We start from the raw sequence: 288,358 nt of genomic DNA on the forward strand, positions 1-288,358 counted from the left end.
TGTACTTTTAACAACTTCTCATGAACTTCAGTCACAGAGCCATAGCTCATAACGATATTCTCGGCCAGACTCCTTTTCTCCCAGTAAACTTACACTGTCTGAACCAAAGTAAACTTTCCCCTTGCTGTCTTCAGATCAGCAGTCAGTAATCACACCTCTTACCCAAGGTGATACCCATGAGATATTCACACACTTGTAGTGACATCAAAGTTCAAGACAACAAGTGTTTTAACCTGTCTGCTATCCACACTTGTCAGAGCCTGGTTTCTGTGTACACTGAACGGAGAGAAATAAAGGTCATATCCAGATAATCTATTCAGATGACGTGCTTATTTGTCTCCTTTGATAACTGGAAGCATCCTGATTACAATGGTTAGATTCAACCCATGTATCATTCACCAGTCGTAATCGACCTTTACCCATGAAGCACTCACCCCAGCCTCCCCTGGAGTCAGTGGAAAGGAATCTAAACCTCTAGGATGCAGCTCCCTGGGCCTATTTTGGATGCGCATTTTAAGATGGGATGAACTGTGCTCTAGGCACGATCCACAGCACTAGGGAGCCCCAGGGGAGCCCCAGAGAAACAGCTGAGCTATACTACCTCTATCACAGACATCAATGTCTTCGTAGTCGAATCATACCCCAGACATTTCAATCATTCACCCCGCTCTTAATTTCACACGCTCCATCAGTAGCTTTTATTTCACACAGCGTGTTAGGAGGGCTGAATATGACCAACTTTGACTCACACACATTGGCGCCTGTTGTTACTGAAAGTTGTAAAATCACACCCGGATTTCAGCAAAGCCTGATGTAAAACATGCTGCCTCACAGGAACAATCAACCATCTAAGAATCCAGGCCAGCCACTTCCTTTAAATAAGTCCGTGAGTGGGTTTCATCTGTACCCTGTTTCTGGAGATCTCAAAAGTAAGCACTTACCCCATTTCTTCAGATGAACATGCAGCCTGTTAAACGGCTGTTTTGAGAAACAATTCCTCAGCACAGCGGCCTCATCTCCATTTCATCGTTCGCCAAATGTCATTAGCTAGTCGTCTCCTGCCTTGTCCCTTGTCACCATTCTGGTAGCAGCTGGATTAAGCAAACACGGGGCCAACAGGTTCAGCTTGATTTGCAACCTCAAAATAGAAACATCCAGTGGAAAGCTGCTGATCTCTGACACCACATTAAAGGTTATTTCCCACCCTGGGATCTGCCTGGTGCATTAAAGCCTTCCCTGGCAAGAGATGTGGACTAGAGTAGCAACAGTTTTAATTGCCCAGGAAAGAGGGAAGTGAGAACCAGACACAGACAGAGCAAAATATAGTGAGCTTTATTTTTCCTTTAGAAGCATTAGGGCTGTGCTGAATACAAACAAGGTCTCATGTTCTGGTCCTTGTAGCTACAGGAATGAACTCTAACAAGGATTAATAGAAAGTGTTATTGCCCTCTCATTTAACCATTTTGCTAAGGGATCCATTGCCTGCAACCTTATCCTTAACCACTCTTTTAATGCTTTACGCTTATTGCTGCTTGAAAGCAATTCAGTGGAGCGGCCTTTGACGGGGACATAGAGTCATAACAAAAGGTGATCATTCCCAGAGATGCCCTTGTTGCAGGTGGGCAAGAGACATGGCACCTGGTTGGGGAGTCATCCTGCCCACCCTGTCTCTGTCCTACACACTTGAAACCCACACAAAGCTCCTCAACATCTCACAGTTGCCAAAGGATTTGTGCTTCTGCAGGCAGGAAGTACCATTATCTTATTTTTTCTGATTTTACAGATTAACATGAACACCCCTGTGAAAGCCTGGGGCAAGTGTGCTTGTAGCTAGTTACAAATACAGAGCAAAGCGTTAGGCTAAGGGAAAGGAGAGGCTTTTTGCCCCAAAGCAAGGAAAGGGTGAGGCACCTGAAGAAGCAGCAGATTAACTTACATGTGAAATTGTGAAATATGAGGTTTTGCCACAACATAGCTCAGCAATTTTTGAAAAATCAATCTTCTGTCTGCTCCTCCCTTCTTGTCTTCAAGGCCTATGGAGTCACGACAAGGACACGATGAAAACTTAAGACATGGGTTTGATTGTTCCTAGGGCTGTTTCAAAACACAGGGCACCTTTATGTCAGATGCTGTGCACAGTCAAATCTGCAAAACATTTTGGGCAATTAATCTTTAAGTGAGTTTTTCAATGACATATAGCTAGTGTGTTGCATAAACAAGAGCTAAATGTTGAGTCCCAATCCCATGCCCTGAATCTGCTGCCAGCACCTGGCTGAACTCTCCATGGACTATGGCCAAATAAATTCAGCCCCTTACCCAGTTAGTTTTTTAACTGTAAGGAAAGGTGCAGCCATACTCAGAAGTATGACAATGTATAAGAAGGGAAATCCTTTTTTTCCAGTGATTTCACGTTTCAGAGGAGGATTTGGAAATATCCTGAGATCAAGAATACAAGATTTTTGAGAAAAAAATTCTCTCATCTTCTGAACGTTTTTCCCCACTTTAGTCTTTCCCAAACACCTTAATCTCTCTTTTTATATGTATCACTCAAAGGGAGAGCACAAAAATGCCTGGTTATTGTAGATCTGTAATCTTTTTGTTTGCTTTGAGTTTTTTTCTGAAACAGTTTTAAATACAGATGTAGATAAAAGCCACTGTGGTTATCTTTTACTGGAGCATATTGTGATAGAGCAGTGCCATTGTTTCATGGGAAGAAACTGTGTGGCAGTGCTAAAAAGTGTGATAGCTTGTGTAATACTCTGCCCTGTGTCACCTAGAAGGCATTTTTATGCAACGCAGATGTGGAAAAACCATGTCCCAGCTTCTTTCACTGCTCCCTTCCCCTTAATGTTGTCTGACCTGCCTTTCAGACCAAGAGATTCTGCACAAGTCATCAATGAAGGGAGCAAAAAATGGGAAAGATCAAAAACCAAAAGATATAAAGGAACAGAAGGGAACGTTATGTCAGAGATGTGTGGCAAATGCCATTTTTCCTGCTCAGCAGGGTTTTGAAACACAGCATTAACCTTGAAATTTTACTTTGCTGGTGAGGAATGAAAGAGGCATAGTTTTTTTGATATTTTTTCCCCTTTCTTTCTGAAAACATCTCCCAGAAACAAGATTATAAAAACACAGGATAGGGTCAGGCTTTCTGAGATTTGAGGTCACGTCACTCAAGAACTTCTACTAAAATTATTCTTTTTAAGTATTGGCAGTTCATCAGGTTAAAGTCTCTATCACAACGCCACTTCCAACTGGTATGTGGTAGAAGGTGTAAGATAGAGAGTAAATGGATAATGGCCAGTGAGGTGATACCAGCTGCACAGAAGCAACAGCTAACCCCTCTTGCTATGAAAGAACGCAGAACACAACCTGGGTTGAACTTCTTTAGATACTTGCATATGTCAGAGGACATAAATACAGAAAAGCCAAGCCAATCCTGGTAACCTGGTCTTTTGGGTTTGCTGCAGAATGAGCCCTCAGAAAGGCGTCTTGAATCAAAAATGTAGCACTGTACTACGACAAACAAAAACCCCAAACCAAAACAAGTAAAAAAAGGCTTGTAATCCATTCATTTTACTTAGTATACCTTGCTATTATACTGCATGTTCTGATTACTCCTCTGTATATCAATTCACACTATAATTTGAGTTTTAGGGGAAAACGTATTACCATCCTATCCATAAATCTCAGTGATGATGAGGCACAACCTTCAGTGTTATTCCATTGTGTTGCATTGATTGATGTGATTTTTTAGCCTTAATTGATTATTTTTTTCACCTCAGTGTATCCAATTTAATACTTGCCAAAGTAAATATTGTTTGCTGAGACTTTTTCAGAACACTGGCCTTTACAGGTCACCTGCATAAAGGATAAGGACAAAAATCATCCTGCTCTGAATGTCTAGAAATTCACAGGACAAACAGATGTTGGTCATATGTTGGTATTTCCTAAAACTATTTCTAGAGACACTTTGATTCTCACAACGTAAAGAAATTTTGGAAGCTTGCTCAATTGCTGCCCAGTATGTTAGCTGATTTTTGCATTTAAGTTCCTCAGCATTCCCAGTATCATCTTGCTACCCTCTTTTATCCCAAGGGAGACCTGAACCTTTGACTTGAGTTGTTGGCACTGTCAAATACAAACAATAATCTAGCATAAAGATGGGGGGGATTTCAGTTACTGCCTCCCTTCCAACTCCTGGAGACCTTTAGATGAGGTTTCTTTGCTATGAAATGGTGACGGAAGTCAGTGAGCCAGTGAAAAGAAGGCAGCAAGTGCACTATAAATGGAATGGCAGAGTTAATGGAAGACAGTGAACCTGCTACAGAAACCGGTGTACATCCCTTGACATCTTTTGGGTGCTCAGACCAGCATTGTTTTGGCTGGTCTGGAACTACTGGGTGAATGTCAGACTCACTTTGTGTGAGACAAATACCAAGGAACTCTGGAATATGAGTGTTGTCTGTGCCTCTGCAGTACACCACCAGATTTAGCACATCTTTCCCTAGAACTATGTGTCAATTCCCCAGCTTGTAATTTAGGGGTAAGAAAGTCCACCCACAGCTTCAAAATGCTGTTGGATTTAGAAAAATGGTAGATGTGTAAATCTAATTTAAACCAAGCAGATTTTTGATGAAATGACTAGTGCTCACCTGCACACACATGCTAATTACTGCCTTCTAATGTAAGACTAATTAAAGAAGTTCTTAAAATTCAGTAATACCAGCCTGACATCTGAATTGTCTTGATTTTCAACAAGAGACAGGTGCTTTAGTTTTTCCTGTCTCTTCTTCACTTCCCCTTCCCCAACTGTTTTAGGAGTAATAAGCAAATGACAAAGTGCTATTGAGTTCTCCTAAGTTGCAAGATGTCTTTCCTGTATTTCAGTTTAAGGTGAAGATATGTTTAATATAGATGTTTTCATGTGAGTTGGGTGTTAACAACTGTATGTTCAGCAAAGATCTAGGCAGTGCAGCGTAGAGACCTATTGTTGACAAAATGCAGGGATGGGATTCAATTACCAAACACAGATTTAGAGCACCATCTAAAATCTCTGGTATACCAAAGACAACTGCACAAGATTGGCAGAGGTGACCCAAGATTTAAGGGACACACACACACACACCCCCTTTTCTGGAGCAGCCGGAGGCAAAGCAAAATAGCCTCAAGCTCCCTAAGTAACATCAAATGTTTATCTTCAGGCATCTCAGTCAAGCCCTAGGAATCTACTCAGGATGAGTTAAGTTACACTCTGGGCTCCACTAACTGACTAGCTTTCAGTAGACTATAATGGGAGATGACACATTTGCTCATCTGGAGACATCTATTGGCTAGTGAATTATAATAGGGGTTAGGCATCTGTCTCAACATGCCAACACCAAAATTTCAGCATCTTAATCTACGAGCTGAATCATATACTAAGACAGGGTCTTCTCATCTCCCCAGGCATTAGTGGCCATGTCCATCCAACCCTCATCTTTTATTGACTTACAGCATTTGACACAAAGTGAAGAGCTTGCACATAGCCAATTATTTTATGACAATTACTTGGCAATACTGTGTAAAATAATAGCTCGTATCTGTGTCGCTGAGATCAATATCACATGCTAAAGCTATCAGGACCTGCCGTTCTAAAGGAGTAGATGGGTTATGGGGAGCGGCGGGGGGGAGGTGAAGAAATTGAAAGGATCTCAACCTGGAAAATTCTTTAGTCTAACTCAGACCTGATGTGTAAATTTTGCTAAGGATTGTAAGAAACACCATGGCTTTCTCTAATCTCTTTCTGTCGCACTAACTGCTTCTTTAAATCCTCCTCTTTCAACTCCTGTTTGTATTGAGCAGTGCTGAGAGACAGAATTATTTCAGTAAACAGCAGCAAAAGGATGTCTGTCAGACACAGGATGCTCTCAATTGACAACTACCAGTCTGACGGTCATAAACAACTTGTGTGTTGCTATCCTTCTCATAAGGACCACTGCTGTAACAGGCTGATTTATTTCTACTGTGGCACCTTCAGTTCTTGAATATTGCCATGAAAAAGCTAATAAAAATGGAGATGATAGATACTAAGTAGGTTGACTAATATTATATACTTAATTAATTATTTCCAGCATTTTCTGCCACTGTCCAAAAAGACTGATGATTAAATTGCCTGGATTCTTAAAATGAGCTTCATTATTAAAGCATGCTAGACTTGCTTCCAGGAGGTGCTGGTAGCATAGGTCAACGCTGCTACTGTTGGCTTGGACTGAATTTTTGATGCTAGGAGTAAAAGGGTTTTTCTTTAGTCACAAAAGTTTTCCAGTTAAAAAAAATCTAACGGTATCACTACTTATCTTTTCAGTGAACAGTCAGGCAAACGGAATACTGACTCACTATCCATAAACCAGCTTCCAACAAATCCAGAGGTGTTTCTACAGACTGAGAACCCAGAGGGGACACGAAATTACTTAAGCTTTTGGGAAATTAGGACATTTTGCTTGCAAATACGGGATTTAAAGGCGCAAAGAAAATATTCTGTCTCCCTCCAGACCCCTTTGGGAGGCTGCTGGGAATTATAGATCTGTCCACAATTTGCCCCACTACATCTCTTGGCATAAACACCCAAATGCTAATGCCTGTGTCTGACTTGCCACAGTGCCAAGGAAATCATGTTGACGGATTTCTCTTTTTCTCAAAGGCTCAGGAAGGAAGGGTCTTGAGCTTTCTGTACATGTGAGGTCCAATATAAGAAAAAACTAGTTATGGTATTAAGGGCACCAGGCCCACCTACAGTAATTATGTAAAAATACATTATAACATTGAAAGGTCAGAGCTGGGTTCAATCTGTTATCTTCTGTAAGCGACTTCGGTGCTGTATCTTCAAGATACTCCTTTCTTCAAAATTTTCAAAACTTTAGTCTTCAGTTTTAAAGCCTTCAGAAGGATAATGAGGTTGGATGTTTGATTCAACATGCACATCAATGGCATGTACTTTTTATTCTTCTCCCACATCTCAATTTTTTGTGACAATTTGTTAATATGAAGAAAGGTGTGCCCTAACCTTAATGACATGTTATAAATGTCCCTTCATATAGAGATGATACTAATTTTTCAACAGGTTTGAAACAGCCTTACACTTTTTCTGTAACAGTAGCTGGGGAGAAATTAAATTCAATACTTTGCTAATATCCTGCGCATCAACCTTTTAAATCCTTATCAATAGCTGGATCAATTCTTATTAGTAAACTTTGCAGGGCAGGCCTCCCTGGCAATTGAGTCCAGGCACAAGATTAGTGTCTCATATTCAAGAAGAGCTCTCTGCTTACTCAGTAAATTGAACTATTCATCATGTTGCTGAACTCAGGCCCAATGGGCATTAGAAAGACACCATTGCAATTCGCACAAAGTTCAGTGGGACATATCTACATTCTCACTAAATAAATGGAAGTTCAGCACGTAAAGAAATATTTCAGATGCTTTTCTGTGATTACGCTCTTCTTTGTTATTCATTTCTCCCTGATGTTTTTAAGCCCTTTATCCTATACTGTGGCTGGGCTCAACAAAGGTCTTTGCATCACTTCCAGTGTCACCCAGGATCTCTGTGTTTCCTGTTCTACAGAAAATGACTAAATTTAATTACCTTGAAATGAGGTAATTAAATGTTGTTTAGTTCAAAGGACACGTAGAAGTCTATGTGGGAAGTTGAACATTCCATAGTTCCCAGTGTTTTTCATTTATGTTTATCTCCAATGAAAAAATGTAAGATGAAGACGGGCACTTTAAATGTTTTTCTCCTTTCCCTTCCCATCTTGCAATGGTCTTTCACTGTCTGACTGCTTAACCAAAGGCTCAAGTACTGCATTGCTTCTCTGATTGCAGAACTGCCTGTCTCTTTATTTCGCGAAGTGCTTTACAAGGTAAGATCAGAAGAATGGCATCCTCTTTAGAAGCATCTCAATGGACAAACATTACTCAAACTCAAATAAGTGGAAGAAGTTTAATAAAGTGAGTTTTTGCTGTATGGGAGATAAGATTATTAGCAGGTATTTTGAGACCATTTGAGATTGCTGGCTGGGATAGGTTCATGGATAAACCAACACTTGCTAGGCAGCTATCTCTGGTAGGAAATGGCTGCCAACCACCAGCACAGCTTATAAACAAAAAATGTAATCAAGACTGGAGCAGAAGGAGGCTCAGCAGTATAACAGGCTTAATGAGGGAGAAGTGCATGATCTCATCTGGGTTTTCAAAAGTAGCCACACTTTCTAGATGAAAAAGCAACACCAAATGTCAAAAAGCTCCTCCTCAACAAAGTGATTCATCTGCTCTTTTTCCTGCGTCCTACACATCCGCCATGTGTTTATGGCTAGTTGTGAACTGCCACTTGGGTACCTGTCTCTGCCATAGCTTTCAACGCATGTTTCTGAAGTGTTCAGTCAAAGAGAATCATAGGAAGAACTTAATCACAAATCTATTAACAAGCACAGGACAAAGTCCCAGACTTGTCCTCCCAGCGCAGCCACTAAGGTGAGACAGCTTCCCCATCCATCCGGCCATCAGGACTGACTGCCCAGGAAGTTCTCTGTCTTGCATGGGTCCAGGATCTGAAACGATTCGGCTCTTTTCAAGTTGTGCTGGTTTTGGCTGGGATAGAGTTTATTTTCTTCATAGTAGCTTGTATGGGACTATGTTTTGGATTTGTGCTGGAAACAGTGTTGATAATACAGAGATGTTTTAGCTGTTGTTGAGCAGTTCTTACACAGAGTCAAGGCCTTTTCTGCTCCTCATCCCACCTCACCAGCGAGGAGGCTGGGGGTGCACAAGAAGTTTGGAGGGGACGTTGCTGGAACAGCTGACCCCAACTGACCAAAGGGATATTCCTGACCATACAGCATCATGCTCAGCTTAGAAAGCTGTGGGAAGAAGAAGGAATTGGGGGATGTTTGAACTGATGGCGTTTGTCTTCCCAAGTCACTGTTACACGTGATGGAGCCCTGCTTTCCCGGGAGTGGCTGAACACCTGCCTGCCAAGGGGAAGTGGTGAATTGCTTTGCTTTGCTTGTGTATGCGGCTTTTGCTTTACCTATTAAAATGGTTTTATCTCAACCCAACAGTTTTCTCACTTTTACTCTGCTGATTCTCTTCACCATCCCACCAGGGGGAGTGAGTGAGTGGCTGAGTGGGGCTGTGTATCTGTCTGGGGCTAAACCTTGACACACTGCTGTCAAAAAGTTCTGAAAACAGAAGAGAAAGCAAGAGGGTGAGTGGTAGTTTTCCTTCCCTTTCTCACCTCCTAGATGATCCGTTGGTAACCTCTTTAAAAAGCTACATGTAGAACAGATCCTTTGGGAGCTCCAGCTTTCTGCTTGGGCCTCAGGATGGTCACAGTGCTCCCTCCAACTGGGCTTGGGTTCCTTGTTTTTAAAACCCTTCCTGCAGCCTCAGAGATCCACACCAGTGCTGCTTCTAACTCTTTTCAGCATAGTGCAGTGTTCAGGTACCTTGTGATAGTCAATGACAATGGACTGATTTGGGTGTAAAGTGGAGGAGAATTCCGTGGTTGAAAGGTAGACATGCAGTGCTATTTTAACGTGACTGAGTACTGGGCAACTGCAGAGCATATGTGAATGCAAAATGGCCTAAGGGAAGCCCATGCACTTCTGGAGGCCAAGTGGGACGTATTCTTTGGGAACTTATACCGCCTCTCCACTCACTTCACCTCACTGCATTGCCACAGCTGATGCATCTCACAATTTCATCACAGCATCCTTTTCCTGCCAGCTCAAAACAATGTGTTCCAAGTCTTTGTGTCCCTCTTTCGCTCTAATTGCACTTTCCTCGAGGGAATTTTTCCAAAGCTTACTGTAATGAAAAGTGTCACTGCTGAAGTACATATGAGCCTTTTGTACTAAATATGACATGAACAGAGAACAAAAGATAAGCAGTTCTTTTGGGAACTTAACCCTTCAGGGGATACAAGAGAGAGACAGAAAAGAAACAGAAAGGCCCACGTTAGACAAAATGATCGACAGAGGTCTTAGTACCTCCTTCACATCGCTAACCTTTTGGAGACATCTAAGAGAAGGATATTTGCTGAGCAGGATTCAAATCCATTAGGAGGGTCAGAAGAACAGAGTGCTTTTACAGAGATCTTTTCACTATGTTCTGGAATGAAAAATTTAGCTTTATGTTCCTCTTCATACAGTAAATATGAACACCAATTCCAATGCTAGTGATTTTCTAGGACTTTTTAACCACAAAAATGTATAAATAAAAAAAAATAAAAAGAAAGTTTCTACCTAGAGAATCCTCAAAGATCTTCTTTTGTTCACTTGCAGTGGAACTAATATGTCTTGTTGAAAGCTTTGATGTAATAGATTGACCTGAGTTTCATAGATTTGCATGAATCCAAAAAGGTCAAAGCTTTCAGGCCTTAAAATTATTTCTCAATAATACATTAAGAACTGATCATTGATTGATCTGTGGACTTGAATGCTTAGGTTACATTGATGTATTTATGGCTTCCAAAGGCTACTGAACTTCATAAATGAAACAGGAATAAAACACAGAAATACTAATGGGCAATATGTATTTTACAGTATAAAGAGAAAAGGCGACAGCAAATGCCTAGAAGTGTAATCTCTTTTTATTGTCATTGACAGTGCACAAACAGGTCACTTAGGTCTCATTCATTAAGGTAATTTAAATAACTTATACACCTAAAACAGGTTTTTAAGACTTTTAAGTTCTCCACAGAAAAAATAATGTTATAAATTTGAATTATATTGACCTGAGGTGTGTCTGAAGAAATTAATACCAGGCCTTTAACTAGTGACTAATTGACCTGGTATGTCAAACTTTGACTTTGATTAGCATTGGTCACTCAGTCCATCTAGGGCTTTAGTATTTGCACTGCTGTGGTCATCAAAAACCTGTTGTAGGCCTTGCTGGGAAATAAAGGAAATAACTACTGACCAGAGATGGCCCAGCATCCTGTGACAGAGATGGGATATGAATGTCTGGGTGAGGGTGAAAGCATGAGTTGTTCTGGCAGCTGTACAAAAAAAAAGTGAGAAACTGTGTGTGCTTTGATTTAACTTAGAGAAGCCTTGACTGTGTTGCATCGTAGTGCGTTGTTTTACCTTGTGAGTAAAACCATCACCTGTTCACCCTGAGTCACTTTCAAATAAAATAATAATGTAGCAGAACAGAGGCAGAGGATTCAAGGCTAACTCCTTGGGTAGTATAAATCAGAGCAGCTCTGCCAACAGTGGCATTATAATGAATGTTTTCCCTTTGAGTGATTGAAAATGCAAGCATGGAAAACACAGCTTCTTGGTGGAGGCCGCCGAAATCTCATGGCATCACATGCACTGGTGAACATTATGTGCCATCCTTGTCGATGCAATTAAAATCTCTAGCTGTTGTGGTTAGGTCAGCTAACTATGGGTTAAAGTACAGCCCAAAAGTCACATTAATCTAGACTCACTAGTTGTTTTATAGATAATTGTTTCCTGCTGCTGAGAGTCAAATATATTCTTGTTCCAAGACATATATGTCTTGTAAGCTGTGCAGACCTCAATGTTCCTGTTCACTGGTCATGACTGATATGTACTAGGTGATGTTCCAATGAAACAAAGATAATGTGTAAGTAAAATTAAGTTGCTTAGTCTGTCCCATGCCAACTCCAACAATTTTTTTGGCCTCAGCAATTTGTCATGGACACATTTTTAATTGAAATTAGCTTAACAATCGTCTAAGATGATTCTAATAGTGCAGAGTTTTGAATAAATGTTGATTAGATACTCCATTCAGGTCCCACACACCATCTGACTGGTGGTAAAACTAAGAAAATGAAACATTGAAGAGTCCGGTCTGAGCTCCAGAAATGCAAGAAAACTGTCTTGCAGCACCCTAAGTAATATAAACACATGGATTCCTGTATGCACTGAGGAAGCTTTACTTTAGTCTCCCCTGGATTGTCCCAATTATATTTGGATCCTTGACAGCAAAGGGAAGAAGAGAGGAATGTTACTGACAGAGCAAGCAATTTTTATCTCTAGCAGTGCTCCTCTCTCCCTGACTGTGAAACTATTTCTTTCTTTGCTGTCCATATTATGTGCCCAAATTTGTTTTGTGGGGCTTACCAAGGTGAAGATTGGGGTTTTCCATAATATATACAGCATTTTAAATAAAAACAGCTATCAATACTATCATTGAAATAATATCACACTTGTAACAAACCTAAACTTGCTTAATTTCATTTGTTTATGATTTTTCCTAAGTCTTTGGTTTGAGTTACTTTTGCAGAGGTCATAATAAATATTCGTATGACATATTTTTCAGTGTGAGCTCTCTCAGATCAAAGCAGAATGATTCTGTGGATGATCAGTTTTGTAATGATTTTGATGGGGGATTTATTATTTATTTAGTATTTTGAAACATTGTGAGCAAGGTTCCTAGAGTGCTTTGGAAACAAAAGGCCAATGTTTCCCTGGAGTGAAGTCACGGTGAATTGCAGTTGATGACTACATAGAGCCAAGAGAAGGAGATCTAAAATAGCCCCATGAAATAATTTGGAGGTAGTTCAAAGAAAGCAAAGGGATAATTTTTATTTTATTTTTTTTGCCAGTACAAAAGGAATCTGCCCCTAAGCAGCAACCCAGGAACAGATTCCCTTTATTGCAAGCCAACTGTTTTACCCATCTGAACAAGCCAACTGTTTTATCCATCTAAACAAGCAGCAGTCTGGACACAAAATATGGACACTGAATTATTTTGTGCATCTTAGTCTTCGGAGATGTAATTTTCACCCACCTCTGTCCCTTGATTCAGGGCTGTCAGGCTGCCATTTGTCTGGAAAGGGCTGGCAGTTGTACCTCAGAAGGTGAAATTTGCTATCCTCACGCTCCCGAGTCTCTGAATGTGCTCTGACTGCTGCCCTCAAAATGTCTTCTGACATTAGACATGACACAGTTTAAACAACGTGAAGTGTCTCTGCCTACTCACCGTGTAAGCAGGATACAAATACGAAATCAAAAGACGCTGAGAAAGCAAAAAAACCCCAACTGTATGCACTTGTGGTGACTTCCAACCAAATCCAGAGGCTCTTTTGAGTGCAACAGTTCAGCAGTACACCACATATGTTTTAGTCTTGCACAATATTAAAAAAAAGGGATGTGGATATAGTTAAAGTCTTAGAAGATCAGCACCCTCTGGAAGAGATGCAGGAACTGACCATGAGAGCACTCAAGGACCATTCCAATGGGAAGTAAGGCAGACCAGCCGAAGCTTTGATACACTCAAACATGGGCAGATTTGGGCCTGACCAAAACCAAGTGCTGTTTGTCCCCATAGAGGACTGTGTCGGATCCTGCTCTTCTCACTTGGGGTCGTCTGTGTTTTGTTGTTTGGTTCCTTGTTTTTTGGAGGGAAGTTGTTCCTGAAATGAATAAATTTGTTTCTTAACCTAATTCATTCCGTGAGTATCATTAACCATGACGTGCGGCCTAAATACTTGCAGCGTACTCATTCCTTAGAGACAGGGATCCACTTAGTGCCATGACATGTGGAGCGTTGACTAAAGCCTGATCTTGACCATTGTGCTCCACAAATTTATGAAGAACTGGTGTCAGACCTGAATACTGAAGAAATAAACCAAAGTTGGAAATTTTTGTGTAAATGAGATATTTAAATCTATCCGAGCTGGTTTACGCTTGCATTATACATATTGGAGCAGTCAATATAGGCAGCAGAGTCCAGAGAGCAATTCAGCTCATGCTAAGGAAGACACACATACTGCAGCTTGACCTGACTTGGGGTATTCAAGACAAGCAGGTGGGACATTAGGGAGACCTAAATCCACTTGACTGTAGGATGAAGGCCAAAAGAGATGTTCCAGGCCGTCTCAAATAATCTGTTATGTTCAGCCTGTCATATCTGGAGGCTCCTCTGACTTCCCTGGCTAGATTTCCACTAGTTGTAATGAGATCTGAGACTCCCAGCTTGCCAACAGAGCCTCACAAGTAGACGTCTAAATTTGAGTCACATCTGTGACTTAAAACACATCTTGTATAGTTACACTGTGCATGAATCTTACGTTTTTCTACCCAATAAGTGAATTTCATGGCATTAGTATTCCATGGCACCACAGACAAGCTGTGCTCTTACAAAGAGTGCCCAAAATTGATCCAGGGACAATATTTCACATTGTTTATATACAGAGCCTCACACAGCGTGGTGCTTATGCATGACAGCTTTGCGTGTTGTGAAAAGACCAATAAAGGCTTTTCTTTTGAAAATACTGGGTTGCTTGTGAAAGGGAAAGTGACACTTTTCAGCTTCAAGTTCTTCTTCATCTACCTGGAAGATAGAATCTTACGTATATATATTGGTCTGATTTTACCTCTGAAGCACTTACCAGAAGTATTTAACTAAGAAATACATTTTTCTGTCCCTACACATTTTACTGCTTGTAAGTGCTGTCCATGCTGTGCATGCTTACGGGGAATCTCAGAGCACAGACCTAAGGAGAAGAGCACACACCTATTTCCGACTGAAAGAAGCATTTGATTGTCCTTTTAATTGAAGAGGAACGATTTGGGGAGCAGACTGCTAGCTTAGCCATTTCGGTTATGCCACCAGTTTTACCTAGCATGGTCCTGGATTCATTTTCCCAGAAGAAAAACTAGGTTATTCTCAACCAAAATATTTGCATTTGTAGAATTACAAAAGCAAAAACTTGATAGTTCCAATAGGCAGCCTTATTTGAATTTCTCCTATAAAACACAAAATAAATCTTAGAGTAGAAAGTTATTTCCAAGAAAAATCCAAATGTTAGCTTATGGAAGTGGCAGTCACCAGAGTAACCTGAACTCTGCTCTTTATTTCTGCACTGTGCAAAAACGCAGTTACAGCTGTAGACATTGTGATGTAGGGGAGGAAACACTCATTTTAGGAATTTCTGTAGAAAAGGCTCAGCATATTTAGGTGCTTCAACTATGTCTTTCCCTAGCAGACATATTTTCCATTTACAGCTGCAGAAAAAGAAGCTCAGAGGGAGCATTATCACACACAGCAAAAAATTCCTGCAATGTATGCTATCAGTTGTATGCCAGTACTTATTTCTGAGTTTAAAGGATAGTTTTTCCAGTATATCTGCGTGATATAAAGGAACAAGAGTACCTCAGTTATTTTAACAGATTTACTCCTCTTCTACAATACGAGTTTTGCATCAGCACTTCTGGCCCTTTGCAATCCTCAAACTGTTTTCAAGCTTTCCTTAAGAAAGCCCAACATTTTATAAAAGATACAGAGTAAGCCTTTGCTCCTCTGCCTCAGTTTCCCCTGGAACACTGCCTTGCTTCGATGTGCTTGTGTGGCACAGACAGTCTTTCAATACCATGCACTTTACTATGCAGTTTCACTTGGAGAATCTGCTATAAGCACCCTTGACAGCTCCTCACATCAACATTCACAATGAGGACGACTTGTTCCTGGATTACCAAGATAAAGACACGGAATTAATAATGTTACCATGCTACCTTGCAAAAATTACCTTACAAGAGTGGATTTGTCACACAGCAAAACTACACTGGAGCTGCTCTTTGGGACTTTTTTTGTAGAGGATTACAGGTTGTACATGGAGTCATTCACTCCTGTTACCCAGGTAGAATGTACCCACCCCATGCCACCCACCTTTAGAATTTATCTGAAATTTATCTGAAATAGCTGAAATCACTAAGAACAGTGCAGATTTATTCTAGCTGAAGTTCTCTAACAAGGATTGCTGCATACATGAACAATTACTGTGATTACATATCTAACGCTGCCTCTCTTTAGGACATGGACTGTTTTAATCCAATTTTCATTCCTTTTTTATTCCTGGAGCTGTTTTTTAAACACAATGAGGGTGAAGTGTTATGAGACTGCTCCCATGCTTTTGCTTTAATATAGCAGAATTTAATCTTACCGAACTACTTGTGCAGTGTGGGAGAAGAATCCTTTCTTAAAACTGGAGAGAAATGAACAGAAGACACTGAAAATAAATAAGTCACCAAATGGTGTTTTGTCACCTTTCCACAATTGCTCCAAAGCCCACTGAAGGACATTAGAAAACTTCCAACAGATTGAGATTAATCTTTAAGAATGTATCTTGAACAAGACAGAAAGAAAAACAAAACAAAACAGCTGATCTGTTTTGTATAGGGCTATAACTCTGAAAATATCAGAGCTTTTCCCTAGAGACCTACATTTTACCCAATTTATTGCTTAATAAACTCATACTCTATTCAAGGCAGATAGGCCTTTATCAAAATGTGAAGAAAAATTTTCATTACAACTGTCAATTTTTCCTCCTGATTCAGACTCAATCTAAACTTGGTTTTACTTTTTATTGCTTTCTTATTCCTTTGTGTTCGTTTGTTTCGTGTAATCTTGAACAAAATTAATCCTTTTCCTTCCTTTTGTCTGCTTTTGTATGCTCTTTTGTAGAGAACACAAAACAAACCCAAATCACATTCATTGTGTTTTTTGGAGACCCAGATGCTAACAGAGGTGGATGCTGAAAGCTAAAAGCCCGGCGGAGGAATAACCCTGGTGAAACAGATCCTTTGTTCCAAAGGAAACTGATTCTGATTTGATTAAACTAGGTGATTTTGACATTTTCATGCTGTTCGCAATCAGTTTTTGTGGGGAGGTGTTTGCAGAACAGCCTAAGCCGTAATTCAGGGCTGTAAAGAGGTTGCTTGTAAGTGCTGTTCAGGAGCCCACAGCCATGCCTTCCCCTGTAATCTCAGAGCACAGCCCGAAGGAAAAGAGTTTGTGCACAAAAGTAAATCCATTACATACCAAAACCACACTGGGAGCCGTTACCCTGGGCTTGCTCTAAAGGGTTACAGGTTGTAGGTGAAGTAATATTTGCATCTCACTGTTTCCTACAGCCTAAATTCACTGATCACTTTGTCTCCCCTTGCAAACTGGGCGTGTGTCCCACCCTTTTTGTCATGTAGAGCAATGCCCCATGGCAGTCCCACGGCCAGTAGTTAGTCCTGGAGAAAGCAGCAGAAAGCGGGACCGCATCTGTGTGATCTGAAGGGTGCAGAGGAGTCTTGTTCTTTTGGGAAGAGGACCTTTGCGTGGGAGAAAAAGGAAGTTTAGCAATCACCAGTTGCCTCTGCGCCAAGCGTGAATGACTGTGTTCCCACCAAGGTTTTGCTGTGGGCGTCCTTGATCTTTGAAAAGCCGAGGCAAGCTGCATTCAGCTCATTTCAGAGCTCGAGAAAGGAGAAGTTCAAACACAACATGTGATAAAACAGCTGCATTAATATTGGACCATGCTTTAGTTGCTGTCAGCTGTGGTTCTATGGAGATCAAGCTCCCCACCTCTCCTACCTGCTCGAGGTTTTCCAAGCTTCGTGATTTAAGAAGCTTTAATGATAGAAATATTTTTACTTGAATTTTAAGGACGGGGAGAACTGTATTTTCTGAGCACTGACCTTGTGAGTTTTTCAGCATGTGGGCTGCAGGATTTAGCATCCTTCCCATCCATCTCAGCTCCTTCTAATCCTAGCAGAGTGCACTCTCCTCATTTGTACCCGGCTGTGAGCAGGAGGCACATCGGCAGAATAGCAAATATACCACTGAGATGAGTCTGCTCCTGACCACAAAATTTACTTTCTGAGAAAATTGATTTGGACCATTTGAATATTATGTAAGGAGGGTAAACCTTGAATACTAGTGCTCGCTCTTGGCTATAACGATTGCCTGAGGTTTGTGATTCCTGACCGCCAAACGGGCGGGACCAGATCAGATCACTGCTCAGGGAAACCTGGCAATGGGCATCCAGCTGTGACCACACCAGTGCAGGAGCTAAACTCTTTTAAATTTCCCAGTCATTTTCTGTAAAGATGCTGAGAAATATTCATGGGTTGAAAAACATCCTCCAGTTCATCCTCAAATGCCATCGAAGTGCGGTAGGTTCCTAGGTGTGTCGAAGTGCTCTGACCCTCGAGGCAAGAGCAGGAGCTGTGTTGTGTTTAAAGGCAGAAGTCCAGCTGCTTTCCAGCCATTGAAATGAGGCAGTAACACTTGTCTGATCAAAGTCTACTTTGTGTTTGACTAAATCATAACTTCTAGGAGCATTTCTTACCTTGCTTTTATAAACACCACAGGGTGGCAAATGCAGCTTATGCCCTGGCAGTTTGTTCTGATAAACCTCAGGTACAATCACTTAGGGGAGTGGTAGGTCTTTGGGTCTGGGGGTTTTTTTCACTCACAGCCATTTTTTCCTGCTATGCGTCTCCCCACTTCCATAAAAAGGATTTTGGCACCCAGTATCTTCTAGCTGTGAAGGCAGACACCCGCCATTCACGATCACAAACACGTGTGTCAGTTGGAGGGGCAAAGCGATCCATTTGTAAAAACTTTCTTTATCTTCTTCCTATGAAATTACTCTTTTCATCTTATTTCTGAAGTGTTACTCTGCAGGAGAAATGGTGTTTCAGCAATTGCAAGATCAAAGAATAAGTTTGAAGTTCTTCTGGGTAACTGCTTCCTTCTGTTCTGGCCCATATAATTTCTATGCTACTGTAAATGAAATTCACATAAATCAGTGTGTGACTGTTTCCAAAGTCCTTGGCTAGACTTTACACGGCACTTTAGTACTCCTTCCAGTTTCAGGATGGAGACAAGAAAGGTAGTAGCACTTCAGTTCCCAGTCCCAGTTCACAACATATTCAGGAAAATTTTACCCAAAGCTACTACTAATCTAAACAAGGTAATGAATGGTTGAAACAAGCAAGGGAGTGAAGCGAAAACAATTGTGACAGGACAAAATGTAATTCAAAATCGAAGGCACATCACATTAAATCCTGATGTATACAGCAAGTTTAATAATTTATAATAAAAAAACCCTTACAGCTATCACTGAAACTGCTGATATACTGAAAACAATGGATTTTTTTATGTTGTGAAGAACTGAAAATGAGATTGAAGGTCACCCTTCAGAAGCACTTCACAGTGCTTTCAGATCCAGACATCCGAGACATCTGAAGTTAGGTTAAGATATGTCTTGGAGATGCCTAAAGTCTTCTCATTGCCAGTGGAGATCTGGGACAGGGTTGCTTAAATATAGACACAAGGTTTTATTCTGGAAATAATATTGAAAGTTACCTGATTTCCAGCGTCCTCCCCAGAAGGGTGCAGATCTCCTGTACGTCCTGTATGATACTTGCCATCCTCACATACCCATCTTGAATACCCAAGGAGAAATAGTACTAGTCGTATACATATGAGCAACTTACCTCAAGGCATCTAGCAGCACTTTAGAAGACAGACTAAAGAGTAACTCCTTTCTATGGAAGAATCCAAAGCCTATCATTAGGTGACAATTACACCACATGGGACATTAGACTCTTCAGACTCAGGATTAAAAATGCTTACATATTGAGTGGAGACGGTCCCAGGGCCAATTGAAATTGTGATGCCAAGGTCTACATCTCTCTGAAGTCTTCCTTCTCTGCATTTTGGCACACCCAAAGTCAAGTCTGTGTAGTGACTTAGGCATATGAGTGAGTTTCACTAACATGCTAATGGTCTACACTGGTCTTGAATCACCACCAAGTCATCATGAAACACTGCTTTTCCTGTTCTGGAAGTGACGTAAATCCCTTTTGTGGTCCACTCCTACATCCTTTACAGTGTGGCTTTACAATACAACCATGAACAGGGATTCAAAACAGAAATGTTCAGGATGTCCCGGCCCAAGCACTTGTGACATGGGAACTGCAACCAAAGCTTACTGCTCCTAGATCAGGAGATAGCTGAAAATCTGGAGATTAGTTTTAAAGCTGCTGACAAAGGCAGACTGGAGCTAAGCTGCAGGAGTTTGGACTGATTTGAATTCAGAGTGTTCATGTTTTTGCTTTGCTGACTCTGTTTCAGGAGTCTACATATGGGAACCATAACTTCCCAAGATGCTCTAAATTAGATCCTGTACAGTTCATCATGGCCTCACATCCCTCTTGTATCCCAATGGGGAACAACCTGTATCAGGCCCATCATAGTCACTACATGTTTTAATCCTGTGAGAATACTATCAAGATCTGTTAGGACCCACTGTGTTAAGGAATATACAAAATAAAGAAATTACCCCTGCATTTTCTTAACTATAGGATTATTACCTATAGAAATCTGCAGCTACACACCTCACTATTTTCTTGAAGACCTGTTTGAAGATCTACTTGTCCATAAAGCCTGCAAATCACTAAGAGATGATTTATCTATTTCTGTGCCAAAACTAGAGTTGTGTGATTAAATAACTTTTTTCCAGTCCATTTGGAATAAAAAATGTATTTACACTTCCAAACCAACTGAAAACTTGCAAAAGCTCTTGAAGCTGAATAAAATGTTTTGTTTGAACTGGAAAAAAATATTTTGTTTTTTCAAGTCTTCTGTGGTTTTATAAAAAAAATTACAATACCAAAAAGAAAAGCTGCTTTGCACTGAGAATTGAATATGGCTTTGTTTTGAACAAACACGTCAAGTTCTGTAGGTTTCAATGTGCTTTTTTCTTTTTTTCCCTGATGAATTCAGTAAATTCAGTAAAATTCTTGGACCTCCTGACTGTATTTTTAGAGGAAACAGGTGGTAAAGTCTGAATCACGGCTACCAAGAGTTTCACCAACTTCTGCCTGCAACTACTCCACTCTTACGATCATCATAATGCCTGACAGAGCAGATTACATAGGGAGAGGAAGAAAGCTAATGTTGCCGAAACATCTCTGCTACCAGCACATGGTTAATGAAGCACAGCAAACATGGGAAAGCCTGGCCAACTAGACAGCTAGATGTTGCACATGCTTGGAGCAATATTAGACCCTGATGGGCTGTAGACATTTATGAAAATTGCTGATAGCTTCTGGAAGAATGGATTTGGACCATCTCAAGTAATAACTTTCCTTTTTTCTCACAATAACAAGAATTTTTCCATTTCCTTTCTATTGGCCATCTGATACTCCTGCTATATCCTTAACAGTGAACTAATTCTCCAGTGACATCTAGATGTAGGGCAGTTCATTTTATCTTTGGGAAAACAATCTGGAAAAGAGGAAACTACGTTCACTAGCAACAGTAAAACCCACTTACTGCGTTATTCCTGTTTGTTCTGCAAAATCCTACTACCTCAAATTATTTTGTTTGGGACTCCATTGGGACTACTACTGCAATGATCTGAAGCAGTACTTGTTTGCTCTGCAAACTGCATCCCCATACGCCTTACATCGTTGCAAAGTACAAAGCACTTAAATGTATGGGATTAAAATGATGGGAATAGGTGTGGTCCATTCAGTGCAAAACTTGAAGTAGTTTGGAAAACAGACTAGAAATGACGAGTGAGAGTTCTTTTTGAAGGAAAAGAGAGATCTGGGTTGTCAAATATTGAGGTGGTTTTCTGGCTTAACCGCCCATCAGTGAAAACCAAAACCAAACTAACTGTTCACTTCTCACTACATAACCAGATGCCTCAAGATAGAGCATTTTTCGTTTTCTTCTGCTTCTGAGAGATGACTCTGTCTCCAGCCTTTTTCAGTGTCACACAAAGGTTTTAGAAGATGTTGTAAATATGCATGAGAGGATCTTTAAGGTTTACATCAAGCAACTTCCTTTTGTGTTGATGAGGACAAGCTGAAAGAAGAGGATATGTGACCAAGAGCAAAAGAAATCTATGTAAAAGCCAATCCACATGAAAGGAAGCAGAAGTTGATAGAAAAGCCTCTTGTTATTTATATTTGCTAAGCCTTTGCATTTAGAAGTTAATGCTATACAATTGTGATTCATAATACGGGTAGGTAAGTATATCCTACGGGTACATAAGTATATCCTGGACTTCAGTGAGTTGGGTATATGGGAGGGGCTGTAGGCACAGACAGATCCCCTTCCTCCACCACAGTTATGCTCCTTTGAAAATCTTTAACAATTTAAAGGTTTCTTTGCCAAATGACAAATAGCAAATTCAAGTTGTCAGAAGACATAAAAATATGAGGGTTTTAAGCCTTAACAGGAGCTAGCTGCAGCTACAAGCCTGTACCTAGTCTCTTACCATCTGACCAAGAATAACTAGTTAAGCAATAGTAAAGCAAGTGTCAGTCTGAATCATTGCATCAAAATCTGCTCTTGGAAACCAAAGAAGAGGTTGCTGTTAAATGACAAGGACTCCTAGTCTGGCAATAGACTGAAATTTGGAGATTTATGATAAACTTTAAGAATTTATTTTCATGATGCAAGAACTATTCAGCTCAGTCCATAGTCAGCCCCTGTGGTAGGGATTAAGTGACGTTGCTTTTGTGATGAAAGTGAGTTCAAACTGTAAAGGCTGTTTATATACTTTATAAACTCTCATTCTTTACATAAGTGTGTGTAGTTCTCACCTCTGAATAACTGTGTATTGTTTATTCTTCAGCAACTGTTGTATGCTGAGAAAAATCTGTGGTGGGTCCCTATCTTACTTCATGTTCTTTTTATCCCTCTAACTTCTCCTACCCATTCTGCATGGTAGGTGAGTAACAGGATATTGGTCACAGGATCACAGAGTGCTTTATGTTGGAAGGGACCTCTGGAGATCTTCTGTTTCATCTATTCCCCCCACGCTCAAGCAGGGTCACCCAGAGCCAATTGCCCAGGACCACGTCCAGACAGCTTTTGAATACCTCAGGGAGTGAGACTTCACAACCTCCCTGGGCAACCTGTTCCAGTGCTCAGTCACCCTCACAGTGAAAAAGTGTTTTCTGATGTTCAGACTGAACCTCCTGAATTTCAGTTTGTGCCCATTGCTTCTGGTCCTGTCACTGGGCACCACTGAAAAAAGCCTGGCTCTGTCTTCTTTGCACCCTCCCTTCAGGTATTTATATACACTAACAAGATCCTCCTGAGCCTTCTCTTCTCCAGGCTAAACAGTCCCAGCTCTCTCAGCCTTTCCTCATAGGAGAGATGCTCCAGTCCCTCAATCACCTTCATGGCCCTGCGCCGGACTCTTTCCAGTATGTCCACATTTCTCATGTACCGAGGAGCTCAGAACTGGACACAGTAATCCAGTTCTCACTCTAGCTCTCATTCCATTGCTCATCCTTGCTCTCACACACCTTCAGGTGAGAATGAAGACTTACACATGAAGTCAAGCTCAGTCTTTCAAAAAAAGCCCCACCCCTAAGGTGGCCTTCAGGTTAGTGACCTCAGGCCGGAGCACTAGCTGCTCAACGTGAAGAGCCATCCTCTATCCTTCCAACTGAGGCTGTGTTTTTTGGGGGAGAAAGATCCCAAGAGTGGTTGGAGCACCAAGGGTGATTTAGGCAGCAAGATGATGCTTTCTTTTTGTGGTTAGAGGTCATCTTCCCAGGAATAATTTCTTTCTCCAACATGCATCTTGCACACTGTGTGAGCAGGGCTGGAAACTTGAGACCATTTCAACAGAAAAGGTGAAGACTGTCCAGATTCATTCTTTTTTTTCTCTCACCCTTCTCCTAGGAGTAAGTGACATTTCTCCCACATATCCTTCATGAGCAATTTAGCCTCTACGTAAGTGCATATAAAACAGGTGATTGGTACCACTGAGGCCACACTACCTGTTAATCAGAGGAAAGAAAGCACTTCTTTCCACTGCAATTTTCTAACTTCTTTTGAACACATGCTTTCAGGAGAACATTAATTTCTCCTTTAATGATCTGGATGCATTGAGTAGGTCTCTGTTGACTGGAAAGAAAACCAAGACGACGAGCCTGGAAGTAGAGCTCCTCAGTTCTTCAGATGAATTCCACTCCAAAAGCTTAGGTGAGGTGGTGAGTGTGTGTTTTCTTTGAAAGGTAAACTGTACAAATGGCATTTTTTTCTCCATCAGGACTCGCAGGACTACACATGTCTGGAAACTCCACAAATATCAGCCAGTGGTTGCACATGCCAAGTAGCTGCAAAAGCAGCCTTTACTCAAAAATTGCTATGTCTTGTAAAAGAGTGGGTAAGTGGGCTAATGTCAGCCTCTTTGTGGAACTGCTGTGTTCTTGGCCATCTGCTTTTAATTTCTTCATTTACTGAGAAACCATCATGTTCCAAACGCATTATAGAAAATGCTGAAACCAATTCAGAGCCTTTTTGGCATTACACTCTTTCTGTGTAAATTCTGTTAAAGTTCATTTCATAAAAGATGCTTTTTTTCAGTTCTTATAATGATTTTGAAATATTTAAACAACAGCTTGTAAAAATGTGAGATATTTTCCCAATTTAATCCTGTGGTGATTACAAGAGTGTGTAGCACCTCTTAGAGCACAAGGCAATGTTACTATCACCCACACAATGAAAACAATCATTAACTGGGGTGTCTGTGGCCAGTACCACATCTTCAGACATGAATACTGTTCACAGTCCCAGCAATACACAGTAACAGAAAAATAAAAAGTGATGATCCTTTGGGATCAAGGTGAAGGTAAAGACCTTGAGCTGGGTAGAAAATTAAAAAATGAAGCACCCTATTGAAATGAAAGATCTTGGGGTCATAGCACAAAATGTCATGTTCAAAGACTGTCGTTCATCTTGGAGATTAAAAGTCTGACAGTGAAGGAAACAGAAAAGAAAAATATATATTAAAAAATAAAAATTATGTGCAAAATCTCTTGAAAGTGCATGCATTGGGAAGTGGTTTGGGGACTGCTCAAAACCATTCAGTGATCCTTTTTGTTGCTGTTAGGGTTTTTTTTCCAACAACTTTCATTTGTGGATGCTTTGATCCTAATACGTAGGCCTTTCATAGTTGTGAGTGAAATCCCGCCAAGTAACAAGAATATTTAATCAAATTTTATTATAAATGAATACGATACACTGCTACTAATAACATAATATGAGGTCCCTACAGAAGTAAGAGACGCATTAGTGTAGAAGCAGGTAGTAAGAGACAATCTTCTCTTTGAAAACTTGTAGTCTAACCAACCAGAATGGGAAGGAAAATAAGGAGGAAAAGAAGGTTAGTGTCACTCATAGTCACCCCTGAAAATATAGCAAAGAAGAGAATAGATGTTCCTCCAGCTTTTCAGAGTTCAGTTCATGCAAACTGCCCGTTTTGCCAGCCTGCCTGCCAGATGTGGTATCCTTGAAACATATCTCCTTTTGTATGGCCGTGCTTGGATTTGAAAAGGAAGGGACAGTTCCTCACCAGGGATTTTCAGTGCCTTAGAAGGAGGAGTAGAGGGTGACAAAAGATGGGCTGCTACACTATGTTTCCCAGAAACAGATGTGATTCATTGCATGAGTTTAAGAACAGAGCCCTTTGGGGAAACCAGTCCATGGGTTCAGATTTCCATGTTTTTCTTGGCTCTTGAACATCTTAATTTATATGCCATATACTGGCAGCATCTCCTGCCCGCTCCAAAAATCGTTCATTCCCTGCTAGTCACAGAATTTTCTTTTTAATATTTTTTAATATAAGAAGTTCCAACTTTTAAAGCAGTTTGAACTTTATAGCTGTGAGTAAAAAATAATTTCAAATCAAATAAAGACTTGGGTTTTTGTTTTCCTGTCAGAAAATATCAGGCATTGCAATTGAAGAATTTCAGAAATACAAAACTTTTTTAAAGATGGAGCTTTGCCACCTTGACACTTTGTTTAGAACAATTTCCCTTTTGGCAAATCCACATTGCCTTTAAACCAAACTGATGTGTTGGATAACTTTCACACGGTGATAATTAAAACTGTTCCAAACTACCCAGCACTGTTGTCTTGTATTGATGCCAAGGAGACAACAGTGGTTGGAGCACACACCATGTGGATCATCCCAGCCTTTCATGGACAAAGCATGGTCTGTTGCCTAAACACATGGCAACTTCTACTGATTAACAAGGTCTCCTTCTGAAAATAAGCACATGTCACATTTGAATTACACAACCAATACTGAGCCCTGGACAGCACATAGGCTTTCACAGGAGAATTCACGTGTTTTTAATGCCCTCAAAGATCTGGTGTCGAAGGCGCTGCTTCAGACTCCCTGTGGCATTTGGGACAAGGCATCTAGATTCTCTGACTGAGGACAGGTATCCCAAAAATTATGAGTGTCTCCAAAACTTTAATATATTCAATGGCTGCATAAGTACCTTTGTTAGAAATAAATCTAGTATTATCAAATATAAACCTACTTTAGATAACAGGTAGGTTTTACTACTATATATTTTTTTTAATTTAATAGCACATACATCAGCTGGAAGTGGCTTAATTCACCGGGGTTTTCTTACAGTCAAAGCCTAGAACGAGGCTAACCGGTCCATTCCTCAGGCTGCTGCTGTCCAAAAGTGGTGAACTATAGAACTAGAGAACCCCGTGGGATGAGTTTGTCAGTAGCTTGGGAGAAGAGGCACAACATAGTTCCTGATGGTAGCAAGTTACCCATATGCCTGCTTACACAGACACAATCTTCCATATTCCTTATGCTCATTTAGACTACTACCAAATTTTCCCCCTAATGGTTTGAAAAAGGAATTGAAAAAAAAAAAAAAAGTTAAGATTTATGGACTGAGAGTAGCAATCGTAATTTTGGTTCTGTGAGGAACACCACGTTCTAGTTGTTCTTTTATTTTCTGTTTCACAGCACGGCAGTCTGCCAAATTGGGGGCCATTAGCCCAAATAGCTGCTCTGCTCCCACCTACTTGTCTGTTAGATGTGATAGGGAAGAATTACAAGGGATCTCTAAGGAGGTTCATCTACGTCATAGACTTCTAAGCTACACGATCTGAGATGTTTACAACACGGTACAAAGATTAGTCAAACAAATATTGAACAAATAGTTGTTGGTAACATTTTCAGGAGGAAACAGTCTCCCTGGTCTTATGTTTGTACTGGTGTGGCCTGACGGGCAACCTTGCCTTGGCACTAGAAATTAAAGCAACTAGTAGGGTGCATTGAGTTCACGAGTGGCCATGTAGCATCAGTGTGAATGTCACTGCGTAGTCTTTTATACAGCCTTTTTTTTTTCTAGACACTTGTATAAGTTTCACAAAGGGGCCCAAACATCCTTTAAATTCCAATTAAGAATTTAAATTGATCGTAAAATTTATGCATATAATCATAGACTGATAGAATAACATAGTTTGGAATGGACCTCTGGAGACGACCTGGTCCAACACTGCTCAAAGCAGGGTCAACTTAGTTCAGACTGCTCAGGGCCATGTCCAGTTTTTCTTCAAATATCTCCAAGGATGGAGATTTCACAGCTTCTCTGTTTCCCAGTCCTCTGAACTAGCTGTATAGTGAAAACTTTTTTCCAAATATATTGATGTTTTTCCTTCATCACAACTTGCACATGCTGCCTTTTGTCTTGTCACTGTGGGCCCCTGAGAAGATTTTGTCTCTATATTCTTCATGCCCCTCGTAACTTCCTGGAGTCACCAGAATAAGAAACAGAAGCAGAAAGAGAGCATGCGTCCTTAAAAGCACAAGGCTTGCCACTGAAAGTGTTCATTATTCTGAATTTCCTTATCTGAATAGTTTCTTTGCTCAGCTAAAAAATACAGCACAAGCAGCTTTAATCCTATGAATAAACATCCATTCAGTTTTGCCAATTAAGGAAAAAAAAAAAAAAAAAAAAAAGGAAAACCCCTTGGCACTGACTTAAGTATCCAGCAATAAAAAGGAGGGGGGGAAAGGAATCATTTATTCTGCCACAGGAGAGCCAGCCTGGAGCACAGGCATGGGCTCTATGACATCTCAGTGCTCAGCATCAGACCCACCTTGCAGTGTCATTATTCTCATATACCTTCCTTCTCTAAAGCAACACAACTGGTTTTATATCTGTGAGGGTCCCAGACAAGTCTTTGTAGGAAACCAGTGTTTTGATGACTAGAAATTTTCTTCTAAGTTCCAGCTAATGTTCATGTGTTTCTCTGCTATTGCTCCCTCTGGCCAGAGCATCCTCCTTCCTGGTATTTACCTTGCAACGTTCAGCACTGCCAGCCTGTCTCCCACTTGCCTTCCTTTCCTACAATAAACAAGCCGTATCTTTTACCATAATTTTTTCTTTTAAATTGTTCCCTGACTACATTTTCCACCTTTTTAATGTAGCCAGGAGAGCTAAAAATGGCTTGACTGCTCTTTTCCTTTTCTTTAGTACGCTCTTTCGCTTTTGCTGCTGTAAACTGGGAACCATGAAACTCAAGATCTGCTGAGGTTTATTCATTTGCAGCAGCTAAGACATTTTTTTAAAACCATCACCAAATATTAAGAGAATGCAATATCAGCAAAAATATGGCACGATTGTTAGGGACTTGCTGTGACTCTAAAGAGCTACGGGAGGCAAAAACCAAACTTTTTTTCTTTCTTCTTATATTAATAAAATATGGAGTTTTATATTACTTGCATGACTTCATTCAGGTTCATTCTGCTAGCATACGCTGTCTATTCGATTTCCAGGCCTTGCTAGCAGTATAGACAGATAATCACACATCTTAGTCCAAAGCCAACTGAAGCCTTTGAGAGAAAAAAAATATAGGCAATTCTGCAAGCTTTTTAATTTAATTGGTCTTCTTCCCATGAAACCTGGGTCCTCATTTCTAATATAGGTCACATTTTTCCAAGAAAAACGTTCACTTCATAGTAATACACAGGCATCTACAGCAAAGCCATTTTTACTGGTATAGCAAAGCAATTATGTGCTGACCATATTTGTTTTTAATGAGAGGCAGCCTGTACCGATTACACCAGCAATGAATTATTAATCCCAGTGCAACAAAAATATAATTATCAAAATCTTGACTGTGTTTCAAAATCTAAACATGCTTCTCACATGCCTTCAGAAGCCTGTAGATGTGCTGTTAAAGGAGACAAATCAGTTTGCTGAGGAAATAGGTGGATATTGAATCAAAGTGAAATTAATAGGACTAAGGGGAGGGGACTATATCTCCAGGAAACTGTATATAAAATGACTGATTGACTTCATGGTAGGTTGCCAATCCTTGTTTTAAACTTTTGGGAAGTTTTCAACAAGCTTTACAATGGTCTTGAAAAGTTCCTCCAATGCTTCTGTGGCAGCATGGGGAACAAAAGCTTTGACTACCCCACGACATAGTACAAGATTTTCTAAACCTCATATTTTGCAAATCCTTTAAACTGTACCGTAGTAAGCACTTCCACATCATTTGAAATAGTGATTTTGGTGAACCTGTAGAAAAAGAGCAGTTGCTGGCACATACATGTCAGTGATCATCTGTAGGTATATGCTGCTTAACATCCTGTAAAGCATTTTGCAAGTATGCAGGAGATAACTCATAATTTTCATTTCTTAGGCCAACCAGATTCCTCTTAGCTAGCCTTCCCTCTGCCCAAACCCACAATCTGAAATTGTTTGCTACGTCTTTGCCGGTGTTGCTGACACCTGATCTTTTACTGCATTTCCACCTAAAGCGTTAAAGTGACGAGAAATAAAAATGAAAAACAAAAGAGAAAACCACGGTTGAATTTTCCCTCCTTAATTTTTGTCTTTATTTCTCCTTGCTCTGCATCTAAATGCTCACTTTATATTTTCTGTGTTGTTATTTACTCCCTAGAGGACATGTTCTCTCAATAAAAAGGCTGAATTTGAATTGCACATTCCCCTTTTAGGAAGGATAGCCTTACCTAATTACTTATGCTTCCATACTTTAAACAGCGGCAAAGGAAGTTTTTCTTTTCCTCCTTGCTCTGTTTCATCCTATGTGCTGCTTTCTTTGCGTTTGTTTCTTTGCTTTGCTGGATTTGAGAGTCATTCTCATGGAATATCATCTCATTTCTTTCCAAAAAAGCATGCTAGGACATTGTGCGTGATGAGATTTTGCCAGGACTAGCTGTTTTGAAGTTTAACATAGGCCAAACTTAAAAGTGGTTGGGTTTCTGTTTTTTTTTTTAACCTGAGGAGACAAGAGGAGAGCTAAATAATAATGGCTGAAGACACCTATTTCTCCCCAATGACCACAGAGAAAGTCAAAGAAAGACTAGACCATGAGGGGTAGATTAAATTAATTTCCTTTTAAGAAAGTTTAAAAGGAAAGTTTTAAACTGATATCATGTCTTCAAGCAAAGTCAAAAGTTGAAAAAAAATCTGAGATTAAATGTTAGAAAGATAAAATTTGGGGAAAAAGATTCAGGAATAGAGAATATTTCTACAGTAGGTACCATGAAGGCTCTTGGAAATCTATATTATACTAATTTTAAATGCCTTTCTTTACACACGCTATCAACTTTGGCTTTCATGTTTTGGTCATGTCGTTGTGTTCAGTTTCCTTCTTGATATTGTTATAGTTTTGGTTTTGCGTTAATTACTTTTTGCTCCCACGTTTCCCAAGAATGAACTGTTGCAACTGTGGTAAATATTGAAAATCCTGTGCCTAAAGGCACAAAAAGCTGTTGACGTGTTCAGATTAGCTGACATCAAACAATAGCAAGTGCTTCCTTGCAATCTTTGTGGCAAAGACAATAAAGTAAGGAAATCACATGGCGTAAATAAGACTGTAAATAAAATTACAACTTCATCTAGCCTTCTGAAAGAGTGATAAAGAAAAGGGAAATTAAGAACCAAGGAAATTCAGTGGGGGAAAAGGAATGAAATGATGTGAAATCACATTATGAAGCCCTAAGTGCAACTGTCTTTTGAGAGAGCTTTGAAAAGTGTATGTGGGAAAAAGCAATAGAAGAAAGAGAGAAACAGCAGAAGGTGTTCAAGGGCACGCTGAGAAGAGGATGCTGCCTCCTTTTCTAGCGTGTTCCAGATCTTATTCATGGGAGTTTTACAGCTATCTTCTTTCAATCCTTCTATTGGCTCCCCAGTGAAACCTGCCAGGGTCTTTCTGTATAACTATTACAGCAAAAGAAAAGGATTGTGAGAACAAGGACACAGCAGCATGAACCACAAATGCCTCCTGTTTATAAATGAAAAGCCTAAAGGGACACAAACACCTCCAAAACTAGGCCTCCAGGAAACCCCTGCAAGCAATATCAGAAATCAAGAAATGGAAGATCTGTTTTTTTAAGGCCTTATTTATATTTATATTATAAGGCCTTATAAGCAGTAGTGGATACAATTTTATGGAGTTGTTGCAATAAACAACTAGAATTCAATGCAAATAATACTTTTGGGCACCCAGGACGTTTCTTGTTGCAGTATACTTACGTTTTACTCAACCGGCAGTTAATATATACATGGATTGATAGGATTTAAAACCAAAAATTATATATCCTTTTTTAAAAAAAAAAAAACAGACCCTGAAGTAGTCAGGTAGTTGGACTAGGTGATCATTGTAGATCCTTTCCAACTGAAATATTCTATTCTATATGCTATTTTAGCAGTGAGACCAGCTGTCCTTACTAATGTAGTAACATCACTTTTGAAATAAGAAGATAAACTTTTAGCTTTAATAAATTCTCCCTTTTTCCAGCTCATTAAATCAGTCTTTCATCACATCTTTCTTTTTCCATTACATTCCACCAGCAGCATTTATTCCTCGCTCATCTCTTTGTGGTGTAGGCATGCTAGAGCTCCACAAACACAGTATAAACAGTCTAGCAGGACCAGGGATAATTCTTGCTTCTACTGAGGTCAAAGGCAAAAATCCTGCTGAGATTACATGACAGCCAAACTGCATCTTTTGCCACACTTCTGATCTTTTCAACTTCTTTTACCTCCTTATTAACTGCTACAACCACTGTCGGCCTCCCGGGGGAGTTTAGTAGACTGTGACAGGAAAGCTTGGACTTGCAGTAGAGACACAGCAGACAGGTCGTTGTGCTTGGGCTCAAGGAGACTCCAGGTTGATTCTCAGTGGTAGCCTGCAATATAGACACATTGACTTCTGTGTTTCATACACAGTTCAGCAAACCTCTCTTTCTCTTCTCTCTCTTTCTTCTTCTAATTACCTGTGGTGCAAGCTTGCTTACTCAGGAGCTATCTCTCACTGTGACCTGAGAGGTTCTGGGAATTTCTGTGTGTGGTTTTTGTTTTTTTTTCCCTTCGAATACACAAACATCCTCATTGTGCAATTAGGTGCTCAGCTGTTTGAGAAAAATAAGCATCAATCCCAGAGAAAGGTTCTCTGTAGCTAAGTCTGAAGGTTTGTAGCACAGAGTAACAACCAATACCTAAGGGTAGCTGCTCTTTCCATCTCTGTTAAACCTTCTTGCCTACCTCCACAATGCATATAAATTGGTCTCAGCTGTATATGATGTATGCAAGTTCAGATCTGACATACCACATGTGGTTTGAGCCAGTCACACTGATATCTGCTCATGTTTCATTGGACCTTAAAATTAGAAATGCGTGTTCATTACATTAATGTGAAAACCCCGAGAACATGAAATACTTTTACACAGGAGGGCTTTTTTCCGAGCTATTCCTTTACAGAAGTATTTCTGTACAGTATTCATCACAAATATATATTCTGCTTTAATTTTCACACTTCATGGCAATCCCAGTTACCATCTCTGCCCACAAGAGTCTCACGCCCTTCATTATTTCAAACTTCAGACGTCCTCATGCGTGAGGTTTGTGTATGTTTTATATTTGTATAGGATTCATCTGCCCCAGTCGCCACACATTTTTTTCTTCCACGTAAAACCCACGACCAAGTGCCAGCTGTGTAATGAGTCACCATCTGTCAGCTGAAGTATATCAACTAACACCATGAGCGCTCCTTGGGTGTTGACCTGCATGGCTTCAGCCAACGATTGGAACGTTTCCAGGTGTTGCTCCACTTCTGCCAGAGGCCATCACCGCTGCAGAGCAGTTGGGGAAAAGGAAGAACGTAAACTGATCAGAGTGAACAAAAATGCTGTGTCAGACCTTGCGCTGAGGTGTTCTGGCCCGGTGCCACTGTGTGGGATCAGTGCTCCTCACCAACTGCACCGAGAAAGCAGCTGAAAGCGGTAACATTTCAAACCGAACGCATTCAGCTATACTCACTCAGCTGATAGGTGTAATTGAGCGGCTCATGAGTCCTTCCCCTGTAACCACAACAGAGGGTTTTACCTGACTTTACCGAGGCATATTTTACATGCTTTGGTTACTCTGCTGTAAGTTGACATTGAGATAGCACCGCAACCGAGGCCGTGGGAGACAAACTAGATAAGAGCAGAGCAGAGAAAAACATTCATTCTCTCTGCTGTGCCAAGTGATTGCCAGGATTTTTTTTATAAAGATTTCCTAACTAAGATTTCAGAAGGTTCACATTTGGGAATAACAACTGCTCTCTAGAAAAGTGACTCCCCTCACCCCAGAGCATGTGCTTAGAAAGTGCAGCATAGTTGTTTTTGAGACTTGTAATGTTATATACCCTGATGTGTGGGAGGATAATGTTGTCCTTAGGGTCTAGGTAGAGAAGATTGTTTTTACTAACTGGTAGCATTTCATCATCTTGGAGGGAAAAGAGAATCAGAGTCGGCTCATTTTTCATAATGACCTAATTTTAGAAGATTGACATTTTTCGGTTTAATAAATACAACTTTGGGGTATGCTCACATTTTATAGCAAATTTAATCCACCTTCTAAAAGCACTTTCTTGCATCTTTGATTACTTGCTGTAACTTGAACGTCTCTTCTGGTTCTATCTTTCTGGTTTCACAATGGCAAAGAAGGAAAAAAAATTATTTCCTGATATAAATGTTACAAGATTAGGGTGTTTCCAAGGCAGCAATAACAGAAATAATTTGCAGAAGTTGTTGGGAGGTTTAATTATTTTTTTTTTAATGACTTAACAAAACTGACTAACACTGAAAAACCTGGTTGAGAAGAGTTCAGTCAAACAACGGATTGATTTCACATTTAAGCCTTTTAAAATGACCCTCCCTCCCAGTCATACAGTCTGTTCATATTTCATACCACAGATGAATAAATGTTATTGCTATAAATTCACTACCTGGTTCTTCTGTTCATTTTTTTTTTTTCTGTTCATCAGCTGCTAAATAATTTGACTTCAACTTAAATGTAGTTTATGATAGTTCTGACATCTGTTAAATGATGCCTTTGGGGCAAAACTACAGATGTTCTAATGTCAGATAAGTACCTGCTGTTAATTATATAGCATCTCTAGACACAGTGTAAAAATGCATAAAAAATAAAAACTAGAAAGAATATAGATTATATGTGAGCAAACCAGTTTGGGCACAGGATGTGGTGTTATCAGATTAGTGCTACCTGATCCATATGAGCCCTCCCAGAGCAGACATTTGAATGGTCATTCTCAGTTGGCTTACATGTCCAAAAGAATTATTCAAATAGACATTTTGGAATCTTTAAGATATCTTAAGCAACTCATGCCAAAGATGCCAGGAGTGACACGTAAGAATTAGCACGCAAAGTTTCATACCCTTCAGTTTTGTAACGGAGAAGCTGAGAGATAACGACTGTGGTACAGAACATTTGTAGAGTCCGTACTTTGTGTGCCTTCTCCAAGCAGGAATGAATTTGTAGCACAATAAGCAGCTAGTTTCAGCTTTACTCATGGAGGTGTAACCTATTTCTCCACAGTTAAGTCACAACAACTATGAGTTTTCTAGAATTAGTCTGTTACTAAGTGGTTCTTTTTCCTACTGCCTGACAACCGTAATACCCAATTTTCTGAAATGTCTCAAAAAACAAGTTCATAGGATGGACAAAGCGAGGTGCACCTTTTGGGGATGTAGAGTTGTACACACTTTGTGTTCTTGATACCAGCTGTACAGGGCTGCACTAATCGGGGGAAATATTTCCTTCTTCTTCTCTTCCAGGGGGTTCATGACTTCAGATACTAACAGCCCAGAAGAGCTGTGGCTACTGTCCTTTCTGTCTGTGGCCAGCAGGTATATGGGTGAAGCAAAACTGTACTAAGAAAAATCACTGACTGTCTTTCTCTGGCATTTGCTCTATTACTTCTTTGGAAATACAACGAAAGCCATACGTGAATAAATAATTCATGCTTTTTAGTCTTTTTTATCTGTATGTCAGAAATATTTTGATGCTTTTCCAGGTCTGTTCTCAGTCAGAACTTTAGGGGTATTTTTGTAATTCCCAGCTCAGGCCTTATACACAGCAGCCATCAGAGGGCAAAGCCCCTTTATAAGGTGAGTCTGGCAAGACAAATCCTGCATGGGGACCCACTGCAATGTGGATTTAATCAAGTAGCTGCCACGGCTCAGGTTATTCCATTATCTAGGAACAGAGAGGAAGAAAGGAGAAAGACTTCTTGGTGGAGATTCATCTCAAGATTCAGCTATCTAAATTTAGGCAATAGCTGCAGATATCTACACACAAGTTAGGCATTTAGATCCCCATGACAGTCATTAAAATCCCAGTCAATATAATCAGTGAAGCTTACAGTGCCATTCAAATCACAAACAAGTTGATACTTTCAGATGAGCTGAATAACTTTCCAGATTCTATTGATGCTAATGACCTTTTCTATTGACCATTTGCTATACAGTCCACTGGTATTAACAAGATTTTAACTCATATCAAGATAACCAGAGTTAAAAAGAATAAACGAAGCAATTCAATGTAGATGTCTATAATAGTTTCATAGGGACATCTGAAATGCCGTAGGGCATCCAGAAGAGCTGTCAGTCATAACACAGGACCTGCAACATTTTAGACTGACAGCTGGAGCCGGATGGAAAGCTCAGGGGTATCCATAATGGCATCGGGTGCCTACATACAGCAACTCAATCAGGTCATAGATGTTTCAGAATCGTGCTCTCGCTGTTCCTCCTCTCCTCTCCATTCCTCAGGCTTATAATAGGGCAGAGTTGCAAACTAATGTTTGCTGCCAGGAACAGAGGACTTTGGTGCAAGGATTCAGCTGGGAGTGTTAGCTCCTGCCTCCCAGTTCCTCTGGATTTGGCTGTCCAGTTCACCTGCTGATTCAAAGCCTAAAGGCTCAAACCCACCTCCATATCTTGTGGGAAGATGTCTGTAGAGTGCAGGAGTGACCCATTCAGCTCAGCCTTGACTAATGCACATCCTTGAGCATTTGCACTGTACTAGAAAACACCATCTTCGTGGGTAATGGAAGTAAGCAAACTATTAAAATCACGGGCTTTTCATAACGAAAATTAACTTATTATTTTCCAGTTAAGATATATTTGTTTCTTTAAAAAAAAAAAAAAAAAATTTTAAAAAAAAAAGTACATTACCACAATGCAGAAACACTTTCTTTGGTATCATTTTACTCCTGCAAGCTTCATAGAAAAAGACATCAAAATTGAAAAAAAAAAAAAATAAAAAAACCCCAAAACCAAAAAAGGCAGGAAAAAAAGGTGGGGGCAAAAGCTGCAGTTTCCAGGCAAGAAGCATACTTACCATTCAGTGGATGCTTCATGCCCAGAATCTCTTTTCTCGGGAAGTTTACAAATGCACCCTGCTTTACTGAAGTGACCTTTACATGCCATAGGAAAAGAGTTACTGCAAAGAATACATGACACCAAATACATCTCCCAAAAGCAAATGCCACCTCGTCATGTAAATGTCAGCAGGCAAATCTTTAGGAAGGAATGCTGATAGGCAAAGTCAAGTCCTGTTGCACCACAACACAAGACATCCTTTGAGAGTTCAAGCCATGTACATTTGTTTTTTAAAGACTCCAACTATTTCTTTTGTCTTGGTTTGGATTCTTCCAGGAGTCTAAATGATTGACAATCCCTAATTAGTGTCTGACGGAAACTTTGAAAATAACAAGCTCCAAAGGAAAGTCAAAGTTTAACAGGTTATATTTAAGGATAAATTAAATAAGCTAAAATGACTGGAGAACCTTTTTCCTGTCTCATATACATCGCAATTTTTTTTCCCAGTCGTCAGCTTAGACTAGGTCTCTGTAAATTATGGAGTATGCCAAGCATGGAGTATATCTCACTTCAGAATAAATGCAATGCTTGTGAAAATCAGGTCTTAAAGTTTTTAATTTCTACAGTGGCTTTTTCTCCCCTACACCCTAGTATTTATAAGGAATTAGGATGTTTCAGCATAATCTCAGCATATTGTCCTGAAAATGGAAAAGAATGGAGAAGGAGTTTTTCTATGACTCCTTGATACTAATATCAAATGCTACCATTCTTTGCACACATATTTTATTCTTTTCTGATGGACACTAATTATTGTACATTCTGTAACAAGTTGAAAGGCACATTTTGTCCCCAGAGTCCTTCTGACCCACATTATCATATCTCTTTATTCAGGAGAGCTACAACAATTTAAATCAGCTGAAAATCTAGTCCCATAAATTGTTCACAGCAGCAAGATGTAAGATACACCACCATTCTTCATCTTTAATTAACTTTCTCTGTCATCACATTAATGTGGAAACATCAGAATAAGGAAACGAAAAGGCACTTGCTTCTTTAAATCCTTCCAACAGATTTCTGTAAGTGCTGTTAAGGTAACCACTATGAATCTCTGAAATTCACAGAAGAAACTATTCCATGTATGGAATGACAAACATTCAAATATGAGCTAACAGAATAAAACACAACCATAGTCTCTGAAAAGCTTCCCCTAGAGAAAGGAAAACGCGACCCAAAGATATAATTTCAAAGGAGCAGGGAAGATTAGCTCTGCCTTTCATGATCTTATTATTGACTTCAGCATAATAAAAGAAAATCTCAAGGCAAAAAATCGACTTTCCTAGCACATACACGCTCCATTCAGTTATTTCTTTGTGCTTTTCTGCTGTCCCTTTTCTCAGCTTGAGAATGATTGACTGTGTTAGTAATTTTTCCTAATTATTGGGAAAAGACAAGAATGACATTCCTGGTATAAGAACAAATGGATTTAAACTGGTCTCCAATAAATTTAGGTTACATTCTGTTAGTTATTTTTAACCACAGAACAGATTCCAGACCAACCTTTTAGTATGTTGGAGAGGGCAACCAGTCTAGTTAATTCTAAGACAGAGTTAGATTGATAAATATAACTGTTTCAGTAGCAGAAGACTGGATGTAGAATGAGATTCCCTCAATAATCAGTAGAAAGAGACACATCAGATCCTACATGGGATGGTGTGAACTGCTCTCCATAGGTGCCCATTTCTCTTACATTATTTCATGTGAAGCAGAGAAGGCTGCCTTCAGCTGGATGTTAAACTTGTGGATAGCTATGATAGCTGAAAATTCAGCTGGAGTAAAGGCAGAGAGGATTGGAGGTGAGTTATTTTGTATAGTTGGTCTGGACTTAAATATCCTTTGGTGAAATTAATGCCATCTTTGGGGCATTGCAAGGGAACTGGGCTGTATCTGCAGATTTCTATTGTATATCTGAGAAAGCATGGAGGGAAAACACTTCATCTTTCTCTGTAAAGTAAGAAGGACACAAGTGAAGAGTGGTAATTTCGTTTATTTCTACACTGCAGTCCAAAGGCCTGATAACAGCTCCTGTAAACATATCCAGTGTAATACTAAAGTAGTTCTCTCCAACACCAGTCTCTCTCATGACTCGAGGTCAATAGTTTTCATTAAAATTTGGAAACCCCTACCAAAAGTGCTAAATAACACAGATCTCAGCTCCTGCACTGATACCCCTGCCAGCTATTTTAATGCTGCCTTCGAAATACATACACTGTCTTCAAGATCACCTCTGAATTGCGCTGCCAACATAGTGTTAGTCTTGTTTTCCAAAACAGTCAGGCATTTCCTATCCATGCCAGGAAACCCAACGGTGCAGCAGGACCTTTGTGGCTCCACACAGTAGCTAGCCCAAGACTGAAATGTTTGATGGAGACCAATGCTTAAAATTGCCCCCACTCCCATATACTTCCCACATCTTGCCACTCCTGCGTACAGAATTCATCCACAAGGCACTTTGATCGTAGGGTACAAGTCTCATTGAAAGTCAAAAGGATTTTCATTCTTAAGTGACTAAGTAGCTTTTGAAAATATAGTGTGTGATCCTTAGGGGCTTGGATCCCTTTGGAATAAAACTTGACAATTAAACTGCTCTCATCATAACTGCAAAAAGATGAGTAACAGACGAATGTGGATTTGTCAAGCAGAAATCATGTTAGCAAAGTCTCATTTTTCTTGTGCACTTTGTTAATAGGAAATGAAAAAAACTCGATGAGATATACTATGGCATCGGTAGGACTTCTAACACTATTTCTCATGACAGTTTCATGAGAAATTAAGGAAAGTCATGGTGAAATTATTGCAGACTGGGCATAATACCACTCTACAGCATTCTCAAGGAGTAGTTATCATGAGTGTAATGTCAAAATGCAGCTATACCTCAAATAGATTCTATAGGGTTCTAGTCTGCATTTGATGCTTTTTCCATGACCTGAGTGATCAAGAAGAGAGCATGTTCATTACATCAGCAAACATAAAGTAGGGAGGGACTGCAAGAACACTGGAGTACAGGACTTATATTCATAAATACCACAAAACAGAAAAAAAAATCATCTGAAAGGAAGGAAAAATGCAATAAGAACAAGTGTAATACAGTTCCCTTTTATCAGTAATAACTGACTTTACATGGACAGGATGGGAAATTGCAGGTGAGAAAGTAACTTTTCAGGAACCAGGGTTGAAATTGATGAGCAAGAGTCAGTGATGGCTTGTGTTTGCTAAAAAGGTGGTTATGATAAGGAGATGTATGGTCCTAAGATAGGAGACGCTGTTGGTTGGGTTATGTGTATGTGCACTACGAGGGTGTTGAGACACTGGCACAGGTTGCCCAGACAAGCTGGGGATGCCACCTCCCTGGAAGTGTTCAAGGCCAGGTTGGATGGGGCTCTGAGCAGCCTAATCTAGTGGAAGATGTCCCCGCCCACAGCCAGGGGGTTGGAACTAAGTGATCTTTAAAGGTGTCTTCCAATCCAATCCATTCTATGATTCTATGTGTAATCCCAATCCAAGGATATGATGTTAATGTAAATATACTCATGTAAACATAATTATATGCTTAAACACCATTAAACTGAATAATGAGCTGCCTTCAATGGCATCTACCATGACTGAGAGATGCTCATTAAGGAGGAGCTTGTGGTGGTACTCCAGAGATGGGGCCTGCCAAACGGTACTCAGGACCAGACCTGGATGTAGGAAAATAGCCTGAATTATCTTGTAAAACTATTCACCAACACTAAGAACTTGGCAAGAGTGTGATGTCCAGGAAAAAGGAAAAGTCACACAGTGGAGTCCAAAAGACATGAATTTAAACAGTCAGCGCTCAGAAAAATTCAGTGAAAAGAGATGGCAGGAATTGTGGTTATTTAGCCTAAAGAAGAAGAAAATGGGAAGGCATATATTAGAGAGCCTGAAAATCTCTTGCAAGGAGAAAGTGAGTAGTCTTCTCTATACCCCTGATGGGTAGGACAAGAAGAGATGGGCTTAAATCACAGCTTGGAAGATTCAGAATTTAGGATTTTTCCTACGATGAGAATATTGAGACACAGTCTAGGGGAGGTGTGGGATATCTGTCAATATAGTGTTTTGAAGACAGGTTAGATAAAAGTTTTGTAGGAATCATTTACAGCTCATCAGATAGGAATTATCCTGCTCTAAGACAGGCAAGGTTTGGATGTGTTTTGCAGTTTGCTTTTCTATTACTCTACAGCATGTACTACCATAGTTTTATATTTTCAGATATGGAAGATACAGTATAAGAGCTGCTGTCCTCATTAATTTGCTTAGTCTCTGTTGAATTGTTCATCTTAAAAATATAGAAAAAAATAAAATATGTAATAGTTGAGTTCCACTTGTTTTTAAGCAAATCTTTCTGAATTCATGTTTTGAAATGCATTAATCATGGCAGACAAGCAATTCAGACTGCTTTTTTGTGCTTCCGTGGTACGAACAGAAGCATGAAAGCATCCAGGTTACTGCTATTGTAGACAAATGCAACTTGGATAGATGCATACAGGGAATATCCTGTAAAAGAATTTGTTCATCATGCACTGGCTTCCAAAGCAGAAGTTCCATTTCAGTGCAAATGCCCCTGGAAGAAAAACTTCTGATGCACTTCCATATCAATTACCCATGTACATATATCTGTGTATGTGTGTGTGTTTCACTTTGATAAGATAAATTAAGCTAAGAGAAAACTCTCCTAAGGGCAGAAATGTGCAAGAAGGAAGATACAGGTTTCCACTGGGAATTTAAATATATTGAGTAGCTTAAAAACCTGATAATGCCAAAACACTGTACCTCCTTGAGAGGTAGCGTGCTATGCTGGTAGCGACAGGCCTTCATGTGGGTTTGGGTCTTGGGGGTGACATACTGCAGTACCCAGCAGAAGTCACGCTTATCCCCATCAAATTTCTACCCTCAAAGATGCGTTTGTTTGTTCTTGGCCATTAGACTCTGACAGAAAGACCCCACCTCATCACATCGGTCATGTTAACCCCCAGAGCAGGACCATAGCAGATTCTTCCTGAGTTTGGGAGGGGATGGACAGCATTGCCCGTCACTGAAAAGGCATGTTCAAGTAAATTCACCCCAGGGAGTCACTGAGGCAGCACACAAGGTTTTTCTGCCCACAGAAAAGAAAGAAGACCAGAAAGCCGACCCATTTTCTTGATCAGCCTTGCAAAGAAAGCCTATTTATGAGGCAGGTCTGTGGCAACATCGTGGTGTCAAAGCTCAAGCTGCAAGCCAGGTGGTACCAGCTCTAAATAGGCTTCATTGGCAGATAAACGGAGGAAGGTATCAACCTTTCTTCTCTGATTTTTGGTGTGTGTGATGGGATCTGAAGCTAGGAAGGACACACTGACTTTAGAACTTTTCTCCTTAAAAGGAGACAACTACAGAGGTGACGCAGCCACTATGCACAGCCATCTCTCTCCTCCCCATCCTCCCTCCCACACTTACTACAGGAACCAGGCTGGAGTCAACCGACTCTTAGGGCTTCTGAGAACACATCGACTGCAGATTTGAATTCCCATGGTGAGGACTGTGGATGGTGTCGAGGTCTTCAGACACCGTGGTTCTTCCTGTTCAGATTGTATTTGCCCATCCCGCCGAATGCCTTCCTTCTCCACATGTAACTTCTGTATTATCACTGCTTAATCTTTCCTGTCAAGCATTTTTGGATGGGAGGTTATGCCAAGGAAAGTGCATACATGATTTTCCACAGGTTTCAAACTTATTTGGCATGTGTAAGTCCATTAAAGCTGATGTTTCTTGTTTCTTATCAGAGGTACTTGTAGCAGAATTAGTTTCAGTCAGGGAATATGGGAGAAAAATAAAACTTGGACCACTTTGCTGTGTCAGAAATGTCTTATCTATACAGTTTAAATCACAGCTGAAAATAACTGAGATCAAGCAGACTGCAGTGGACAGACATTTTGACAGGCTTGCATCAGCCTGGGTGGCTTTAACCATCCATAAAATGCCAGAACATATATGCTAACAGTAGACAGAAGCAGCTGACAAGAGCAGCCCTGGAGAACCCAGTGACAGTAGGCTGATCACTGGTGGAGGATGAAGAACGCAATAAGCAAAAAGGGACTTAGTTTCTGAAATTAGGGTTCACTTGAGTTCTAAGCTCAGAAATGAATAACTATGACAAGAAAGCCTTGAGAATCCTTAGCTTAACAAATTCTTTTCCTATTTCCATGTGCACATTCAACTAGTTAAAATAGAATTGGGTTTTAATGGTAGTGATATAACTGCTGCTTTCTTTGATAAATTTGGTACTTGCAGCTTTTCCATAGTTTACCAATTCTCTGGCCTCCTTTTCCGCTAAATACATTTGGAATGTAACATCATCACTTCAACATGATTTATGCAACCTGACTTCAAAATCCAATTTTTAATGTCTAAAACTGAGCTGGGCAGTACGGATTCCCTTTAACTAACGGACAGAAACCAGCACATCCAGAGGGCAATTCATTTCCATCTAAACCAGCCACATAATGGACACCAAATGAATCAGTTTCCAAAGGCAACTTTTTCTATTTTCTCCCTATTTTCTGCAAAAAGCACCTTCCTAAGCTTAGACCAACTTAGAGTTATACACCTAACATTTAAACATCCAAAATCGTGGGATATGAATGGCTACTTGTTTTGCCTGAACCCCGCTCTTCTGAACCATCAAGTAGGAAGTCAGTGTGTAACAAAGGAGACAAGAAACACTCTTCAGAGACGGTCCATTTGAATGATGATCTTAATGTTCTGTCTTTACAAGTCACCAACTTCTCCAAGGTACAATTTATGGTGGTTTCCACACCTGTTTAGTTCTCCTGATGTGTTCTGCTTTATTTATAGAGCTGTTTAGCAGAGCCCATATTTCTGAGTTTCATCTTTTATTTTTTCTCATAAATATTATTTCCACCCTAGAGAGCCATGAACCTTTTTCGCTTACTCTAATACATTAGGTAATGTGTTAGTTACCCTGCTAACATCAGGAACATAACTCATCTTTTGGATGTCAGCCTGATTCTGCAGTAAATTTTCAATATTTTAGGGAGAATGGAAGAAGGTTTTAAGGAAAAGCCTAAGGACTTTACGGCTCAAAGTAAATGGAACCTAGATCAAATGGACCTTAGTTAAAATATCACCAAAATCTGCCCTCAGTGTCCTTGAGCTTTGAATAGGGAAAGTTTTGCATTCAGTCCTAAAGTCCTTATTTTCAAGAAAATAAATGGGAACTGAGGACTACAAGCTGGAGCAGTAACCTGTCTTAGCTATGTACAAGCAAACTCCAACCTTTGCATGGTATTTCAAAGATTTTGAAGATTTGCCAGAGATTTTCAAAAATCTCAAATTAGAGTAGGTCAGATTTATCTCCCTTTCTAATAGGTCCTGATTTGACCACATTTCCCACTAATCCAAGGAAGGTTTTTGCATTGCTTTGTTTTATGTTCTCTAGAATAACTATTAGGAAAAGTGTTCAGAATTTAACCAAGTACAAAGCGCAATATTGGATCTGTCTTCCAGTTAAACTGTATGACTGAGCCTTGAAACTTATTTCTAATACAGCACATTAGATAGTGTCCAAATTCTTTGATTTAATTAAACTGGGATTTGCAAGTGTTCAGTTTTACCTTGTGTTCTACGTTGCCATGAATCCCACATTTTGCGGGATCCAGCATAACAGGAAACAATGGGTTGGTTAAACCTGACTCAAATTCAACAAAGCCAAATAAGGTAAGCAAAGAAGCACTACCAAGATTTTTGCAATATGTATATATAAAAGCAGGGTAGGAAATTTGCCGTTATTTAGAGGAGCTAGCAGTGCATGTTGTGCAGAGTGAATTAACCTCTTCCCCAAGAATCTCACAACGTGACTAACTCTGTTGTAGTCAGCTAAAGTCCAGTGAAATTATTCTCACTTGGTAGAACTGATTTTTCTATCCCATTCTCTGCTTGAGAAAACAATGAGCAATCCTTTTATTCTCCAGACTAACCCAAAGTATAAATGTGAGTTGCCTGCTAATTATGGAATTATAGGAGCTCAACAAGTAACGGTATCTTGTAAGCCCACTGACTGAGAAATGTCCACGTGGTAGCAAGAGAATTTAGCCAGTGAATACATGTGGATTTAAAGCAGGTCTTTCACACATCAGACTATTGAAGCAAACGTTAGAAACAACCATCTGGTGAACTCCCACAGTTCTCACCGAAAGCGCCTTAAGATACAGTCTAGAAAGCCCTAAGCCACATCTGCACTGCTGGATGCGTTCACTGCAGAGAGATTTCCCTGCTCCCAGCCCAAATGGTAAAATGGAGCTCATGTCCACCCTGTTTAAGACTAGCCATCTCTAAAGCACAGTGCCGTATCCACCTGACACAACATTTCACCCACGTCTTCTCTGGGCTCTGTAGAGTGCTCTTGTGGCCCTAGGAACGATTTTTTAAAAGCATTTGGATATTTTTCCAATTAAAAGTGTCTTATATAATGTGAAGGTCATGTCACAGCCCTCAAGGAAAATGTTGTTATAGCATGAAACTAAGGAAATGCATTGCATGTCCAGAAGTGAGACAGGGGATATGTGGTCATTGTAATGACCACAGTGATGTCTGCTGTTTCGCAGAAAGAGACCTGATCTATTAGCTTTTCACTGTGACTTTGTGCCAATGAAGTCACTAAGGTGAAATAACCACAGCAAGAAGGTCTCCCACAGTGGGAACAGCTGAAGTCTGCTCCTTTGGGTTTTCATAGCAAACAGGATACAGCAACGTGTCTTTTCAGTGCAAGTGAAAAGACAGTAACCTCATTTAGAAAGCTATTCATTCTAATTTAAAACACACACAAAAAAAGTGTCTCTTGTACACAAACAGAAGTCAGACTTTGGGATCTGGGCAGTGGAACAGTTTTGCAAAAAAAAAGGTGTTTTCTACCAGTTGCTTAAACACCCCTTCTCTTTGGCCAAGACACAGAACGTTAAAAAATAAAAGGTAGAAACACCATTGCTTGTCAGTGTTTCACACAGCATGTTTTATTTTTGGCTTGCTGCTAGGCTACAAAGTGTTGCCTGACTTACATGGTTCAATGGCTTCAAATAAACAACCAGCAGTTCATCCCTAACAGGGACTGGATGTTGAGTAATGTTTGCAAATAGTGAACGCTAAAGGGCACAAACATGGTTGAACTTTAGAATTCAGCTTGATGTTTGTCATTTATTTTGTATTTGTTTTGGAGGAGGGATTCAACCAAATACTAATGATGATTGATGATATATTAAAGTTTAAGAATGACAACCTTAACTCACGGATGTATGTACCAGAGACCATATATGAAACATCATTGTATGCAAACATCTGAAATTCCCCCTTTCAAGGCAATTCTTTGTGTTTTCTGTAGGTCTTTACTGATGTCATAGGTACGGCTTAAAACTGACTCCCTGGAGGTTAGGGAATGGAAATCTTTGGAAAGTGCATGACAGCTGATTGAATAGCTGGATGTGTTTTCATTCAGTGGTCGTATGGTTATCATTGGCTGAAACCAGCAGCCAAAAATTTTCCCTTTTGAAAGAGTCATAATAACAGCAACTTCCACACCCACTTTTACTCAGAGAATAGATAGAGGCTAAACAACGGAGCTAAAGATGGGGCTGATACCAACACTTCACTTACTCAAGAGGCACTACAGCTCTAAATCAGACGTATTGGACATTCATCAAACCGCTTGTGCCCACAGGCATGTGTATCGTGCCTTTTTAAATACTAATTGGTAATGAAAAGGCTCGTAACTTGGCCATGATCCAGCGATGGTGCTGGTCAGAAGACTTTTGAGGGTTTCATAACTGAGCAAACCCTCCACACGGCTCGTCTTATGGGCAGCGACAGCTCTCCAGTGCCTGCCTTTCCATGCCACTCTGGTCTTGGACCATGTCCGGTCCCACCACCCGGTCCCACCACGGTGTGGGATGCCGAGGGTCGCGTTAGCCAGTAGGTGTCACTGGTGGAGCACTGGGCTATGACACGCACAGCGGATTGTCCAAAAGACGAGCTGCCGGCAAATAAATGGCTAATTACCTTCTGATTGCCCAAGGAGCAACTGCAAACACGCAGCCAAAAAGACCCTGAGCTTCAGGATTTTTCTTTCTTTCATTATTACTTTTATTTATCGCTTTGTCAGCAACACGTTGCACCTGGGAGAGAGAATTTCCAGACTAGGATCTGTCTGGAAAACGATGCAGCAATTTTATTCTCTAACACACTTTTGTTGGCTATTTGGGGGACGAAAGAAATTGTAGGAGAGCAGCCTTCTCTGTTCATTTTGCATTCTGCTCTTCTTAACTGTGAAAGCACAGAGTTTACACCGTGCAAAAGGCGGGGGTTTAATGAAATGTGTTACAGGAAAGCGATGCCCAGTGCAGGTTCCCCTCTTCACTCCCACGTGAATGCCAAGAGACCAGTCTCCTCAACAGAAACCTGTTGAAAGATTTATCCACATGGCAGTCCAAGGTATGAGAAGACATCAGGAATGGCACAACTCAGCAACGGGGAGCTCAGCACGGGAGTCCTTGTGACCTTTAGTTAAAGCTTTCACTGAGGTGTTATCGAAATAAAGTAGGATGAGACTTTACCCTCGATCGATCAGTCTGAATCCAAAGAGGCACAACTGCTTCCAGACCAGGGACTCCAGACTCAGAGGTTCACTATAACTATAATATTATAATATTAATATTATACTATAATTATAATATATTGTAATTTTGGTCCTGAAGTGCTGTGCAAGCCCAGAACCCAAAGGTTTGTTTCTAGTTCACAACTTATTAAAAAAAAATAAATATAACAATTAATAACAAATAAAAGAGTACCAAAAAAACCCAACAACAACAGCATGAGATTGATCTGCCTAAAAATAAATGTGGATTGTCTCCCAGGCTGCCTTTCAGGTAGAGGAAATCTAATCAGGATATTCAGAGGAGTGCAGGACATTACAGGTCCTAAAATAAGTGTCTAAAGGAGACTGGGTTAATTGTGCCATAGAGGGCTGGGTTTTTATTGACTGTATTTTTTGAGCCTGCCAGCTCAGGCACAGAAGGTGTCTAAACCCAGAGGTCTCCCACCAAGAGAAGCACAAACAAAAGGCTGGCCCTGAAAATGAAGTGTGTGGGGGAAAAAAAGTAATTTCCATCATAAATGAGCCCCAAAGTGCCTACACGCAGATTGGGATACAAGCTGTTGATGCCTGTGGATAAAGTGAGCATGATCTGTTCCCAAGCACAGTGCTAATTCTAGCATTTTAATCCAAAATCGAGATCCTGACAAACCCTTCCAGGAAACAATTTAATTTCATTGATAACTTTTTAATATTCAGATTAGGCATTTCTTTTCACTGTGGCATCAGAGATCTACATCAGTAGCTTAACTTCAGTTTTAATTTGCATTAACTTTGGTTTAACTTCAGAGGGTGGAGGGGGGTAGGTTTGGAGAGGAAAATAAAAATTTCCTGTTTGGGCCTGAGCACCTCATGCCACGCACTGTCTCCCAGAGGTTTTGAGAAGCTGTTTCACACACGAAGCACCCTCACTTTAAGGACTGCCGTCTGTCTTATTTCTACTTGTTCTGGATTCACCTTCTGAGCTGGCAATCATGCTGTTTCTGATTCTTTTCCTCTAATAAGACATTAACATCTAAGTCATTTGTTTCCATCAAGACTTTGCAAATTTTGGCTATATAACTAATAGAAGCCCTCTGATTCATCAATGCTGTTCCATAGATCAGAATAATTGCTTGGAGGTGGAAAGAAGTAGAAATACACTGACTCACCAAGAGAGAGGTTTTACTGAAGTCTGAGCCAGGATTTTTCCCTCATTTATACAAATAAAGTACCTTTTAAAGTGCCTTGCACGCAGCAGGACATAGGAACAATTTTGAAATGGATCTGATGTCCACATCCTTAGGAACACTCCTAAAAAGAACACTGCTTCGGAAATAACAACCCAGGCTCACTTTTTCAATCTCTGGCAGGATAATCTGTTCCAAAAAACTCCTCCATAATATATTCCCACGATGCAGGCTACAAGTGTAACAGCCGTGTGCCTTACAAGCCTGTAACATGAGCGAGAAAGCCTGGCCCTTTGGCTTCAAAAATGCTGAAAGTAAAACAATGGCAAGACCTGCTCCATGTCATTAATCACAATAAATGGAGAAATTTAATTACATTTTACTAGCTGGTCTGAAAACCTCCCAGGAGAGATAAGTTGTTCCTGCACTTGTGTTAAAGACTGTAACGTGATGCAGGGCAAGCACCTGGTTATCAAATCACAGGGTTTTTAAGCTGGGGGTGCTTTGCCACTACTCCTGCTTTAGATCATGTACAACAAGGCTGGTTCACAAACCACCCACTGGAGACAGCAAAATTAAGCTCTCACTTAAAGAGACAAGCGAACAGCATAAAGATAGTTTGCTCCTGACGGATCCTAACTGCTTTGGGGTTGGTAAGGTGTTAGGGTGGATAAAGGTGTTCTGCGTGGTTTTGAGCAACCCCAAACTTTGAATGCAGTGAGAGGAGAAGAAGGAAGTTTAGATTCTGCAGCTGAGTCTGCACGCAAGCTCTGCAGCTTGCAAATCCGCCGCATAATGCTTCAAATTAGGGCTTTGGATGCCACGACTCCATAATTTTTAGCATTTGAATCAGGCTCTGCAGTTTCCTATTCAGACAAATCACATAAATAAAATATACAGTGGAATCATTTGCTTTCTTATTATAGCTACAAACAGACTAATAGGCAAATAAATGAATGCAATCAAACTGAATGTTCTCTCCGTTGTTTCATGGGAGGTAAAAATCATCTGCAAATAAAATCAGATATGTTTTGTGAGTTTGAGATACACAAGTATTTTGAAAGGATAAACAAGGTAACGAAGTCTGGCTACTACGAAACATTTTAATTCAGAAGAGGAAAAAAGAACACTCTATGTGAGAGCTCAGTAAAATAGACAGTCGCGCAGGGAGAAGTGTGTTGAGAATTTCAGTGAGTTGAGTGATGCAAGATCATGGTCATTTGGGGAATGATTTCTTCTGTATGCCTCAGTTTGCCGTCTCAAAAGTGGGCAACAGTCTACAAATGGCACAGATCTTCCAGGCAAAGAGGCTTCAGAGATTCTTGCCACACATTGCCAGCTTTTCCAGCAAGCCGCACGGAGTGCTGTAATATTCTGCTCAGTGTGCGAGCGTGGCTGTGTGCTATGCAGTAACACAATGCAGTCAGTGAGGTTTTATAAACAAAGAACAATCCAAACAACAGAAAGGCAGAAATAAAAGTGGTGGTAAGAAAAACACCTCAAAACTGTACAGATTGCTTAGACAGAATGAAGAACTGCTTCATAAGAAACAGTTAGGCATCACACCTCCTCACCTTTCAAACATTGCGCTGGGTATTCACCACCAGCAGTCTGAGCCCACGTTTTCCTACACAGGGTCTGGACAGAATTAGGTTCTTGCAAAGGAATTCTAAAAGAGGAAATAAATCTATTTAACCGTTCACCTCAAATGGATTCACTGGTAGAGGAGAGCCCTACAGGCTGGGATCTCTTCTGCTCTTTCTGTTGCTCACTGCAGACCTTTGGTCTTTCATTATAGGGCTTGGGGCTGTAACGGTGTTAGGAGCTTCTTGTAACCTTGAGGGGATAGAGAAGGGAGGGAGGTGTGTGGAGTGGATCGAACAAGACCTGATTCATTTCATGCAGTTGCACTGTGGGTCCAATAACACCAAATGAACCATCAGGACATGGTTCAGGTCATTCTGTTGTTCTGGAGGTAAAGGACATGCCTGGAGGTACCTCTGTGCAAGGAGAGTCTCAAGACTCTTTTCCACCCAAACAACTGCCTTCTTTGCTTGTCTGTGCCCCTTGGGCAGGGAAGCCAGTCTTGCAGGAGATGAGAAGGACCAAAGCTTTAGTGTTTGCATTCATAAATAGCCTCTCTTTGTCATCTTTCACATGGAAACAATATAGAGCCTTACAACTATTAGTCTTTAACTTAGCAGGTAAGCTAATACCTACACAAGGGAACAGGTCGGGGAGCATAAAAGAGAAGACGAGCAGCAGATCTTTCATCTCTGCCTTTCATTTAGCAATTGCCCAGCTAATAAATAAAACTGCCTGAGTCAGGATGCTTCAGTGATACCACATTTCAGTCTGAGCCTTAAAAGGCCAGATATCTGCAACAGGCACGAGCAGAAAGACCGAAGGATGTCTAGCTTTGGGATATTTAGGCACTAACAGTGTTAGCTGCCAGCTCAGCAGAAGTCTCAGGAATGCCAATAATCCCTGAAAAGTGAGCTTGGAACCTGAGGAAACACAGTTAAGGGGCTAACACCTTTTCCTATTAAGGATATGATGTGCAGTAAAGAAAGCTGGAAACTCATGGGCACTGGTTATTTTGGAGCAGTCCCTGCAAGCATACATTTAGTTCCTAGTAAAAGACAGTGCAAAGCAACTTGCTTCACTTTGAGAAGAAATAAATTACGCACTGCATAGCCAAATGAATTGAAGCTTCCTCTGAGCGAAAATTAAGTTAAACACATCAGTCAGTCTGGACCTAAGAGAATTCATAGATGAAGAAAGTGTATCTATCTTGCTGAGCTCAAAACCTCACACACACACGAGCTCTAAGCCCCTGTGTATGAGACTAACTCTGAGTCTCCCTGCTAATATGATTCCTTGAAGTTAAAGACACCAATAAATGTCTTAGAGACCAACTCAACCAGCTCAGCTCAGAGACCTGGAGGCAAACTCCGTTCTCAGAGTTGTGAGTCGCAGCGGGGATGGGAGAGCACAGCAAAGTGGTCACTACCTCCAGGGACCTGCATGGACCCTCATTCACAGGCATCTACATCCCTTGAAAATCATCAGTTGAAGCATGGAAGTCTATAGTGCTGTGTTAAAAGAAAACTAAATTTGGTGACTGTTTTCTTTAGAAAGGCTTTTATGCACTAAGTGTGGAATAGAAAACCAAGAAGTGCTTTCTAATCTGCTGTCTCAAGTGGAGCAAAGTCCTCGCATGCATCCGAGGTCTCCACTGCACAGCTGCTAATCTGAAGTGAACGGAGAGAGGCCAACAGAGTTATTCCAGGTTCTGGGGCGTAAAGGAGAAGAATGCGGCCCAGAAACTCATTGCAGAATTCGAGCTGCAGGGCTGCCTACGTCATGCTCGGTGGCAGGCTGTTTGCATTATGTTGCACTGCCTACAACAGTGAAGCTGCCAATGTGAGCGCTTAGTGACTGCACTGAATGTGGTCGTGATTAATTAAACCCAATAGATTTATATGGCTCGGAGCTGGAACAGGGCATTTGCATGGCATAAGGGCAAGAAGATTTAATGGCAAGGGCACCAGCGGTGTCCTTTCACCCCGCGCACGTATCATATGCGTAATCACATCAAGGGGAACAAGCTCAGTCAAAGCAAATGCTGTCAAAGTTAGCCAACATTAAGCAAAATCATCTACAAATAGAACCATCACAGGCCTTCAGGTCTGAACCATGCATCTGCGTGGCTGGAATAAAAAAAGGCCTCAAATCTTGTTAGCATTAAGCTGATTTTCATCCAAAGCATAATGGATGGCTCTTCCAGGGAGACATATCATGAGTGAATGTTCCCATCTCCTCCTCCTTCAGTGAAAACCTATGCGAATGTAAAGGAAAATCAAATCAGTTGTGCTAAAAGGGTTTGGTTGGTTTTATCTTCTTTTTTATTCATTCTTAACCAGATTCTTCTTTCTCAACTCAGCATTTCAATTCTTCATGGAGGAGTACAAGGTCATACCACTTGACAGACAGTATCAAATATCTACTTCACTGAGAAATCAACCTTAGCCAGATGCTAAGCAAAGATGTTAAGAAATGTCACTCGGTGGCTGCAATTTATTCCAACGCGAGACTTCCTCCTCACGTCTGAGCACTGTGAACTCTTGTAAACTCTAAAGCAGGAGACTTGCGTCATTAACAAAATTTTTCTTTCATTCTTGACGCCATATAACTGTTCAATCTTTTCAGGTAACTTGTTAAATACTTCACCCTGAAAACTCCCTGCCGCCATGACTACACCTATATGAGGATGCTGAATGCGCTCGAGAATGTTCCAAGGTTCTGAGTCCAGCTGCTGCAGAATCCCTCATGTGTAATACTGAACTCTCTCAGCCACCAAAATAAAGGGACTGCCTATGAAATGCCTATTGAAATAGTCCCTGACCAGTCCTCAGCTATGCTAGAGAGAGCTAGCTGGACTAAAGTTATACAGTACAGAAGACTGTATTCCACTGCCACCAACCAAAGGTTTTAAGGTGCTATTTAACCTACCAATGGGATGTAGCTAACGAGGTCAATAGTCTGATAATGTGCTGAATGAAACAAAGAATGCCCTTTCTTTAATTTTGTTCTATTCCCTTCTGTACCTGGCTTTATGAGAAAGAAAACACTATTAGTTGCATTCTCTACCCTGTGCTTTGTTTTTAGTGCTTAACCATTATTCTCTTTGTGAAGCTACAAAGAAGCAGCTCCAATTTCCAACTAACTAAATCACAGCACGCTGAGTTCACGATCTGCTGGGAACTTGATGCTCCCAGGCATTTGTGATCTAGGTGCCCATGTGTGGATCTAGATGCCTAATGGCAATTCTAAGCTTTGTGGCACGGTGACATTCCTGATGCCAGCTGGAAAGAAAGTTGCAGAGGTGGGAACAAGCATTCAGATCATTCAACTCCAAAGCTATTAGCTCTATATTTCTGCAAACTGGAGTTAGATATTGCATTCTTGATTTCAGCTGAAGAGGCACTGCGTATATATGTGCAACCATGACCTCAGATTTGATTCCTATAACTCCAAAATAATTTTTCTTCTTTCATTTTTCTCGTGGCATCCTGACCAAAATCACCAGGGAAATAAAAGTCAACGGCAAATCTCAGCTCTGCTAAATAGCTTCAGCTCTATGAGCTGAAGCCTCAGCCATAAATGAAATCCAACAGGAAGCAAATTCTTCACAAATGCTCAGGGAAGACTCCAACCAGCCTTTTATAACTTCATTTTGTATTCACTGGACTTTATCCAGAGAAAGAGAAAAGGAAATTCTGAAAATACAGCACAGACCACAGCACCTAGAAAGTGGAAAAGAAGATGAAAATATGATATACTGAGGACAACTGGAAATGTTTTCGTCTATATCCACATATATTCAACTAGAAAATCAGGTCACATTCAGACTGGCAGGGCCCTGTGAGCATTGCATTCCTCAAAATTACAAGGGGGAAACAGTTGGGATTTTTTTATCACACAGAAAGCAGGCTAAGGCTTAAGGGACACATTCTGCAGGGCATTGATTACTGGCTCGAAGGATGCTAGGATGCTTAGCGCTGCCTTTGGGTCAATGGGACTAGTTCCAGTATCGCTGCCTGACCTTGCAAATAGACACAAACAAGCGCAGTGATGTTGGTCCTGTGTGTCCTCCTTGCACACTACATACTTTCTGATGTCAGGATGCCTTCCACAGATCAGGCAGAGGAAGCCTCCTTTCCTTAGCTTTAGAAAGAACACTTTCATAAAGACTGATCTATAACCCATCAAACTTAGTTCCTTTGCATATCTTTGAGTTTTAGCTGGATGGTTTCATACTGCAAGTGCGTGTTACATTCCTTTTTCGATTCATTGTCTCACTTGTATGCTTAGGGCTAGACAAAGATAGCTTTAGCCTTCAGTTCCAATATGCCGTGTGTACCACAGTATGAAAGGCATGAACATGATTTATGATGTACCCACAATGTTCATATTACAACGCAAATGCTGAGGTGATATTGTGAAACACTTCATTTGAAAAGTTCACAATCCTACGAAACAAAATTAAGCACCATGACCTATAGGATACGTCAGCAAGTCAAAATAAGGAAATCCTGTGGTTTGAATGGGGTTCTATATTACAGCACACTTGAATTAATGTACTCTGCATGGAAAAGTCTAAGCTAAAATATGCAGTCTGTTCCATCGTGTCCCTCTTCCTTAGAAAAATGAGCACAATAGAAGCAGAAAGATGTGACAGATAAGTGGTGTGTCCTTACAAAAGGAGAGAAACAACTCCCACACATTTAAATGCTTGGGATATAAGACGGGTTCCAATGCACCCCTCTCAATCTCTTCGAGTAAAGGACAGCCACTACTCCAAACTGTGGTACAACACATATTTAGATTGCTCCTTCAGATCCTCTGTTCTTCCAACAACAATGAACTTTATCCGTTTTTCTACTTTTTGTCTGTTATTCAGTCAGGGTCAAATTGATCTTTAGCATCTGAATAAAGTTCGGGGACAGCACATTGATAAAAGTAGTGAAGATTCAGAGGAAAGTGTAAACTACTTTCAGGATGGAGCTTGATCAGCTTATGAAAGGGCTGGGGTTGTGTGTGATAACAGGAGAATGGAATAATTATTTAAACAGGTCTCCACCATTTCCTTCTCTTCTCTCTAATCTCACTCTGCTCAGAAACGTATTTGTTCTTCCTGCAGAATGATTAGCGAGTGTATGGGTGGTTGGATGGACCCCAGTGGCACTCAGTCAAGGCTAGACCACCACTAGCCTTGTTCGCATCAATTTGACCAGCTCCTTCTACATTTCCACTTCTCTCCTGTAACATACCTGGGGACGTTGTACATTTGCTGGAATATTTCATTCTCGGAAAGCTTGACCTTCCCTGTATTTCAGTGTATAGAAGTCTGAGCCCATTACTCATACACAGAAGACTTGACGTTATGCCAGGACTTTCTATGGACTCAAATTTTACCCCACATACCACCTCTTCCACTACACACTACACACACGCACACACACACACACACTAGGTCAGCAAACATCTGCCTTTATTTTATAGGTTACATCGCTAGAAGTCAAGGCTAACCAGGCAGAAATAAGATGAATAGGATAGGATAGGATAGGATAGAATAGAATAGAATAGAATAGAATAGAATAGAATAGAATAGAATAGAATAGAATAGAATAGAATAGAATAGAATAGAATATTGCAGTTGGAAGAGACCTACAACACCATCTAGTCCAAGTGCCTGACCAGTTCAGGGCTGACCAAAAGTTAAAGCATGTTATTAAAGGCATTGTCCAAATGCCTTTTAAACAGTTACCTTTATGTTATTTGAAAGATGAAAATAAAATTGTCTTCTTTTTTCCTTCTGTTTTTGCTTGTATAATATTTTAATTAATTTTAAACTTAGGATCTTTGTCCTTATGAAGTGAAAATGAAACATCTTTCTGAATCTGACCCAAGGCTGAGTTTGGGGATAGATGAGTTGAAACTGTAGAAATATCGTGAGTTAATCACAACAGATACTTCAGGCTGCTGCTTCCCTATGTCGCTTTAAAAGACAACTTTGCAAGGCTTTCAATAAGTGATGAAATTAACAGAAACAGGCATCTACATGATATTTGGAGATGGTTTCAGAATGCATACTATGCCTGAACACAGCTTCTCCCACCCCACACTAATTACCCTTCAACCCATCAAATACAGAAACAGAATTTTAACTAGCTTGAAAGTCAGCTTTCAACTGGAATAAGGGGGTTTGTGTTGAATGTTAGTGAGCTGGATCTTATGTTTTCATTTGAAGATGTTATTGTAATTCATTGAATCTCAACCATATATTGAAAAGACTTCGCAGGACAACATTTTCTAAAGTGTTTAGCAAAATTAATGGTGAAAAGAACACTTTTTCTGCAGAAACTAATGAGCTGCTTCTTATACCCTATTTAAATTGTTGTCATTGATGTAGCCAGTCGCATATATTCAGTAAAGCTTCCGGAAAAAAAAAGAGTGGAAAAGAATTGCCTGTTAGTGGTAATGCAAAGGAACAGACGTGCTGGTATACTTTAACCTAGCTAGTCTGTCAGGGAGACAAGGAAGTTGTGAGCTTGTGAGCAGCCATGTGCAATGGTTAGCAGCAGAATGGACTCGTGAGCAAGGGGCAAGGCACTGGGGTCCAGGCATGCAAAGGTGAGGAGATAGATCTTAATCAAGGAAAGTAAGATGAAATGGTGGGAAGAGGCCGAGCTGAAATTCAGGAATTACCATATAGACAAGTTTAGGATGGGGCATATGGAATAATGGTTAGTAGGAACCAAGAGCTAGGACTCAACAGGAAGGAGCTAGGAGTCAGATACACTGCTGTTGCCAACTGGTAACAACTGCTCAAACAGCATCCTATACTTGGCACGTGTGATATCTTCAGACACGTTCACTGGCTATTCCTTCCTCGGTTCATCAGGCACTTCAGGCTCAATGTCCCTCAACAGAAAAACTGCTCCCAGATTACTGTCTGCAGAATATGGTTATCCAGATGAAGCTTAATGGAGGTCAACAGAAAAGGAATCTTGGGTGCAAAATCCAGCTACATTGCCTGATTTCCAGGAATCATCTTAGCTGGAGATAAAACCTGCCTGGAAGCCTTCTCTTGTCAAGGCATGAGTCTCTGTTTTGAATGCAAATTGGCTTGCCTTGGAGGGTAGTTTGAAACATAGAATAATCTGGGCTGGAAGGGACCTCTGGCTGTAATTTGGTGCAACCCCCTTGAGTAATGGGTCAAGCACTTTGTGAAAGGAATAGAGTGGCAGTTCCGACCTCCCAGTCCTCTGAGCATGTACTGGTTTTATGGCACAATTACTCTCATTCAAGTTAAATCAGAAGTTGTCAGTATGATTATAACAAATTTAGGTTAATGCCTCTGAACACAAGGGCCTATCTCCACAGTATATTTGCACCTCAGTATTTTCCTTTTTTCTAATTTCTACATTTTCCACTGCTCCTTTTCTGTTCTTTTCTGTCACTGACATGTCATACGATGTTGTGCTCACCAATAAAAGCTTGGGGAAAGGAGCAGGAAAAGGGACATCGGTAGTTATGGCACTTGCCATCTCAAGTAACCATAGCACATGCAGAGGCCCCGATCTCCAGGAAGAGGCTGGAATCTGCGTGTCGATGGGAAATTGTGACAATTTTCCTCTTTTTGCTCCGCTTGTGTTTGCAGCTTTGCTTTCCCTGTTAAACTGTCATTATCTTGATCCACAAGCCTTCTCATCTTCCTTCTGGTTTTCTTCTGATCCCACAGGAGTTCTGCATAGATACCTAAATTTATGTGTCTTAACTGACAAGCTCAAATCCACCCCGAGAAAGGACAGGATTCAGTTGCCTAAACACAGATGTCTAGTGCTTTCTGTGGACACAGCATACCTGAGACTCCTCACCCAGGCTCACAGATATGATGTGAAAGTCACAGAAGACCAGTGCTCATCTGGTTTGGCAGCTGGTGTCTGGCGGTTATCCAATAGCATCCCACATGGCACTAGATGACTGTTTAGGCAACCAAATCCCATCCTAGCCTTTTACAATTGCAATTTTAAAATGGAGTTCAGACCATCTTTGTAGACGTATCAGACACGCTGACAATCTTTACATGGGAAAACAAGATATATAACAGCTGGCCAGTAACAGCACTACAAAATAAAAGCAGAGAGGCTTGTATGACAGGATGGAGGTAACAGGATTTGACATGAAATCTACCCTGCAGTAAGAATAAACAAGACTGTATTTAGTCCTTACCTTTTCTTCCTTCATTTCAAGTTGGGAGCTCTTGAAATAGAGGAAAAAGTAAGAGAAATAAGGCAGTCAGCATTGCTAAACACTTTGGTGAGCATATGGATTTGGTCTTTCTTCAAGAATCAGCAGGTAAAATTTCCTGGACTTTATTATACAGAAGCCTGCAAAAAAATCTCTTGGTCATAAAAATACATATATCTACCAGGCAACAGTGAAGCACCTAACACATATTTAGGACTTTAGCCACGTTACGTGTAACTGTTTATTGTCAGCAATTTTTTGTTTGTTTTGTTTGCTCTAACTGAATTTCCACGCCAGGCTATTAAAAAGGAACACCATTTTATCGCAACTTTTAAGGACTCTAGAAATGTTTGGGGATTATGCATTAAGAGCAGTGACTGGTCTCAGAATGATTGTTTGCTTCCTGCTATGAAAAAAGTCTATACGAGTATCTACTTTTCCAGCTCTTACCATTTTCTGAAACTGTAGGTAAGAAGTATTTAAAAATCATCTTTGTATTCTTCCTCGTGAGTATTGTCTGCATTCCAGATCCAAAAGCTCCTCCAACCCCATTACCATAGTTTTTGTCTGCACCTGATAGTAAAAGCAGGTGTAAACTTGAGAGAGGGGTTTCTCATCTCTGTAAGGGCTGCAGCATTCAAAGCTTCCTGACTCATGTGGCTTCGGCTTTTTGTGAAACACAGCACTGATGCAATTTAGAAGGACTGCAGTTGGAGAGTGAGAGAGTTTTTCAAAAAACCATGACGCACTGTGTGTCGCCAAAGAAACGGTTTCTCCTTTGACAGCCTTCGCCTTGCTACCTATAAAATAGCAATAAGAGCGCTCCTCTTAGCAGCAATAAACCAGCTGAGGCTCTGAGGCTTTTTAAGATGAACTTGTGAAGCAGGAAGTGAAGGAAAACCAACATATTGAACGGAACCTACAACAGAGGTAAAATGGTAAAATGGTCCTGTTTAATCTGGGCACTAACATATACTGCAGGCTATACAGCAGAAAATGACACCATTAAGAAATTAAAACTCATTCCAGCAACATATAAGCAGTCTTTCAGCAGCTTAAAGAGTTAGTATTGAATAAGACAGTAAGACTTCATGTTCAGTAGGTCTTTATTAATGCTGCTGCTACACCAACTTGTTTGCATAAGAACCTGTAAAAATTGTAAAAAAAATATTTATGGGCTTGTGCTTGTAACGATTGTGTTGGTACATACAAAAAGAAGCCATGTTCTAGCCAACCCTGTAGCACAAATAATAAACTTTGGCCATCAGAGGTTCGAGTCAAAGCCCACTACGTTCCTTCCATCCTCTTCAGAAGAAAGTGGACCAAGCTATGGGTCATCTGTTCTGCTGTTCAGCATTGGATTTGGGGCTGACTTTTAGAGACAGTGATCTGAGTGAGTGAGGCAGTATCTTTGCAGAGCCAAAGGGTTTTTCATAGGGACAACAAAGCATTAAATATATATATATATATATGTAAAATAATACTTGCATACGTCCATATATACATGTATATACAGATATAGTTATATTTACACACACATATATGTATTCCAAAGGTAGTGCGGTAAAGTACAGCATCTGTTTAGCTGTCTGTAAATGCTCTCTTCCTTTCCCATCATCTCCCAGATACTCCCACGCTGGTGGGAAAAAATGGGATGAAAGATGCAGGGAGAGCACCAGGCAGTTCTGTATGTTTGCACCTGGAGAGGTGAGAGGCCATTTTACGGACAGATTTTTGAAAATGTGATGATTTGAGGAAATATATTCCAGCAAACGAGTTCACTTTCTCACAGACTCACTCATGTGCAGAGATCCTCACCCAACCGTGGTATATGTCTCTTTAAGATGCAACAAAGCCCATTTTGAGCACATCCACAGCGAAAAACGACTGACTGTGCAAGGAATTTGGAGTTCTTGACTCTTGGACAAATGGGGGGGGGGGGGGGGGGGGGGTGTTGGCAACCTCTGAGAGTTTTTTGGTTGGAGGACTTCGGGTTTTATGTGGGGTTTTTTTAATTTTATTTTTTAATCTTTCTGCTTATGTGTCTTCCCACCTGCAAACTCTAATTTAAAGTATGTCTTGTTCTGTTCCTATAATACTGGGCTGGATTTTGTTGCTTTTTGTTATGCAGGGGAAAAAGGGTCCAGCTAAAAAGGTGAACAGTTGAATGTAACGTTAACTGAGTCAATAATGAGAAGACTTTGAGTTTTATCAAAATAAGGGGTCAATTACTTTAGGTTTGCAGTTTGGTTCTCAGCCTCACCTGTGACCTCAGTGATAATTAACGTCACAGTTGCGCTATGCAAGGAGACAAATGTGCTGTTATTAGCAATTAATATCACAGCTGACCTGAGCTCTAAAGGTTTACATGTGGCCTGAAGGGACATTTAAATGCTGTGTGTTAGCAGCTGGAAGTTTTATATATGTCATTGTGTAAAGTCAGAACATTGTAAAGACCCTTAAGGCACTCAGAAACAGGACAATAATATTTGAATCCGTGCCTCAGCATCTCATGTAAAATATGAAGTAAAGTCTCCACATCTTGGAAGGAAGATAATAGACAGGCATTGCAATGACCAGCTGCTCACTGTTCTATTAAAAAACAAAAACAAAAACAAACCCAAAAACAACAAAACATGTAAAAGAAGTAAAATTGTACCACATACTTCCCTCATGGCCTTCCTTCTTTCATAGCTTCTATTGGCATAAAGAGATACCGAGCCTTTCTACACAAACCAATTGCACTTAAAATGGGAATCTAAACAGGTGCCAATTCTGACATCCAACATAACTCTCTCAGGAGTACATCTAAACCCAAAGACACTCAAACTCTCACAGTACCATCCCTCTTCCCTTGAAAACTTTCTAGACACCTGCAGTGCATCCCATGCCTTCAAATGGGCTGGTTGAATTAATTAAGAGACAAACACGCACGTTTGTACATCACTGGAATCCTAGCACTGGCTGGAGCAGCAGGTTGAGTCCAGTCTGCTAGGCTAGTTCAGAGCCAAACTACCCTATGTAGACCCCTCACTGGTACCTGGTAACAAGCAGAGGTACTTACTTTCCTTTTGACCACAGTAGGGGTGTTAGACCTGGTTTTGATGTAAAACCCTGCGGTTCAGAACACAGTCTAAGACAGTGTAAGCCTGTAGCAGCCACCTGACAAGAGACTGCTCCAAAAACCAAAGCACAGATGAGGAAAGAGAGGGAGAAAACATGTGGCTGAAGATGCTCTCTTTCCATAACAGTGGTGCCACATTCATGAGGCTAGAGGAGAGAAGTCCAGACATCAACAGGCCAATAGCAGTCCAGCAGTCCCTAAACCTGCATCACAAAATATCAGGATCTAAATATAAAGGCATTAACCTGCAGACCCCGTACCTTTCTATTAGACACATCTTTTAATTTCTCTGTGCAAAACCTGTACAGTTATATTATCTCTGCCATTATGGAGATAAACAAATTCACTGCTAGCCCTCCAAGAGCACCATGGAAGGTGGGTGGCCTCATACTCCAGGTCCCCTGCTCTCTCCAGTTGTGGCCTGTTATCTTCTTGTCCATCTTCTTACATCTCACTTTCCCACCACAAGACCTGCTGGACACTGGGCTGCTAAACAGCTCTTCCATCACCTTGTCTGCGGTCTACTGGTGTCTCCTGGAGCACCACCTGCCAGACAAGAGACTGCAGATGTGTGGCAAGGCTTCTCTCAGGAGGCAGGTGGTCCTGCTGGTGGTAATTAAGCTGCAGTAATGCCCCATGTGCTGACTCCGGCCTGAGGAGCAACACGTAACCCAAGAGTTCAGTATGAAAAAGGCCTCCAGGCCTCTATTGGTTTAATAAACCAACACTTGTTTAAGTGGTGGTGCTTGTATCACAGATATTCCTCCTGGAAGTACATCCATAACCTCAGGATTCAGAAAATGAGAGAGCAACCTGAACAGTTATAATCTCCACCGCCCCCCCCAAAAAAAGATGCATCCTTCACAGCTTGAGGATGGTGGAGAGGTGCGATGGAGGCTGAGCCATCTGGGCATATCCATAGAGCACACGTGCCAGGAAGGTGGGCATGTCTGTTTTCACCAACTACCCGTCTGTCAGGGATGTTAGATCCAGTACTGGGTGAAAGTAGCACTGATTGCCCAGTTACTCTGGGGAAATGGCTCCCTTCTGGCCTTGCAGATGTTGTGGGGATTTACAGGCCCAATATTTTACTTCATATTTGCCACAGGCTAAAAGGCAATCTACGGTAACTGAAGTCTTGGAAATGAAATTACCTGTGAAAGCTCTCAGAGTAACCTCTAAAATTCACCCTTTTTCTCTTAAAATTTCAGGAGAAAATGCAAAGGCAATAAACTTTGCAGTGAAAAGGAAACTTCATCATCTAGCAGGCCTATGAAACCTACAGTGTCTTAAATAGCCTAAAGTTATTTAGACTAGTCACCACATAATGAATGTCATTAGCATTGAGAGCAGTGGATTTGTGCGTGCAGATCTGTCCTGGTTTCAGCTGGGGTTGAGTTAATTTTCTCCCTAGTAGCCGGTACAGTGCTGTGTTTTGGATTCAGCGTGAGAATAATGTTGATAACACACTGATGTTTCAGTTGTTACTACGCAGTGCTTATCCTAAGTCAAAGGTTTTTCAGTTTCTCATGCCAGTGAGGAGGTGAACAAGAAGCTGGGAGGGAGCATGGTCAGGATGGCTGACCAGAAGTAGCCAAAGGGATAATCCATACCACTGGACATCATGCTCTGCATATAAACTGGGGGAGTTGGCTGGGAGAGGTGGATCACCGCTTGGGCACCAGTCAGCAGGTGGGGAGTAATTGCATTGTGCATCACTTGTCTTTTCTTGGGTTTTATTTATCTCTCTTTTTGTTACATTCTGTTTCATTACAACTACTATTATTATTATTATTATTGTTGTTGTTGTTGTTGTTATTATTATTATTATTATTTAAATTGTTCTTAACTCAACGTTTTACTCTTTTTTTCCCCCATTTTCCTCCCCATCCCACTGGGAGGGGGAAGTAGTGAGCAAGCGGCTGCACAGTGCTTAGCTGCTGGCTAGAGTTAAACCACCATTGTAAAGAATTTGGATACATTATGAGATATAGAAACAACAAAAAAAACCACTGGGCTAGAGATAAGGGTCTTTTCCTGGTAGTGCTCAGAGGTGTAGAGATACAGAAATTTCCTCTATTCAAAAAATAGAGGGCGGACATCTCCATTTGCTTGTCATTGTTTCTTAGCAAAATGTGGTTGCTCTTATGTAGAAACTGAAGTTGAGCAAATTGATGATTAACAGAATGAGGAAAAAAACTCATAATAATCTAGCAGTCAAGATGGGGGACAGGCAGTTCTGAAAATAAGAAAGTGACAATGGCATTTTCTCATTTTCTCTGTAAATACTATATGACTCCTGAGGCATTTGTTAACCAGAACAATGAAATAATTCAGTTGGCAGTTTACAAGTCACCTGAGTTTGCTCACCTGATTAGCTTTGGTCTCCCTTGTAACTTAATGGAATCATGATGTGAACAGCAGCCTAAGAACTGCTCCAAAATTCTATTTCCTAACATTGCTGACATCATAAGAGCAACAAGATAAGGCAAAAATAGTATAACTTAGAGCATAAAATATATGAAGGAACACATTTCTGATTTGCATATATGATACTGATTAAGTATGCCCTATTATAATTTGCTTTTCAAAAAAGGCAGTCTTTGTACATCTTTTTCATAGAACCACAGAATCACAGAATGGTTTGGGTTGGAAGGGACCTTAATGATCACTCAGTTCCACCCCCCCTGCCATGGGCAGGGACACCTTCCACTAGATCAGATTGCTCCAAGCCCCATCCAACCTGGCCTTGAGCACTGCCAGGGAGGGGGCAGCCACAGCTTCTCTGGGCAACCTGTGCCAGTGTCTCATCACCCTCACAGGGAAGGATTCCTTCCTTACATCTAATCTAAATCTCCCCTCTTTCAGCTTAAAGCCATTACCGTTTTTCTTCTTCTGCAAAACAGGGATTATCTTGTCATTCCCGGGAAGAAAATCTATATGCCACAACCAATATTTCTAATTGCCATTCAGATCTTTCGATGAAAAAATGTGGAATAAAGACAAAGGACCCCTGGAATCAAAAGTCAGGCAGCATTTGCATATTAACGGGCGCTGGGAGCTGGCAGGGACGGGCAGGAGCGAGCAGCTGCCTCTGTCCATGGTGCTGGTTCGTGCACAAAGAGCTGCGCGACGCCCCTCGGGACCTCCGGCTCCTGCTCTGCCAACGTTCTGACAAAAAGGTTGTCAGCAGATTTCTGATGGGTTTTATTTACATCACTGCCAACACAAGTGATTATTAATTGCCTTTTCTTTGGCAAGCACTCATCTTTAAAGGGCTTTTATACATCAACATCCCGGCCATCCTCTATGGCTGTGAGTGTGAGAGCCACCGTAATCACCCCAGGAAGCAATTTTTCTCATCTGACCTGGATGTATAGACTGCTGGCTTCATAGTCAATAGACCTCTAGCCGGTAGAGTCCACAACAGAATCAATTCAGTGCTAAACAAGATGTCTGAATAGGTCAGATAAATAGTGACTTCAAAATAACTGTTTCTTTCGTACATAAAACAAGCTGTCATGCACCAGTGCAGCTGTTCACACTGAAGTTATCTAAAGTTACACCAAGATAATTTCACTCCGTTCAAAATCGGCCCACATTAAAACAATCCAAATTACAACAAAGTCTGTCACTCAAGATGGGATTCCTGTTCTCCGGTACCAGAACTGTGAATCACACACCTGTTCAGACCTGCTTTATTTCAGGCTCCTTCTGAAGTCAATTAAGAGAGATGGGTATATTCAGAGGGAGATCCTAAAACAGTTGCCTAATATAGGCGAGATGAATCACCCATGCCCTTACAAAAACGATGAAGTCAATTAGCTAAGCAATAAGGGAGAACGCTGCTGCTTTTGTTAGCATTGCTAACAGTGTCTTCTGTGGATGACCCTGGATGACTTTGCCATCGACCCATGTACCAACATAATCCACTCATGTGCGAGGTTTGGTCTGGCTTGTTTTCTTTTAAACTTCCACAGAATCACGGAATACCAGGTTGGATGGGACCTCAAAGATGATCTGGTCCAAACTTCCCTGGAAAAAGCATGGTCTAGATAAGATGGCCCAGCACCCTGTCCAGCCGAATCTTAAAAGTGTCCAATGTTGAGGAATCCACCACTTCCCCAGGGAGATTATTCCAACAGCTGATTGTTCCCATTGTGAAAAATGTTCCTCTTGTGTCCAGTTGGAATCTCCCCAGGATTAACTTGTACCCATAAGCCCTTGTCTTTTCCTTACAAAAAGGGAGTCTCCGCCTTCTTTGTAGCCACCCTTTAAATACTGGAACATGGTGATGAGGTCTCCCCTAAGCCTTCATTTCTCAAGGCAGATATTGTGTTGTCAAAATCAAATCCCAAAATCATATTACAACCGGGGCTATGTTTTTTCCCTCCTCTGACTCTCAACAAAGCAGACATTTGCCACTCTTGCCATTTTATTGTCTCAGTAACACGTACCCGACCGTGATGAATTCTAGCAAATTCCCCTTAAAAGTATACAGATTAATTAAAGGTCTCCTGCATATTCCTCCCCTAAGCCTTTAGGCTGTTAATAAACAGAAGAAAATCTTATTTCAATAACCTCTCTTCTAATTAACATTCTTCTCTGCTTTTCCCTGGGTATCTTGAACATCTAGTGCCACACTGGGACTCAGCTGGATAGTGTCTTCCTGCAGACAGTGCAGAGACCCCTCCATGATATGAGAAGTCAGATAACTAGTAATGTTCAATTTATGTTAAAAATTAAACATGTATGAAAAGACAATGTCTAAAATCACTCACTCCCTTCCTTTCCTTTCCCTTTGGCTTTAGCTGTATTTATGGTCTGTTTGTTTCATCTGATTATCTTGGGTACCTCAGTTTAGCTGCCTGATAATCTCCTGCCTGAGTGCATGCATTGGTTCTACCAGAGGAGATCATTAGGACCAAATGAGCACACAATAAAGCAGAAAAGCCTAACAATCTTCTCTGCTATTTAAGAAAGGCAATACTGGACATATTCAAAACGTGTATCAAATATGACTCGAAGAAGTCTGTGCATAAGCCATCTATTTCACAAATCTCACATGCTGTAATTTAAGATGGTTTCTGAAACTTCCGTAGAAAACAAATTCCTGCATTGTTGCTTTAGCTTATGACTATCTATATGCACCAAATGGAAGTTCTGCGAAAGAGAGTCATCTCAGTCCTTCGTGGGATCTCATGCAGTCATTCCAGTGGATGACCGTTCATCTTTTCCTAGGTAATTAATTCTTATGTATGCATATATCCTGACAAGTTTAGCAGATGTAAGTTAGCTGCCAAATTACTAAAGTCATGTATATAAAGGGTAAGGTGGGCATATGACAGACTGCATAAAGATCGACATGTACAACAGAAATAGAAAATTTCTTGATTACAATTTAGTAATATTGGGGGGGGTGGGGTGCTGGGTTTTTGTTTGCTTTTGTGTAAGGTGTTCTGGTTTGTACCTAAAAAGTGCTGTGCTAGTTGAGTGATGGAATTAGTACAGTTAGAGACAGCCACAGCTGTATTTTTGTATTTTATAACCAATCCCACTGCTCACACCCGAAAGGAACAGAGCAAGAGAAGAACATTGAAATAAAAAGAATAGCGAGGGGAGAAACCCTCTTTCTTCCATACGGTTCTTGGACACCCTAAATGGTTTTGTTCAAACCAAAATAAACCACTTTGTTTCATTTAGCATTTATTCAATGCATTTGTATTAATTTAATTTTATTTTTAACAATGAAAACTGAAACAACCACATCAGCTACTAGTTCACTAACAGTTATATAAGCATAACCATTTTCAAACATTTCTCCCCGTTTAACTCCATGCTTTTTTTCTGCTGTTTCACACACAACAGTATAACATCATCAAAAAGTTCAAGCTGGAACACTGCTTGTGAGTGACAAGGGGTTGCTTCAGATTACGAGATACATCTGGATTTGTTTAAAGTTGACTGATTCTGAAGATTTTTCCCCTTTGATTTGATCTCTTTGAAAAGGGAACTCATTTTCATTGCAAAGTCATTGACGGCTCCTCAGTAACAAATTTACAAGGCTTATGTGTCACAGCACATTACTGTTCAACCCTTGAGAAAATAACCACAATTATCAGGTTATTTTAGGATCTTCCATTAAATTTGAGGGTACAAATGAAAATACATTAGTCAAATGAATTCAACGGGCTTTGGAGAGATAATACTTTCAATAGGTGTTCTGATAAAAATATTTGGCAGTGTTCCCTCGCGTATTTGCAAACATTTGTGTCATAGTCTTTTGTGATGTCTTACATTTCACCCCTCAAGAACCTGTCTTTGACTGGAATTATGCTTCATCCTTTTTCCAGACTATTTTTATGCAACTATTTATGCACTAGATTTATTTATCGAACTAGCAGTTTAAACTGGGTCCCAGAGATTGTCTCACATCTCAAAACGCTGTTTCAGTCCTTGTCAATCCTGATCTTTTGCTGGACCTGGTGACGCTCTTACAATTCCTTTTTTCTTCCCTCATAATTTCTGTTCACTTTACATTGACTGTGTGAGTCTTCCAAATGCAAATTACTCTGATAATTTTAGAATGGGAATGTAATGTTTTCTATCCTGTGAGGTTCAATTAGTTGCATTTGCTTGGTTGTAGATTCACCATAATTCCTGAAAATGATTCCAAGTTATTGATGGTTTTCACAACTTGAGATGAACACAGGCTCATCCTCATGGGTAGCTTTCCTTATACTTCTTTATATTCAGAAGATTTTCAGAATCAGTAATCGACATCAACAATCATTCAGAATCTGGGGAATTAATATAGGCACGTGCTGAGTGCATGGTCTTTGTGAAAGCAAACCTTGCAGCTTCTGGAGGTCATAAATGCTTCACTGTTCTTCTCCACCTTAGCAGCTAATGGATTCTGCTTAGACATGTCATATTTTCTGTCAGTGGTGAAAGCACTGGCTTCTTCTTTTTTTCAAAAACAAGAAGGTGTATTTGAATTGAATTTCAATTCTTTCAAATTTTTTTAATTTTTTTTTTTTTACTTTTCTAGCCTGGATCTGCATGTCAATAATACAGGTTACCTTAAGTTTTCCAGTGAATTTGGACTCAAATGTTGTCTATCGATCTGTTGTAAACTGCCACTGTTCTACCATATGAAAACATGTTACAGAAAATAACTTCAAACAAAACTAGAACAATGATTGTTTGAGGCTTCTGCTCTTTTCCATGCAAAGAAAAAACCTACCAGATTCAGTTTCACAGCCAGGAAAAACTTGCAGATCCCTCTGTCTTCCTTAATACACTATTTAGAAAGATTTATGGCTTTCAGAATAATGTAGCTTTGTCACTATGGAAATTTAGTAACTCTCAAAATAGGGTTGATATTTTAATCTTGGCCTGACAGGTCATATGAGATCTTCTGTGAATGCAAGATCTAGATAATCCCTCTTAAATTCTTTTCCACTTTAATATTCCAGATTGATAATGCTGATTTTTTTTTTTTCTCTTTTTTTCACTATTTATCAGTATGTCTTGTAATAGCAAAAGGTAGATGTTGGTGCAAGTGAAGGCTGGTGTCACCTCACTCCATTCACTGTCTGCCTTCAGCCATGTAATGGCCAGGATGCAACACTTTTCCAATGGTAGATTTTCAGGTTTTACCTGTAAGGACCACTGATTAAGTCTGGAAACAGTCTGAGACAAATTGATCCTGGCTGCACCAAGATTTTTTTTTCCAGGATTTTTTATGTTCACACTTTCTAGGAACATATTTCCAGGTGATTTAGAGGCTTCTGACACAGTTGGTCTTGGGGGTGAAGAGACATGTCTAAGTGGCAGTTTTGAGGATGTCAGAAGAACCTACACACCTCTGATGAAGTGGTTTGACACAACTTCCCCGAAACAGTACTGGAAGTTTGTAGTGAAATGAGGAACTGAAGGCAGGTCCCTCCCACTTCTTTCTAATCCCAGATCTGCAAGGTTATCCCTTTTCACTTGCCAGTTCCATTGATTTTCTCCAAAGTACAGAAAATAACGTTGTTGTTCTTCCAGTTAAGCTGATGTCTGTTCAGAGGAGAACATATTGAGGTGGGACTCAGATCACAGAGGGACATCGACGTAGTGGGGTATACCCGTACATAAATCGAAATCTCATTAATAATCCCCTACACTCATTTTCCGCTGACGAGGAATCAAGAAGGGAAGAAACATGCAGTGCTCAGCTGTGGATGATATCAGTGTAATACAATCAGCCATCGTAACAGGAATTCAGTTACTACATCTTCTTACTCCAGCTAATCCATCTGACATAAACGCCAGTGGGTAATGTTTTCGACTTCCTTAAAGCATCAATGGTGGTTTTTTACATCTCTGATCTCTGAAGATGGTGGTGGTTTTTTGCTTCTTTCATCTCTGAAGCTGGCAGATAGGTATTGCTGCTCAAAACCCTTGTTTCTCAAGCCTCATTTATTCTACCTCAGACTCAAAACTACAGCCACTAACAGTGGAGGGATAAAGAGGAGGTATGAATATGCTGTTAATGTCTTCATGCTAAACTATCAGATTTAAAAACTGCATTGTAATATCAAATTTGGCAGCATTTCTGAGGAAAGGAAAGGCTGTTACTAATGTGTTTGATATTGGATGAAATTGATCCTGGCATCATTAAAATGGATATTTTACCTCTTCTTCATGTGCCCTACTGACTGAGCCATTGAAGCCTTAGTCCTGCAATGTGTCTGTTCCACTCTTGTAGCCTTGATTCCCGAATGAGACAGTGAATTCACTTGGATTGTGATCTTCAATATTTCTTTTACTTTATTGTCATGTGCCTAGCAGCTCTGCCAATGCTCATCTGTCCTAAGCTAAGTCTTTGTCCTCTCCTGGGTGTGTGCTGAAGTCCTTAGATCTGTCGTCATTTGACCAGATTAATGAATAAGGGAGCCAAAATCACCACTTCTGGGTAGGATTCAAAGCCCACTCCACAGTGAGAGTCTCCATTACCACGGGCTGGGCTTCAGGTCATATTCGTTATGATGTAGTGGACGCTTTGAAGCCCGCCTTCTGAGGATAAACCCCTAATACCTGCAGATCACTAGACTATCCATCTGTTTAACAAAAACAAATGAACCTGTAATGAAAAGTACTGAGGCCAGACCCGTGACTGGAAGTAATTAGCTCTCCTCCATTGACTTTGGTGATGATTTAAGGATATTAACTGACCGTCAACTCAGCAGAGCATTAAATCAGTGTTACACAGGAGAAAAATAATTCCCCCCACAACATTACTCTTGAATAGGTCCATACAGCACAGTGTGTACGATGTTCAGTTTGGTAATGCAGCCTCAGTGATATTTCACAATAGGATTGGTTTTTCCCAGCACGGAGTCATTCAGTAGCCTGTTCAACAAAGGCACCGCCTGCATTCCAGCCTCTTGCCAACAAGCCCATGATTTGTGTTTGGCTTTGTGTTTATTGTTAGGCTATTGTTTATGTGATTTAGCGATATAAACAATGCTGATTGCATGGACAGAAATTTAATAACTGCATTGCACAATTCTGGGAGTTGCGTGTATTTTTAGCATATGCCAGGATTTTTTCTTTTTGGTTTAGTTTGGTTTTGCAATTAGGATATAAGTGTTTAGTTTATGAAATGCGAAGCACTGACTTTCCAGAATTTGGGATTAAACTTGGAACTCCTGGATTTTTAAATTCTGAGCATTTACTGCTGGACTTCAGTTTTATCCCTTCTGTCTGTCCTAGTGCTCCAGCTGTTTTTGCAAATGTATCTGAACTAATCAGAAACTGGGGCTTTCCTGAGCCCTCATACATCCCAGGGACTTGGTAAAAACTCTGGCACGATGCCCATAAGGACTGTCTGTCCTCCGCAACAGCACCACTGTCAATATCACTACACAGCTGTCCCTGCTGAGATCGTACCTCATGCTAAATCTGAAGCATCAGCAGGCAACAGGGAGGTCTCATGAAATTTGTGACGTGAATTGACTAAAGAAAGGAGGTTTCCACTTAATTCTGCCTTTACTTCTTTTCATTAGTCAGTGCAAGTTTTGAAATCCCAGGAAATCGGAGGTTTTCCTCTTGGCTTCATGTTCCCCCAGTGTACATAAGATGAATGAAGCTTACTTGTAAAAAATAAAAATCTGAGGACAATATAAAGGATTTTATCAAAATATGTCTTCTTTTTAATGAGAATGTATTTTGAAACCCTTATGTTCTTCAACCAACAGTGGATTACACATAAGAAAATTTAACTGTTATTGACTCCACTGAATAATAGAGTTATATTTTTTTAAAGTGCGTGGGTGAGATGTATATTTTTTATACTGAAGGTTTGCTTACTTTGCTGTTAGTTTAAATGATGATTTTTCCTTTCAAAACCCAAGGCAGCCTTCCTCCACTGTCACCTTACCCAGTACTGTGACAAATGTATAGAAAAGTCATAAGGGAGAAACATTACCATGCTGCAACAGTATTTACCATTGCAGCAACTTTGGTCTCCTAAACAAGCACCCTCCACCTCCAACAAAATATTCTCATCCACCCTGTGCACTTAGTGGGGTTGTACCACGCGTGCCCCACACACCCACTCACCCCACTTCATATCAGACACGGAGAGTGGCAGAAACTGTGACTTATGTTGTAAAAGCCCTTAGTGAGAGCTGGTCTTTTCGCTCTGTGTCTGCACGGCACGTAGCATAGCAGGTCCTGATGTAAGTTTGGGGGCTCCTGGGACTTACACTGACACAAATGCATTCATAGAGTTAATCATAACTGGAGTTTACAAGGACAGCTTTGAACTTCCACACTATCTGAACGGTACCGGTGGATGCAAACACTATCAGCAACTCAGAAAATGAGTTGAACGTCTCTCTGTCACATATGAAGGGTTGTTTTTCTCCCAGCCTCCTAAGCACCCCGTTAAACAGGCATGATGGAAGTTGCAGTGATTTTCACTTATTCGGAACCCTCAGCAGGAAGGGTCAGACTGGTTTAAAGACTGAGAGGTCTTTCTTGCATGATGGCAGGCTCTGATACAGCTGTTCTCACTGAAAAAATGAGGTCTTGGCGTAGTATTCTCTTATGGGAATGTCACTTCAGCAGCAAGTAGCCATCAAAAAAGCAAATGAAATTTTAGGAATTCTGAGGAAAGAAAGAAAGGAAAAAATGGAAGGCATTGCTCTGGCACTATGAGTAATGAGCTTGCAACTTGAACATTGTGTGTGGTTCTGGTCACCTTATAGTAACTCTGGAATAGCTGCTGGGAAGATCCATCACTAAAGCGATGATCCATCACTGACAGACGGCATCTGCATGAGGAGCAACTGAATAGGTTGGTAGCTGGCCTGGCAGTGAGATGACTGAAGAGGGTGATGTACACCTATAGGATCAAGAGTGATGTGAGCAGCGGCAGAGAAGATGAAAAGGCAGCAAATGCCCCCTGCTCTTCTTGTGTAGTAATCATGCCGCATCAAACCAAACTAGCAAGTGACCACTTCTAGACAAATAAAAGGAGATGCCAGAAAAAGGGATGTTGAACCGTGAAACTCTCTGAAGCAGGCTGCAGGTAAAAGTTGCATGAGTTCAGAAAACAATCGGAGATATTCAGAAAACGAAAACCCATAAAACACACAAACACACCTCCTCATCTCAGGAAGTTCTCCAAGCCTCCACTTCGTTTCCAAGTCTCATACTGTGGGAGGCTGAGAGAATATACTGAGAAAACTTGTCATATTCCTATAACCGTCCCTGGGCAACTGCTTTGGACATGTTGAAAACAGGATACTGAGAGAGATGGATTTGGGGACTGATCCCATGAGGATGTTTTTACAAGTTTTACCTTCTCAGTGCACCTATTTTCAGTGTTTATTTGCTGCACAGAGCAGCACTAGAGTGGGAAGTGAGTACACAAACATATTTCGTAGGTTAAATATATAAGATTGAGGTGTGGGAGAAAACAGATTATTAATATTCCTTGAATGAGGGTGTGCTACCTGACCATATATGGTTTGTGAGAACCCCTAAGAGCTGTGTCATTCCAAATAAATCATGACAGGGGAAAAAACTACCAGAGGTGGTTTGCAATTCTACTCTCCCTCAGACTGGAATGAAAAATCTGAAGAAGCTTCATATTTACAGGAAACAGCATAATGCGCGCGGTGAGCTGCAAAGTTTTTGCAGGAATGGTTATATTACCTACAGAAAAAAACAATCTACTGACGGAAAGATGACTGTCTTTCAAGCCACAGATTTACTAGGGTGTGCAAGAAGTCTCGTGGAGGCAGGGCGAGTTAGTGGGTGGACCACAGGGCTGGAAGCCAGCGGGATCCTGTCTTCTCTCCGTAGCTACTGACATTTTTCTTGTCAGTTCCCTTGTTGACTCAATCTCTGTTGTTTGCAGCTGATTAACTGAATTTTCAGGTTTTTGCAGTGCCAAAAAAAAAAAAAAAAAAAAAAAAGAAAGATGGAAAAGAAATATTTTGGGTCAGCCTCAAAAACTTTAATTTCTTAATGAAAAAAAAAGGGGGAAATTAATTTTATGGCAACCAAAATATTATTCCCAAATGACCCTTTTATTTTAGCTTTTATGGAAAAACTTTTTTTAATGACATCATGTTCAAAATTAGAAATGAAAATTTTAAGAAAAGCCTATTCAAAGATACCAGCTTTTTTTTTTTAATTGTTAACTGGACAGGAACACCATCAATGTTTTAATTAACAGATTTTTAAAAAAAATTTTCTTTGCGAAACAGGATTTGTGCAAAAAGAAATTTTTCAGCTCTATTGCAAACAATGTTATCTCCCATAATGAATTTGTACAACACCTAGCAAAATTGTGTGCCTGTTACCACTGCTAATTCTAGAATAATACTAACCAAAATTTTATGGATATATCTGAATTTTACCTAAACCTTCTAATTACATTGAGATTATCCCCAGAACTGAGATACTAAGTGAGATTCTGATTCAACAGCTGCGGAGATAAAAATAATTTCAACCTACTGATCTTTTAATATTTTTCTGCTTGCCCCAACAGCTGATGCCACACTCAGAAAGTACAGAAAATGCAGAAAAACGAAGGTGGGTTGGACTAAATGCCAGCAGAGTATTTTGACCTCCTCTGTGGGCTGGGTCCTAACAAGGGGTAAGACACTTGAAATAGTGCAGCTGAAAGAAGCTAGCTTGCATAGGCTGAGATTTCACAGCTCACTTTCCCAAATCATTTATTTATATCAGATTTGAACCCAATACAGAAACCTAGAGCTTGCACTCCAGACATTAAGAAGCAGGGTAAAACATTCAGCCTTTTAACCTCACCCTGCTGATCTTTACACAGAGGATAACCATTAACCAAAGTTCCCTCTCTGTTTTCCAAGTTTTCTGCCCTCAGAGTACTAAACTGTTTTTTCCTAGTACCCTGGATTTGTGTTTACATGTTTCCTCCAGTCCCTGTATGTTTTGGGATTGCAAACTTTCTTAAGCAAGTATAGTTTGATGGGAAATGCAGCTGTACCGTCGCAAAGATTTCTTGCAGCTTATGTTTCACTTTTTTCCCTCTACTGTTCACTAGGGCTGATGTCCTCCTCAGATTTCTTTGCAACAAATGCAGACTTTTCATAGCTGGGCATGATAATCCAAAAATACTGCTCTCATAATTAAGAAGCATATGTGTGCTGCACGCTAACAACCATAGTTAAGCTTCCTGGACTAAGTATGCCACTTTCATGTGAGCTGGAGAAACTACATATCATCATCCATGGTGTCCACACGCCCTTTCAGAGTTTCCATAGCTTCTTAGTACATTATTTCTTTCACCCAGCTGGTTTCAGGAGGCAAATGAAAACGTCCCTCTGCCTCTAAATTTGGTGTCAACCTTCTACTGAATGGCATTAAAGTCTATTGTGGGTTATGCCCAGTGTTAGACAAAACCGTATGTAAACTGGCTTGTGTCCAAAGGCAGTACATTTCAGCATGTGCAAAGCCAAAGGTATTAAAAAAATGTAGAGCTTGAAACAGCGTTCCATCCAAAAAGATACAGCTCTCAGAATAAGAGAGGACTAAAAGTATAAACAAGAGACTTGGTTTCATGTAGTCAACATCCTGTAGCGTTCCCAGTAGACTCTGAGTGGGACTTCTCTGACTTCCTAAAACCCAAGAATGGCATCCCAGTAGGTAAGCACATTAAGGGGACTTAAGTGACTAATTTCAATGGGAACTGTGTTTTTTATAGCCCTAGCCTAAACACTCATCTTTAGATTTTATGGGTCAACCTAGTTGACTTCTAAAGGAGGCCCGTTACAATCCCAAGGCAGATCTGTCCCCTCTAAAGACACAGGATTCTTTTTTGGGGGGGATTCATCTCACCTAAGGTTATATATCCCCAATAAAGGCACTTTCTGCTGGAGTTATCCTGCTCTCCATTACAGTGCATGGAGACAAATAAGCATTTTGAGGTGCTGATCATCTGCCCAGATTTAGACAGCTACTTTAGAGAGAAACAGATTGTCCACTGCACTCCACAGACTGTACCAGAAAGGGAGCTGAGGTTGTCAGCTCAGTGGCAGACATCAGATGAATGCCCCTCTCTGTGGCCTAAGTAGTTACTCTTCCCACTGCATATCTCAAAGACTCTCACCCTTCTGCCATCCAACCCTTCCTGATTCCGGTTTGTTTGTCCGGATGCATGATCTACCAGGGCTAGACTCAGGGTTCTTAGCTTTTTCAGCAACTACAGCAATGGTTCTCTCCTGTCATCCAAAATCTCTAACCCAGCAGCTCCCAAGCTTTTCTTACCTCTTTTCTCTTCCATAATCATAATATTACTGCTATTTACACTTTCAGGCTGGCCACTGTACTTGGGCCCCTGGTTATAGCAAATATAATATATAGCAAAATAAAATACACGCTATTTTGGATAAGGATTACAATAATCCTGCCCATCTGCTAAATATCTTCAGCTGAGCCCTGAGCTTCCTCCTCCAGGGCAGTCTTTTTCATGACTCGTTCCCTTACTAAAGCACATTGATGTTGTGTCCCTGCAATTACATTGCGTAGGTTTTTCAGAGGGGGTTACATTTCCATTTGAGATGAGAACACACTGGAGCTAATAAAAAGCTCTCTGCCAAAGCTTACTGGTATCCTAGTTCTGTTTGTTGCTATATATATTTCTCCAAATGGTTATTAAGCAGATTTCTTTCCCTTCCAACAGGTTGAGAATGTGAAATTCTTCTGCCGGTAATGCCTCCTTCTAGCCTGTGGACTTCTTTTTTTGGAGACATTTCTGTCTAAAGATGACACTCACTGACATGTATTGTTCTCCTTCTTCTTCCTAGAGGGGAGCTGGCACAGATTTCAAACAGTATCTCTAACTGCATTTTGCAACAAACCAGCCCTCACCACTGATATTAATATATGTCTGCAAAACATCTCGCTCAGGTCATCGTCACCATTAGCTCCTACCTTGTGCACTCCTCTGGAGAGCACAAAATGCTTTGCAAAAGGAAGAGGACTATCAGCACTGCTCTGCAGATGGGAAAAACCTGAGTTCCCAGCTCAGCCAAGCTGTAGCCTGAAGTTCAGGCAGTTACCAGCCAGACTGCCTGCTCTATCACTCTGATGGGGGTTATCTTCACAGCAGAGCTGGTGGAAATAAGTGTATGAACTCTCATAAATCACTTCAGGGTGAAGTTCAGGAGCTGAGATCTCATAAATCACTTCAGGGTGAAGTTCAGGAGCTGAGATTAAGCCCTTTCCAGTACCTGAGCACCTCGGCTGTTCTGCTGTGCAGTCTGTAAGTGCCACCAAGGAAGCAGGGACAGACCCAGCCATGGATGTGGTGGAAGCTATCAAGAGAGGTTGAAGGGCTGCTGCTTGCCCTTTTTATGCCATCCTGGAAAGCCACATGGACCCAACAAGGCAACATCCTGTACCTAGTTGTATCTGTACCTCAACTACTGCATCAATCCTGTCCTGTATCTACGCTGCAGAGGACCTTGCTATGTAAATACAGCACTGCACTGTCTGCCCTCCAAAACGCACAATGTGGTGGGCACGGCTGAGAACTTCTCAGGTCATTCAAAAGGAAACAACTCAGGCTTTTTTCTGTGGCCCTAACTCCCAAATTGTTTAGACTACATCTCCCATTCACATCCGAAACCAACGTCAGGAGAAATCCTTCACGCCAGATAAGGTGTGACGCTACCAGAGTGTGACTCATCTGGCATCTTTCAGGATTAATTGAACAATATCCCAAGGGGTCCCTAGGGAAAGCAACTCAGACATTGGTGTCTGGAGCTCTGTGAAATGAATCTCATCTTCATCTGTTTCCACATTTTATCTTCTCTGCGGCAACACTGTTGTTTCACCAACCCTCCATTCTCGCTCCGAGGAGCATAAAAACGCCTGTTTACATCTTGATAGAGTGTGCATCTATGCTCCCACTATGCAGAGGAGCCAACATCCACGTGCACCTGATGGCTTGGAAACATAACCCCCATATGGCTTTGTGCTCACAATGCCTTTAAACACATTTGAACTTTTTTTCCCCAAAACAATGAAAACCTCAGTCCCGGGGAGAGTGTAGTTCAAGCACATTTGAGGGAGATCACAGGCAGACCACAAGGCACAGAACAGGGAAGAGACAAAGGGATTCATCTCTGGAGAGCAGCTGTGGACATGGAAATGACTGACTGACTTCTTAGAACCACTGTCCAGGAAAAAAGCAGAAAGAGGCATTTCAATAAAGATACCAATTCTCTCTATAAACCTTTTAGCAACTCCCTTTGGTTAAATTTGGTCTGAAGTTTCTCATTGGAACCATTGATGTTGGCTGCAAATTAAAAGCATCCATTTATTGCATGTATTGAACACATTTAATTTACCTTTTTGTCATGTTGAAGTGCTAAAAGAGATCTAAGTCAGACAACATCAGAGAGGATTAGTCATGTATCCAGAAGCAGATACCTTCCTCAAAAAGGAATAAAAAATCTCTTTGTGACTACCTTTTCAAAAATTCATGGGTGGTTATTCAAGGGAGCATAAGAGACCAGGACACTATCATGAATAATCAGAATATGGGGGTTTATTATCTGAGTCAGAGCATATGAGGAATGACCCAAAGCTAGCAGCTCTACTTTTAAGAAAGGGACTGAAGGAATCCTGTATCTTTGAACCTTCTTCCTCGGTGTTTCACCCATCAATGCTTCTACTTTAGAGCTTCACTACAGGCATTGAATAACCTGTGTCAAACTGGCATCCCAGAACAATGAAGCAAATGTTGAATTCCAAAGGAATCAGACATCAGTGGCGAGGATCGATTTTGTGCACTCATCGTTTCTTCTCTTGCCACTCAACTGGTGAATCCATGAATGCAAACAAGACCCTAATGAGGTTGTAGAGCGTCATTTTGAAAACATATTGAGTCCACAGGCAGAAACGGTCACTCTTAATGAATCTTCATGTTTCAATTGTATTTACTTTAGCTTAATAAATCAATAGTGCATGCTGTGACAGCTGGAGGATTGCTGCCTGTACAGTCAAGCTAAATCAAAAATGTCAAGACAAGTGCTCAGGATGCAGAATCACACAAACAAGCCTAGAAGGGACCTCAAGAAGTGATTTAATCTATTCCCTCTCCATGCTCGCCAAGCTCAGGCCTGAGAAAAGTTTCTGTAACCCGTGCAGAGATCATCATTCCACACTCTAAGGGTACTAAATATGACTCATGTAACTCAATATAACCATACGAACAACGCAAACTGACTGGGAATATAACCACAATCTCCTTCCTTTTTTTTTCCCCCACCCTCCATAAAGGGCGTGTCAACATAAGGAAGTACAAACCTCTGCGGGGGGGTGTGGGAAAATCCCATGGATCAGTACAGGTTGGGAACTGCCTGGCTGGTAGCTGCCTTGCTGAATGGGGCCTGGGTGTTACGCTGTCTCCCTCAGCACGTTTGCACAAGACATATGCTCTGGGCCCCTGCCAATTTTGGTAGCCCTTTTAGTTTCTTCACATCCTTCTTGAGCTAGAAGGGGTGAGGGAGAGCAGAACTGTCTATGAGGTATCAGGAGTGACCTCACCAGTGCTCACCAGGGGAAGGACAACAGCTTGACTTGATCTGCAGGCCACGCTGACCTTCCTGAATGCTGACTAAGGCTTTGCCTTAATCTCAGTTGGAGCACACCGTGTCTGCTGTAACATCCAGGCCCTGTTAACAGGGCAGGTGCCTAGATATAGACAGGGACGTATCTACATCAGAGTTAACTGAAGCATACACATAGGAATCATCAGGTTGGACTGGTTATTATGTCTTATTCCATATCCAAAAAGGCAACTTGGACCAGTGATTAGGGCTAAGAATAAGGATTTAAATGCATCGTCATTTACAAACTACTTGGATTGTTTCAGATAAATTCTTAAATGCTCTAATCAGGAGACCATCTGTTACACGTACTCAAGAGCCTAATTACAAAACCCATGGCCTTTTTGTTCAAGAGAGTAAACCAGGTGACTCAAAGTTTATAGTTCCTATTTCCATTTGCCTATATAGTCAATGAAAATAGTTAGATGTGGTATCTGAATCAATCTATATCTATATCTGGACATGTGAGTGTATTCTTTACCTTTTCCATGGCTTCTGTCTGTCCATGTAGTTATTTCCTACTCCAAAAAGGTGCCATAAAACCCTTCCTTCACTCACACTGTAATATGCTCAGGTAACGTGACAGAGAAGAATATCCATTTCACAGGTAGATCTGTCTCAAGCACTGACATATTTCAAAAGAAGCTGCCAGTAAAAGTACAAATCCTACTACCTTTCTGTTCGTTTGTAGCTTGTCATTGCTATTAGTTTGTACTCTGAAGCATGAGTTATTTATTCAGTTTAGCACTGCTGCAGATACATCCTATTACCCACTGACTTTCCGTGGAACATGGTCATCCATAAAAGCCACCCAGAGATTTGTGCTCTCCCTCTTAACCTTGTATTTGCTTTAAATTTTTCTGATGGCAATTAACTCCTTGGGTTATTTATTGTCTCTGTAATTAAACAAGCTTCCTTTTACTAACTTTAAATTAGCCACCATTCATTTTTATCAGTGTTCCTGTTTTAGTAGCAGAGTGTGCCTCATTTTTCTCAACGCACATTTTCTCAATACTCATTTTGTATTCTTCTATCAGATCTCTTCACATTCATCTCCTCGCTCCCTGCTTTCCCTCTGCCTCTTGTGGAAATCATTCCCTGTCAACAGCCATTGCTATCACCTACCTCTGAAGATCTCTCACTGTCTACTCAATCTTTTGGGAAATGAGGCTGCCAGAAACAGGGAATAGGGATGGATTCATCACACTAGAAGTTGTGTATCTCCCTTTGAGCTACTTACATGAGGTTCCCTTTATAGCCAATGTCAATCCAGTCAATGATACCTTCAGATTTTGGTTTCTAATAACAAGGGTGAAGAATCAGTAGCACAAGAAAGGAGAGCGTGGATTCACCATCTCTTGACACTTTCTGGCACAAATTGTTCACCTTCTTAGGAGTTGTGCCTCAGCCAAAGACTAGTGAACTCACTGTAAGAAGTCCACAGTCTCAGTAATTTATACATTCTAGACTGAAAATGTATCATAGAGAAGAATGAACTAGCCTGTGCAGGGAATAGTCCTTTTCCATTGACTGTAAAAGGAGCAGAAGGAAATGAGCTCATTTTAGAGCAGGTAGTCTATCTCTAACTTCACTGTTTAAATAACAGTGAGGTGAATCCCATCCCACATAAAATGTAAGAGACCGGGGTGGACGAGCTAATGACCCCATCTGGCCTTTAAATCCATGAAAATCACAGAAACATGAGCTGATTCAAGGGACTACTTTCCCACACAGTCAGACAATGGAACCAATTTCCGCAAGAAACTGAAGCCAGCCAAGATTTTTAAAAACATATGCAGAATTAAATACTAAGATTTAAAAATACTGGAGAGTTTTGGCGAAAAGATTTACATTCTCCACTTCAGAGATAAAACAACCAAGAAACGGGGATTAGGAAGAAACTACTCATATGGCGAAATTATCCCAGACCTGACCGCTTCATGACCCCTTCTACCTGCAACCAAACCAGATCTGAGCCATTTTATGCTGTAATCATAACACACACTTTTAAAACGCCCTCTGTTTGACCCGCTCGTCTTTCCCAGGATGTCACGGGTTTGCACTGCAGTAACGCTGCTTTGCTCCCACTGGAGGATCCCATGCATCAGGTACTGAAACCAGCAGATTGGCCAACTGTTCCTTGCATTTGAGGTCTCAACGGATTAAGGACACCATGGTGATTTGCTAAATGGCAAGGAATGAATGTGACATGAAAAAGCTCATTCCCCAGTACTGGTCTACTGTTATGGGTTTAATCCTTTCCGTGTGACCTGAAGCCACATCCATTGAGTGACTCCACACAGAAAGTGTATATTCATGATGTGAACAGCTGAACATCTCCATGACATAGCCCAGTGTATATCTTGCATCTGGTTTTGAGTAACTTGAAAGGTCTGCCACATGCTTGTCACCATCAAAGACAGCCTGTGGGACCAGATAGACCATAATTTGATTCAGCATAGCAACATCTTATTTAAATTTTACTTAGACAGCTATAATTGAAATGGAGCCTTCTTCACAAGGCAAATTTCCTTGTTGGATATTTTTTAAGGTCCAGCATCAAAAGAGAATGTTCAATACTACTAAATTAGCCTGAAAAATGAATCTAGGGACACAGTCTTACATTTCTCCTCCCAAATGAGCATGTAATTAAACATTCTTTTTGCATTTGAGTAATTTCTGTGAGTTTCAAGCCTTTGGGCTATATACTGAAGTGGAAGATTGATTTTATAGGGGTTTTGATGAAAAAACGGCTATATTTTTGAAATTGATTCCATTTCTGTACCACTTCTCAGTGAGATTCATCCCCCTTATGATTCCAATGACTTCACTGGAGATTGATGTGAATTAAATATGACTGGTGGTGCCTCATAAATTTCCAGATACCCATATGGTAAATGGCTCTGCACAATTACTGGACCTGTGGCTTTGGATGTATCTACAACTAAAGATATTGCAGCATGCCAGATCGCTATTAGAGGGTAGTGTCATTGACATACTATTAGAATGCTGATTTTGCAGATGGCCTCCTCTGCTCACAACTACGAGACAGCTATTGTAGCTGTTGAAATGGCAACAAAACACACCTCAAACCTGAAGATATTTGAGATATTCAAAACATTGGCAGACCAGCCAGGTCTGGTATAAGAAGTAAACTGATCGCATCGTTGTGGTGACGTGTTCAAGCTAATCAGCCAATGCTTATTAATTAATTAATTATCAGGAGCATCATGCTTTCCTCATGTTTTCATTTCCTTGTAAAGGCCTGATCTACTTATGACCTCCCAAAGTAGCTTTGGAGAATGTACACAATACTGCACTTCCTAGGAGAGATCCACCTTATGGGTGTTTCATCAGCCAAAGGAGATCATGGTCTACTGTGCTCAGATCAAAACAGGATCATCCTCCGGGAGCTGATTCAGCTCATTGTGGAGAAATACATCCACTTCTGAGGATGCAATCTGTGTTCCCTAAAGTTTGGCCACATTTGGAGGTTGGTTTCTGCTTTGGATTAATTTCTCATTATGTTGGTGTGAGCTTTCCCTGGTACCTCTACTGTAATCAATCTTTTTGTCTGTTGATCTAGCTTATCAATCTGGCATACTCATTAATAATCGCCTGAGGATATAAATAGTGTGCTGATTAGACCCAGCATTTGCATGCTGGCTATGTCTGCATGACAGCCTTGTTACCTCTTGAACTCCAGATAGTGCTTTCCTTAAACCACCTTCTGTGCAAACATGAAGGACTTAAAATTTTTCTGCAACGCTGGAGCCCAGCCCGATCGGATTGCCTGGCCAGCGTGGGAGAGCAGAGTCCTGGCACTCCCTGACGTGCCACATGAATCAGCCCAGTAGCCAGAAATCAAGCCCTGAGCAAACACGCACCTTGTGACGATGTTGAGCAGCAGATCTGTAAGTCACATGGGCACAGTCAAAGTATTTTGTCACACAGAGCGCACTGCAGTGCCTGCAAAGTTCACATGCCTGAAAATAAAAGCTGTCTCAAGTTCCCCACAGCATATCTATGCAAATATTATCACTGTTATGAGATAGATGTGAAAGAGTATCATAAGTACATAGTATGTCAAGGTTTTATGGCTTAGTGTCTATACTCTTCAGATTGCTTCCACAACATGGTTATTAATCCACACCTGGCTAGGTAAGAAATGGAGTTTTTTGTAATCCTTCTAATGAAAATCATGGATTTTTTATCTCTCTGCCTCTATTTTTCCCTCTCTTTAAACAACAGAGGAACGGAGAAATCTTGATAGGCTCTGGAAATAAATGGAATATAAAGGGTTAAACTAATAGATCTGTGGCTTTTAGGATAATTTATCATTTTTAATTATGTCCCAAAACCAAAGCACACGTTTGTAGCAGGGGATCTCAAACTTATGACCACCCTTTGAAGGAGCCTACAAGTCACTGTTTCCCTGTTTCCCAACTCAAAGCAGAAGTCAGTCCAAGAAATAATTTCAGCTCAGACTGTTATTGTTTGTATAACCATTGCACTTATTTGCTTTATGGACAGAACAAACAAGCCTAAAATCTAACCAAATTGAAGGGATAAAAATAAGCATCAGCTTGCTGAAATAGCTGGAGTGAAGAACTGCACCAGATTTGAATTGAGGGTCCTGGTTCACAGGCTGTGCTGTCTCTCTGAATTAAACCCTCAACAGCACAGTGTCTGGGAGCATTTCAGCATCAAGATTTCCATTCAGTCCACAATTCTGATGCCTGAAGTGACCTACTACTTAGCCAAAACCAGAGCACAGGGCCCATCCGGAGGAGATATCACTATCCATGATCGAGAACCACTAGACGAGGGCATTGCCAAGGAGGAAGGTCTAGATTGTGGTCAAGATGAGTGGGTCCCACATGTGTTAACCTAATCACAGCTGGAGACAACAAAACTCTTAATCCCAGTGAAATCTATGTCACCCAGCTCTAGACGTTTATGGCCTAAGTTTCTACACCTGAACTTGTCAACCCCAAGCTGCATTACTGTTGAAACACAGAGATAAGGTTCTTTTGACGGGAATTTGTATGACTTGTTTCAGATATCTACTTCAGGAAGAGCTACATCCTTCTTTGGACTGAAGTGATAAAACTGCCAATGATTGTTAAAAGCCTGGAGAGACGTATGAACCCCTGTAACATGATGCTCCATAGCTCAAGACCTGCAACCACAGTTTGAAAGAGCAACACTTCTTCTGACACGGTACCCACGTCTTGCCCAGCCTCAGCTGCCTATCCAGAAAAGCACAGATGTACTGCAAATCTTGTGGATCCTGTATCATGTTGGCCACGCTCACTGTGGCATCTCAAATGACACTGTCATTTTGTTTAATGTTTAAGCAAACAAATTCCACCCAGAAAACCCAACAAAGAGGTTGTATAAGGGAGTAATGCTCTTTTTTATGTACAAAAGACACTGTGGCTCCAGTAAAGCCAGATTACCTAAAGATGCAAAATGTGATGCACTGTGATAACACTTTGCTATTTACAGGCTGACTCTTGACAGGGAGTGTGCTTGCCTTTGTGGCCACAATTAAAGAAACACATATAAATACCGACTTTTATTACAGGGCCCTTTTGCTGTCCAGGAACAGACCAAGCCTTGCACAGCAGGGTGGTGTGGAGCATGCACAATGCTGAGTTTTGCCATCCTGACAACCCTCGAGGATCTCCAGTGTGGAGAGACTCCCTGGAAATGAAAGTCTTGAGTGGCACTGAGAGCTCCTTGCAGCAAAACTCATCCTGCTGGGAACTGCCTTGATAAGGACCAATCCTGCAGGGAGGAAAGGAGGTTGTCAGAAGCGGTATAAATGCCTCCTCGAGGTAAAACAGATTTCACCTTGCTTGCACTGAAGAGTTAAAAGCAGCCACCTCCCTTGCAGAGTGTGTTTTGCAGCCTGTGGTTTGCGAGTGTGGCATCACTGGCGGCTGGGAGACAGCTACTATTGATATCTAACTTTTTATATGATGTTTGGCTCTTGTCTGGGCCTGACTGGTTGCTCTGATATACAGTCCTATTTATCTGATCTGGGACACTTTTGACCCAGCTCAGGAAAGTCCCAAGTAAGTCCCCAAACAGGAAACAGTTTGAATAGATGTTTAGCTTTAAGCACTTACTATAACCCCACCAGCTTCAATTGGATTTGAGTAACTGAAATTTAGAACAAATCTATGTTTTTTTTTTCTCTAAGCATGGATAATTTCTTAAAATGTAGGCTTAACTGATTATAACCCTCAATTAAGAGATTCCTTGTTAACTTTATACTGTTTAAAATCATTATTTTCTCACTTGCAAGCAAATTGAAAGACTGGATTTTGTTGTGGAGTTGATTGTGGTCTCACATTTTATAGTCATCTTTGGTATCCAGGGTAGCAGAGAACCTTGGTTTGACCTGTCTGTGAATACATGGGTAAATCAGAACCTCTTTCGACCTGCAAGTTGTGCCTGCATAGCTGATGCTGTGTCCTGTGGTCTCCACCCATAACTGCTGAAAAACTTTGATGGAAAGTGTGGAGATTTGGTGCCGTAAGTTTCCAGAGCCGCATGCATCATCGATCAGACATGCCTGGAACACACACATAAACAAACGAAAATTGGTAAGCTGCAGTTAAACAAGACAGGGATGACTCACTTCAGACTGAGTACAACCGACTCACCTCCCCAAACAGTATGAGATATGGCACAGCTGCCTTTGAATTCACCCTCAGAGAACTAGTGGCATTAAAGAGGGAAAAGACATTGTAGGTTTTCTAGCCCAGCTGCTCTTGTCAATGGGTTGTTTTATGTGCAAAACACATCCATCACCCCCAGTTTCTCCTGGGAATCTTGCCTGCTGTGAATGCCTGAAGACAGCAGGATCTCAGCGGGGTCAGCAGAGGTATGTGTTTAAAAAGGTCTGTCCTCTCTCTTACCTGTGACCAAAAACTTGTGTACCTGAGGACAAAATTTCCCATAAGCATATCCACGAATGCTTGTTGCTGTCCTCAATGTTTGCATTAGAATATTTGCTCCTTTGCCAACCACATACAGCCCAGTTTTCAGGCCATCTCCAGCGTGGGATGAACCAGTACACAGATGCCACTCCCACCCTGCATAAAATCGTGGAGCATGAGGGATAGCTCTTCGCTATTCCTAGCTGAAGTATTTGTTCGCTGACAAAAAAGTGCATGGCGCAGCATGTAATACAAATATGAAAAACTGCTCTGCTCTGAAGGGTCTACAATCCAAGAGGTGGACACAAAAGACACCGTAAAACCACAGAGGACTAGGTATAAATAGAGAGATAAGGCAGCGTTTAGGGAGAAGATCGACGTTATAAATGCCAAGGGTCATATTTTTGTTGAATAAAACTTCGTTGAACCCTAGTGAACATCACTGGGGCTGTGCCAAGTCTTTAATATATGAGAAGTGAGTCCAAGGCATGGCAATGTAGCACCTTGGAGGCAAAATCCAGTACCAAACTCTTTGGGCCTTCAGAAAGGCCAGTCACCTCTCTGCAAAACCCCTTTCAGAGTCACCAGGTAACACAGGAGACCTCAGCACAGAGCCTACACATCAGGAAAGCTTAATAAATTCAATGCCATTATCTTAACTCAAAAGCACTAGAGCCTGATGTTTCACTTCCCTCGATTATGTTATTATTATGTCATCTTCTTGGATAATGTTTAGCTCTCCACGGGAAACGTGTCTTTATATGCCCGTTATTTTGTAGATGGCTACAGCAGCATCCAGAGTTTAAAAATCTTTTTCCCTGAAAAAGCCAATGCCGAACCTCCTGGAAGATGGTTACGATTCACTGTCATTCGTCTCTTGACACAGAAAATGGGAACAGGCCCCTCTGGGGAAATGCCTGCTTCTGGAATATCATCATGTTATTGGCATTTACAGTCAAAAAGTGACAGGAACTGTGGAAAATCTGTTGTCAATCCGGTTAAATCTAACGCGATTTAGTTTGCAAACACCCCTGGATTAGAAGAGGGTTTCCCTGTTTTGTATAGTCAGTCTGGCAGGTTTGGGGTATGCAATTATTTTCTGCTTACAAGGAAAGAAGAGTTCTCTGGGAAAAAACCCACATAAAAACGGTCTGGAAAATTACATTTATGTGAGACAAATTCTTCCCAGACAGCATTCATTCAGGAGAATGAACTGCTGTTTCTTATTCCCTGCAGAAACTGAGTTTTATTTCTCATATGCGTTGAAGAGACTTAGAACATAAAAATTCTCTCCATTAGTAGATGTAATGTTTTGCTAACGTATAGTAATGATGCTTAATTTGCTTGCACAAATATATCCTGGAGGCAGCAGATATATAAGAAACACATCAGACGAGGGAGTCAAGCAAGCAGTATAAACCCTTAACTCTGATATTCAGCAACTCAATCAAGAGACCTGAACTGCAGCAGACAGTAAGTCTTTCTTTAAGATCTGATTCATAGTAAGAAGGGATGAAGGATGAGCTCCCGACCATAATACCCGGTTGGATTCTTCCTCTCTAAGAGATTATAACTCTGAGCAAAAAGGGACAAGCAGAGCTGTTCTCATTTCTTTGCTGCAAGCATTTTGAATAGCAGGTTTGGGTCGGAAACAAGGGAAAATCCAGCTAAAGGAACAGAAGAAAAATCAATAGTCTTACAAAGGGCGCTCATCGGTTGCCAAAAACAAAATCAGGGGGCTGCAGAAATTCATTCTTCACTGATATGACAGTGGCATTGGTTTGTTTGGGCCATGGGACAGTGAGCTCACAGGAGAGTCCTCTAAACAGGCAGATACCTTCACGCTAACCAGTCAGAGAATCTCCGATTTAAATTTTTGCTTTGGAAACCATTGGATTTCTGAGATGTATGACAGACATCGAGCAAGTTTCAGACTCAGGCGGTTTCCTACCGAGCTGCAAAAAAAAAACCCCTCAGTTTGGGGGGGAAGAGGGGGCTGTACTCCCCTCTCCCTATTCTCCACCGCCGTGCCCAAGGTCCAGGCTCCAGCGAGACCCTGTGATCCCTGCGCCGCTTGCCCGACTGATGTCGCAGGCAGCCCAGCGGAGCTGGGGGCAAGCCTGCGTGGCCCAGGCCTACCGCCCGGCTGGCCAGCCGCCAACCGAGCGGACGCTCTTGTGCAAGCAATTGACTTGAACACAGCTGAACAGACCAAGGCTGGTGTCTGCCGAGATGAAAGAGCTCCCTCTTTGCATGCAAAAGAGGGGACTGAAGGCAGGCGGAGTTTGCTGCTTGTTTTGGAAAAGGAGTGGAAAATAAAATTAAAAAAAAAAAATAAGTTGCAGGAGCTCTTGTGACAGATAAATCCCAGTGAGCGTCCTGGTGTATGTTCAGTGCTTTGGATATCAGCTGGATCTTTCCTTACACCGGGATTGGCCTTAGAAAAGAGAAAAAGGTAAGTCAGCCCAGCAGGTGGAAAAAAACGGAATAGTACTCTGCAGTGTGACCAAAACTGATCTGCTGGGCACTGACGCCCGCACTCCGCCTCCTTCCCAGGGTCTGGTGAGTCACAGATCAGTCCACTGCCTCCCAGGCCTCTACCAGACCCCTCAGGGCTCCAGTACACAAACCAGCTGAATGGCCCACACAGATCTTCATGAATAGCATGAAGGCAATGAACACAATGCTGATGTCTGAAATATTATCGTTATCCACTTCAGTTCTTGCTGAGACAACATGGCAGTTCAGACTTCTCAAAACTGGTTTCAGGCTTCCCAAAACTGGTTTCAGGCTTCCAGTAAACTCAGGCACATTCGGTCTCAGAGGGTTTGGGGAATTTGTCCACAGCTGGTAAAGCCAGAGGCAGATGAAAGCTAGGTTCCTGGAGAACCAGTACAAACAGACAGCCTGGGAAGAGCCCTGAATCTATTATTTACTATGTATTGCACTTGTCAGTTTACACCATGACTTACAACATTTATTTACAACATAAATCAACATTTACCACAGAAATCAGTTACAGTGTAGAAATACCTGTTTTCAGACATTAAGGTCTTAAACACAGTTCATGATATTAGCCACAAAGGCTCTCATCACCCAGTCAGAAGCTGTTTGGGGCTTGATCTGCTTGATCTATGGATACCAGCCGCAAATACTCTTTGTACCGAGCAGCTCTGTGAGGCAATTCACCAGGCTGTATAAAATGTTCCATTTCCTGCCTCTTCCACAAAAATGTCATCTGTGTCACATCCTCTAATGATAAGGTGGAGCCTTTATCTCAGTCTCTAGTGTCATGTTCTAGCCCAAGCTTTTAGCTTGTTTAATCTCTGCTGTCAATCAATAAGTTGGTTGCCCTCCTTCACGTGGCTTCTCCTGCCAGATTCTTGTTTGTGAGAGCAAAATGCTTCTTCATGGTGGCCACAACCTGGGAAGAAACCTACCTCCCCTGGACACAGTTTGGGTTAAGTAATAAGGTTGCAGTGATGCGAGGTATTCTGCTTGTCAGATTTCCACGCACATAACACTGCCATCACTGCCTCCTCTCTCTTTGCTCTGCAAAGCTCTAAGGGGGAAGTAGGGAGGGAGAGGGAGGCACCCTGTTTCCTCCGTGCCTGGAGGGGTTTTACCATGTTCCCAGTGTAAAGAGTGCTGCTTTAATAATGCATAATTCTACTCACCTCAATTCATTCTAGTTCCAGCAGACTGCCATCTTGAGTTCAGAGAAAGACCTTGCTTGTTTATTTGCTTGTTTGCATAGGTTTGTGGTTTTTTGGTTTGTTCTTTCTGAGCCCGAAGAGTTTCTCTTTTCCTGCCCAAATATAAATAAGGTTTTTTTAAAAATTATTTTCAAGAAAACTGTTTTATCCAAGTACTTCATAAGTGAGTGGTCCCCTGTGGATATGTAATAGTAATTGCACAGCTTATTTTTCTGCTCCCAGTGGCACTGATTGTGTGGAAATAAATGTTGAGTACCATGTAGCAATTAATCCTTAACTCTCCTGGGAGTTTGGTAGGTAATTATTACTATCTTTAGCTTACAGAGTGAGGTGAGCAACAGGAGCAGGATAATTTGCCCTTGCCCCAGAGACCAAGGACAAGATTGTAGTCTGCTTGTAGCAAGTAGATCCTTTTAACTGAAATATTCCACTCACGATCTTCAGATGTTTCACGTTCTGTTCTGATGTATCCACCTCCGCTGTTGTCATAGCTTTATGAGGATATGTCATTGGACTGGTGGAGATTTCTAGGAGAACTTCTCCGATGGGTAACTGTTGGGAACAGTTGGGGACAGAAATGGAAGAAGGTCTGAGCTTTTAGCCCTACTGGATGGTGGTGAGCTTGCTTTAGATTTCTTCCAGGGCCACACTAGCACCTGCACACAAGACCACACGACACTGAACTGTGCTGCTGTGCCAACTGGGTAGCTAGCTCGGAAGTCTCTGTGCTTCACTGAACAGCAGAGACATAGCTAGGAGATGAACAGGGACCATCGAGAGCTGCTTCTCTGAACCTCAGGATAACCAAAGTCACAAAACTCCTTGGGTGGGATTCAATTCCCAGATCCAGGCACCTGAATCTCAGTGCTGACACACTGCTGCCTGAAGTCCCATAGCAGTCAGTGGAGAGCTGGAGAGCAATCCATCCCATCTTGCACAGGCATTTGGTTTGCTGGATATCTCTTGAGGTTCCATTGACTTGAGGCTCCATTCATGTCCTAGTTATAAAACCAAGCAGATAGAGCTTACCATTCATCACAAGAGGGAAGGAGTCTTCCACTGCTCCCTTGCCCTCACGACTCTCATCTGAACCATTCGCAATGTCATTGCAGCCCTCGAGATGGTTGGCCTCACAGCCAGGAAAGCATTTCTGCTCCAAGGTCTTCATGGCTGAAGATTCACCTTCAAGGAATCTTTACAGATGACGTCTACTTATGAAGCAAGGTGTTGATACTTGGAGAGAATTAAAGCAGATGGTAAGTGGAGGAAAGATGCTTTACAGAGGAGGTATTTAGAATAAGGTTCACAATTAAGGTAGGAGAATACACATTCTCAAACCCCAGCTTTTTCTGGTGGGTGAACTCACATGGCAAATGAGGTTTGCTGGATTTGTGCATAAGCTAAATGTAGTGTGATGATTAGATTCCTCTGTCTGAATCAAAGCTCGTCATTTTTCTCTGTGTCCCTTTCCTTGATGGTCTCATTTTCTGAGATCCTAAGGGCTATCTCTTTCGTTCTACTCACAAAAAAAACAGTGACTAAATCACAGGGACATGTTGAAGACCTCAATAAATGTTTATAAAACAGTCTAGAATACTTAGCTGTACCTATGCTTATGCCCACAGTACTTCTAGCCACTGTGGTTAATACCATTCAAAGCTCGTAACTTTTAAAAGGACAATACCCTGTTTGTATATTCTTCAGCCAGAAAAAAAACGAGAACGTGCCAGGAAACAGTGTTGTAACCTACGGCCTATCACGCTGATGGTACTGACTCACTGAGACAGAGTCCACCTTCTGTCCCTCGTATTTTACTAATACCACAAGCTTGACAGAGTAAAACATGGTTTTTTCAATGTTAGTACAGCACAGCATTATTCCTGACCCACAACTGGAAGCTGCAGGTACTAAAATACCCAGATATAAAAATTAATAATTGTTAATAACCTCATAGTGCAATACTGCTTAAGTAAAAAGTATGATCTATATTCAGAGAATTAGACATTCACACGGTAAAACCCCCAAGAAAATCCCATGGATATGATATGATATGATACGATATGATATGATATATGACTGGTTTACACCAGCTGAAAATCTGGACCATCCCAGTATCTTCGGCTTGTGCAATTCCTCTTGTGGAACCACCAAATCAAATTTCTATGATCAGTCTCATCATTCATTCACTGAAATAACTGGTGAGTGTTTCAGTTGGTTTAACTTCTCTGATTTTGATAAGCTATAAAAGGTATTCACAATATATATTTTATGGACTGTTCATAAAGGTGACAACAGCATACAAATACATTAGACAGCTCGTTTCACTTTTAGCACCTTGTTTATCTTCACTCTTGAAAGCTTTTTCACCGTAACATAATATCTCCCTGTACACACATGAAATATTTTTTATTGAAGTATCATGGCCTTGATTCTTGACTCTTTTTACTGGGCTTGGTACAGAGTCATCTGAGTTGTGAATGGTGAGGACAGATAATTCAGGTTCAGTTGGATGTTTGAAGCCCTAGCTACACTGAATGACACCTCATCAGCTGTTTACATCTCCTGAGAAAATCATTCAGCAAAGAGATTTTAGGGATACAGGCTGACTTCAGTGGTGACTGCAGATGTCTACCTACCTAGTCAGTAGAGATTTAGTCAATGCAGTCAACAGAGTTTAGGGCACAAGTCTCTTCATCCCAAAGGATGCAAGATAGATTCAATAAAATGTGCTTAGGTGGCAATATTTAAATTCTAAACATACACAATTAAATAAACTGCATCCATTCGCTAAGCTTAGACGCTCATGCCCCTTTCAGGTCACCATATTTCCGTCAGCTGCCCTATCCTGAGCCCATCTTCCTTGAAAGGCATCCAGTCATTATGCAAAAACACAGAGAGATGGAGAACACTAAACTGAGCGGAATTTGCCAGGATTATTAATCACCTCCATTAATTTGAGGGCGTTACAGGTCTCATTCCTCTTTCAAATTTTCCTGTGTTCAACTAACAGCCATTACCTTATGATATCCTCCTTTTTTTTCTACTGAAGCATCATTTAGTGCCCAACATCTTCTCGTGAAACTGCTTAATTTAAAGAAGTCACTTGCCAAATTTCTTTAATAAATTGGAGTGAAATATTTCACATTCTCCATTACTGCTGTTTCTCTGTGAACTGGATTTTGCTGTAAGAAAGGTATTAAGATCTTGCTTGCTGCAATTAAAGACTTGGAAAGTAACTTTGGCTAAGTGTCCCAGCAGGTTTACAGACAAAATCTCCTACTGGATCGGATCAGGCACTCGTATCTGTGGACATCTGTACTTCTTGGCAGAGGTGGGTGCACAGATCAACAGAACTTAATTTTGAAAATTAAGGCTGCTAAATTCATATATTCATTACAATATTGGAGTAGGAGACTGCACTGCATAAACATTTGGAGTAAATTGAGAGATCTCTCTGTATAGCAGTGGAATGAAGCTGGTTAAACCAGCTCAAGGCCTTGTCCAATGCATTCATAATAAATCAGGGGAAACCTACAAAAAGAAGTGCAGGGGAAGAGCTGGAATAAAAAAAAACACCTTAGAGCCACCAAACCTGAAAGTCTTCCTCTAGTGGTTGATAAATAAGGAGACTTACAACACAGGAAACCACCAATTGTTTATGCTCTATTTTGCAAACAATGAAGTCCTGTAGGTGGATGTAATTGTTGTGTTTGCAAAACAACACAGTGAATGTTTTCTTGCCCCTAATCCCAATGCAAATAACACATAGGAATATATTTCACAGTTTGTTTATGGAATGTGATGCTATTGCTCTATTTAAATAAAGTCACAAAGTGGAAAGCAGAACAGATGCACTGTGTTGGGTTTGGAGAGAAAGCTAAACGGGGAACATAACCCCAAGGGCACAGAACAGCAAATCCAATCCAGCCTTCAGGAAACCGCCGCATGAATCAGCTCTCAAATATTGTCCTTCTAGACACTGCTGTTAATAGTCTTTGTATTTCTGATTGCTGGGGCAGTGAGGAAAAAAACACAGACAGGAAACAACACAGTTGCTTTTATTTACCTCTACTATTACTCTGCACCAAAATTTCTTAAGTTTGTATATTTTCCCAATCAATATCCAGAAAGACAAGCCATTTTATCATGGATGCCTCAGCTCAGATGTTAATTACCTTTAAGGAAGGTGGTTAAATAATGGTAGTGAGGTAAGGCAGCCGCAGAGAAGATGCACTAGCCCAAGACAGCGATCACTGAAGTAACTGTGCTGCTGCTGATTCTGACAAGGAATTAGATCAAGACTTTCTTGTATTGTTCATGACTGAGATGAGAAAAAAATGCCTTCTAGTCTGCTACATTAATCTATTAGCCTGTTCAACGCCAAGCAGCTACTACCCTCCCAACCTCACATCACAGTCCTGAAGCCTAGTAAAACCTTTTGTAGAGATATGTTGAATAGAAACAGCGGGGCAAGTACCCACCTCCTGGCAGCACAGCAAAATGGAAGATGGACTTTAGCGTAGTTTAATGGAAAGTGAAGGAAATGAGCAAAATCTCCTACAATACACCTAACTGATTTACACAGAGAGCGCCTCAAAACAGAACCATCCTCTGGGGGAAATACATCCTGGTATTACAATACATCAGCTAAACACCTAGGAATGCTCCTGTCCCCACCCACCCAAGGCAAGGTTTAGAACCTGACCGTCACTATGTGTTGTGGTTTGAGCATCCCCAGCGGGCTCCAAAAGCACCACGCAGCCTCTCGCTCACCCCTACCCCATGCCCTGAGGGACGGGGAGGAGAAAATGCAACTAAAGGGCTTGAGGATGGAGACAAAGGACAGGGAGGGCTCACTCACCGGTTGTGGTCACGGGCAAAAGACAGGCTCCACTTGGGGACAACAACACACATTTAATACAAAACAACCACCACCATCAAGAATAACCAAAGATACAACCAGGGCCTAAATACAACACACCTCCTCCCACCCCTCCGGCCTTCCCGCGCTCAGCTCTGCTCCCTCTTCCCCCCCCAGCAGCGCAGGGGCAGGGAATGGGGGTCACAGCCCGGCCGGCACAAGGGGTCTCCCTGCTCCTTCCCCCTCAGGGAGAGGGGCCCTCGCAGCCCTCCCCTGCCCCACCGCGGGGTCCCTCTCCCGGCAGACATTCCTCCTCCATGAACTGCCCCAACGCGAGTCCCTCCCGCGGGGCCGCAGCTCCCCAACCCGCCCCAGCGCGGGGCCCTCCCGGCGCTGCCGCCCTCCCACCGACCGGCGGCTCCAGCGCGGCCGGAGTCGCGGCTGCTCCGGGCCCGGTCCCTGCCCCTCCGGCCCGGGGCCCTCCGCGGGCTGCAGGGCGACCTCTGGGCCACCGCTGGGCTCCGGGGGCTGCAGGGGCTCAGCCGCCACCCCCCCCCCCCCCCCCCGCGGGCCGCAGGGGAACCCCTGCTCCGGCACAGCTCCCCCTCTCCTTCCCCACTGACCGGGGTGTCCGCAGGGCTGTCTCTCTGCCATCCCCCTTCGCTCACCAACACACACAAAACAAACACAGAAACCGAAATCGACCGCTTTTTCTTTCCCTCTTCAGTAGTTATTCGCAGAGGTGCCATTGGCCTGGCCTTGCCCAGAGGTGGGTCCGAAACTGGAGCCGGGGGAGCTTCTCGAAGCCCCTTACAGCAGCCGCCTCTGTAGCCCCTTCCCCCGCTACCAAAACCGCTCCAAAACCCCACCAGACACCAACCCACCACGCTATGCCACTCCATAAACCCACAGCGCACCAACGCTTTGAGTTTTCTTCTGACTCCTTTACTTGTCTCAGAGAGGATGCACAGGGACAAGAACGGGTACAGAAGACAGCAAGAAGGATGCCAAAGGTGTGGCCCAGGCACCAGGCCAGAGAACATGGGGGTTTTTCAGCCTGCAGAAGAGGCACTGGTACAAAATCTTAAGCCACATGGAGAAGTGGATGTGTGTTCGCTGTCACTGGCAGCGTAAGATTTGGGGGCATGGGATGAAGCGAGCAGGAGGTGGGTTTAAATCAAACACAAAGGCTGCTCCCGGTACTGTGGAGTTCACTTGATGCCCTACAGCGCATCAGACTAGCTGGACCTCCATCCAGTGCAGTCCACGGGGCAAAATGTACCATTCAAAAGTGGTTGAGACTTCTCCTATAAAATCACTGTCACGAAACCCTCAGATCCACTTTCTGCAAAAAGACTAAAGAGCAACATCTGCCAATACCTTTCCCTCTCCCCGCCCCCGAGGGAAATCTGTCTTTAACAGGCTACTTGAAAGCGTTCAGGCTGCATGAATAAATGAAATAAGCAAACACAAAGTGGCTATTATTAGCGGCGAGATGCAGTGACCAGCTAATCGGCCATTCCCCTGTCATTTGACGATCTGAACTGAGCTTTATATAGCTTTGTTGCCTGTTCAAATCGTTGTACAACTAATTGATGTAATTAACATCTTGTCCCTCTTTTTACACTGGCAATTATAAGCCACCATCAGGCCTACGATGAGAAACAGGAGATAGGACTAGGATTTTTCATATCAAATGCAAAATAAAAGGGAGAAAATGTCTTTCAGATATCAACAAAAGCACAGGTCTTTCCATAAAGGGTAAAGGGGGAAAAAAAGATACTAAACTGTTTTTCCCACCCTTCACATGTTATTTTTAGAAAGTGAATGGTTTAGTGATTTGTTAACAAGAGCTACAGACTGGATATAACATTTGGATTTTAACCATTAAGCCCATTCCCTAAAAATGAGCGGGCCATGTCTGTAAATTGATCAGCCTGGAATTAGGGAGCTGTCTTGAGGGCCTTCCAAATACAAGGATTTTGTTTTCTCTTCTTGGCAGGTGGTTTAAAAGACAACAAATCTGTCCATCTAGCGGGACTGGGGAGAAAAGAATAGCAAGGAGGATATTATTTTTCTTATTATTACCTTTATTTATGGGTCTTGACTGGGTTTTCACGCTAAAGCCTATACCTGCAGTTTCTCTTGTGTTGAAAAGAGCATTGCCCTTAGTATTAAATGAAATGCTTCACATCCTGCTGAAGAGGGGAGGGATTTCCACACTTGCATTCAAAAATTCAGGGAGTGTAGTGACAGGACGAGGGGTAACAGTTTCAAACTGAAAGATTTAGATGAGACGTTAGGAAGAAATCCTTCCCTGTGAGGGTGGTGAGGCACTGGAGCAGGTCACCCAGAGCAGCTGTGGCTGCCCCCTCCCTGGCAGTGCTCAAGGCCAGGTTGGATGGGGCTGGGAGCAACCTGGTCTGGTGGAAGGTGTCCCTGCCCATGGCAGGGGGGTTGGAACTAGATGGTCTTTAAGATCCCTTCCAACCCAAACCATTCTATGATTCCATGAAAAATGAAGGTCCCTCTGGTCTTGAGCTGTTCTTCCTAAATAAATCCAGAAATGTCATGTCACTGGCCTGCACCTTTGAACTTTTCTCTTTTTTTTTCTGGGGAGAAAGACCAAGAGAGGACATACAGATTCACTGAATCAGGCTGGGATTTGCAAACTTTGGTCCACCTAACCCCTTCTAACCAAGCAGCTACTTCAAAGGAAGCCAAATGCCCCAACCAACCAACCAACCATTTCTCTCCTTTCCCACCAGTGCTGGGCTGCTTTCCCAGCACAACTCAACCCACTCGTAGAGCTCACGGCAATACTGGGTCATCTCTTGTGCCTCTAACTACTGCCCCTACTAACACCACCATTTCCCATCCCTCTCCTCAGTGTCTCGCAGAGCTGAACCCAGCGGGGAGTCCCAGGCTCAGCAAAGAGGCGAGAGGTGCTGTGGGCTGGAGCTTCCTCCAGCTCCAGAGCGAGAAGGAATCCATCAGTGACTGCATCAGCTGGAGGGTGAAAATGGAAAGTCAAGCTTTGCTGATTTCCACAGTCTTGGTTTCTCTCCATCCCTTTGCAATGCTTTAAAAAATGACCAAAAGGAAAAAAAAAAAAACCACAACAAAACCAAAAACAACCAACAAACGAAAAGGAGGGAACGGAAGGGAAGGGAGAGAGAAAGGGAAAGGATAAAAAAGGGGGAAAGGGGAAGCAGAAAACGGAGAGGAAGGGTGAAGAGGCTTAAAAATTAGGAGGGGGGGAAAAGGGGTAAATGAAAATAAAAATTAAAAAAGGGGGTAGAAGGGGAGAAAGAAAAAGAAAGTGAAACTGGTAAACAAAAAAAAAAAAAGGAGGAAAGGGGGAAATAGTGAAAAGGGAACATGGGAAACAAGAGAGAAAGGTGTAAGAAAGGAGGGAGAGAGGAAAAAGAGGGAAAGCGAAATAAAGCAAAACGGGAAAGAGTGAAAAAAAGATAAAAGAAAAAATGAAAAGGGGAAAAAAGAGGGGAAGGTAAAGGGGAAGAAGGGGAAAAAAAAGGAGAAAGGAAGAGGAAAGAAGGAAAAACAGGAGAAAAAGAGAGGAGAATAAAGGAGGAAACGGCAAAAGAAGAGAAAATGAGTAAAGGGGGAAATAAGCAGGGGCAAAAGCGGGGGGAGAAAGCAGGTGAAAGAGGCGAAGAAAGGCGGGAAGGAGAAGGCCCGAAGGGGCGCCCCGGGCAGCGCAGCCTCCGCGCGGCACCTGGGGCGGGGGGGGCGGGCGGGGGGCGGGGCCGTCCCGCCCCGCCCCGCGCAGGGAGGCGGCCGGGGGCGGGGGCGCGGGCGGCTCCGGCGGGGAAGCGGGCGCGGAGCGGGCGCGGGGGCCGGCGGTGTCGGCTCCGCCGTGCCTGGATGCGCTCGGGCCGGCGGCGGGGAGCGGTGGAGCGGATCCCGCAGCCGCTGCTGCCGCCGCCGCCGCCGCGGCGGGAGGTTGCGGTGCGGGGTTGTCCTCTGTGTGCGGCGAGGGCAGGATGGAGTCCGCGGTGCTGGGCGTCGTGGTGCCGCTGCTCGGCTGCCTCCTCTCCGCGGTGAGTGCTGCGGGGCTGAGCCCTCCCCCGGTGCCCGCTCCTTAGGCTCGGGCTTTGTCGGTTTAGCCTCGGGGCAAAGTTTGGGCAACTTTGGTTTAAGGCAGGTGTGGCTTTGTTGTGCTTCCTACCCCCCCCCCCCCCCCCCCGATAATCTGGAAAATAGCAGTCGCTTAATTTTCTTTTTCTTCAAGGTGTGCTTGCTCTTCAGGAGTGAGAGGATGGCTTGAGCTGGAGGGATTCACTTGGGGGGTTTAGGCGTTCGTTTCAGGAGCGGCTCTTGGTTTCGTGGGCATTCAGGTTGGCAGCCCGGCTTTCGGTTTGCTTTGCCTTCTGTGCAGGCGTTGTGAGCGTTTCCTGCAAAGCTCCCACCAAAGCTGGGGATAACGGGATGACATTTCCCCGAGGTGATTCAGCGGCAGGGCAGGGGGCTCTCGGATGGGACCTTCCTGCGGCTGAAGAACAACTGCCCACGAGAAGTTCAGCGAAGTGCCGCGCTCCGAAACCTCGTGTGGATGCGCTGTTTGAGGAAACAGCAGGAGCTGGGAGCAGAGGATGTGTTTTCTGGCTGCTGTGTCCCCTTCTGCTTAGAATTTCCATGCTTGCCGGTCCCTGATTGGGGCAGGGCTGTTTCTTCCACCGCCGCAGATGGTTCGTAGCGCGGTGTAGAATAATTAGCGAACGGGATTGTTTCTCCTGGCGATGTGTCTGTGCGCGCACACACGCACGCACGTGTGTGCAAAAGCTCCTTCTCTGTGCAGGCAGTGCAGACGCGGGGTTCTGCACATCTCGCTGAAGCTTTGTTCTTGCAGCTTGTTTCCTTGCAGCCTGTGATTCCCAGAAAGACCATTTTTATTCAGCAGGCTGCAGTGGGGGGGGGGGGGGGGGGGGGAGATTGGGTGCTGGCTGTGGCTGAGTTTCTCTCTTAATTCTAACCTTCTCCCACACTTATTTTGTCTCTTTGGAAGGTGAGGTTGCCTCACCAGCATCCTGTTGAGTTGGGTGAGGTTGCCCACAGGAACTAGGTTGCACCACCGGTACTTGGTTGCAAGTCGCTCGTGTTTGCTCTGCTCGGCTGGTTGACAGTGGTTTGCTCGAAGCTGCTTTGGTCCGTAGCAAGCACAGTCAGACCCACCAAGCTGAGCCTCAGAGAGCGGAAGGTAACCCAGATTTGTTACTGCATCACTCACCTCCCCTTTCTTCTCCCCTTATCCCTTAAGAAATGAGACAAATGGACTGATTTCCATTTTTTTTGGCTGTCACCGTGAGCCACCTTGCCATCTGCAACACCAGAGACTGACTTTGAGGAAGAACAGGCTGGGAAAGTAGATTAAAACATTAAAAAAATGACCAAGCAATTAGTTCCTGGAATTCTACAGACTTTGCTTTAGGGAAGATCCAAAATAGCTCCTGTCTGGGCCTGGAGCTGGGGAAATGAGAAGGGGGCAGCTCTCCCATCAGCTACTGGAGCTGCTCCAACTCTTGCTTCCACTGAAATCCATGGCATAAATCCCATTTCTTTAAACACTGTTGGCATGAAGAGGTCCTCTGGGGCCAGGTCCTGCAGAGAGTTAAGTCACGTAGTCTGCTGAAGTTCAGCATGCAAGTGGTGGCAGGATTGGGCCCTTACGCTGGTGCTCTTGGGTTGATCATTGCCATCAATAAGGGCAAACCCCTAAAGCTTTGGGACAACGGCAAGGCACAGCCTAGGTGCAATCCTCCACTGGTTCCTTTTCAGCCCTTTTATTACTTGTTGTTTCATACTTTATCTCACTCCCTTGCCCTTGGTTTGGTGCTTTCTCATTCCTTTGTTGTGCTAATGTTCCTGAGACCTGGTTCATTCTAGTTGGTTGAAGAGATTCACATGCTCCTTATCAGCGCTGATCTGCAAGGTGACTGATCTTGAAGTGCCTCAATGCTCGAGAAAAGCCCTGTTGGTTTTGTTTGTGAGTTTAAATCTGGGATTTGTCGCTCATTTTTAAAGCAAAAATAACTCTCAGTTGTAACAGCCTGGCTCTGGGACCTACGATGGCTCAGCAAAATTTTTTTTCTTATAATTTATGGTGATAATTTTTATTAGTATGTCCTTGGAACAACTCTGAACAAGAACGATTGGCTGATTGAGAAGTTCAGTGCTATAAAACTGTTGCAGCCATGTGGTTTCTAATTGCTGTTATAAACTTTCACCTCGGCCTCTCATGATCTACAAATGTGGAAAAAAGGAAATTGGGCAAATCTCATTTGCTGTAGTTCATCAGACCACGCTCGCCAGAAACCTGTCTCCTGCCACAGTCACCTTTAAACGTTTTGAAGGGAGGTGCTAAAGCTGTTGCGGAGCAGGGCATGGTGTAAATCAGGAAAAATCCCTGTTGAATTCTAGTGAGTCTAGTTTACCTCTTCAGGGGTGTAGGTAAGATAATCTGGCCCAGAGAGCTGCAAGTTGGAGTATTTTTTTTTTTTTTTTTCCAGTGTGTGTCTAGTAAATGAGATGTGGATAATTCAAAGCAGTTGGTGGATTCCACATGCCTCCAGACTGAGAGCGTGTTGAATTAGCCAAGTCTGTCCAGCTGGTGTAACTTGTGCTTTTCTTCAGAGTTTTATTCTGCTCCAGTCATGAAGTAGACGCATGATGGAAAGGAATAAAAAACTGGGATCTGATCCTTTAGCGGTCCAAGCGTAAATGCTGGAAACAGGATCACTGTTTAAAAAAAAAAAAAATCAGTAAAATTTAAGCTCATGGGACAACCACTCCAGGCATATCTACATCTTTATCATCCTGTCATTGAGTGAGAAGTTGGATAAATTCATTCGAACCAAAATAATCAATGTTTTTGGCAAAGAGGCAAGGTACTCACTAGAATCCTGTTGCCTAATTCCTGCATCCAACACAAAGATCCTTTAGCAATGACAACTTGTGTTTAACAAAGGCCTTGCCACAAAACCTCAATGTGTTACTGGGTGTACGATTTATTAAATGTATACATGTATAAATGCATGACTGACTTTATTTAAAGCCATCTAGGAGAACCAGTTGCCCAACCCTGTGTCTGAGTAGCTTGGAGTGTCTCATTGCTGCTCTATAATGTTGAAAGTTTTCAGAGTACATATTTTCAGCAGTACATGTGGTTTAGAAGCTCTTATTTAGGGCATAACAAGGCAAAAGAGCAAAATGAGCAAAATAAGAAAAAAAACCCAACAAACCCAGTATCTGAGGGAAATATCCTGTGTGGAATATTTAAGGCTGTTTCCAGCAGCGTGTTGCTCCAGCCCACCAGCATGTCAGCAGGGGGATTCACACCATAATTATCACCCCCTCACCACAGCTGAGAGGTTGGTCTCCAGCAGGAAAACTCTGGAGAACCAGACAGGAGGGGGATCGTGATGTGTCATAAAAGGAGTTGAGTCCACCAGGGTGTTTTTTCGGAAGAGGGATAGTTGCCAAATATTCAGCGTCAGGAGGCAGATGGGACCATGGACAGAGAAAGCTGTCTGGGTTGTTGAATTTGTGTGTGGAATGTGTCTGTTGTTTCCTTTCCCCCCCTTTTTTACGGCACTTTAAAAATACTCTGGTTCAAACTGCTTCCCGTTGTAGTATCAGCAGCGCTGTGACAGCCAGAGGGCTGCACCAGATAAAAATGCAAAGTAGGATGCGCTGTGTTTTGTGCTGAGTCCGTCCAGCGCCCGACTTGTGAGGCTGCCGTTACATTTTGTTCTTGTTTTCATTGTTTCATAGCGGCGTGACTTTGCTGAGCGGTATTTGTGTCTTCTCGCTTGGCTGTCTAAGGAGGGGGTCATGGTAGTTGGTGGATGCAAAGCAGGGAGGTGCAAATGGGCAGCTGGGGCACGAGTAAGTGATAGGACCCATGTCATGAAAGAGGTGTTTGAGCTCTACTGAGGCACCAACTGGGAGGCTGCCTTGGAAATGGCAAACATACAGAATTTCTATTATTTTTCAGGGGGAATAAAAAAAAATAAAGGGTTGCTTTTTCCCTTCACCAGATGGTCTTCAGCAGAAACAACTGGAAAGACTGGTATCTTGTCAAAATCAATCTTCCACTTGCCACATCGTATGCTGACTTAGTCTGGTAGGACTGGGAAGCTACCTGGTGTTTGGGCTGGCTTGTAGACACAAATCTTTGTTGGGGATGGAGAAGGGAGGGAAGAGGGACAGGAGGGATATCTCCCTGTTCAGCATCGTGTCCCTTTTGTTGTCAGTCTGAGGAAGGGCGTTGGAGACTGTGTAGATCAACGAGACCCAAGACAAGATGATTTCTTTTTTTTAAGTCAGACCTGAGCACACTTGGAGGACATTTGTCACACTGCATGGCACCTGTGGATCAAGTTTAGGAAAGGAGTCAAATTATCTGTGTGAAATAAAAACTGTTACTCGAGTTTTGTGGAGGAGCAGGATTTTGCTTGGTTTTGTGAACATGGTAGGTCATGTCCTGCCCTCAGACCAAGTCAGCACGAGTGAGGCAGTGTCATTTCACTGCTGAGAGCAGGATCACTGCTGCATCACGCTGGCTCGGTGGAAATGGATATGTGATTTTTCCAATGCCTGGGGAAGGTTGTGTGATTAAATGTAGCTCCATTCTCTGGTCTCATCAACTTTGTCTCTTCTGTATTGGAAAAAAGAGGAAAATGTTTTGCAAGACCCAAAATCTAGGAAATGCCACCAAGAAAAATCCTCAGTCATGGGCCAAAAACATAGACAAACTGCGTCAGAGATGCTTGGAGACCCCAGAGCGGGAGGGGGTTGGAGTTCTGGCCAAGCAGGTGGGATGGAGAGCACGGACAGACAGACAGGCAGGCAGGTCAGAAGCTCCCACTCTGTCATCAGACTTGCCAAGCCTGCCTGTGCTGTGGCACTGATTTGTCCTCCTGCTCAATGCAACTGGGCAGGGTTTCCCTCCATGAGTGCTGAACAGTGCTTGAGTTTGACTGCTTCCACGCTCCTAGATGTTTTGCAGAAGTCACAAGCTCTTACAGCTTCATTGGGGTGGGAACCAAGCCAAGAGAGGAGAGGTCTGTGCTCTGAAAATGAGATCCTGGAGGACCGCAGTGGAAGAAAAATCAGACCCTTTGAATCAAGGTATGAGAGGGGCAGGGAAGTGATGCCAGCCATCAGCCTGGCCTCCATCCAGAGCTAACACCATGTCAGGGAGGTCCTGTGCATGGCTGGGGAAGGCTGTTCACCAGCGGAGCAGTCTTCTTGTCACCGTTCCCTTTGGGAGCAACCTGCAACTTGCTTGGCTTCGTGCCTGACCACCAGGGATTTCTCTGAGATGACTCATTTCTCCGGGCACAAGCTTCACCTTTCACACTGCAAGACCCATAACGCAGGGAGAGTTCATTCATTAGTGCTCAGAAAGTGCTTTGGGGGAGGTTTGAGAAGATGGGCTCCCCAAAGCCACTGTTCACTGTATGCTTCTTGTGTCATTATCCAGCCCTTTGATTTGTGGAGTGGGGCAATACCGGGCTTCTTCAGCGCTGGGCTTTTAGAAAACCTAAAGGCATCTGGAGATGGGGATTAAAGTGCAAAGTTTCCTTCTGATAAGGATGTTGTTAATAAAGTACCAAGATTTTCTGTCCTGAAACTTCAGCATCTACTGGCTATTAGCTTTGCTACAGATCACTTTTAAACTGCTTAGCTTCACGCATAAACCCTAATGAGGAAAGAGCTATAATAGCAAGAGCACTTATGTTTAATAATTGCCAGTCTGCACAAATATAAATAGCCCATGTGAACACGGCTTGACCTGCTGGAAGCGAGCAGGTAAGGTTAAGAGATGGAAGCAGGTGCGATATTTCTTTGCTGTTACAGTCCTTGCCCCTGATATTCTTTCCCCGACTCATCGGTCAGTGGTGCGGATGCAGGGCAGGTGCGGTGCCCTGGAGTCAGTGCAGCCCTGGTATGAAGGTAGCGTAGGTGACACCAGAACTCAGTTCAGTAATTTTTAGATGGTTGGTTTATAAAATTAATTTAGGGACACTTTTGTGCACAGGGATATGCGTTGTGAGTTGCTTAAGGCTGGAAAACACGCATTAGTGCTGCTTTACTGGCAGTTTATTGTGCCAGATTTTATCTACAGCACTAACTTTTATATATATAGTATTTCTAGGACTTAAAGACCTATTTTAGCTTCTGAGCCTTATGTGAATTTTAGAGACCCTGATGTACTTCACATTAAGAGAGTCACTTTTCCAGTCAACTGAAACAGGGGATGTTAACAGCCTTAAACTCCTCAATTAGTCACATTAGATAGATTTCTCACCCCCAGGGCAGTCACTAACCATCCATTTCACTGTTTGCACTGCTGGGAGGTGGAGACTTTTACTTCTGTCGTTTGCATTTGAATTCAAGTGTCAGAGCTGAATTTGGATCATTTTCTGATTCAGAACCAAATCGGGATTGTTTTTGTGTTTCACTAGTGGGCCAGACCACAGACTTGGTTCTGATAAACTCTTCTGGGTGTCACGCCTTGGCTTCACTGATTTGCTTTGATTTTAAAGTCTAGAAGAGACCAAAGGAACTGAATATGGAGCCCCCAACTCTGCTGATCAGCCATCCCCATGATCCCCTTCTTGCTTTTGCAGCAGGCTCAGGGATGTTCCTACTCTTCCTACTCCTGGCAGTTGGGGAGCTGAGTATGAGCTCCACATTTTTTTAATCATCATCCCTGTGAAATTGCATCTCATTAAGAGGGAAGGGAAAAAAAAAAAATCTATTTAAATACAATTCTTGTCTGGAGGGGAAAATATCAATACTTTGTGTCTGCTGTGTAAAGCTGAAATCTATTGGGTGTCTTTTAAAAAGACATTTCTTCAAGGCTCCAACCTTGATTCTGTGTTTAACAGAGGTTTCAATTAATACCTGGTGATTTGTAACACCACAACCAACATCTGAGCAGCAAGTGCCTCCAGGGCCCTTATAAATGTCATTGTCTGTCACAGCTAATCGGTCTGTGAGCTTCCTTGCAGGTGACCTCGGGGTGGGATTCACCTTGCGGATTAGGACACCTACGTTTTGGCATTTTTGTGTAGGTGTCTACGCGTGACCCAGATGGGCTGAGCTCCCGTTGTGGTCAGCGGTGTTGTCAGGTTCAGCTTAGGCACCTCAGGCCGTTTGAGATGCAGGAAAATATCCCGTTGTCCCACATCTTCCCTTTCTGGAGAGCGAAGCCCCTGCAGATGCTGTGTTATCGGCCAGCCCCACGTGGCTGCTCTGAACACAGAAAATAAAGTTATCTCAAATGGCACCGTGTCCCTCCGTTACGCACCTATTTGAACCTTCATTGACTACAGTGCAGCTCAGTCCTCAGGTAGGCACATACATTTAGAGATCTTAAGCTGCAAGCTGAATCCCTCTCCAGGTTTCTCTTGTGTTGTTAAGAGTGAAAAAAAAGGAGAAAACCTGCTCACGCTCAGCTTTTCCCTGCAGCCTGCTTTATTCATTACTGAAAAGCAGCTTTTATTTTATCTTTCCTAAGTGGCCAGACTGCTGCAGTTCAAACTTTAAGGAACACATTCCTTTGCAAGGCAAAAAGGAAACAAAATTAAAGATACTGAATGCAATGCCCCCCCCCCAAAAAAAAAAAAAAATCCATAACAACTCTGTACTTCTGCAACAAAATGAAAAGCTGCTTCAGTGCTGACACTCAGCATTTTTATTCACTCAGCTTGGAAACGGCCAGAATCCAAATCCTGCTGGAGATTATACCTCTTCCACCTTTATTTTGCTGTAGCCAAATTCAACTCTTATTTTAACTGACTGCAGTGATTATTTTTTTTTATAGCTTCTTTCCCCTTACAGACCCCTAGCCATTCATCAGGGGAGATGTGGACCCCTTTAGAAAGTTCACCTCGTTCATGGCTATGTGGGACATACGTACTTGGTTTTGGTTCGTTTTTTGGGGGTTTTTTAAGTCACCTTTTACAGCCCTCAGGAGTTTGCTGAGCAGAAATTAAACCCCCCTGCCCTGGCAATGTGCTTTCTTGCAGAGGGAGGGAGTGAATGAGATATTCCCCAGGATTGTTCAGCCCTCGCTGGCAGGAGAACTGCTCAGCTGTGGAGCTGCAGCAGCGCTAGCTGATGTGGTTGCATGTATCCTGCTGCTAAAGCCACTTCATCCTCTTTGCCATCAGTGATTGGTCTCGGTCCTGAGCTGTGACTGGTATTTCTTGACTCCTTTTTTTTCCTCCCTGTAATTTGGGGCTAGTAATTTGGGGCAATTCAGCAAGAAGAGGCTGCTTCCTTCCCATTGCTGAGTCCTGCCCTGTGCTGGGAGCTGTACAGAGGGGTGATGGAGCCTCTCTGCCAGCTTTGTGCTGGCTGGGGACCCCTTTGGGATCAGTCACAGGGATTTCCTATTGCCTCGGGATCATTTCAAAGCAAGGTACAAGCGCAAAAGAGCCAGCGCTGAAACAAACCACTTGTTTCCTGCAATGTCTGCATCCATCTGTTTGGTTATTTTTCATTTTCATCCTGGCTCTTAAGCATAATTAGGCTTTTCCAGCTTTTTTTCACAACAGAACCAGGTTTTCTTTTTGCTTGACATACTCAAAGGCAGAGAAAAATGCTGCTGCTGAGAAGGTTCCTAGCTTCACAGGGCACCGAAAGGAGGCCAAACACTATGCGAAGAATTACTGACATGCTCAAGTGTCGACTGCTAGGCTGCTTGCGTTTTTTTGGGGGATGACATTAAACACAGCTGCAGAGCTGTGTGGGTCTCGGCTCTGCCATGCACTTAATTCCAGTGCTGCAGTGACTCCTCTCAAAGAATTTTCCCACCCTTTCCGTTCTTCTCTACTCGCTGACTCCTGTTGTACGGTTTCCTTTTCGCACAGTCTCTCTGTACAAAGCTTTTTTCACCTGCTGGAGCTGGTGCTTTGCAGTTGAGGCACGGGCCGTGGTTTCGGGCGCAGCAATTCTTGTCCTTTCCTCCTCTGCGCGCAATTTCTTTTGCAGCACCATTTTCAGGAAAATTAAACTTTGTTCCACCTCGCCACGGTCTCTCCTCCCTCCCTTAGGAAGTCATACACGTTTCAGCAAACAGTACGTCAAAGGCTTATCTTCAGGCTGTTTGTGTACAATGCAGATGAGGCAAGGTTTGTCAAGAGAAGTAACAGCTTATATTGGAACAACTGAAACATAATTTTATATATATATTTATTTATATAGTTATAAATACAAAATAAAAATATGTACTTTCGGGTATAGAAGTTATTCCTGAGGTCTGTGAGAGAAACAAAGCTGAAGAGCAATTGTTCTGGGTTTAGCCTGGAGATGTTTATCAGCGGGACAACGTGTAAGAAGAATGTGCTGGCTGGGGAGAGTGGCTTACTGCAAAACTATCGCTACCATCTTTCTGTGTTATTGACCTACAACTTATCTCCAAAAGCTGAGCCCACAGATTAACATTCATGGCTCTGCTGGGCATTAAAAACCTCAAAGTCGGTGGAGACGTTGATTTTTATGACATGCCACGGTTTTCTTCACGTCTCGCCACCTGCTCGTTTCTTGCTGTCGCAGAGGTGATAACTCTCGCCCACTCCTGCAATCCCACAAGGTCTGATGTTCCCACCAGCTCCTCCCTGGCTAAGTGATTTGTCTGCTCTGCAGGTGCTAATTACTCTTTTTCTCTGTAATTAACAAACTTGGCTGGACTCAGAACAGTTATTTCAGACCTATGCATAGCCTGTAGCCTGACATTTCCTGAGTGTGTTTCAGAGTTAAAGAGCTTCAAAAGCTTTTTTCCTAGCTCTAGCTGTACTAGTCACTCTAATAAAAAAATATTATGTCCCTTATATCAGTAGCTGATCTTGGCTATAATAGCACTGTGGTGCGAGATGTTAGAGATCCGTTCATCTCGGTCCCTAGTTCTTTTGGAGATGCTGGGTGGGATGTCTGTCAGTGGCTGAAGTTGCACTGGAAGCGTGTGATCTGCTCTATAATTGAATTGACACGCCATGAGGAAGAGACTCCTAACGTTGGCATGTCTATTTGTGCCTTCCACCGTGATGGTTTCATTTAGATCTTACAAGCTTGGGGGTATAAGGCAGGAACAACCTTTCTGTCTCCTTGAGGTTTCTGCCAACATAGGGCTGCTGTTGCATTCATGCGATTATCTACCTTCCGCTTCTTAAAGTTCTTTTTTTTTTTTTTTTTTTTGCTGTTCTCCTTTGACTAGGAAGCTGTTCCCAGAGCCAGACAGCTCTGGTGGTTAAACTCTGTTACCCAAGCCCTCACGGTTTTGTAGATGGAAAGGAAATTAAAAGTTAGAGCTTGCTGCCTTGGGTCTGCTTGACCTGAGCCTCAGAAATGCCTTAAGGGACCAATAAGCATCTGGAAATAGTTTTAAACCTAGCTATGAAGCTGAAGCTTTGGTTGTCTGTTCAAATTTTTTTGCTACGTATTGTTGTTACAGGGAGATAAAACAAAACCAGGATTTATTGAAGGGACATCGTCCAGAAACACTAAATTCAGTTGGGGAAGAATAGCTGAGTAAAGGTTGTGGCTTTCTAAAGGAAAGACGCCTAATGTGCTCAACAGGACTATATTTGATTTTTGGAAAAAGAGATGCAGAAGGGAAAAAGAGTCCAAGTGGCTGCTGCAAGCTGTGATGGAGAACTTGGGGACTGTCCAGGACCTATGATCCCAGCATGGTGTTTGCCTGGGACATGGTGAGGACTGGGATGAGGGAGAGGAGAAGGTTATGGTACCGTATGGAAGGGCAGCTGGGAGCAACGGGCAAGAGAAGCATGAGGGCAGCAGTTGTGAACTCCAGCTGCAAAGGGCTTAGGAACTGCGGCCTTTAGGTAGATCCCTTGTGGAACAGTCCCACATTCGAGCTGAATCTCTTGTGCAGGTTGATCACTCGGTCTGCTGAGCCCACTTGGATCACCACTGTCTAGAAGCATCCCAGAGCTGTAACGCTCCTGAGGGGCAGCCCGTGCTGCGAAAGCTGAGCAGCCCAGGTGCAGTTGTCTCTCCTGTGCTGCCTTTTTCCAGCACTTTTTTTTATTTTTTCCTCTGAGTATTGCTCTAATACTGTATTTCTCCTCCTGTTCCTCTCAGCTGCAGATCTGACAGGATTTGTTATTGCACTACTGAAATCATCATCATAATAAAACAGCAACTGTGTCTTTGATTTGGGCTTACTTTCTTCCCCACTACAGGACTGCTGAAAAGTCAAGGCTCTGTTTCTAGAAGGGGTATTAAAATGCTTGGCAGGTTGATGCCCTTCTACTTCCTAATTATTTCTTCTCTGCCAGTTCACCACTCAGGGTTCCTCAGCTGTCAGCTCTGGAAACAAATATTAAATATGTATTGCAGCCCTGAGAGGAGAGCCCAACCAGTCAGAGTACAATGCACCTAAAAATAAATGCTTATTTCTCTTGCAGAGTAGCCTGGGGTGAAGTACAGGCAAGGAACAGCATCCACTGAGGCAGCCATGAGTAGAAGGAGAGGAACCGATCAATTCAGCTACAGCTGGAGAGGGGCAACGGTTCAGGCACAGGTTGAAGCTGAGAAGGTCTTAGTTCAGTTCCAGGCTCTGTTAATGAACTTTCTGCTAGGGGTGGTCTTGCAGCTGAATGCTTAAAACCCAGTCTGGGAATGAGAAAAATACTCTTCCTTTACTTGCCCTTTGCTTACTTCTTTTCACTTTTGTGTGCCTACACCGTAAAGGCTCCATACTCAGTGTTTGGCTAGATTAGCCTTGTAAATCGATGTCATGGGGGTGATGCAGTTACCCCCTACACGTGCAACCGTGATAACGTTGAGGAGTGGAAGCATCTTCTAAAGTAAAGGGCTGGTGCTGGTGCAGGAGTGTTTGTACCCTCGATGGGATTGAGTTTGTCTGGGTGTGGGAAGGTTTATAGCAGTGAGGGAAGCGAGATGTGAGAACAGCCTGCCAAAAGCAGCACCGAGAGCCAGAAAGCCAGCTTCTCTTGAGATGGAGGTTGGCCAGTTCCTGAAAGGGATGTGTTGTCTGTCACAGGGACTGCTTCAGAACAAGCCTTCCTGTGTGATGTGTGTGTTATTCAACTGCTAGGCAGGGAGAGCAGTTGATGGGATACTGTTCACAAGGCAGCACTGGTCCTCCTGCTTAAGGAAAAAATTAGCAAGGCAAAGCCACCTTTAGCAGGAGAAAGGCACTATGGCAGCATGGATCTACCTGTCAGTGCAGGGACAGGAGGTTGGTCAGTCTTGGAGACCCATCCATGTTTGGCTTTGAGACTGGTGAGAGTAGGAGACGGAAACAGATCATCTTGGAAAGCTACTGGTTTATCGATGGACAGGATCTCTTTAGGGTTTCATATAGTCCCCCCAGTATTGCAGCTTTGCCGGTTCTCCAGTGGGAAGGTCCCACTGATGGTGCCTCTTTTGGCAATCCAAACCAATCCCCTTGGTTTCTTTTCTTTGAAGGTACACGTGAGTGCGTTTGGACACGCTGTAGGACAGCGTGTTCCTCTCGCAGGAAACTCAAAGCCAACTGGAGGGCTTTGCTCTCTGTGTGACGGGTCACTGCTCTCTCCCACCATTACCCCTTGTTTGGAGGGATCCATCCACAGTGGACTCGAGCATTCCTGTGCCAGCCCACAGTGTCATCGTTCAGGCTGTCACGGAGGTCATGGCCGTGGAGGGAAAGAAGTGTTTTGATAGGGAGCAGAGACAGGGAAATGTTTTCATCGTGATGACCCTGGCCATATGCTCAGTGTTCAGCCAGGGGCTGGGTTGACAGTCCCGGCACGGTGTTTCACAGAGCAGATGAGGTCTGTTTCTTGTAAATCTTTAGTTTCAGATGGGAGGGAGAGGAGGATTAATGGTTTTGATTGCTCATTTTTAAACTCGCGAGTTTAAAAACGGTGCGTGTCTCCAGAAAAGATGCGGTCAAGCATCTCCAGCTGCGCATACACATGTACATGAGCTGCTTACAAGGGGTGAGCAACTGGGTGAGAGGGAGAGAAATTTAAAATCGATATTGTACGGGGACAGTGCAGTCTGCAGCGGGGAAACCATTCTACTTCTGCGCAGCTCACCCAATTAGTGGCTGCAGCTGACCTCGGACTGTGGGGTGCATGGCTTCTGTGAAATGAGATTTAATGAATCTTAAGGCTAAGATATAAAGAACCTTGACTGAGCTCTTCCAATTAGACCTTGCTGACTGTGTGTCTTCCAAATGTGTATTTTCCGTAACAAAAAAATCCTAAGCTTTTACTTGAGGAATATTTTCAGGAAGGTGGGGTTTTCCGCTGTTAAATTCCGGAGGGTGAGGGAGGTATTTACATGTGGGGATTTTACTTCTTGATTAATTGGGGAGAAAAAAGAGTAGCTTTTCCTTTTTTTTCTTCCCATCAAGAAACAGGAAAAGTTCACAAGTTCTGAATTTTTTTCTTGACAGAAGAGTAAATGAAGGAAAAAACCTTGCTTTTTATGGATTGTTTTTAAACTTTCTTGCTCAGGCCAGAAAATAGCCAGAGTGTGCCACACCTTTAAATGATGCCACAGCCATTCCTGGGAAGGAGGGAAATACCACATCCCTGATTCGCAGGTTGGAAGACTGATACACTTAGAGAAGGGATAATGACCTGTCTGTTAGATCATAGGTCAGGTAGTGGAAGAGTTTCGGTTTTGAAAGCTGTTTGATCACAACTACTAGTTTGAAACCTGTTCAGTCTTGAATATGTTTGGGGCATCTCTAGCTCAGTTCAACAGCAGCAGATTTAATTGGGGAAGAAAATTTCCAGGCCTGGAAATATAATATTGGGCTAAGTCTAGAGTTTAAAGGTATTTAAGAATCTTAACAAAGTCCTGACCAATGAGATCAGGGTTTTGATGTCTCCTGTGGTGTATATTAGTGGGTTTACCCCCAGTTATGTTTTTCTGCGAAAGGGTGGCATTTCAATGGTGTGACTGAAAGCAGCTCATCTGGGTGTCAGGAGGGAGAGGGCAGGAGGAGCTGCAAGGGTAAAACTGCATTTTCTTCGTTATGTGGGAGACCCTTAAAGATCAACCTGTCTGTTCTTGGGTTTGTCCGGGAGATGGTTATTTCAGCCTCTGTAATCCAGAACTTTACAGCTGTGATAGTCTTACTGGAGCTAAAACCAGAGTGACTTGCCTGATTGAAGTAGCATCTGATCCTCTTTCTGTGTGTAAGGAAAATGCCGCTGAGTTCCTGTGACAGTGCTGTTCTGATGAAGAGTCCCACAGGATTATTGCAAACAGCATGGGTTCAAGACCTCAGTTCTAGCATCTGCCTCAACATCCCTTTCCCTCGCAGGAGCTGGCACTGAAAACAGAAAGATAAAAGCATGCAGGCACTCAGTCACATACTTATTTGGCCGTAGGAATTTAACTAACAGTTGTGCTTGGGAAAATCCTACCCTGCAGTTACCATCCTCAGCCAGAATAAATCAGCTTAGCTTCGCTGACGTTAACATTGCTGTGCCATGCTGTCTGAGGATCTGGCTGTGAGATTAATGCTCATGAAAATTGTTACGGGAGCAAACCTGGAAGGCTGAAACCCAAATGTAGCACAGGCAACAGCAGTCCTCCCCATGGCCTGCGGGCTGTGGCTGCATGAGATCTTCTTCAGGGAACACCTCGAGGTGGGTGGGTGGCTGGCACAGCTTGGGTGACCCACCCTTGCCCGTATCATGACCTGTGAATTTTGTTGTCACTCTATGGAGAGGCCTCTGGCAAAATAAAAGGACTGTGGCAACAAGCCTGGATGATAGCGCTGGGGAAAGAAAAAGGGTCCTTAACCGTTGGACGGTGGGATATATCTGCTAGGCATGGGTCAGGTGTACAGTTTCAGCCTTTGTCCCGAGGGCACTTTGGAGACAGTGGGAAGCATTTCAGTTGTCTATGAAGACAAATAATAGCACAGCCAAGGAGCTGAAATTAAATGTATAGAGATTCTTTGCTTCCATAGGGAATTTCCAGGAGTCAGCACATTAAAACAAGAGTGAACTCTCACAGGTTCAGCCAGAATGAGACAGTGTATTTGTATATACTTTTTTATAGAGACTCTACATGTCCTAGTTGGCTTTTTCTGGTCCCTAAATGGGGTGAGGAGAACTCACGTGGGGCAGTCTCCAAAGGGTTACACATGGCTTAGCAGAGTGAGTTTGCTGCACAGCCTGGCTGGAGAATGGGAAACAGGGTGCCAGAGGTTTCCACGTTTCTTTTGTAATCAGTTAAGTGTTCTCACTCTGATAAGCAAAGTATGATTTTAATTAAAAAGCCATTCCAGCTGGATTTCAATTTTATGCCATTGGAGAGGCAAATTACTGTGAATATAAAAGGGGAAGAAAAAATAACGATGGTCGTCTTGTTCCAAGGAGTTTTAATCCACAGTGGCTTGAATCCCAGGTCAAGGCTGATTTCCTTACTCCTTAGAAGTGTTGGGATTTTTTTTCTCGCGTCTCCTCGGCAGAAGGACCAGTAAGATATCTCTGCTTTGACTCCACATATTTTTAAGTTAAGGAGTTAATTGTGCCGTCCGGCGGGGCTGCTGTGCTCAGAGAGCCAACCTTGACGTTTGTTGCCTTTTAAACAATGGCTTTTCAGAGAAGAGATGTATGTTTTGATGTACTCTGCTGACGAAAGCACTTGCCTCTATTTTCTATCCCTTTCATACACTGCATTTAATTTTGTGGAGCAAAGCCTGGAGCTGGTGCTGGGCTAAATCTGTTGGACGTTTAGCCGCGCTTCTAGAAAAAGGGTGAACACTTAGAAGAAAATAAAGATGTTTTTCTGTTCACTTGTTTGGCGTATCTGATCATGCTGGTTAGGTGTGGTGTAAGATGTTACTCTAGTGACAGCTGTCTGATAGCAACTTGTATCACCAAGGATATGAATGACAGCCCAAAGGCTGATGTACAAAAACAGCGCTGGACCAGAAATGCAGCGAGGTAATAAACACCATCCAGAACTTTCAAGTATCTTGCAGATTTATTTTTTAAGTGGGTTTTTTAATTATCATTTATTTATTTAATTTATTCACCCACAAGAGTATTTCCAGTCCATATAATGACAATTATAGTCTGGAGTGTCACAGTAAATAAATGGGGCAGGATCGTTGAGTTTCGTTTTCCTAAAGCGCTTCGCAAGGCTCGGTTTTGGGTGTGTAGCTGGACTGGTTGTGCTGGGAGCGTGTAGCTGTGGATGGCTCCTTGCCCAGGTTGGGAAAGCTGTGGAGGAAGAGTGCTCCCTCCTCGCCTCCAGTCTTGTGAGTGTGTAAAGCACATCAGTTACAAGTGACAGTAAATGCAGCTATGATTACTGAAATAATAGGCTTTATATTAATATACATGCCTCGTAATAAGGCACTAATATTTGATTTTAGGCTTTGTTGCTTCTTCTCTTTCCTCACCCTGTGCCACTGCTGTCTCTTCTGGGTGATTCCCTTGATCCCAAGCCTGGGAATTTAGGAATGAAACAACGAGGTAAAGCTGCATTTCCACACTTAGCGAAGCCACTTTCTCTCAGAAGTACTCATCGCTTGATAAACTTACGAGGGATGCACAAGGCACAGCTGTATCCTGGTGCCAGTTCCACTGTGATTTAAAAGCATTCCAGCTTTGTGCTATGTCAAAGTGCCATAAATTCTCATCTACAAATAGCAGTCCTCAGTAATGTGTGCAGGGCTGGGAATGGGATGTTCTGGGCAGGAAACAACCCCTTGAGGCAGGAAACCCAGTTAAGGGAAGTTAATGGCAAGAACCAGATGATGGTGAACACATTTTTTTCACTGCATTGGGCAGGCATGGGCTGCTGGACAGAATATCCTCATTTTTTACTTGTCTAGCTGGTAGACTGTGGAGCTGAGAAGAGCTTCTTAAGGACTCCTGCTCTCAAACATGATGCCTGTTGGCAGTAGCCCTAGCTGGAGCGACCTCTGCCACGCCAGTATGAGCTTGTGCCACTGAGATGCATTTTCAGCTCTGACCGTAGATGAGGCTCAGGGAAAAGGTTAAACTCTTCACAGGAAGAGTAAAGCAGTTGGGTTGTGAAATCCCAGCCCTGCAGATGTGTTCTGGGCCCATGTTCCCAGATCAACACCCAGATGGGTCTGATAAGCCACGTGCAGCACAACCCTCCTTTATACGGATGGGGCACCTAAGGTAGCAAGTGGGTTGAAACGCTGTCCCACGGCACGTCTGCGGTCCCAGGAATTGCACAATCCGTTTGTTTTCATTAGGTGAAGTACATCCAAAGAGTTCGTAATTGACAGGTGCAGCCAGAGTTTGCGGTGTCCCCGCCTGACTATTCCAAGCCTGGGCTTGTAGGATCTAGCAAGCCCAGAACAGATGACGTGGATGTCCCTGCTTTGAAGACCAGAAGACAGCAAATAAAAGTAAGAATGTTGTCTCTTCCCTGGAACAGTGAGACAGCCCCTTCGTTCAAGGTAGATTTTTCTCCCATACACTGTAACCGAGGAAGATGTTACACAGAGGACAGCTAGACTCCCAGCATCCTTCATCCGTTAGTAAGAACTGGATGCAGACCCTCCTCTTGTCCTGTAAAAATGTCCCCAAGGTGGGACTGGTTTGCAGATTAAGGCGTCTAACTCTAGTCATTTCATTACGGTCGCTGGAGCTTCGAGGTTTGATTTAGCTGCCTATGGGTAGGGCCTTGCGCCATTTCAGATCGCTGAGGGCTCCCAGCTGCCTGTGCAGAGGGCACAGGGCTCCCAGATGCCCTTGGTCGTACCAGCCAGCCCACGTGCTGTCCCAGCTCTGCTAGAGTAGTCCATGTGGGACTGGGCAGCAGACTTCAGACAAATGAATTCTGCCTTGAGTTGCAATATGTTTGTGCGTGTTTGTGTGTGTACAGGGACCAGCTTGGCATCAGCAGTCTGCACTGGTGGAATACCAATAGCTGCTAGTCACTTTTGGCAACGCTAAAAGCTGAAGAAGCAAAACCAGCAGCAAAAATCCTGAAATGATTCTGGAAAAGTTGAATTTCTCGTTTATTTGTCTCCTGGATTACAGATGTTTGGTATATTTTCTGTGCGACCAAGATGACTAGGAGGTTGCTGCTGCTGCTCCTCCACTGTCTGTGTGGCACTAACCATGCCAGGACACAGGGAAAATAACTGCAAGTTTCCTGATGAAACCTTGGGGACTGGCAGCACCCAGTGGCTCCAGCAGTATCAATATGACTTTGCTTTGTCTCTTCTTGCTTCATGACGTGGATGTTTAGACCTTGATCAGGCCTTTTCTAGCAAAGAGGCGTTGATCAAATAGGAGTTCCCCTAAAGTGGAGATTGTAAGGACTTCTGTGCAGCATTCCCTCCTCTTGAAACTTCATTATTTGAATGTGTTTTTTTCCAAACATACAGCAGCAAGAACACGTGGGCTTCCATGATTAAAGGCCAGCAGCGATTTGAGAAAATTCAAGTGGAATGTAACGTCTTGGTGCCTGGGCCAAGATCTGACATCAGAAACCACATCAGAAACCCAGGAAGTCTGTTATATTAAGATTAGCTATATTAAGATTAGAGTAATCCCTGATGGGAAGGGTAGATTATTTTATTTGGCTGGTTATTGAAAGCAACTAATTTTTACCAGTTACCTCCAGTAAGCTGGATCCAACAACCTGGTTCTGATAAACCATAACTCGCACTTTCCTGAACTCTTATTTTCAGGAGCTGCTGTGGACAACTCAGCACATCGATTTCCCCTTGCCCTAGCTGTTCATCTAGGAACCCTGGAGGGAGTTAGGAGTTTCCATAGGTTTCCGCTTTGCATCCCATTGTGCCTTTCCCTGCTAGATTGAATTGCCTTGTAGTAGAGTACCTCTGAAGACATTCAACACCTATTTGAGTTGCTAAAACATAGGTGCTCAGTGTCTACTGAGATAGCCTTATAGTGAGGGCATCCAGGTCTTGCTCCAGAAGGATGTGGAACTTCTCTAATTGCTTTTATGCTTCCTTCCCACACCCTCCCTTGGTCTTTATTGCCCTTTTAAAATGCCTGATGTTACTGTCACAGCACAGGCCTTCCCAATACCATGTAGGAAAAAGAGTCTTATCTTCTTATTCTGCCTTGCTGTTCAGTTTATACAGCAAACAGTTGTGTTAACCTTTTCTCAGCAGCACGTACTGGGAGTTCACAATGAATTATTTACCTCTTTTGATTCCCCAAATCTTCTGCCAAATTACTACTTTTCTAGAATTCAGGCTGCTATCATACTGGGGGTCTGTGCTGAATCTGCTCATTCTTGAGTGCAGCTTTTGCATTTGGCTGCATTGAAAAAGACTTTCTCAGCCAGCTATTGTAAGTGCTCTTAGGTGCAAGTTACCCGGGCCTGCTGATTTTAAATGTTTATCTCTCGTAGATGTTGTTTAACATCTGCCTTTGTAACTAATGGACTGGAAAAAGCTTCTTCATCATCATCAGAGACATGCACGTTGTTCTGCTGCTTTCCAAATACAGATCAGAATCACACGTTGAACTTTCCTCTGCTGGGCTGTACCATCTGTAAGATTTTGTTTGTTGTAATGCTTTTATTTAAAAGAGAAAAAAAAAAACCAAACCACAACAAAACACCCAAAAAACCCCAAGGTCAAAACCCAAAACCAACCAATCAACCAAAAAAACCCCCTGAAAATGACAACTTCTCATTACTCTCTTATACTTGCTAGCTGCAGTTTTTTCTTGATGTCTTGAGGTTCCCATATAATGCTTCTAATCTTCATGTTACATAATTTTTATTTCTTCATCTATATTTCACTTCCATTTAGTAAATATTGCTGGGTTTGGGTTGTTGGTTTACTTATTTGTTTTCACTTCCGATTCCCCCTTTTAATTTGTAGTTGAACTGAGGTTAAGTTTTACTCAAAGTTAATCATTTGGATTGGGAAATCGTGCTTGGCTTGGATCATTATCTCCTTGGCCACTTGGCCTGTCCTTCCAGAAGAACCGTGACTTGTCTCACAGCACTGTGTGCAAACAGGGCAACCAGGGGCAGGTGGTGAAAGAGGTACCGCAGCGTTGAGCTGGTACCCGGCCATCAGGAGAAGGTTATGTGGCAGGTAGAATGCATGAATCACAAGTGGTTTGAAGACAGGTTTTATTACAGAAGTGTAATTTGGGAGACGATGGGGCTGTTTTAACAGGGTACCACAACATGCTGGAGTTGTTTTCTGGAAGATACAGGTCAGAAGTTGGGGATGGGGAAAAAGATAACATCATTTTAATGATGTTATTCTGAAAGTGTAGGTATGTGTTCCCTGAAAAGGTGCAGAGGATCAACAGAGAAGAGCACGGAAGTGCAGCAATCAATTTGCTACAACAATTGTTTACTCAAAAATCAACTTTTCATAAGCATTATAATCAATGCAGTGAATTTTCCCACAGTTCACAGAGAGGACCTGAGAGGGGAACTTCATTCATTTCATAGGGAGATAGTTTTAACATTGTTATGAACAATTTAAGTGCTACTTCATTAAGAGTTTTATGGTTAGTACAATTAATAATACCAGAGAAGAAAAAGAAACATGCCTTATATTAAACTCAGCTTTCAGTAAGTAGAATACATGCAGATGAGGATCTACTTTTGTCTATCATTGTTTCTAGAGATATACCCGTGTTTATAGAATATATTCCTATTCATGTGACTGGGGTGGCAAGCTTAGAAACTTGGCTGGGTTTTGTCAGTTAATGTTTTTAGAAAATTCTTGGAATACGTTTGTTGTGTGTCCATGCTTGAATTGTTACTGTGGTGAATGCCAGAAACCTGTGACTTCCAGGAGTTTGTAATGTGGCCCAGAAACCTCTGCTCAAGATAAAACTTTGGAGGGAAGAGGGAATGGATTTTTTTAATTGTTTTTATTTTTTAATGATGCACCTTAGTTGCGTTAGGATGGCTTGGGTTTTGTGGTTATTTTCCCCAAGGCATTTTGTGCTAGAGACTTGATGGCAGCTTGAGCTCTTGTAGAGGGACTTGTAACAGGTTTTAAATCTGCTTGCACAGTTTCGTCTCTATGTACATCCAGAGCTCCTTGAAGCTGTGAGATTTATTCTCCTTGGATGGATACACTTGGCTGGACTCATTGTTAGTCATCCATTGTGCATATGGATGGCTTAGCAGGTGACATCGTATTTCCAGTTGCATCCTGAATTAATGCCCTAACAAGACAGCTGGGGATTGCAGGTGAAGGTCTTACACCGGTTGCAGTTAAAGTTCCAGGCAAGACGTGGCTAACAGGTGAAGTTGCTGTAGGCAAAAGGTGACGGAATATCATGGGTCACAAATGAACTACGAGGGCCCAGGCAGCTGGGCAGGAGGGGCGCCTCGTGAGGAGCTGCAGCCATCTCAGAGGGAGGCAGATGTTTGGAGAAGCTCTCAGCAATCTGGGGAGAAAAGCGAGCGTGGCAGCTGTGCGAGAGGTGGCCAGAGCTAACGCCTGCTTGGCGAGCACCCGCACTTGAACAAGGGGTGCAATGTCTTGGGGTGGTAGGTGCCCCACGGCGGCTCCAAGGAGATCTCACACAGCTTTGCCCACAGCTCCTTAGAGATCTGCGCAGTTTACATTGATGCTTAATGACGTTGAAATCTCAGAGACAGGTCAGGGTGGAAAACAGCACTTTCGAGAGCAGTAATGTGCTGTGTTCACAGTGTCCCCTCAGACATGCTGCACGCAGGGACAGAAAGGTTCAGGTGTTGAGGGTGACTGTATTTAGGGGATGGCATCAAGGTCTGTAGGCTGACTGGTCCTGGTCAGCTGTACAAACCCTGGGAAAGAAGTAAAACCGGAGGAGATGGAGATGCCTCCTCTGCAGAATCATTTCCCTGATTACCTCTGTTCCTTCAGTGTTCAAGCTTCCTGACCTTTGAAGGCAAACCAATCCTTATTTATAATAAGGGGAGTCACAGGTACGTTGTGAAGCCTGCCTGTCTGGGGAGCTCTCAGCGAGATTCACGTGCGTGCATGTGAGCTGCTGGGCTGTATAAATGGAGAGGAACTAAAATGAGGAAATGCTGATTTTTTTTAAGAAGCCTTCTTTTATCAATTGCTGTTGATTTTACAGGGCAAAGCTGTATTTTTACCCTTCTATTTCAACATAAGCATATATAGCCAAGAGAGATTGGATCCTGTTGTGGCGCTTGGGGAGCTGGAGGGTGTGAAGAGGGATGCCCTTTTCTGATAGCTTTTCTGCTTCCTCTCTGGCATGATGTTACAGTTTGCAGTTTATTTTTCCTGTTCAGCTGTAACTCTGCAACACAAAGTTCTTTGAAGTGTGGCATTTACCTGCTGCACTGCTGTTACTGGAATTTGCTGAAAGGTGATTTTGTTACTAAGACTTAGATAAGGGATCTGGAAGAGTTACTCTTGGTTCCTGCTCCTGATGAAATGTTTTGTTCTCCTCAACTTTGTGAGCTTCTCTTCTCCACTTGCAAAATCAGAATTTCTGTCTTTTTTTGCCTGTTTTAGTCTATTTCCCTTGTCAAGGGTTCAGAGGAGGGGCTGAACACATGGACAACCCCTCTTAAGTTTGGCTGCTGATTATGTTAGGCTGCAGGTAACAAACTGGGACTAAACTTTTGTTTTGGTTAAAGGAAAAGAGGCAAGTGCACCTGCTCCCTTTTCTCGTGGCCAACTTGGTATCATCTTCACGCAGAACTGTAGGCTGGTTGAGGTTGGAAGAGACCTCTGGAGCTCATCTGTTTGGCTGCGTGAAATCTAGTTTGATCATCTCAATAGCCCCAACCATTAGTTTCTGCTTTGGAGCTTGTGTTATGGACAGACCCAAACGATTTGAAGAGACAGTCCTGAAAGGCTCTTCTGGTAAGTCATGTCAGTCAGTGTTAAACAGTTCCTAAGCAATGCTTTACTTCTAACCCTCATTTGTCTCATTAGAGAATTCAGTCACAGGAATTTAAGCCTTATTTTTTTCGCATTAAATAGATATCCTTGGTAGGAAAACTTGTTATGGTTTAGGCACTTGCTGGTTGCAATCAGTTAGACTATTTTTTTTTCTCTATAAGTTTAGCTTTCGGACTAGCAGGTTTTCCAGACCTTTAAACATTTTTATAATGCCATTCTCAATGTTTGCCGAGTCGGTTAGCCAGGGTGTGTATTGTGCCAGCTACCTGCAAACTAGTTGAAATCCTGGCTGTTTCCAAGTCAGTAGAAATCTCTTTGACTGAAGTTTGTGTCTTACAGTTTGCCCTGCAAAAAGGCTACCTCCTCTCAATGCAAATTTCTTGGTTATTATTTTTAAAAGTGAAAAAGAGGACACCTAACTATATAGATGACATTTTGCTGTGTAAGAGGTGGTGGTATGGCTCTTCTTTGAGCTCAAGTTATGTTATCCCCAGAGCTGTGTTAAAAAGGTATTTGAAGAGCACTTTTACAAATAAGACAGATTTCTACGCTACAAGGGGTTGTGCAGCAACAAAACAGTCACCCAGAAAGGTTGTGCAATCTCTGTGCGTGAAGGTTTGTGAGACTTGGCTAGAGAAATTTGTGGCTGAGCAAAAGTAGGGTCGGTGCTAGTCCAGCTTGAAGCTGAAGGCTGGACCAGCACAATCCAGCGTGAATCCCTTCCAACCCATATTCCTGTATTTCCTATTCTCTCTATCTCCATTCTAATTCAATGATTAGATAGCACTAGGTGCTACCTGCTCTCCTGTAGTCACCAGGATGCCTCTGCTGAGTCCTTGCATTGAGCAATATGGGGATACTCCTCTGGCCAAATTTACTACTGAACAGGTCGTTAAAGCAATAATTAGAAGAGAGGTATGTTACTTTGTTATTACGTTGGATGAACTTCCACCAGCTTACAAGTGGAGAGAATTAGTTAATCAGGCCATGATTATATTATTAGCTGGAGGCATAATACCAGTGTCACTAATACAGGATTGAGCTTTTTCTGTGGCTCAGGCTCTTGCATTCAGCTTGGCGGAGCATCTGACTGTCTCAGATTTGTTTTGTCAAAACCAGAAATCGTTGCTCAGGACCACTAAGAGAATGTCTGTAGGTTCCTAGGCTGTATTAGCAAAAATGACCACTCTTCTTGTTGGTTTTGTGCGGAGCCGTGTCTCTTTATGCATGCAAAGAGGAGCTGAGTGTCAGTCTAAAATCATCCCACTTCCTAAGGTCATTGGAGAACTGAAATCCCAGTGAAATCAAAGGGACACCTGAAAGGATCGTTGTCTTTTGTTCCATATTATATTCGGTGTTTGAAAGACACACAAAGGATGAATAAGCCATAGGTAGGGCTGATTTCTGCATAGCAGTTTTCCTTTTCTCCCTTCTTTCACCCTTCTGTAGGTGAATGCTGTGGAAGTAGATGTTCCCTGTGCTCACTAATACTCTTGCTGCTCAGTGTACTGCTGCCTGTCCCTCAACTAATTCAGTTTACATGCTTGAAGGAGTTTTGGGGAGTCAGAAAAATGTTTTTTGCCTTGGTTTCATACTTCCTTCACCAGAACCAAAGTTGAGTTTAGTTGCTATCTTTTCTCTCTCTCTCTTTTTTTTTTCTTTCTTTTTTTTTTTTTTTTCCCCCCTTCTGTCTTTTCAGCATTATTATAGCTAACCTGTGGGACTGCAGTTTCTGGGGCAGCCGTCTGCTATCATTCCTGTCCCTTGATTTGATGTGACCAAGCATACAGCATCAAGGCATGCTGGAGAGGAGCCAGGGATGATCAGGCTCTGGATGAGAAGTTGCTGGCCAGGTAGGGGCTGCTAAGGCATGGAGGAGGTGGCTGGAAAGGGCTGATTAATCATGAGTAATCCAGAGGCATCATCATCCTTTGAATTACCCCTCTCTGTCTCTTTTTTAAGGGTCCTTGCCTCCATTTGTAGTTGCAGGCAGATCTGCATTGGTCATTTGCACCCATGTGTGCCCATGATTGACAGATTTTACACCACCCTGTTCACTGAGACAACCAAGGAGCTTTGCCTCCTATGGGGATGTTCAGAAAATGCCCCAAGAGGTGTTTGCTGGAGACAGAGGCCATGCAGAGAAGAGTATGTTGCCTATAATATTTTAGTCAGGCAGCTTTGGTTGATGTGGACCAGCATCCCTCAAGTTCAGTCAGCTACTGATTGCTCTGCCGTTTCCATCACACGTTTCAGAGTGTCATGGACCTTTTTGTTGGTCGTGCTCTCTTTCTTACTCTCTTTTTTATTACTGTGTTTCATTCCATCTTTAATGGATCCTTAACTAATACCACTGCAGACCTCCCTGTGTCTCTGTATTTCTGCTTTCATCCCAACCTGCAGTCTTCACACTAGCCACTTAGTTTCCTTCCAGTTGTTGTATTAATCCCAGTGTCTATTGTTAAGGTAGTCATTCCTTTTAGGATGCTGTCAGACTATTTACTGAAGTTAGCAAAGATTAGATCCACTGATTTTCCTCTCCAAAAAAAACCCACCCCAGGAACCTTATCAAAAAAAATCTATCATTACATTGCCACGACTTTCATTGGATAAACCAGATTTTGTATTCTATCCAAATCCCCGTTTGCTGCCATGCTTTCAATTACTCTTCCCTTCAAGTGGTGTTCAAAAGTCTTGTGTACTTTTGTGCTCAGATTAACTTGCTGATAGCTGTCTGGATCTTTTTTTTTCCCCTCCTTCCTACATATAAAAAAGCATTACATTTGTTGACTTTCAGCCAGATGGTATCACTCCCACCATCCAATCTGAGCATGTTGTTCTCTTTTGAGTAGCTTTCACCTCATATACAACAGTTTCCATACCCTTGTTTGCCTTCACAGTCAGCCCTGTTGTTGTTCTCAATTATTCAGGCTAAATCGTTTTCGCCGTGTGTAACTATTCCACTTTGTATTAGTAAAATTATATTTTAGCCTCCAATTCTTTGGAGAAGCCAGTGAACAGAAGTGGGGGGTGGGGCTGCATGTGACTTCTCCTTTTATTGAGGCTATGTTTAGTTTTGTCTTGAATTTCAGCATTTTGCATAGCAATCTCACTTTTTTGTTTTCCCTGTTGTTGTTCTCTTTTTATTCATATTGCTGAAAGACTTTTTCTGCTCAGCTGAGTTGGTCTTGACAGCAAAGGCGAGACTTCTAGCAGCGCTCAGAGGTTTGCTGCTCCTTGTACTGCTGCAAACATCGTTCTTTCCAGAGCCATCAGCTGCTCTGCCCAGGTATTCTGATCACTCCTAATGTCCATCTCAGGTTTTATCTTCCTATTTATCTAATCTATTATTTTCCTCGTATCCAATATTCCTAACGTGAGATTTGAAGTTTTTCTCTTGTTCCTGTGGAACAAGGGCCGGCTCCTTTCCCACTCATTTTTTCCATCCAAATTCTCTTTTTCTCTGTTGGCTCTTTGCTGGCTGACCAGGGTATCTTGAGGAGAAAATGTAAATATTTCATAGAAACCAGGATACATCTCTGACAGAGATGGACATCGACATACACTGGCATATGGAAAAGTCTTTTAGAGACATCCAAATGCTGGTAACAGTGTGTGAAGTATGTAGGGTTTTTTGTTACTTCTTTTGTCTATCTTTGGTATAAGGAGGGAGTTTTGGAAGGCAGCCAGACCAACCTGACATTTTTGGTGTGAAGTTTTTTTTGTGCATTGATTTTTCGGTTGTTTTATTTTTTAATTTTTTTTTTTTTTGGCTACTAACTTGCTGGATGATCTTGGGCTTTCTGCCTTAGTTTCTCCGTCTGTCAAAAGAAGCTAGAGATACTACCTATGTAAAACATTCGAGATCTGCAGCCAGTGGTATCACCTGAGAGGTCTGGTGACACTGTATCGCTAAGATTCGGTTTTGCTGTCTAAGCGTTCATTTTCTGCATCATTTGTGCCCTTGCATATTTTCCCTTTTAAATAGACAAAGCAGAAGCATCTTCCCTCCAAGCTTTTCCCCCCACCTGTGTCGTTAGCAGGTAAGGAATGACAAAAGAAACCCCCCAGCACAACAAAGTAGAATTAATTATCTGCCTGAATAGCCAGTTCATCACAGTCTAGTTGCACAGTAAAGGCAGCTGCAAGTTGACTTTCCTTCAGGGACCTATGGGAAGCAAAGTACTAGCTAGCAGCCAAGCTGGGATGGCGAGGCCCTGCAGGAAGAGAGAGGGAACAAGATCCTTGCTTCCTTAAAGCCACTGGTGAGCTCTTTGCTGGCCAAGCCTTGCCGTGTTCAAAACATGGAAGTTGCTAGCGGGTTGCTTTGATTTGTGATGCAGGTATTTCTAGCATCTGCCGCTTCGCTTTGATCGCCTGTTTCCCTTGACGCTCAGCTGTGTACTCAGCAGAAGTGATGGTAGTTGAGATGCAGCCCTGTCACAGCATCCTTGCATTCTGGGATCTTGAGCCTTTTCGGAGTGTTGTTAAGAGGAAAGTGGTTGGGGCTGTCAGAGAAATGAGATGTGGCCCTCAAGCTCCTGGGAAGACATCAATGCTCTCTTCAGGTGGAAGTGTTGCATGCACGCCTGGTTTAGACAGCGCGTGTGTGTGTGTGTGTCATGTCGTATTTGTTAAATTTTCGTGTGTGTCTGAGGCTCTTAGGCTCATGTTACAACCTGTTTACCCTGTAGCTTTAAGTCCCTTTCAGCCAGGAGGAGTAGAACCACATTTTGAATTATTCCCATGTTTTCGTACTCACCCTTCACACAGACCACTCAAAACTGTGCAGGGTGAATGCTGGTAGTTTCAGCTCTTGTTTACTATCTCCTCCAGGAATGTAAGTCCCTCTTAAAATCTCCGTCTTTAGTCAATCCACTAAGTCCTGATGAGAATATGTTCCTCTTTATCAGTTGCTCAGGTATAGTGTTCTCTAGGGAGTCTAGAGGTTGGGCACAGTGAGGGTTGTCCAAACCAACACCTGAATCCGAAGCTCCCAAACTTAGATGTAATTAGCAGCTTTCCTCTAGGAGAGCCCTAGACAGCTAGACAGTGATCTCCTGCATGTTCTGTTCTTCTAAATCAGACTGTGTCCGTGTGTCTATCCTGTGCTGTCTTAGGTCAGGATCTCTTCAGTCACTCTCTGCATGGTTTTCCCCACTCTTGTGAATCTTTGTTCTTCATGGCAGCAATGCTCCCTGTGGTTGTCCCAGCCTTGCTCTCCCTCATGCCTTTTAGCAAGTGACTTGCCCTTTTGCTTCCTTCTATCCTCAGCCAAAGAAGGGAAGGATGGCCCTGTCCTGATTTGTCAAAGCTGGCAGCTCTTGTGCTTGAAGTGGCTCCAAATCACTGGGGTACTGTTGATTCTCTTATTAAGAACAAGGACTTGATCCTTTGTTCTGAAAGACAGCCTCGGTAGGGAGCTCGTCTCAGTAGGCTCTTCTTCCTGGAAGACACACCCGGATGCTTCAGACTGTCCGTGAAGAATCTTTCCATAGAGAGCTCTGATGCTTTGTAAAGGATACTTTATAAATCCATAAGTAACATCCTTACCCAGAGCCTTGTTGACTGAATCGTTTCTGCTTCATCTGAAAGAGGGAAGATTCATTTCTTCCTGATCTCTGAATGAACCAAACTCATCTTTTGCCAACGCCTTTGTGTTTTTTGTACTCTCCCTTGTAGGTAATCAGTCTTTTGAAGTCAGCTTTTTGAAATGAGATGCATTTACAGATTGTTCCAGGCAAGTACCTGGATTTCAATAGAAAGCTTTGAATAGTGGCACAAACAAGCCCTGTTAAGGGCACTTTCTCAGCATGGGAAGTGATGTATGAATAGTAAAATCATCCTAGAATTTGCCCTAATGTTGGTTTAATAAAAGATGTTGTAGGTAGTGATAGCCAAGAAAGTTAAAATCATATCACCAACTGGATTATAGAAAGGTGCAGTGGTGACTGCTGGAAGACATACACCAGAGGAAGGATTATTATATGCTTGTCTTTTTTTTTCTTATGTTTTCTATGTTTCTTGTTCCTTTAGCTCCTCCTGATTGCTCTTGGGGAAGTGGTACTGACCTTGACAAACTTGTGCTCTGACCCAATTTGCTTTTTCTTATGGTTGCTGGATCACAGGATTGGGAGATCCATGTCCTAAAGTCATTTGCTCTTTGGTGAGCTCAGTAAAGTTTCAAGCACCGAGTACTCCACGTGCTGAATGTGTCCAGTTTTGACTGTTCAGCTGGAACTGAACTAAGGCTGCTATGCTGAGAAAGGAGAGGGCACCCAGGAAATGCCGAACACCGTCTTTCCTCCACATTGCCAGCTGCCACGGAGCTTCAGAGTGCCTGCTCTGCCTAGGAAAAGCCGTGCTGGGGACGCTGGCTGCTAGCGTGCTCTATAACATTGCCACTTTGCTGTTCACAGTCCTTCCCTGAGTGCATGGGGGAAAATACAAAACAAACCCCCTGAGTTTGCAAGGAGAAGCTGTGCATGGGAAATGTGTCCTCTCCAGACAGCCCCAGAGCTCCAGGTGAAGTTGCTGCTTATCGCAGCTGTGAGGGTATCCAGCATGAATGGTGGGCAAGCCTGGTGTCAGTCACTCCAACCCTTGCTTTACAGATGGTGCAGTAACAGTGGATTAACACTGGATTTCTAGACACTCTCAGAGCTTTCAGTTCCCCTAAAAGTTGAAAGAAGTTGCCCATGTTGCTAACCAAAACGATTGTTCCTCAAACCAGACCTCTGCAGTATTTCTGAGAACTAGAGAACATCCAGCTTGCTTTATCTAGCTCCCTGGTTATAAATAATATCCAATAGCCAGCCTCGCAGGAGGCTTGTGGCGTCCTGTTTGCCAAAGGTTTTGTGTACATGATGTGTGTAAACCGCTGCCAGGCAGTGGGAGAGGTTTAGGGGATGACTGAGAACGTGAAGGGCAGGGAAGAAACCACAGGGACTACAGTCTGATTTCAATCAAGCTCTTATTTTGTCACAGCCTCTCCCTTGAACTGCCCACTTACATGCCCGTGGACTCTCCAGGGTGTTGCTAAGACTGCCAGTCTCCGTTGCTCCGGATTTGGGAACTCCTTCTGCTCTACACCCCACAACTTTTTGGGGCCGCCTGAGAAGATCTGAGTTCAGTCCAAATCTGCCACGTTGTGTGACAGATGGACCTGGTGGGTGGTAACATCTGGGTTCGTTTCAGGAGGAAAACGAGACTCTGGTGCCACAGTTGGAGTGAACTGGAGATGCAGTGGGGAGCAGGCAGGACTGGGTGGGGGCCCTCTGTGGATGCCCAGGGCAAGAATCAGAGCTGGCTGGCTGGAGGCTTAGTCATGAGTTAGGATCTGGCCTGAGACAGGAATGAGCACAAGCAGCTCCCAGGTTTTGCTGAGACACTCACTAAGGGCTTTCTAGTCCCTTCTGAGCCTACAATTGAATTAGGGAACATTGCTTCTGTGCACAGCAGTCAAGAGGTGGCTACTCAGGAGATGACTCAGTGCTGGATGAGCTGCAATTTAGGACAATATTAACAGGTTACCTGCACATGAAAGTGCCTTTTATGAACAGCAGCATCTCAAAGCTGATATATCTTGAAAACAACATAACCTGTAAACAAGTTAGAGCACTTACGAGTCTCTCACTCAGCTTCTCTTTAGGGATCCTGCTAGGTACCACCTCACATCTGCTCTTGGAGTGTGCTGGGGAAGGATGGGGCTGTCTGGAGGGGAATCATTTAGTTTAGAGATGAGCCCAGGTCTGTGGGTTTTCTCTCATTTAACTTTAGATATTTGCAGTATAGCCTTCCACCCCTCAGCCAGTGGCCTGAAGCTCCCTGGATGAGGCAGTACAGGGTAAGTTTCCTCTAACCTATTTCAGACAATTCCTTTATTTTGAAGTGACTCATGCCCTAAAAGCACCTGTTTCTCTCCAGGTGAGGAAGGATGATCAATATGAAGTAGACAGATGTAGACATTGACATTACAGACACAGGCTTTTTTCCCATGGATCCCCAAATCACATTTCTGAGTCGTGGGGGTCAAGCAGTTCTGGATCTGCATTTCCTTTGTATTTCTGCTGTTCCTGAGCAGAAGCTTTGGAGGTGAATTTCTTCCAGAAGGTTTGATCAGTTTAGTGGTTAAGTTTCTGAATGATCTTTAAGAAAAGGAACAGAATTTTCCTCAACCAGGCTGTGTTCCTTAGACCCGACAGTAAAAGGAAATTAAAAGCAGTCAACGACCAGTTGTTCAGGGAAAACTGCCAGTTACTTTGCTGCCCTCCGATTTCTAGAGAAGTCAGGTAGTGGAGTCCACATCTTTCCTTCCTTTGCTGCCCCTGTGTATTCAACCGTAAGAGAGTTATTATAACACTTTGCTCTTTACTCTGAATTGTAGACCTAAACACCACTGATCTCAGTGTTGCAGCGCCCCCCTATTTCTGCAATAGCCTGAATTCAAATCCTTCATCTGAGCTTCCTGGAAAGGAAATTCATACTTACCTACTCCAGGTGATAGTTTAAAGTAAGGAGCACAATGTGCTTACCCAGCCATCAGAGCTGTCTCCTACTCAGTTGTAAGAATTTACTCAACTGCTGCCTCTCTTTTAATTGCTGTGTGTTATTACTCCAGTGCCGAGGTGTCACTTCTTCCTTAAGACCCTAATTCAGCTCTGTTTTCCAAGGGAGGCATGTACAGGCTTGTCACTAAGGAGTTAAGCAACACAGCTGCTCAGCTTCCCTTTCCTTCTGGTTCTCCAGGCTCTTTGCAAAACACTCTGCACATGTTTCCTTGATCTTCCAACCCCTCACACAGAAGGGGGACAATCAGACTAAATGAAGTCTCCGTGTCTCCAAGCTGATGGATTGATTTGGCCAAGTTGCCTTTGTTTAGCAGGGCCTGCTTAGATGAGCTGGAAAAAACCATCTGCTTTCCTCGTCAAATGATAGATCTGTTATTGGCATGATTGTATCTGGCAGAAGCATAAAATGGAGTGGTTTGAACAGCAGAGTTGGAGTCAGGATACTTGGGTATTTGCCTGGACCTCTTTTATTTGGAAAAGTCTCTTAGGGACACATGCTGCTACCCGTGCTCTGAGAGTCCCTCGCTGATGGCTGGTTGCAGAGTAGTCTATTTACAACATGAGTAGAGGTCATAGCAGATTATAGCTTGCCTCTGCTTAAAAAACATTGGGTTTGCAAGTCCTTCTTTATTGATCCTACAAAGGCCACACAGAGTGTTTGGTATGTTTTGAACTTGGTCTTATCTCTCAGTTTACGTCTATATTAACTGGTATCTAACATTTACTTCCCCATGCTGTCATTGCGTATTTGTAACATGGTTTTGGATTCTTAGACAAAGGTCCTTTAGAAGAGCAAATAACTGTAATACTCCATAAATACTTATTTTTTTTTCCCCAAGACCACCAGAGCTTTTGCAGCTTTTAAATTTGACAGTGGTGTTGTCGGTAATTGTGTTACCCATCAGTGTAGATAAAAATCCTGTGTCAGTGTCTTCCTTTGGTCCACTCTCTTTTCTCATTCTTGCATTTGTATGCAGTATATTTTTGGCTCACTCAGAGGGTTTGTAGGAATGAAACTGCTTTCCCGAGGGTGTTTCAAAAGGAAGAAACTATAAAGAAGCTGAAAATCTAGTTTTAAGACAGAGCTGAATGAAGTTATGGAAGAAATCAAAGCCAAGATTGTTGTGTAAGAAGTTCCTTCAGTCCTGTGTTCCTACAAATAATGAGCATAAGCGAAAGCCCCTGGACTGAAATTAATGGTGAGCTCTTCTGGCAACTAGCCAGAAGTAGCTCCTTCAGGTTCTGCTACTGAGGCTTGAAATAAGACCTGCCTGCTAAAATCTTTCATTTCCTTTGCTGTTCACATGAAAAAGGGTTAAAAACTCTGTCTCCACCTAGGACAATGACTGAAGTCAAGTTACAGAAACCACAGGAACGCAACTGGTGATCTTGTCTTATGCCATTGCTATCTTCACAGAAGCTATGGGAAGGTAGTAAAGAGTATGAGCAATTTTCATTCAGATAATTAGAAGTGTACCCATGTGTCACTACTTTGTAGGCTCTGGGAGATGAACAGAAATCGGTGAGGGATGTGATTTCATCATCTGTAGGCTTTCCAGTTCTGCTCTTTGCTTGTTTGACTCCAAATCCTGTTACCACTGTGGTCACCCTAGTCCCTGTCTCTGGTGGAGGCTCCATACGGCGAGCTCCAGGTGAGCCCAGGAACACTCTGGAATCAGAAGAAAGGGAGGTACGGAGGCTCACGTCACTTCTTGTGGGCCCATACTCCTGCATCTCTGGCTTTGCTGTGAATCCCACCTGCCTTTGAGGAGTTGCCATGCGAGCAAAGGAGTTGGCCCATGGTTAGCCTAGCCCTGCTACTGACAGACAGCGTAGATGAGACTAAACATTTCTGTGGCTCCTCCAGTCTGTGATAGTCCTTCGAATTGTATTTAATTAAAGAATGTACACAATGGCTTTCTTTGCAGTAGCAGACTGTGCGGTAATCCTCTAACAATTGTTGGGATCCGGCGGGAAGGAAAACTCTCATTAATAAAGACTTTGGGGATAATTCCGCATAAGAGTTGCTGCAGAATTCAGAGCTGCAGGAAATCACATCCAGAAAAACATTCCCTTCGTCTTTCTGCTGAGGGCTTCAGAATGCGCGCAGGCGAAATTACCCCTGGCAAACCCACCTCGATTTTTACATGGTGTCTTGGGCTGAGCAAAGGAGGGTTTGCTGAGTTTGAGCTTCACCCACAATAGCTGTCCCCAGGAAACTGGATTACTGTTCACTAGCTGGTGTTAATGTGAGCTGACCAAAGCCGGTCATGCTTTTCCTTTATCTACACTTTTTGGATGGGAAATGTGAATTAGTGTAGTCCTCAGTCCCATGGCTGCGTGGCCGGTTGCCGGCTGCAATAAAAGATGCCAAAACCCAAAATCTCTGCCCTTTCCACAGGAAAAAACAAACAAGACAAAACAACACAACAAAAAACAGAGCTGGGAAAGAATTAAAGTGAGTTTGTACCAAGCTATCTATAAAGTCTACTTCAAGCTTTTCTAGGAGGAATACACGAAGGAGTGAGAGTTATTTAGCCTCTCATCCCCAGGAAGATCCCCCTTGGCAGGCAAGACTCACAGCTCTTGAGGGACTTCTAAGCCATGAGCATTTTGTCAAATTGGAGGTGAATTAAGGCAGCTGGACTTGTTGCCCTGCTCACCATCATGCCAGCTGAACTGCTGACCTACCAACAAAAAAAGACACGCTTTTCTGTTTCCTAATGATGCCCAAAACTGTGATTTATTTTTTATTTTTTATTTTTTCATTCCAGCTGCCTTGTTAGCCTATAGCAATGGCGGCTGTGATATGTAAGGGTTGTTAGTGTTATCACTAGGGATGCAGAAGGAAGGTTGCTGTGCTTGTTTGGGTTATTTATTTACTTGTTTAGTTAATGTGGAAAATGAGCCATAAACTAGAAGGCCTTCAGTGTGAGTCTGTTCGTTGACCTTGATGATTCAGTTAAAGGTTTTCAGACATTAAATTCACACATCACTGACCTTCTTCAGCTAAATAGTAGGTATTTTAGTTTGAACTGGTCCAACTACAGTCAGTGAAGTGGGATGAAAGCCTGGAGGGCTGATGCTCACTAGCTCTATGTAGACTAGTAGCAATGATAAAAGTCAGTTCAGACTAAACATATAGCTTTTACCCATCTAAAGTGAAGAAAGATGCGTCCCACTGAGAGAAGGCGAGATATTTCCTACTATTTGTTTGTTTGTTTGTAGAATCATTTAGGTTGGAAAGGGTCTTTAAGATCATCAAGGTCAACTGTTAGCCTAACACTGACAAATCCACCACTAAACCATGTCCCTAAGAACCACATCTACACATCTTTTAAATACCTCCAGCGATGGTGACTCCAGCACTTCCCTGGGCAGCCTGTTCCAGGGCTTGACAGCCCTTTCCGTGATGAACTTTTTCCTGATATCCAATCTATCTGGTTGCTCCCCTGGCGGAATTTGAGGCCATCTCCTTTTGTCCTGGTGCTTGTTACTTGGGAGAAGAAACTGACCCCCACCTCACTACAACCACCTCTCAGGTAGCTGTAGAGAGCGATAAGGTCTCCCCTCAGCCTCCTCTTCTCCAGGCTGAACAACCCCAGGTGCCTCAGCTGCTCCTCACAGACCTGTTCTCCAGACCCTTCCCCACCTTCGCTGCCCTTCTCTGGACACGCTCCAGCACTTCAATGTCCTTCTTGCAGTGCGGGGCCCAAAACTGCACCCAGCATTAGAGGGGCGGCCTCACCAGTGCCCAGTACAGGGGCACGATCACCTCCCTGCTCCTGCTGGCCACACCATGGCTGATACAGGCCAGGAGGCTGTTGGCCTTCTTGGCCACCTGGGCACACTGCTGGCTCATGTCCAGCCGGCTGTTGACCAGCACCCCCAGGTCCTTTCCCACCGGGCAGCTTTCCAGCCACTCCTCCCCAGCCTGCAGCGCTGCGTGGGGTTGGTGTGACCCAAGGGCAGGACCTGGCACTTGGCTTTGTTGAACCTCATGGCATCGGCCTCAGCCCATCGATCCAGCCTGTGCAGGTCCCTCTGCAGAGCTTTCCTGCCCTCAGGCAGATCAACACTCCCACCCAACTCGGTGTCATTTGCAAACATATTGTTTGTTTGCTTTTAAGTATCCAGTACTGGTTTAGAGATCTTGATATATATGGGGTAGTTATTTTGGGGTTGGCGATCCAGCATATGATTTAGACAGGCCCTTGCCCCCTGGAATGAAAACTTTGGCCAAGAGGGATACCCCAGGACATGTCAATTGAGGCTAGATACCTCTATTTGGGAGACTAAATCCCACCTCAATGTCTGGCTCTGCTTCAAATCAGTGGGGATCCCATGCTTAAATATTCCTTCAGGCAATGGAGCTACCTACCTTGCTTAAAAGTTCACAATAGGTCAGCACCGGCAGTACAAAGCCAAGATAACCTGTGTTTTGGTGCTTTAGCTATTGGACACACTTTTTCCACTGGTTTGCCTAACATAGATGTCTTTTCTCTTGGACTGGATGAAAAAAAGTTGAGATTTTTAAAATTACATCTACAAGCAAGTTTGCCTGAACCTATCACGAGCCCACTTTTCTGGATGCTAGTGATGAATCAGCCTCAATTTTTTTTGAAAGTTGATAAAACATTTACTCAAAATTAAATATTGGGCTGTTGGGGTAAATATGCAACCAACCAATTTAGGCATGCATTTTTAGTGAAGATGTGGCAGTGAAGTACTTGCTAATGGACAATGTTATGCAGAAGACTTACTGCATAAAAAAAAATTAAAATATGTTGTAGAAGTACACAGCGCTTTGCCAACCCTGATCAAAGTTAGAACTGTATGAATTAATTTATAAAGTAAAAACTTGAGTTATTTATAGATATGAAATGAATTTGGCAATAGCTTAAGTCCAGAGTTAAAACTTTCCTTTGAAAAAGTCAGAATGTTTTGAAAACATTTCAGTCTTTATTTTTACAGCAAGTGTTCTGCAAATCTCTCACGCTTCCCCTCACACATTTTTAAGGTTAAAAAAAAAGGCAAGAAGCACTGTAAATCAAAACAAAATGAATCTATGGTATTTCAGATGAGCCAAGATAAAATTTCTTAAGATCTGTTTCCCTTTGGGAAAAAGAAACATTTCAGTACCAAGACAATTCCACATAATTCTCATGTTTGTTTGGGGTTTTTTTTAATTAATTAATTGTTTATGCACTGTTAATCAAGGCCCGTTCCCAGTCTAAAGGGAATTACAGTCTGTACAAGGTACGGGGTGAAACAGGGAAGAGAGCAAGTTTGATTAATAACAAATGGTGAGAATAAATTTAATGTGCTAAATTATTCTACAATTTTAATCCAAAGAGCAATTTAGCTCAAACAATTGTTCCTTCAAAGGATTTCTGGGCCTTCTGTCTTACAAGCTTGTCTGGCAAATATGCGGATAGAAAAGTAGCTCACACATTTTGAAATGAGAGAAAAGATTTATTTTTTTTTTCCTTTCTCTGCCTTTTTCTGATGAAAAGACATACTTTTTCCAAAATCCAGCGAGAGCGAATGCTGAATCAGTGACGACTTACAGGCAAAACCTCATCCCCTAGTCTCAAAATCTGTCCCTGAAGCTCATCCAACTCATGATTCTTCCTGTGTTGCGTTTAACAGTGATGCTGTAAACTCAAGACGAGACTTCTGCTCTCTTCACATCATTCCCCTGTCACCGTCTCTTTGCAGCTGAGTTCCTGAATAGGTTTCTTTCTCCTGGGTGCCATTTCCAGTCTCTTTGAAAGAGATGGGGTTTTGTGCAGCGTGTAATGGGACCTCAATTTCTGCTTGCCGTTGCCGTAGCCATGAAGCAAGGTGTTCCCTCCCGAGTTGAGAGTTTGTTGGTGACAAGGGGACACTGTGCTATGTGACCTCCTGGCTCCTTTTTTGGAGGGCAAATTGTCATTTGCACATTTTATGACTGAGGCAGTTCATTAACTACATGATGTAAGGAGTCCACGATTAATTACCTTAACATTTATAGCCACTGTTGTATTACAAACACAATATAATTAGGTCTGACTGAGGAGAAACCACTTGAGGGAAAAAGTCTTGTCATTGGGAATTTCCTGCTTTTTAGCTCCTTGATCTCCTAATCTGCATCAGAGATTTCGTTCTTATTTGATTTGGTTTTTGTTTTGCTTTGAATTAGCATGAGCCAGGAGGCAGGCCATGTGAGAACGGAGGGAATAAACCGTGTAAGCACAGATCCCACTGCTCTTGGCATGAATATTAAAACTGCCATCTTCCTGCCCTAGATAGCAGTTGGTGTTAGGTTAGGCAGGCGGGGTTCCTGGAGCATAAAGAGCATACATTGCTCCTGATCATCAGAAAAAAAATAGGTGTTTTTTTTTTATTTTAAAGCAATCATGGAGGGAAATGTGGGGTTTTTTCCAGCAGGCTCTGGGTTGCTCTTCTTTCTCTCAAGCAAATATAAAATAAGGCTGGATGTATGTCCCCGTTGTGCAGCGGTCCAGGATTGCTCAAATGGCCACAAATCCCCAGGGGTGCATCTCTGAGGATAGACGGGGTTTGCTCACTCTCCTCTTCTCTGCCCTTTCTGCAGGCATCCAGCACACGTCCGGAGTGCAGCATCATGCAGGAGATCGAAGAGGAGCGCAGCCAGTGCTTGGCAGAGCTTTTTGGGGATAACCAGACTTCAGGTATGGGGACGGTCTCTTCTCTCCCTGGCCCGCAAGCCAACATCACTCAGCCCACATTTGCCTTCTCACTCCTGCTGCTGCTGGAGCAAGGCAGTCACTGCAGTGGATGTTGAGCTCTTAGATTAGGAGGGAGAGAAATAGGTACTTCCAAAGTACGATTCAATCAACCAGGAGTTTGAATAGCTCACTGGGGATCACTCCTTGCCTCCCAGATGGGTAAGCCTAGCTTAGGTATCTCAGTGGGTTTAATCACAGGCAGTCATCCATCCTTCCGAACTGGACGTGCCTTAACGAATTTCTTCCTGGGATTCTGAAAGCCTGAAGTTCTCGTAGGCCTTGGTTTGCTTCAAGGGAAGTCATGGCGACCTTCTCTTTCCATTGAACTGCCCTCCCATCCCCATGCCAAAATTGCTCCTGTCCTGGTGGCGAAGCAGAGGAAGGAAGGGTGTGCTCCAAGCCTGGAGGTGTCTGTGAAGTTGGGCCAGGCAGCTGAGATCCTCTCCTTGTGCATGTGACATAGAGCACACACCACGCTGGACAGTCCTCCTGGAAGGCTCTCTGGTCCCCTTAACCCACTCCCTGCCTCAGTGATCGCAAGAGGAGGGCTGCATTGGTGATGCCACCTTTGCTCTGCACCCTCCCAAGGTTTCTCCATCCTGGCCTCAGGCAGCAGCCGTGGAGCTGTGCCTCCCTTGGGGAGCAGGCAAGGCACACCACGCGTTGGGCGCGTAAGGTTTCAGAGCAGGAGAGAGGCCGTGGGATGTTGCTGTGAGCAGAGGAACTTCAGACCAACCTGCGAGACAGGACACCGGCGGGTGATGCTGAAAGGGTCTATGCTAACACAGTTCCCCAGTGGGCGGTCTGCAGAGAGCTTGGGAGATTTGGACACAGCCACCCATGCCCAGTCTTCAGTTGTAGAGATCGGTGTGGCAGAGAAGGAAAGCGTTTGGTGTTGGTGCTGTCCTGTCCTGTCCCATCCCGCAGTGCTGTCAGAACCCCAAGTTGAGGCATCGATTTGGACCTCTCCCCCTCCAAGTGCCTTTCTGCAGTTACAAATCCTCGTTTTGTGAGTAAAGGAGATAGAGGGACCAGCGATAGGCTGTCGGGCTCCAAAAACAAGGGGTCACATTGCTGGGGGAAGGGGTGGGAAGATGCATATCCTGCTTGATAGTTGGATCCCACCTCCTGAAAGAGGTAAACGTGAAAGAGGGTGTCTTCTCATCCTGTCCTCTTGGCAGTGCTTGCAGTTAGGCTGCAGACTGAAGGACTGTTCTGCACAATGCTAATGATAGAGTAGCATCCTGGGGACAAGCTGATCCCTGGAGGAGCTTTACTGAGTGCAAAGATGGCTTTTGGCTCCTGCTTTTATCTACTAAGATAGTTTTCTTTGATTCGGAAACTATTTCCAGTGTCCCTGTACAGTTAAATGAAGACGTCTGAAGAAATGTTCTTTTGGAATCCAGTAAATGGAAAAGTCAGGGTAGTTAAAAACGTTAATCTGAAAGCAAACTAAATGCTTCATTTCATTTTCATGGATATTTAAAGAAATTCAATTAACTACAGTACATTCAAAATAGAAGAATACTTGAAGTGTTGTTTTTTGTTTTTTTTTTTTTTGCTTTTCAAAATGTTTTTTCTTATTGGAAAATTTAATCCAAAACAAGGTTTGTTTCCTCTCTCCACTGAAATAAACCACTGAAAACGTTTTTCCTGATACTGATGTGAAAACACACTCAGCCATGTTGCAAGCCCTCGGTACCCAAGCACTAACAAGTATATAAAAATCCTTTGGAGTTTGTTTTTCATAATGGAATGCTGAAATGTTGGGCTGGGATAATTCTGCATTTCCACCAGTCACTACCCGTAGCCATTAGATAGGACTGATTCAGAAATTGCAGTTGTGAGCACTATAAAATGGTTTTTGTCCATGGAGACAGTACTTGCTACTCCTGAGTTGATGTCAGACGTCATTTGTGTATGTCTGCATGTCCTGGGTAGCAATGGTTAATGGTGACGTCAGTGTGGAACAAGTTTGTGTAGGGGACAGCGTGTGTCCAAGCAGATTTTACTATGGAAACTGTTTGGAAAGCAGTTGGCATCCATTTGCCCCAAAACAGCAGCAGGTATTTGAGAGCTCAATACCTGACTCCTGTCTAGACACTCAGGGCTGCCCTTGCAAGCAACAGAAAGAATCCAGCGTCCTCCCGGTGTTGGCTCCCGAACGGGTGACTATGGGTGAATCATCTTGTGGAGAAGGCTCCTTTGGAAGTGGTGTGGACAGGTGACTTGGAAGTGCCTAAATGGGCTGTGTTTCCCCCTTGGGGTGTTCAAGGCACAGCGTGTGAGCACAAGTAGGTCAAAAAAAGATGTTCTTCTGGGGTGGGGCTCCATAACTTGATAAATGAGATAAATTTAAAAAAAAAAAACAAAACAAACAACAAAATAAACTTTGAACTTTGATGGTTGGTGGTGAGGGGGAAGTTTGTTGGGGAGAAACCTTAGGAAGGTGATGATAGGAGATCATATGAAGGTGATGACTGTTTAATCTGAGTGTTGCTGGAAAGAAAAAATCCTAGTAAAACTCCCAAGAAAAATGTAATTTTAACACAGTTCAGTCCCCCAAAGAAGGAGGATGGAAAGCCACAGAGTTTCCCTGCCACCCATAACGTAATACCTTGATTTGTGGCCAGGAGGGTGTGTTGCCTTCTGCACATTCCGCATCCTTTCAGCAAGAAGAAAATCACTTGAAGTTTAACAACCAATTTGTTATCCTTTCTAATTGAATGAGTGGAAATAAGGAAACATACCATTTCAGTACAGTCTGGAAATAAAGCTTTGTTTAGAAGCCATTATCAATTGTATTGATCAGAGGGGCTTAATCACAGCTGTAATTTGGTGTGTCAGATAGATTGGTCACTGATTAAGAACAACTGATGGTCCTGCGGAGATTGATCACCGGCTCAGGATGAGCAGGTAGATTTCCACTGAGGAACAATAACGTGTCTTAATGCTATTGTGTCTTCAAACACCCATTTCTTATAGGAGGTGTATAGGCATGGGTGAAATCAATGCTTTCTTTGCAAATTAAACCTCTGTGTTTTCAGTGCATGGGGTAGACACCGATTGCTGTTCCTGCTGTCAGCAGCCGTGGACCACGGGACTGCTGTTTACTGTTGGCAGAATGGGAGTGTCTCTGTTCCCTGGTAGGAGTGTGATTCGGTGTCCGTGAAGTTACCCCCATTTGAGGAGACTTTAGCAGGGACCCAGGAGAGACACAGGGGTCACAAAAGCGTGACCACCTCTGATGAGAAGAGGTCAGCTCTTCGGCACAGGGAGGACTGCAGAAGATGCAGATAGGCAGAAAACAGCAGGGAAGACCAGTTTAAGCTGGCAGTGTGTACACAGAAGAATAAAACGGCTGTGAGATCAAAGTCTGGGCTTTAAAGGAAGTCTGTAACCATCAGAGCATACTCGGAACAGCCTTTCTGGAGGTCTGCAGGAAGGAGTGTTTTATTGGCTTCGTGGCAGAGCTTGCCCAGTTTATGAAGGGGTGTGTAGGATGCAGCTGCATGTTGCAGCACGGGGTTGGATTTCACGAGCAGGATTGCCCTTGCAGTCCTCTGCCTGGTTATCCTTTCACCTCCATGCTGAAATAACTCATAAAGTGACAAGAGTAATTCAATACAGAAGTGGATTCCTTTCCGTTAAAATCAAGACCAAGTAGACTGAGACAGGCTTGTTTCGCACGGGCAAATAGCCGTTGCATGGGAATGACTTTTGGTGAGGGATTTCTTTCACTTTATTTTGGGTAGCTCTAGTGTGTTCTGGCCCACTGTAGGAATCTCTTTTAGGATGTGATGAATCATGTTCAGATTGTCTTGCCTGTTGACAAGATCTTCATTTACCGTGAAGGGATTCTTAGTGAGCTGCTCAGCTGCACTGCAAATAACCGCACTTCACGGAGGGTTCCTGTCCTGGTGTTCGCTTGCTTGGGAGGGATTTGGCCAAATAAGGTGAAGTCACAATTCTGTCATTAGGAGTGGTGAATCTGTTCGTTCACATACAGGATTGCATTTCAGGAAGATAAACTTTCGCTTGGGTGTTTTTTAGGTGTTTTTTCCAGCCATTCGGCCCCCGAAGAGTGCTCACAATATAATCTGAGAGTTTGAGGCGTTATTAAAAAAATCTTTTTGAAAAACCTGTTGCTGTGCCAGTGGCAGGATTCTTCCCTGCTCAATGCAGGAGACGATGTACAAAATGCCTTGTCTCAATCTCAGTGCTGACTGTGTTCCTAAAGGACCTGAAACGCGAATCAGGTGAGATGGCTTGCACCGTTCCTATGAAGTGATATAGAAGTTTTGCTGGGGTTTGATGTGTTGGAAAAGGAGTTTTGATTATTCCTCTCCTTATCGCACAGCCAAGGAGAAAGTGCTGCTGGATTGCATCACACACAGATGTACCTGGGTGTCAGACTAGTGAAATTTGTAGTTCTGTTATGTGTGAGGCATCTGACTTTCCTTGCCAGAAACGGGCCATTCTCATGGCAGGCATGGCTGGGGTGCGCTAGATAAAACAACATGAATGACACAGACCAAATCTGCTCATAATGAGGTCATGCAAATGTGGCCCGTTAGCTGTGGATGCCTTAATCTCCCACCCTGAGCATGTTTTAATCCCACTCTATGCTGTTCTCACAGTTGGTCTCCCTGCAAACTTTGCCTTACTTGGTATCCATAGATTGTTGCAACTACAGCAGCACTGTTGCTGCAGCTAAGGTGACTCCTGGCTCTCTTGGTCTTAGTTTTCCTCCTTTAAAATAGAAATATTAATATTTTTCCTATCTGCCAGGGGTAAGGTAAGGACAAACAAATTGAAAAGCGTCCAGCTATTTCACAGTTGGGACTTATAAAAATGCTGTGGGTAGACAGAGGGATAGGAAATGCAGTATTTTGGCAGCACCCATGGTGTAAATTCACAGGAAGCTACTATATTATCTGGGGAGAAATAACACCCCAAAAGAGAAAATTCATGTCATCCAGGTTAGGTAGCCCCTTTTTCTGCCTCTCTTCTCCCGAATAGATCTGTATATACTAATGTACATCAACCTGCGATGGCTGTGGGTGCAGATTTTTGTGGGTGGTGTTTTCCCAGCAGCTGCTTAAGAGTTCCTTGGGAATGCTCGAGTTATCTCTAACATATACAAAGCCACATTGCCCTGTATGCCTGTGCCAAGCAATGCAGCGCTGTAATGGGTATACAGAGGCAGGAGCTAAAGTCCTGACAGGGCTTCAGTGTCCAGAACATTGTCCAGAACAAATGTCCAGCTGGGACATTTAGTTCAGCAGCATCTTGGGACAGTTACACCACCAGTGACCCTTCAGCGCTGCTTTCTGCAAGATCAGTGTACTGTAAGCAACTGGGAGCAGGTCAGGTTTGGGGATTCAGCTGCATCGTCCAAAGGGTTCAGCAGCCAGTGCCTGTGGGAGTCCTCCTGCCTGGGCAATGGCAGTATCAGTTCAGCCAAGTCAGTCCCAGGATCTGAATGCGCTCAGCGAGAGATCTTTCTGCCATGTGTGATGAGAAGTTTTTGAGAACTGTTTTGCAGAAAGCAGTCTTCGTGCTGCTGGCACCTGTGATAGCAAGCTGCGAGCTGCCCTGTGGCTGCTCGGGCTGTCTTCTTTCCCTTTCTCTTTGCTCTCTGGCTGTACAGGGCTGCCTCTCTGGTGGCATCTCCCACCACTGCAATGTAAAACAAATAAACAAGGCAATTCCATAGCCTGGGGTTCTCCAAGGCACTTGGTTTTAGGAGTTATATTAATAAATAGAGTTCCTCTGTCCTCTGCGTTATTTTGAAAGTGCTTGCGAACATATTTCAGAAGTGAAGAATGCAATCCCAGTGCCACTGAAAAACAGGCTTTTATTCCAGATACTTTTTCAGCCAGGACATCTGTATGCAATACAGTGTGCCTGCATAACTGATAATACAGTTAGCAGCAGTAGGGAAGCTCCCCCAAGGGTCAGGAGAAGAGGGTGGCTGAAGGGAGTTTTGCTTTCCAGACTCACAGATGGTGGCAGATCTCTATGTGAAGTGTGGCTGAGCTCCTAAAGGTTTGCTGCAAGGCATGGTCTCACCACTTGCTTTTTTTCTGTAACGATCCTGGAACACAGAGGGGGTTTTTTGTTTTCTTTTTAAGAAAGCTTCACCACTTCATAGCTGTAGTTTACAAACAGTTCAGCTTAACCTGAAGGACCCAGATAAAATAAAAGTAGCCCTCTCTTTTTTTGTTAAAAAGCCAAGAAAAGCAATCAGGTCTAGGTTGGTTGGCTCAGCTCATTATCCATTTATCCCATTATTGCTAATCAATTTGCTCTGCAATCAGATAGTCTTCCAAAAGCAGGAGAGTCATTTAGGGATGGCAGCTGAACAAGGTACTGTGGCTCGTTTTCGGGTGGGATGAGCAGCTCTGGAGACCACGCCGCTGTGCAGGAAGCATGGCAGCATACGGTAAACAGCCTTCATGGAGAGTGGTGGGAATGTCAGGCAGCACCTGGGCACAGGAATCCTGGTCCAGTTTTGGAGTTTACTTGAGCAGCACGGAAGTTTGAGTAGGAGGGAAAATATTCAAGAATAGAGAGGGGAGACCTTTAAACCACCAAAGACTCCTGACACCAGAGCCTGATGACCTGAGCAGGTGGGATGCGGTTTTCTGCGTGAACAGAGTTTCTTGGCTTAGTATCACAGAATCGCTGGGGTTGGCAGTGACCTCTTGATGTCATCTAGTCCAAACCCCTGATTAAAGCAAAGTCAACCAAATCAGGTTGCTCAGGGCTATGTCCAGTTGGGTTTTGAACACCTCCGGGGACAGAGACTCCACAACCACTCTGACAACCTGTTCCAGTGTTTAACAGGGGGGAAAAATCTTCTGTTTACACAGAATTTCCTGGTTTTCAGTCTGTGCCCGTTGCCTCTCTGTTTTCTTTGCTTTCCCCTGAACACCATCGGATAGTTATACACATTGATAAGATCTCCCTGAGCCTTCTCTTCTCTAGGCCAAACAGTCCCAGCTCTCTCGGCCTTTCCTCGTATGTGAGATGCTACAGTCCCTTAATCTTCTTTGCAGCCACTTGCTGGGCTCTCACCAGCATGTCCATGTCTCTCATGTACTGGGGAGCCCAGACCTGGAACCAGCACCCCAGATAAGTCTCACCAGCGCTGAGTAGAGGGGAAGGATCACCTCCCTTGACCTGCTGGCAACACTTCTCCTAATTCAGTCCAGGGTAACGTTCACCTTCTTTGTGGCAAGGGCACATTGCTGGCTCTTGTTCAGTTTGGTGTCCACCACGACTCCCAGGTCCTTCTCTGCAAGGCAGCTCTCCAGCCCATACGGGTGCATGGCATTATTGCTTCCCAAATGCAGGACTTTACATTTCCCTTTGTTGAACTTTTGTCACTTTATGGTTTCTCAGGAGTTTTTGGTTGTTTTTTTTTACTTTTCTCCAAGAGGGAAGACCTTCAGCTTGATTTGGACCCTACCTTCTGGAAGTTAAGTGCAAGTGGAACAAGCTCAGAACTTCACAGTTGGAGGCTGTCAGTATCTCACAGAGTCAGACCAGCATTTTGTCTGTCTGTTCCCCAGAACTCAGTAGCGTGGAGATAGTTGAAATTATTTTCTAAGTGGCAGTGAAAATTGCCAATAGCCATCAGGGAGCTGCTACAGTTGAGCTGCTTCTGGTACCTTGAGTTCTTCAGCACTGCAGTTTATATTTGCAATCTAGACCTGTCTGTCTTGCAAGCAGGATTTGAAAGCCGATCAAAAAGACATAAAAGTGGAAAACGTGAAAGAAAATAGTGCCAATCCCCCTCCCAATGCCTGTTTGCATCTGCTTAACTTGTACATGCTTCACACTTGTCGTGGGCAATAGAACTGAGTCCTGCAAGCTCATCGTCGGTGTTGTTGCCTGCAAAGAAATCCAGGTGGGAGGTGGTCCGTGTGGTTTAAACTCTGAATACTGCTCTTGTTGTTCCACAGGCCTAGAGCAGAGGCTGCCTTGAAAAGCCAAATTTGGAGCTTGGGGTTCTTTGTCAGTCTCCCTTGAAGAAGTCAAAATGTGTTTGATGGGAGAAGAAGCACTGAACATATGGAAATTAAAAGTCAAGCTGGAAAAACATTAATGAAGTTTAAATTAGGAGTCTGTTTATTCATCACCATCTGTTTATAGTGCAGTAAGATAAGGAATAATTAATAATGCCTTGCTTGCAAAAGTTCAAGTGAATTCTCACCTTCCAGTTGCATAAGACCTCCTGGGATAGATGATGTGTCAGTCGGATTTGTGTGACAGTCCAGTTATCAGCAGCTCTCCAGGTGCTCCATCGCTCGAGCAGGGCTGATGGCAGCTCAAGTGCTTGCGGTAGCGCACGCAGAAGTGTGAAGAAGGGGGTGGATGGACCATTCACTCCAGACTGGGGAGATGCTGCATTTTCTGGCTGCATCAGGGTGGTGGTACGTCCCTGAGATCTGCCAAGTGCTCATGTGGGTGCTCCTTATACCTTCGCATACACAAGGACGGATGGTTTTGTTGGCAAAATGCCGCTGTCTTAAACTCAGTAACGGAGGGAGCATTCAGATGAGCCACTGAACTGCCAGATTTGATGACTAGTACCTTACAGAGGAAATATACGTCTTGGCAGGCATCCGAGGGGGACTCCAGGTTATAATGTAAGGTGGCACTGGTGCATGGCAGAGGAGAGACCTGTCCCCAGGCTCAGAAGGTCTCAGGGAGGCTTTGCTTGCAGGGGAAGCTGGCAGGTTTGTCCCTGTGGTTCACAGCAGGCAAAGAAAAAAGTCAAGAAAAGCAATCAGACCCCTTGGACAGGGGTTGACTCTTGTGAGCCCTTAGCCACACGTCAAAGTTCTTAACAGTAGCTCGTGAATAATCAGTGTGGCCTCCAGTTGTCGTCTCAGAATTGTGTAGGGCTCTCTGAAGTCTTGTGCCATATCCACTAGCCCCTCCAAAAATCTTATACATCCTGGGACACCAAGAATGGCATTAGATGACTACTGCTGATCGGCTAAATCAAGCCCTGAGCATCTAGTCAACATATTCAGTAAAGCCTAGAGAATGCTTGAGTTCAGTCTAAAATAGATACCTACATTTGATCTTGTTGACCTCTTTAAAGGCAAGGGGACCTGCAGGACTTCTTTCCATGTTGTCTTTCCTTATTTTTCTATTTACTGTTCTTTATTACTCTGGCCTAGGTGATACAAAGGGCTTCAGTCTTGGGTTTCAGTCTTGCTCTGACCAGCAGCATTCGGCAGCTTCCAGATATGACATCAGTCCTCTCCATTCCTGCACAAGGTGGCCTCTTCTACAACAGCAGAAAATTCAGCCGTGTGACATCAAGACCTTAAACCCCAGATTCTCATTTATCTCTCTTAGAGGATCAGTGTCAGAGTCAAGGTGCCTTTTATTTAACAGAAATTTTTCTTCCAGTTGTTGGACAGTGGCCGTGATACTTAGTTGGGACAGGCCACTGCATGATGCTTCCAAATGGTCTTCCTTCATCAACGCTTTCCTCATTTGCTGCGGGACTCTTCCCAGACACCAACACTTTGTGCTGCTCTTACAGCGGTGGAGCCTGCTCTCTGGGAAGTCAAAAGAAATAAACCTGCCCTGTATTTTTCAGAGGATAACATTCCCTTGGCCACTCTACTAAAAGCTGGCATCTGAAACATGGGAAGGAAGCACATGTTGCCGTGGTGGTAAACCCAGCTTCAACCCATAGATGTGAGCAGCCCCCAGACTTTTGTGTGGGCTGCTTTGATCCAGTCCGAAGCTGGTGGCCATTCTCCAGGCTATGTGTCTCTTTCTGAGGAAATAATAACCTACAGAGATGGTATTTGGCTGTCCATCCTTCTTGGTAACCCACTGCTTAAGGAGGGTGCTCCTCTCCACTGAGGACTGCTAATTCCCTGTTGAATAGTGGTACCTCCTCAGTTGCTCATCGCTGTCTGAGCCTACCCTGTGACCTGAAGTCCAGACACCTACCAGCGACAGGAGGAAATTCAAACACAGATCTACACAGCACCTCATCATTCTTCCCCTCAGAGCTAAGAGCTGATTTTTGCCTTGACCTCACATGTCTACAGACACAATCATGAGACAAGACGTTACAACATCTGGTTTCTGCCTTAATATGCTATAGGGGTGAAGGCTTTGCTTTTGTTTTGCCTGTTGCTGACATGTCCTGGCTGCAAGCTTTCTAACAACCAGCAGTGTTTATTTGACTTGGGAACAGCTGTCTTGTGGCTTGTCAGGATTAACAGCCGTTTAGTGGATGTAAGTCTTGTACTGAAAATGGCATTTTAGTTTGGAGGATACGTAACATTTTTAAATGCCATCAGACTTTTTGGTTACTTTTTTGTTAGCATGGGATAACATGTAAATGCACACAGCCTTAGTTATGCAAAGGTTAGAAAAACAGGGAGAAAATGCCATTGCTACAGACCAACGGAAAGCAAATTCAAAGCGTTTTCAAAGCTCTGGGTAAGTGCTCAGATGAAATCCATCTATGCAGAGCTTTTGTTTCTGACAATGATTTGTATTTGTCCCACTCACATCCCGTCAGACTTCTGGTTAAGAAATCTCTTCTTCCTCATCTTTTTTATTTTTCTTGTCCTGCTGACTGTATCAGAGCGTTTTTATTATGGTATCCATCCTTTTTACATAGGATAAGTACCTTGGAAAACCTTGCATGTGCTATAAATTATGTCAAACTCCCACTACAATATATGACCGAGATCCAAAACCTGCTGCAGCTGGTGGAGATTTTTCCACTGATTTTACTATGCACTGGACTTTCTGTAATCTAGGTGCCTTTATTTCTTGATACCCAGACCATTTAACACAGGAAAGTGAAATTGTGGAGAACATGAGGAGCTGAGGCCAAAGGTACCATGCTGTACATCCACTGGAGCTGTAGGGTTTCTGTTATGGAAAGCTTTTAAATTGCTGGTGTCTCACTAATTTAGCTTTTCTTTTTTCTTGCCTGCTAACCATTAAATATGTCTCCATGTGAAACAAAAGCTTTCTGGTCCCTCTTGTCCCTTACTACAGAGCTAAGGTATAGGGCTTCCCTGCTTCTGCAGGTGCCCCTCTATATTTGTGAATGAGAAGAACATTTCCAGCACAAACACCAACACATTTAGTAAGCAAGAGCCACATCATGAAGATTTTGCATGTTGAAGCTCTCTCCAGCTTTGCATAAGGACTGCAGTATCTTTCTAGTAGTAGGACAGGCAGTTTGTGGCCAACAGTTTGTAGAGGAAACTTCCATTTCACCCTTCCTTTTTTTCAGTGGGGTGTCATATCTTAACCCAATATTCATCGTGAAGAAGAGCAACACAGCACTGGCTGAAAATCTCCTCCATTGCAAAGCACATCATTTGGTCTTGAAGGTACAGGGTGATCCTTTAAAGTAGCAGCAGGGTAAGATTCCTCTCCATCATGCCATAATTGCTGTAGGAGAGACCTCTCCACAGCTTATTCCAGATTGGTAAGATGTGAGCACGTTGCCAAGGGGGGCTGTCGCTTGCCTGTTTGCCCTCAATGAGCAAGTCAAGCTGAGTTGGTCAGTGGGAGGGTTTGCACTTCATTCGAGTGACCGTGTCTCCTGAACTCTCATCTTGATGCTACCATTCAAGTTGCCGTATACATTTAAGTAAGTCAAGGAACTCATGCAGATTGGACTACATGTTGGAAAGTTGAGGAAAAGTCTCCTCACTCTCAGAGCAGTTGAACCAGCAGTGAGAGCTGCTACACCCATGTTCTCTCCTTGCTTGGCCTGTTTTAATAGGAAGACCCACAAAATCTCTAATGCCTTCCTCCTCGCAACATCCCCATCTCCCTCTGGTAGGCAAGACAGTGAGGTATGGAGGAGATACAGCCTGGGTGAGTCCCGTTTTAGATCTTACATTGTCAGGGTAGTCACTCTTGCTTTCCCAACAGTCAAAAAAGTGTTGCTAGAGGTTGAGCCTTCACTATGGATTGCTGTCTGGAAGTGCCAACACGGGAAAGCTAAGTACCTAAAGTCAAAGTCTGGTTGTCTACAGATCCAGTTCTCTACAACTTCCGGAAGAGCAGGGGGATTTGAGCGAGGAGTGAGGAAGCACTGGAATAATCCTTTAAGCATGCTCCATGTCAGAGCACTAGAGATCTATCTCTTGTTTAGATACCAGTGAGGAGGTAAGTTACGGTTTTGGCAACTCACTTTGTAAATCTTTGTCTTAAATCTTGGATCTTTTGTTTCAGTTTACACGTTCTGGAATTAGGCAGAAGGCCTCAGCTCATAAATTTGATTTCTAAGAAGAGTGATCTGGAGGGATGAAAAAAGTCAAGTGTTTGTTTAGTTTGTTGGTTAAAGAAAGGCTGAAAGATTAGAAACTTTTTTTTTTTTTTTAACTTGTTTCCTAGTAGATGTTGATGATGGAAAAACTCATAGGATTTTCGTGCTTAAAAAATAATCCTCCACAAATAGTCTCTGGTGATTTCTTTGTAGAATGACTCAGTCTGGGGTCTTAAGGTGAGGTTTCCTTCGTATGTCTTTGAGTCAAATTTCTGCAAACATTTGGGAAGCAAGATATCTTTTAACATTTCCTGTTGAGTGCTTGGGAAGTTTCTACTGGAACACACTGCAGAAGTGCAAACCAGTTTTTATAGCAGTGGTGTTCTTGTTACTCTCCAGCTTGTATACAGAGTGGCAAAAATGAAATCTCTTGTCTTGCCACACATATTGAGGCAAAGTCCAAAGCAAGCTCTTTTCGCTTACCCTCAATCTGGGGATCCTTTTTTTGCTTTCTGTGATTGCCCAAGCCCATTTTCTGCTGAACAGGGACTGCAGATCCCTCACCGAGGGGTGACTAAAGGAGCATCAGTGCCCCACAAAGAGCACATCAGCGGGGGGAAGGCAATGCTACAGGGTCAGGGTTTTGCGTGCCCTGGCAGGATTGTGGGTTTCCTTCAGCTAAGTGGTTTCTCTGTCACGTCCTGCCTACAGTGCTGGAGTGATAGCAGGCAGCATGACAGGCAAAAAATATCCGCATTAAGTGCAAAGCCATGGAAAGTTGAAAGGGGAGCTCTGAGGGGATGGGTTTGTTTCAGAGCAGACTGTCAGTGTTGATAAAAATAAAAAGGTGATGAGATGGAGCTGAGGGCAAGGGAGAGATGCCTGTGGGATGCTGGAGTGTATGAGTGGGGCTGTGGGGGGAGGAGGGCACAGCAGTGAATACGGGAAGGAAAGGGTTGAATTTTGCAGGGAAGGGTGGGAGGATTCATTTAGAGAAACCTTGGAGCCAATCTAGCCCCAGTCAAACCCGAGCTGTCACAGAAAAATAAAGTAAAACCCTATTCTGCCAGTCCAGGGCAGGGCAGGATGGGGTAGAATTAAAAACACAAAAGATACAAGGGAGAAATGATAGGGAACTGCTTCTGTGCTGGAAGGAACTAAATAGGCTAGGACACTTCAGCTTGAAAAAGAGATGCCTGAGGAGGGATATGAAAGAGGATTTTACGGTTTTTCTCCCCAAGGAAGGGGATATTGTGGTTAGGTTATGAATATTTCTGTCTTTGTAAAAGAACTAGGCAATTCCTAATGAAACCAGCAATGAGCAGGTTCAAAGTGAATTCAGAAAAGGATGTATTTTTTCCTTCCAGTGGACACTTAAACTGTGCAACTGCTTGGCCCAGGAGGTTGTGAATTTTAAAAATACCCATGGGTTCAGAAGCAAAATCAGATTGCATTTAGTTTAAAAGATTTATGGAAGAAAAAGAATTGATCTAAGGTATTTTTTTTTATTGCATACGACTTTTAAGATTTGAACAGAAGATTATCCCTGATTCAGGAAGTCTGCTCATTGGAGTCTGGGGCAGTGGCAGTAACCCAAGGCTCATGATGGGTTTTCCTAGCCTCTGCTCTCTGTGACTGAATTCAAGCTGCCTGTCTGGAACCAAGGTAGTGGATTGTTGCAGGGACCATCTTTTGGGCTCCTTTTTCGTCAGTCAGGGAAAAGCTTAAGTGCTGAACTGGGACAAGAAGGTTGATACAATGATAACTGGTTGTAATGAGACCAAACTGGACAAACCATGGGTGAGCATCTAGGCTGCACTTCTGCATGAGCTTGTCAGTGGGAGAATAAATGTCACCCAATAGCTATTTACAGTCCTAATTCCACAGAGGTTGGAAGCTGCCTCCTGGTTTCAAATGGGATTGAAAATGAGTCTCTATTGCCAGCACACCAGCCTGTGATGGTACCCAGTGATGTCTCAGCTTGGTTTAATCAGCCTTTGCCTTGCTGTTATCTACCTGTGGATAGTGAGAGGCATGCAGAGATCCCGAAATACCCCGGGCATCAAATGGTTATCTTTGCATCTGAACGTGGATTCAAAGAGCAAAAGTCTTGGGTGTGAATGTCCTTCGGAGGGACCCCATTCACTAGAGAGAATTTGATGCAAATGAGATATGTGCTGAAAGGGTTTTTTTTTTTAATGAATTGGGAGTTCACCTGGCTTAAGAGGGAGTGCCTGGCACCAGCCTGCTGCCATTCATTTCTTTCCTCAGCCAAACCTAGTCTCATCTCAGAGCCGTGCCAGAGCTCTGGAATTCATGTTTATTCATGAAGGAAAGTTATTCACTGCTGCTTCCTAGATAAGCTTTGACCGTATATTTGCTGTAAGTGTAGATGTGACTCAAATAAATGGTTTTTGTGCTCTCGTCTGCTGGCTCTGCAAACCACTGTATACTTGTGCATCATGATGATTGACCTGTTTTCTGTTTATTAACCTTTTAAAGGGAGAGGAAATGAGGGCCTGAGCTTTGATTCCCATTTAGTGGAGACAGTGGAAAAGGTTACCACCTTCTGCAGCTGCGGTGGGCTTTCCACTGCAGCCAGGACCGTGTCAGTGGTGTTCAGCCACTTCTTCTCAGTCAGAAACTCTTAGAGGAGGGCTCTCCAAAGCCCAGCTGAGGTTGATGCAGCCCTTGGCTTGCTCTTGGGGCATCTGGCCTGCAAAAAGGGAGGCTGAGCTGCTGGGTGTAAAGATCTGAGCTGCAGCGTGTGGCCGACAACCTCCAGCCCATTCCTTGAGCAAGACTTCAGGAGCCCACTTCGAGAGGGAAAGAGGTGGCTGCTAGTAATTACACTAATTGCGTGGCTTATAGTGCAGTGATGAGCAGTTTGATCTGCTTATCTGAATGAAGGTTAATAAGCAGCTTCGTTAGAGTCGTGAAGAATTTCTCCCTGCAGCCCTCCAGAAGAAGATATTTGGCTCCAGAGAGCACTTCACAATCTAGCAGGCAACAGCAGGACAAAGCTGAGTGTCTGAATGCCACAGTTAAAATAATTGAAAAGGAAAAGACTGTCTTTTTTATAGATATATTTATAATGACAAGAGTTTAGTGTACCTGCTTACCCAGGGATGTGGTAAACGCTACTGTCTTGAAAAAGTCACACTCTTATTTTTACAAGCTTCTCCAGGCTCACTTATGATCCTTTCCAAAGCAAAGCACAGCCCTTGGCAGTGTGTATTCCTTGGCATTTGGTAACAAACAAATGAGCAGAGCAGTTCTCTTCACTGAAATGGAGTTGAAGGGTCAGTGTATTCATGGCTCATTTGCACCTGCTGCTTTGGGTAAGGATTGGTAAATACCTTTGCATCCTTTCTGCAGATACTGAGTGCAAGGGAGAAGACCACATTTATAATTAATTAATGGAGAAGCTGTTGGCAATCACCAAACATGATTTGATCAGGCAAAACAAATTGCCATGTTTATTACATCCATGAAGGCCAAGTGATGCCACAGGGAAGAGAGGGATTTCCTTTTTCCAAGGCACATTGCGGCTGTTTCTGCCCTCCAATCGCTTTGGGTATTGATCTGTCACGCTGACATGGCTGAATATTGCCTGCCAACCTCCTGATCCCAGCAGTTTGCCAGGGTAAGATCTATCAGTGTTGGAGAAAGAAAACCATTTTCTGGAAAACTATTTGATGAAGGTTGTCTGTGTCCTGGTTTGGATGGACAGGCACAAATTTTCCCCTGATGTGGTGATGGGATGACTACAGGGCGAGGAGAAAGCATGGGACTGCCAATGCAAAGCATCTTGCAGGTATCGATCTCTGTATTGTTCCAGTTCATTAAACTCCAGTTACCCATGCAAGCCCTCGTCTAGTCATCGGAGAGAAGAGGACACCTCCAAAGAAGGGTTCATTTTCTGAACTTTAGCTAACCATCCTACACTGACATCGACTGCCAGCCAGAGCTCTGGTTTCCATTGCCTTCTTTAGGTTTACATGTCTGACTTTTAGATGCAGAAATGTAGGGATATGAACCCCATCTTTAAAACCTGGACCCTTTCCAGGCAGCTGCACAAATAGTCAGCATGTCTGGGGGGGGGGCAATAAGGAAACTGGCGTTGGAAGAGCTAATAGGCAGACATGAGAGGTCTTTACAGAGGCAATAATTTTTAAACATCCACTTTGTATGCCTTGCAAGGCCAGCCTTGGGTGTCTTCACTCTATTTTAATCAAAGAGAGCTGTTGTTACAGAAGTGAACACCGAAAAGCTTTTTTCATGCATCAGAGGTGGTGGTGTAAAATGCTAACGCAGAAAAGGATACAGATCGCAAAAATTCTTAAAGTGCGTAATTCAGGACATTTAAAAAGCTGACTGATACTATGACCTATTTTATTTTGCATTATAACCTGTCTTGAACTAATGGGTGCACTACAATTTATTGAGGTCGATGGAGGGAAAGATTGTAGAACATGAAAGATCCTGTCATGAAACAATCTGTTTTCCATGGGCAAAATATCTAATATCTTAATACTTTTGGAGCTGCTGGCTGTTTGGTGGCAGATAAGTACGATGCTGTGGAAACTGAGCTTTGCACCTGGTATTTGAAACTCAAAACCTGAATTTTAATGAGCACTACAGAAGAGCATGCCTGAAGAAGATACCGTCAGTTATTCCGTTTTTCAGGCTCTGATAAACTCACCTCAGGACTTCATTTGAAAAGTTCTGTTTGCTCATGAAAGAAGGAGGGAAAAACCTGTAGAATAACTTTGAAAGAGAGCTCAGTGTTCTTTTTCAGCTTCAAAGCATTTTTGTGTGCTCTCTTTATTGATCCGAGACAGCACACTGCCTCAGTCTGAACAGACTGATGATGACACCAGCCTTTTTCTTAGCTCAAGTAGTAAACGACGATTTAAAGCAGGAATTTCAGATGGGGATATAATTACCAAGAAATGCAGCTTGACAGTGGTTTTCTTAGTTCCCTTTGCTTGCACGTGAAAAGTATTTTCTCAAAGCTTCCTTCATATTCTGGTTTCTCTTGTTAGGCTGTTGACCTTAACAGCAACACATTAGTCACATTTGGGGAAGTGTTGCAATCTAATGGGGCATGACAAATAACCGAGAGCAGAGGTGCTATAAAAAAGTGAGGTCTGTTGACAGCCCATCTATCTAACCCAGGCAGCAATTGAAGTGCCTGTCTGTTGGCAAGTTAAAGGGGAAAAAATAGTTTTCAAAATTCTGGTAAGAGCTCTAAAATATATGAAATGTTGAGACAAAACCACGTCTGCTTTTTTTTTTATTTTTTTTTTAATTTGGTTCTGCTAACTCCTTTTGGCTTCAGTGCTAATGTTGCATCGTTCGACGGTGCAGCGTGTATATGATATCATTAATGTCTTTGGAGAAAGCAGAAATAAAAGGGCAATATCAGAACAATGTATTATAGCTCTGTAGGAAGGACATGTGATTTTTTTTCTCCCAGAAAGCTTTTATTCTATCCAGAAATGCTTGATTTTAAAGAAATTGTTTTGAAGAAATCAAAATCCTACGTTTTCTCCCTGAAGTTAGCTGTGTTGGTTATACATTCATTCCTAGCTTGGGTAGTTAGGAGTGTGCTACCTTGCACCACCCTTCCATGAAGAGCATCTTCCAGTGACGACCCTATCCCTCCTCAGCCTCCAGGGCTGTTTTGTGCCTTCTCTCTTTTTAAGGAGAAAAACTGCTGCTGGGGAAGGGGTTTGGGTCCTGATCCCTTAATTTTCATCAGTGTCCCCTTCTGGCTGAGCACTTCCCCTGCACAATCATCGCATTTCAAGGGGAAGAAAAAGCTGGTGACAAAAGTTTGGGGGAAGCAGAGAAGGAAGGGCAGCTTGTTCAGACCAGGTGTTCTAATGCAACAGGGAGAGATAAGGGCAAGGAAGAGAGATATTTAATTAGGCATTTCTGCTTTTTTCGTCGAAAAAAGGCACTGTTCTCTATCAACTCTGCTTTGCCCAGTTCTTGCACCAATCTGTTGTTTTTTCTGTAGCTATTTCTGGAAAATTAGAGACACCACTGGTGCCAAATTTCAGGGACCGGGGTAGCTGAAAGCAGCGTGTTTAAGAAAATATTTCTGTACCTTTCCTTCCAAAAGGTGTCTGCGCTGAGGCGAGAGGGTCCACATACCTTTGCACAGCTGCTCTGCTCTGCTTCACCCAGCAGATACCGCTCGTTCTGGATCTACCGTCTGCTTTTCTCTTCTCCCCAGGTTGCAGACGGCAGTGGGACAACATCACGTGCTGGCCTGAAGCGGAGGTGGGAGAAGTTGTGGTACGGCCGTGCCCAAAGTACTTCAGATTCCTCACCACTTTTCTTGGTAAGCAAAACCAGACAGCTTATCTCCCTGAAATGGGTTTATGGCATCACTGCCTGTGGGATTTCACATCACATCGCAGGGGAAGCTTCGTGGTGTAATCAGAGGGAGAAACAAGCTCTGTGTGCAAGGTAAAGCAGGTTTCTGAGCCGTACATGAATGCCCAAACCATTAGAGCATCCTTCCTATCCTTCTTGCAGCACCACGTACTGCTCTGGACTGTAGGGATGCAAAAATGGCTCTTGGTGAATCCAGTAACATGGATGTTGCGCGGTGAAAATTGAATCAACCTGTGTAATAGTGTGTTTGTTGTACAAAATGAACAGTTTAACACTATAATTAATTAAGTCTGTGACATAAAATAAACAAGCTGGAACTGTACGTAATGAAGTAATTTTTCTGCTGAAATGACAAATTTGGCCACAGCCCAAGAAATTAACCTGACAAATAATGGGCAGGGAAGGTTAATGGAGAAAGTAGCTTAACTCACTGTTCGGGTGTTCTGGGAAGCTTTAATTTAAAACTCATGTCTCAAGGGCCATGCAGCAACAGGACTCTTTGTCTCCTGGTATTTTATAGTCATTCTTTACTATTTTTATTATAGTAGCCCTACAGACCTCCACAGAGAATTAAGCTCTTTGGCACTGGAGATCATGCACCAAGCTGATAAGTCCCTACTTTTACAGCCGTACAGTCCAAACAGACATGATAGATTATGAATGGGAGTAAGGATACAATAGCGTCCCTGTTTAACAGGCCAGGGCGCTACAGTGATTAACCTGCACACGCTGATTGCATGACTTGCCCAAGGCCACACCAGAAGTCTTTGCAGATCCAGAAGGGAAATTCGAAATCTCGAGTCCTATGCTAGTGCTGTAACCTCTGGGTTTCCAAAACTTCCCAGTAGTTCTTCACGGCTGTGTCAACACCCAGGGGAAGCAGGCAGAAGCTGCTGTAATATCACATCTTGCAGGACAAGACTCCCTGCGCATTGGTTCAGCCGCGTGGAATAATTGCCTGTTGCTGATGCTTTGTGCCCTCTCTTCTCCTGAGCACAACATTTGGTCACAGGGTTTTAGAGACCCAGCAGAGTTAATGAAACAGGAAGAAAAAAACCTCTTTAAGAAATTTTTATAGTATTTCATCCCACCAGAGCAGAGCAATGAGGAAAGTATTATATATATTTTATCATATATATATATATATATATATATATACACGCATATGTAAAATCAGGGCTTTGTTGAACTTAAGCTAATGGAAGTGGGATGCCTTTAATTGTGTGGTAGGGTAGGCTTGTGAGACTCAATAAACTTGCCCATTTAGAGGCAGCTGCTGCTCTCTGAGATGTCCTAGGGCATCCTGGTCTGCAGGTTTCCTTGCAGAAAGATGCAGTTCTCCCATGGCTCATGTGTCCTTGGATCTCTCAGGTACTTACGGGTACCTCAGAAAACCTATGCTTAAGCAACTGAACGGTTCCTGTTCTGGGAGAAGTCCAGACTCCACAGAGAGCATCACTTGGGCTCTCTGTGCACTTATCTCAGTGTGCCAGGCCAAGAAAGAGCCTCAGACAGAAGCCAACCCATGACCTTTCCCTGCATACCCATGTTGTAGCATGGCTGCTAGCATTTGTGCTCTTCTGTGAGCAGTGAACTCAGCAAATGTCATCTAGCCTTGCAGCTGGCAACGTCAGCAGCCTTCTAGGGGGATTTTACATTCCTTAGGATGAGTTTCCTCTGATTAAATGTAGTTTTCTGCATCTGACTGTCATGCAGGGATTCCAGTCACTGGAGAGGTGGCTGGTTTGGTCAGTGGTGGCTAGGGCATGATTCATCTCATCATAAATTAGCCACTTAAAGAGAGCAGATGAACAGCACTGTGAAAATACCTATTCCTCCTCACTTAGTGTGGTAAAGCACAGAGTGAGTTGCTTTGTTGGAGAAAGCAGATTCAGCACTCTTAATTTTTGCTGTTTCTAATGCAGGTGACTCTGTATAAGGTAGGTGTCTAGGATCCCGTTAATGTCAACAGTAGTTCAGTCAGTGCAGTCAACAGATGACTGTCTGTAGGAACCTGAGCAGCTCTTTAGATGTCATTTGCTGTATCGATAAATTTTCTGTTAAGTGTCGTAGAAATGCAGGCACTAAGCTTGCAGGTAGGACACACTGCGGGCTCCATTCAGTTTCCTAAACATAAGCATCTGGTGCCATTTGAGATACTGTGGAGGATCTAAGAAAACCGTGAGGATACCCCAACTGATGCTGAGGTCCCTGTATTTAGGAAACCAATTTCTAGCCTGGAATGGCATTCCTGTTAATGGATTTTAGAGTTTTCCACGTGTAAACCTACCTCTGAACTTCTTTTGCAGTGGTGAAAAATAGGCTCCTTAGAGGTGCAGTTCAGCGGACTTTTAGACTTTAGCTTCAGGGTGAGTTGGGTAACATGGATAAACCACATATTTCTCTCCATTTACTAAGATGAGTGTAGAGTGGCGCTGGCAGATGTGAGTGTCTTACAATGTGGGTGAATCTCAACTTTGCAGGGGATACCTGCTAGCATCTCCTTCTGTAAACAGAGAAGCCAGTGCCATTTCCAAAGCAGAAACAACAGCTTTGATTTTCTCTGAGCTATGCACTTTGTACAGTCATGTACAAATGTAGAGAGTAGATACGGTCTTAAATAAAGGGAGGCTAAGATTGCCGCTTGTTTTATAGGATTTGTTGCAAAGCTAATGCCATTAAAGTTTGTGAAGCAGTTCTTCCTTTGTAGTAGTGAGTATCGCTGCATAGTGTTCAAGGAAATCAATCATCTGGTTAATGTTTATGTCTTACTCTTTGATCCCTTTGCAGGAACATGAAAGCATATACCAAGTTGTGAGTGAGAGAAAATCTTTTTTATATTCGTAGCAGGAAAAGGGTGCAATACTGGGAAACAAAGAGTTAATCTGATTTTCCTGCCTAATGGACAATATGCTCTTCAAATGACTAATATCCTATCTCATCGTAAATAAAGGACAAAATATCTCGTGGCATTTAGAAACCTTAAAATGCCTAGCGTAGTCCTGATGTCATTTGACATTAAATTTTTATGCCATTCACAAATCCGGAAGATTTTCATTATTTCATGACATTCGTCAGTACCATGTGAAGGAAATAGATGGAAATGTTTTTGGCACCCTTTGTTATTAAAGTACATTACTTGCTATCCCTTGACCAGAGTGATCCAGCTTTCTTTCAGTACGTGGAAGATGGCATTTGTAGTGGGGATTTGTTTCCCACAGTTTCTCCAAAAGCAAATCTTCCATCGTGTGCAAGTTAAACAGTAAAAATTAGCACTGACAGGTTTTAAGCTTCAACTATGAGATTTAATTTACTTATTGAAGGGGGCGGGGATGGGAATAACTAAGCTCTGGAATCACACTCAAAGAGGTGAGATCCTTCTAAGTTTCAGGCTTGCGCCTTTTTTCCCTCTGGTGCTGTAAATTTACTTCAGCTCTCCTTTCCCCTCCCTCATGAATGTATTTTACATCTCTTTCCTATTCCGCTTCCTTGTGCTTAGTGGGGCTACTGACTGCAAGGACTGCAATTCGTCATTGATCCTGGTATATTCCTGTTTTCGAGCCATCTAGAACAGAGCAATCCAGATCCTGCCTCTCTGCAAGCAGTTAGTGCTGCTTCTAGAGTCACTCAGGCACGGCAGCTTCCCTGTGTGGAGCTAAGCACACCAATACATGCATGTCTGGGCATAGTTCAGCTCAAAATCCTTCAACTAGATGATCATTAAGGTCCCTTCCAACCCAAACCATTCCTTGCTTCTATGAATGTTGGGCAAGTGCGTTGAAAGAGTACCAGCAGCGTTGTCAGCTATCGCTGCCCCTTCAGCCATATCGCCCTTCCCCTGCTCCACAGGTTCCTGATTTCCCCCCATTCTCCAATACATAATGTCTCCATCCCCTTATTTGTTTTGTTCGTCTTCATCGTTTTCGCACCAAACACCAACTCTTCCTTGGTGTTAGAAATACGCTGCCAAAAGTTGGCCGTGAGTGATAGAAAGACCTTGTCAGCGTTGATGGATCCCACACCGTGAATTTATACTTTTGCTGGGCCAATGGACAGTGCACAACTTCACAGGTGTAGCCAAACGGTGACAGTGCTGCCTGGAACAGGTGTTGTCATCAGTGCATTTTTAGGTGGGTAGGAAGCCATCAGAGAGTCTAGCTGGCATTGCCATGATTTTGCAGAGCAAGACTGTTCAGGTTTGCAATCTTTTCTCACAAATAGGACATTTTGAAATGACAGGGATATTTATCAGCATTGATTCATGAAAACAGCAAGCTTTTCTTCTTCTACATGGCAATTGGGATCTAAAAGGTCTAGGCTGCAGGAGAAAGAGTATCTGATCCAGTCAAGGGATTTATAAACTCCTGAATTTAAACAAGATCATATGTTAATCAAGGTGGGTTTTCTGCTGATTTCAGCCTTGCTCCTTTCTGTCTACATGATGCAGATAATCAGGGTCAGTATCATCTAGTGTTAGCTGTATGAAAGTAAGTTCAACTTTAAATCTAGCCAGATATATGAGTTCTCTCCTTCAGTAAGCAGAGGCGCATGCCGTATGTCCTGGAGGTGTTTCTCTGCATTTCAGTTAGCCTGTGATTTCCCCACTGTTCACGGAGGGAAGTCTATGGAGTAATTCAGAACAGACACTCAGGATCTCTGCTATAGGTGGATCAAATCTGCTCATCCATAGACACGTAGATAAAATTTTCAGATGTATTTAAAGGACTTGCGTGTTTAATGTCAGTGCAAGTTGTGTGCAAATATTGCCTTACACCTAAAGAACTTGGAGATAAATCCTTCTCTGGGTTTACAGTCTTTTAAACCTGAAGTAACTGAGGTTTATACCAGCATTAGCGTTCAGAATCTGACCTAAACTTGTTAAATAGTCCCTATTCTGCATAAGCAGAACGCCAAGACTTATCTGAGAAATCATGGATCTTATTAGATTATTGTGGATATTTTAATTCATAATCCATCATGAAGAGTGCATCTTTTTATTTATTTATTTGTTTTATGTCCTCTTACCATTTCAAACTTGCACCCTCTTCTGTCATGTCACGGACAACACAAGGTCCCAGACAGAAAGCAGAGCTGGATGACCCCATTTCCACAGATCAGTGTTGATTTTACATTCGCATTTTAACAGTGCACCTTTCGTGTTATCCACCTCCAGCAACACGCCTCGGTGTAAATAAAGAAAGAGGTGGCTTTCCAGATAGATGACCTGTTTGAAGCTTTGGTAGTTTTAGACCTTTGAGATTTGTTTGCAACTGAGGTGCCACAATGCATGTGCCCCGCTCCTCTGAAGGACCGGTACTGAGGGGTTGCGAGCAGCAGCTGAACCTCTCCCCCATCCTACAGAGCACCCCAGGTCCTGTGTGTCCAGTGATACCAACGCACACTGCGTTGAGGTCCTTAGGTTGAAAGCCCACTATCAGCCCATGGCTTGGGGGGTTGCTATACCTCCATTTACCCAGAAGCGTGCATCTTTTTCTTGTAAATATTTCCTGGCATACTATGATTGCAAGATCGAGAGATCTAATGAGAAATTTGTCCTAGAGTTTGACAGTTCTGCTTTTAGTGTGAGAAAACAAACAGAGTTTACAAAAGGCGCCTAATTAAGGGGAACATTGATGTTAAGAAGGGAGGAATTATCTGTATTTATTAAGGATTCGTATCTTAGAAATGTAACGTGCAGGAAGGAGAAAGAAAGAGAAGGGAAAATGGAGGATTTCCCAAAATCCCGGGTTCAGTGAGCTTCAAGGCACCAGAGATGTGGCAGTAACAGCTGCAGATCAAGTGATGCGAAAAAAGAACAAACGAAGAAACTGAAGGCTGTGTCTGCCGTGTGATCTGCTGACACCATGCCACAGATTGTATTATGGCATGACGTTATGGAATACTGAAAATACGGAATAGCACCAAACACTAAGCAGAAATTGCGCTGGAAGAACAATCTTGTGCGATCGTGACTGAGGCAGATAAAGGAAGTTTCTCTCACAGGTTTCTGACCTCTTCGGCATCCAGTTTTGTGCAAGCTATAGCTGTTTGAAAGTCTCGGGTGTTTCCCAGAAACAGTAGGACAGATCAATAATAAAAATGGATCTAGAGATGTTCCAGTGGGCTCAGCAGCATCTCAAGAAGAGTGGATGATAAGAACTGCTATTGCTTTAATAGCTTCTGCTTGAAAAAATCAATTTCTGATCATGGAATATGATGACAGAGAAGCAAGACAGATTGCTACTCAGAGCAGAGCTTCCCCTCTCCTTTAGAAGCTATTACAGAAAAGGGCAAGAGAAGGAAGAGGGAGACAAAAGCGAACACCCCTCAGCAATGACTGACCTTATATCTCTTTGTATGAATTCAGGCTCCCATTAAAAGCCAATATGAGGTTTTCTTCCACTAAGATCAAAGAGCTAAAACCTCGCCTACGACACAAATATTTCAGACGTGTTTCCGAGGCTGAAGTGTGTATTTGAAACAGACGGGAGGCAAAAAGAAGTTAAGAAAGAGAAAAGCCTTAAGAGCTAGACATAGGCAACAGATTGCTCAGAATACAGTTACCGGTATTTATTCAGTTCACCTGTTTGGTGTTTAACTCCTACCCAGATCAAGCACCTTTTATAAAGAAAATGCTCTGGTTTTATCTTGGTTCCACTAACTCCTCACTTCTCCTCCAGTGTGTCATGAATAAATCATGTCATTCCTCTATCAGACCCTTTACTGGTTGGTATAACCCAATCTGCAAAGCCGTTTTGAGTCGTAACTCTTCCCCATCATTCCCAAAGACATTTGTAAATCAGGAAATTGAATTAGAAGTTTTGCATGGGTTTGTTCCTGTTCCAGAAAGTCTATCCCAGTTACCAAACTGTGTGCACAGTGTTTTGCCGTAGAACAATGGCTTTCCATTTTTCCCAAGGAAGAGTGACGAAAATAAATACTCGCTGCAGAGCAGAGTTAGACACCTGGTATAGTGCTATGAGGATCCTGGAGGCAGAGGAAGAAGACTTGGCGTCAGCCCTCCGGGCTGCTTGTGTGGGCAGCAGGGGGACCAAGGTCAAAGCCAGAAGACCTCATGGAAGGTGCAGCTGAGCAGGTCCATCAGTGGGAGGTTCACGTCCAAAGGAGAACAGGGCCACTATCATTGTGACAGTGTATGAATAAAGGTGTGGACAGACACTGTACGAGTAGAGTGGCTAGATTTAGTGCTCTTCCATCTAGAAAAATGTGGATCAAAAGGGTATAAGTCAGAGGTAAATACAGTCGTGAATGTTGTAGAGAAAGTGGGTGGGGAATAATTGTTTCATGGTGTGAGAGAAGGGGTACTGAATGAAATTGTCCATCAGCAGGTCTAAAATAAGCATATGCAGGGATGTTTCCACACAAGGTATAAAGAAATGGTAGGGCTGCTAGACCTGGAAGGTGTAAGCAAAAACCAAAAGTACAAAGAGCTATCAGAATTATTAGAAAGAGGTAAGGAAAATTCAAAGTACAAGAATGAGATTCGGTGGTTAGGTGTGTGGAGTGCTAGCTCGTATCCAACCTCCATTTGAGGGAGATGAGTAGATATTTCCACCATCACCAGGGTATTCAAGATGCAAAGCCAGGAAGTCATTTAGCTGCTTAGCCTTCTCTGCTTCATAAGAAGATTCAACAGTTCTTCACCCAATTGGGGAAAAAAAAAGGCAGTGAATAAAGACAAAAACATCCTCCTTATCTCCTGATCAGTATCAGTCAAGAGGTAAGAGTGGTGTGGGATAGGAAGAGGAGAATGCTTCTTTCCTCAGAAGAAATTGAATGAGAACAATTAGTAAAATCTAAATATCCAAAAACTGAAATAAAGACAGGAATATTCAGACATTTCCATCATGAGTTTACAGGTGTTTGGTAATTTTTATTTTAGCGAGGTTTTTTAATGCTAAAAGGAGACACGTGGGAGTTTTTTGTCTCAGAATTTGGCCACCCCTGCTTGTTGGCATTGAGAGGGAGTTCCTTCCCTCTGGCTTTGCTACCCAGAGCAGAGAGTTTCTGAATCACCCTGCAAAGTGAGAAGAAGCCACTTAGGATAGGTGCGAGCCATGTACTGGCTTTTGCAAAACCACACGAGCTAATCAGAAAGAGAGAAGGGAGGATTTGGATAATGACTTACAACCGTCAGTTCCATTTCCATAATAGACATGCCATCAGACCGTGCAGATTAGGAAATTGGAGAGGGCTTTGTGAAGTCAAAAGAAGCATTTGCTTAAACCGGGAGCAGCTACTGGGCCAGATGGGGAAGTCCTGTCCTACAGCAGGCGTGACACTAGAAAGATGCAAAAGCGTACGGAGGAAGCGCAATCTCTCCTCGTGCTTCACGTACGTGATCGTTAATCACGGTGGCACACCGCGAGCAGATTTTTGGGTCGCGTTCAGCGTGCTGCAGACCAGCTGGCGGTGAGCTCAGGGGAGACCCTGCCGGTCTCACTGGGGCTTGACCTGGAGCCACCAACGTGTTTGCACTTCTGTGGTCGATACATCTGCAAAGAGGCAGAGCTCGTGTCTCGGGCTGGACCAAGGAATGGGGTGATTTGATTAAACAGCTACGGCTCGTCATGCTGCGTGTGAGTCTGTTGCAGGAAAACTTCCCGAAAACTGGTTATTCAGGCCTGCGGCTTCACCCCTTGCCTTTCAGTAGCGTTTTATGCATTTGCTGCCATAGACACTAATATAAAAGAGCCAAAGGCCTGGCCTCGTATTTACACTTGTAATTCCTTTCTCTAAGCAGTGGCTTTTATACCACAGCATACTTTTGGAAAGCTCACTGCTTAGTTTCCCATCCTGGTTCTCCAGCAGTAGCTGTGGTTTCTTTAGCTTGCATAAGGACTACCTCTGCACTTTCTATTTGCCACCTCTAGAGAACTAAATTTTCTTTTTTTTTCTTTTTTTTCATTTCTACTCTGTTATTTTGACCCTTTTGTACATCCATCCCCTCCTACCTGGCAGGGAGCCTTATGAAAAGGTCACCACCTTGTTCCCTTTAAAACCTCATCTTTAAACTGCTTTGTCCTGCTATCTGCAAAGAGAAGACAGCAGGGAAAGAGCTGGGGTGCTGAGATCCCTCTCATTGTCTCTGTGATGCTTTGCTCAGGGCTCAGATACACAATCAGGTTATTGCACCATAGCAATTACGGTGCATCTGCCAAGCCAGGATAGCTCCCAACATGCATGATTTACACCTTTGGCACCCGTGGAGAGACTTCACTTAATTTACACTACAATGAAAACAGTTTAGCCTAGTTTCCTCACCTCCTCTTTGCGCTCAGCAGAGTCGCTCCGGATGAGCTGCAGAGCAGTATATCGCTGCAGCAGCAGCGGCAGCATCTCATAAACAATATCCCATCCTCACAGGGCTGTAAGCCTGGTGCTTCTGCAGAGATTGTGCACCCGTGAAGTGGGAACTGGGGGTTTTGTTCTGCGCTCCTGAGAGCACCCAGAAGAGGACTTCTGTTACACACAAGGCTCCCATTCACAAATGCACTTCTGAAGTAACGAGACCCTCTTGCACTTTCTAATTGCCTTTGTGTTTTCTAACCATGGACAAACTGAAACACAGGAGGCTCCATCTGAACATGAGGAAACACTTTATTACTGGGAGGGTGACGAAGCACTGGAGCAGGTTGCCCAGAGAGGCTGTGCAGTCCCCATCCTTGGAGGTTTCCAAGGATATCCAAAACAACAACCAGCTCTAGGTGGCCCTGCTTGAGCAGGGGGGTTGGATCAGATGAGCTCCAGAGGTCTCTTTCAACCTCAACCATTCTGTGGTTCTGTGAAAGCAGGAAGCTGAGTTCTGGTAAGACATGTTACGAGGTTATTGTTATCATCGATGAGAGTTAGTTGTGGCTTTTTCAAATGAAACTTTTTGTTTGTTTTGTTGTTGTTTTTTTTTTAAATGAAAAACCTTATCTCATTGACATGGATGTGGCTTTTAGGAGTAGATCTACCATTCTGACAGTTTTAACATTTCTGATCAAAATTATATACAAACCCCCACAAAAGGCAGGTTATTTCATGGCTGTTGACTAATACCACCCTACTGAGGGGACTCTGTTCACACCAGGGACTTGAACCTCTTTTTTCCCCAATCTAGAGGAGAGCCTGGAGCACAAACCTACTGACAGCAGGATGCTTCACAGTGAATCTCTTCTGCTGTGCGTTATAATCACGTGTTACTGAGTTAAAAACCCCTGGTCCCCTTTCTCGTTATTTCTCCAGGAATACTGTTTGAAAAGATTTAGCTTCAGTCTGATAGAAAATGGAAAAGCTTTGGAAAACCCTGTGAACTTTCAAAGGCTGGAGATACTATTTCCAAGTCCAGAAGCTCTGTCTTTACTGGTACTGCCACTTAACGTTTTGCAGCTTCAATGAACTTCATTACTGCATCATTCTAAGGAGAATTTGTGTTACACAGTGTAGTGAGAAACACGAGTTAATGGGCAACGATTGAGCCAAAATTGTGGTGTGCTAAAATCTATGTTTTCTAACCTTGTACTTTTTGCACCTCCCAGACATCCAGTGCAGAACATGAGAGTTATTGGAAAGGTTTGTTGTATCACACCATGTGTGTGAATTTACGCATCAAAAAGTGATACGAGCAGCAAAGGGTGGTAGAAAAACTCCTCTGGGAAGTGAGTTTCCCTAGAATCGGGGACATTTTTATTGTTATTTTTTAACCCCAGTGATGCTGTATCATTGTGCTTCCCTCTGCCTTAATTTCCACATCTGCTAAAGCGTGAAGACAATTTCTGAAAGTATTCTTGAGAGCAGTGAGAAGAATTTTAAAAGAATCAAACAATTGTGAGGAAGTGCACTTAAAAAGAAGAAATAGGAGAAACGTGAGAAAGTTAAGCTGAAAGAAAGCACCCCTTAGTTCACTCAGAATAAGAAGCAAAGAATCAAAACCGCCGTGAAAGCTAAAGGCATCCCCAAACAGAGAGGAGGAGTTTTGAGCAGGAAATAGGAAGCAGAAAAGTTCAGATAATGGGATCCGTTGTAATGAAGAAGAAATAACAGAAATTACATAACACTTCAAAAAAAAAAAAAAGTACTGAACAGGCATGTCCTTGATTTGTTTGCTCAAGATCTCTTATGATCCCCTGATGAACCCTGGTAACAAGAAATGCAAACAATGACCATGCAGAAAAAACCTGGGGAACAGCAACCCACCAGACTGTGCTAAAGTTATCTTCTTTTGGAGCAACTGTTAAAACAAACAAAGGCACCAGAGCCTTCATGGAGTTTAGGTCTGTTGTAAAGGCAAATTACAGGGGCAAGTTTTAGTGTCAAAATCCACCTGTCACAGGGATTCAAGAAGTTAATTAAGCCAGGGGCTAGGCTGGTGCTGATTTCAGTGCAAGACAGGTCTATGGGTATGAAGATGTTCAGATGACTCAATCGTCAGTAATTCCTGGAGGTGAGCCTTGAAATATTTCCGTGACTCATAGCTGCATAATCGATTTGCTCCTGTTTGCAGAAGTTTTTACGATTCCTGTGTGCAAAGAACCCCATTGTTAGAAATGTTTGCAAAGCTCTTGGGTTTCACTGATGTAATTCTTCGTCTAAGCAGCAAGTTTTGACTACTGTTTGTTCATTCTGGGGTGTTATACCAGCTTTCCAGTCAGGGATGGCAGGGAGTTTCGTGTGATAAATGACACCAAAGGAATGCCACGGTGATGTGGTTCGCATGAGAGGGACAGGGGAGGGACAAGCGGTCAGAGTGGGTGCTGGGGGGATTGTACTGTTCGGTGTATTGCCTCCTCTCTCTGACAAACATCTCTCTTGGCCTTTTGGACTATGAACCTTTTAGGGTAAGGCCTATCCTGGTCAGGTTATTGGTCTCTCCTTTCGCTTGGTTAATGTCTGTACAGCCCCTAGCCAAAGTGCATTTGAGGTCCAGCTGGGGCAGGAAGCAGAGGTGCCTTGCAAAGTGAGACATGCCTGGCACTGGACAGCCCCCTTACAGAGCTGGGTGGGCTAGGAGGTGCAGAGTACCAGAGAGGCATGTGAACTTCTCAGGTTGGTCAGTTTGGGCTGAAAGAGAGAGACGTCCTTATGTTTATTAAGGCTCTTTTTTAGCCAGTTGGAGGCTCTAGGCACTCGACACGCTTAAGAGTCCAGGAAATCTTCCTGCCTTTGAGTATACACGTTAAAACAGGCAATACAGGTTGTGAGTATCTGGTTTTTCTCCCCTCACAGCCAAATTTTGAAGTGTTTTGTTCTCATACAAGAGTGCTGTAGATTTCCCAGGAATCACATTTGATCAGGGCTCATCTTGTGGGCGAGGTCTGGATTTTGAGGACTGCGTTCAGTTTCCAGACCTCTGACCTTACCTGCATAATGTGAAACGAGCACTTTATCTATCCCTGTCTTGGCTTCTCACAAGCAAAGTGAAAGACATAAATACTTCACTGCTCTGTTTAGATTTAAAATTTTCCAGGAACAAAGGGAATATGACAATAACACACTCAAACAATATTGGTGTACTGCCAACAACTAAAGGTCCAGGTACAACTGAGAAGAGATATTTTGTGGGCACCTCAGTATTAAAATGTACTTGGTTTTGAGGTCTGAACTTTATGACCTAGTGGGTCCCTGCCATTTATGTGTTCTGTGTAATATAAACACTTCGCAACAGAGAAGAAGTATGAGAATTTTACTCTGTTACAAGAAATGTGCTCTGACATTTGAATCAACAAAAGGCAGATGTTTGTTTAACAGCAAGCTGAACATTTCTTTTGAAATTATTTTCTCCTCTTTTCTTCCAGGGAACGTGACCAGGAATTGTACAAGCCAGGGCTGGACAGATGTGTACCCTGCGCCCTATGCCGTAGCTTGTGGATATGATTCCAACAGCACTCCAGGGGAAGAGGTTTGTAAACCTGGATAGGTAGACCTCCAAATTTACCAAGGATCGATATCAGAATCACGTGACCTTCCCATGGCCAATTTTTTCCGTTCCCACTGTGATTCCTCAAGAAGGAAGGATCCTTTTCCTCGGAAGCAGAGATCAAATGTCTGGTCAAAGAGATGATCCTCCCTTTGATTTCCAGGGTGTGGTAGGAAATCAGCACCTGAGAAGATCAGATGAGTGTCTCTGTGATGCCCACACATAACTTCAGGTGCTTGATTTTCCATGTTCAACTTTGAAACAAGCCCTCCACATTTATATTTATCCTCAAGTTGATATGGTGATTCCAGTATTTCTAGGCCAACATAAGCATCAAAAGATCCAAAGGGATAGAAGGCTATAACTCCCTTGCCATCAGGGCTGCTCTGCTGATCTCAGCCAGCTAAAGATCTAGACAACTGCAGGGAACACACAACATTTTCATGCAGTGTTACTGAATTTTGTAAGGAAATCCGCAAGCTCCCTGGGATATTGCTGTATGTAAATTAGTAATCACTGACCTAGGTATAATTAGCTTTATAGAGTGTTGTCATTACACAGGAAGGAGTTTGTTATTGGTTTGCTTGCATGCTGAGACATGAAGGGTAAAATCTAAAGAGGACAAGAAATGTTGTTAGAAGCATGATTCACCTCGCCCAATTAAAAGTTCAACATCTGATCTAAACTAGTCACCTATAGCTGTCCCACAGTCAACAAGAAAAACCTTATGCTAGAAAAGAATTACATTTCACTGCAACCATATGTTTATATTAAACCTACATCCGTGCTTTTTTTGTGTTGTATGACCTATGTCAATGTTTGTGAATGCTGGACACAGGAATCTCAATAATACATAAATACCCATGGTGAGAGGTCATTTTGTACGGTCGCACTTTACCAAGGCCCTCAAAGAGTTAACAGAGAATCTGAACAGCACTGAGCCAGCTTTAATAGTGAAAGAATACAGAAAATAGCCAAGGGAAAGTTGCACAAAGAATTTCAGGGCTCTGCTGAAGAGAGCCTTAGTCTGCCTTTGAGGTCAGCCACCACTTCAGATCCTCAAGTGTCCCGTTTCTCAGGTCGAGCCGTGTAGCACCAGCTGCTCATTACAAAAGCCGTTGTTGCGGGTCTGCTCTGGGAAGGTCCTGCATCGAGCACTCTGGTTTATGTTCCAGCTGCAAAGGGGATTTGGGAATTCCTGGGACATGCTTTGGCAACCCGGTGGATTGCAACGTTGCCAGAGTGCCGCGTTACCAAGAGAACACATATTGTGTTCTTTTAATTCTTTCTTAATTATTTTCTCTCCATTTCTGCAGTTTTGTCATGCTGGTTAAGGCTAATTTCTGTGAAAGGTGGCTGAGGGGGGTGAACATGCAGTACTAGCCTGTGAAGAAGAATAGATTTTTGTTGTGGTGGAATTGGCTGTCGGTTTGGGGAGGAAGAAGTAAAGGGAAGAGCAGAAAAGGAGAACAGCAGGCTGTATGGGACGTGAGGTCCAGAACAGACTGTTAACCTTCCATCCTTAAAACACTTCGTGCACTTTTAACACCTACAGGTCTCAAGGCAAAAACAACAAGAAAAAAGTGAAAAATAAATAAGGGCTGTGTGTTAGATTTTCGTTGTGAATTCTGTCAGTCCCTAAGGAGCAGATGATTTAGGCACCAAAGTTGTGCACTTATGGTCTTTGCAGTGATAATGATTCCTTCTCCAGTCTGACATTTCAAGCCATGTTTTAGTGAATGGGGGAGTTGTTTTGCTCTCACATTGTCAGACGTGATGCACAGCTTCTCCCTCATGTGCCTCTATCTGGTCAGAGAAGGGCCACACCAGGTGTCCCCATAGGCTCTGTCTGAAGGTGGTGAAGAAAATAGATACCTCCAGAGGTCAGTTCACCCCACAGTTCTTTCCAAAGGCACCTCTTTGCATTTACTCTAGAGGGAGCCCAGGTGACTCTAGGCTAGGTGAAATGACCTGGAATATGTTTGGGTGCAAGGCTGCTGAAAGGCTTGGTATCAGTACTTCTGTTCTTTTTCTCTTACAAATGTAAAAGTTTCTCATTCTAATCTCAGTTACCGAGGGACAGATGTAGAGGTTACTGAACGGAAACCAAGGAAGCTAATTCTCAGTCAATCTCAGTTTAGCATCTACCTTAAATAATTGTTCTTATCACATTCATGTGAAATTAAGCAGAGGCTTTTAGAAGTCAGAGAGAGAATGATGAAATTGCCTAATTTCCTTCTGTAAATCAGTCTAGGTCTACAGCTAGAACCCAGGCATCCTGGCATGCATTTCCTTCATTTCTCTAAATTCCTCTTTTTTCTAATAAGAATATTTTAGTAACTCAAGCTCCAAGTGAAATTCCAATTCTATTTATGATCTTGGGTCAAATTCTCTGCTTTGATATCCGTGAAATAGGAAGTGATTGTCATTAGCAAGGGCAAATGAAGAGTGAGAAGTCATTGTGTGCTGTTTCCAGAGCAGAGATGACCCTACATACTGCGTTAAAGCTGAATGCAGAGCCATCTCTCTATACACAAGAAGGACTGGTCATCATAAAATGTAAAGACAGGGAATTGCTTGTGGAATAATACCAAGATCTTTCTGTACATAACTTGCTCCTGTGAATAACTCTAGGAAGAAAAAGGTCTATGCCTGTATTCACACTGGAGAATTTCCATCCACCACCTCACTACTGACATCTCCTATATCTCTTGATTTCCTTTCCTCCGTTTCTCTGCTCTCCTGAGTATAGCGTGGGATAACCTCTTCCTCAAACTCAGTCCCCTACGACAAGCTCCCTCCTTCTGCTGGCCAGGTCTTTTCTGGAACACTTCTATTCTGGTGCCATCAAGAAGGAACCTAGATAATGGAAGAAAGATGAAATCAACATGAAGGAAGTTGACTGCTTTTACCAGAAAAGTCTCAGCTGCCTTTGGAGCAGTCAAACAAGACTGGAAACAAGACTGTAGTTACCTTTGGGTGGAATCTCCAAGACAGCGGGGTAGAAACGTAGGACTTCCACTGTTCCTTGCTGCAGTGCAAGTCCCTCCATGCAGTGCAGACGAGTAAGGCTTGGGTATGACCATACCATACTGGGTGACTCCATCACCATAGCAGCCTCCTGGCATCATATGGGCAAGATCACGTAGATAAATTGGCCTGAAACCCTCTGCTATGAATGATGTATTCAGAGTTACTGACCCAAACCTCTTAATGATGTGGATTCCTTGAGTGGGGCTGTAAAGACACCGTGCTTTTAGCCATCTCCAAGATCTGTGGTCTACGAAGCAATGTAGATCCACCCAGCATAACCGTTGCACTCTGAAAGCTCTTTCTTGTTTTAACACCCCTCCAAGATGGCTTGTGCAAATGCTAGAGGATTACTACTCATCTCAGCCTCACTGGTTCGGTAAAGTACCTAGTACTTGTCAAGGCCTGTGAAAATAGCGTACAAAAATGTCAACACTCGCTTTTATTAAGGAGAGTTTTTTTTCTCAAACAAGGTTGAGTTTAGATTTTCTGTCTAAACTGCTCTTTGTGGTTTTAGTTGTTTGGGGTTTTTTATAGAAAATGGTGATAAGGAGGGCAGTGGAGGGTCGATCAAGGGCTGGAAAAAAGAAGATTTTCCACAAAGTGAGTTAGATTCCCATAAAAAACTTGGATTTATTCATTGATAAAACTAATATCCAAATACCAACTGATCTTTTGTCCTTTTTTTTTTAAGCTGAAATCAAAATATATTGATTTAGGGTGTTCCTAGAGAGCTTAGGAGAGCTGGGGTTTTGTTGCCTGACCTCCTCATTTTAATTAGACCATGATCCCCTCTTGGATTTAAGTCCCATGGTGCGCCCTGCTCAGAGATTCCCTCTGTGTGCTGTCAAAGAGAAAAGCCATGAACTAATTGCCAACTTAAAATACGTTTTTGAATTAACATCTCTGTGATTTCAATGAGAACACTAAGTTTTTACTTGCCGAAACACAATGTCGAGCTTCCTCAAAAGCAAACCAATTTCCAGGCCAGTTCTGTCCTCAGATTTCATACTCACCACCTCAGAGCCGATGTTTAACTGAACATTAGTCATTCTTGTTCCGCAAGATTATAACCGTGTAGCTGTCTCTGCAAGTGTCGAATCAGACTCCTTCCTGCATGAACTTTTCCCTTGTGTGACTGTAACCTGGTTTTGGACTGATCCAAGCTCTATTGCAACCGGACACGTTCTTTACTCACATCGGTGGTATTTGGGTCATGTGCTCTACTGGATGTGATTTTTAAAGGGTGAAGGGGATTTTTTGAGAGAATGGAGTAGGACAATTACCTTGTCTCACCAAGAAAGTCAGTAACAGCTCAGTGATGGTGTATTTAGGAATGCATGTTGTCAGCTCGTTGAAAGACCTGTTTTGTCTCTTTCCTTCACGTTAGCAAACAGCGTTCTATGGCACAGTCAAGACCGGCTACACCATTGGACATACCTTATCGCTCATTGCTCTCACGGCTGCCATGATCATTTTATGTCTCTTCAGGTAAGACTATGAGCAAAAAAAAAAAGCATAGGTAAGGGGATGACTCAAAGGACATAGTGGCTGTTTAAGTTAAAGGCTTTGAGTGTTACAGATGGATGCAAAAGACTTCTCTCAAGTCTCAGTGGGACAGGGGAGGCAAGTTCCTCCATCTTTTGGTACCACTGTTTTCTGGTACGTGATTTGTGGCCTTTGTGTGAGAGTTGTAACCCCAATCCAATTACTATGTGGGAGTCATCTCACTAAATGTAGATTACTGTGTATTAGACCTCTGTATTAGAGGTCGTTATGCCATGATCTTATTATAGTCCACAAAGACCTAGTCAGTATGGTATACAGGGATAATCTGAATGATGAATTTCTACTAAAGTAGGTGTTCAGAATGGTACAGCTGAATCACACCCCAAAGTTACCTCCCAAAGCCTATTTCAGAAGCGCTTCCTGCTATAACTGTGGCAAGACATAGACACCCAGAGTCACTTTAGATGTGCTGGAGCCTCTGAGATGTGCGCAAGGGTAGCAGATACGATGCAGGACCTTCAGGAGACCCAGGCCCTCCTGGATTGATGGGCAGATGCTCTACAGCATATCAGATGGCATTAGATGCCTCGATTGCAGCCAATGAATAAATCCTCAGTCTATTTTTTATAATAGATTCAAGCATCTAAATTTGGGTGCCTCCAATGAAGAAGTCTGCATATAAGGTAATCTCCTATTATAATGTTATTTATGTATAGGGAGAACAGCATAAAGCAGACCTCCATGAGATGGAAGAAGCTTCTAGATGTGATTCCATCTCCTCATGCCACTCTCCAGTGGCTTCCCTGAAATGCATTACGCGGTTGTCCAATTTATGACAGTCTGGTCCAGACATCATCACCAAATCAAGCTGTAGGAAACAGCAGACGTTCTAGGGTAATTCTCACACTTGCACCACGACTGGCCTCGCCCTTCAGGATCTTTACACTGCTCAGCACACACGATCTCTCCACTCCTCTTCAAGAGTGAATCAGACACACGTGCAAATTATCTCATCTCAACAAGGTACAAGGTGCTAGCCAAGCTGGTGAAACTGTTGGGGTTCGTGCTCTTCATCTGTTGGAAACAGCGTAATTTGACTTGCTTCGCCTGCAAGTACAGAGGGCTCAGCTCAGTCACATTATCGTGCCATAGTCAGAGATTAAGAGCATAAACTCTGCCGATGCACAGTGACTCATTAAGAGGTGGTAATTTGATCATGTTGCTGAGTGAGGTCTGTTGTGGTTCTGATGACTGTACAAAGTACCCATTTCCAGAGTATTAGGCCTTTCACTTTAGCTGATGTAAAGTCTCACTTGAAAAAAAAAAACACTGCTTGGTCAGAATTCATCTTCAAAATATTAGTGGGGAAGGGACCAAAAAACCCTGGTGGTGTTCTCAACATTATCATTGATAACTAGTCATTTTTAATTGAAAATACAGTTCATATTGCTCCAGAAAGCCTGTAATATGTGTCAATCTTGGCAGCAGCTGCTAAGATTTTTTTTATCTTCATGAAGAAACATTTCACTTTGAAAAGAATTATTGCAGTACAAAGATTCTGTAGAAAACAGACCGTTATGATGAGCACGGTTTCTCAGTCAAAAACATTTCTTTTCCAGTGGAGAGCAGTGTGATGGACCTGTTTTCTGTCATTCTGTATTTTGATCTTTTTTTCTGAGAACTGGAAGAGCAGCAACACTGCTGCAGATGTATGGATTGCCATATGTTTTGTGGATGTAAAAAGGCTCAAGTGGATTTGTGGTGATTTACATCAGAACATAGTTTGTCTCAGAGTTTCTAGTGTTTAATTGTAAGTCTGTATCTTGGCAGAAGAAGCATGTAAATAGATAAATAATGCTTTTGAGAAGCCTCACTGTTCAGAAATGTTGTTTCCTCTCTTCCCAACAGAAAACTACACTGTACTCGAAATTATATCCATATGCACCTCTTCATGTCCTTCATCATGAGAGCTATCGCGGTCTTCATAAAAGACGTCATCCTGTTTGAAAGCGGAGAATCTGAACACTGCTTTGTGAGTTCAGTAAGTAGCCGTGTACATTGAAGTTTCCACCTTATTCTGTTGCCCCTCTTAAACAATGCACCAAAAATTACCTCGCACGTGCACGTGAGACAGTACTTTGGGAGGATTTCAATTTTTCTTCTGGTTTGAAGGAAACGAGAACATGATTGCTGAATTTGAACTTGTATGGAAAAGGCATAAAATAAAATAGCAAGGTCAAAAGTTTATAGGCATCTGGTCCCTTCTGAGGTCAAACCCACAACTGGGGCTCTACAAGATTTTGGGGCTCCTGTCAGATGTGTGTCTGTCACCCAGTCCCATGCTAATTTCTTGAATATCTGGTCAAAGGAGACTTGCAGTCCTGTGTTAGGGATTCAGTAAAACCTTTCTCTTCAGTGAGAGCCGGGGGTCAGATCCAGATTCACATAACTAGGTAACTGTGGGGTGAGAACCTGTACATGAGCTATGTGTGTAAAGTGCAGCCATAGTCAGTCGAGCTCTAATATACTCACTGGAATCTGGAGAGCTGCTCACCTTGCTTTGAAGAAGGCACCTGCATTTGGATGGCTCCTCTGCTTACACTGACCAAATCTCTGCAGGAGTTTAGGTGGGAAATCTATGTGTAGACATCGTTGTCTATTTTCCTTCTGCATTGGTATCCCAAGCTAGCTGTCTGCAACTGCGAGATTTCCCCACTGGGATGATAAATGAGGGGAAAAAAGGAGTTGGGATATTTTTTTCCACTTTCAAACTCAGTGTTACCAGCTGGAGCGAACGTTAAGGAGGGAGAAGAGCTGTTTATCTAAAGGCCATATTGACCTAAGAGGGCACTGGTCATGAATAAGTTTAGGCAGGAAATTGAAATCACCAAAATAAAGAGATGTGATCAGAAGTCAGCAAAATAAAAAAAAAAAAAAAAAAGAAAAAGAAAAAGGAACCCTCCATAATAAATTCATAATGTTAGATGAGCTGCTTGCTGGTAATAGCAGGGGACTGGGTGCAGCAGTCCAGCAGATCCCTTCTGGACCTGTTTTTTTATGTCATACAGCACCAGAAAAAGACTCTCTTTTCTCTTTCATCCAACCAATTTCTTCCTTCCCTTCTGGCTTTTCTTTATCTTTACCCCAAGTCCTGTCCCTGCTGTTACAATGACCTTTCTGCTTGAGCAGCTCTCAGCTGATATCAAAGAGCAGCCTGCTCCCAGCTTATCCCCAAGAACTGTCGGCAACATGGCACGTTCCCGTTGCAGTGACTCTGGGGGTTTTTTCCCCTTTGTGGCTCACTGGGATCTGTGTTCTCTAGGAATGGGGTTTTATTGTGAAGGTCCGTGAATGGCTAGAACGAGAAATAAACTGGAATAAACAATTGCCCGGTGTGTGCTGCCACAGATAACTGCCAAAGCTAATTGGCAGAGGAGCCAAGAACTTGATGAGCCGTGGAGTTTGAACTAACCTCTCACCCCTGCAGTCGTTTGCACTGGGTCATGACTGAGGCATGACTGCAGAAAGCTGTGTGAGAAGTGTTTGCTTCAACCGTCCATCCAGAAGCACTTCTGTATGTAAATACAGGACTTTCTCCTGCAGAATCTGCAGCTTCTGGAAGCCAGTGTGCTTTCAGGCAGACCCGTGGCCGTCACCATTGTGTGTGTTTCTCCCTGACAGGATTTTCATGTTGAATGCCAGGGTGAGTGGCTGGATGATAAATAAGCGTTATAAAAATATGTGGAACAAATCTGTCTCCACCCCACTAGGCTGAGCATGCCCCTTGCAAATCTGCACCCGTCTTCACCCAACATTTTGGACAACCTTTTAGGTTATAGGGGAAAAATACCTACATGAAATGCCCTCAAAATACCTCTCCTAATACTCATCTGTTTGCAGAAATGTTTATAAAATCTATTGCAGTTACATGGGTTTGATTGGGTTAGGTTAGCTTGAGTTAGGTTAAATAACTGGTTTGTTTGTTCTTTGAACTTGCAGGGTAAAGTTTTGACGTGGAAGACGTGGGTACTAGTTCATATACCCAGGGGCCTGATACACAATTTACTGAAGGTTTTGTGTATAATGGCTAGGTATGGCCTTGAGCTCATTCATCCTGAGGAAATATTTGAACAAACAGTTCAATTTACTGAATGCTCTCACCGCTATGCTGTTTTATAAGAGGGCTAAACCAAAGGAATAACAGTGTTTCATTAGAGAAAATACTGCACTAAGTTCCTTGAAGGAAAAAAGGATAAAGGCACCCCCCTTCCAGAACAGACTCAGGGCTATAAAATCCAGATGAACAGAGACCTCTCCCAGCATTTCTAATGAAAGGACCAAATTCGTGAATTTGGCATTACCTGTTGCAGTAAGGAAACTTAGAATTATGTTTTATGCACCAGCCACACAAAAATATTTTAAGCTCTCCACCGACAAACGTGTCAATGCTCTAATCAAGTAGGAACTGCACAACATGTAGGTGTATATGTAATTGAAAAATACTTGTTCATAGAGTTTGCCACAATAACATTTTTACTTCATTTTGTCTGGTGTGGGAGACCTCAGTTACGGTGTTAACTCTATGCCGTTTTAAACTCAAATAGTTTTGGATTACCACCGAGTTCGACATAAGTACCCTGAAAGATGAAGTTTGTTGGGCATTTCTGTGGGCCACAGAGCCTGAGAATGAGGCAGTAAGCATTTCAGGGCCAAAGCAGCCAAAATACGTGTGGTGAGCATCACTGAGCCGTCATTTGAGCCAGAACAAGCACCACACACTGAGTGATGTTTACAGAATCATGTGTGGCACCTGTAGCCTCCTTGAATTCCTTGGTCCTTTTTTCTTGAGAAACTCAGTCCATGGGGAAAATTTCTTGCTGCTTGGATGAAAAATTCAGACTGTTTTTATGGGGCAGAAACACTGCGTTGGCAAGGAAGGCTTGTTTTCATAAATGAAGGTAGCAGGCTTAAATGATCATTGACTCCAGGACCTGCACAAGGTGGCCCAGGCTCTTTGGCCCACACTAAGGAAACTCGGTAGGTTTACGAATGTCCCTCGGGCCTTCTCCTCTCTACAGCTGCCCAAATCAGTCAGGGTTGCTCTTAGGCACAATGGGGATCCCTTGGCTCATGCAGCAGCATGTAGACTGACCTTCAAAGAAGGCTGGCCTTCAGATAGCCCACTGTGGGATTTTCCAGGAAACAAAGCATTGTAGGAACCTCAGATTTTCTAGCGGGGTAGAAACAGCAGAGGAATCTGATGGCCACATATATGCACAGCTTATCGCCCAAGGTACCAACAGTCATTAGTAAACCAAAACCACTTTCTCGCTGTCATGCCTTCAGTCATAAAGTATGTCTGGAATTATGGGTAACTGAATCATCCTGTTGGCTTAAAATGCTTAAAAATAGGCATATACTCAAGTGTGTTAGTCAGTCTGGGCTTCAAGCACTCAGATGTAGAGATGATCAGGCTAGGAGGGGTCTGTGAAATCACCCACTCCGACTTCTTCAATAGCTATTGGCTTTGTTTTGTTCAGAATACGTTCTGTTTCAGTAATAGGTCATTTCTGATGGAAAACTTGCCACACGTGGCTTTATTGCATCCAACGATTACTCATACTGCAAGAAAAATTGTGCTACTTTCCAGCCTGTATTTGCCTGCATTCTTCTGGGGTTTTTTTTCACTGCCACACTTAAGAGGCCTCCTTATAAGATTTAGTTTTTCACATTACCTTTCTTAGGCCTAGTGACCTTCCATCTTGGCATTCTCATGCTTTGTCTTCTGCATTCCTTCCCTCCTTGGAGAACACCCCCTGAAATCCAGTAGCCAAAACAGCAAACCAGGTAGAAGGATTGAACTGACTGAATTATCGTTTCATTTTTGTGTTTTTGTGGATAGGTTTTGATATAGTTTCATTGCTGTGATATCTGAATAGCATAATGATGAACCATTTACATTTCCAGCCTGGCTGAAGACAAAGAAGCCAATAAATAATTTTGATATAAACAAAGATCAGGATCTACGGATTGAATTCAGGCTGACTTTTTCTGAACTCTGCAAATTTGCCTTTGCTGAGGATTCAGACAAGGGAGACTTGATCGTTTATCTTTCTCCTTTTGCATTCCAGTAAGACAATCAAATTCTAAGAAAAATTTTTTCTTTGCAAGGGGTGCGGGATGGTGGGACTTCTAGCAATTGTGAACATACACACATAACTCATATTTTCAGTGTGAAAAATTGTGGTTTTTCACATGAGCTTCCTCAGGCCAGATTGATTATAGCTACAGGCCCCTAAATGAACTCTGTCTATGGAAGTTGAAGACAGACACATTTTCTTTTCCAGTGCACCTCCCCCTGAGGCTACTCAGATCCACATAGGATCCTCAGATCTTAGTGGGCAGGTCGCTGGAGAAAGGGAGGAGTAGAAGCATTTTTATGCACTCGTGTAAAAGTGAGGTGAATGTTAGAGACTCGGCCCTTTCATTGGGTTACATCCTCTGGGAAAAACATCGACTCCCACCTACACAGAGGAGGGATGAGCTCTTCTTAGCAGCACAGACCAGCATCTGCTGAACTTTGGCTGACTGGCTTGGGGGGAACAGCCTGGCAGAACTCTGTCTGAACACAATGTGAATCTTGCCCTTGACTTAATTGGAGTTGGATTAGTCTCCAAAATGTGTAAATACGTCAGCTGACGCTTTTTCGGTAGCTCAGCCCATTCCTGCAGAATTGTACTTCATCCACTGAGCTCAGTGGGACCACCCAGGCACAGAGGTGCTGCCAGAGATAAGGAAATGCGTTACCCTCTGTCTTGCCGTGGAGATGAGGCCCAGCGTGAAATGAGGTTCACCTTGTTTTGCTCAGCTATGTAGGGTGAAGGAGACTCTCACTCTTCCCACCTAAAAGGCATTGGCCACATTTGGTTTTCATCCCAAGGAGCAAAGAAAAATCATTGCTCATGTAAAGTAAGTTTCTCACTGTGCTCTTCCACTCATGTCTGACCTGAACCACCTTACCCTGTCCACAAACGCCTGTGAAACCCAGCTGAATGGTTTCCTGTTGGCTTCAGGAGATGGGTGTTGCAAACAACTGGCTTCTGTTCTTTCTGAGCTTTTTGACAGTGTTTTATTTCTACTTTGAATTCTTCTGAAGAACTCTATGATGTTGCTGTCACAATACAAACCTAACACACCCAGCCCCTTGGTCTACCTTTTCACCATCAGGTAAGATAAAGACATTTGCATCTGCCAGACAACTTCTGTGGCATATTATCCCCATATCTGCTGATGTCTCCGTATCTGCTGATCACTGCTGCAATCCGAATTTTACAGCAAAACAAATGATAGAGGGGAAGGAACAACAAAAAAAAAAAAAAATAAGGCAAACTAGAGAAAGCTCCTGTAAATGATACAAAGAAATAAAAAACAACAGAAAGCAAGCAAGAGGAAGGAATGTGGGCAATGTATGTTTGCCAATTCTGTTTCAAATATCACAGCAGCACTTTAAGGTTCACTTCACTGAAGGTATTGAGGCACTTCTAGAAAGGACCAGGAAAATGGAGAGGAGACTGGGAGAGATGAAGAAACAAAGAGGCTACAGCTACATTCCTTAATTAACAGAGGCCTTAACAGTGAAAATATTACCTGAAAGTACAAAATAAAAATACAAAAATAATGCCTCAACTATGCTTTCAAAAAGCAGTGCCAGAGTTAAATTAAGGATTCAGCAGCAAGTTCAGTGAATGAAGGGTGTGTGAAGCTGAAGATGAAACATCATCATTTTGAGAAAGAGAGGCAATGAATGGCAGTGGGGGATGAAGCTAGGCACTTGGTGTGTGGTCCTGGAAGCACGCCAGGCTAGGGAGTGAGGAAGGTTTGTGCCACGGGATTGGGATTCTGCTTTAGAAAGATGGGCTTTGCAGTAAAAGGTGGGAGAAGCAGGGGAAGGGGGCTGTATTTCAGCTGTGGGTTGGTCAACATGGGCATCCCTACACAGAAGAGAAACAGGATATTCACTGATTAGTCCCACCGCAGAGTCGACAGAAAGCAATAGAGGGAGAGCTTGATGGGAGCTCCCTCTGGAGCTGGCCACAGGTCAGGCCCACAGAGCATGGATGAAGTGATCCATTCTTCCAAGGAAAAGGATCGGATCCTAGATACTTTCTGCTTTTGGACTGTTCAGCTGAAGCAACCCTTGAGATGGTCTGGACCATGGAGACCAAGCTTTAACGTGTTTTTACACAGTTTTGCTTGATGAGTTATCACCTTGCCTTCTCCTTTGCTCCTGGAAATAACCTAGGAGTGAAAGCAGAAAGTCAGACTGTGGAAGAGCTTTGGAGCAGGAACTTTCTTTGCCTAAGTGACTCTATCATGCCTGACACAGCAGTACCCCGGTCATGGACTGGCACCCTAAAGCAATGCAGTATTGCCAATAAAGAAAGAAAATTTGATAAGCGAGGGGAAGGGCATTAGTAAAACTCTGATCACCTTCTGTCTTTAGATACTGCCTTGTGGTTGACTTGCCTTATTACTAAAGATGTGTTCAGAAGTGCCATTATTCTGCAATTGATGAGCATGAAATAGGGACAGTTACCCTGTTTACCAAGATAATTCTATTTTTACATCTAAGCTGAACTCTGAGTCATCTGACGCAGAGGCTAGACCAGCTAGAGCTAATCACCGTCTTAAAAATACTCGCAAGACTGCCCCCAAAAATCAAACAAGTATTCCTAAGAGACAAAATAGAAAGGCCGAGGCCCTCAAAGACTGACAGTTACATAACCCCTGTTAAAATCAGCGGAAGAGAAATGCTTAAATAGCCTTGAGGATCACAGTCATGGGGCTTAAACTTGCTGCTTCTGTGAGGAAAAGCAGACATAAGAGCTTCCTACTGAATTCAACAGATAGCGTCGTATTTGAGGAAGCCTGTGTGGGAAGTGGGCAAGGCATAAAGTGCAGTCATGTGGACCACGTTTTTTGTTGGTGTAAACTGGTACGGCTCCATTTATTGTAATGAAGTTCTCAAGGTTTCCGCAAGTGGAAGATCCAGCCCTGCCATGTTTTGTGGTGTGGCAAGCACATAAAATAGAGGTTGTCTCATGTAACTTCCACATTAGCAGAGACAGACTTTTAAATGTCTTGCCATTTTCAACTGGCTTTCAGCTGGCATTAAAGAGGTGAAAGGCCAATGGAACTTTGGGGACCCTATGGGTTAAGCTATTGCTAGAGAAATAACACTCTCAGGTTCAGTAGTGGCCCAGCCTTGGTGTAAGTGGAAGTGGTGGCACAGGAAAGAGAGATGGAGCTCAATAGCTTCTTCTAATGTCTCCATCCTTCCACAGTCTTGATGGGAGCAGGCAAGACTTAGCTTGCTGAAATTGTGTGTGCATGTGTATGGCTGTATAGAACAGCTCATCAGTCTAGAAATAGCATTTCTGCTTTGTGGAAGCGGTAACAAATCAACAAGCTCAGACACAAATCCAGGTTATAATGGCTTAATAAATTGCCCAGTGACAGCTGACATGGAGTAAGTATTCCAGTGTGTGCTCTTTGGCAATGATGGGCGCATGAAAATGTAATGTATTGTGACCTAGAGGAAAGCGGGTTAAGATAAATTGAATTAATTTGCTATTGCCAAGGCTTAAGAGCACTCTTGCATAATGTTTCTGGGGCACCATTGATGCAGAGCAGCATGTTAACAGGGAAAATGAGTGTTGGAGGCCTCTTATCCCTGTGCCTGAGATAGATGGTGACCCTGAATTCAGTTACGTTGCTCTATCTGCTGTACTTTTTATAGGGTTAACACGCAGTTGAAGCCACTAGGGGCAGCAGGAGCTGAAGGGTCCATCATCAAGACATAAGATTACTATTCCCATGAAGGTCTTTTCTTTGTTATAATTCCTGATAGATGAGAAATTGCTTTAATCAAGGCTTTGAACTTGACGACTTAGGCCCTCACACACTGAAGGCTACGTGTCTCGATCATAAGCCACTTTATTTCTATCAAGGTGGCATTTTAAGAATTACTTTAGTCAAATTTCTTTAGTCATAGATACTGTTAGGTCCTCAACACGCAAAATTTCCCTGTATCTTCCAGGAAAATTTGCAGAGCCACCCACCAGCGTAGCAATTTATCATTTGAAATTACTTACTCATCAGACTCTGTGATAGAGAAGAAAGGAAGGAGTCAAAGGCACCCAACTGATTTAGGAGGAGATTTCTTGTTTGAATAGACCTCAGTTCCTTTTCATGGTAGAACACAAACCTTGTGGGGCTTTTTTGCCGGTAACCTGTTTGAATCTAGTCTACAACTGCAATTAAAATGAGGGAGGAAATAAAAGTGACGGCTTTTGGCCAGGCAGTCTTGTTTGTTTGTTTGTTTGTTTGTTTGTTTCTGTTGTTACACAAAAGGTTGAGTGTGCTAAGGGTGAGTTAGCACTTTTTCTGGTCCCTTTTTTTTTTGTGTCTCAGCAAATTGGTTTGACCTAGGGGCTCATTTTTGGAGGAACAGAATCACTCAGTAAGAAGCTGTTTTATTTCTGTCAACAATTTCTGTTGACATCATGCTGAATTTCTGCAAATTAGGCCTCCAGTACGAAGCCCGGTTGAAGTCAGCAGGGACATTGCTTCTGTAGGGTCAAGCCATTGCCCTGTGTAGCCAAATTGTCTCTGCAGAAGACTAGGTGCAGTAGCAGAAGGCTGAGATAACAAGTTGGTGTTCACGTGTTCAGTTTGCCAAGTCAGCTTCAGGAAATGTCTTCTCTACTGCAGTTTCTCTTGCAGGCGCTTGGATATGGCATGTTTTTCTGCTCATCTGTCAAAGCCAACTAAGTGGTGGAAAGATGATGCGTAAAAGCTGATAGGCTTGAGCATGGGAATAAGACATGAAATAGCCTGAGGCTATAAAGATACAACATTATATCTTAGCCATCTCCTCAGGAGACGTCCAAGCCAGGATCAACAGTCACTACTGAAAAAACACCTCTCCTCTCTCTGTGGAGGTGACTTGTAAAAGAAGGTTTCTCTAGCCTCTAGTTGGAGCAAAAAATCCCCACTTGAGTGGGCAAGAGAAGTTTTCTTTTTGTTTCCAGCAAACAATACGGGCTTGGGCAACAACTTCCTAGGGTAAAGCTCGTTGAATATACCCACCTTTCCTTTCTTAACAGAGGCAGTAATACCTAGGCCAGTACAGTATATCCACTCCTCCCGTCAACAGTTTTTTCTCTCAGTGAGTAACCAACCTTATAAGAAATAAGTCTTAATCCTTGTAAGAATAACTCTTAAGAAAGACAACTGAGGTGCTGGAGCGCATCCAAGGAAGAGCAACAAAGCTGGTGAAGGGTCTAGAGCACAAGTCTTACGAGGAATGGCTGAGGGAACTGGGGGTGTTCAGCTTGGAGAAGAGGAGGCTGAGGGGAGACCTGATCGCTCTTTACAGCTACCTGAAAGGAGGTTATGGTGAGGTGGGGGTCAGTCTCTTCTCCCAAGTAACAAGCAACAGGACAAGACGAAGTGGCCTGAAGTTGTGCCAGGGGAGGTTTAGATTGGACATTAGGAAAAATTTCATCACCAAAAGGGTTGTCAAGCATTGGAACAGGCTGCCCAGGGGAGCAGTGGAGTCACCATCCCTGGAGGTATTTAAAGGATGTGTAGACATGGGACCTAAACGACTTAGGGATGTGGTTTAGCGGTGGACATGGCAGTGTTAGGTTAAAGTTGGACTCAATTATCTTAAAGGTCTTTTCCAACCTAAATGATTCTATAAAATTAAAGTAAAGTTAAAAGCAGAGAGAAATGCCCCATGAAAAACAAAAACATGTATTTGGAAACTAAGTCTATCCTGACATCTCCATGCAACATGCACAGAAATTAATGGACAGGGCATAGCTATGAGCAGTGCTGTACAATATTTAGGTTATAAAATGATTGGGATTTGTCTGTTGTATGAATTCGGGTGCCATGATAGCAAGATGGGGAATTAGTCATACCGTCTAATCTTGTAAACAGAGCAATTATTTGGTTATTGCATCATCGTTACAGATTACATTATACTTTGGCTGAGGTGGACATCTCAACGGAAGAAGAGCTGGGATGGGATTCGATCTGATTTAGGCATATGGGGTGGGAGTCAGCTCAAGACTGAGACTCCTGAATTTAGTTATGATTATGAGATGAGTGTCTAAAATGGCACTATAGTTATGGAGATGTAGGGTTAGGGCCAGTCCCTGTGCTTGAAGACCTTAATTTCAGCATCACCAAGGCGGCTAGTGCTTGCTCAGGGCTACCTCATCTTCCAGGTGTGCCCCAGCAACATGATCTTCAGTGTGATCGATAAAAGGCTTTTAAATAAGGTCAAGGAAGCCTCCTTGACTAGGCTGAGGAGAAGAGCAGCTGTTGCTGTGGGCAAATTCAGTATGAGTCACTCAGCAGCTAACCCTTCAGATAGGTCATGTCTTCTGGGCAACATTAAAGAAAAGCACTGGATAAATCTGTCACTGAGAAATTGAGTTTTCATCTGTCTTCTGTTGAAGAGGCCTGCGGAAATCTCTGTGTAAATCTCTTCCTCCTGCATCAGTGGTGGTAGCCCAAGTAAAAGGACCTAAGTACCTTAAAGGGGATTTTGAGGCCTCCAGGTTTCATGATTGATTGAGGCAAATCTGAGCCCACGCTTTTGCCAAAGGCACTGGGGACTGGGCTGAAGGCTCTGTCCCAACATCATAAATAATGCCAGGAGCTGCAGCATTGCCCAGGGTTGCATGTGAGGTCTTAAATACATCTTTAAGCTGACTTAAATATGCCTTGGTGCCCTGCCACAAAATTTCCGCATCACAGGAGGCTGCAGAGTTCGAGGTTATGAGCGGGGAACAGGGGGTCTGCACAGGGGTCACATCCATGTACAGGAGAGGTCATGCACGGGGAGGGACAGGTCAGGTCTCGTGGTGGGGATTCCTGTGATTGGGGCAACAAGACTCAGGCAGACTGTTTATGTCACAATGTATGCCCAGGCCAGCTGCGCTGGGTCGGGTGGGAGTATGATCAGTCACTTGCCCCTTTATGCTTCTTTTCATCTAAATCCTCCTTTGACCCAAGGCCTAAACCTGTAACACACCATATCCCCAATAAAGAAGACAAGGGAGACTTGTGTTAGGACAGTGATGCTCTGTGATGCACCGCAGCAATTCTGTGGAGTTGGCCTTTTTTTTTGTTGAGTTTTATTGCATTCACAGGAGAGTGATGCATGCGTATGTGTTGGGTGTGTGTCTACCTCCCTCAAAACCTCAGACCAGCTCCTGTCCGACTAAGCTGCTTATACTGAGCTAGATAAATTCAGGAGCTGGTCAAGATTGACAATCCTTAGCAGTTATTAATGAGTAAGGATACCTCAAGCAGAGTTATTATCACTGAGGAGTATGACATTTGTGTATTAATGCAATGACAGATTCAGCTCTGAATTAATTACTGCCTCCAGCATCTGAACTGTGTTTTTCTAGGTGAGTCATCTGGTCACTGCATCAGTTTTAGGAGAAAGATGTTTTTCTCAGGCCCAACATTATTTGAAAGTATAAAGTGCTACTGGGCGCAGGGAAGAGGCCTGGTAGGGTTATTGCTCAGTCTTGTTTTTCCAACCCTCATGTCTCTTCTCTTTGCCTCTTTCTCAGAAACTCTGGTTGCATCTTAAGTGCACTCTTCCTATGATCTGACAAAGTGGGCTGTGTTTTGCACAGCAGCCGCAGCACAAGTATGCTGTGCTGGCTGTGGGTAGCTGTTGCTTTTCCCACCATTCTATAAAGCTCTGAACTTGACCCACTATTGACACCCTAAAATTTTTGGCCAGCTTCTCAACTAAGCACATTTCAACGTCACACCAGCTTTCTGACCAACCACGTCTTCGTCCCTGCTCATCCATCTCCTTATTGAAAGGACAGTGTACATTCCTAAGTGTCAACAGCTCATTAAATATTTGCCCTAAAATGACTGCAAGAAGTCCCCTTCTTTTTCAAAGCAAATGTGATATATTCTGCCTTCACTATTGCCTTGTTAGGCAATAAATAGGTGTATGCTCAGGGCAGCTCTGTCTCAGAGAGCAATAAATGCCCCTTATTTTGAAATGAAGTCGTTCCTGTGAGAGCCATAGGCCTGGTACATATCCTATCAAGCCTGTGTTCAAGGAATGCTAAATGCTCCATGACCAGCAGGTCAGTATTTTTCGAGCACTTCGTACAGGTGTGAATATCCATCTAAAATACAAAATAATAGGAATTATTTCAGGGATTTGTCTACATTGCAGGAAACCAGCCTTTCAGGACAGTAGTACAGTGCAAGATGTACGTTTTTTTCCCTGTCCTGCTATCTCAACAAGGATTCTCCATAAAGGGCAGACTTCTGCCATCTTATACCCCTTAAAATGCCTGTGAGTATCCCGAAGGTCTCCCCAGGAAAACCCCATCCTTCTGGAGCAACAGCTACAATACTTGGCAGTGCCTAAAATGACACTAGCAGTCTACTTTTAAGCAGCTGACTCTTGTGCAGTGTCTCCTTTTCAGATAGTTCTCAGTTAAACAGTTGTAAATATAGATGCATAGGGAAGAGAGGGTTGGCCCAGACATGCCTCATCTCATCCTCAAGTAAACTACAATAGTCAAGATTAAATTTTCTCATTCACTATGAGGAATTTAAAGAGGAGCACAAAAGGGTTTGGTGGGGTCAAAAAGCTTTCTATGCCTCATTGGCTGGAGGCAGGATCCATCTCGGCAGTTAGTCACCAGCGGCACATGTGAAAAAGGAGGGGACCTTCATGGGAAAAGCAAATGGCCCACGTCTAATGGAGTCCCAAAGAGGAGGAGCAGAGAGGAGCCATGTGGGTAGATGTGCCACCTGCCAAGCCAAGGAAGACCATCTCACTGCAGCATCTCATGTGGACATGAGCAGGGCAGGATCCCTGAAGAAAGACAGGGAAATAAGCTGTTGTAAATGAGATAGTGGAAGGGGAGAGAATGGAAAAAGCAGTGCTGTAATGCTGCTTTTCCTGCTGAAAATGTCTTTTCTAAACATAGCCTGTATTAGTCTTTCAACACTGACACGTCATGAGGTCTGCTCTTTAGGAAAAAAAGTCTCCTATGACATGTAGCAGCTCATCTCTGCCTAGTGTCTGTCGTCTAAAGGGTAAACCATCTTATATAAATATGGATTTTATTTCCCAGCATTATAACAGCCATTCTGAGGCTAAATCCGATCGATCAGGAAAGCAGAGACCTATTACCAAGTGCTGCAGGTAATAAGGTCTCAAAAGCCAGGAAGGACAGTTTTCCAAATGATCACTGAGTTGGCTGTCAAAGAGAATTCAATGGAAGAACAACACTGCAGTCAACAGTGAAACTGCATCTCTTATAGAAATACCTGGTCTGGTTTAAACTTAGCTGGCTTAGGCAATAGTAGCAAGAAGCCCAGGCAGCGAAAAAATACCATGATTTAATTTGTAAGACAGGACACTGCATCCAAATCTGTTCCGGTGCAGGACATCCCCATGCTGGAGGGGATCCCTGGCTGCAACACGTTACTGCCATGTGCTCAAAATGGTGCATAAAAATAGCTCCAGGTAAAACAAAAAATGCCTGGGGTGGTAGCATGTGCTCAAATAGGCAAATATCCCTCAGCATGGAGCAGAGAATTGATCTGCTACAGGTCCCTCAGAGAAGAAGTTGACAAAACCCAGCTGCTGCCCACGTGCATGATCCACCTCAGCTCTGTGACAACCCACCACCATGTTAGGGAAGGAGGTAGGGCCAGAGACTGCCACAAAAGCAATGGTTGCCAATACCAGGAAAAGAGGTGGTGGATTTGGGCACTCAGGCTGGGGATCCTTGCCTGAGCATCTCTGTTAGGCAGAAATCACATGCACTTTTTGTGAGCAGCCCTTCCTGGTCCCGTAAAGTATTGCCGTTCCTCGTGACATGCTCCAGCCTCGTGTGTCTTCCATAGTTTCAATGCAGCCATCCAGAAAGGATTCCCCAGTGTTCAATCCCCAAAGCAAATACATGTTTGAGGAGCATGTGGTTGAGATGCATCAAAACTGCTCCCTTAAACCTTGTGTCTCACCTGTGAGCTCTTTCCTTAAGGCCAAATACTGGTAGAGTGAAACCATTAAAGAATTCAGCAGCCCCAGCAGGGCTGAGTACACTCACACCAGCAAATCCCCACTGGCTGCAGACACAACGAAGCGCTCAGGCTTTGGGCAGAAGAAACGAGGTGTGCCAATGTCACACAGCCATAGCCACACAAGAGCAGGGAGAAACAAAGAGCCATAGGGAGCGTGCTGCTGCATCCCCGGCCCTTGTCAGCTCAGCTCTGTGTCACCTTCCCTCCCTGGGAGTTAACTGCCTGCTCTGCCTCCACCTTCCCCCATCACCACCCTGCAGCAAGTGTCTGCTTATGCCATCTGCCTCACAGGAGGGAGCTGATGCGCGTGTGAACTGACTAGCAGGAGCCCATGAGGGTCCCCAGTGTGACATACTGGCGGGTGCGAGGGGAGGGTTGAATTAATTTTGAGTGATCAGTGGGGACAAGTCCCTCTCCAAAACATGTGGCTTCAAGAAAACACTTTCCACACTTCTCTTTTCAACCAATGTGTTTCATAGCAACTGTTTTCAGCAGGAGAGGGGAGCGGGGTGGGGGGTAGTGTGAGCTTGTCACTGGTGCAAATCAGTTATTGCTCTAAATTCAACATATTGCACGTGCAGAGCGCCAGGGAAGAGCCTCTAACCAGAGTGCGAGCAGCCAGATTCTCGTGCTCTTGCCCCGATAAGTGCAGCGTGTCACCCAAGCAGACTCACTGAAGGCAACGAGGCTGTTGCCGAATCGACATCTCAGGGATGCTTAGGCAGCGTGGATGCGTGTAATGATGCAACCAACGATCTCCTGTAAAGCTGCAGCTGGACCTGGATACATCACATGCTGGGGCAGTGGCCAGGGCTGACACACTTCTTAGGGCAGCTGATTTGTTTTCAGGTGTTTTGTGGTGTCAGAGAGAAATTTCCCTTTTTTTTTTTTTTTTTTCTTTTGTAAGGTGACTGTTCCCATCACCTGTGCTGCAGTGAAATCTTCACATAGCAAGTTACTGTGTTTAATTATTCATTTCCTTAAGAAAAACAATCCTCATTCCCTTTTCAAATCTCTCCCCTTCCAATGCAATCAAATCTGTCCATGCTCATTAGTGTTTACCCTGCTTCTCCTTCTTACACTTTATTTTAAAAGCATGTATCCCAGTCCTTTTCCTAACTGAGGATTCACAATTCGTCATAGACTTTCATTCTTGAAACCCCTGTCTCAAACTCCTTCAGGTTTTGCAATATCTACCAAGCCATGGAGTGAATACAAATGGACTTTGCTTTCAAGAGCTAATTAGCACAGATTTATTTATTTTCTTTTTTTACCCTGGAGGATCAGTTTATACAAGTCAGAGGCTTCATTTATATGGGTTTAGGGAGCCAAGTAATATTAGCCTACAGCCCCAGTGAGAATGATGGAGGGGACCATGACGTCCGAGTCACTCAGTGTCGTTCCTCAAGATCCTGACTTTAGTGCCAAAAATAGCATAAGAAATTCCCACCCATTCTTGTTTACCCTCCAGTGCAGATCGCTTCCATCATGCTGAAGCAAGAGTTTGTTGGCTGCATGATAAACCAGTCACTGAGTTGGTCTCAGTTCAAAGTAGCGCCTTTTTGGAGGTTCTTCTGAACCAGTGCAGTGGTTTGCTTCACAGCTCAGCCCCACGAACCCACGCCTGGCAGAGCAGAGAGGCTGGTGATTGCACATCAGGGCAGGACCTTCTCGCATCCTCTGCCGCTAAGCCAGCTTCCCACAGATGTACCTCCAAAATGTACAGAGAGCAGCACCACCACTCTGGTAAGGATCATGGTCCAGCATATTAGTTTGTCACTACTCAGAAGGGTTTCCAAGCTCAAGTGCATCTTCAGGCTCACACAGTCGAACAGCATCCAGACCTGAGCTGACTCTCCCAAGGAGGCACCCTGCACTCTCCATGCAGGGGTTAATGTGTGTCAAGCATGTCCACCCCAAGCAAGCTTGGTAGAGATTTCAGCTTTTTACCGTAGAGCTCATTCCATAAGGGCTTCGGATGATGCCGAAAGCAATCCCAGAGGTACACACAGAGCAAGGTTTACTGGCAATTTGGTGTCTTTGCTATGGAAACATGCTGCAGTTCACCACTGTTCCTTTCTTCTCTTCCAGGTAGGCTGCAAAGCCATGATGGTTTTCTTCCAGTACTGCGTCATGGCCAACTTCTTCTGGCTCCTGGTGGAGGGGTTGTATCTTCACACCCTGTTAGTCATCTCGTTCTTTTCAGAGAGGAAGTACTTTTGGTGGTACATCTTGATTGGCTGGGGTACGCATCTTCTCAAAACTGAATTGCCAAGAGGTGATCCTGACGGGCATTTCTAACAGCAATTTAATCCACAAACCTGGGGGCTCAGGCAGGGCAGAGGTGTAGGACACGTGTTACCTTGCTGCCAAGAATCGTTAGTGCAACCAGGAGCAAGATCAGGCGATGACCAGAGGAGTTTAACAGCATCAGCCTAAATTTTCAAAGGTGTTTATGAACTTAGTTTATGCTACATTAATTGGTAGTTGAGCACCTCAGTGTCTTTAAGGACTGTGGGCCTGAAGAAACTCCTCATCACTTTTATAGGCATTTAGTCCTTTAATCCTGACTGGGATCCCAAAGTTGATATCCTGCGTTGACCTTAAACTGCAAGGATGGATCCCAGCAAAGCAGGACTCCTGGACTGAACCAGCCACTGCAGTCTGTCGCTCTCCCCTTGTCTTACTGAGTTCAGGCCAGCTAGCTATCCTGAGATCCCATCGCCTGTGTGCTGATGCCGATAACCTTCTGCTTACTGCATTTGTGATTTCTCCAGCTTTAATGTGAATCTAGTCTCTAACACATAAAATAAAATAAAATAAAATAAAATAAAATAAAATAAAATAAAATAAAATAAAATAAAATAAAATAAAGAAAATGCCAAGGAAGGCAGAATTAAACACTTCACAAAGTAACTCAGCTGAATTGCTAACTTATGCAAATTAACCCTACCAGAAACAGAGATGCCTTTTCCCCTTTAAGCCATTTAGCTGAAGATTTCTGTATAAGGAAGAAAAATGGCTTTCTATTGCCTGCTCTCAGTAGCTGAAACTGAGAAATAATTAGAGCGGCGAAGAATCTTGAAAAGAAAAGAAAAAATGAAATTGTGTCATGGACAGGGGTATGCCTGGACTCGGGATTTGTTCAGTTAGCCGTGGAGTAACTTCCATCGAAAGTGACAGGAGTTACGCTTGGGTTCACACTTCAGAAGAGAGACAATTCTCGTGCTATAAGCGTAAGAGGAGATGATGTTAGCAGGCCTTGTTTCAGATGCAGTTAATCAGGTCAGACCTTCTTTAAACCTGCCTTCCTTTCAGCGCAGTAGAGCTGGCAGATTTTAAATAAAAATGTATGAAGCTAATGGTTTTAAATCAGAGGAAATCTCTTGCACTTGTAATGTATTCTGAGATTGCTTGGGTGAGGAAGGGCAATTCAAGAAAATGACAGGTGCTTGAAGGATCTTTTGGCCTTTCAGTCATCTCTCATTTGCAAGAGCATCAGTGATGGATATCTGAAATGGATCATGCAGGAATTAATAATTTGGATGCACTCATTATGGTTCTTACTGTGTTTATTACCATTGCACTCGGAAATCACTGGCAATAAACGATACACAACACTGTGACTAACGCAGAACAAAGCGACACATCCTTCCTGGAGTATTTCCAAGTGAAAACTAATCAGAGACAAGAGACAGAGAAAAGAGGCACCACAAGGATGGAACAAGACCACCCTAGTCAGGCAGAAGATCATGGAGTGAGGAGCAGAGGCAGGTTCATCTGGCCAACTGCAGACATCTACATGTGAACTTGTCGCTCCCGGCTCCCTTTATAGTCAGTGGAGATCCGGGCAATACTGTCAAGGGAGTCCAGGGGCATGTTTCTTGTCCTAAAACAAACATCTAAAGTAGCTCAGATGACCTATGTGTTAGAAGTACGTATTTCTCCCCGTTGATGCTAAAGAGAGGCTGTGGTGACTGGCTTAGATACAGGTGTCCACACTGTAGATGTCTAAAGTGATTCCTATTCCTTGCATTTCCCCATCAGGAGTTTTTCTGTAGGCACTGCAACAGGAAGGTGAGTCTGCTAGGGAGCAGTTACAAGCAACTCATCTTACCTGGCGAGTGGGACAAGGGTGACATGTTGCTTGTTTGGCATGTGAGCGTTGAAAACGTGAAGCGTTTGCCCACTCTTGAGGGAAGGCGTCGCGTCAGTCACTCAGGAGAGACGGAGAGTGGGGGAGAACAGCCCTGAAAGCATTGTAATGGTTTCTGACAGTAACACCATCTCTTCTCTTGTCAGGTGCCCCCTCCGTGTTCATCACTGCTTGGACTATTGTCAGGATTTACTTTTTCGATGTTGGGTAAGCCTGTGGATGCAATTATCTTTCCTTTATAATTCCTTCTTCCTTTACCTCCAAGGAAGGCCAAGGAAAGCCCTGCAGTTTCAGTAACCCAGGCATCCTGCCCTAACCCCACCAGCAGTCAGAGCAGAGCAGAGACTTTCCCCTGTCACCATGAACTGGGAAACGACACATGGTTTGTGTCAACTTAGTCCACTCACTCACCCTCTTTGTTTCCCAATCCGTTGGTCAGGATACCTGCAGGGAATTTGTGAACAGACCCTGGTGGTTTTATTTCCCAATCCGTTGGTCAGAATACCTGCAGGGAATTTGTGAACAGGCCCTGGTGGTCACATTTGGCCCTGTGCTCCTGTATATAACAAAGGTACCAGCTGAGCAGCTGCCCCGTGCTCAGAGCAGAGCTTTGCATCCTGCAGAATTGACCCTAAATGTGCTCGTGCAACAGATACTTAATAAACGCCCCCATTAGCTCTCCTGCAGGAAAAGTCTCAAACTCTTTTTTGTTTTTCCCAGGCAGATCTTAGGATCTGTTCTTCATCCTTTTTAACCTAGCAGCAGCCTTTGATATTTTATATGAGCAGCAGATAGAATACAGCTCAGTGAATGAGAATACCAGAGCGATCCGAGGATATGTGCAAGTAAACAGGATCTGATCCTGCAATCCTCCTTCACGCTTTTACTCAAGCAGTCAAACTATAGTAATTGGAAAGACTTTTATGAGAAAACACTCCAGAGAGTTACAGAATCAGGTGCTTATTACGTACTTGCTGTGCATGCCCTCACTTCTTGCATTTGCAGCATATGGTTAATTCCATTTTCTCCTGTGCATTCTCCCTCATGTGTCCTGATTTGTCCTTATTTCAGTAAGAGAGGCAGCTCAGATTTCTCATTGTGTTTTTGATTTATAGTCATGCTAACACATTTCCTGAGGGCTACTGACTTCTTTTATGGTTTCACTCTATCTGCATAAAAGTGACCTTATTTACTCTGTTAATAAATAGCCTTTACAATGAGATAGAGACCAAAGGTTTTAACCAGTCTGGATACCAATGCTTCTTACTATATATTCCCACTCAGCTCCAGCAATTCTTAATAAAAATACAGACTTCTTTGCGTTTTCTGGAGGCTTTAAAGCTCTACGCTTTTGTGCCAAGTAAAACAGAGTGTGAATTTACAGGATATGCTAATACTTAACATACATTTTTTTTGCATACTAAAACTACCTACAGAGAAAAATTACAGGAAATTAATCCAGATTAAATAAAACCTAATTATGTAAGATTGGTTAAACAACATTAAGCCTCTATTTAAATGTTCTAACTCCAGATTAAAGTGACCTTCATTCATTCAGACTGCCTGAATTTATTTCAACAATGAAGTGCACTAGATATAATTAGGGCCACTTTAATTCTAAATGAAAGGGCAGTATGCACCTGACTAAGCATCTGTATGTGAGCAGTTCGCTCTAGTCTGCTTTTATACCTAGTGGAGATTCAGTCAGTGTAGTCCATGGAGTGCAATTCTTCTCATCCTAAAGTCGATGCCTAAAATAGGTCTCAGGAGCTGTGCCCTGAAAGTGCCTCTCTTCATCTGCTGTTATCTGCACTGTCAACATTCTTAATTAGATGAGCTGAATCCAGGTGAAATTGTCTACAGTAGGTTCCACTAATCTATTTCTAACATGAATGCAGAGCAATTTTCATTAATGTTGTCCTAAAAATGCACCTTCTGTCACCTGACTCTTGTGAGGTCTGTGAGATAAATGTCCCCCAAGCAATATTAGTCGTTTCCACAGCATTCCTATTCTGTCATTTCCTTGTTGGCTTTAAAATATAGCTCCAGATGACCTAGGTGAGTGGTATGGTTTGCAGCCAGTTCTGATTTCAGGATGAAATAAATCACACCCTGGGCCCTGTGGACTTTTCTGGCTAGATCCATAGCTCAGATGCAGCTAGCTAGATTTTGTCGGACTAATCCCACCATAAGATGTCTGTCATCTGTTTCAGAAGGGCATGGTTGTTTTTGTTCCTGATGGTGCTAATTGCTCTGTGCTTAACAAAAACCCCATCCATGATGGTAGAGAGCATTGGAGGCCTCATGGTTCTGTGATTTCGATAGCTTTTCCATGTAGCAGACCTCAGTGCAGGAGAAATTAAGCGAATCCCCCTTTTCCTTCACATTCACCCTGACATAACATCCTCCAGCCAGCCCATTCCATTACCAAGGGGAAAAGAGCTCACAGCGTTGTATCTGGGGCCTACCAGTGCTCAAAACCACTGCAAAGCAAGTCTTTAGCCCTTTCCAGTTCATGCACACCAGGTTTAGTCCTCTTCACATAACCTAGCATTTAGGGAAACCAAGTACCCGAGAAGGTTACACAGCTGCTTGCTTGCTTTCCTTGATGTTTTAAGTCTGCTTCTGTTTCTTTTTAGGTGCTGGGAGGAAATAGTGGAATCCCCATTCTGGTGGATCATTAAAACTCCTATTTTGGTGTCTATTTTGGTAAAGTATCAGCCCATTCTGCTGGCTGCCAAGCCATCTTTAATACTGAGTGTGGGGGGTGAAGGGGTGGTGAGCAGTGTTCTATAAATGTCCATGGAAAATGCATTGACAGATAAAATCCCACCGTGCAAAGATTGTCTGTCTCAGGATGAGGAAGTTCACCCTCCAGATAAACATCTCTACCTTTAAGCATTGACCATGGGAAGAGCTTGAGTGACTAGGCAGCCACGGTGGAGCTCGTTTGATTTAACTTTGACTACCTCCATCTCAGCTAGTCGCCCTGTGCACTGTGGTGCAGTAGCCATGATTGTGTGTAGCCAGAGGAGGTTGAGGAATGTGGTTGGAGATCTGGGAAAGGCTCATCTTGTCTAATGAATCAGTGGATGTGTAAATTAGATCGGATGAATTGTGACATGCATGTTTTGGTTTCTCTGAGCTGACCGTATGCAAAGCCCAGGATGAGTTGTTCAGTTGTAGGTGACAACACTACGAAGTAAAATGAGATGAGTCCTACCATAAATTTCTACCTAGATTAAAGAGGTTAGATTAATTCCCCAAGATATTTGGCTCTTGTTATAGCATCCAGTTCAAACTTGGATTCCAGCTATGTGTTTTTAAAGTAAGTTTTTGAAAAGCGTGGCAAATTTCCAGATAAATCAACAGAAGTGCTTGACTTCTTACTTCTCTGGATATAAACAATTCTGACCACAGAAAACATGACACTTCTGAGGAACTCTGAGTCCTTCCATACTTGTTGAATATTATGTGTTTCCTCTGTCAGGTATCAAGCCAAAACTTAAAATCAAATGAACTTGAGTTAAACTTTGAGTTTTCTTAAATGAAGGAAAGTATGTGGGAAGGGAAGAAAAAGAATGCAACAGAAATCAAACCAAATATGTGTCTTTTAAACAGAAATCTTTTCTTAGACATATATTCTTCTTATTCCACATACATTATGACCTTTTCAACAAGACTTTTTTCTGTAGCATTTGTCATACAGGGATTCCAAACTGAAACAGCTTGAATAAATACATCTTTCACTGTTCACCTCCCTGAAAAGAAATACAATACTTAGATGACACATCTCAAAATATTTATATCATCATAGAAAGCTATAGATAGTATTTTCCCTTTCCCAAGATAACCTTTTTGTCAAGAAATACACCCTATTCTCCTTGGATCAATGAGTCTGTTTTTTCTTTTGGCCAGTAGATCATTTCCTCATTGCCAAACAAAATTTACCCAGCAATTCCTGATTTTCCTTCTGCAGATGTCATATAAATCTGTCGCAAAGGGGGGGCACGATAACCACCATCTGATGAACAGCAGGTTTCTTCAGGGAAGAATGCAACATTTTCTCCATAACCATGGAAATAAAGCATAGATCTCAAGGAAAGGAAGAAATACATATATAAGAGACATAAGATACATAAGATATATATTAATCACTGGGAACAGATCAAGTGCCTGATTATACTCTAGGTTGAAAAATAAGCTAAACAATATCTCCAGTAGCCTGATAGCGGTCTTCTATCATGCAATGCGAAGGCTATACTAAGCCTAAGTCACGCTCCACCTGACTCACCACTGCCCTGTGTCTGCTACGGGCCAAGACAGTCAGTATTTAACTGCTCTGATCTTACCTTCAGTGCTGCAGCTTGAGTAATTGATCTAGATAATACCGGTTTGAACTGATTAATTTTACTTGCCACCAAGTCAGATGCAAACCATTTTTGTAAGCAAGTAAATGTGAACAGAAACTATGATAAATGGTATGGGATAGATAAAAAGTGATTAAGCAATAAATCATAACCAAGAAATACGATTAATTTCCAATCACTCATAGCCTTTGAAAAAAGAGTGAGTATCTAAATGAGAGATGTGCTTCAATCTCCTTCATTCACCTGTTGCTGAGATAAATGTAGGAATTGCTGGAGGAAATTTTACAATCTGTTTATGTGGGAAATCAGATTGGCTGGTTAACACAATCCCTTCTAGCCTTTAAGTCTCTAAAAGTCAGAATCATTTGTGCATTTGCTAACCATGAAAGGATAAAGAAAGAGGTTGTGTGCCAAACTATAAACTAAGTCCACAGAAATCTGTCTTCGCTTTTCTATTGTATACGTTGCATGAATAACAGCATGATTGAATGGATGGGATCTTAAAAGCAAGTAGATTTTCATTCAGTTCATGCCATTTACTACATGCCTTTAGGAAATGACCATTCCTAGCTCTACACCTTTGCTGTTAGATAAGGTTAACGTTGCTTGAGTATGTTGGACGAGCTCTTTGAGATTTTTTGGAGTGAAAAGCACGATCTAAAATCTAGGTATTAGCTAGACTCCTCTGGTCTAACGTCCTAGGAGAGAACGTTTTCCGCTGTGTCACTGAGGTCTATCCCTTGCTCTGCAAAATCTCCGGCTTCTCTCCAGAGAAGACGTGCCCAATAGCATTGAGTAGAGGCCTGCTTGCGTGGATACTGCTTTGTGTTTTGTTTTGGTTTCCTTGGCTCACCACCTCAGTCTTTGACATGCTCAGCAGCCGGTCCCATGTCACCGTCTCTCGAGGGCTTTGACGTCCGTCGCTCCGCTAACTCCCAAGGCTCTTTTCCCACCCTGTCGTCGGCACTCCCCCACGCAGCAGGACGTCGTGCATAGCTGTGCTCTATGGGTTTGACATCATCATACTTGGGATATATGACACAAAGTCCCAAGCAGGCTGATGTCAGGCCCAAGATGGCTGCCATCCTGTGTCGGTTTACTATGTGCTCCCAGAGTGGGGTTCTCTGCTCATGGCTTTTTAACAACAGCTTGCTCCATGGCAAAAGCATTACAGTGAAAGGAATTCCCTTCTAATGATGGGCTCTTTTCACTGGGAAAAAATACTAATTTTTTATTTCTCTCTCTGTTTCTTTTCTCCCCATCCCGACAGGTGAACTTCATTCTCTTCATTTGCATCATCCGTATCTTAGTCCAGAAGTTGCATTCCCCAGACGTTGGGCACAATGAAACCAGCCAATATTCGTAAGTCCTAGACTTTTTCAACCGTATTGTATGTTTTTTGGGAGATCTGTTCAGCTGTTAACAGTTAGTTATTGCATCTGTCTGCACTGATCTGAATCAAGTATTTGTTAATTGATTAGAGCCAATCAGAAATCAGGAAATGGGGCATTTTCTAAAACAGCTGGGCATGTTTTGTATCAGTTTGAACAGACAGGCGAGAAGGCTTTCTCCTGGGATTAACGATGAAGAAGTGAGAGCAACAGTAAAGATCATGAAACAAAATAGGTTTTGTCTTTGTATATTCAGTATTTATTGGATTCTGAAGGCAGGGGGACCCTGATGGAGAACAAAGAGTAGCTGTTCACAGTATACGGGCTTTTTTTTTTCTCAACTAGTCACCCTGAGCTCCCTTTTTCAAAGGAGAGGTCTAGAAAATTAGTACATTCAGTAAAAGCTATGACAAATTTTCCTTATCCTAAAGCAGATGCCTAAACAAGATTGGATTAATTCAATGCATTTCTCTTCACTGTTGAGAAGTAGCCCTGTCTCAGACATTTTGCCTGACATAATGCTTTTATTTCAGGGATATACAGTTGACCTTAATGGGGCTGTTTATAACGAACGACTTGCAAGTGAGATCAGCATCTGTCTCAGTGGCCAAGACTGGTCTTAGTTGCAGTATTCTAAGAGTGCAAAACATCTGCCTGTCTGCATGATTTATTCTGGCTTCAGTGCAAATAAAATAAAAGTTCAAATTGGCTTGCTTTTGACTCTTGCCACTGTCCTGGCTCAGCCCTTCAACTATCCTAGATACTTATTAAATGATTCCTAGAAAAGAACTGAAAAGGAAAAAGTCCAGTGTCTACATGGTCACTGCTCATAAATCTTCCTTGTCTTTGGAGGGAGCAGTGCACTTAGGTACTCTGAAGAATCTGAACTCAGTTCATCCTTCTGCAAGACAGAAGACAGTATCAATATGGTCCTTAAATACTGACCAGCCATGACTCTTAGTCTTTCTCTCTAGTGATGGTAAATTACACATTTCATCCGCCTCGAGAGATTCTCAGATTTGTGAAAGGAAATTCCAGTATTTGACCTTAACTTCTCCCTGCAGCAGCCAAAGCCAATTACCTCTTTTTCTATGATCGTAACACACCAATATTACCAGACCTCATGCTTTTTATCACCTCCCTTTATGTATTTCCAATTGGGCATTGTGTCTTTGTACCCCCAGGACTGCAACAGCTTTGGCCAGGTGCATAGATTAAATCAGCATATTGAAATATGTTCTAGCACTAAGCAGCAGCCTGGAGCAGTTGGCTCCCGTTCATCTCAGTAGAAGTGCTGCCAACACACGTCGGAAGGGTTATGCCCAGATTACCTCGGAGGTCATGCTGAGCTTTGGGTTCAGGGCTTTTTGCATCCCATTTTCTGATGAAGTGGGAGCTGCCAGGAAAGCTCTCTGCCTTGTAAACAAACATAGCACAGCTGGGCAGTGAGTAACACGGACTTCCCCATACTGGCCTGCCAAACAGGAGGTACTGCTGAAGTACAAATGATCTTCACACCCACAGTTCCTCACCTTCCTTCTCTACCTGGAAAAACATCTCAGTTCCATTAGGGCATGAATCAGGTGCTCACTTGTAGGCGTCCAAGCCATATAAGATGCTTTAGGACAGTTGAGATACTTGCCTGGACCTGGCACATAAGACCCAGGACCTACGGGAGGCCTCTACCCTTGTACAGTGGCAGCTGGCCACCAGCCAGATTCTCTGGGGTGTCTGGAAATCTCTGTTGACTGTATTGACTGCAGTAGGACATGAGGCACCACAGTTTCCTATGGAAAGGAAGAAGGCTGGATCCCACCAAGAGGAGTTCTCGGTGTGTTCCTAAGTTTTTAATGTCCATAGAGACACCTGGGTTCCAGACCCTGTTGTAAATGCCATTAGGCATGTGGATTGGAACTGTAGGTACCTGGATCCTTTTACATGTCATTCTCTTACTGCCCGTAATGCTGTTGCTGGCTTCAGGGGTGTTGCTTGCAGGACACAAGCATGACCAGCAGGTCGAGGGAGTTGATTCTCCTCCTCTATTTCACTCTCATGAGAGCCTACCTGGAGTACTGTGGACAGCTCTGGGGTCCCCAGCATAAGAAGGACATGGACTTGTTGCAGTGAGTCCAGAGGAGGCCACAATGTTGATCGGGGGGCTGGAGCACCTCCCCTGTGAGGACAGGCTGAGAGAGCTGGGGTTGTTCAGCCTGGAGAAGAGAAGGCTCTGGGGAGACCTTATGGTGACCTTCCAGTGCTGAAAGGGGGCTATGGGAAAGGTGGGGAGGGACTCGTGATCAGGGACTGTGGTGGTAGGACAAGGGGTAATTTCAAACTAAAAGAGGAGAGATTTAGCTTAGATGTAAGAAAGAAATTCTTCACAGTGAGGGTGGTGAGGCACTGGCACAGGCTGCCCAGAGAAGCTGTGGCTGCCCCCTCCCTGGCAGTGCTCAAGGCCAGGTTGGATGGGGCTTGGAGCAACCTAGTCTGGTGGAAGGTGTCCCTGCCTATGGCAGGGGGTTTGGAGCTGGGTGGTCTTTAAGATCCCTTTCAACCCAAACCATTCTGTGATTCTGTGATTTTAGCAAAAAAACTTCTGCTGATGATATATGTGGGTTCCTCCTGCCAAAGTGGAGACAAATATTTTTTAAACTAACAACATCAGCGATCTCTCATTTGCATTTCTCCCTCCTTCTCTTGTTTATTTTATATTGTTTATTTTATAAAAAAATAACATGTTGACACGTTGACAGTGTTGTTCAATTCCAACCGGTTTCAGTTTAGCTGCAGGCTCGAGGTTCAAGTGCGCTGCTGACTCACTCGCTAATGCTACAGACAGTGAACTGGGCTTTAATGTATTAGAAACTGTGAAAACAAGTCTCCCAAAAGAGTTTTCTGGAAATGACAGAGACATGTGCAAGAATGGGACAGCAACATTTCAGGCAAATAGAAGTTGTTTTCTGCAATGCAAATCTTGAGCAAAATTCATCTCTTTCTATTCTGCACATGTTCATAGATCAATATTATCATCAAAAGTTTTCTGGGTAACTTTTCCGTTATGCATTCAAGGAGCATGACTAAAGTGCTGGTTCACTCTTACCCACTCCCAAGGAGAGGAGTAGGTTCAGTGCAGGCTAGTGGAGATGCATTTTCCCTAAATTACCTGTCACCACGTATATCTGTCAGTGATGGTAGGTCTAGGAAGTGCACCCTGTGCTGGGAGTGGAAGTAATGAGGTTTTTTGAGAAGCCATGGCTTCCAACAGGTAGCTTTAACCAGTTTTGGACAATCTCCCAAGCAGTTCTGCCTCTTCCACAGCCAGGCTTTAGCTCCCTGGGAGAAATTACACCACGACTGGGGAAGATGATTTTCCTCATTGCAGTGTTTAGGGGGGGAGTCTCTTTTAAATATCATAGGGCCCTTGCCTTGAAGCCAAGCTGAGGTATAAAAAATCATTCAATATTCTGGGGAAGCTCAGTGCTGAAAGCAGGAGTTGGGTTTGGGGTTTTGTCCGAACTGGAGGAGGGGGCTCCTAAGGTTTGGCTTTACGCCCTTTTCATTGCCACTGTCCAGCCAGGAGGAAAAATGCTACAAATGAGGCCCCAATGCTGTCTGTAATGATAAGATTAAATTTTCTGATCCATGGGAGGCTGAAAACAGTGTCACTGTGAATACGGTACACGAAGGCAGCATCGCATCAATCTCCTCTAGGCTGACAAAGCCAGGTTGGATGAGGCTTTGAGCAACATGGTCTAGTGGAAGGTGTCCCTGCCCATGGCAGTGGGGCTGGAATGAGGTGATCTTTAAGGTCCCTTCCAGCCCAAACCATTCTAGGATTCTGTTCTGTTCTATGACTGTTCCTGAAGGACTGGGGAGAGAGGAGAGATCTCTGCAAAGCCAGTATTGACATTCACCGAACTGTGTTCTGCTTAGAAAACCAGTTGCTTTCTCATATGTCAGGAACTGGGGTAATTAGGGCTGGGTCGTACTAGTGTGGGTCACACTGTCCAGAGATGCTTCTGAGAGCAAGGCACATGGTACCCTGATGGTTACCAATGACAGTGGCAGTCCTCTGGCAGAGCAAGACATCGAAAAGGATGCACATTTTGGATCTACTCACTATGAGCAGGCATGTGCCTGCTAGGGAGGGATGTGGTAGGAAAAGCAAATTCCTGGAAAGTTCCTCAGCTTCCTGCAGGCGCTCGTTTTGCCTGGAATGAGTTGTACCCAGCTGCCTTTCAGCCAGGAGGTATTCCCTGGGGAGCCACAGCCTCCAACGACAGCCTTAATGTCGAGCTGTCTTTGGGCCAGGCCCAGGGAAAGCTGGAAAGGTCTGCTGGGAGATACAGTGATGAGCATCATCTGCGTAAAGCTGGCACATCAGCCTTCCCAGTGGGCTTATGCAGATGGCAAATAAATGAAGATGGCCTGAGGGGACCTAGCCTGATGAGACTTTGGAGGTGAAGGGTTTGCAGATGGAAGGACAAGTATTTCCAACATTCCCAGCCGTAGCTTCAGTTCCTCCAGAAGCCTCTGGGAGAGGGGAACAGGGGAGGATGTGAGTGGCCAAGGGAGCCAAAACCCCCATAAGCATCCTTAAGGCCCTGATTTCATTTTATTTCCATCAGCTATATTTTAATAATGATTATATTTAATAAATTATCATCTCTTCCTAATTAGACCTCTGATTACCTAGCCTGATGCCATTGAGCACTAATACTGTTCATCCCCCTCCTTTGGAGACGTTCATTGTGCGATAGCCTGTCATTATTCTGAGCTAAACATACCATTTCTCTCCCAGAAGCTGTAATTTTCAGAAATCCCAAGCAAACAAAGACAGTGCTAGATGATGATTTAGCTTGTAGAGATGAAAAAAGATCTCCGGTGGGAGGGGGAGAAGAGAGAAGGGAGAAAGAAATACCTCCATTGAAGTTACTAGGAATAAAGATGTCACATTTTATGTTGTCACCACGTCTGAAATCACCAGCCATCTGCAGTCTGCGGGCCAAGGAGAAATAATCTAGAGCTGATCCCTCTGCCTTAGCTGGAGGCACACATATGTTTATATGAGAGCTGTTAACCAGGAGGAAAGCAAGCCTGTGGAAAAGCTTCCAGCATGGTCCTTGGTTGGTTCGAACTGCCGTACAGTGACTATGCCTAGCTGAGGGTCCACCTCCACGTGTCGTTGCATCCCAGCCCAGGTTGTCAGAGGGATCCTGGGGAGGTTCAGCGGTGAGGAGCTCTCTCAACACCCTCCGTTTCGCTGTACCCCAGACACTTCTTCCCTCTGGGCGAGGGCAGATCCTGATGCTGCCTCTCTGGAGGCTGCTGTTGAAAGGCTGGGTGTTCCCAGGACCTCAGGGTAAGTGGCCCATATCACATCTCCTAAGGGTAAACAAAGGCACTTACCATGCATGCTACAGGCTACACCATCATGATCCAGGTAATCAGCAAATATGTACGGCAGCAAATTAAAGTTTCAGGGTTGCATAGGGCTCAGATGCAGGTTTTCTCATTAGCTTACCGTTTAGCTCCTCTTCCCTCCCCCCTTATGACTCATGTTTGTCTTTCCAACAGGAGGCTGGCCAAATCCACCTTGCTGCTGATCCCTCTCTTTGGCATTCACTACATCATGTTTGCTTTCTTCCCTGACAATTTCAAAGCGGAAGTTAAGCTGGTCTTTGAGCTCGTGGTTGGGTCTTTCCAGGTAAGCCACCCGGCAAGCAGGGTCCTTCTGTCACCACGATCCATACATGTGTCAGTGGCATGCTTTGTTCAGTGATGAATGAATTAACATCCCTGTTTACATCGTCATCCCTTCACATCTGGCATCTCTCCTTTGAGATATAAATGGATCTACACTCACTCCTTGTCTTTAGTGTTTGCAACCATGAGGGCTAGAGATAAGTTTGGTTTCTTTTTTTCAGTGAAAGCTGAGATTCTCAAAGTGAGGTGTCACTGAAAGGGAGATGGGGAAGGAGCAGTTTAGCCCTATACTATGTCTAAGATCATTCTGACCCTGATGATGTACTAGTGAGCATGTTTAGATCTTCCCCAGTTTCAGCTGTCAAGATCAAGCAGGAAAGTTGGGTCTGGTATCACGTCACAATATCCACTTGCCTCTAGCGCCCCAGTTTGAATGACCAGCTGCCCCTCTGAGAGCTGAGCTGACTGCTGGTGGCTTTAAACACCCATCTGGAGCAGTCTTTGAAGTCACACCATACATCTGCTGCAAGGTACCTTAGCCGGTCTTCCCCTGCTCCTTTTGTAGGGGAAATGCAGTTTAGTGGTTTCTAAGAGGCACTGTAGCTGTCCCCCAGCAGTGTGCCCTTTCTCCAAGGCTGCGGTGAGCTTGAGAGGTGCTAAAAGCCTGTTCTCTCCTTTCTCCTAGGGATTTGTGGTGGCTGTTCTGTACTGTTTTCTCAATGGGGAGGTAAGATCAACAGTATCATTTGGTTGTTATTTGCAGCTAAGGCAAATGGAATGCTTGTGGAGAGCGGATTGAGAAGTGTCCCATTCCTGATGTTACCATACTGGGGGGGAAGTATCCACGTCAGATCGGTTACTCCAGGAAAGCAACTTAACCGTTCGCCTGACAGTTTCCACCACAATCAATAAACTCATTAGGACTTTCTGTGCACTGTAGTACTGCTGCTGCTGAGTCCATCCTTTACGCATGAGTCAGCATCAGCAGAACTCCCATATGACCTTGCATAAACCCCGATCCAAAAGGACCACTTTCAGCAGGGAAGGATAAAGCCCATCTTCTAAGCCCTACTCAAGCTTAGCGCCTCAGTGAATCCTCCACAGGATCAAGCCCACTGCCAAGATGGAGGCTCGTTAGTGCAGCGATGTTTTTGCACCGTGCTCCATCTGCCCATAAGAAATTCAGCAGAGACTGATTAAACCCATATTGCGAAGGCTACCAAGGAAGGGTGAGCAGCTAAAAACTTGGAGCTGCTCTCGGCTGGAGCACTTTCAGCTCAATAAACTGAGCACGGACAAGAAAGAAGCAGCTGTGATCTGGGTTTGTGTTCCAGCTTCCTAGGGAGAGGAGGAGCATCCAGAATCACAATTTGCTCTCTTACATCTCCGATGCTGCTTTCAGCCGTGCTGATGCCATGGGTACATTACGAGATGGCACGTAGGGCAGATAGCCCAGCCCCAGCAGAGACCTTTGCCAGTAAGCCTGCGTGAGGCACAAACTTATTCATCATCCAAAACCAATACAGGCATTGACGTGACTTGCTAGGCACAGACCAGTGCCAGGTAAACACGTTCCTACCTTACAAGCGTTGATTTTGCCTTTCCCATGCTTCCAGTCCTGGGGTGTGCATCCTGGTATTGTACTGTTCCTGTGCTTGCCGATCTCAGAGACCCTCAGACACAGCTTTTTTTATCTAATTCAGGCTGTTATCTAAAAATTTGCACTGGAAGGCTGCAGGAGGGGACAGATTTGTTCAGGATTTGAATCTGGACAGTGTGTAAACCAGATGATGTCTGGAAACTCACTGAGCAGGAACAGGTAGCTTCTATCAGAAAAGCACAGCCGTATTGACAGCTTTGCAGACAAGTTATACTTAAATCATTTGTATTTGTACAAGAATATGTTGCCGTTAAAGTTAAGTAGTCTGGCACCTTCACTGTATCAGATAAGAAATTCCCTGTGCTCACCTTTCTGCCGAAGCTCAGGGAATTCTACTCTAGTAGTTTACTGTCTGGAGTGTCCCCTCTGTTCTATGTAGCTAAAAGTTCTGACCAGCTTGAGTTTAGTGACCTTTATAAAATAATTCTTGGCCCCTTGGGAGGTGGGTCACCCATGGCTGCTCACACGCTCAAGTAAGAGCAATAGAAAATGTCCCCTTCTGACTTGCTCGTCTCTCCACCGCCTAGGTCCAAGCTGAGCTCAAGCGAAAGTGGCGGAGGTGGCATCTGGAGCGGTTCCTGGGCTCAGACATGAAGTATCACCACCCTTCCTTAGGCAGCAACGGCACCAACTTCAGCACCCAGATCTCCATGCTGACCAAGTGCTCACCAAAGACACGCCGGTGCTCTGGCTTCCAGGCTGAATTCTCTCTGGTGTGATGGGGAGAGGCTCTCCAAGCACTGAGCATCCAAGAGAGACACTGAGAGACAAAAGGATCCCCAGGAATCAGCGATTCGATGACAAATCCTTGTGAAATGACATGCTCCACGTGAGCCAACAGAGGACACAAAACTGGAAAAGCCACTGGCATCCAGAACCAGAACGAGATCAGACAAGCCAAGAAGCAGAGAAATACTTTTCCTCTCCTTTTCAGATCTTTCACTCCTAAGTGTCAAGCCCTCAGGGATTGATAACTATGAGTAGAGGTCCCAGTCACTTGAGGAGAGCCTGGGAGATCCTGATGTGCCATAAATAATGAAGTATGGGGGCCAAGGGAGGGGAGAGCCTGAGTCCTTGGTCGCTTTACCAGAACCGGCATCTCTGAAAAAGATAAATTGCACTTTTTAAAAAATGAGCCAGTAAAGGAGAGAGGGAGGCAAGAAGCAGGAAAAAAAAAAAAAAAAAAAAAAAAAAAAAAAAAAAAAAAAAAAAAAGCCAAACATATGAATGTGCCAAAAGTCCCACTGATAAAAGGTGGTGATAAGGCGTTGAAGACAGAGTCAGGGAGAAGGGACAGGAGGAACATGAGCAGGAAGGGGAGAGGCCAGCGCACAGCCCCTGCCTCGGTGTTTTACGCGTGTGAAGATGAAGCTGCAGCATCAGGAAGGGCCCTCGGAGGTTGCCCCAGTGCTGCAGTGTGTTCTGCTAATTGCCCGCCATCCTCGTTAGCAAAAGCTTTCCAAGCACCCTTGGGTGCCCTCTGGAAAAGCAGGTCACTGAGAGGGAACAGTGTGAATGCCCTTCTCTGCGCTATGTTCGTGCCATCGTTTGGTTGTTTTCAATGATCAGGAAACTCGATTTGCGTATATAAAAACCAGGTACAGATGCCAAAAGCAGAGCACGGCTGTATCCTTCATTCTTTTTAAGTTTGCCCGTAGATCTTGGTGCATTAAGGCACCCAGGATCATTAGGGATCAGGGGAAAGCAATTGGTCTGTAATTCGTTTGCACTTGCTTAGCCCACACTGCCAGGAAAGGGAGATGTAGAACCCTGTAATCCTTAATTGGATCAGACCTGCCATAAGGAGCCACTCTCCAGATGAAAAAATTAGCGCCACAGCAGCAAGCAAAATTGCTTTCATCAGAACAAGGTTGTCTCAGCACGTAACTGGCACTCCAGGAGTGAAGGAGCTATTAAACTGATTTCTTCTTCAGCTTTTGTGGGCAGCTTTCATCCTATGATGAAGGCATTGTTAGATCTTTAGGATGTGCATGCGTATTTTACCTCTTTTCTGAAGGCCTATTAGTTTCCATATAGGGGCAACCCCTATTTAAAGAACGCACATAAATCCTGTTAAAACCAAAGGAATAGTTATTTTTTTCTTTTCTTTTCTTGGTGGAGGGGTGAAGGAGAGGTGTGAAACCGAATCCTGCTCAGACATGCCAGGATGACAGCTTGCAGGGCATCACAGGCAGCTCGCACTCCCAGGCTCTGCGTTTGAGACAATCCTCGCAATCCCACACTCGGTCAGGAGATAGACAACACCAGGATGCAGATGCTCATGTTTGTGTTCCACCCAACTGCATCAAATGGAGTTGCACCGGTTTTACAATGGGGGTGTGAAAGCCCTGCCCAGCTCCTGTGTACACTAAACAACTGGGCTGCTGTCATCCTCCTATAACATGTCATAGCACTGTCCTCGTGAAGGAGAGTCTGGGTCACCAATGCTTATACGTGGGAAGGAAGGTGGGCTCCTCTTTCAGAGCAGAGATCTCAACTGATCCACAGGTACTAACAGCACCTGGACTTCTTTTTCTTCATAAGGAAATGTGGTTCATTGAAGGGAAGCATCTTTAATTGGTGGGTTTGGGGCTTGTTTTGCTTGCTTGTCTGCTTGCCTTAAGTATCTGTGATTCACTGTGCCCAGGAGGAGAGTTGCAGATCTAGATATCCAGTTCCTTTCTCAGCTCTGAAATGGCGGTTGTTCCGTGCCGTAACCCTCCTAAAGCTGTACCTGTTATCCTCGGAGTTTGATGCTTCCAAAGTATTTCTCCACATGTGGGACTGAGAACAGCGTAGAGGGCTGAAGTCTGAGATACTCTGCTACAACTGCCATGAAGGGTAGACGTGCAGTCATGAGTTTTCAGTGAGCTAGCTCAGATGCTGTCACAGCGTAGCCATGGCTACCCAGCCTGCAAAACCTAAGAGGAAAGGTAGATATTGTGAGGATAGTCATAATGAGCTCTATGGTCCTGGAATTAAAGTGCTGACAAGACCCCAGGCTAGCCAGGTGTAAGCCATCTTTGTTATAGCTACCTTACACTGAAACCATGTCATTAGCAGTCAGAATCCAACACTAATGTGCCATAAGATCATCAAAATCCTCTCTTAGCAGCTAATTCCCAAAATCCAGAGAAACTAAGAGGATGCTTAAAATTTCCCCATGTTGCTTGCACTGAAGCCCTCGTGCTGTGACACCCCAAGAGCAAGGTCCCTATTGAATCTCCATGAGGTTCTCAGAGGCAAGGACCCTCCTTTGTGTTCGATGCTTGTGCTGCTCTGGTGAGGGCTTTCAGACCTGGATTAGGACTCATGTAGAGGATGCTGGAGAAGTCCCACCAGTACCACCAGTTCTTCTCCTGTGCCTGGTTCAAAGCAAGGCTTTGACCTAGCTCTGCATTTCACCAGGTGAATGGCTAGCTGCAAGGAAGCCCAGAAGAAGCAAGGGAAAGCCCTCTCTCAGCTTCCAAGTTGTTCCGCTTGGTGTAAAATGCTCCCTCTCACTGGTTCAGAGTTTGGAAGCAACATCAGTCTGGGAGAGATTTGATTCACCAGCCTGCAAACTCATTCACCCTCGATCTATCACGGTAGCTATTTAGCTGAGGTGCCTGAGGTGTGAACTTAAATCCCAGGTCCCAGCCAAGCAAAGGAGGAGTTTGAGCACAGCGCTGCTGAGCATACCTGAAGCACCACTGCCAGCAACCTCCTTTGTGAGATGTGAGGGAAACCCTTCGCATCTGTTTTAGGCAGCCCTGCTGGGGTAGAAGATCCATGCCTGTGAGCCACGAGCAGCAAGAAACCTTGTGCATTTTCACCCGGTTGTTCTTCACCTTCCTTTTCCCCTGCCTGTGCTGATAACTCCGTTTGCAGGAGGGACCTTCTGCTTTGTATTTGCAGCTTCTCCATTTCAGCCCTGTGCTAACCTGTGCCAGCATCGACCGTATGCCAAAGGCCGCAGGAATGGGCTTGCCTTTCAGAGACATGACAAGGAACAATTTGGCTGGTTATTTAGCGATGCCACGGGGCCTTCTGCGGCCCTTGAGATGCATCGCCAGGCTGTTCTGCGTGGCAGCCTGAAGATGGGATGTGACTTAAGCTGAGGGGCTCCTTCAAAGAATGTTGCCTACATTAGCATGCCGGGAACAGTGTCCCCAGGCATCCTACTCGCAGTTATTTCATCACGGAACGTGCAGCCACGTTGCCATTATGCTGTCAAGGGTGTTTGAGAGATTAAATGGATGTGCGGGATATACCTGCTGTGACAGGCACGGCGATATTAGTGATTTAGGCAGTGCAGAGCTGCCAGCCCAGCTGCGTTGGCCTCCTATTTCAGGAGAACAAAGGAGTCAGTGGTGAAATGAGAGCTTTTCACTCCGGGGAGATGAGCGATCAAGTGAACAACGGCGTTCAGATCGGGCCCTTTTGTTTAAGTGACCTAGTGCAGGAATTCGGCCCGATAACTTGGCCTCCTCTGCTCTGCTTTTTCATCCAGCTCATCAATAAAATGGAGTCCAAGGACCTCCCTGCAACCCCAAACAACAGCCCAAACTGCGCTGTCCTGAACCCGTGCCAGAACACCCGAGGCAGTGCTCAGGACTGCTGCCGCTGCCCACAAAGCGCCCGTCTGACCCCCTTAACTCTGACGGGAACCACTCCGGGGAAAGCAATTGCGGTAATTTGCTGCAAAATAAGAGTAAGAGGCGTACCTGGATATGTTAGGCTTTTAGATATGTTTGAGCATCATGAATGTAGAGTCCAAAACTCTATACAGAAATCAGGCCAAAATCTGAGCCCACTTACACCGATCAGTTCACTTCAGTGATTCTGGAATTACATCAGCGTAAAGCTGGAATTTGCCTTTAGAATAGTTTCCTTCAGCCTGGAACTGTTTACTCCCTTTTTATACCAGTGAGACATCAAACCCCTCCTGTTAATGAGTCACTCTATATTTCAGTGATTAAACTATTAAACAATTATTAAGAAGTATGGAACAATTAAAATGTAAAAATTAAATTATTTTCTCAAGGTCTAGAGGTACAAGGTTCAATGCTAACATTAGAGTGTAGATAATTTCTATTCAACTGGGACCTATATTGCTCTGTGGCCCTCTAATAAGCAGCAAGAAATAAGAGCATGACCATGTTTAGATTTTAAAAAAGAGCAGTAAAGAACTTCTAGGCTGTGAGGAATTTCAGGACATTAACCTGAAAGCAGTTTTTAAAATCAGAGGTATATATGCAGCATTTTGACTGTAGTTATGGAATGAAAAAGGGATCCCAAGAAAGCCCAGGAGATGAAACACCTGCATTTTTATTTTTATTTTATTTTATTGCCGAGGAAGCAGTTGTATTTTTCTGAAGGAAGGTGTTACTGGAGAAAAAATGTTTTGTACGTTAACTAAGCAGCAGATTTACTTCTTTCTCGATATCCCATTTGGTTCCTGTTCAGCTCAGAAGCAGTGAGGCAGGCTGGTGTCTGTCACAGGGCTGTGCGAGTGAAAGGATTAAAACCAAATCTTTGCTCCAGTCTGACGGTATTACTCCCAGACAGAGATGCACCTACTGATTAATGAAAGACTGCCAGTGGTTTTTAAAAAGCAAAATGAAGTTCCAAAGCTCAGGAGTCAACACTGCTTGGCTCCGTGGCAGGGATTAAAGGGGTTTGGTGGGATTATTTTGTTCTCCATTCCTTCCATCTTCACCACAGTGTTTAAATAAGGCAAACCCCAGTGGGTTTCTGAAGGAAATACGTAATATTTTCAGACTGAAAGAGAATCTCTCAAACTTGGAAATGCCAATATGTGTCTTTGTGAAGCTTGTTTTATTCTGTCCGCACATATTCAGCTTGGTTTGGTAAATGGCCTATGGAAATCCATGTGGTGTCAGAAGCCAGGAGACTAGGAAGCAACGTTGCTTCTCTGGAAGGTGAATCTAGGTTAAACACCAAAGCCGGCGTAAAACATGCTTCCTCCCTGCTGTGTCCCAACCCCTCGGCTTTCAGGTAGGGCGTTTAGCTGAAGAAAGGATCTTGACTGGGGTGTTGACACAGCCCAGGCCCAGCCCTGTGGTTCCTGCCCAGGCATCCCTGCACCAACGAATGTGCCAAACTCTGAAGGACTGCAGTCCTGAGCTCCCTGACTCACCGTGCAACTTCGCACTTTCCACACCCCGATGCTTACGGTGGCAAAGGACCATAATCCTTGTTGATTGTAGATGACCCTCGAAGAGCAGGAGGCCAAGCTCTTGGCCTCATATATACTCATATCTATCTGGAATGACTCTGCTGGTATCATTCTGGAACTAAACTGGTGTAACAGGGAAAAGAATTAAGTCCGAAACTGGTACATGGAGTCAGATGTCCCGAAATCCAGAACACCGTGGATTTCAGTCCGTTTTCTTTCAGTCAACTTTTCGCCCCGTCTCCAAACCCAGTATTTACATGCCAGTGTGATGAAGTATAACTACAATGACTGATCTTGTTATTTCCCCTGGAGATCTGTACAGTTGTAAACTATGGCTTTTAGGAATTGGGAGTTTCCTGGGCCCACGGACCGTCTCTTCCACCTCCTGCTGTCTGAATGTCCTAACTCTCTGTTTGCTTGCATGGTGTTGCGCTATATACTGAAGAGCCCTGGGTTTGAAACCCTGGTTGTTTCTGTATATTTACTGTGAAATCACAGGGAAGAAGACAAACATTGGGACTGGAAACTACATAACAGGTCTGTAAGGGAAATAATGCCCTTTTGGGTTCTGAAGGCCAGGCCTTTAAGACACACAAATTGGCATCAGCAGAGCACTAGTGTTTTATACCCCAGTTTTGTGGATATTGTAAATTTGTACCTAGAGCAAATCTGAATAGCACATTTGAAAAAAAAAAAAAAAAAGTCCAACACATTTTTGATACTCTGATGATGATAAATTAAGTTCGAAAAGGCCCTTTTGAACTCAACTGTGCATTTTTCAGACTGTCTCAAACAGCTCAAGCTGTTGTTCAGTAGCTGGTGCCAACTGACTCTTCTCACTGAAACTGTAAGCACCTCTGCTCTGCCCTCCTGTAAATAAGCTTTGACAGCAAAGAGTGATGAAAACTGGCTATGAACAGAGAATCACTGTCTCTGTGGACTTTTATGTACCTAGGTGCTTGTGATGTATTCTTCATGCCAGTGAGAACAGGCCTGCTTGCTCAGCACAGGTGAAATCTCCGCCTTGTTTCATGGCCTTTTGCCCGATGTTATTTATTTTGTTCTGACTCTGTACATATGCAATGAATTGGCTATTTTTTTCCTTTGTATTTGGTTCATCTCCTTGCTTCAGAGGAGGTTCTTCTCTGTGGTTGACACTGCTGAAAACAAGCAATAAAACCATTGTGAAGACATTGTGTCTAAGATGTTCCACGTGATATTTTCATTTTCTCAGTCCTGAAGAAGACGCAGACAGAGGAGGAAAGGCTAAGAAGGAGGGAGTGAGCTGGTGAGGTGGTTGCCTAGAGTTAAGCATAATGATTTCATACTTTGTAAGGTTAGCCAGATAGACCAAATCACTCTCAAAATGGGAGACCTTCTTTGAGAACGTCAGTGCCAGCAGAAGAATCAGTACCAGCCCCAGCATGAGTGATCCCCAAAACCACCACCATGAAGGCAACACCGCTGCCTGAGCTAGGTGGCTGAGTGCAATGTCTTTTGGAGGTAGGACTCATGCATGGAGGTAATAATCACGCAATTACCAACACGCTATGGTTCTTCTGACCCGATCAAGACACATTAAATGATTCCTGTATTTGTCGGTGTGTTCACCCATGCACACACATATACACGCATTGGTTGTCACAAGTGTAGGGTTGGATGCTGCAATATTCTCCAACTATCTCACTATACTGTGCCATATCCCCATGAGAATCCCCCCAGTACCCTGGATGGACAGACCAAAGCTAAGGTCTGTCTTTTACATCCAAGACTGTAGCAGTTCATAACCAGCCTCCAAGAATAGGAAAACCCCAAAATATGTGAAAAACCATGTTTGTTCTCATTTGTTTCAGGACTGAACACAGACTGACAGTCATCTAGGCCACATGGTAGGAGAACCTGTGAGCAGCTTTTCAAGAGCAGACACAAATGGGTCCGTTTCACCTGCAGAAATCCCACACCACTGCGAGAAACAAAAAAGCTTTACCCATGAGATGCACAAGAGAGCTTCCATCCAGTGCTCTCTGCAACATTTGCTGTATCTAATGACCAAGAGCATCTTAAATGCAGTTTCTAGCTCAAGGCAGTGGTTTGACTTGGCTTGTCACAACCAGATGATTCCACAGCACTGGTGGTATAAATTCAAAATCTGACCATCCTGGAAACATCCTTCCCGCAGCTCTGACAACTAGAGCCTTGAACCATCCACTCAGTACATGCACACCATCTCTGTACGTGCATATACAAACACAGTATGTCTGACTGTAGCGATAATTATACGATCATTCACAACTTGCAGGTGTAAAGGGCAGCTCAACAGCTGGGCCTGGGGTTAAGCATCCTGCTGCTTGGTTGTTACTTTAGTTTGCCTTTGGGACATAGGTTAAGTTAGTCCTCTGAATGTGTTGTTCATCCACCTCAAAAGGAATGCCTTGGTTTTTGGAAATGCGGGGTTCATTGACTCTTTTCCATGTGGAGTACAAATTTGTCTACTTAAATCGCGTCACATAATCTCTGAGTTGAAAGTAGCTCTCTCCATGGAAAGAAATGGACTGGTGTTTGAACATGGGTATTGCAAAGCCTCCAAATCTCTGCTAGTTGATTCCAAACCATTAGCAAGCCATTTAAATTAACACTTCTTTCAAGCACAAGAGTTGCCCCATAGGCCTAATGAGACCTAATGTTCTTCCTTTCCATTTCCACTGTCCTTGCACGGAGCCAGTGGTACTCCAAAGCTCGGGTCTGTCTCTGCCTCCTCAACACACGGTGTGTGCCAAGCACCGGCATCTTGTGCACTGGTCCCTGGAAGAGCAGACACAGCAGTAGTGCGCACCCTGCAGGGACTGTGTGCTCATCCCTGGCAGCTTTCCCACCCTGCCAGGTGACCAGATACCTCCTGAGCTTCATATGGTGACCTTAGCTTTGCAGCTTCCTCCAGCTTTCCTAAAGGTGCTGGATCTGCCCCTGCATCATGTCTGTGTTTCGTCCTTGCTGCGTGCCCAGTTCAGCAGTGCTGTCTTTTCAGGTCTTTATTGCTCAGAACAAAGCATGAGCCTTGATCTGTATTGGAGAAATGCCCAGCAGGCAACTACAAGTGAACAGTAATTCTTCATATAAAAGACACAAATAATAATGCACATGAATATTAGGCAGTGAAAATAGATTGCAGTGAGAGGTCAATGAGCTTTTCTTTGTCCATAGGGCCAGTTCCACAGCTCACCCTCTTTTTAAGCTCATTTACACCCAGTGTTCACGCTACTAATAAAGGTCAAATCCACAGCTAGGGATGACAAGTCTTAGCTATATGTGTCCTTTTCTGAGTGGACTGACCATTTTCATTTAAAAGCAAAGGGTCTAATGCTCAGGGCCGTTCTGAGAAACAAAGATGTTGCATGCTCACTTTCCCTGGATCCCTCTGTGGATTAAATCAGAAATCAGAAAAACAGGTCACAAAGGCTGGGGAAAGGAAAGAGCAGCCAATTGGATTTATTCTGTGTCTATAGAGGTGGTGATAATCGCATACTGCCAAAATATGTCTTCCTTGTAAGGAACTGCAATCACCTCCCAGAAATTATTTAATGTAAGTGGCTTTGATGAAGGTAATCTAAGAAGTTTGAGGCAAAAATCAATCCAACGATCTTTGATGTCTGTTGTATGTCCTCTGTGCAAGAGCCATCTTTCTTGGTTTACAATGAGCATGGCATTGCTTTCCTTAGATGTGCACTGAATTAGATAGACCATGCGATCATGTATATCTGGAAATATCTGAGCTTGGCTTTTAGAGCTCCTTTGTGTAAGTTCAGTGGTGAAGTGGCTTTTTATGACTGCAAAAACACCATTCTGTATACGAAAGAGCCATGATTAAAAATGGCCAATGGCATCCTTTTCCTTTGATCCCCCCCGTGGTTTCCATGGCAAAATGCCAGGATGAGGAGTTTTGAGATCTCCATGACATTAAAACAATTTCCCAGGTAGTGAATCAATTTTAGTGGTTAAATTATCTTCACTCCCAGTCACATTCAGTCCTTCCAACTGGGAATAAAAAATTTGAGCTGTGACTCAATGCAATCTACAGAAAGAGTCCAGCTGCCCTCAGACAAGTTCAGAAAGACTGGATCGTCCAAGGATCACAGGGTAGTGTGGCACAAAGAGCCTAGGCACTGCATCGCTGCTGTAATACCATACACTTTGAAAGCCCTGAAACCTCTTTCAATGCTGATACATGCTCACAGACAAGTCATTCCTGCTGGGGTAACTCCCTATGCATTTAACTCATATGAACAAAGTCAGATAAGTTGAAATGTCATCTCGAAATAGCCATTTCTCACATTTTCCTCATAGGTCCTAAAAAGTTCTTTCTCTCAGAACAAAATTGCCCTTGCAGCCCAAGACCAGAGAAGGCAAGAGTTTTATGTGTATGGCGTTAGGTCCTCCCCTCACCGTGCTCAATGATGAACCCTCTTCTAGAGTCCGTCCATGCCCCATCACACCACTGACTGAACTTCTCCCCTTGGAAACATCTCCACTCTGCCCAGCTGGGATCAAAGCCTTGTTACACATAGCCTAAGAGCGCAGGAGCTAACTCGGCATGCTGAAACCAGCCACCACCACTCCTGCTCTTGGTTTTCAGAGCAACTTCACATAATTACTCCATGTTGACCGGGACAGAGGGAGGGAAAGGAAGGAAAACAACATCTAACTTGTAAGCCTGAGGGCTGGCGTACTTGTTGGGGAACCAAGAGCCAGACACTCTAAAGAACACTTTGTTGTGAAGACTTCAAGAGGACAATTACTTCCAACTTAAAACTTCAGTATCTTGATAGTTAGACATCCTGGGTGACAAACAGGAGTCCTGTCACTTAATATCAGCTTCAAATCAAGGAGAAAGGAAATTTGAAGTGGGATCTCTAGCTAAGATGTCACACGAGTGAGCACTGCAAGCACAACATGAGCACTGGAGAGTTGTCCACTTTTCCAGCAGATGACACACGAGTCCTTAGAAACTGAGGGATGTGGGAGGGAGCTGGGTGGTGGCTTTTAAAGCACGGTGATGGCAATATGTGTTGCAAAGAAAACTAGAGTAGAACCATGTCATACCAACACCCACATACTTGTAAGTCTTTCCCTTCCTTCTGGCAGCTACTGACAGTTGGTTGCACCCCATTGTCACTTTTTACCTGAATATGCATGTGAATGTTATTTCACAAAGGAAGGAAAATACCAGCAGCAAGACCCCAATACTGAGTTGGCCACTCCTGCCAAGAATCTGCCTCCCCCAATCCTGACAAATTTATTTCACTGGGATGTCTAATCAATGGCTGTTTCTTATCAACCACTAAACTCTGAGCTCTTTGGCATAAAGCAGTTAGAAGCCATAATATTTCATTACATCCTATCCTCTCCCAGCTGAAAAATATGGGGATCTGACAGAAACATGGCTTCAGTCAGCAGTGATGAAGGAATTTATTACGTCTAATAAATTTACGCGTGTAATGTGATTTCTGGTTTGGACTAGGTGCAGCTTTTCATTGCGACCCATCACGTATTTCCCACCAAGTCAGTGCCTGTGTGATCTAGTTCTCTGCTAAACCCCATCCCTCTCTCCTTCATAGATAGGAGTCTAAACAGAGGGCTCCTTGGGAGGTACTCCAGCAAGTCTCTTTGGCTTTTGAGAAGATGCCAGACATGTTGGTCTATGACGGGAGAAGGTCCGTGCATGTCTCACAGCTCGCAGAGCTCTCCCTGAAATAGCAGTGAGCACGACCGCAAGTTACTCAGCCTGGTCCTCCCTCTGCCAAAGCCTGCCTGGCCTGTTCCTCTTGGCTGAGTCAACTCACCCCTTTCTTGGTTCATAATGGTCACATTTCCAAGGATCTGTTTGTAAATTAGAAGGTTATTTTTAATCACAGTCATTTATCTGATTTGGGGAACTGGACGGTTTTCTCCCTTCCTGCTTCTATCGCTGGCCAGGGATCATCCGTTTCTGAGAGGATTACTGTCATTGAGGCCAGAGCTGGACAAGGATAAAGCTTTGAATCCAAATTATAGAGTATGCCTCACTTCTAGGCTCTCACCAGCTCCCCCATCCCAGAGAAAAGCTTTGGCTTTCCTCAGCTGGATTGGTTATTAGGACTTGTGTGAATAACTGATTGCTTTTGTTTGGCTGCTGAGAAGAGAAGGAAAAAGAAAAACATCCATGGTTTATTCTGAAAATAAAACACAACAAAAAAACTATGGTTTATTTTGAGAAAAATGTTAAAACAGACACGTTATGGGATTTTTTTTTTCCCCTGAAAGAAGAAACATAAAAATTCCATTTGAAACAGAATAAACTGGTATATGGAATGGAACATTTCACTCCTGCCATTTGAAATTATTAAAAAAAAAAAAAAAAAAAAGAAAGAAAGAAAGAAAGAAGGAAAAACAGTCAAGATAAACTGGAATGCACTGACAAGAAAAGGAGAAAACACAGCACTGCCTCCCTTCCACCTTACAACCAGAGCAATTAGGTAGAGTGAGAGCAACAACTGGGATCTTCAAGATCAAGTCCTTCTACATTGGGCATAGTTGAATGGAACTAATTTATTTACCAAGGTATTAAATAGAAGAATTTGAAATCCCTCAGCTCTTTCCAGTTGCGCTGTTATGACTTTCTATAACTGGAAGAAACTGAGGCTCACATGCTGATGCTCTTCTATCCCTTTCCCAGCCTGGCCAGTTGTGCTCTGCTTCAGTAGATTTTGCAAGTGGTACATCATTTAGAGGCACAGTTTTCTCTCCTTGTGTGGGACATTACAGGTTTGTCTAATTCACAACTGAAAACAGACATTTATTCAAGCTAGGAAAAGCCTAAGATATTGAAACAAAGCATAACGTTATATGAAACAGCACAGCCCAAAGAGCTGGAGTCTGGGCCACCCTCTCAAAATACTGTATGGGCTAGTTTAGTAACCTCTGCTGTCTAAGGTGGCAACTTGTAAGTAAAATTAAACTTACTGGAAGCTTAGCAGTTAGTTTATCTACAATAATCTTTCTATGTGGGTGATGTTTCCAAAACGGTGATCAAAATTATTTCTGGTTGCTGCAGTATCCTACTACATCAGCTCACTTCTAAGTACACGATGATTAGTTTGTGTACAGTTTATAAAACACACAATTTTTGTGGCAGACCAGAAGCACAAGGGTTGCATCTGTGGAGCTAAGCAGCGGTAAGAGTCAATGGGCACCTTTCCTAAAGTTAACAAAATATATATATAATTCAGCAACTCTCATTATTCAAATGCCAACCTAATTACACTGCAGAATGTAAATTAATGGAACATTCTTTTGAGAGCTCCTCAGATCCATAGTAATATTCCAGTTCTGGAAGTTGCCCAAGCCTTGAATAAGAGTGAAATGATTCAGATTCAATATTACCTGAAGTGCTACAGCCTGTTCAGAGTGAAAAAGCTTTTTAGGTTTTGCTAAGCCAAAGAGCAAAGTAGTAATTACTCTGGCAAGGGAGAAATTTCTAGGGAGCATTTGAGATGGGTTCCAAGTGGATCACACACACTCAGGTAGAACATATCTCTCTGTCAGAAGGAAAACAAGTACTTGAAAAAGCAAAGGATTTGCAAAGTGCTGGTGAAGTGTAGTATGACACACAGGTATGAGGCACTTCAGCGATGAAGATAAATGACAGACTCCTCACTGTTGTACAGAGAATCTGGCTGCAGAAACTCATTACCAAAGTTTTTTCTTTTTGTGAACCTAAAGCAAAGCAAATTAAAAATAACAATGCAACTTGGGGAGGTGGACAATGCAAATTCCCATCATTCTGAACTCCCATTTATTCTGAGCTGTCATTTAAACCTGTTCTGACCTCCTCTGGTATAAGTATTTCAATTAAATAAGTTTGCTTTCTTCATAGAATCTTAACAGGGCAGGTTCAAATTCCTAGCTTGAGCCAGGAGAATGCATCTGATTGACAGACCCCATTCAACCTCAGGTTTAATTTAGCCTCCGAATGTGGAAAAACCTTCCACCCTACGTCTCTCTCCATAAAGCCATTGTCTCTCTGTAGAGACAAGAAGTTGAAAAACTACATTTTATTGCACATAGATCATCACTGTTTTCTCTCGGCCAAAGTGTGAAAAACTATTGTCAGCTAGGTAAACAGAAAGCAAAGAGGAATCGTTATTGTAGTATTGACTTTCTGGGTGAAATTCCTCTCACCCAGTTTTATATGTCTATTACGCAGTTGTTATTGTCAGAGCCACTCGTCTGAATGCCTTTTTAGGGAGCTCTTGTCAATGTAGTTAATTCAGTTTAGGGGGAAATTCATCTGTCCAGGTGCAGCAGACAGACTGAGGCAACTGAGAGTCATAATACACTCAAATAACCCCAGATGGTCTGATTTAGAACTTTGGAAACTAAAAGACAGAGGAGACATTGAAATTACCAATTATTCTGTTTAAAAGGGGTAAAATGTCCACCATTCAAAGACCTCCTCTCCCAGAATATGTTGCATGTAAAGAGAGGATTTAGAGATGCCCAATGGTTGTGAACCACTTTGCAAAGGTTTAAGGTGATGACTGCAGAGGCATTGCCAAGGGGGACCTGGATGTGCAATGAATGGATGGATCACCATCACCCAAAGCTGTCCTTGACCTGCTGAGACACAGCTATTCCAGTTCCTGTCAAACCAGTGAGGACAAAAATTAGTAACAAGCTCTTGTGAACAAAAATGTGTATTGTGGGAGGAAACACCAATAAAAGGATATGATGATGAAGAGTAAGATGATGCACAAACTCAATTCAGCTCAAAGCTGGAGGAGGAAAGTGGTAACAATCATAGCTTTGCTTGAAATACACACCTGCATGCCTCAGAGTGTATCCAATATTCTTTCCTTAAAAATATACGCAATTGATGTTTGTTTATATTAGTATTGAATACAAATCCTTGTAATAAGAATCTTTTGTTGACCACTGCCTATGGAAACCTTGAGTATTATAATATAAAAATGTACTTATGACCAGAAAGGACATTGCTGTTGTTAAGAACATAATTACACTTACTACATTAGCAGTTAGTGAAGGTTACCATGAGCAAGTAAAATCTAAATCCAGAATTTTTCCAAAAGTAGAGAAAACATTTGCTACCTCCAGTAATATACCTGAAACTTCTGACCTTGGCTCATTGACAATACTCTTTAGAACAATTTTTTGGACAACGTGGATTCAGCAGAGAGTGAATTTGACCATGGCTCCAGTAAAGAGATATTAGCTGGGACAGAACATGCACCAGATGATAATTAACACAATCATCTTCCTTGTAGGTCATAAAAAATTCTTTCTCTCCCCAAAGATCAAATGAGAACAAACTTGCACTTACGTATATTCAGTTTTTTACTAACGGAGTATTAATTTTTGTTTTTCACAGGGCTGTTTGGGAGGTTTTGGTTTAATATATTGAAATTGCAGCTGCATATATTTAAATTATTTACGCACCCAGACATGTAGACTGTGATTAAGTCTCTTATTTGGTTGTAACATAAGGTTCATTTCTTTTGCTGGTTGATTTAGCATGGAGAAATCTTCCCTGCAGGTCTGCTTCACAATAAATTGCTATTGGCAGACAGAAATGTCAGGTTTACCCTCCAGATGGGAGCAACAACAAATCAGACCTTTGCTTGCTCCATTTTTCCTTCCACACGTGTGTCAAGAGATGTGTGTTCCCCTCTGCTTACTCTCAAATGTAAAGTTACATTGGGGCACTTTTTCACGTATGAATTTCATGGCCACCAAAAACTGAAGGAATGTAGTTCAGGGTCTGTGAAACTGGCTAAGAATGGCAAACTTCTGAGACCCAAATTTAACTTTACTATTAATTTATTGAAGCTGAAATAATGTTGTTTTGATTTCCTGGATTGCACATTTATAATGAAGCTCTTTATAGTCGCTGGAGATTTGGTCAATATAAACAATGCAGCAGCAATATAATCATTTAATCTCGAGTAGACAACTACATTACATCAGATTAGTTACACATTAGTAGGACTCATTGCATCTAATGCCACGAGACCCCTGAAGTGTTGTAGACACCTACAAGGGAACAGATGTAACACAGGACTTACATCACATACACATCTCTGTAAGGACAGCTGTACTCGTGGAAGAAAACCCCACAGCATCTACTGTGACTCTTCAAGCCTGTGTTTAGGCAAATCTCACCTAAAGTGCTTCTTTCTTGCCTTGAATACAAAGAGTTTACTGGGAGTCTCTCAGCTGGAGATGTCAGCAGTGGCGATGTCTAACGCTAGGCCAGGGCAATTCACCCGCTGTTGCACATCTTGATTTATTGTGACTGTAAGCGCTACATAACAAAGAGTCTTTTTTTCTGTGGGTACAGAATAGATTGATCTGAATCCTATTTTACTGGTAGTAACAAGGGACAAGTCAGTACAGTCCAAGGGCAACACTATGGTTTCCAAGCTCCCAAACACAAAAAAACTTGCCTCAAACTCTGGATAAAGCTGCCCCTGTGGAAGAAACAGGACCATAGCTGAAGGCAAAGCCAAGATCTATGGCTTTTAGGATGTTCACACACCTACTGATTTCCTCCACCTTCTCCACTGCCTCCATCTTCCCGGTCACAAAGGTACTGCCTTTAGCTTCTTCACTAAGGCTCAAACCATTTTATTCTGCTCCTTCTGAACGACTATCTGGAAAAGGTAACTAACAACAAGTGCTGCTTACTCCTGATGGGACAGAGAATGGTTAACTCCTACCACCTGCCTTTTTATCACCGTTTTTGGAACCCCTCTCACGCCGCTGCAGCTCAAGTTGAACCATGATATCTGCTGCTGGTGAGTAACCTGGGAACATATGAATTTTATTTACTTGCTTGTTAGCAAAGAACTGAAGTGGCAGTGGTAGACTTGCATTTTTTCCCATGTTTCATTTGCAGTAGACTGTTACTCTTAAGGAGGATGTAAACATTCCTGCACATTACATCATGTCCATAACAGCAAGAGATGGGTGAGGGGGAGGGAAGTGGCTGCTCCCAGCGATGATGACCTTGCATAGTAGAGTCATCACACTGAAAACACCAAAGCCAGATGAGGACTTCATGCAACAGAAGAAGGATTTGTTGCTGGAAGTTTGTCTCCTTGCTCAGTTCCTCATAGTATCTAGGAACGTAGTATGCAAAAGGGGCAGCCACCTTAAGCAGTAGATATCTTCAGATAGCAAACGTGGCCATAGTCCCACTTTGCCTGTCCCTGCTGCCCCTTCTCCTTGTGGCAGCCCACATCGGTGCTGGTGATGCTTCTCCAAACCAGCTCTGGACTCAAAAAAAAAAAAAAAAAAAAAATTACAGGGTGTAACTGCATGATGTCCACGAAGCTATGGGATGTCAAAGGGGAGAGAATAAATTGGGAAATGTGCTCCTGCTGAGGAAGAAGCTGACTGAACAACCTCACTGATATCCTCATCGGCACTTTTATGTCTGCGCTATTAAATGGAAGGGTCAAGGGCTCATTCCCGCCCCTGAGAGAAATGGCCTGGGACAGTTTCTGCCCTTACAGAAAAACTTTCTGATTCTGCAGGAAAAAGTTAAATTTTCCATATTGCCTTTGAGGAACATTTCCAGAAACACACCCCAAAAAAAAGCCAACTGGAGGTCAAACACTTGAGATTTAGATATTTCCCAGTTTCCCAGTGACTGGTGACATTTAGAGCAACTTCTAGATCGTGCAGAAATTCAAGAGTGTCACTGTTCGAGTCTTGACGCAGTGGTAGCAAGCAGTGGATGAATCATGGCTGCTAGTAGTGTTAAGCTTGAAATCTACTGGAAAAAAATAATTACAAGACACTCCGAGCACAGAGCAAGATCACAATCAAAGATATAAAAGGCCAACCATAATTCACCTTTTTTTTTGTCCCTCTGTTTTCACCCATCCCCCCCGACCCTTCTCTGGACTCTTGCTGCAATTATCTCCCCTTTACTCCAGGGCATTCACAGCATCTTTTGGAAATGTTCGATATTTGTCTACCAAGCACAAAGGCAGAGAAACAGGGGCTGTCAAGAGCTGTTCACAGATCACCGTATACTTCTGAGATAAGCAAGTGTGGGTCCGTGTTTGCAGCAAAAAGCTATTTTTATTTGTCCTGTTCCAGTCACCAGCATAAAGGAACATTTCTGCTGGCTGGCCAGACCAGTGTTGTTTTCTGTGCAAACATCTGGATAAATGAGACCATTTGTCTAAGTCATGGCAGCTTGCTTAAATGTGACCTAATGTGCAAACACATCAGATAGCTATTTATAGGGGAGGTTTGGGTTGTTCTTTTAAACTTCCCTGAATTCTGTGCAATACCTTGTACAGATTGAGAAACACAGCATTCTGTTCTCCTGGGGCAGTTGCAAAGGTGCACTTGAAGGCTTCATTATTCATTTTACACCCATTAATAATAAAGCCTTCTGATCCATGGACACTGGAATGATCTAGGCACATAGAGGCATGTGAAGACCTCATTTTTTAGTTGGGGGAAATGGACTAAATTACTTTTATTGAAATAAAAGCATTCAATAGTGAATTTTTCCTCTGACTAGAAGGTGAATTAAGGTGGAGAAAGAAGACCTTGACAAGCAGAGGAGGAGCTCTGTGGCAATGAGTCCTACCGGTCCAGTATGATTTTACGGCACTTCATCAGCAGGAGTTTTCACTCCACACGTGGGTATGTCAGTTGTATTAGGCCTCTATAAGACTGCAACGTTCCCATTAAGCAGCACGTACACATCGACGTGCTGACTCCTGACTTATCCAAAGATGTGCACTCCGAATTTGCAGAGGCACCAATTTCTTACGGGTTCCAGAAAACAACATTAAAAACGTACAAGTCCTCCTGTTCTTCAGTGTCTCAGGATAGGTGTTGCACTTCTCCAAACACCTTTTGGGATCCAAAAACTTTATTATTGAAATTCACCTGTTCCTTTTCAATGGAGGAGTCATTCTCACTCTTACCTCTGTCATTTTGCTTTTTCTGTAACGTTGAGTTACAGAAGTTGAGTCCAATCCCCTGTCCATAGCTAATGGAGATGGAAAGAGTTCAATGTTCTTGGCATCATTCTAGTCCCATGCATAGGTATCATGACACTGTAGGTGATCTGAGACTTCCAGGGAGCCATGAGGGTTGGTTGCTCCCCAAGGGAGCTTGATGACACACCCGTGAGGACTGAAGCCACTGGTCCTAGGTGAGCTGGATGTCTGTATAGGAAGAGGACTTCTGGGCAGGAAGGTGGGAAGAGCAATAAAGGTCATTGAAGTCAGGAGGTGACGCTCATCACTGACCAGATGTGAATACAGGGTAAGTTCTACATCTCAGGAAGCCACCGCCTTTGCAGACAGCGGAGAAAAATAAGAAGTTTTTAAAAGCAATTTGTCTCATTTTAAGGTCAATAGGCTATGTGCTAATGCAGCCTTATGCCTCCCAGTGGCTATAGATGTAGCCTGAAGTAATGAGCCGTGACGTGGTCATCAACACTGTCAACTCCTGAAATTAAGTGAAGTGAATCTTAGTGAAAATGCCAATCCCTGAGACCCAAGCCATTCTAACTCTCCAAGGTCAGCTACTGGACAAACCAAACATTTGGGGCTGTGTGCCAGCATTTATTGGTGACAGCAAAAAGCAGCAAATTTTCTCCAATGACCTTGGACCACATCCTCAGGAGGAAAAGCTTGTTATGCCACAGAAGGCATCCCCTTGTGACAGACCAAAGGTCACTGTTACAGATGAGTCTACAGCTTGACTAATGCTAGTTTAGTGCTTTGGGGTTAAATCAATGAATTTCTGAGGTGGTCTGTTGAAGTGAGAAAGGATTTGCCAGCACTGAAGGAACACACAGAGACTTCACGAAGATCTTTCTCATTTTATGTGACGCTGGTATGAATGTTGTCTCTATTTGTGGCAGGCATCACCTCATCCAAATTTCTACACCTCCTCCTGAGGTCAAAACAAGTCTTTCCATTTATTTCTCTGACTACCGGATTAAGCTGTTACGGTGCTAACACAAGCTTTTAGGTATATGCATGAAAGAAGGGTAGATTCATAAAAAATATATTCTGGATTTATAAACAGCTAGATGGTGCCAGTTTAATGCCACTTCATTATTGATTACCAGCTAATCCACCTGAAAATCTCATCGACAGATCCATTCACAGAGCACAGCAGTGTTTAACAGGAGCAAAGACAGTCAAACCTGACTGGTTTTTAAAGCACAGGAGAAACTCAGCCTTCCCAGTCTCTTTCCCTAGGCACTCAGTGTGCCACATTCACCATCACGGTGTGTTACCCGTTTTGCCCACCCAGCCAAAAAATATTTTGGCCATGAAAGTCAGGCTGAGAGCAGGAAAGGGACAGTACCAGGAAGCACCGCAGAGATCCTAAATTATTCCTGTTCTGAAGCACTACCTAGGCATGTCTCTCTTTCTCTCCTCTGAGTACAGATGGAGCTAAGAAACTCCTCTTAATTGCCCCACAAAGCTGCCTAAATTTAAGCCTACAGATACGCCATAAATCTTCTAATAAATGTACAACAGACATCACTACTTAACACTATGCTCACCTCATTTTCCTCTTTTGCTCATAAATGTAACTGTTTGGGCTAGACATTACTTTCAGTCCTAGCTTTTCCTTTGAGACTAATGTTTTTAGAGAGAATGTGTTTCTCAAGTGGTTGGGCAAGTTCCAATAACGAGGGCAGCTTTTTCTTCCTTAATCTTGCAATCTGTTTCTTTAAGGGATTCCTAGCCCTGCTGCAGAAAAGGGATTAGAGCCTGAAGGCTGATTGATGCTGCAGGATGGTGGTTCTGGTTTTTCCATCTCCTTCTTTTTATAGGCTATTACCTGCTGAAATGATTGCATTTCAAAACCTCTTTTCAAGTTGCAAGTCAAAATACGAGGGATACCTGTCTGTGTTGGGCCGATATGCAATGAAGAGCAGGGGCTGCACATCTGTATGTGTGGAAAGGAGATAGACATTTGCAGAGCCACCCAGCGATGCCAGCGGCACGATCTGCCCATGCACTGAACCAGGCAGGTGCAGGGAGAGGAGAAACCGGAGTTCGGAAGCACTAAGGCCAGTGTTGCCCCACTCAAGGGCCTTCAATGAGTCACCCTAAAAGATACTACTCAAAGGACCTGAGTAAACATTTCATCTCTCTCTTCCAGCCTGTTTTGCTCGATTTAACACCAAGTTAAAAAATCAGAGTTTGACAATCCGAAGAAGGATAAGGAACAAATACTCCCACATATGACTGCTCATGCTGCCTCCGAGGTGAAAACCGAATAAAACAAATTACAAACCAGACCAATTCATTTACATGCTTTTTCTGCCTTGAGGACAGCCTAAAAGAAAGGAGGAATTGCAGGAGACTGGAATGAGTCATTGCGCTGCCTGCAGGGCTGAACAAAGCTGGGATCCCTGGGTCTGTGAACTATTTGCTGCTGAAAGTAGATAACATAAATATAAAGATAAAAACTTATGGATGTAAATAATATAAATATAAAATAAGCATAACTCTAAAGATAAATAAACGTATGTATAAATATATAAATGTAAATAAATCATGGAAATATAAATATCATATAGGTTCAAAGCTGTACCAGGAGCCTGTTCATCAATCCTACATGTAACAATACATGAACTTTGCTGCCCATTTCTGAAAAGTTTGGGTAGAGAATAAACAAATCTTAATCCATGGAGAGCAAGGAGTCCCCTGCTGCGTGCAAGGTTCGACTTCATCATGACTTATTCTGGTGGCACTGCAGACAGCATAAAGACAGCTCAGGGATGCTCTTCATGACATCCAGCCGTCTAAGCATATGCCTTGTGTGGTCTGACAGTGCAAGGGGGGCGCAGGCCAGAAAGCAGTTGGAATAAACAGTAAGGCTACAGCTACTGCAGTCAGTGAAACAGGTTCACAATCCTTCTCTGGTCTCTGGCACTGAAGCCAGCTGGTTTGGAATGGGCCACTGCTATTTTATTAAACTCTCCTAGTTTCCAAAATATGAGGCTCCATCTAAACTCTTTGCCAGGAATGCGCCACACTAGCTGTCCCCAGAGACATCCCCAAAATCCTTTGGGAAAGGGCTTGTTAGCCCAGGCACAAGGCACCCCAAGGAGTATCATAACAATTTCACAATACAGATGATCAATTCCAGTGTCGGGGAGTGTTCCCGGACACTTTCTAGACATGACCTCAACAATTAGCAGGGCTATGGAGGTGGTTAAATTCTATCTGCAAGCCTAGTTTTACGGTAGCGGGGTCACAGGCCACTGTGGTCTTTGCAGTATAAATGTGCCTGGATAAATGGAGGCAGAAGTCCAGTAAAAAGTAGCTGGACAAAGAGAGACCCTTTGCCATTAGAGCAGAATATACTTTCAAGAAGGAGCTGCAGGGCGTCAGTGAAAATCCTCGATTCACTCTATGCTGCTTCTCTACCAGTGCCAAGATGCTCATCAGGTTGAATACAGAGATGCAGCTCGGAGCTTCCAAGCCAGAAATCGCAAAGTGCTCTTTGAAGGAGGTCAAGACCGCAGCCCTTTCTTTTACACATGGGGAAACTGAGGCTTGTACAGAGACATGGAAAAAGGCCATCTGGCAAACAAGTGAAAAAGCAAGAGATGAGCCCCCTCAAGTCATCTGAATGACGTCCAAACCTGTTCATCACGCTGTGTCTCCAGCGTGGCTCACTCCTCCAGTGAAAGAGTAATTCCTGCACTTATGAACAGCTGCTTGCTGTATAGTTCACAGGCGAGGAAAGAAGTTTTTTCTTCCTTCTGGGATGCTGTGGAAATAGAGAGAGAGAAGGACAATGAATCTCTTTTTCAAGTGCTCTAACAGCTGCCAGGCCCTCCTCCTCATTTTGGACTCTCAGCCAACACACTGCACCTCTTCAGCAAGGAGGAGAGCAGCCTCTTCTGCATATTAATGTCTTACAGTGTCTAGATGAGCCAGGCTGTGGTGAGGAGAGGCGGCCCGCAATGTGCTTTTAATTTCTATCGTGCAGAAAGGGCAATGTGCTGTGCAATCTGCTGGGAGAGCGCTTCAGCGGATCCCCCCGAGCACAAAGGCTCAAATACAGCCTTGGCACTGCAGAAAAGCATGCAAAGCTGCAGCATGCACCAAAGGCAGAGAACGTATTTGCTGCTTCTACTTGGCAAAAAAATCTCCAGATGCCACGTCTGCAACTGAAAAATAGCCTGCAAGGGCAATGAAAGCACCCAGTGCTTACATCCTTCTCACCTGCCATGGCTCCCTCACAACTCTGGCATCTGAGCTAACATTGGAAGATTTCAGGTCACTGTATTTGGTAACAAAGCACTTTTGGTAAAAGGTGAAATTTGTCCAAGATTATATACTAAACCGGTGGTAGATTTAGGGACCACTGGCTTATTTCCACCACTTGGGATCCAGTTCCTGGTCTGATTCCTACTGAGAAGTCTACTCTTCAGAAAAGTCATGGGCAAACTGGCTAGGCAGTCTATCCTTATGCTAAACAAGATCAAGCTGAGTTCAACCATAGAGCAGATTATCTTCTGTACCAAATAATTTCATTTTAGGATAGAGCATCTTCCTTCAGTTTTGAGGCGCTCACAGAAGGATTATGGAGTCACAGCAGCATCCCAAAACCCCAGCTGCCCATCCTGCAGGAAATCTCCCAGCTCTGACATACCTGCCTCGCTTTGGGTCAGGACGACCACAAGCACAGATTTGTCCATTCGTTTCTTCCCCGCTATTGCTGAGCGCACTAAAAATGCCACGGCCGACTTTTTTTCTCCGCTGTTGATGAAATTTTGAAGCAGCTGCAGCTTCGCCAGTCTTTCACAGGCAGACCTGAAGCTGAGGTAATTGTGCTTTTATTGCTGAGTTTGGAAAACCTCTTTGCTCCCATTTGAGCAGCGGAAATAGTTATTGCTCCTTCAGCCGGTGGCGTCCGTTGCAAGGCACGGGGGTTTCATGAAGGGTGGGAATGTAAATAAGATTATCCACAGGGCAGCTTTTGCAGACAATGGGAAATCAAATGTGCTCTCTCCCAAGGGAGAGCAGGTGGTTTTTTTGGGCACAGACCTGATTCTGTGCAGAGCCGAGACCTTGCAAAGCACTTCAGTGCTTCAGTAAAATGCTTTGACATCAGTAACTGCATTAAAACTCTCTCTTCATCTGCAGCGTTAGGAAATTTATGCAACAACACCGAATGTCTACAAGCGCTGAGAGTGGTGACAGCCTGCTTCGACCCTCGTCTCTGGCCCAGGCACTGGCTCCCCAGTGTAGGAGCTCATTGACTGGTGGGACTCCATCCTCCACGTGCAGCCACATCCCAGACCTCTTCTGGCAGACTCGATGCAAGGTTAAGCCTGCTTTGCTGCTGAAAGGACTTACCTGCTGTGGCATTTAGCTGTTGGCTCTCAATCCATGACAACCCCAGGGACAAACAAAGAGGAGCTGATAAGTCCAGCTCAAGGGGTTGAGTCCCTGAAAACTGGGATTCGTCTCATCTGACTGCACAGCTCTAAAAGATAGACATTAAGTCTACTCAGTCCATAGGCCACCTCTGGACCAGAGGAGAGATATGCCTGCCTGCCAACGCGAGATAAACTCTAGCAGGTCTCTGCTGGGGTGTTGAACAGTTCTCCAGAGGCATCTTCCTCCCTGTATTGTCTCTAGCAAGAGCTTAGAGCTCTAGCAAATCAGGTTGGGCTAGACAACAAGGTCGTTTACCAGATACAGATGAATCCCACTCAGAATCATCAACCTGTTCCCCTTTCTCCAACAAGCTCTGGAATGCACGATTTGATTTGCATCCCAGACTAAGGATTCAGCCCTGTGGGATGGAGTTCAGGGAACTGAAAATTATTTTATAAGCTGTTTCCCAGGCTCCTGCATCTGAGCCGGGCAGCAAGGTTTCAAGAAGTGAAGCACTGGTTTCCTGAGAAGAGTCTTTAATTGAGTGTTATTTAAAAGTTTCTTGGGTTTGTTTTCCTGATTGCTGCTGCTGTCTATATAAAACTATAGTTACAAAAGTAAAATAAATTTGCCATAGACACCTGATCAGTTAGAGAAATTGCTGTCACTACTATACCAAGAAAAACTAAGCTGCAGATGGGTCAAGAAAAGTTCAGACAGAGCAAACCACGCTCCTGAGGCCTTGGAAATTCAGTGCAAAGCTTATGGCCTTTTAGTAACAATGGTAATACTGTATTACGGGGCTACACGGTTACATATTGGGCATCTTCTTCCTGTAATTTCCCTGTTTTAAGCCTTCCAGATCGCTTATCTTTGATGATTTTTAATCAAAACAGACAGTTCATGGAGGTCAGCTGCAGGCATGGCACTAATTGGAGCTCTGGCTGAACTTGGCAATGACAACACTGGCACCTCAAAAGAATATTTTGGCCAAGTGGAAGCTCTCAGTAGATTCCTCATGATTTCTTTTGATCCAAGCATAGTCACAACAGGGAACCCTGTCACACGATATTAACCACAGATCTGTCTGGATAGATAGATCACACCAGACAGCGAGGTCTATCTGATGTGAGTCACCTAATGAGATGTAGAACTCTCCATCCGAGTCCAAGTTCCTCCTCTCAAACATACTGCGTTAACGAAGAACAAGTTCGTGGGGCCAAGGCTTCAGCTTGGCTGCGATTCAGCTTATCTTGATCAATCTACACGGTGCTGCAATGTCCTCTGTGAGCTTCCTGGCTTGGATGCACCCCTATTTCCAACATCTCTTCATGAACCTTGTCTTGTGCTGTTGTATCTGAATCTTTCTCATCCTCTTGAATGGGCAGAGAACATCATCTCTGCTGCTCTCCTCAGATAGCGAGAACTTTCATCTAGCTCAATTAGCACAAGTCATGCTTTGGCAGGTAATACAGATATCAAATTTGGCACTGACATTTCCTCCTCTATTTATGGTTTCATTCACTGAATTAATGGCACTCACTTTTGTCCTTGGGTAATTAGTGAGCTCTCAGCCAGAGATAGAATATAAAGTGCTCACTCAAAAAAAAAAAAAAAAACAAAAAAACTAAAATCTCCCTTGATATTTTTTTACTCCAGTATTTATAATAACGAGTCAACTTCCATCTGACTGTCAAGCATCCAGCTGTAAACCTAGTAGCTAAGCCGCACGAGGGCATTCAGATTGCTGCCTGCAGGTTTTAGACTGTGGATCAAGCCTTCAGCCTCACATAGCTTGAGTGAGGGCTTTACCCACAGGGACACTGCCCAGCCTCCTTCCTGGATGCATTTTTACATGAACCTCAAGATAGTAGATGTTTTCCCAGCATGCCAAATTAATCAGGCTGTGTAAGAATGGGAGATGATGGAAAATTTATTGAATCCAGAAAGGCTGTGTTGGCTTGTGAGGTTGTACATGTTGCCATCAGCAGAAGAACAAGTGCTTTTACAAAGACTTTCTTCAGGGAATTTGGAGCAAGTTTCTACAGCAAAATACCGTGTCCTGCAGGTAACAAAGCTGATTTAGGATGAGGCGTCTAAAATACCTCTGCTTGGGATGGCTTTGGTTTCTATTAGCATCTGATTATATCAGAGGTTAAGCACCAGCTAGGCATTAATTTTGATGGCCTCAGTTTAAGTTAACCAGCCTGATCTGTTGAGAACCCACCCCAAAACATTTACCAAGGAATTCATTAACATTTCTCTCCTTTATCAGATAGAAAAACTGGAGTCATAAAGACACAGCACGACTAGTTAAAGGTTACCCAGTGGTCAAAGGTGGGAATAAAAACTGCACCTTCTGCACCCTAGTCCAACCATAGTAGCCACTAGACAGTAGTCTAGGAAGAATGCCTGATGAGTCTCTCCATTGGCCTCATTAGGATTTGGATCAAATACAGAAGGCTAATCTTTCTACATTCCCGTATGGAGCTGTGCTCTTAAATGATTCATATAAATGAGGTGCATACATTAAATTTGCAATGCTGTAGGCATCAATATGCAAGTGCTAGAAACAGCTCTTTATTCAAGTAACCTGGGCAAAACCCTGATTCTCCTACGGAAAAAAAAAAAAAAAAAAAAAAAAAAGAATGTTAAAGTAGCTGGGATAAAGATGAGCCTTTTAAGTACACATCTAAAGAACGGCAGAATAATTTTGAATGTACCCGTGCCCTCTGTTAGTCACTGGAAAAGGTCTCATCTTTTGTGCATTTGTAAATATACTTGAGTCCATGATTATGCATTGTCATGACTATTTTGTGATGAAATCATCAATTTGAGCTGCTCTGGAATTAAGCTGAATTTTGCAAGTGACTTCTTTGTCAGAGAAAAAGGTGTAGAGCAATCTCTTGCTTCTGGTATTCAGGGAATGAGCCATATTAAAGAAAAAAAATCCACTGAGTTAATCACTGATGGTTTGACAGCCCAGCATTCCAAGCCTTGGAAAGCCTTGAAGTATCTTAATTCATACCTGAATCTCACCAGCAGGCAGGTCTGTTATGGACATGATCACCGCTTTTGGGAAACAGACTTAGTTCAGCTGTCCATACCCCAGTGTCTATTGCCATTGGAGATGCTTCAGGGTATCTCATCAGGCTCCAAATATTGCTCCAGAAAGACATAGGTCTCTCATTGCTTCTGCATCATAACTTCCATCCCCTTATGGATGCTTCGGATGCCTCCAGATACCTGTTCTGAAAGTCTCAAAAATGAGAAAACAAAAACATTGTTCTCATAATTTGCAGAACAAGGAATGATTAACAATATAATTTGGCAATTAAGTTAACTGTTGACCCTGAAAGAGGTAGATATTGACACCAGATCTCTCCAGATCGTGTTCTCTGCTGTTACTAGAAACAAAGCCTTCTTTCCTCACAAGCTACAAAGATAAACCCTCTAGAGCAGGTTGGTGCACTGGAGAAGTCTGACCTGAGAGAAAACAGAATAAACTCTCCAGTCTTTGCCAGCGACCGAACACTAGCACAGACTCACCCACATACTGTTAAACTCTTGGAAAGGCTCTTGTTACAATCTGGGCCCGGGGCAACTTTCCCGGTCATTGTCCAGGCACAGTTAGGAGTCACCATGGGTCAGGGACCATTTGCTGTTTCACTAAGGGAAACCCTTGTGCCCATCTGGAAAATGAACACACTCAGCTGCCTGAACAAGGGCTGTGTCCATGTTGGCATCATGGCTAAAAACCTGTTCCAAACCCAATTATAAATACAGCCAGTGATATCAGCAAAATTACGTTTCAAGGCCTAGAGTCCCTTCAGTCTGGAGAGTCCAGGAAATGCAAAACCTCAAAAAGTGTTTCCATATATCTCCGGCAGGCTGGGCAGACCTGCCTGGACAGGCAAAAAACCCACAGATTTTTTTTTTCCCCTCCTAATTTCAGCAGCAGGAGTCAAAAGTTTATAGTCACATCTTCAGATAGAAGTTTCTAGCACCTAAAGCAAAATATGCCACTTTCCTCTATAAATGCAGCAGCACAAGTCAAAGAGGGGAAAAAATACTTGTAGTTCATCAGTACATAGAATAATATAAAGTTCTACTTACATAGTAGTTCTTCACCAGCTGCAGCCCACAGCCTCTCATAGCACTTACTAATAGAGCTCCAAGAGCATTGCTTTCTCAGCTTGCACATAATTTGGACAGAAAAAAAAATAATTTTAGGATAAAACAAATGCCTTCTTTAAAAAAAAAAAAAAATAAAGGGAATCAATGGTTCAAAAAGCATTGTTTGGAGGTAAATAACACTTTTGGTCTCATCTTCAAATGTTTTCTTTAAGGGATTCTTTAGTAAAGGGCTTTTTGCTTAAATGATACTGTTAAAAATCAAAATTCCATTCAAATCAAAAAGCTGAAAGATTTAATTCTGAAAATCAGGAAAAGGGGCAATTTAAGTGCTTTTCAAAGTTGCTATTTGTCTGATTTCCATGCAAATAAATCGACAATACCAGCAACTAGCATTCTGGTGCCTCTAGATCTAAACAAGTCCCCTAGAAAAAAAGTTTTAGCCACAAAATATTGCCCAGTTTTTCACTGCACTGTTCCCTGACTAAGAATATTTTCAGAGAAGACACCATTTGCTCATCATACAGCATCCAGAGCTACAGGAGAACAGCTTTTCTGAGCACACAGGATGAATCAGAATTGGAAATGGAGCACAAATATACTTCAGAGAAATATATAGTGGTATCACTAAAATCTTGACATTTCCACAGCAAGAATATTATCTCTGTTTAGCAGAGATTTTTAAAACGGTGGTAAATGTTACAGCAGGCAGAAGTCCATGTCAAGACTCTAGTGGTCCTTTGTATAATTACCTGAGTGAGAACTCAGCCAAATGGCCCTTATCCTTCTGAGAAGTGGCTTCTTCATTTTAATGGCCATCAGACATCAAAGCTCTGGACTGATGTCTGGTCTGAGAGGCAGCACTTCTCCTAGCCTGTGATCCGTTGCACTGTGTTGGGTCTTTTATGATCACTCCAGGGAGGCCACCTATGAATTAACACATCCCCTGCAAATACAGACCTACCAGCTCCTCCATTGTGGGTCACCCATGGACCCAAACTGGACAGAAATCCTGGATAAATGACTCTTTAGGACACATATGTTGTGTCTATACTATATGCATGGTAAGTCACAGGTATCCTGGACTTCTTGGATTCATTGCCCATATAGTGTATGATCCATCTAACGTGGGGAGCGAGTCTGGTCCTCCAGGGCATGCTGTGTTTGCTGATGTTATGGGAATAACGCACACCAGCTGCCAGAACAGGGTTTGACTCTAGGTTTCTACTGAATTAATAAGCCAAAAAGAGATTCTTCTATAAAGTCCTTTTTATTGATAGTGCTACAGCTCAAGCTGCTTGTCTCTGAAGAGGGACCTCAAACAAAGCAGTCCCTGGGCAATTATACCCTTGCAATCTAAATTCCCCATGTGACAGTTGGGACCAGCAGTAATACTAGGGTCTGGGGTCTTCCTGTTTGTCACTGGATCCTTTCATTGTCTCTAGGCAAGCCATTTCTTTTCTTATCTCTAAGGTTGCAGCTTCTGTTAATGAATGTAGCTTCCTTATCTTCTGGCTAGAACCGGCTCTGGGGCCGCCTTTTACTTGACAGGGTAAAAGTTCGACATATCTCAGTGAAAGTTCACAGCTTGCAGCCTCAGGCTTCAGCAAATTTAGCAGCTAATTCTAAGCAAGTTGTGCTAACCAAGTTCTAGAGGAGTGGTATACCAAATCACACAGCACTGGGCATGGGCCAGTCAGTTTTGCAGTACAGAGCCAAGGGGATTGATATTTAATCTGTTACCCCTCCGGATTTCCAAGCTGCCCACGCAGCAGTTCTACAAATGCTACTTCACGGTGCACCACTGGTCTTCAGGATTCATCAAGGCTAAGACACCCTTGGTCAGCAGGAGCTTGAGTACGAAGCGTGTGAAAGGTGCTCCATGTCCTCCAGGCTGCCAAACCAGCTGTGCATGGCATTGACACTGAAATTGTGGGAATTCCCAGGTGTTGGCTCTTCCCAGAACTAGTTTTTGAAGCCTGGGGTTAAAAGTCGTTCCCTAGCTAGTGCAAATCAGCTAGACAGTGAAGATTTCCAGAACCACCGTTTCTTTTCTGGTCCAGAAACAGTTAAATAGCTCTCTTCACTGACAGTAAGAGCAGCTTAATCTATTACACTACAGATTGATTGTTTCTTTAATTATATGCTGTCACTCCAAACTTCACAGATTTTCCAGATATATTTCTTCCTTTTTATATGCACACACATGTGTGTAGATAGATAGATAGATAGATACATATTTTTTTCTAAGCTCAGCATCAAACTGTGGGCAGAAATGACCCTAGTCACACTCGAAATCAAAACTACTGCAAGCTCCTGAAATACTTTCTTCAACATATCCCACTCTTCCCACCTCCTTCTCATCCCCCTCCTAAGTAAGTTACAAAGGAAATACTAATTAGCTTCCAGCATCAGGCATGTCTGTATTATATGCTGCTCTCAACTGACAGATACTGTACAGTAATTGGGTCAAACGCACAGATGCTCAGAATAACCAAAGCATTGTGGTTTTGCCTGCAGCTCTGTTGGAGGAAGAACGGAGAATTTCACAGTAAAGGAGGACCCAACACAGTTACTTGCAGCTCAACTGCTTTAAGGATGCTTGACGAGAGCTCTTTCTTAGCATTAAAGATTTATGAGGCTTTTTACAAAACTTCCAATATCTGACTGGTAGAAAAATAATTTTGCCCTTGTAGGAAAACCGTTGGGCTGAAGGATCACAAATACGTTATTAACTTCATACAGATAGTGCCTTTCCTCTGCCACATGCATCTACTCTTCACACCCTTCATCTTCTCCAAAACTGAAATTGGAGGATCTCCTTTAGTGAACATATGGTGGCATCATTAACATCTTCACATTTCTGCAGTCAGGTATTTGCAGTGTTGCCTCTACTTAGCACAGAGACCATCAAAATAACCACGGTAAACCTAACTAGTGCTGGCAGTTCACGTCAACAACATGCTGGGCTGCAGCGTGAGCACTTACACAGTCTGAAGGATGTGAATCCTCTCACCCGCTAGGAGCTGTGGTTGAGCCCTGCAACTAGTTGACTACACCACGGCAAGCTGCGAAGGGTGCAGCAGCAGGAAAGGCCAGATCCTCAGATAACACTGCTCAGCACACACCGATGTCGCAGTGGTGCATGTCAGAGTAGCTAAATGGAAGTCACCTTGGCTCTTGGGATATCGCAAATATCCTTATTAGTGAAAATCAGTGCCTGCAGCTGTTGTTGCCCTCCCAAAGCCTGTAGAGTTGTGACAGTTTACGTCTACGGGGGGTTTGGACCTAGTTTTTCAAAGCTGGAGCGTTTTCAGATTGGGGTGATGGACATTTCTGTTGGCCACGCTTGAAAACGTGGCTAGCCACACGATGCTGACACTTTTCCTTCTTTCCAGATACAAAGGATCCCTGAGAACGCAGATAAAAATTCTACATGGTGCTACCCAACTAACTTTCTCTGCTGCAATACCACTACAGGATGAGTTCAGCAAGAAAGAGATGGTCTGTATTGGAACAGGCTGCCCAGGGAAGTGGTGGAGTCACCATCACTGGAGGCATTTAAAAGACATGTAGATGTGGTGTTTAGGGACATGGTTTAGTGGTGGGCTTGGCAGCGTTAGGTTAACGGTTGGATTGATGTTCTTAAAGGTCTTTTCCAACCTAACCAGTTCTGTGATTCTATGTACAATCATGAATGAATAAAGGATTTCCATGAGATGCTTTTTCCTTAAGACAGCTCCATCTGTAGAGAAAAAAAACGAGTAAAAAGATCTCCTGAGAACCGGACATCTTTTGAAAGGAGATGTGGAGAAGCAGATGGCATCTGCTCCTGGTAATGACTCTGTAGAGCCTTGATGTCTTTCAAATGGGAAGCCTGGCCATTTATCCCATCCCAGGGAGATGACAAAGCACCTCATGCAAAAAGACATTGATGGGCTTCCCCTTTTTATCTTCCAAGATAATACTTTTGGCCAGACAAGAGTGTGACCTACATAATAAGCAGCCCCGCTTGCCTCTAGTTTTGTGGATGTATCTTGTCCAAGCTGTTCAGCAGGATTGTTGCAGTCTTTATTGTTCCCAGTCTAAGAGGGATGCAGCTTTGTGCCTGGCATATGATTTAACAGAGGCAGAGGAGCCCTTGATCCCAAAGCAAGGATCTTAAATGCTGTGAAGGCTTGACACACCAGGCACACAGATCCCAACTTCAAAGAGCAATTCATCGTTATCTGCACAGCAGTTGGGGCTAGCGCAGCTTTTGAAGATGCCCACCAAAGACATTCCAGCCCTATCCCAAAATAAAATAAATAAACATCCTCCTGAGATGACTACTCTTCGCTGATCAAAGTCAGAGCGAGTGCTGGGTGTATTTGGGAAAATCCCAGAGCTGGGTTCACTTAATACACACTCCCGCTTTTAACAGAGCAAAGGATCCACTGGGATTTTACTCGCAGCTCAGCACAAAGGCAGGCTCCCCTCCGGGGGAAACAAGGAGTGGAAAGGCATTTTGGGTCAGGACTGCAAAGTCCTTCTAGAAGGGGACCTCCTAGAGGCACACAGAGCCTAAAGAATCACAGAAATAGTTCTGGAGTTGTTCAGGTTGGGTTTTTTTCCTAATCTCAGAGCAGCAGGCAGCTCAGGCAGACCTACTTTCTCAGCAGTGAATAGCACTGAGACCCTCCAGACTCTTCACATCGCTTCTGACCTGAGGTGTGAAGATCCCCACACCACAACTCTAAAGGGCTGTATCATCCAAATGGTCTACTTGGGATGAAGCACGGGAAGAGATACCAGTGGCCACAGGGCCGGAGAGGAGCTGTACCATGCCACAGCTTCAGTCCTGCCTTCTTGAGATCCTCCATCCCCTCCAGCACCACTGGCAGCAGACACGGCTCAGCTGCCGATGGCTTATGGGCCAGGGACTGGGCAGGGGGCCACTACTGGACAGCATGAGGCACCACCCTCGTTGTAAGTCAATGTAGAGTCATCTTACATTCAACATGTGGGGCTTGGCAGGCCTGCGAGAATCGGCACAAATCAGCAATGGGCGTTGGAGAGCTTTGTTAGACAGCACTGCTGGCTGGAGCAGAAGGGACCAGAAAGCTTTGTCCTGCAGCAGACAACAGGGGCAGCCTAGGGTTTAATATATCAGCCCTCACCAGAGATATTCCCAGCTCTCAGGGCAGCTTTCTTCTGCTGGAGCAGCACCCATGGCCAGGCTCTGGATGGAGACACTCTCTATCTGCTTTGCAGCAGCAGTGGTCAAAGCTGACGTCATCAGGTCAGGCAGAGCTTCAGCAAGAAGGTTTGATGTCTGGCTGTACCCATCCCACCTGGGCTCCGTGCAGCTACCACTGCCTCTCCACTCACCCTCCAACACTGGCCTACAGCCCAGCAGCTGTTAAAAGCTGATGGGACCTGCCATGAATTTGGCACCTTCCCCAGTGAGTCACCTGGAGCAGAAACCTCTCGTCCACGGCACACGCCTGCAAAGACTGCGAGGACCCTCACCACAGCCCAACTGATGCTAAGCGATCCCACCCTCAACCCCACCCAGTGGGTTTGAGCTGAAGTAGAGCAGCCTACTGCCCATCTCTTGGCCAGATTTTTCTGATGCTGCCAAAAACTAGGGCAGCTACAGGCACGTCATCTGTGTGCATGACTTCTGCTGTCAGTCTGCAAAGAAATAGCAAAAAAGGCAGTTCCTGGTGCTGTTAGTTCTCAGGAAAATGAGACGGACTTATTCCTCTTTTATGGCAGTGCCTGTACCCGAGGTCACCGGCTACAGCACAGAAGTACCCTGTGTGCCACCAGATCGTGCTGCTCTCACCCAGACAAGGCACTACCCACTGCAGTCACGTGCAGTTTGCTGTTTTTTGAGAACACGACTCTAGAGAAAAAAAGCATAAGCTGTTGCTTTCTGCATATTAATAGGCACAATACATATGCATATAATATGCATATAATTCTGTCTATTGGACATGCAGCAGTCTCCAAGAAACTGAAGCACTTTGAACACAGAGCTGTGTTTTCTTACACACACCACTGTTTATTAGCTAGCACAGCCAGGGCAGCAGCCCCACTTTTATAAGAAGCAGGTATAAGACAAGCTTGAATTTATGGCTGCCCTTACAAAATGTTCTTAAATCCCAAAATGCTCCCATCAACTCCCAGTGCTGTTTTTCCCTGATTCTGCCAGTTACTCTCTTGATTAAAGGTAGGGGAGTATCTCATTAGACATATGAAATCGAAGATCACGTGCCGCACAGCGTGCACATGCACATACATTGGGGAGGAAAAGGGATCTGTGACAAAGTGAGTTCATCTATTTTCTTCTCTTTATTTTTTTTTCCTGTTTGTGTGTGTATTTATGTTTCTTCTGGGTCATGATAACTATCAACAAAAAAGAGGGAAAATAAAGTCTTTCCTTTTTTTCTTAAAAAGAAAATGTCTTGATAGTATCTCCCAGCTAAACCTCTTTGGAAATCTATGGCATTTTTTTGCCACGGGGAGGGCTGTTACAAGCTTTGCAATCCCTGACAAGGTGGAGGAATGGAAATGCTCCGAGTGCCATATAGCCTGTGATTAATCTGAAAGAAGAACATCAATAAAACATGATCTGCATCTCTTCAGCTGATAGAGAGTCATAAATAATAAAGCTATAAGATGTGGAGTCCAAAGTGGAAAGACTTTTTCACTGTTAGAAACAGTAAGAGAAAAATCCCTGAAAACTATGTGGGAGAAGTTAACTTAGAAGCCCCTGTTGTTTGTTTGGTGCTCTGCTTCCCTTCACGTCCTTCCCACCACAGCCTGCCACATGCACGAAGCATTAACCACCCAGCCTTGAGCATCACCTGAGATACCAGTGACCCCCCCTCCCCCGGGAAGAAATGACCTAAATTACACCTAGAGGCTTTTCCCAGCTATACTGCCCAGCTGCTACACGCATCCAAGCGTAGATGTGCTAGTCACTTGTGTACCGGCTGTCTTGCAAAGCTTGTAATATCCTCCAAAGTCTGTGCTAGCTCACATTGTGTGACACCAAACACCATGTTGTTAGAATGATGTCAATCCAAAGCAGCTTGTTATGTGTATTTTGAAAAGTATTGGTGTGAACAAAACCTCCAGAAGTCCCCACCACATCTGGCGATCCGTGGATGTAAGCAGTACGTAGACGTTTGAGGTCTTCGGTCTCTGTCCCTAGCAATAACACCCTTCTTCCAGCATGGCCTCTCTCTACAAACCAACTGGATTCTGATGTTCCTCACTGCAATGAAGGGCAACAATTTACCTGGAGAAATACTGGTTGGCTTCATGCTGCCTGGGGAAGAAGACGTCTTGCAAGGCTATGCTCTCCTCCGTAACCAGCATGGAGTGTATTAGTATCAGTGGTGTATTTATTATCACACCACAGCTTTGGATAGCAACATACACGGTGACTTAGAAGAGCATGAATAAACATTAAAGATAATGGACACCCCACCTTGACTTCCACCATGCTGGCGGTAAATGGTCTGCAAGGCGTAAAAGGTTCGGGAGTGAAAACTGAGGCAGGGACTTTCCTTGATCGTAGATCACAAAGCAGAATCAAATAAATGATTAGCAGCTTGACTTATACAAAATAAATTAACTTGGTGCTGTAAAGAGTTATATTGATGTACTTTACAGAGGTGAAGGTTGCTTAGTGTTAGCAACATCCAATTGTCTTCAGCAGATTAACGTCATTTTATATCTGTGATAATAAAAGAGGTGCCAGCACTGTGGCATGAAGCCTGTGTCTATGCTTAAGTTCCTACCTCCAAAGATCACAGCTCTTTGGAAACTTAGTCTCTGAATTTGAGTAAGTTCAGGAAGATTTCTCCTCTGCTGAATCTAAATCGTTTTCAAAGAAAGATTTTAATCTAAATCTCCATTTTTAATCTAAAGCTTTATTTCCTTTGACATCTATTTGTATCTATTTGGTGTTTTATCTTCTCTCCTCCTACACATAGAAATTTTGCAAGTGGCATAATACTGCCATGTAGGAATCCTCTGTGCCTTATTTGAATTACACTTATTTACTAATTAGGATATGTTTAAGATTTTAAGCAAACATTCCTTTCTTTCCTATTTGTTTGAGAGACTATTTTTCTCTGGGGGTGTTGCTTGAACTCTCTGTGTGGCTGTATCGAGTCTGAGGGTTACAGCAAGACCCAGAAGCCTTAAAAATCCATCACTGTGTCTGCTGCTTCCCTGGTGTTTTCCACAGCGATGGCTGGACCTGGGCTGCAGTTTCACATCTCTTCAACACAAAATGGCTGCGTGCACATTGCCCCAGGAGAGTGAGGTGAGCTCTCAGCTCTGCTGCCCGTGCTTTTCTCCTTCACCTCAGGTGGCTGGTGGCTGTCCTCTGACCCAACATGACCTACTCTTGCTGCTGCAAGAAGTCCATTCTCCTCCAGCTGCAGGGTTCTCCTAATAGCCAGTGATAAAATAGCGAGTACGTTGTTATTCTCTTGAGCAGCCAACTTCCAGGGAGGTGGACAGGACACCAGGTTGCCTCTCTGATGTCACCTAACATGTTCACTTTTCATTACTACTTCCATTCTTCAGCTGCTCCCCAAATCACAGGTGAAATGGCACTGAGGTTTTGATTTCTAGTGACCGCTGGAAATGTGTGCAAACTTGCAGGGACTCCAGGGTTGCTAACCTGGACAAAAAGGTGGTTGATACGGAAAAATATTAGCAAAGCCAAAGACATGAGATTGGAAACATATTCTGTCTGTGCAGGGAAATCCTTTCTGGTTCCAGCCCTCGGCAACAAATGGGAAAGAGAAGAAGCCAATGCACTCATCTATCATCATGACAGCATCTACACAGACAGCACTTTTCATCTGAGGAAGTTTTATGCATTTATCTTAGTAACTGTCCCCAGACTTTCCAGTGTGCTTCTCAGCCTGTTATCTACACATCACCCTCAACCCGCTCTGAGAGAAATAGAGATAAATGTACTATTCAAAGCAAACTGGAGTGCTGGACAGTAAGGGAGGCAGAAAACAGGCTATTCAAACAGCAGATCAGCCCTGGAATTAAAATATATGCAAATGTATTGGTCCAAGAGGGTAAAAATCAGCCATCTCCACCATTTGTGGTGCTGAACCCATGAGCGGGAGGGAGGAGTGATGTACTGAAGGACGGCACCGCTCCTTCCTCCATGATGGGATGCTCTTCAGGGGCCTTTATGCTCTTCCCAGTGACACCCACCAGCCTGCACTTGCAGCAAGGAGTTCATCCCTGGGGACAGTGACAGAGATATGGCACTTCTGAAAGCTACCATATAACTGCTGAGCAGCAAGGACTCTCTGAGTGCATGCCATGGCAAAGATATGGTAATATGACTCCTATTTGCCAGCAATAAAGTGTGTTGAACACATCCCAAATAACTCTGCATGGACCCCTCCCAATGTTCATGAAGAGGTGCTCATCTAAACCATGGCCACTTCTACACTGGGACAACTGGAGGAGTCTGAATTTGTGAGCCCTGCACTATCGGATCCCATAATATCCTCACAGAGGCTGAATGGGGTCCTCCACATCCAGCACCCTATCTCCTCTTCCCTTACCAGGGCAGGCAGAGCAGGCAGCTCCATCTGTTTCTGGGGAAACATTTCCCTCTCTGCCTGTTTGAGGAAGGGCGAGCATCTACAGGCAAGACAGCTTTTATCAAGTCGAGTCACGGCTATGGTGAGGGAGAAGCAGGTATTTGGGTTTCCTCTCCTACCCTAAGCAAGCTGAGGAGAATAATTCAGCCCCATCTGGTTGCCCAAGGATGAGCTGGAAGGAAGAAGAAGAGTAGCTCTGCCTGTTAAGGCTAGGCACAACTGGTTTGAGGCAAGACTGCTGTACAAGTTTTAGAGTTTGAGCAGATGTAGTTTTAAAACAGGCCTTAAGCAGAGTTCTTCAACCATAAAGAAGAGTGGAAGGCATGAACCTCTTGCCAGAGGATGCTCTGGAGTTGCCATCTAAGGTCACCAGTGCTGGGGCCTCAAAACTTTTATTGGCTTTTGAAACAGCTCCCGTGTAGCTCCAGGCCCAGTTGTCCTGGCTTCCTCTCCCAAGTATGCCCATGCTCAGCAAAGGGGATGACTTCTCCTCTTCTTCCATCCTCTCAGGCTGAACACTGATGCCCTTGCCTCTCCCCATCTGCCCCACTGTATACCCAAACCCTCCTGGTTCTTTGTGCTTTTCAGCTTCAGTCTGAAAAACCTCCTGAACCTCCCCCAGAACCATCCAATAGGCATTTTTTTCGTATCTTTCCATCACTGTATGTCTTTAGGAATCAGCTAGATTTATATCAGTCAGACTCTTCTTTGGTGAAGAGCTGATAGCCAGACTTGCACTCTTTTTCCCAGCAAGCACATCACGAGGCTTTCCCCTGCTTAGTCTCAGTCTCCATGGTGGCCTCCAGGAGCTTGTTATTCTTCTCTCAGTGGTGCTCACACAGCTGCTATAAACAGATGCCCTACTAGAAGGAAGTCTCGTTTTCTCTGTGTAACTTCATCTCCAATATCGTAACATCTGAATAATGTATCAGAACTCTGATGTCTACCATCCCTTCAGCTCCCTATTCGCCCCAAGTTCCCTGTCATCTCAGCCTGATGCAATCAAAGAAATAGCACAGGATGATTTCCTAGCTCCTGGGTACCACTGCTGAAAAGTCTCTGATCACTGTTAATAACGTTGGTTCAGCAAGGCCTAAATTCTAATGCAATTAACAGGGGAGTAACTGAATCGGCTTTATTGTGTCTCCACTGGGGATATACAAAAATGCCTCAAGGCCTATTGAGGCCATGTGTAAGTCCACAGGCTTAAACACCCTTCCACGTACCCCCGTATCAGAAACTGCAAGAAGTTTAATCACATTTTTCTTCCCAAATTGCAGCTTCAAGGCGACTTGATGACCTATGGCTGGAAATCTTTTTTACAAAGGCTCTTGATTTATTTTGATTAAGACAGATGAGCCCATCTCGTATTCCCAGCAGAGAAAGGCATTTTAGGATTGATATGCATCACTTTTAGACATGCCTCCGGTGGTATAATCACAATTTCCACCACGTAGCTGAATGCACTTTGAACAGCAGGCAAGAGAGGACTGGATGGAGGCTATTTAAACCCTTTTCTGATTACAGATCTGATTACAGATTCTGATCTCTGCTTATTCAGCATTTTGGATGTTTGGTTTCCTCTCTCTGGTGTTCACTTTTTCCTTTTCCAATTTTACCTTCACTAATGGGAAAATAAGGAAAAAAGGAGGACAGGGCAGAAGGAATATGAACCTTGAAACCTCACCCCAGGATGGGTCAGCAACCTTCATTATTGTATTCATTAGGTTTCGGTTGCTTGACTTTTATGTTTTGTGGATGTTGAATGTGGGTGTATGCAATCAATGATGAAGACGAGTGAGTGAGGAAGACAGACCGTCTCTCTTTCACAGGAACCACTTATCATCATTTGTGGAAGACCGTATCTTGCTTTTATCAAGCTAAATGTGAAAGTTCAAAAAGCTACCCTTCTCCTGTGCCGGGATAATAATCCGCCCTGAGCAAAGTGCCGCATTTAAGTAGACACAGTGAGAACAAGATCCTTCTTTGTCCAAAATTATGCTCCAAAACGCCTCGTATATATCCACAAAGCCTTTGCAATTCTGCTGGTATGAACCAGTGGAAACTTTGAAAGGAATTGACTTATGTCGTGACATAGCTGAAATACAAAATTAATTCAAAGAAATACTGACTGGGTGTAGAGGGAATGTGTTCTTCTTGACCAGTAAGTTATGGCCCACATTAGCAGGGTGAGCTCATTTGCTTAAAATAGGCACAGGAAGGAAACCCAGTGCACCGTGGATGTGATCACTAAAATTCAGTGTTCACAGGTGAGAGGAGGGAAACAGACAGCAGCTGGTACCTGTCCTGTGATGTCTTTTTAGCTGTACAAAGCCCAGCATCACGATGTCAGCATTTAAGACCATCTGCCCTATTTCCTAGGCACAGCCTGCCTGGAAGATGTCCATAGGCTATACCGGGTGGGATTCAGTTCACCCAGCATTGGTGGATTCGGCAGTGTTAGGTTTATGGTTGGATTTGATGATCTTAAGGGTCTTTTACATCCTTAAAGATTCTATGAGTCTATCTTTAGTGTAGACATCTCCACCTGGTCAAAACACTTGGCTCCCAGTGACTGGAGACAAATGGGCACTTTTAATGACTGGTTCTTCTCACCTATTTGGGATGCCTGCTTTAGGACAGGCTGAGCTGCATGGCTGCTGTGGCTGCAGTGTAGATCTGGCTGACATACCTAGCGGTAGACCACACCACGGTGGAGGTGGCTGTCCAGTCAGATAAGTCCCCCACCTAACCTAGGGGTTTCTTCCTTTGCCAAGTTGAATGCCTGGAGTTGAAAATTCAAGCAACCTTCCACCACAAAATAAAATCCTCTTCACTGTTATTCATGCAATTTTCAGTATTTCAGATGATCAGCCAGAAAGCTGGTCTCAGCATAAATTCATCTGCAATCTGGCTGACTGGGCTGGGAATCTTCCACTAGCTCCATCCTGAAGCAGATGATACTTCCTATCTGCCAAACCACAAGGTGACAGCTACAGACACTGCGATGGCATTTTGGCCACCAAGCTTGACCTTCTAATAAAGTAGAAGAGGCAGGACGAAGGCTTCCCAGGCACACCTGTGAGCTTGAGATCTCACTTAGGAAGGCCTTTCTTACAGATAAGGGGACCCCAGCGTGAGGAACTCAGATGTGGTCATCTGACTTTAGGTGCCTAAAACTAAGAGATACAATTCTCTTTGCATGTCCTCCCTGTCCCTCCCCACCATATCACATAAAGAGACCAGACCCTTCTCTTCCATGTGGCTGTGTGTCCACACCACAGGGGTGGGATGGGTGGCGAGGTACCATCCTTCTTCATCTCTGAAGGGAATATCAGACTCTTTCCCACTCCCTGTACTTGGGGCTAAGGAAGCAACCCTCATCTCTCAGCAAGAGAACCACAGATTGAAGGTTAATGGGGAGCAAATTACCTTCCTGGCAAATCTGAGCCTCATTATCCCACCTGACCACTCCACTAAAGCGACTGGGTCTTCACAAGTTAAGGCCACGAGTATTTAGGTTACCTCCAGAGCTCTCCCTCACAGAACATATGATGAAATCCAGTGTTTCTTAGAAAGCTCGAGTGGGGTGTTTTTTTTTCCTACCTTACCTCAGGACAAGGAGCAGCTGTTTCCAACTGCACAATTACAACAGTGGCAAGCCTGAATCCCTCTCCCTGCAGTGAGATGATTTCAGCCTGAGCTGGACTCCTTACAGAGTCAGAGCGACTCCTGCGCTCCGCATTCATATTTATGCTCAGAGGCATTCGCTAGAAGTTTGTCTCTTTTTCCGAGTACCAGGAAAATCACTTCACTTTTCAGCAAGACAGAGCCTTTTTGATCAACCTGAGACAGGGTGTCTCACAGTAAGTACCTTGCTGCCTGCAGCAAGGTGCAATCTGCACTATTTTCCAGGCATGATTTCCTTTGTTTTCCACCCTCAGGTTCTTTCTTTCACAAAGCAGCACTGCAGACCGGGACAATTCACAGTCTGTTGGAGCCCATTAGATAGGTTTTCAGCCCCTGTGAGTCTTTCTACATTTTTTTTGTTAAGTCTTCATAAAGGAATGAGAGCCTAAGAAAATAGTCTCATTTGCTGGGCAACTTTTTGTTTCAATTTGTCCCTAGATGTGCTCAAGGCTCTTCTGTGTGTAGGCTGGTGGAAATTCCAGCAGTCAGATCTTGATCTCAGACCCACACTTGGGAAACAGACCTGCCCGCATTGTACTGGGATTTGGAACATTTGTTCTGGAGGGTGGAGGAGAAAGGTGGAGAAGAACAGATGATACCAACCTATGATACACCCATGTTACTGTGTTGTTCTCCTAAATGAGCAATTTCAAAACAAAGGGAAAAGGAGCATTCTTAAAGAGTTCAGATGTTTTGCTGACATTTTTGAAAGAAACTGTTGCCACCCACACAAGCTTTTCATTTTGAAAATTTCCTTAATTGCTCTATTGTTATCTTAATGCTCACACTTTCATCAGAGCACTTTGATTCAAATTAAATGTTTTATTCTTAGGGTTGCCAGTAGCTCAAAACATAGCTTTCACTAATTACTCTAATTGCAGATTCAGGGCAATTTGCCTGCTTAGTGCAGAAGGCATCAAATGGCCTAGGAGTCAGAGCTGAGGCATACAGGTCACTGTGACTTCCCAACCAGGCTAAAAGCAGCATGCAGTTCTGGAAAGGTTGCTCTTGTGAGACAGGCAATGAACATGAACAGAAGACCCAGGGTTCAATTCCAGCTCTTCCTTCAGGTTTTCTGGGTGGCATCCATCTCAGTAGGCATAGATGCCTCTACCTGAGCTCCTCATCCCATATGAAACCAGTCAAGGGAGCAATACTGAAGGGTACCTATAAATAGATTAAACATATTGCTCCCTGAAAGTCTCAACTTCTCTCCTAAATCCATAATCAGAGCATAGGGATATAATTCAGTTGCCTAAAGCAGGCTTCCAGTGCCATTTGAAACCCACGGGGCTCTCCCACTGCGTGTCTAGCTGCCACTTCAGAAGCCCTTGAGTACCTTGTAGGTCCCACCAGCCCCATACAGGTATCTAACATACCCCAGATCATGTAAAAAGGCACTAAACACATATGTTTACTCAACTGAATAGAACTGATCATGAGCTTCAAGAGACAGAGAGCACAATAATTCCCTTAGGATTTTGCTCTAGTAAGTGAATCACTCTCACCATTAATATCTTCTCCTTGCTGTGCTGTGTTCTTGTCTAGATTAAAGAGCCCATTAGCATCCAATATTTTCCTCTCGATGATGTCGTTTTAAAGACAGCAATCAATCCCCCTATTGACTGCAGCAGGGTAGATAGAGTTTGTGAGGTCTTACTGTAAAATTTATTTTCCAGTTCCAAAATAATTTCCATGGGTGGCAGAAACAGGCAAAGTAGGGAAAAGAACAAACTTTGAACAGAAAATGGTTCTTCAAGAGAATTAATTCCCAGTCAATGCACGTAATTCACAAGACTAAAAATTGCAGGTGTACAATAAAGTCTTCTTAAAACCCAATTTCCGCTTCTTCGTAGCATAATTTCTAGCACTGAATGTCATTCTTGCATTCAGGAACGGATCTTTTTCAATGCAATTAAAAGAGTTTCCTCTTACCTCACATCTGCTCTTAGCTATCATGAGGCAAACAATCGAGGTGAGCTCTCTAAAGGAATTTCTAGTTCCTTCTATACTGAGCAAAACTGTTAGCACATAAGCTCCTGAGCTCCCTTGAAGCCAAGGGCACTGGGGAAAGGGAGCTCTGCTAAACCAGGCAAATAGTTGAAGGGAAAGTCATTTGTTAAGTCACCCATACCGTTGACTTTCATTGCCATGCTATCAACTTCTACAGCTTTCAATAGGAGGAACAGGGACTTTTATTACAGGCATCAGCTAATGCAGGGAAGTAATTCTGTTAATGAACAAGACAAACAGATTTGTGAGGCAGAGTCAGGGGAATTAGCTCATGCAATACATCAGAGCACATTTTAGCAGGGCACACATGACAAATGTCCTCGTGACTGTCCAAGGAGGGAACTGAACCAGCAATCTCAGGAGCAGAGGTGCAAGCAGTTATTCCTGCTTTGGGAAAAAAAAAAAAAAAAAAAAAAAAAGGAAAAAGAAAGAGAAAACTGAAAGATAAGGATTGCAGAGTGCCTGGCCAGAGACCTGTAAAACATGTGCAGTCCATGGGTCCAACCTCTACGTTTTATCTGAAGGTCATAAACTTACTGATACATGGCTAAATCCCACCCAACTGCCTAAAAACCACCATCAGAGAACAAATTACCCTCTGGAAGTATCTGCTTCTCTTAATTGATATAGAAAGAGCATAGGTGGCCAATTTAAAATTAACATCTGTCTTTTAAACACGTGACGTTAGATGAAATGCTTTCTTCTTCCGTTGATTCAGGAGGAAAGATGGGATGGGCAGGCAAAAGGACAGCCCTGTTATACAGACTATTTGGACTGTGTCAGCTTAGGAGTATGAGTATCTCACTGATTTTCTAATTGACCTCTTTTGTGTTTGTTTTTGTTTTAATGGAAGAGTGAAGACTCAGCTTCAGAATCTACTGATTAGACAGCTCTTCCCTCTCCTGCCTGTTTGCAGAAGGACTAATGAACCCCCTCTTCTCCAGAGCAGGTGCGTTTCAGCAGCCCCCTGCTCCCCTTCTTTGTCAAGATTTTCCTGACAAATAGGATCCAAAGGAGGCTGAAAATCATCTTTTTCCCAGCCTACCCCTCCATGACAACTCCAGCTGCTCAAGCTGTTAATTGCACAGGAGGGGGACTCTGTGCAATCCATTGCTCCTGCCAGTCTGTGCCACCCATGCAGAGCCAACGGAGCAGCCCACGGTGGTCCTGCTGCCCCCAGAGCTCCCCAGCATCCACACTGGGCTGGCAGTGCTTTAACGGGCTGCTTTCCTCTGTCTGGGACTCGCTTGGCTGAAGGGGGTCTGCCTATCATGGGGCTTTGAGGGACAGCGCATCTCTTCTGTTTTATTTTATTTTGTAGGGGGTACTTTCAGGGCTTACTGGACATCTCTGGCAAAACATGCTGCCTGGAGGCACTTAAAAGCCAAGCAAGGAATTAGTCATGGTGCAGCTACACACTTGGTCTATTTTTTAATGCAGCTGGCGATATATCAGAGTGAATATAATTACAGTATTTTAAAGGGTGACAAGTTACAGAACAAGTTATCACTCCAAGGTTAATCGATGTGTTCTTGGCTTGCACCACTGTGAGTTGTCTGAACCTCTTTCCTCGCTACACATTTGCTCCCTGCTGAAAGTTCACCTGTGACGAGTCACTATCTCAGAGCTGATAGATGGCAACTTGTCCGTGAGCCCAGCACAAAGGTTGCACTGTTCAGAACATTGCAATTAAAGCTATTAAACACCCTTAGGGCCACAGGAATGCAGGAGTAAGCATGTCAAAACAGTTCATTCCTATAAGCCTTAATGATGGTGGCATGATTGAGATGAATCATTTTAAATCCAGAAGTGCAAATCTGAATGTCACGCCACTTCTTAGACTGTTGATGGAGGTGCAGGTGGGTATCTGATTCATTGTGTAGGAAAGATTCAAGAACCATTCTAAACACATGGTGCCACCAGACAATGCTGTTTATAGAAGCATACATGTCTTAACCAAGCTGGCACAAGGGACTGGGACAGGCCTTAGGCCTATTTTTGTAGAGAAAAATAGAATAGACTATATTTCTACGATGTGATCATCCTCTGCCTGCCTAGGGGCTGGATGCTCCTAGGAGTGGGCTGTCTCAGCACAACACTGAGCTTGGGTGAGGCATCTTAGGAAACACTGGTCCCCAGATGCCAAACAAGGAGCTGCTGCTAAACTCCAGGCCGTAGGTACATAAAGGTTTGGAAAGACTGCCACTACTAGTAGACTGGGAGAGAGAAAAGGGGGCAGGTTGTGTTCCTGCCAGCACATCAGCTTTTTCTTCAGGTGCTATAAAGTGGTCACATTTAAGAAAAGACTACCCACTAACCCAAGTGGTTTTACGGGTGTAAAATGCTATGTGAAGACCTGGATTAAAGTTCATGTGTCCCATTGTTTCCAGGTGGAGGAGGAGATTGCCCTGCACAACTCCACATGGTGCTGAGGGAAGGTCTTCACAGGGCCAGGGCAGTCTGACCAGACATTGGCAAGTCCAGGGTATCACCCGTTGTGCACTGAGCAGCCCTGGGCACGGAGCCTCACGTGAAGGATACGCATGCTCTTTCTTCCTCCTGAGGAGGACCACACCATGCAGAGGTCCCTGGCCTCCCTCCCCGCTGGGTTCAGCACACATCAAGATGCGAACGCACCTCCCTGTCACTCCAGAGTCACCCACAAGGACACCCCAACGCTCACCATTCCACGTCTGGTAAAGAAATTGAGCGTGACGGCATTGCCGCAGAGAAACAACCAAAGTCAGGAATGACCTGACACCAGGCAGCACAGCTTCTACCTCCACGATAAATCCACCTTGTTTGGCGGGATGGATGGAAGCTCTGGGTTCCTGGACTAATACTAGCAGTGAAAAATCAATGACATTGAGGTGCTTTAGACTCATCAAGCAAATGCATCAGGAGGTATATGCTGCCTGGGCATATGCACAGGCAGGTGGCTGAAGAAAAGAGAAAAAGGGGTTGCACAGCTTGCTTGTGATGGATTTCAAACCTATATTCAGAACTGAAATAAGGGCTATACTAGTGTTCACTCCCCAGAGAATAAGAGCAAGGGGTGAATAACCGAGGATACATCTTGGTTTTTCAGGTTAAAGAAGGAGCGAAGACAAATTAAAGGAACTGAAAATTATGTGCTTCTTGGGGTTATTGATTAGGGCAAGAAGTCGACTGTGGCCACAGTAATTTCGACCTGAAAGATGTTTTCCCATGAGTCACCACAGCACTAGCAGCTGCAGGGGTGCTGCTACGCTGGCGTATGTCCTTCTGGCAGGAGTGCGCCTCGAAGCCACAAACTCCTTGCTAAAAGCCAGCACTGCTGTGGTCACCTAGAGAGAGCATTGATGCACCGACGCTTGCCTGCAGATGCCGGCGTAGATCAAGACCTCACTGATCCAGGCACAAACTGCACAAATTAATGGACAACTCCTGCTGCAAATATCTCCTAATCCACAAATAAGACGGAAAAATTGAGAAGAGTGTGTTCTTCTTTTACAGACAGGAAAGTGAGGCATGGATGGGGGATCTTGGATTCCCCCAAGATCACTTAGGGAGTCAGCAGCAGAACACGGGAGTAAAACCAGATCTCCTGAATTGTGCTGAACAACTGAAACCTTCAACATATCCTTCTTTCCAGACGTGCCACAGACATGAAGCATGGGTAGCTATCCATACTTTGAAAAGGCTGCTGCACATCAACTCAGTTTCTCTGAATATGATGGGACCTCCCCAGGGGAGCAGAAGCTTGCATTGGAGCTCTGCAGTCCGAATGTGACTTGGAGGCCAGATTTTACTTGTTGGGAAAGAGACTGCACACAGAGGGGAGGTGAAGGCTGCAAACAATGAGCTCTTAACCTCAGAAACAAAAACAATTTTACAGAAGGCAAAATTAAACCCATACTAGGGAAACTGGGATATTGTAAGGCAAGATTTTTGCTGTCACACATAAACATAAAATAGATGCTAAAGACCAGAAACGCTATCACTTCATGGATGCAAACAAAGAATTCAAGTACCATTATTTCTGCTTGACTTGCACTTGACAACACAATTTTCCTCCCAATGCTTGTTAATGCTAGCAGAAACAGAGGCCAACCACTGACACATACCATCAATGCTAATAAAAAGCACGGTTGCTTGGTGCACAAACATCCTTCCGAGAGCTCCTAATAACTGAGAAGCTGCTGCTATTATCACTACAGCCTCTATGAATGTTAGCCAAAGCACCTCTAAACGGAGGGAGTAAATTGCAAGGGAGCCCTATCCTCTCGGTTGACTTTATGGCGGCAATAACATTTCGGTTTCTAATCCACTATTACTTCAAATGAGAAACTCTCACATCTGGAGCTCAGCCTCTCTCATTCCTTTGTCCCGTTGTCCTTTATTTCATGGCAATCTGCTGGTGTTCCCGTTACTGGGCTATGTGATAGTCCTCAGGCTGTTGTGCACTGATCCCTGCAGTGACCCAGCGAGGAAGGGAAATGCCCGCGGCCCAGATGATTGCACGTCCGTAGTTGCTTGCTAGGTCCTGTTCTCTGGCTCTGGGGCTGATAGATAGGCTTGCATCCAAATACAAAAATTAATGCTTCTGCCAGTCCCTCACATAATCACCCTCATGGCCCTCCACTCACAACCGCTGTCTTCTCAGACCCCCCATCTTCTCATCACCTCCCTCTTGATGCAGGCCAGCCCTGGTTTACAGGTCCCTTCTGCTTCCACCAACTCTGGGAGGCCTCAGGTTTAATCACAAGGGTTGGCTGGGGCATTTCTTTCTCACCACAACTCCTTTCCTCAGTCCTTCAGTTCAACTAAACCTTTTTTCCCTAGCCTCCTGCTGCAGCGAGCATCCCTCCTGTTGATGCTAGCCAGAGGTCCACCTTCACTCAAGAGCCTTGTAAGCACTTTGTTACAGGATGAAGGTTAGAGAAAGACCAAAGTGATTTTGATGAGAAATACCTGCAGTTACATAGCCTCAGGCTGCATCCTTGACAGATCTAAGACCTCATTAGCACAGTATTGCATTTATTTATGGAAATTGTAAGACACTTCAGGATAAAAGGTGCTAGATAAATGGAATATTGCCAGGAATTATTAAAGATTCAGACCATGCAAAAATCAGGGCTTTCAGTGGCCTTTTGACTTCATCCCTCATCCCTTTCCCTGTGTCGCTGCACTCTGTAACAAATGGGGGATGGGCAGAGTAAGGGAAGAGGGTACTAAGGGGAGTGGTTACGTCAATTCAGTTTGCGAAACCTGTTAAAGAAAAGCAGTGAAAGTCTCTTCTCTTCCAAATGGGATTAAGAAAAGAAAGAAAATTATTGAGATCATAGAATCATAGAATGGTTTGGGTTGGAAGGGACCTTGGAGATCATCTAGTTCAACCCCACTGCCGTGGGCAGGGTCACCTTCCACCAGACCAGGTTGCTCAAGGGTTTGTACCAGTGTAACCAGTGAAACCTATGAAATCTTGCCCTCCAGAGTCCCTGTGTTCTGGAAAGGTCCGGTATGGTCCTAGTTTGACCAACATAGTTAGTTTGGTGCATTGAGAAAGGGCAGTACGGTATGAACACCTACAGCAAGCCATTTGAGCTGCTGGTGATACCCATTTCGGTCATGCAGTACACTCTCAATACACCAGCGTGGTGCACCAGTACAGTCCCTAGTGTGGGTACAATTACAGTGGTGCAATTACACCGTTTCTTCTGTGTGCATCGAGCTCTGGTGATGAAATATAAGACCTCAGGCTATAGGCAAATAACAAAAAGTATGTGGCAAGAAGAAAAACTCTTCCAGATCCAGCTGTGCTGGTGAGAGATGACACGAACCACCCCACTGTGTTTCCTCCCCCACTTTGGGTGAGTCCACTGGTGGTTGGCCAAGCTGCTCCCGAGGGCCCTCCCAAATCACTGCAGGCAAAATCAGAGGGATTAGCTCAGCTGAAGTGATTTAGTAGGGAATTCAAGGAAAATGCACTGCTACGATGGATCAGCCTCAACTCTCTGTCGAGATGGAATGAAGCAGGTAGGAGAGTGACTATTCCCTTGCCCTGGGGAGGCCTGGGGGAAATGTCCATCCACAATTTCCTTTTACAAAAGGGTCAGTTTGGTGGTCTGAGTCAGTGTGTCTGTTGCAAAATCAAATCTGACTCTTATGAGAACAGTGTGCAACAGGCAGCAGCACAGGTTGGGTTTCCTACATGTGCTGGATTTTGCTTCCATCAGTAGAAAATATTTTTTCCCTATCTGAAAGCATCTTTTCTTACTGAAGACCAGTCTTTGAGAGGAAATTCTCACCAACGTGTTACAGTCACAGTCTTACATTGTTGTATTTCCTGGGTAAGTCTTAGTCATTTCACAACATTCAAGAAACCTCAGTCAAGAAACCTCTTGGTGCTCTTCAGTCGCAGACTGCAAGGTAACAGGACTAACCGAGACCATTGTGGAGGACGTGTTGGGATATATAGTGATGTCAAAAACCTGACTGAAGTTGACAAATGATGGTAAGATGCACTTAAGGTCCTTACAGTCCTCATAACTGAGGGCTTCACCAAGTTCAAACCTTTATTTTCACAGCCCCTCTCTGAAAGCAGTGTGGTACTGACTTCACAGACAAAAAAACGAGGTTGCATGCCCTCTCCAATGAAACGGGATATTTCTAGGCTAGTAAACAAAGTCAAGGCACAAGCACTTTCCAGTGATCATCCACATTGTCAGCGTGGTATGTTGCTTGGTAGAGGGGTTTTCAGAGACTGTTTGATGACACGTGGAGAACTGCAGGGACAGACCTGGGCTAAACCAAAGTGAAGGAGAAGAGCAAAAAAGAAAAAAATCACTAGAGCAAAGAAGACATTCACTAGAGTGCTGGACAACAGAGTGGAAAGAGAGAAGAGAGCTTCCATGAGTGAAGGGAAGGACAGCCCTGGTCCTTCCCAGAGACGTCAGCTTGATGCATATGTTCTGCCTTTCTGAAAGCGCTGAGCAAGCTCACTGCAAGGATACGTTCTGTGTTTCGGGATCGTGGCTTATGAGCATGTGTGCATGACGGCAGTACAAGCCTGAAACACCCCCACACTTATCTGCTTATCTAAATGTTTTTGTTTCCTGCTCTGAGGTAAGCAGTATGTCCCCAAATGGCTTGTTGATGCTCGTGGTGGGTCAGCTGCTAGCGCTGTGCAACAGGCAGCTCCCTGCTCACAGAGGAGGGTGAACCAAGACCCAAGCACAGCCATCAGATGACATAACTGCACCATTTCAGAGCAGGCTTGGAGCTATTTCCTCCAGACGTGTTTTCTGACCACAACTTTAAAATAGAAAACAGACATCCTCTTGCGATTGAGAAAAGAGGCTGTAACTTTGAAGACTGGGGGCGGATGGGGGGAAAGCCCACTTAAAAAGAAAAAGGCAGCTGAGCAGAACTGATGCTGCCCGAGATATGAAGCAGCTTGCAAATGCTGACTGGGCTGACAAAGCTCCCACTTGTCTCATTGCTCCCAAGACTGATAGAAACCTCAGAGAAACGAGCCTACCCCTTTTCTTGGGGGAGACTGAGGCTGGCAGTGCCCTGAGTTCCGAAACGATGCCTCTCCAGCAGTCCCCTGGAAGGAAGTCCCTCGTTTCATCCCACAGCCTGAGTTCAGCGTTGGGGCTTTCAGCTGCCTGAGGCGTTTGTTCACCCCTCCTTGACACACACTTTAGCTGGAAGAGATAAGCGTTCCAAAAACTGTGGTGCCACAGGCACATGAATCAACGTGTCCTGACTCCTGGGGTCATGGCAAACCCTCCTCACCATCGCTCCTTCCTCCTTTCCTGCAGAAACCTCAACAGTGCTCAGTCCTCCTCCTGAGCATTTCAATAGGGACGTTTCTCTCCTAATGCCCAAGTGAGGGCTCTGCTCTGCAGGAGCAGAAGGAGCGAGCAGCTTCATGCCACAGCCTGATCCCTTCCTTCCTTGTCCCATGGTGGAAGCAGCCTGGCTTTGGCTTGTATGTGGCAAAAATCCAGAGGACCCTTGACCCAAAATCCGCCAAAAGTTCTGGCCTAGATACCCTCAGTGAGCCAGGCTGGCCCTTTTCCTGCAGACAAAGGGCTGGAGAGACATTGAGGATCTCTGTCTGTATAACCCCACAGCCATGTGGCTGGGATCCAGGAAACAGCATTTCCTAGGGGTTAGTGGACAATTCAGAAAAGGCACCACTGGTCCTCTCAGGTGAAATCTAATCCCTGGGAAATGCAGTCTAATATGAAGATAACAAATCAAATGAGCTGCGACTCCTAGGGATTTACTTCTGTACAGAGCACAGCTCAGAAGAAAGCATGGCCCGAAGATTCAGGTGGTCAGAGATCAAACCCGTGGGAGTAGGAGGACATCCCGTTGTCGTTCAACACCACCATAACACTGCTCCTCGACAAAGCTCTCTGCACAGTGCGTGTATAAAGGATATCATCCAAAGCCACAGGGCAGAGCTGTCCTAGATCATCGAGGACACCACGGGTTAAAATTTCTGCCAGCAGCTCAACACCATTGCATCCCTTCATCCCAGTGAAGAAACCTGGCACCAAGCCTTTGTGATGCTCCTGGTTGTGATGAAGGTTGCAGGGCTTTCCAGAAAGCAAATAAATGAAGATTGATCTTTTGGCCATGGCCATGTAATATCATTAGCAGAGCCCTGCAGAGAGACGTTCGTCAGCCATTTGCCTTTCTTCGGCATTCCCAGTCATAAAAGCCTACGTCCAGGCTTCACTCCAGGGCTATACAGCTAGGCAAATTGTCTTCAGCACAAAGGCAGGCCACTCAGTCTCCAGCAAATTTGGACAGACTAAATCATTTCCAGACCCAAAAATGCTGAGGACAATTGCCTTTTCTTTACCTGCAATAAATGCCTCCAAGCCATGATACCCTGGACATAAGCTAAAAGCTCTAGTCAATCGACACAAGGTTTTAGAGAGCTCATTCTCCCTTTTTGCCCCTTGCAGGCTGCATAGAAGTGACAATTCTTTGTGTTTGCTGAGGGCGTGAAGGGAGCGAGGCCACATACAGACTAACCAGCAAGGCACACGCAGCTCCTGTTCAGGTTGAAGTTTGATACAACTCCCTTCCTTCACGTTCACCGTTAATAAATTGTTTTGATCTCACAGTACCTACCAGATAGGCTTTTGCACACCATGATAACAGAGCAAAGAAAAATGTTGGTTGTCCTTCAGAGTATGAATAACTGGACGTTTTCAGTGTACTTCAGATCTGTGAAGTCCCTAGATTTCTTCTTTTGGGCTGGTTTTGCTAAAGAGAACAGCAGAAAGACCAAGGGGAGCTTCTGAGTTTCCTCTTAAGTGAAAATGCTGCCATTCATTCTCACGGTCACACACATGGACAAAACTCAGTGCAGCCCCCAGGAAAGTCAAGACTTGCTCTTCCAAGTAATCAAGAGGAGTGGATCAGATCTGCAGAGCTGAACATGCATCCTGGGAGCCTTATTGCACCTAATGCAGAGGGGAAATGAGCTTGTTTCATCTCCCCAGCACCTCCAGAGCACCTTGACTTTTCCAGTCAGTGTGGATGTTTAAGAACCTCCCACCTCAGTCAGGACAATATTGGTAATCACAGGGACATATTAGCAATCTGGGACACTTTCTATTTTGCTTGAAAGAGGAAAAAATACAACAAGCAGATGCAAATGGAAACACAGATCTCTCGAAGTCATTGACATGGCCCAAAGGTCACAATTTCCAGCCAGATGACAGTGATGCAGCTATTTTTAAAAGACTGCTGGGGGGAAAAAATGGAGAAGATACAGAAGAAAACCACAAGGATGATTCACAGATGCGAGAAAATTCCTTACAAGACTTAAGAACCGAATCTGTTCAGTTAACAGAAGGAAAAGTTAAAGGAGACTTGATCAAGGTGTGCAAATGCCTAATGGGGAGGTGACCCTGGGTACTGGTGGGCTCATTAGCGGGACAAAAAATAGCCAGTGGAAACTAAATTTAATCTGAAAGTCAGAAACACATAAGGGGAATGGAGCTGGACTTAGTGAAATGGCAGGTTCTTCCTTTCTGACGACTGCAAATGTAGACAGGTGACTACTAAGTGACTACGCACAGGTTAGGGGTTGGCTAAATACAATTTAAGCAGAAGAAAGTGAAAAGCAGTGACATGCTCTATACAGTTGCACCAGTGTCTCCACTGCTGGATGTCGCACCAGTATCTCCGCTGTACCAGACCTGCCTTCAGCCCACAGGAGAGGCACCAAAGAGTTGGGATCAAACTGTTCTGAAATATTGAGAATCTTGTCATGGTTGCTGGGTTATAAACACATTTCTGTGTTTACATCAGGAATAACCTGGTGAACTGCTCTGCCATCCATTTATATCCTTCGCTGGGTATTCGTCATTCTTTGCATAGTCCCCCTGCCATGGGAGGCTCCTGCCTATCTAAATATTTATGTGGGTGTCATCACTGGAGCATCTGAACATTTACTTTTCTTTAAACAACCTACCCTTAGGTGAAGCAGCTGTGTTCCTGGTCATGAAGAACATCTACAGCAGGATGCAAACTGGGCTGGAGCAGTGTCAGTCATACTGTAATAACATAAAATTGGCTTTTTAATGACTCCAGGTAGCCTGCATTCCTATTTTATTCCTTTCAAGAGAAATCAGGTCAATTGTGTTTCGTGCTGCAGAGATGGCCTACAAAACAGAAAAAAAAAAAAAAAGAAAGAAAAAAAAAAAAGAAAGCCAGTGGTGAATATACTTAGCACAGCAGTGTCGCACCTGACTGCATCGTTTCCTTATGTCCTTTCTCTGGGGAGAAGCACTGTAAACTGGCCCCTGTATTCAAGATGTGAACAAATCCCAATTAACCCAGTGGCAACTGGTAAAACTTGAAGTGCCCGGGCTTTGTTTGGCCAGCAGAGCAGCACGGGAACAGTATTTGTCACTGACATGTGCCGGCAGTGCCATTGCTGCCCACTGACCCATGAAGATTTCTAGAAGGAGTCAGGAAAATGAGGTGATGGCCACGGCTTGGTGTCAGCGGATACAGGCACTGCGAAATCCCTGCTGAGACAAATATTTATTCCAGCCTCTCAAAGGCTGCATTGCACATGGATACGCACACTCGTGCACGTATCGATGCTCTTCTGACTCTTCAAGGTGTCTTAAAGGCATCCATCCGTCCTTTCTTTGGGGAAATTCAAGAAATCTGAGTCAAAAGTGAAATAATGATGGACTTGAGGTCTCCTCAGTGCCTGGTGCAATTTAGTGTGACCTCGCCTTCTCCTGCTGCTCTCTGCACGGCTTTTATAAGGCTAAGGGAGAAAGGCCCAGCCTGGCCCAAGAAGAAATGTCCATGACTCTGAAAACCAAGGGCCAAGTTTGATAGAAGAGGCCTTGCAATTATTACAATGCTCTGAGACAACCAGGTTACATGAAATACGGACAATTCCTGGTTTCAGACTAGCCAAAATCAGCAGCTTCTCCAGTCCAAGTGCCCGGATTCCATCGCTGCTGTTTTCAACACCTCATCCTCAGGCAATTTCTTTTATTCTTTGCAATTCTCCTGTGCCCCATTCACCGGCTGAGTTTGGTCTCAGGATTCAAGTATCATTGTCTCGCTCTAAGGGCTCTCCACTTTTATACAGAGCAGCTTCAAACACCATGGTGCAGGCTTGAAACCAGACAAGAAGAGTGTTATTCCCTCACCAAGAAATAAAAGCTGGGAGCAGGGGAAGAAAGGAGGAACAGCAGCATGCTGCCACACGGGCCACAAGAGATACGCCACTGAATATTTCCTTCTGGATATTTTCTTCTGGATGCTGAGATCTGGAGCATCCAGAAGGAAATATGTAGAAGGAAATTCTCCTCCAAAGGACCAAAAGTTTTTCATCGTAAAACATTTGAACTGTTCAGGTTCTAATTCTAATTCTAATTTTCCTTGTTAAAAGCTCAGGCAAGGCTGCAGGACATGCTACAGCAAAACTGGTTGCAGTGGTTTCTTACCCTCCAGTCCTGGTGCTGGCTTTCCTTGGAGATTTCTTCTTGGAAGCAAGGATTTCCTGCACTGGCATGACACTGGCTTGATCCCACCCCTCACCGGTTTAGCTTGGAAAGCACTGATTGAGGTTGGGGTTTTGCAGGAACAGATGCCAAATGCCACAGATTTGGAGCTCCTAGACCCTGTAAGTCTCTGCAGCCCCTCTCCATGTGTTTAATTTAGCAAGACATGGAAACCTAACCCTGTTGGATATGCAGTGCAGATATGAAAAGAAAAAAAGAGGTGGAAAGCAATGCAAATATCAGCTGCTGCATTGGATTAGGATTAGTGGCAAAAAGGAAGGTCTTCAGGCTCTAGCCCCTCCCTGCTGACACCAAGGAGGACACGAATGTTATAAGTTGCAAGACAAATTTCCTGTGGAATGTTCAAGGTACCCACCAGGTCTCCTTGGCTGGGGATGTGACACCACGGGGCCAGTGAAGACAAGACTTATCATTTTCCAAGCCAGCCTGTCACAGTCAATTAAAGCCATGGAGAGCAAAGCAGCGCTGAGATTTTTGCCTGTGGTTGTTTGCTTATTTTTTGCCCTTCCCACTCCTCTCAAACTCCGAGTTTTCACACATCAACCCTTAAGAGAGCTCAAGTGAGGAAGGTTTCGTTCCCAAGATCAAGCCGCCATGGCCCTGCTTGGTTCACACACCTCCTTTCATCCCACCTCCCACCCCTTCCCACTCTCCTTCCCTGCCGGTGTCAGCAGCGATGGGGAGAAAATCTGCAGAGCTTCGTCTCTGCTCTTTTCCTTCTCCTCCTCCTTTAATTCCCCTACCAAAAGCCTGAGTTTTGTGTCCTCCCCGTCGGATGCTTGCTGTCCTCTTCAAGGGCAGGGGAGCAGCAACTTGGTTTGCAGGTCTGCTGCCCCTTCCCCAGCTTTCAGCCTCTCACATGCACTTTGCCTCACTCTCCTCTATCCCTTTTTCATGTCTTTGAGCAGCTGACAAAGGAATATTTCCTTCACGAGAAGTTTACGGAATTTTTTTGCTTTTCCTGCTTGAAACTCTGTGGATTGTGTCTGTTCTGCTTACTCCACCACCACCTAATGGCATGCGAGAAAACAGCATTTGGATCCCGCTAAATTCCGTGTAACCAGTGTTATGGGAGCAGGTTCCCACGGAGGCACCTGCGGGACTTCGTGTGCAGCTCTGTCACTGTGGATTTGCTCAAGAGACCAGCACCCGTGTAGCTCCCCCTGCCAGAACAGCCAAAACTAGACCTGCCTCACCAGTCCACAGACAGAGCAGACTTTCCCAGGGACACAAATCAGACAGTAAAAAATTTATTATTTCCATTTTACTGTAGGGAACAGAGACCCAGAAGGGCAAAATGATCAAAGGGTGGAGGCAGCGCGGATTGGAGAGGAATTAACTCAGGTCCTTCATTGTTGCAGAAGCATAGAGAGCTCCTTCCCTGCTCCACGTGTGTGCATGTACCTGCTGAGTACAGCCAGGCCCTTCCAAATAGGTTTGTACAGATGTTAAATGTCACTGGGCAAGGACCTTCTGCCTCCTGCTTACACCAAGGCAAAGCCACCAGTCATAAGGTCCAGTTCTTATCCAGGTCTTCACCTCAATCACAAGGAGTCACCTCATCTGCCCTCACTTACCTGCCCACGAGCAAAGCATCTAAGCTTGAGCTGCTTGACCCTTTTTTTTTTTTTTCCCCAAAAAAATATTCCTCCCTTTTTCATTGCTTCTAGCCCACTCAAAAAAAAAAAAAAAAGACATTCAAAATATAATTTTCTTGACATATTCCTGCAGACAGATGTGATGCTATACGGTTTACGTGGTCTCCAACTTGCAACAGATCATGTGCTTTGGTTCAGAGGGGATTTTTGGTACCTGGAGGTATTAAATAGGACAATTCTTTAATGAGAAACTTACGTGCAAGTTTAACACCGAGAAGCCTGCCCAGGTTAGCAACAAAACCCTGATCAAGAAGACACAATGTGAGATTTATCTCCAGAGAGGACAGTAGGGGACAGTCCTTGTGTCATCGAAAAAGACAAAGCCAGAAGTTATCTATCTTGGCTCTTTCTCCCCGCAAATCAGGGTAAGAATGCATTTTTTAGTAATGAAAGTTAAGCCTAACTCAGGAGTGACCTATCTCCTTTGCCAAAAAAAATCAAGGCTGCAGACAGACAAGGCTGTGTCCAGGAACTCCTGCGTATTGACTCCCTCTAAACCAACAAAACCACACACCTTGCCCAGAAAGGTGAATATTTGTCTCCCTGTTTTGGGTGTCAGCCCATGCTGGAGCAGTCACCAGCTGTCCCGACAGCAATACTTTGCTGGGTTGCTCCTCGGCATGCCCAAAACAGAAACCATCCTCTGGCAGGCACAAGGAGAGCCGTGCCTGGCTGCTGGGTAGCTTGGATTTGCTCTTTTGGGAGCTGCACAACAGCTAATTAGAGCATCTCCCCTCCAGAGATCACCCAGGCTTAAACATTTCCCTGGATTAAAAACAAAAACGTTGCTTGGCACTGACAGGCGCAATAAAAAGAGACACCAGCAGGTCTGGCAGAGCTGAAAGCCACTGACAACGTAAGGAAAAAATCAGGATATGTGGCATGTCAGGGATATCTTGTCATTTGAAGGGTGAAACACAGGCAGAGAGCTTGCTTTGCTACAGCCAAGCCTCACCCCAGGCCTCCAAAGAGGGAAATCATCCATCCTCGAGAGCCCAACTCCATTAGACATGGGCAATGGAAACGCAGTGTCCTGCTCCACTACCCTCCAGTCCCAGCAAGATGTCACGATCTCAGAGATGCTGGAAGGGGAATGGAAGGGTCATGAGAAGGATTCAGGGCTCCTAGGTTGGGGCACAGCAGTAGGGTAGAGGAGTTGGTGGCACAAGGATAGTATCCTGAATTCAAACGTGACTTGAACCACCTCTTTTCTGCTGCCCACATTGCTCAGGGTGCTGGCAATGGTAAAGGGGAGTAAAGGCAGACCGGAGGGGTTTGGTCTACTACTAGGTAGCTCAAGGACCAGCCTAACAAAGCTGTTGATTCTCTTCCCACCTCCACTACAGCACAAACGTGTGACCGTGGCTTCTCACCCATGCCTTGGTTTCCCCTGTTTGAAACTCACGGTGTTGAACGCGACAGTAGAAAGGTCCTGATGAAAGTGAAACACGGTGATGAGTGCTCTTAGCCCTGGGGTCAATACCCTCCCACCACAATTCTGCTCCCTTCACGATCCCCAGCTGCTGCTGGCGCCACAGGAGGAAGAAACCAGCAATGTTTGGGGACACATGTGGCTTCATTCAATGCTCCTTCAAAGGAAGGCATCTGCTTTTACTCCATCCTCTCTACATCTCCAGCAAGACAAATCTTATCATCTTGTTTATTCATTATAAATATTTATGGCACTTTGCAGCATGCTTGCTAATGCAGAGGGGTCTGTTCCACCACCCACAAACAAGGTTAAATTTGCTTTCTCCTAACACCCAGTTTCACAGTTCTGGTTGCCTTTTCATAAGAACTTTGAATTATAAGTCACTGCACTTCACAGGCAGGGAAGGAGCAAGTTTTCCCTGTTCGGTCATGTCTGACATGGGTATTTGCTCCTCGCTTGTTAGGAACACAGAAGGAAAACAAGCAACACGTTTACCTTGGTCAAATAAAAACCAGCCCAGTTCTCCCCTGCCACTAAAAACCAAAGAGAAGGGAAAGTACCAGCACCCTCGTACCTTTTATATTCGCTTTGTACAGACATAGCCAATAGTGAAAATACAAGGGTGATCCATCGCCTCCCGCTTGCTGGTGTCACGTCAGTACCCGTTATTTTTGAGCTCAGCCCTGCAGTGCTAAAGTGTAAATTTAACACATCCCCCACCCCGTTACCAAAAGTGGCACTGGCCTGGTGGAGCCCCTGCATAATTTAAGCTGGTTTAGAGGCTGTTTCAGTTTTTAGCCGCCTGCAAAACTCCCCAAGGGGCTGCTGGGGCTGTGGGGGGGGGTGTGGAGTTCAGCATATCCCTAACAGACAGGGGTGAGAAATACGTGTTGTGATGGATGAGGTGAGGATTGCATCCAGCAGCTCCTGTTCTCCCCAGTGACATAGGGATCCTCACACAAGCTTTGAGAGCCCTTATCCATCCACGGCTTACACGTAAAACCCAGCTGAGCACACATTGCTGCGCCCTCCCTCAACACACACCTTCTGAACCTTGATCCTAGGGCAGGCTGCCTTTTCCTAAGCCCAACATCAAGAGGCACATAGAAGGTGTCCCACTCAAGTTTCCTTCCTCCTCTTTCTTTCTCCTTCATTCCTGAGGGGTCAAAGGGACTGGTTTTATTGTTATTGATAGCTATTCCTCTTAACCTCCAGAGATAAAGCCCTTTCGGGAACACAACTTTAACATAAGCTCTCTGGTCCCAGGTAGCGAAACTGAATAATATTTTTCCCATGCAGAAGTTCAGTTTTCATAACCAGCATTTTAATTTTCCCTGTTTCTGTTGCTGCTGACTTCATATACATATCTAGGACTGGATTCAGAGGTCAGCTTTAACCCTGGCTTGATCATGACCTGCCATGCTCTTCCCTAGGATTTCCTTCCCTTCTGGACAAAGACGAGTAGGCAGTCCAAGGGCATCGCTATCAAACAGCTCCAACTGCAAATCCTGAGCAGCTAAATCCTGCCTTTAGCTCACGGGCAGCCACCTTCATGTGCACATCCAAACGAAGCTGTCTCAATCTGCCAAATGGCTCCCACCTTTAAAGTGGAGGCAGTTGCTTTCATGCAGATGTAAACCCATTTTGGACCTCCAAGACACTCCTTCTGGCCTCCAGCTGCATTTTCAGAAGGACAGTTCATCTTGGAAATCCTATGGCACACCTGCCAGTCCCATGCAAATGTCTTAGATACCATCTCAAACGGTATTTGGCAGCTATGTATAGGCGATTGAATCACACCTGAGATTTGCAAGATAAGAGAGCTGAAGTATGTGCCACTGGTGCCATTTGCTTTCCCGTAAAAGGAATCCAGGGTAACCAGTTTAGGATTGAAGTTTAAATTTTACGCGTTAGGTAAGATTAATCCTCCACTGAGAATGCTGGGGTTGTTTAGCCTCAGTAAGAGAAAGCTCTGGGGGGTCTTGTTCATGTATACAAATACCTGATGGGGGGGGAGGCAAGACAACAAAGCCAGACTCTTCTCAGTGGCCCCCGTTGACAGGACAAGAGGCGATAAGCACAAACCAAAATATGGGAAATTTCACTCAAGCACAGGAAAAAACCTTTTCACTGTGAGAGTGATCAAACCCCGGAGCAGGCTGCCCGGAGAGGTTGTGGAGTTTCCATCCTTAAAGATATTCAAAATCTGATGGAGTGAACATCCTGCTCTCATTCACAGTTTTCAGCAGGGGTGGGGTGGACTAGAGACCTCCGGAGATCCTTCCCAGTCCAGCTATCCTGTAACTGTGCATCCCAGTCATTCCTAGGGCATGGCCAGAGAGCTCAGGCAAGTGCCCAAAGTCTTCCAACACTACTGACATAGTTTATGGTGAAGAAAGAAGCCCGACTCAGACAAATAAAGCACAAGTCCTAGCTTAAGAACAGCTCAGTGCCTCGTTGACAGTCTACTTAACTAAACTAAACAAAACAAAATGCTCTGAGCCCTCTGTGGTTATTCACCAGGCCTCCTCTGCCCTCTGCTAATGATGAAGCGAAGAATGTGACTAAAGAGAATGTGAGCAGCAGATCAGAAGCTGTGAGAAACCCAGGACTTCTGTGCACTTGGGTAAGATTAAGAAAAGTCTTGATGCATAGAAAGGTGTTGATTCAACTCCCTTCTCCAAGTATCAAACAATATTCAGTGCTAGACACAAACTTTCTTCTGGATGGGGCGTAAGACTTCACGCATGTTCTTCTGGAACAGCATAAGACCGCTCACAATGTCACTATCCTAAAGTATCTTTATGCCCTCATGTCCTTGTGTCTGAGCATCTTTGACAACTACATCCTTACTACGCTCTGTGGGTCTACAACACCATTCCTAAGGGTGGGAAACCAAGGCAAGGAAAAGATAAACAGCATGTGGAGGAAACTCAGGAAGTCTATAACAGGGCAAGGAATTAATCGCGTGTCTCCCGAGCTGTTTTAAAGTTCACTTTCTTTGGCAAACCTCTTAGAAACAGGATTTATCTCTGCTCCTCTCCCCTTTCCTCCATGAAGAAATGTCTGAATAGGTTAGTGCTGGTATCAGCAGAGCAACGGCTTTGCCCAGCCACAAGCAGCGGAAGGCTTTGTCCTCACTGGAAAACGCACAGAGCAGTTTTTGGTTAAGGGAGGCTCTGTCCGAGCTCTGTCCCAAATTCATAGCGCAAAGCAAGGAGGAGGATTCAACTCTGGAGACCAAGGATCAGCTGATTACAGCAGATTTTCTCTCCGCTGGTCTCTGAGCAAAGAGCTGAGATGTGGATCACAGTGTCCGACTTGAGCAGCTCCTTCCTCAAAGTGACAGGCAACTCCCAGCAGAAGGACACTCCAGAGAGCAGGAGAGAGGTGGTCCTGGCTCTGCCAGTGCTTTGTTCACCCTTTCCTAAAGGCTTGCCTTCCCTCGGGTTGTTTTTAGCTGTCTTTGATGTTAGAGGGAAGGATGGGTGCAAGACTGGGGGATGGTCGGACACAGATGTACTCATCCCCTGAGCACTGGAGACTGAAACATGACAGGAGAGGACATCAAGAAACTGCTTGTCCACCTTCTGCTGCGAGGTCTTGTTGTTTCTACCTAAACCATCCTGATAACATTTCAAGTTCCTGATAAAATGTTTTTCTAACCTTCTTCCTTCAGGAATGGAAGCCTTTCCCCAAAATCCCTCCATGATTTGGACTACCTTCACCATCAGGAAGCTTTTCTTAATATTTCACTAAACCTCCCTTGTTGTAGCATAAATCTATGATTTCTATCGTTTTCCCTTTGGATATGCATAATTCCCTTCACTTTTACAGCTACCTGTTACATTCTTGAAGACAATAACATCCCCTCAGCTCTCTTCCCCAACACTGAACAAGTCCATTTCTTCTATATGGCCATAGGTCATACAGTGCTCTGACAGTGTATGGCCAGTGCTCCTGTTCCACTGGATCTGGAAAACTGCCCTTCACCTGATTCAACCTCATTTACAGGACCTTTCCTCATCTCCCCCATTCCTTAAATACCTGTTCCTTGACCACTCTAACATTGTGAATCCTCAGGATGCACAATGCCCCTCTTCAGGGATGTGCAATAAGAGAACAAAAAGATAGACGTCTTTCAAAGGTTTCAAACCAAATACTTTTTATTCCAGCTATCACAAGCAATATCACTGAAAAAGTAATTTCACGAATCTGGAACAATGTGGGTGTATTTCAGCCATCCTTATAGTATAAATCTACAGAGCTCAGGGATCCGAAGGGAATGATTTACTGCCAGGTTAGCCAGTTCTACATGGTCACGAATGATCCCAAAGCACAGGATACATAAGCAATGCTTTATAGGAAATCAATTTTGTTTTCCTCAGGTCCAGCTCCCTCTCACTGCATTCACACTACAGAGCAATTGGCTTTGGGTTTCCTGTGGCCCAAAATATGATTATTTTTTTTTTTTTGGCTTGTTTCCTCCATTCAGTTGATGTAAAATAAAGCAGTGGGCTGTGCTGCAGCCCAGCAGAGTGGAGTTTGCATGGCAGGAAGGTGAGGGGTTGAGGTGTGTGCCCTGAGGTGGGGTGCAAGAACATGAAAGGGTATAAGTCTGCTTGGGTAGCACTGGAAGACCATGCAGGGAGAGAGAGACTATCACGGGAAATAGTCACTGCAGTGAATTATTCCCAAAATCGTGCCTCAGCCTTGGAAAGGCATAGCTGGAGGTGCCCAAAGCACAGCCCGTGAGTGAGCAAGTAGCTGAAAAGCTAGGACAATCCAGCCCTTGGCACGTGAGGTCAACCCCTGACCCTCTTATTTTGCAGTCTAGAAGATCCATTTTGTTTATCACAATGGAAAGTTTTTCCACAACAACTCGTCTCACTGTTTCCTTTTAACGCAGCAATCTCCCTCCTGGGTTCTCACCCACACCCATGGTACACCCATACTTGCACATGCTTCTTGCACACACAACGCCCCACATACCAGCTTCAGCAAGCCACAGGCAAACACACCCCAACATGAAGTTGCTGAGTTAGCCTCTTTTGCCAGCTTCCCAGTTTGATCAGATCACTCTAATTTAGCTTTCTCCGCTGAGTACTCATCCATTAGCTCATTTAATTGCAGCATTTCTGAATCAATGTGATTTCATTGATTTCTAAGGAGTCATTCTGGATTTACACTGGTCAAACAGGTCGGAAACAGTTGGCAGTTTTGTTAAATGTTCTCCCCTCAAATCAATACTTAATAGATGAGAGGGATATTTGAGACTGAGTACAATTTCTCCAGAATGGAAGGTATTTCATTACAACATGACTGACTGTCTGCTTTGTTTCCTACAGCTGATTTGCAGGCTTTCAAAATGATTATAGGTATAACTTAAATCAAAACAAAACAAATATATGCCATGGGGAAGATAATGCAATAGAGCTCTTGTCAGACCTCCCTTTGGAAAAATAAATGAGTTTCATCACTATCTTTAAAGGATTCATCCAAGTTCCAGAGGCAAAAGTTGTAGCTCCAAAGAAAATTCACCTTGTTTAAGGGGGACGTGGTCCTGGACAACCAGCTCTAAGTGGCCCTGCTTGAGCAGGGGAGGTTGGACTAAGTGACCTCCAGAAGTCCATTCCAACCTCAACCATCCTGTGATTCTGTGACATCTCCCAGTACAAACCAAGAGAAACAAAGAAATACCGTGTCATAAGACACATCTTCACACTGCTGCCAGCTCATGAATATGCATCAGTCTTGTGGTACCTGTGGTTTTTCTAAAGCTGCAGATCTTGAAATTGTACAAGAATGGAAGCAGCCACAGGCTCAGCAGGCCAAGGCCTTTGAAGCTTTATGCCCTCTTGTGATTTCTGCTTGCCGTAACTGATGACGTGAGGAAAGAGCCCACTGTCACCTAGTCCTCCCATTTGAACCACGCTGCGGCCGCCTCAAGTGACTTGACTTACCAAATGGTAAATGGATCCTGGTAAAACAAATCCAAAGGCAAGGCCCAGCACTAGCAATAAGAAATAGCTGAAGAAACAACCACTTACAGAGGACAAGCCACAACTAGGCTGGACTGGTTTTAGACCATGGTGACAGACTGGGCTAAAAACCCAGATAAAATAGGAAACCAGTTGAATGAAACAGCCCCATTCAGCAGATCCCAGAGGAACTGGGCAGCCTTAACCCCACTGCCAATCCCACCAGGTGTGTGGGTGCTTACTGATGTCTTTGGCGTGCTCGTGAGGAAGCTCTGTATTTTGAGGGAAATGCATTTTTGCACTCAGTGATTTGAGAAAAGAGAGCAAATCGCTGATTGAGCTCCCTCTGATGTTCTCCACACCACACAGAGCAGTGCAAAGTGCCAGCTACACCGCCAGCCATCAGCTGGGGTTGATGCACCCATACAAGCCAGAGAAACGGTGTTTTGTTTTGCAATTTGTGGATGTTGCCTTTAAAAATACACGTTTGAGGTTCTTTATTTGTTGACTAATGGATTCTCTCATCAGTGGTGGCCTCTCAGCTTTGACATTGCTTTTCTGAATTTCTCAGCAGAAGCCAAACATTGCCAGAGTCAAGCAGATGAACAGCATATGAGGATGAGGCCATCACAAGACCCTGAAGGATGTGGGATTTTTCGCACTGTTACTGTGATGGTGAAGACATTTGAGTCGCAAAGACACTCTCCGGAGCTTTGAGTCCAGATCGAAGTGGGAAATCACTTTTAATGTTACTATAGGAAACCTTGGAGGAAATGAAAGTTCTACAAGACACTTAGTGCCATATATCTGTGAGAAAAATGGGCATTTCTACTAGCACTGGATAATATTATCACCGTTGTCTCAACCAGACAATGCAGCTGGGTTTGGCTCAGCACAGTAGCCTGCCCTTCCATCCACACCAGTTGGAAGCACAGGCTATGGGAAAAAAGAGCATCTTCACACACAAGAGCCTTTCACAGTTGGCTTTGCAGCAGCTCAGCTTGGCATGAGGACAGTGAGCTTGGCTTTGCTTAAAGAAAATGTTCCAGGAGATGATGGGACTAAAAGCAAGAGTTATTCTGGGAAATCTGCACAAGTTTTGGCTGTGGTCCTAAAGGAAGAAGGAAACACAGGGCAGTAGACTCAATAAAGAAAGGAGCAAAGTTTCACCACATAGAGATTAGCTTCAAACAGAGCCACAGCTGAGTCTTCCTAGCTGAAGCACAAGTAGGTAGGATGGATGGAGTGAGAAAAGTCTTGTCCAGCTACCTACCTTCCTGCCACCACCCCTGGAGCATCACCCGATCTTGCAGAGAGAAAGACCCCCAAAACCATTGCAATCCTCCAAGACCCATGTGAAGTGTCACCTGGCTGGGGACAGCCCATCGCAGCCAATCCTCCCTGGGTGTGCAGTCTCTCAGCAAAGAAAAGCGGTGGTGGTGCTACTGACTTCGGTGCTGAGCTGCTGCTGGTGGGAAAATCTCAACAGAGGAACTTCATCTGTCACAGTCTATTGCAAAGCTGGCCTCGTCCAGCTGGATGTCTCACTTACTGCGGGTGAAAATCCCAGCAGCCCCATCACTGTAAGTATGTCGCTGGTTTATCCCAGCTGAGAATCCAGCTCTTTATTTTGAACTTAGATGCATGAAAACAAGAGGTGACCTGAGCTACAACACTTACAGACAAGTGAAAGGTTAACAGAGGGTGCTGGAATAAAACAGACTTCAAGAGAGAGGTTCTTCAAATAAACATGACTTCAGATTGGCACCGGCTCAACAGAAAAGACAGAGATGGATTAACTTCCCCCAATAAAATCACATGCCCAGCTACTGCCAAGATATGAATAAGACTGGAGATATTTTCTTGGCTAGAAAGAGCAAGTTTATATTGGCCATGTCAGGTTTGCGAGATGATGGACCTGTGAAATGTAGATGCAAGCTCTTCATCCACATATGCGCACAAACACACCCTCTCATGGATATGTATCTCTGTGCTTTTACATACCTACACAATGCATATATGTCTGTGCATGCATGTCTTTGTGTCACCCGTGGCTCCCTCCATACCTCACAGAGGTCTGCTAAATGCAGATCATCTTGTAATAAAACAGCCATCCAAGCAGAGATGAACATGCACCTTCGAAGTGCTGATGTGGATGGCCACAGAAGTCTATAGAAAAGGAATTCAGTATGAAAAAAAATAATAAAATAGAGTGAGCATCTGCAGGAACAAGCACAAAGTCTCTCACTGTTGAAGCTGATACAGTCATCAATGTCCTGGACTTACATGCACCACACAGACCACCACTGCCACACAGCAGGGACTTTGTCAAACCAAGTGGCCAAAAAATAAAGTTTAAACATCCCCTCAAATTGTTTAAGTGGGTCTGAGTGAAATATCAGCAACGACACAGGAGAAGATTCCTGGTTTCCCACAGGAATGGACACTGTAGCCAACTTATTCCTGCTGCGATCTCCGAGCATCGACCCAGGCACTGCCCCTCTGTGATGTTCAGAATGCCACCTGGAACAGAGCACCCTGTCTCTGTTCAAAGCAAAGGGCTTTGAGGACAGATACAGCGATCACCTGGAGTTTGAGATGTCCCTTCTGTCTCCTTCAGCAAAGGAGTGGTGGTTACACTTGACCCAGCTGAGAAGGCTCTTTTCCCCATCCACTGCCCTGGGACAGAAGATCTGGGATTTCAGTAGAAAGCTTCTCTTGGTGGAGTCTTTCAAAGGCCAAACTTTAGAAAAGAGACGATTTAGGTTCTGATGCACGGGGCTCAATTCATTTGCCTAAACACAGATATCTGGTGACAGCTGAGGAATGTCAGGACATGTGAGATGTCCACACAGGACTGGAAGACAACCTACAGGAGACCCAAACCTTCCTGGGCTGGCAAATAGGAAACCCAAGAGCCCCTCAAATGACATTAGACACCGATATTCAGACAACTGAATCTTAGTGTGCCTAAGTCAGGGAAAACAAACGCTCTAAGATGCAAATTTACATGGCTCTTTTACCAGAACCACATTAATATTCAGATGTTTATCACACCACTTATGCCGCAAATCATTTCTTTTTAAGCGCTGCTTTTATACGCACTGTAGAAATCTCTTTGCAGAAGAAAACCAGCAATTATGTTAAGCTCTCTTCAAGTCATTCAAGCCTTTATCAGCCCAGTTCCAGTGTCTGCTTGTCTAGGATGTGTACTATCACACTCTGTTTGAATTTTATGACTCTAATAAGCAATCTTCATACTGACAGGTATTGACTAAATTTCTGGATAAAAAGCAATGCATCCACATCATCAAAGAGCACCCAAGGTGCTAAGTGATAGAAAGACTATCGAGCAACTTTTAAATTTCAAACCAGAGAAGTCTCCCTTAGTCTTTAGAGCTATGCCACCCAGTTCCTTCCCTTCATGTGTTAAACAGGGCCAAAGCGGGTGAGCTCATACCTTTTATTAGACCAACCGTCATAGCTGGAAGAAAAAAAAAAAAAAAAAGAAAAATTTCTGAACACACAGTTCCTCTTTCAGACTGAAATCAAACCATAAATATTGAAGCTAAATGTAAGATGAGAGGAAATGCTCCGAATCTAATTACGAGGGACATTTTGGCAAGTCGAAAGCAGCCAGTAGTTAGCACCTGCAGACCTCAGGTAAGGCTGTAAGCTTATCAGCTTCCATGAGACACAAAACGATGGGATAGGGAGGCAGGAGCAGGAGTGTAATTATTTATTTATTTATTGCGTGCCACTGCTATGGGGAATGAGATACAGCTGGGGGGGGGGGGGGGGGGGAGTAATATACCATAAAATCAATGTCTATTGATCTTCCACATTTAGATTGATGTATTTTACTTGATAGGCTCGTGTTTCAACAGATTTTATAGGTCTTCCCTGGGGATGAAGATTGAGTGATGACAGACGAAAGGATCATGCCTTGGAAAACCCTCTCGCGGACACCAGAGGATTTCTGCCTGTGCTGTTTTGCCCATCTGCCTCATTCTGGCTGGTTTTTGTGTCTTCACGGGGACTCTGGCAGTACTTGGTGCTCTGAACCAAATCCATCCTTCTCTGGTGTGTGCTTGCACAGGATTTGGGGGATTTTGGCAGTCCTGTACTGGTGCATTTCTCACGGGTGCGTACAGATAAGTTTGCATTTGGTTCCTCACCTCCACTGGGCTCCTGAGCCTGCCCTGGTCCATGTGACACCTCTAAACCGTGCAAGGAGGGATGGAGGAGACATCTGGAGACTTGTAGGAGATCTTTCAGTGAAATCTTCGTTTAGGGTATATTCTTCTGCGAGGATAATTCTTTCCTGCTTTTCTGCCACAGCTCTGGCATAGTTTGATACGCTAAAACACAGACACACACATAGACATCTCAGAGCCTGCTGCTGCTGCGTCTGCCGGCTTTCCACTGCAGCAAAGGTTGGTTGGATAATCAGGCCGTTCATTTTGAAGGTGAGCTCTATTTCCCCGGACAAGCAGCCGAGTGGAGCTCCTTTGTAGACCAGAGAGGCAGGTCCCACAAGTTGCCTGTGTACAATGAAACGTGGTGGCCTCCACGACTCCTAGGGCCTCAGCAGTTTTCCACAGCGCTTCGGTGGGGTTTGGCTGGTTGGTGGGTTTGAAGGTGGCAGCAGTACCTGTGTGCGCTATGGGAGTTTTCTGCGTGTGGTGATTTGGAGCTGGTTGTGGGGTCCAGAAAGCAGGTACCGGGATAGTGGGAGGGAGAAGGAGGGCAGGGAGGATGATAAAACACGAACGAGAGTGACTGAGAGCAATCAAAAAAGAACTAAGTGTTTAATTACTTTAATTATTTATTGCATCACATTTAAAACATAAAGTTGGGTATTTGTTGTGCCCTTTATAGTGCAGCAAGAGCTAAATTTGGTGACCCCAAAGCTATGCTCACTCTAAAAAGTATCACATGCTGCCACCCTGACTGCCTTTTAACTTCCTAAATCGGCTGAACAGGAGGATAATGAATTGCTGGAGAGGAAAAGCAACTGCACACTGAGCAGTTGTTTCATTTGCTTTCTCCAGCTTATGAATCCAACTCTCCAGTGGCACTTTGCCCAGTTCATTTTACTTTAGCAGCTGGTAAATGAATATGTGATCAGGAAGCATTTCCAATAAATGTAATTACTTCTCTGCTGGGGTGGGTGGTGGCAAACGCAGCCCAGCAACATTTTATTTGAAACAATAAAAAGGGAGAGAAGAAATTAAACAAGGAGGCTTTTCTCAAGGATTTCCAGCTTAACTTGATTCTCACTGGTTAAAGGAAACCACTGTTCAGGTCCTAACCTGGTGAAAATCGGGGAACAACTCCTTTAGCCACAGAGGGAGTTTCCTCCAGTGGATCTACACGCTCCGCTGTTGCTTATTCTTTAGTGGAATAAGTTGCTGGTGGAAATAACAGTCATTTTAATGCAGCAGCAACTGGAGGCTCCGCTGAGGAGAGGGTCCGGCTGTGCAAGGCGCTGTACGTACATTTGCTGACACAACGGCCGTGGATTTTGCCCTCAAGCATTTGGGCACTGCAACTGTGCCCGTCTAGTCTGCAATCAGTGGCTCACAGATTGCAGGCTGAGGTCATAAAGTGTGGCCTCTCTCTGGGCAAATATGGTCTATGCAATAAAAAACGTACCCGACCTAAGTTCGTACGGTTCAAAGACACTCCTGAAAATCCTGCATTTAAGAAAAAAGAAATGAAGGATAAGAGAAAGGAATAGCTGCTTGGAGATCAGATTATTCTTTTCTGTTTAAACGTGCCTGCAATACTATTGCTATTCCACAACAGAAGCAAAAAAAGCTAAGATGTTTTGTTGGGTTATTTTTCTTTTTAAACAAATCCTACTCAAGGTCATTCAAATGTCCCCACGGCAATAAAAGAGAATATTGTATCAAGACTTCAACTTCTCTTTTCTTTTATTGCCAAACTGGAAGTTTCAAAACGCTCTCTCTGGTGGTTTTGAGTGAAATTTCATCAGAATAGGTATGTTCCCCTGAAGTTTTCTTTGACAGAGATTAGTGCGATGAAATAGTTCTGCGGCTGTTTTGTGTAGGAGGAAGCAAGACACAGAGAAAGAGAGAAACCCCTGTGTGCTGTGTGTGGACCACAAGAGCCTCATGTTGGTGTCGGACCTAAGGGTCTCAAGGGGACTTGAGCCTGGAGAGCAAATGCTCTAATTCACCTTCTTGAGCTCAGACACGCTGCCAGCCGTGACGACTGATCTCTGTGTCTGTCTGACAGAGCCCAGTGACCTGCCTGGAGTCACCCAGGGAATCCCTAGGGAGCAGGAATTGAACACAGGTCTTTTCAGCTCCACAGCTGTGTCAAAGTCTGGCAATCCCTTTGGCTTATGGGACTCTCTGTGGAGACTCAGGCTGGCCACTCCAAAATGGGAACCTTTTAAGTCTTCAAATGGGAAAATCATCGTAAGCTGGGTTCAGTAAAGACGAGTCTTAGAAATCTGTCCCCAGATCCAACCTATGTGCCTAAAGAAAAGGGCTGAAACCTCAAAGGTGCTCTGAAATTAGTCCTGCTGCTCAGGTTTCTCAATATGCCTCTCATAACCCGACTCCACGCCCTCTTTTTGTGTTCCTCAAGCTTCAGCTTCCATCTTCACTGCACTGAAGTCCTCAGTTCTCTTCTAGTGATGCAAACAGCTCCCACCAGCCAAAAGCCACATGGGATCTGGCATAACCTCCCTCATCTCTGTGGCCCTTTATCGAGCTCTCAAGGGCTCTCATAACGGGTGCTTGCTGATCCTTAGTGTCAACGGTTTGCACTCCGAAGTCACTGCTGCTTCTAAAGCCAGGCTGTTGCATTCAGCACCCACAGGCCAATTCAAATCTTTGGGACTTGCCAACTTGCCCGTTTCCCTTTGTTTGTAACCTCATATCATGTCAGAGTTTCGCAGCTGAGATCCTTTTTATCGAGCCGTTCACAGCCATCTAAGCAGTTGCTCTCAGGCACATACTTTGGTCTTTTAGTTGTGCATAACAGTTACACACACAGTTTAAAGGCTGGACTCGATGGTCTTAAAGATCTTTTCCAACCTAAACGATTCTATAAATCCCTGCATCCATCACACCACAGCTCCCATTTTTTGCCTCTGCTCCCCCCCGTATTCAGCCTTGACTCTCATAAAGTAGGTTTACATTTCTGCTACTGTAAAGTAACTACTTCCCACAGCAACAGAACAATTTAGTTTAAACTTTCGTTTAATCTTTAGTCCAACTCCCCCACTCAACGCAGGGCCAGCTTCAACATTTACCAGGATGCCCAGTCTTGTCCAGTCCGGTTCTGACTGTCTGCAAGGATGGAGATGACACAGCCTCTCCAGATCCCTGCTGCAGTGTTTGACCACTCTCGCGGTGAAAAGCGCTTCCTCATAAACTGTTGGAATTTCCCTCGTTGCAAATTTTGTTTGTTGCTTCTCATCCTTTTGCTGGGCATCTCCAAGAAGAGTACGGCTTTGTCTTCTCCATAACCACTCATTAGGTTGTTGAATATAGCAATCACATTCACCTTAGCAACCCTTACTCAGGGTGAACAGACCCATTTTTTTCAGCTTCTCCTTCTACGCCGTGTGCTCCAGCCCCATAATCATCTTGCCTCAACTGGACTCGCTTCAGTATGTTGATGTCTTTCTTTACTGGGGTGTCCAAAACTGAACGCAGCACTCCAGATGCAGTCTCACAAATGCCAGCTGGAAGGGGACAATCTTTTCTCTTCATCTGCTGGCCACACTGTCACTGGTACAGCCCGGGATGCTGCTGGCCGTCACCATTGTGAGGGCTCATTGCTGGGGCATGTTCAACTTGTCCACTAAAATAAACAGGTCCTTTTCTACAGAGCTGCTCCCCAGCCAGCTGGGGTGGAACTCCAGCTTGAAACTCAATATAGAGTTGGCCTTGACCTTACTTCTCAAATATCCAAGAAGATCATGCAGCAGCCTGCAGTTCAGTGCCCCCACAACACTAACTAAGCTAGATAGGTTAGAGCCTGCTGCAGAAGTGCCTGCATGAACCACAGTGGAAATAACCCCCCCCCCTCCATCTACTAATCTTTGGTACTAATGTGATTGGCACTGCCACAAAATCTGGGGAACTTACAGCCCTCACAAAAAGCCACATATATTTATCTTTGCAAACACTGTGGCCATCTATCTTGTGCCCAACGTGGTGCCAAGACTCTCGGAGAAGATGTCTCTCGAGAATCTGCTTCTGTCACGCCGTAGGTTAATGCCTGTTCCATTGCAAACACCAAACAGTGCTCTGCTAGCTAGAAAAATCGATCCCACCTGGCCGGGACTGTTCTTGATGTGAATAAACAAGAGTGGACTCCGATGGGAAAGGATTCCTCACACCAGAGGTTCCCCGGACAGGACCACGGGCTGAGGCAGATGAGTTTCCAAGAGATGCCTTCACTGCTGGCAACAAACTGGAGTACAGAGGTGCAGGTTTGAAACGGCAAAGCCGGAGCCCATCACTCACTCAAGGCACCACCACGTTGTGTACAACGCCGTGACCTTTTGCATTATTGAATATGCTCGTTGCTACACAAAGGATTGATTTTCTCCCCAGGCAGTGATGGATGGGTAGATACGATCCAGGGGGAAGAGCTGCTTATTAACCTGGGTCAAAGATAGTCTCAAAGCCCTTTCCGTTTTTTACCCGCGTACCCAAGTGTGTCTAAAGCAGCAGCAGGTCCCGTGATTAACCAACTGTAATTAGTCAGTCTGTCAGTGGATTTGGGTACTATACAGCTGACCAGCCAGTAATGGATGACTTAAGTTGCAACCACTAATTTATTATTTCATTTTTTAAATTGATCTTAAAAGGCAACAGGGTCTGAACAAGACTGAACACTGAACTTTGACTACTTAAGACTGTCAAAACAGGGGCTGAGATTGGTTGTATTCCCGCCTTTAAATTCCTTATGTGATCAAACTCTTTGCTCACAGTTTACTGTTGCTGTCTCTAGACCTTCCTGGACAAAATCTGTCTTGAGTTGAACAAAAAATTTCATTTTCATGATGTTTCCCTTTTGACTTCTATTGTGATTGTAACTGACAGTGAAGTAAAGTATCGCTTTGAATGAAAACTGCAGCATTTCCAGTGCAAAAAAAAAAAAAAAAAAAAATCAACTTCGGATTTTTTATGTTTGTGATGGAAACAACTGAATGAGTTCAGTTCATGTTTGAAAAGTCTCTTTTTTCTTCTTTTTTGAGTAAAATACTCAGCAAAAACATTGTGCTCGGTCTTGACACATTCTAAAATATTTATCAGAAGGAAGAGTGAGAAAGAACTAAGGATCGTCCAAATTACGATCCGACAGATACTCCCCTGTTTATCAGTCCCCCCCGCTAATGACCATCATTCCCTGCCATCAGATCAGCTCAGTAATGTGTCAGCAATCAGAAACAACCCACTGAGCTTTCAAATGACCAGAGGTGATCAAATCAACACCTCATTTCTGTACTAACCTGACTCGCTCAACTCCTAGGTCGTAAAAAGACAGGAGGATCTACAGGGCTGTTTGTCAAGCAAGACACAGCACAAGCAAGGGCTAAAGAATAACTGGGCATCACATTTTGGTGCGGTGTCAGTAGTATTGTAACGAAGCAGCCGTTGCTGGGGGTGACAGGGGGCTGCGCAAGAGTTCAATGGCCAGAGGGAGATGGCAGCTACATCGACACACGGCTGGGAGATGTGCCAGTGCAGGGCACAGAGGTGAGCACCGTCCTCGTGGCTCAAATGACAAGTGTCCCAGTAAAAGCAAGACGTAGCAACACAGTTCCCACCACACAGGCCACCTTTATTCAGGAAGACAGAGGCTCTTCCTTCGCTGTCACAATTAATGCCTAAAAGTGGCTGGAAGTCCTCCAGAGAATAGAAGATCCCAAGGGTTGGGATGAAGGTAGGGCTGATAGCACCCAGGGCAGGTCGGTGCTTCCACACCTGTATACACACCCAGTCATGTAGGTCTCTGGTACAAAGCACATTTGGGTCTTTTTTGGAGGCTGTTGTGTCTCAACCATCAGAGAAAAATAATTACCTTAGGGCACAGGAACAACAACACGTTTCTCTTGTGCATAAACCACAACAACCTTGACTTCCACTTGGGGAAAGCACTGGTGTTGCCAGGTTATTGTAACTCTCCCAGAGACAGGTTATAAACATGTAAACTGGAAGTTCATGAAGTCAAATTCCAGATAGCTGGGGAAAATGATGTAGGGACAACACTCAGGAAAAAAAAAAATAAAAGAAGTCTTTTATTTTTAAATCATCGAGGCAACTTTAAATAACAATCTATGTGTAATTACGCTGCTTCATTACCAGCAGGCCCTAAGGTCACCTTTCGAAACGGGAAGCAAGATCATTAAAGGAAAAGCAATCCCCTCGGATTGGATCGTAAGCCATAAATCTGATGTGCTGCAAGTCAGCGCCATTCCCACACAAGGTGAATTCCCTCCTGTCCTGGGTTACAGTGTAAAATGTGCCCCAAAAAAAGTATTCTATGACCATCTTCAGGAGCTGTTGAGACCAGGTGGGGCGGTGCTCCCTGCCTCCCCCCTCTGGACTATCTCCTGTTACTGGGCACAACAATGCCTTATCGCCTGACCCATCGGTAACTCGCTCCTGGACTATCTCCTGTTCATGGCCCATCAAGGAACTGCCTCACGACTCCCCATCCCATGGTGAGATGCTCCGCCCGGGGGGAAGGAGCCAAGCAGTCCATGCCAAATAAAAACTGAGATCTCCAACACCCGAGCAGCCTTCTTCCACTGGATTCCCAGAGGAGCTTTTCCCCCCACTGGAGTTCCAGAGGACAAGAGCTACCTACCTACCACTGGACCTTCGGAGGAAGACCAGACCCTTTTACCTGATCGCTGCTTCCACAGAACTACACCCATCGCTTCAGGAGGACTGCAGCCAGCATCTTATCGGACTGCTACTGCCCCCCTAACAGGGTGTCAGGTTGTATTCCTGACTCTGTCAGTGTAAACCAGGGGGTTGTTTATTTTTCCCTGCCTTGTGTTATATATATATATATAAATATATATATATATATATATAAATAAAGAACTGTTATTCTTATTCCCCATATCTTTGCCTGAAGGCCCATTAATTTAAAAATTATAATAATTTGGAGGGAAGGGGGTTGCACTTCCCATTTCAAGGGAGGCTCCTGCCTTCCTCCGCAGACACCTGTCTTTCAAACCAAGACACCTCCCCGCTACCACAACGCTGGCCGTCCTGCGTGTGCAGGGTCACGTTTCACAACCACAGGACAGACAATGCGCACCTTTAATGATAACAACGTCCTCGAGTTCTGGTGTGAAGCCTTCCCGCTCTTTCTAAATTATGTTAATGTCCGATTTGGAGTGAGAGCATCTTCAGGGAGGTCAGTTGGATTTAGGGTGGTTGGCTGGGATTTTTTTAATATGGTGCTATCTGTGAACCAACCGTCATGAAGGAGCTAAGCAGCATCCAGAACCCTAAACCACAGTACATCCTAGGGTCGTAAAATCACAGCGATGGTGGTGGGAAGGGACATCTAGTCCAACCTTCTGCTCGAGGCGGAACCAACACTAGTTCACACCAGTCACAGCTTTGCCCAGCCAAGGTGTGACAGCCTCTGCGGATGGAGAAACCCCCAACCTATGTGACCTGTTCCAGAGCTGCACTTCCCTCCTGGTGGGGATTTTTATCTAGTGTCCATCCTGAACCTCCCAAGCCACAACAAGTTGCCCCATGTACACTTTCTGTGAAGAAGAACTTGCATCCATAACTCTGCAATTCCCCCAAGGGTAGTTGTAGGCTGCCATCAGATTGTCCCTTAGGCTCTTCTTAAGACTAAACAAACTCAGATGCCTGACATCTCCTTGCAGACCACAGGCTTTCAACCCTAGCCATCACGATGTCCTTTTGCCAGATCCTCTCCAGTCTCTCTACGCTCCTTTTGGACTGGAGAGCCCAAGCTGGACTCAGTATTTTAGGAGCAGTCTCACCAGCAGCGAGTAGAGGCGCAGAGCAGGATCTGCTAATGCAGAAGAGGTTAAAATCAGCCTCTAGTGGTTCAGAATCCAGTTTCCAAACAGTGGCGAAGGGGAAGGTTTGCTTGGCAGCCCTCCAGCTAACTTACTCCTCTGAAGGATGAAGGTGCCTGTCCAGGTGAGTAGAAAGCAACCCTCTGAAACATCTTTGGGAGGTGCCAGTGTGCACGGCTTTCCTTCCAGTTCGTCATGAGGCCCCTTCCAGAGCCAAGTTCTTGTTTAGACATCAACCAGCAACTATAGTTTTTTATTGTTCCTGGTTAAACACGGTGAGCAAAGAGCTGGGAGCTGTCTGAGCCGCATCGTGATGGAAAACGGTCTGGTTCGGTCAGTGACCCAAGAGTTTGGCTCAGCACTTGTGTCCAAGACACTGCAGAGGATGTGGGGTGGTACAGCTGGTACTCCTGGCTCACAGTGAAGGGAACGTTTTCAAAGGGAATAAATAATTCCCATAGGGAACTCAGGCACCTTCATTGCTCCTCGTCCAGGCAGAAGCAACATCTCTGCTGTTGCCTGACTCGCCATCGCTCCAGCCAGCAACCCCGAGTTATGGCCACGAGCCCTTCAAAACAAGCTGGCTGGTGGTTTCCAAGTAAGGCACTAGCAGGTAAAGCTCTATAATCCACAAGGTGCATGAGCACACTCAGGAGTTTGGGGTCTTTCTAACAAGCATTAAAACTTTGCAGGAGGATGGGCACAGTGGTATTAGGTCAACAGTTGGACCTGATGATCTTAGAGGTCTATTCCAACCTGATGGTTCTATGATTCTGTGGTACCTGATACCAGCTGCCACCTGAGAACTGCCCCTCTCTTTGCCAGGGAAGACATGGTGCACGACAGCCAGTCGCTCTGCGTGCCAGGATCAGAAAGGGGCTTTTTACAAAAAAAACTACAGTGGAGGGAATTGCTGAAAAAAACCCCAAAACCTTAGTGTTTTCGGCTGGGAAAGAATTTTATTCCTGACCATACAGTGATATCAGAAGTAGGTAACTTCTGGTAGATACCTACACGAGTCTCCCCATCAGCCAGGCAGCTCCCCTTCACCCCTCAACGACAGCACGTTTACTGTGGGATTAAGCCGGGCGAAATCCATCCTGTTCACCTGGCCTCGGCACTGAGCCGCGTCACCTCCTCTTGCCAATGCACAGGTTTCTCCAGGAAGAAGCACCCAGAGTCACCTCTCCCTCCAAGTGCCCTGGGGAGCTCAGGCATCTTGGGGATTAGGATGAGGTTGGAGCAGACGTTAGCAGGGCACAGTCTGGCAGTCCCAAGTGTCCCAGTTCTGCTCTTCCCTGCCTCCTTTTCCTCCATTTATCCTTCATGTCTCCATGCTGCCCTCTCCAGTGTGCTGGTACGTGTAGGCTTGTGGTTTGGTAGGTCCAGTTTCTTCTTCCTACCCGTCCAATTTCCCCTGCCACCGTGGAGGAGGGAGTAGAGAAATGAGCACTGCTGCCAGCAAAAAAAAAGGCGGGAGGGAGATGTGGTCGTTATGAAACCAAGTTAATCACAGAGCATACGCCGCTGGGAAGGAGGAAGGACTAATGAGATCCTGTGAGGTCCCTTTCAGCCCCAGCAAAGCATCTCTGAAACCCAGTTTGGTCTCTGGAAGCAACCTGGTGACCTCAGTCAGCTCCAGCTCAGGCCCCTCCGCCCAGCGCTGGCTTACGGGATCCACCCCAGGACAGACAGCAAGGTTTGGGGTCCTGCCTGGAAGCGACCCTACGTGTCCTCTACCCCCAGCACTGACAGAGCTGCTGCTGCCACCCAGTCACCCCACCTTCCCGCTCCCCTTTACAGTAAGGGGCAGCAGCGTCCTTTGCCCATTTATTAGCAGAGTTTTGGAAACACGGTTTGGCCTCAAATCCCTTTCCATCTGACTTAACTTTCCAAGCAGTTACCGCAGACGGATTAAGTACCAGAAGCGTATGCATGTATGCCTCCAGCCTTCTCACTAATTAAGCTGCTGGTTTCTTCTCTCAGAAACCCTCCAGTCCCTTCTTGAATCCCTCAGGCTGAGAACAAAGCCCCAATGTTCAGATCAGGAGTGCCAATATTTAGCACAAAGAAGGATGCTTTGTTCCTTAAAGACTAGCTAGAGAAAGAAAAAGAAGCTGCAGTGACTTTGCTTCCGACAGACTGGTTCCAGCCTAGCTAGGTAAGGGGATTTGCAGCCCTGAAGTGATCCTTCTGCTGTCTCCAGGGTGTTTTATCTCTGTTTCATGAATCCCACAGCAAAAGCTACTGGGAGAACCGTAGCATTCGTAGGAGCAGGTAAAAAAACTGGCAGGTTCCCTGAGTCAGCTGCTTGGCTTCCTTCCCAGCCTGGGCGCGCAGCATTAGCTGGTACACTGGTGCCTCCCAGTGCTGGCAAGAGAGAGGAGCAGAAAGCTCAAGAATTAATATCAAAGTTTGTTTCAAATCTTTTATTTTAAATCCAAATACTCCTCGGTATGTCCCCAGTCACGCTCGGGGGGGGGATTGGGAAATCCTGTGGGAGCACAGGGAACGGCCAAGGAGACGTGAGTCCTGGGAATGGAGGCAGCAAGTCTTCTCCTGCCCGACTTAATGTATTAACCATGGGACCTCACAGGGGCTGCTGCTTCTCACCTGCTCCCTCCGACCCCAGCACCCCCAGAACAAGCCAGCCTCAGTGAGAAACTTCGAAGCACGAGGAGAAAAACAACACTACGGCCGGGCTAGACACAAAGCAGAAGCTTCAGTACCAACACAGGGCACATCGTGGGAGTTTTGGCTTGTGGGTCCAACCCAGCAACGCGGCTTGACCGCGCTGCCAGGCCTTGGGATGCCTCCAGCATCGGAGATTCCCGCTCCGTCTCATCTGAACGTTTCTCAGGAGTCTTGAACGAGACGTGTGTGCAGGGGAAAGGCTCTACCTTGGGAGGAGACCCACCTTCTGGAAGGATGCCTCGCTACGCTCATGGTAGATCCACCCAACTTCTGCCTTGCCCTGCAGGGAAGCCTGCTGCTGGAGGTACGTTCGGGTCACGTCTAATACCCGAAGGCAGCAAAACCCAGGGCGAAGCAGAGCCACTGCCATCCCTGCCGCCCAGCACCACGCTCAGCAGCGGGAGATGCGCTGCCACATCTTCTGAGCACAGCATTTAGCCCCCTTTGGCCAGGACACCCCGCACCCCATTGAACACAGGGTGCTCTGCTACTGGAAGCCTGATGGGACATGCAGGGGCTTATTCAGCACGCCCAGCCCCTTCGCTGCAGCTGGACTTGGGTGTTTTGGCCTCATCCAGCAGGCAAACGCAACCAGCTTGGGGCTGATCGTGGCAGAAGGTCTGCGCCCTCAGCTCTCACTCAAGGCCACAGCGGGTAGGAGGAGGTGGCACCTCCCAGGAGAAGGCCTCCTGGGTGTCCCGCGTGGTGCACCCCGGCGGGCACTCACATATTTCGGAGCTGACCTTTCTGCATAACTGCCTTTTAGCGTTTCCCTACCAAAGCCCATGAAAAAAAAAAAAAGGGATTTTGTATGTTAATGCCTTGCATAATGGAGGAATAAATCTCAGCCCTCCGCAGCCATCTGTCACGCTATACTGACTGGTGCTTTACATTTTAACGGTCATTATTTCAAGGTTTTCTTACCCATCTTATATCGAACGACATTTATTCCACCACAGGGAATCGTATATGCTTCCGTGTTTTGCTTATCGTGTACTTTCAGTGGGAACGGAAAGCAAAGGCTTTTAAGGGCTCTTTGTTTTGTGTTACCAGTTAATTACTTTGAAAAAGGTTCTTCCAAGCAGCCTGGATCAGCCTTCCTAGGGCTAGAAAAAACAACTCCAGGGAAAGACCTGCAGCCTCAGGGATGGGGGGACACCTCCTCTTTTAGCTGCACCTTCCTGATCAAAAAACAGCTTAAGCTTCAGCCAAGAGCTCGAGCTCATGCTGTTATTCACCACCCTAATTTGGCAAAAAAAGAGATACTCTGGTATCTTGGGGGGGGGGGCGGGGGGCAGACCCAAGGGGAGGGAAATTACCTTTTCTGTGCCTGCCCACCCGCAGAGGTTAACAGCTTCTCCTCGAACAGCCTGTCCTGAAGTACCTGATTAATACAGTCACACGATATTATCCAGCTGCAGCATGGGAAAATGCAGCAGACACTATTCACTCCCACTCCAAGGTCCTCGTTTTTGCCAGGACAACAACCGCAGAGGGAAACCAGCGCACAGCGATCGGTCAGGCTTTAAAATATCACTTTATTGAGGCTTTTGGAAAAGAAAGACTGAGGAGAAGAGGATTAATTTCCGCACTCCACGCAGGGAGCTCAAACACTCCTTCATTTCCAGCCGACGTGATACTGCTGCTTTCCAAAACGTTCTCCAGAAGGTCAGACGTACCTTGCGCGGAGATTGGTGTGTGGACAACCAGGA

General features: G+C 43.7%; 1 protein-coding gene across 1 annotated transcript; it reads left to right on the forward strand.

Annotated features, from left to right (window-relative positions):
• Positions 1 to 98,813: 98,813 nt before the first annotated feature.
• On the forward strand, positions 98,814 to 207,351 carry LOC104342673 (vasoactive intestinal polypeptide receptor). The gene is made up of 13 exons (XM_086467336.1): positions 98,814 to 98,870; positions 136,880 to 136,976; positions 155,567 to 155,674; positions 168,531 to 168,634; positions 173,073 to 173,173; positions 175,100 to 175,232; positions 191,441 to 191,594; positions 193,652 to 193,712; positions 196,145 to 196,214; positions 199,146 to 199,237; positions 204,844 to 204,973; positions 205,658 to 205,699; positions 207,160 to 207,351. The coding sequence occupies exons 1-13, from the start codon at positions 98,814 to 98,816 to the stop codon at positions 207,349 to 207,351; spliced, it is 1,341 nt and encodes a 446-aa protein (XP_086323462.1).
• Positions 207,352 to 288,358: the final 81,007 nt, after the last annotated feature.

The sequence above is a fragment of the Leptosomus discolor genome, chromosome 6 (assembly GCF_034619465.1).
Source record: "Leptosomus discolor isolate bLepDis1 chromosome 6, bLepDis1.hap2, whole genome shotgun sequence".
NCBI lineage: Eukaryota > Metazoa > Chordata > Aves > Leptosomiformes > Leptosomidae > Leptosomus > Leptosomus discolor.

Coding starts and splice junctions, on each gene's coding strand:
- LOC104342673 (XM_086467336.1), top strand. CDS start 98,814: ATGGAGTCCGCGGTGCTGGGCGTCGTGGTGCCGCTGCTCGGCTGCCTC. Junction 155,675..168,530: donor ATTCCTCACCACTTTTCTTG/GTAAGCAAAACC, acceptor CTTTTCTTCCAG/GGAACGTGACCAGGAATTGT. Junction 191,595..193,651: donor GTACATCTTGATTGGCTGGG/GTACGCATCTTC, acceptor TTCTCTTGTCAG/GTGCCCCCTCCGTGTTCATC.